Source organism: Halichoerus grypus, chromosome 9 (genome assembly GCF_964656455.1).
Source record: "Halichoerus grypus chromosome 9, mHalGry1.hap1.1, whole genome shotgun sequence".
Classification (NCBI taxonomy): domain Eukaryota; kingdom Metazoa; phylum Chordata; class Mammalia; order Carnivora; family Phocidae; genus Halichoerus; species Halichoerus grypus.
The window spans coordinates 25,714,872-26,003,229 of NC_135720.1; the positions used below are offsets into that span (position 1 = coordinate 25,714,872).

Sequence of the window (288,358 nt, forward strand, 5' to 3'; positions counted from 1 at the left end):
TTCTTTGATTTGCTGAACGCCTCCTGGCTGCAATGGTGAGTCCTGAACTCTGTGGTTGACTCCATCTCCAAAAATATCTCACCTTTATCGTGGGTTCTTGGCACTAATACTCTTTGCGTTTCTGCAGCCAGCTGTCAGCAAGATCCTTCTCTGCTGATTACAACATCTACAAACAATAAATATTGAATATATGTGTAAACTGCTTACTATTCTAATCAAATAGTACATTCCACAAAGTTAATTTGGCACCTATTTAATGAGACACATAATTGTTATTGAATTGTTTAATTAGGTAAAGTTGTTCCAATAAATTCTGTAATCCGTCCCTAAGTAATTATGTTATGTTTTCTACTCTCATTTTTTAATTTTGCAAGATCTCCCATTTCTTGATATGATGCGCTATTTCTACTCCTTTTCTTCTTATACTTCCTCTTCTTCTGTTTCTTCAGAACATACTCACATGAAATAAAATATGATAAGCCTAGATTGTACTCCCAGGGTCCTAAATCCCACATTTTTCAGGGAAGAGCTCTTTCTGGGCTTCTCCTGGTACCCCACACCTCCTTTCTTGATCATCTCTGCCTGGATGATCTGGAAGCTGAAGGATTCAGAAACAGTAAGAATCAGGCAAAGCTTACCTGGAGAAGGGTACAGATGAATTATATGCTGGAAAATTGGCATGACAGTGACCTCCAACACAGCTGATGACAAAGTAGAGCTAAAAATGAACTCCGGGTTTCCTACATCTTAGATCTGAGAGTCATAGAGCAAAAAAGATTAGAGAAAATAATTTAGGAATAAAAAAAATTGAAAGATTTTCCAGGTAAATATGGAAAATTGATCAGTTTTTAAATATTCTCTTACTCTTGAACCTGTTCTTAACTGCAACAAATAAGTGAAAAAAGCCTCAAATTCACAAGGACAAAGAGAATGTGAGAGGATACAATAGCTGATGAGCAACATTAATAATCTTTGGAGGTTGGAAAGCAGACAGAAGAATGATAATAGATTTGAGAAAGCTGCCACCTAAGCACCTATGGATTGGGATACTGGTAGGAATTGAGCCAAGCCACTTCCACAGAGCCCTGGAAAGGCTCTGAACATGGTTCTTCCTGGGAATCCTTAAGGCAGAAATGAAATATGTAACTGAAATTAGGGAGAGAAATTGATCATCTATACACTGAGCTGGTAGACCTTTTCCATGAACCCAGAAAACTATCCATCCTCCCCAATATATAGAGACCAAGGAAAATGGAGAGGAAGTATCTCTATACCAGAGAACCCCAGGTATGGCAGGAAGCAGAGTTGAAAACAGAAGAATAAATAAAGTTTGCTGATTGAAGAGTTGGACCCTCAGCCTATTCCCTTACTCTCTTTCCAGAATGCTGGTGCCTATGAGACACATCCAGGCAGAAAATAGCTGAATTCTTCTTGGGAGAAACCAAATGGCTTCAGGTGGGGGGAACCCTACAATGTTGATGTTTGGGATTTTTACAGTGAAAACTTGCCTACCATCTGATTACCATATAGCAAAGCTCACTAGTATAAGCTGGCAAAAACTGCCCATCATTCCAAAGACTCCTGTAATATTAATAGAGAGCCAAAGATCTAAGCTGTTTGAGGGAATACTCCAGCAAAAACACACAAAAATGGAGATACAAACAAATTGAAAAAGGACCTCAGTTGAAAGAGACAATACAGAAAGGAGAAGAAAACATCAGTGAAACCACAATTAATATCCTTAGGGAGATGAGACATGAAACAGGAACAGAATGCTATTCTTTAAAAAAAGAATTGGAGAGGTGCCTGGCTGGCTCAGTCTGTTGAGAATCTGACTTTTGATTTCTGCTCAGGTCATGATCTTAGGGTTGTGAGATCGAGCCCCCCCCAACCCTCTACTCCCGTGGGGCTCAGAGAGTCTGCTTGAGTTTCTCTCCCTCTGCCCCTCTCCCCATTCAAGTGTGCATGCCCATGGGCACGTGCTCTCTCTCTCTCTCTCTCTCAAATAAATAAATAGGGGTGCCTGGGTGGCATAGTCGGTTAAGCTTCTGACTCTTGGTTTCAGCTCAGGTTGTGATCTCAAGGACTGGGATCGAGCCCCATGTCCAGCTCCACGCTCAGCATGGAGTCCGCTTGGTACTCTCTCTCCTTCCCTCCCCCTGTCAAATAAATAAATAGATCTTTAAAAAAATAAAAAAAAAAGGAAGTTAAAATATAAAAAAAAGAATTTTAACTGTTAGTTTTAAATAATAAAGCAAAGTAAATCTAGAAAAGAGAATGAAAAGAGACAAAAGATAGGAAGAAATCATTAGAAAATCAGAGTACCAATTCAGAAGTGCCCAACATTCGGAGTACTTGGGTGGTTTAGTCAGTTAAGTGTCTGACTCTTGATTTTGGCTCAGGTCATTATCTCAGGGTCATGGGATCAAGCCCCACATCAGGCTCCATGCTCAGCGGGGAGTCTGCTTGAGATTCTCTCCTTCTGCCCCTCTCTCCCACTTGCTTGCTCCCACTCTCTCTCTAAAATAAATAAATCTTAAAAAAAAAAAGTGCCCAACATTCAACTAAAAAGAGTTCTAGAAAGAAACAAAACAGAAGAAATGAAGGGAAAGAAATTATCAAAAAAATAACACAAGAAAACTTCCTCAAACAAAAAAAACCTAAGTTTCCAGATTGAAAGTGTCAGTCCAATGCCCAAAGTAAAAGGTAAAAAAATTATCCATACCAAGGTACAACACAGCAAAACTTTAGCTAGAAGTAAAAAGATCATAAAAGTTTCCACAATAAGGAAAGTCAAATAAAAATGATGAGGAATTAGGATGTCACCTGACTTCACAAACAACACTGGAAGCTACAATCTACTGATGCTACTTTTCAACTTGGAGCTCCATTCTCTCTCTCTCTCTCTCGCTCTCCCCCCAGAGGGCCATGTCACCCTAGGAATTGTTGGCACTTATTGTTTGATGGGGAGGAAAGACTTAGAATGAAATCAATGAAACTGATATCACAGAAGTCAGAATGGAGAAAAAGAAAGAAACAAAACAAAACAGGATCTTGGGGACATCATTGATTTGCTTGATCAAGCCATCCCTAAAGCCCTGCCTCCCTCTAAGCATTGTGTTACATGTGCCAGGTAGTTGCTCTTTGGCCATCTATGACCTAACCCCAGAAATCACTAGCATTACTTCCACTGCATTCTACTTGTTGAAGTAGTCACAACCCTATCCAGGTTCAAGGGGAGGAAATGTAGAACCACCACTGACTCTGAGAAATGAAGATAATGAGGAGTAAACCCTGAGGCTCAAATGCAGGCTTTCCTGATATACGATATGTGCTTATTGTACTACAAAATCATCCCTAACCTGTGGGCAGAGTACCTATAAGAAGCCACAGAGCTAGCTCAAGGAGTCCAGGAGACCATAGAGCACCAAGCATTTTCTGTAAATAGATGATATGCCCTGTATACATAATAAATGTACTATTATCTTTAAAGTACAAGCACTACTCTTATGATTAATAATACACAAACTCTTAAAACTTTTGCTGAAGTCATAGTAGCTTTTCATATTTTGTATGTTTTGCATCATGTATTTTCTTTAAAAAAAAAGATTTTATTTATTTATTTGAGAGAAAGAGTGAAAGAGAATGCGCACACGCATGAGCTCCACTGAGCAGGGAACCTGATGTGGGGCTCGATCCCAGGACTCCGGGATCATAACCTGAGCCAAAGGCAGACGCTCAACCGATTGAGCCACCCAGGTGCCCCTGTATTATGTATTTTCTTAATCACGGACTCTAAAAGTACAACTAGTGTGTGAAGGAAATATTTTTATGCTTAAAAGTGGTGGCCATATCCTCCAAATTGGAAAGTACTGTCTTCACATTCTATCATAAATCACAGAGAATCTCTGAGGAAATTGTTAGAACGGGATCACATCCTTCCGAGATCCACAGGCACATCTCAGGAAGCTCAATGCCCAGACCTTGTTATAAGCAGTACCTCTGAACTACATGTCCGCCCACCCCTGCCCACCTATCGACCTAGTCATAACAGGACCAGGGAAGTGCAGCTGACCAAATCAATTTCTGAGCTGGCCAATGACCTATGGGGTAGACTGGCACAAGAGGTTCTGACAGCTAAGGGCAGACTGAGCTAGTCAGATTCATCCTATTAAGCACATTAATTTACACATGGAGACATACAGCACATGAGACAGCTAGCGGCAAGAACAGACACTAGTAAATCAAAGTAATGAGGGAGCAAAGTAAAAGTTAAGTAGAAGCTATGAATTAGAGAAAAGACAGAGGATGAGGAAGCTAATTGGAAGCAGGAGGAGAAGCCAATAGAAAGTGGCTCCATGAACACAGCTGAGTGGTATTAACAGGGGAGCTGGAAGGCAGCCCAGGAGGGATTCTTCCCGAGAGCTGCCCATTGGAATCAGTCTGGGAGATGCTTCCTCACGGAAATGCTTGCACCCATCTGGATCTACTGAATCAAAATCCCTGGAGCACTGAGATGTTGAAAAACTACAGAAGCTATTCTGTCTTAGGAGTCCCTGTCTCCAGAAACCCCCGCCTCGGCACATTTCACTGTCTTGGATTTCAGTGAGCAACTTTATCTTCCTAATTGCCGGGTGTAAATCCTGATAGTTAATCCCTGTTAACTAGCTAAGTTTGTCCCCATTCCTTCTAACCAAAAATGTCTCACTAAAACACTCACTAAATTCTCCCTAATGCTCACTAAAAGAAAAGGAGAACTATGGAAAACAAAAATTTTTTTTAAAGAAACCTTTTTTTGAGGCTGTAGAGATAAACAAAAACCACAAAAAAGGGGTTGTCATAAGGAATTGTCTTCAGGAAAAATATGGTCATTTTTGATATCAGAAAAGGCTTCTGAGGAGTGAGTTTTCTTTGAAGAGATATTTATATCTTTTGTTAAGAAAGAGGAAATTCTAAGACTATTTGATTATAAATAAATTAAAGATACATGTCTCTCTTGACTTTTTCTAGATATATGAGGCTATAAATTAATGAGTCCAATACCACATGCCACACAATAAAGTGGGCTTGTTCCTTTGCCATCACATATGTTTGTATTTTGTCTGTCAGTCCATAGGCTTTTCTCTTCTTATTGTCTGGAACCAGAGGAAGCAGCTCAGACGCCAGGGAAATCTGGGATGTTGGTGTTCAATTATGGCAAATTCCTCAAGTCAAGAGTTCTGTGACTTATTTCAAACCATGTCTCCAGGACACAAGGAGTGCTTGGATTTCTTATGATGAGAAATTAAGGAAATTTGCAAAAGTGGTCACTTTCATCAATTTTTTAAATTAATAGTCATTCTCTGTAAAGATGATCAGCTATAACTATAGATTGTTTTGTATAATCACAATATACAAAATAGCACTGTTAGGTAACTTACAAATTAAAGTCACTTCATAATTAGTGGTACTTATCACATTATTTTATATAAGTTTTTTTTTTACAGTTCTTTATAATTCACCATTTTTAAGACATGCACTTAGAATTGTTTCTTCTGTCTTAAGAGTTCAGAATAATGCCCCAATTTTTTCCAGTCTCATAATATTCCTTTCCTTCCTTACCTTAAACTACTTGCCTTTCTTTTCCTTCATAACCACTCCCCCAGGAAAGCCCTTCTCAAACATTCTGCTGCTTTAAGACAAACTTCACTTCATCCCAGTTTCCCCCTGGAACAATTCATCATGAGTATACCTGTCTCCTATAATCATCTACCCAAAGCTTCTCCTATATTTAATATATATTGTGTAAATCATTTCTTTCTCTTTGAAGACTGGAATCAGATTTTACTTATTCTTATTTTGCTTTGCTTTAATAATCCCTAATGCCTAGCACAGTGACTTGGAAAAAGTAGATGCTATGCATTTTTGTTGCATGAAGAAATGCTTATGTACAACTGTTCATAATTTCTAACTCCCACCCACCTATAACCAATGACACTCATTACTGAGACAATTAACTGGAATGTAGTTTATGGTCAAGAAATATTATTTTCACTGTGAAGCTGGCTTCAAAGAAATCGAATTTATGGTTTTGAATTTTTAAGGCCATGATCCAAATAAGAGAGAACTATCCAAATATGAAGTAATTACAAAGGAATTGACCATCTCAAATCTAAAGGAAAATATGTAAAACTGTATCATGGGGCGCCTGGGTGGCTCAGTCTTTGGACGTCTGCCTTCGGCTCAGGTCATGATCCCAGGGTCTTGGGATTGAGCCCCACATCGGGCTCCCTGCTCAGTGGGAGGCCTGATTCTCCCTCTCCCACTCCCCCTGCTTGTATTCCTGCTCTCACTATCTCTCTCTGCCAAATAAATAAATAAAATCTTTAAAAAAAAAAACAAACTATATCATGGATTTCAGTAGTAGATAAGAATGCGATGGTGTCAGTTTTCTCAAAATGACTAAACAATCACACAGATATATCTTTTCTGGAAAATTTATCAAATTTCCCAATCATTATGGTTTGCAACTTTTGTTTGCAACTTTGAAACTTCGTTTGATACTCACCAAGAAGACACTAAACAAAATGACAGATTGAGTGACTAGTTCAATTTACTTCTGCAGATTTTTTTAATGAAGTCTTTGATTATATGAGGTCAGCCTCCTCTCCAAAAAGCTCTGTCAGACAGGAGTTTCCCCAATTGCTTTCCTCTAAAGCTTGCTTCAATTTCTTAGCCCAGGCTCTTACAAATCCTGTAGATTATAGGTCTTTTGTGTTTTCCAAGTGCCTGCTAATAAAAATGTCAAGTTAATGATAATAATAAAGGAAGAATTATGGTTATCTGTACATACCAAAATTGAGATGAAATTAATCTTGAACCATAATTCTCAAGCCTGTTTATACTCCTGAACCTTCACCAAGTTCCAGAACCAAATCCTCACCTGCTTACTATACATTTCCACACTAACCACCTCAAGTTCACCATGCCCAAATGAAACTCTAAAACCAGGCCTCCTGCTCCATCCAATTTCTGTCTCTGTTAACAAATTATTCTCAGTCACTGATCCCATGTCTGGTGTGGCTTTTAACCAGACCTTCCCCTTTATCTTTTATTTTCTGCCATGCAGTTCAAGGATTCATCCTTCAAAAGGTCACTTGTATGTATAGTGACCTTATGTTGTTCCTATATACCCAGCAACTTTTTTTTTTAAAGGGAACTACCCCTTTCCTATTTGAGGTGAGGCTGTGAAGCACAGTACCTACCCCATCCTCACTTGAAAAGAAGCTTGTGACCGAGGCCTGTTAATTCACCATACCTTATTCCTACGGCAAATGTTATTGGTCAAAGAGGTAGGTTTATGCTGCAGGTGGGGCCAGAGCTCCTCTCCCAGAATTCACAAGTAGGTGTACAAATTCTCTTTCCATTAGGGTTGCTAATCTAGGAGTATGTGAATTTGCAACTACCAGCAGGCATCCTCCTGGCTATATGCAGGAAGCCTATTTAAAGTAGAAAGAGGGGACACCTGGGTGGCTCAGATGGTTAAGTGTCTGTCTTCAGCTCAGATCATGTTCCCAGGGTCCTGATTTCGAGCCCCACATTGGGCTCCCTGCTTAGCAAGGAGTCTGCTTCTCCCTCCCAGAGGAAGTGAAGTGCTCTCTTACTCTCTCTGTCAAATAAATAAATTAAATCCTTAAAAAGAAATAATAAAGTAGAAAGAGAATGAGATCAAACCACAGAAGGCATCAGTGCCTGTATGGAAAGCCAGAGAGTTTTGATATTGTTTGAATCCCTAGAGCCAGCCATGCCTGAAGTCCATCCCATCCTGGTACTTGCCAGTTAGATGATTCTGACCTGCCCATTTCTAGCTAGGTGAACTTGGACAAGCTATTTAACTTCTCTGTGCATCTCTTTCCTCATCTATAGAATGGGAGAAAATATTAATACCTACCTCACAAGGTTATATGAGGATCAGCATAGCAAATGCTCAATAAATGTTAGCAATGACTATGAAGTGCCAGTGAATACTATAGTTGTTTAATCTAGTTGGAATTGGGGTCTTGTCACAATTGAAAGGGCATTGATGAGAGTTTCAGCTTCTTTAAAAATGCACTTGGGGAGGAGCAAGATGGCAGAGGAGTAGGAGACCTAAATTTCGTCTGGTCCTAGGAATTCAGCTAGATAGGGATCAAACCATTCTGAACACCTACGAACTCAACAGGAGATCGAAGAAAAGAATAGCAGCAACTCTCTGAACAGAAAGGCGACCACTTTCTGGAAGGTAGGACATGCGGAGAAGTGAATGGAGGTGATATTCGGGAAGATAGATGGCAGGGGAGGGGGCCTCCATCAGCCGCTACCAGCAAGTGATAGAGCCCCGGAGCACAAAATCGGAACTTTTAGAAGTCGGCTCCACTGAGGGACGTTGCTCCAGTGGCTAAGCGGGGGGTGGAAGCCTCGCTGGGACAGTGTGGTCTCAGGACCAGCGGGGTCACAGAAAGACCAGGGGTGCCTGAGTGCGGCAGAGCTCCCAGGTATGGGAGTGGGGAAGCCGGCTGCAGAGACGGAGCCGAAGCGTGGGCTCTTAGCTCGGGGTTGCCATAAACCGTGATCCTCGGCACAGTCGGGCCACTGCTCCTCCAGCAGGGACCCAACAAGTGGCAGATCCGGGGAGACACCCCTTCCTCCCCCAGAGCAGCGGCGTGGGAGTGCACCGCAGGGATCTGCTGGGTTTGGAGACTCCACACGGGGTCGCGTGCCAGAGATAGAAACGCTCGGTCACAGGCCGGGTGAGCACGGAGTGGGGCCAGAGATGGGGAGACAGGAGTGACTGACTGCTCTTCTCTGGGGGCTCACTGAGGAGCAGGGCCCCGAGTTCTCGGCTCCTCCGGGCGGAGATCGGGAGGCCGCCATTTTCACTCTCGTCCTCCAAAGCTGTACCGAAAGCTTGCAGGGAACAAAAGCTCCCGAAGCAAACCCGAGCAGATTACTTAGCCTGGACTGGGCAAGGGCGGGGCAATTCCGCCTCCCGCAAAGACATTTGGGAACCATGGCAACTGGCCCCTCCCCCCGAAGATCAGCAAGAACAGCCAGCCAAGACCAAGTTTACCAATCAATGAGAATGGCAGAACACCAGCGCTAGGGGAATTATGCACATAGAATTCATGACTTTTTTCCCTCTGATTCTTTAGTCTTTCAAAGTTAATTTTTTTTAATTTTCTTTTTTTTCTTTTTCTTTTTCTTTTTTTTTTTTGAATTTTTCTTTTTCCCTTTTTCAACCAATGTGTCTTATCAATCCCTTTTTTAAAAATCTAATCTTTTTTATTTTTCATTTTTAGAGTCATGTTCTATCCCTTCATAGTAGTTGAACTTATTTTTGGTATATATATGTAAGTTGTCCTCTCTTTAAAATTTTGGGATACAGTTTCTTCTAGGAGACCAAAATATACCCTAAATCTCTAGTGTATGGCTTTGTTCTAGTCTCCTGCTTGATCACATTCTCTCCTTTTTTTTTTTAAATCCTCTTCTTTCTTTTTTTCAACCAACTTCCTGTCTTATCAATTCCTTTTTATAAAATCTTTTATAATTTTCATCTCTACAGTCATATTCCATCCCTTCATTGTATTTACCATTATTTTTGTACATATATAAGCTTTTCTTTCTTTAAAATTTTGGGAGGCACTTTCTTCTAACAGACCAAACTACACCCAAAATCTAGTGTGTGGCACTGATCTACACACCAGCCTGATCATATTTGATCATATTCTTTTTTTTTTATCTTTTTCTTTTTCTTTTTTTTTCTTTTTTCTTTCGTTCCCTTTCTTTTCGCCTGGTTTCAGGTCTCTTCTGATTTGTTTAGTGTATATTTTTCTGGGGTCGTTGTTACCCTGTTAGCATTTTGTTCTCTCATTCATCTATTGGCCTCTGGACAAAATGACAAGATGGAAAAAATCACCTCAAAAAAAAAGAACAAGAGGCAGTACCAATTGCCAGGGACCTAATCAATACAGACATTAGTAAGATGTCAGAACTAGAGTTCAGAATGACGATTTTAAGATAATAGCTGGGCTTGAAAAAGGCATGGAAGGTATTAGAGAAACCCTCTCTGGAGAAATAAAAGAACTAAAATCTAACCAAGTCAAAATCAAAAAGGCTATTAATGAGGTGCAATCAAAAATGGAGGCTCTAACTGCTAGGATAAATGAGGCAGAAAAGAGAATTAGTGATATGGAAGACCAAATGATGGAGAATAAAGAAGCTGAGAAAAAGAGAGAGAAACAACTACTGGATCACAAGGGCAGAATTCAAGAGATAAGTGATACCATAAGACGAAACATTAGAATAATTGGGATCCCAGAAGAAGAAGAAAGAGAGAGAGGGGCAGAAGGTATATTGGAGCAAATTATAGCAGAGAACTTCCCTAAACTGGGGAAGGAAACAGGCATCAAAATCAGGGAGGAACAGAGAAACCCCCTCAAAATCAATAAATATAGGTCAACACCCCAACATCTAATAGTAAAACTACCAAGTCTCAGAGACAAAGAGAAAATCCTAAAAGCAGCTCAGGACAAGAGGTCTGTAACCTACAATGGTAAAAACATTAGATTGGCAGCAGACCTATCCACAGAGACCTGGCAGGCCAGAAAGGACTGGCATGATATATTCAGAGCACTAAATGAGAAAAATATGCAGCCAAGAATACTATATCCAGCTAGGCTGTCATTGAAAATAGAAGGAGAGATTAAAAGATTCCAGGACAAACAAAAACTAAAAGAATTTGCAAACACAAAACCAGCCCTACAAGAAATATTGAAAGGGGTCCTCTAAGCAAAGAGAGAGCCTAAAAGTAACATAGACCATAAAGGAACACAGACAATATACAGTAACAGTCACCTTACAAGCAATACAATGGCACTAAATTCGTATATTTCAATAGTTATCTGAATGTAAATGGGCTAAATGCCCCAATCAAAAGACACAGGCTATCAGATTGGATAAAAAAAACAAGACCCATCGATATGCGGTCTGCAAGAGACTCATTTTAGACCCAAAGACACCTCCAGATTTAAAGTGAGGGGGTGGAAAACCATTTACCATGCTAATGGACACCAAAAGAAAGCTGGGGTGGCAATCCTTACATCAGACAAATTAGATTTTAAATGAAAGACTATAATAAGAGATGAGGAAGGACACTCTACCATACTTAAAGGGTCTATGCAACAAGAAGATCTAACAATTGTAAATATCTATGCCCCTAACATGGGAGCAGCCAATTATATAAGCCAATTAATAACAAAAGCAAAGAAACACATCGACAATACAATAATAGTAGGGGATTTTAACACCCCCCTCACTGAAATGGACAGATCATCTAAACAAAAGATCAACAAGGAAATAAAGACTTTAAATGCCACACTGGACCAAATGGACTTCACAGATATATTCAGAACATTCCATCCCAAAGCAACAGAATATACATTCTTCTCTAGTGCCCATGGAACGTTCTCCAGAATAGATCACATCCTAGGTCACAAATCAGGTCTCAGCCAGTACCAAAAGATTGGGATCATTCCCTGCATATTTTCAGACCACAATGCTTTGAAACTAGAACTCAATCACAAGAGGAAAGTAGGAAAGAACTCAAATACATGGAGGCTAAAGACCATCCTACTAAAGAATCAATGTTTCAAGCAGGAAATTAAAGAAGAATTTAAAAAATTCATGGAAACCAATGAAAATGAAAACACAACTGTTCAAAGTCTTTGGGAAGCAGCAAAGGCAGTCCTAAGAGGAAACTATACAGCAATACAAGCCTTTCTCATGAAACAAGAAAGGTCTCAAATACACAACCTAACCCTACACCTAAAGGAGCTGGAGAAAGAACAGCAAATAAAGCCTAAACCCAGCAGGGGAAGAGAAATAATAAAGATCAGAGCAGAAATCAATGAAATAGAAACCAAAAGAACAGTAGAACAGATCAACAAAACTAGGAGCTGGTTCTTTGAAAGAATTAAGATTGATAAACCCCTGGCCAGACTTATCAAAAAGAAAAGAGAAGTGACCCAAATAAATAAAATCATGAATGAAAGAGGAGAGATCACAACCAACACCAAAGAAATACAAACAGTTGTAAGAACATGTTAAGAGCAACTATATGCCAGTAAATTAGATAATCTGGAAGAAATGGACACATTCCTGGAGATGTATAAACTACCAAAACTGATTGAGGAAGAAATAGAAAACCTGAACAGACCTATAACCACTAAGGAAATTGAGGCAGTAGTCAAAAATCTCCCAACAAACAAAGCCTAGGGCCAGATGGCTTCCCAGGGGAATTCTACCAAACATTTAAAGAATTCATACCTATTCTTCTGAAACTGTTCCAAAAAATAGAAATGGAAGGAAAACTTCCAAACTCGTTTTATGAGGCCACCATTACCTTGATCCCCAAACCAGACAAAGACCCCATCAAAAAGAGAATTACAGACCAATATCCTTGATGAACATGGATGCAAAAATTCTCACCAAAATACTAGCCAATAGGATCCAACAGTACATTAAAAGGATTATTCACCACGACCAAGTGGGATTTATTCCTGGGCTGCAAGGTTGGTTCAACATCCGCGAATCAATCAATGTGATACAATACATTAATAAATGAAAGAACAAGAACCATATGATCCTCTCAATAGATGCAGAAAAAGCATTTGACAAAGTACAGCATCTTTTCTTAATCAAAACTCTTCAGAGTATAGGGATAGAGGGTACATACCTCAATATCATAAAAGCCATCTATGAAAAACCCACAGCGAATTTCATTCTCAATGGGGAAAAACTGAGAGCTTTCCCCCTAAGGTCAGGAACATGGCAGGGTTGTCCACTATCACCACTGCTATTCAACATATTATTAGAAGTCCTAGCCACAGCAATCAGACAACAAAAAGAAATCAAAGGCATCCAAATCGGCAAAGCAGAAGTCAAACTCTCACTCTTTGCTGATGATATGATACTTTATGTGGAAAACCCAAAAGACTCCACCCCAAAACTGCTAGAACTCATACAGGAATTCAGTAAAGTGGCAGGATATAAAATCAATGCACAGAAATCAGTTGCATTCCTATACACCAACAACAAGACAGAAGAAAGAGAAATTAAGGAGTCGATCCCATTTACAATTGCACCCAAAATCATAAGATACCTAGGAATAAATCTAACCAAAGAGGCAAAGGATCTGTACTCAGAAAACTATAAAATACTCATGAAAGAAATTGAGGAAGACACAAAGAAATGAAAAAACATTCCATGCTCATGGATTGGAAGAACAAATATTGTGAAGATGTCAATGCTACCTAGAGCAATTTACACATTTAATGCAATCAAATACCATCAACTTTTTTCAAAGAAATGGAACAAATAATTCTAAAATTTGTATAGAACCAGAAAAGACCCCGAATAGCCAGAGGAATGTTGAAAAGAAAAGCAAAGCTGGTGGCATCACAATTCCAGACTTCAAGCTCTGTTACAAAGCTGTCATCATCAAGACAGTATGGTACTGGCACAAAAACAGACACATAGATCAATGGAACAGAACAGAGAGCCCAGAAATGGACCCTCATCTCTATGGTCAACTCATCTTCGACAAAGCAGGAAAGAATGTCCAATGGAAAAAAGACAGTCTCTTCAACAAATGGTGTTGGGAAAATTGGACAGACACATGCAGAAGAATGAAACTGGACCATTTCCTTACACCACACACAAAAATTGATTCAAAATGGTTGAAAGACCTAAATGTGAGACAGGAGTCCATCAAAATCCTAAAGGAGAACACAGGCAGCAACCTCTTCGACCTCAGCCGCAGCACCTTCTTCCTAGAAACATCGCCAAAGGCAAGGGAAGCAAGGGCAAAAATGAACTATTGGGACTTCATCAAGATAAAATCTTTTGAACAGCAAAAGAAACAGTCAACAAAACCAAAAGACAACCGACAGAATGGGAGAAGATATTTGCAAATGACATATCAGATAAAGGGCTAGTATCCAAAATCTATAAAGAACTTATCAAACTCAACAGCCAAAGAACAAATGATCCAATCAAGAAATGGGCAAAAGACATGAACAGACATTTTTCCAGAGAAGACATCCAAATGACCAACAGACACATGAAAAAGTGCTCAACATTGCTCGGCATCAGGGAAATCCAAATCAAAACATCAATGAGATACCACCTCACACCCGTCAGAATGGCTAAAATTAACAAGTCAGGAAACGACAGATGTTGGCGGGGATGTGGAGAAAGGGGAACCCTCCTACACTGTTGGTGGGAATGCAAGCTGGTGCAGCCACTCTGGAAAACAGTCTGGAGGTTCCTCAAAAAGTTAAAAATAGAGCTGCCCTACGACCCAGCAATTGCACTACTGGGTATTTACCCCAAAGATACAAATGTAGTGATCCGAAAGCGTATGTGCACCCTGATGTTTACAGCAGCAATGTCCACAATAGCCAAACAATGGAAAGAGCTAAGATGTCCATTGACAGATGAATGGATAAAGATGTGGTATATATATACAATGGAATATTATGCAGCCATCAAAAGGAATGACATCTTGCCATTTGCAATGACATGGATGGAGCTGGAGGGTATTATGCTGAGCGAAATAAGTCAATCAGATAAAGACATGTATCATATGACCTCACTGATATGAGGAATTCTTAATCTCAGGAAACAAACAGGGTTGCTGGAGTGGTGGGGGGTGGGAGGGATTGAGTGGCTGGGTGATAGACATTGGGGAGGGTATGTGCTATGATGAGTGCTGTGAATTGTGTAAGACTGATGAATAACAGACCTGTACCTCTGAAACAAATAATACATTATATGTTAAAAACAACACGAAAAAGAATATAGTAGGAAGGGAAAAATGAAGGGGGGGGGAATCGGTGGGGGAGACGAACCATGAGAGACTATGGGCTCTGAGAAACAAACTGAGGGTTCTAGAGGGGAGGGGGGTGGGGGATGGATTAGCCTGGTGATGGCTATTAAAAAGGGCACATACTGAATGGAGCACTGGGTGTTATACACAAACAATCATGGAACACTACATCAAAAACTAATGATGTAATATATGGTGATTAACATAACATAATTAAAAAAAAATGCACTCGGAGTCCATCCTTCCTCTGCTTTTCCATTATCCCCACCCCCATGGATTCTTGAGCAACGTTTTAGCTGACTTTTCTGACTGTGTCTTTGCTCTCTAAAATCTTCCCTAGTCCCCAGTGCCAGAGCCACCTTCACGAAACATCACTTCATCATGCAACTTCCCTGCTCCAATTTCTGTTCAGACTCCTCTCTGTGGTTCCCCAGGGTCCACCTTATTTATCCAATCTGAATCACCTCTCTCCCTAACATTCCTGTCAATCTGAAATCCGACCTTTCACAAGAGTGAGCCTTGCTAATTCGTGTCCCCCTGTCTTAACCTTGCCTGAGTCATCACCCTGATCCATCCCATCTTTTTCCTTGATGAATAATCAGCTCCAATCACGCAAATTCTAACTCTTCTATGATACCTTTTCCAACTACCACAGTTTTCACAGATTTTACCCTCCTTGAGATTCTGTATCATTTTCGATTCTGTACCAGAGGCTGCAACTTGCATCTATAGACATTTCTGTATTGTTTCAGGTGGACCCAACTAATCCCATTAGATAGTGAAATTTTTAGGTCACATTTCTTTTGGCATGTCCCCTAACTCAGTGGTAAGCACATAACAGACACCAAATATTTTTTTATAGGGCCCAATCATAACACATCCCTACTTTTAAAATTCTGTAGTTTTAAGGAAATTTTTTCTTCAAATTATGATAACTTTTATTGCAGTTATCTAATCTTGATGCAAAAACTTCTAAGAGGCATATAAATCTTAAGTGACAAAGTAAGGCAATCAGACAATTTTAACATAGTTACATGTTTTTATTACGTAAACATTACAATATTCCTTGTGGGAGCTGGTCTTCAGTTTTGCCTCTTGCTTTTATGGAATGTCAAATATCTGTAGAAATTGTCTAAGAATGATTTATGAAACACCCTTGCACCCCTACCAAAAAAGCCTCAATGCCTACATTTTTCCAATCAGATTCTTGAGGAAAAAAAATAGGTTTTGTTTATTTGACAGTGTAATACATAAATTTTCTTTCAAGGTATTAAAAAAAAGACAGACTTTTAAAATAAGAGTCTCCTTTTGTTTACAAAGTTCTATAAAAATACATTAAGTATGCTTGTGTTTGTCCCTTGACTTAATATTCCAGTTGACCAGAAACAAAAAATAACAATAAACAAAGATATGCAAACCACATTAATCCTGCAGCAATATAATGTCCACATCATCGTGAACACCTTGCAAAAGTAGCTCTCCTGGGTACGTAACAATCTTTCTTCGTTTTGCAGCTTTGAGCGTTCCCACCAATGCTTCAAAGAGGTTGGCACATTTGTCGTCTCGGAAGAGGACCCCAAATTTTACGCTTAACTTCCCATCAGCATCTAATTTAAGAAAATATAATGTTACCCAATGCAAAGTCTTGCCCCCATATATGGTAGATTTATGTAATCTTTAAAAAGCATTCTAACTATAAGTTAACCAAGATTACAATTTAACAGTTCACACTCATAAATTCAATGTCATCTCTTGCCAGACCCAAAAGTGATGAAATAATACCATGTGCTGTACACCTCCTAGCCTTAGGATCATCTGGACAAAGACTAGGAGTGAACTAAAACCCACTTACAAAAAGTGAATGTGTTACAGTGTTATTACTGTGGACCAATTCCCCTCTGGCTACATTTTGATTTTTTTTTTAAAGATTTATTTATCAATTTGAGTGAGAGAGAGTGTGTGTGCATGCTGCGCCCACGCATGAGTGGGAGGAGAGGCAGAGGGAGAGAATCCTTCAGCAGACTACCTGCTGAATGCAGAGCCAAAGAAGTGGGGCTCCATCCCAGGACTCTGAGACCATGACCTGAGCTGAAACCAAGAAGCGGACACTTAACTGATTGAGCCACCCAGGTACCCCTACATTTTGATTTTTTATTTGTGGTGTTGTTGAATCAATAAAAAAATAACAAATATAAGAAAAAGTTTGGGTCGGGAGCAGTGTTTCTCTAAGTGTGTTCTAAACACACTCAGAGCCCCAGGGAGGGACTGGTGACCTTAAAAATGAAGTTATTTGTATTTACCAGATCCCTAGATTATACAGATTGGAGACCAGTTTTTAATATAGATGTTAAAAATTAAGGTAATCCCTAAAAAGAAATGAACCATCAAGCTACGAAAAGATATGGTGGAACCTTAAATATGTATTACTAAGAAAAATAAGGCAATCTGAAAAGGCTATGTGCTGTATGATTCCAACCATAGGACATTCTGGAAAAAGCAAAACTATGGAAAAAGATAAAACTAAATAAAAAGATCAGTGGGTTTCAGGGGTTGGGGTAGGGGAGAGATGAATAGGCAGAACATAGAGGATTTTTAGAGCAGTGAGTATACTCTGTATGATACTATAATGATTGATACATGTCATTAAATATTATCCAATCCCACAGAATGTACAACACTAAGCGTGAACTATAAACTATGAACTGTGGTTGATGATATGTCCATGTAGATGATTAATTGTAATAAAAGTGCAATTCCACTGGGGGATGTTGACAATGGGGGAGGCTATGCAGGTGTGGTGTGGGGATAGCAGGTATACAGGAAATCTCTGTACTTTCTCCTCAATTTTATTGTATTCTAAAACTGCTATAAAAAGTAAGTCTTTTTTAAAAAAATAAGATAAACAAAAGGTGGATCTTTGATTAAAAATCAATCAACTGGAAACTTGGAGATAAGAATAATATGAAACACCTCCCCATTGTTGGTTGACTGCTTTGACCTACCTGCTAAACTCCTGACTCCCTTCCTTCAGCACTGCTCCACATTCTCCCCTCCGATAGCTGCGCCTGCTCTCAAGGACATGGCCATCACAGTGAGGGAGACTATTCCTTGGCCAAGGGTTCTTGAGTTCCCATGAGAACTTCTAACCTGAGACTTAGTATATTCCTACTGTGAGTGCAGCTCTGTGCTGGGCAAGTAGAGGGAAGGATAGAATCACTTTCTAGTTTCAAAGAAATGGCTTCAGTTCCCACGAGGAAGTAAGAAATATACACATAATAAATAAAGCAATAGGACAAAGCAGTACGTGACTGGATGTCTAGTAAGTAGCCAAGACAGGACATCCTACAGTTTGGAGAAGGGTAAGATGACTCTGGGCTAGAATGGGAAGGGAAGACTTCCAGAAGGAGGCAGCACTGGTGCTGGCTTTTAAAAGGAGTGTAATATGGAGCTTTTCTTTTTTTTTTTTTTTTTAAGATTTTATTTATTTATTTGAGAGAGAGAGAGAGTGAGAAACAGCATGAGAGGGGAGAGTGTCAGAGGGAGAAGCAGGCTCCCTGCTGAGCCGGGAACCCAATGCGGGACTCGATCCCAGGACTCTGGGATCATGACCTGAGCCGAAGGCAGTCGCTTAACCAACTAAGCCACCCAGGCGCCCTAGAGCTTTTCATTTTTTTAAAAAGACTTATTTTAATTTGAGAGAGAGAGAGAGTGGGGGGAGGGGCAGAGGGAGAGAATCTTCACGCAGACTCCCTGCTGAGTGCAGAGCCAGAAATGGGGCTTGATCCCATGACCCATGAAATCATGATCTGAGCCAAAACCGAGAGTTGGATGCTCGACCAACTGAGCCACCCAGGTGCCCCCAGGTTACGTTTTTTAAAGGCACAAAAGGCAGAAACCTGGATATAATCTTGGAGTTCTGCCCACTCCTCCTCAATCTCATAAGTGATTCCATTTCCTTTGTATCTTCTGTTGCTCTAGCCTCTTCTCCATGGACAATTAATTTATTGGTTTAGGCTGGAACTGATTCTCATGCGGATAACTGCAAGACTCCTTGCCATCCTCCCTTTCTGCATTTTTGTCCCCCAATACATCCTCCATATTGGTGCGGAATAAAATATGTGAAAGAAACCTTTAAGATGCAAATCTGTCTGATACTCTTTTTTTTTTTTTTTAATAAACTCTACCCCCAAGTTGGGGCTTGAACTCACGACCCCGAGATCAAGAGTCACATGCTCCACAGACTAAGCCAGCAAGGCGCCCCTGATTGATACTCTTCTACTCCAATCTTTCAGTGGCTCCCTACCACCTTCAAATAGTGATGCCCTTGGCGTTCCAGATAAGACCCTTCATCCTCTGGCCCTTGCACTCCTCTCTTGCCTGGTCTCCTGCCATCGTTCTATGCACCTTTTGATCCAGTCAAAATCAAACGACTTGCTGTTACCCAAGGTGACATGAGAGATCCTGCCCTGGCAGTTTTGCCCACGTTGAGCCATCTGCCCAGCATCCCAGAGCCCTTTCTCTAGCTAATTCTTTTTCTTCAAGAATGGGCTCAAATGTCACCTTTTCTGAGAAGTGCTCTGTGATTCCCTCAGTCAAGTTAATAACTTCTTATAAAATTAAGTATATATCAAAGCACTCACCATCAATTACAGTAATAATAGTTAATATGTATTGAGTCCTCGCTATGCTCCTAGAACTGTTCAATGCATTTTATAGTAATTAAAACTCCCTTAATCCTTATTTCATGGAAGATAAGGCACAATTCATTTCAAGAAGCACCATTATTTTATGTTCCAATTAAACTGCCAATTTAATTATAGCACAACATGGGTTATAAAACGCATTCTTATTTTAGAGATGTTAAAGCTTGGGGAAAAAAGTGTCTTCGAATCATTGAAATAGAGTATTATTATCCAAATAAGGAAACCAAGGCATAAAAATGGTTAGTAATGTGCCCAAGGTCACACAGTAAGTGGCAGGGGAGCTGGGATTCATTCCTAGAGAGCCTGACTCCAGAGCCCATGCTCTTAACTACTTCCCCATACGTGCTTCTAGCTCATTTGTCTGTCTTCCTGCTACCTAAAGAGGCCCATAGGGGCTGAGATGGAATTTTGTTTATTTTCATATGTCCAGCACTTGAGCACAAAGACAGCACTCAAGAAATATTTGTTGAATGAAAGAATTTAAATCTCCAAATAATCTTTATCCACTTATTTTTTTTCCACTGGATGAAAAATAAAAGACTTTAAAGAATTTCATTTTAAAAGAAATAGTAAATAGGTTAACTAACTAGAATTAAGTAAAAATTCGGCGAAAAAATAAAAGAAGTAGATAAAATTAAATTTGTCAATTTCCAGCTTCACCTAATACATTATATTTAGATTAGTCTAAAAATGATTCACCTAAATCATAATTTACAAAATTATCCCAGATACAACTTACATAATTAAACATAATCTGTCCATAGATAACCTATCTCCATAGATGCTTTCCAGCTCAAGAAGTCATTTATTTCCACAAACAGGTAAATGACGGAGGCTTAGGGAAGCTGCAAAGTTCAAAACGTTTCATCCTTACAGAAATTATGGTAATTACTATGTAGTCTTCTAGTTTGTAAAGCTGCTAATTCTGAAGTGCAAGTAGAATAATAACTGTTCTAGGGTAAAGGTCAGAATTTTAAATGCAATTGAATCTGACCAATAAACACTAGGCTAACATGGAGACAGATCTAGGAGAGAGGAAAATCCTACAGATCATTTGAAATACATCCTTAATATCTTTAACAATCTAAACAATAGTACTACTCTCAAGAGCATGACCTCATGGAGCTCCAAAGAAATTGGAAAGGTAGAAATGAGGAACACGGCTTTCTTTCACTACTGAAAATAAGATTCACAGGGTGCCTGGATGGTTCAGTCAGTTCGACATCTGCCTCTCGCTCAGATCATGATCCCCCAGGGTCTTGGGATCGAGTCCCTGCATCGGGCTCTGCTCGGTGGGGAGTCTGCTTCTCCCTCTCCCTGCTTGTGCTCATGCGCTTTCTCTCTCTCTCTCTCAAATAAATAAAATCTTAAAAAAAAAAAAAAAAAAGAAAAGATTCACAACAACAATGGAGAACTAGTACAGGGGACATTTGATACTAATGGCTCAATGGAATTTTCCAAGTACGTCTTATTTCAAGTGATTTGTGATTCAAAAGCAGACTGAGCTGTAAGTAAGAAAATTCAAGCTATAATGACAAAACAACTCTTACGAGGTACTTTTTAAAGCTGTTTTTCACTTACAATGATGTAATTTTATTTAATTTTTTTATATGATGTAATTTTAAAACTTTGAGTTCCATTATCCTAGTTGTTGCTGAATATGTCTAGTGCTCTTACAATTTTCAGAATGTTCCTGAACTCCTGTATATCTTATCTGAGATGTACAAATACCTAAAGCTAAAACATAATAGTTACTTTCATTACAACTTGGAAAAGGACACTAATACTACCAATTTCACATGGCACTAATTTCACAGTAGCTGCTTATATGTTGCTGAAGAAAAAGCTGATTTAAAAAAAAAACACATAGGGGCGCCTATGTGGCTCAGTCAGTTAAGTGTCCGACTCTTGATTTCAGCTCAGATCATGATCTCAGGATCATGGGATCAAGTCCCGAGTTCAGCTCCGTGCACAGCGGGGAGTCTGCTTGAGATTCTCTCCCTCTGTCCCTTCCCCAGCTTGTGCACTCTCTCTCTCTCTCTCCCCTCTCTAAAATAAATCACGGGCACCTGGGTGGCCCAGTCGGTTAAGCATCTGCCTTCAGCTCAGGTCATGATCCTAGGGTCCTGGGATCGAGCCCCACATCGGGCTCCCTGCTCAGTGGGGAATCTGCTTCTCCCTCTCCCTCTGCCTGCCACTCTGCCTACTTGTGTTCTCTCTCTCTCTCTGTGTCAAATAAATAAATAAGGTCTTTAAAAAAATAAAATAAATCTTTAAAAAAACACTATGTATAGGATATGGTTTCTTTTAGTTACATGTACATAAATACCTGGTTATACAAAACTTAAGAATTTGGAGAAAATAAAGACAATTTGAGTCCCTAGTCATTTGGAAGTTTGTAAGATGGTGGCAAGATAAAGCAGAAGAAATGAATTTTAATACTGTGACAAATAAAAATTTGAACATGATTCAATCACCATTTAATGCAGCCAGATTAAAGAAGCACAGTAATTTTCTTTCTATTAAAGGGATGATGGAATATCTCAACCATTCCTTGCATCAGAATCACAATACCCCAAAGGCTTTGTCTCCAGAAATCACTCTATGGCTGAGGGCAGAGCTGCTATAACTATGTCCTGAAGTCCTGGGTGACCCCTTCCTAGGCTTCTACCAAAAAAGCTGGTCCAGGGCGCCTGGGTGGCTCAGTTGGTTAAGCGACTGCCTTCGGCTCAGGTCATGATCCTGGAGTCCCTGGATCGAGTCCCGCATCGGGCTCCCTGCTCGGCAGGGAGTCTGCTTCTCCCTCTGACCCTCCCCCCTCTCATGTGCTCTCTCTCATTCTCTCTCTCTCAAATAAATAAATAAAATCTTTAAAAAAAAAAAAAAAAAAAAAAAAAGCTGGTCCTACCTGCTCTGAGGTAAACTCAGAATACTGTGGCTGTGTTAGAATACTTACTTTTTGAACCCAGACGATGAATTTCCTCCACTAAGAGGTTAATTTCGTGATCCACGTTCATTGCTGCCTGAGGGAGAAAAAAAAATGCTATATTATTACCATTTCTATATCCCACTAAGCACATCTTGCCAAATCCAAGGGCCCTTTCTTTCTTTCTTTCTTTCTTTCTTCCTTTCTTTCTTTTTCTTTCTTTCTTTCCTTTTTTTTTTAAGATTTTATTTATTTATTTGACAGAGAAAGAGAGTGAGAGAGCACAAGCAGGGGGAGCGGCAGGCAGAGGGAGAGGGAGAATCAGGTTCTCCGCTGAGCAGCAAGCCCGATGTGGGGCTCGATCCCAGGACCCTGTGATCATGACCTGAGCCAAAGGCAGCCACTTAACCAACTGAGCCACCCAGGCACCCCTCTTTTTTCTCCCCATGTTGCATTTGTCATTGTTAATTTACCACATCCTTCTTCCTAAAAATACTTGTGTGATGTTCATGACACCGGAGTACCTCTACTTCCCCTCTGTCTTTATAATTGCCCCTTTGTGTTGACCCCACTCTTATACTACATAGGATAGTGGGGAGAATGCAGCACCCACTATTAAACTCTAAGCCCATCCTCATGATGCTCTGCTCTGCACCAAAAACACAAAGGTGAGTGACACAGGACCTGCCCTCAGGAAACTCACTGTCCAGAAGCAGAGAAAGACCTAGAATGAATAATGGCAATGTAACAGCATTCTTTGAGTAGTGGGTCCAAGGCATTATGGGACCTTAAAGGAGGAAGCCACCAAAGATTTTGTAGAGGTCACTGGAGAGATGTGGACCAGGGAGACAGTTGGCAAAGGGTGCTCTATGAGTGGGGAAGAGTGCGTGCAAAAGCACAGAAGCAAAGGAGAAAAAGCACGGGCACATTTGAGGCAGGCTCTAAGCTAGAAGCTGGAGTACCAAGATAAAGGAACACACTCCCAACCCTCCCAGAGCCTGCAGCCTAGTGGGGAAAGCAGATCAATACAGGGCAATTTTAATATTGTTAGGTGCGATGATGCCTGTGGGTCACACGCAGGGCATCGGGTCCTTCCCTGGGCAGTGTCCAGTGGAGAGCTGGTGGCAAGGACCATTCATCTCAGATAAGGAAGAGGCCAGGACTAACAGGAGCTGTGAGACCTACTTTGGTTCACTAGGTCTTCTCCAGCCTGGGTTCCGCACACCATCATAGCCTCCTCCACCCTACACCCTTGAACTCTGGGCTGCAGCTACATGGAGCTTCTTTCTATTCCTCAAACGCCCCTGGCTCTCCCATCTCCAACCTTCACACATACTGTGTCTTTGACCCAGACTATTGCTATTCCTCTTTCTCGCAGCTAACTCCCACACATCCAGTCCCGGCTTAGATATGACTACCTCCAGGAAGCCTTCCCTGAAACCCTGGTGGAGGAGCCCTCCCCCATAGCATTGTGCACCCTCTCCATTTCAGATGGCTGGAGTTACCAGTTTCTTGACTTTCACCACAAGATGGTAAAGACCCTCGATGCAGGAATCTGACTGTCATGTTCACTGCTGGGTGCCACCTGGCACCAAGAGTACCAGCTCAATAAATACTGGGTTCAAACTGAAAGGACAAGGGCATGAAGGGGAATGAAACACCGCCTGTGGAAACTCACCATGGAGTTGCTGATTTGGAGCAAGTGTTCAGAGACAGAAAAGGGAGGTAAAGGGACGTGGCAAACACCTACAGAAGGGGGGGGCAAGAAATAGGGAAAGAGCAGGTGGTTGTGGAGGAGAGAACTCCAACCATGCAGGGTCAAAGAAGTAAAGGCAGTAAAGAGAGTTTCTTTAAGAAGGCAGGAACTCAGGGAAAACAGAACATGAGAGAAAACAGGGGCCACTGGCAGATTATGCATCAATTCAGTCTGTTTTCCAAACAAAGAAGGGACTAAAAAAGTGGGGTTGTATGAATGGTTTACTTTGGAGTGACGATTTGGAAGAAACAATTGTATCCAGACAGATTGTAACTAATTCCTGGTAACTTTGAAAAACAAGAATGAAATCTATGTTTAAGTGATATTGATCGGTACCCCAGGTTTTCTATCAGCTCATAACTAAAAGCACCACTACTACCTGCTACATCATTTGTGTGAATATTATCATTTAAGAAGTGTCTATTGCGGGGCGCCTGGGTGGCTCAGTCGTTAAGCGTCTGCCTTCGGCTCAGGTCATGATTCCAGGATCCTGCGATCGAGCCCCACATCAGGCTCCCCGCTCCGCAGGAAGCCTGCTTCTCCCTCTCCCACTCCCCCTGCTTGTGTTCCCTCTCTCGCTGTGTCTCTCTCTGTCAAATAAATAAGTAAAATCTTAAAAAAAAAAAAAAAGTGTCTATTGCAGCAGTCGCTCTTTCTGCCCATGTGTCCCGTCCCCGTGCTTTAATAAAACCACCTTTTTGCACCAAAAAAAAAGTGTTTATTGCAATAAAATGCAACATCTTGGGTTAATGCATCTACATAAAATTCAGTATCAAAAATTATAGTTTCCAAATATTGAGAGCTTTGTGTTGGTGAAATTATATCTATAACATTATATTCAATTCGAGATAATTTGAGCGATGCTAAAAAGTTAATATATAATCAGAAGATACAACAGAAAGATAGGCCATGAAAATAATGGTAGAAAAAACCCTGGAGATGTTAGTGTGGTGGACAGCAGTCATTTTTACCTACCTAGCACCCATTCCCCATTCTAGCTAGAGCAGTCTAATTTTTGTTTGGGTCCCGTTTTTCCTTCCTTGTTCTAAACCAATGGAATTCGGTAGAGCCTCACCCTAAAGCCCAGGAGTGGGTCAGAGCCAGAATAATTGATCTGGGGCATAAGGTCAGTAATCCCATCCTAAACAATGAGATTCAGCCCAGGGATTTTGCCAGATCAGTAAAACAACACTCTCCCACTAGGTTCTAAGATGTAAGTTTAGAGCCCCTAATGTAAACTGTGACCATGTGAAAACAGCCTGTCAGGAATAATGTTGACATTAAGAAAAGCCCAGGCATGTTACGATCACTGAGCCTATATACGAACCTGGACTTTCCAGTTGCATGAACCAATCAATCTTTCCTGGTTTTGCTTGTGCTGGTTTGATTGAGTTTCTGTCACTTGTACTCTAACGAATCTTGATCCATAAGGTCAGCCTAGAGAAGACCTGCGACCATTTTTTAACATTAAAGTTTCTTTTATGTATTTATGTGATAGTGTTGTTTCATGCTGCTTTATTGGGTAGGATAGATAGATGTAATAGGCAGATTTGGGAGCCATGTAAGAAAAAAATTTCCTAACAGTCAAAACTCTCTAACAATGAATAAAGTTTGCACCTGTTACTGACAACACTGATGCAAGTAGTGTGGATCTGTGAGGGTTAGTGAGGAAATTAGCCTAAACGGAAGGGAGAATGAAATGTCCAAGGGGACTATGGTCCTCACCAATTCTCAGGTTTTCTGATTTCCTCCCACTCTGAACACTTATCTCTTCAACACTGCCCTCCCCACAATCAGCAGCACACTTCAGACCTAGCTCTTCTTTAATAATGAGACTCAAAGAGGAAATCCCACTATTAAGTAGTGTGAATACCTGCATCATATTAAGCAGATGTATGGAGAGCCAATTTAAAGAAAGGAAGGCAACCGGCATTTCTTTATAATTAATTACACACGAGACTCCTTATCTATGTCCTAAGAAACCTTGCAAAGTATGTATTATTTAAACCCATTTTATAGGGGCACCGGGTGGCTCAGTTGGTTAAGCATCTGCCTTCAGCTCAGGTCATGATCCCAGGGTCCTGGGATGGAGCCCCACATCGGGCTCCCTGCTCAGCGGGGAGTCTGCTTCTCCCTCAGCCCCTCTACCTCCACCCCCGCCCCCCACCTGTGCTCTCTCTCTCTCTCAAATGTATAAATAAAAATCTTTTAAAAAGGGGCGGGGCGCCTGGGTGGCTCAGTCAGTTAAGTGTCTGCCTTCAGCTCAGGTCATGATCTCAGGGTCCTGGGATCGAGCCCCACATAGGACTCCTTGCTCAGCCAGGAGCCTGCTGCTCCCCCGCTTGTGCTCTTGCTCTCTGTAAAATAAATAAATAAAATCTTTAAAATAAAATCTTTAAAAAAAAACCATTTTATGGATGATGAAACTGGCTCAGAGGGACTCCCCACAATTAAATGCTGTTTCTACAACATCATTCTATTTTTTTCTTTTCCTCTTCATCTTCTTCCCGGTCATTATGCAAATTGTGCTAAATATAATAGTGAGTTGTGTTTGTTTGGAATATTACATGCTGAGTACGTACTAAGGCAGAACACTTACAAAGCAAGAAAGGCTCCCTGCCCAGACCCCTACAAGTAGGAAAACAACAGCCTTAGGAACTATTGCTAGCACACAAAATTTGGCATGATTTATTTATTTATTTTATTATTTAGCGGGGACAAAGTGGGGGAATACTCGTTGTTACACAATCCTTGAGGCCCATGACATTCTATAAGGACAGAAGGCTGGGACCGGAGTAAGCAGCAAGATCAAGAACAATGAAGAGAGGCCATCAGCAGAGCAAGTGTGAAGGGGAAGAAAGAGATTTTCTGTGGGAGCTCAAGGCAAGGCGGTGGCAGATGCTAGTCGGGTCCTCTAACTGTGTCAGAATCTAATTAGGCATTGTGCGTGGGAATCACAAAGAAAGCGGAAAGTCGGACGATTGGGCCGTATGCCGAAATGCTCCACCACCAATATACACTTGAGAATATATTAAAGGACCTTTTTATAGTTTCTGTTTTGTTTTGTTTAAGTTTAGAGACAATACATGGAGATATCCTAATGTCCGAGGAATAAAGCCTGCTGGAGTGGGAACGCCTGGGAATCAGCAGCCAGCCCTACATCCACCCCCCGGGCTGGGCACGTTTTTCAGCGGTCCTTCGCAATCCCTGACTAGCAGCTGTGTGGGTCAAGGGATGACTTGGGTTCCTTCCTGCCTGCCCGCTCGCGCGCACACGCTCCATATTTGGTCATCCCTGCTCCAAGTTTGGGAGCTGGCCCGGAAGGGGTCCCAAGCTCCTGTCCCTTGCAGGCCATCACACGGTCACCACCCGCACCAGTGCAGGATTGGGGAGCGCGGGACTCGGGGGGGCCGGGGCCGCACGGCGGGCTCCAGGGTAGCCCCCGAGGGAAGGGCCGCGTCCCGGAAGCCTTTGTCTCTGCCAGTCCCGCGCCAGAGCCGCCCGCCCGCGCTCCCCGGTGGCCGGTGCGCCCCGGCGAGCCGCGAAAGCCAGCGCCCCAGCCGGGCGACGGAAACGGACCCCGCCCGGGGCTCCCCGAGCCCCTCGTGTCTCTCACCACCCCCACCCTCCACCCCCACGGCCTGGAGCGTAGGGAGCCGCACCCCACCGCCGGCGCCGCAGAGTCCCCGGCGCGGGGGCCACCGCAGTCCTCGGGGCAGCCTCTCCCCTCGTTCCCGGCCCTTCCCCGCCCGGCTCTGCAGAACGCGCCCCCGCGCCGCCTGCAAGTGCAAAGCCGACGAGCCGCACCGCGGAGGGAACCTTCGCGCCGCAGCCCGCTTCCCCGCCGCCCCGGGCCGGCACCGTGTCACGTGAGCCGATGCGGAAGTCGGCGGGGAAGCGGGGGCGTGGGGGCGCGCCCACCCGGTCCCCCGCGCCGGGTCTCAGCCCAGTTCCAAGCACAATCTCCACGCGCCTCGGCCCCTCCCGGCCCCATCTCCCCACCCGCAGCCCCTGGTCGCCCGTCCGCCTGGCCTCCACCGGACACCTCCGTCCATCCTTTATACCTGCCTGTCACCTTCCCGAGAGACCCACTCACCTATCCGCCTCTTTTTCTTTTCCAAGGAAAAGCTGGTGCAGCGTCGGGCCGGACCCGGTTATCTTCTTCAACACACCGAGGAGGAAGAGACTGAGGAAGGAAGTGACCGAGGCAGAAGAGAAAGGCTGGTGAGGAGGAGGGGGGTGGGAGGTAAGAGTTTAAGCGCTCGAGAAAGGGGCCGCCCACACTCCCAGGGACAAGCCTATGAGGAGGAAACTCCCCGGAGGAAATGCCCGGGAAGGGGGCAGACTCCAGACAGGTGGCCGGGCGCCCGAGGCTTCTAGGAATACGGACTCGAACTTCGATTGCTGCCACCTTTCCCCTACGCCACTCGGTGCCGATGATCCCCAACCCCCGCATCTGATCCTGGGCATAGATTTCCTGCCAGGATCTCTCTCCTAACGTAAGAAATAAAGCGCCCGCAATGTGATGACTGCTGGGATCTAGAAGGAACGTAACATTGGTTCTGTATGCCAGGAGCGGGGTCTCCAGAAAACTACGAACATGGCAGCAGCATAGTCAGATGGGCGGGGGTGGGGTGGGGGGGTGGGGAGCATTCTTAAAATCCAACTTGTTCTATTGCAAAGAAATTTTACTAGGACAGTGCTAGTACTTGATCCTGAGTGAATCTTTCTTCTTTTCTTCATTCATTATTTCCTACATTTAACTGCATAGTTCAATCGATGTATTTATATTCCCTTTATTTTAGTCACTGTTGTTTTACTCAGTGTGTGTTTTACTCGCGCGCCAAAGAGAAAAAGAGAGATGCTTGCTATACCCAGAATCCCTTATAAAAAGGAAACTGGGGCTCTGCTGAAATGACCCAAACTATTCCTAAGGCAAAGGTTGCACAAATAACCCAAAAAAGCACCCCCCACCGCCCCCCATGCCCCCCCAATGGCTGATTAGATCATGTGATCATGTGACCCAAGAGCACACAATCCATAAACTGGCCATCATCCTAGAAGGTGACCTGGAGCAAACAATCCTCACCAAATAGGGACTCTGATAATTAAGTAAGCCAATCAGATTCTCCCTTGGAAATTGAAAGGGGAGAGCAAAGAACGAGCTATTCCATAGAAAGGCTGAAGCTGAGAGAGGGCTTGAGGCTGGAGTAGAGAAAATGGGCCTCCCGAAAGCAAAACACTGGAGTAAGCAGAAAGCCCCTGGGATGAAGTAGAAGGTGGGTGGGGGCAGAAATGGTAGAAGCAAACTCTAAGAGAAGCTGAGACCCAGTGATGGAATAAGAGCAACAAACACCTGCTCTCCAGGGGGATATGAGTATCCAGGTCCCTAAGGCTGCACTGGATCCGTCCACTTTCCAAACTGTATTCTAGTTACCCTTTCATAGTAAACACCCACCACTCTGGGCATCACTTTGAATGAGTCTCTGTTCCCTACCACCAAAAGATTCTGATTCAGCCTAGGTTTCCCATGCCAGATGAAGTATAAAGTGACTCTGAGATCCTTTGGGGCCTATCTTTTTCTCACAAAGCTCAGAAGTTACACTTTAATATCTTTCAAAGTCTACATAATACAAAATTATAATTCAAGAAATTAACATGTTTAGCAATTCTCCAAGCAGAACCTGGCTGTTTGGCCTGTGGCAGTGATCACAGTTCTCCATTTGGATAATATCCAATGAAATGAATAATCAGTCCATAGTGTGCTACCCCTGTTATGACTAAGTAATTAGTGTTTCACAGTACTCGACCAATGGGCAAAAAAAGAAACATTTCACCTAAACAAGGAAAAGTCCCTATTCATATAAAAATGGATAGAGTCTTTGAAAATAATTTGTTTATACATTGCTGCTACACTAAGTATAACATAATTCATGTGAATCTATAAGGAATTACAATTCAAGAAAGTTGTTTTTGATGAAAAGTATTAAAATGTTTGTCAATTCATATTTTTCGTACCCAATTCCTATTCTTTCAGTTTCTTTTTTTTTTAAAGATTTATTTATTTATTTATTTGAAAGAGAGAGAATGAGAGAGAGAGAGCACGCACAAGAGGGGGGAGCGGGAGAGGGAGAAGCAGACTCCCTGCTGAGCAGGGAGCCTGATGCGGGACTCGATCCCGGGCCTCCAGGATCATGACCTGAGCCGAAGGCAGTCGCTTAACCAAGTGAGCCACCCAGGCGCCCCTCTTTCAGTTTCTATACAGACTTTTGCCATCTTTCCTTCTTCTCTTAGGAATGTTATCATCATGTAGCTAAACAGTGTGGAATTTTTAACTTAAAAAGCAAAAAAAAAAAATTTAACTTAAAAAGCAAAAAGTAAAGTTTATTAAATGGTTAAGAAGTATTTATTAAATATCAAGGATATGCCAACAACATTGTGTCAGTATTGGAGGGTACAAAGTAGCCTACGGCATGATCTTTGTCAAAAAGAACTTTCAGTAAGGTACATAGGAAGTATTAAGACAATCCTTATCCACTTATTTAATTGCAGAATATAGACCAACACTGCCCAATAGAAATACAGTCATGAGCCACATATGTAATTTAAAATTTTCTATTAGCCACATTAAAAAAAGTAAAATTAATTTTAATAATATGTTCTAACCCAGTATATCCAAAATACTGTCATTACCACCTGTAAAACTTATTAATGAGATATTATACATTCTTTGTTTTGTACTAAGCCTTTGGCGTTGTCTACAGTGTATTTTACAATTACAGCACATTTCAGGTGCTCAGTAGCCTTATATGGCTGGCGGCTACTGTATGAGTCAGTGCAGCTATAGACAATTCCAGAATAAAGCATGACATACATGCTAATAATTTTACTTACTAAATTACATGGTCCTGGAATAAGAAAAATTATAACATTATATTTAAAGGTTCATGACAAATTGAGGTATTCGTTTTAAAAACATAATTGTCTTCTTTGTAATGAATACAAAGCAATATTTGTAAGAATGGTGGGGGTGGTGATAATGTTCTGCTTCTTGATCTGTTCACTGGTTAAACAGATGTTTTGTTTTGAGAATTCACTGAGCTGGACACTTAATTTTTTTTCTTGTGACTATGTTCTTTCTTAAAAAAACATTAAAAAAATATATAAAGAATAGAGGATCTTGACCCAGCAAGACCTATTCCAGGAATGTAAGGATTATTCAACAACATTCAAAAATTTAGAAGTCCCCTAGGGCTAAGAGTCTTTAAGTTTTATCTTACTCTGTAAAGTGAGATTCCTCAGTTGGATCTGTCATTCTAGTTCAAATAGTCATCACCTTGTGCTCACGTTAGTGTTAAAGATGGCAGTACTATTAATGATGATTGCATGTCTTGGGCATTAATTCTGGATCCAGTTGTGGTACTGTTTGAGTACTTTGGGTGACACAAAGAAGTAAAAGTAAAACCTGTGCCCTCAAGAAATAATGAAAAAGGACTATATATCATAATCAAGTGAGATTTATTCCAGGAATGCGAAATTGGCTCAACAAATGGAAAATTATCAATGCAATACATTAATAGAATAAAGGGGAAAATCCACATAATCATCTCAGTAGATGAAAAAAAGCTTTTGATAAAACACAGTACTCTTCTGCAATAAAAACCTTCAACAAACTAGGAAAAGAAGGGAATTTCCTCAACCTAATAATAATAAGGGCAACTACAAAAACTCAAAGCTAGCATCATACTCAATTGTGAAAAACTGAAAGCATGTCCCCTAAGATCAGGAACAGGACAAGAACATCTGCTAAAGAATTCACAAATAAAGGGGCGCCTGGGTGGCTCAGTTGGTTAAGCGTCTGCCTTCCGCTCAGGTCATGATCCCAGGGTCCTGGGATCGAGCCCCACATGGGGCTCCCTGCTCAGCGGAGAGCCTGATTCTCCCTCTCCCTTTGCCCGCTGCTCTGCCTATTTGTGCTCTCTCTCTCTGTGTCAAATAAATAAATAAAATCTTTAAAAAAAAAAAAAAGAATTCACAAAAAAAGCTTTTAGAGACAGTAAGCCAGTTCAGCAAGGTTGCAGGATATATCAATATATAAAAATCAGTTGTATTTTTTTTAAGACATTTTTTCTTTTTTTTTTAAGATTTTATTTATTTATTTGAGATAGAGAGAGAGAGAGAGAGACTGAGAGCACGGGCAAGAGGGAGGGGAAGAGGGACAAGCAGACTCCCCACTGAGCAGGGAGCCCTAGGACGCAGGACTCAATCCCAGGACCCTGAGATCATGACCTGAGCCTAAGGCAGATGCTTAACCAACCGAGCCACCCAGGCACCCCATTCAGTTGTATTTCTATATACTAGCAATGAATAATCTGAAAATGAAACTAAGAAATAAATTCTGTTTATAACAACATGAAAAAAATAAAATTCTTAGGAATAAGTTTAAAGAAGTACAAGACTTGTACACTTGTAGAAAATATTGTTGAGAGAAAAAACTTTAAAAGTCTAAGTAAATGGAAAACCATCCTGTGTTCATAGGTTGGAAGGCTTAATATTGTCAAGATGGCAATATTTCCCCAAATGATCTACAGATTGAAGGCAATCCCTATCAAAATTCTAACTTTTTTTTGACAAGCCAATCCTAAAATTCATAGAAATGAAAGGGATCCAGAGAGCCAAAAGAATCTTGAAAAAGAAGATCAGAGTTGGAGGACTCACATACCCTGATTTGAAAGCTTGCTACAAACCGATGGTAAGTATTGTAAAACCTACTACAAAGGTACAGTGAGTGGTACTAAGATATATAGAAAATGGAATAGAATTTACAGTCCAGTAATAAACTCATCCTATGGTCAATTGATTCTTTTTATAAGGGTGCCAAGACCATTCAATGGGGGAAAGAATGGTATTTTCAACAAATGGTGCTGGAACACTGGATATGCATAAGGAAAATAATTAATTAGATCCCTATTTCATATAATATGCAAAAACTTAAAATGGATCAAAGACATAGATGTAGGAGAGGAAACTATAAATCTCTTAGAAGACATAGGTGTAAACTGTCATGACCTTGGATCAGGCAACATTTTCTTATATATGACACCAAAAGCACAAGCAACCAAAGGAAAAATAGATAACCTGAATTTCATAAAATTTAAAAATGTCCATGCATTGAAAGATAGCATCAAAAGTAAAATCTGGGACAGCCCTAGTCAATTTAGGACAACTGGTCACCCTATCCATAGTTCACCTTTCTCCTTTGTAGATTTGTTACATTTGGTTTTCAGTTCTTCCACTTTCTTTTTCCTGAGTCTTTGTTGCAGCTCCAGTAAGGGAGAGGCTACATTATCCTTTATTGAGCCTGGGCCAAATGGTCTGTGTTGCCAGCTGAGAGTTAAAATTTCAAGATCATTGAACTTAGTCACAAGAGGTTAAATGCTGATTGCAAAGAGCAGCCCGACAGGCAGCTGTGGTGATCACAGTGGTGTCAGGTGGCAAGGTGGGCACTGAGAAATATAATTTCTAGACCAAATGTCCAAGGTGTTGTCTGAGGGTTACAAAGGCCTGGAGTGGAAGAGGTTAATGCCACAAAGCATGACAGTGGTAGTTAATCTCGCTACATGTTAGAATCACTTGCCAACCTTTAAGAAGTAGTGCCCAGGACCTACTTAAACTAATTAAGTCATAATCTCTGAGACGTGTATGTTTCAAGGTCCTGAAGTAATTCTGATGTGCAGTCAAGGTTGAGAACCACTGGTCTAGTCAAGCCTGTGAAGCCATTAGCCAGAGAAATCTTGTGGCAGCATTGCTCTAAGGAATTCCAAGGGACTTCTGCTTTTCAGCTGCTGCAGCTACTAATGTCTTTTTAGTCGATCCCACAGAATGTTAAGGGTCTGTTCTAGTCTCTGCCCACAGTCTCCCTCATTCTTGTTGACTGTGGTAGGGGCACTTTCCTAGGATGAGCGGAGGAAAATCTGATAGTGAGGCAAGGTATCTGTTCTAGGCCTTCTACTTTTCTGACAAGAAACCCAAATTCTTACCCCAAAACGATTAATCCTCTAGTTTATTCACAATTCCTCCCCTCAATCCTCAATCCTGCTGCTTGCTTGAGTTTTGTTTTCATTTTTTCTCAATAAATTTCTTCAAGGACCACTTCAAACTTGCCCCTGCTATGCCTCACCATCCCCCATTTATTTTACTACTTGTAATCTGGCTTCTGCCTTCACTTTTTTACTAAAGCTACTCTCTCTAGTCTAAGTCACTAATGACTCCCAACTAGCAAACACAATGACCTGTTCCCAGCTCTCACTGTCATGTGGCTCTCTGTAGCACTTGGCATTGCCACCAATCCCTTTGGTCGTGATCATTACCCAATAAGGGAGAGTAAATGGCTCAGGTGCACCACCTGCTTGAAGTCTAGGCTGCTGGAAATCAGGAAGAAGTGGACCCCTCAGAGTGGATGCCAGGGAGCAAGCAGGAGGTGGGGGCATGAAGGAAACAGGGTCAACCGAGGTCTCCTGGGAAGGAAGTGATATTCTAATGAGTCCAAAAGAAGCACAACTAAAGTGGTTTGGAGTTAGAGTTCTGATCCAGAGGTTGCAACCAGGAGAGAAGATGATACCTGGTTGTGTACCAAGCACAGAGAACACTAAATGAACATTTACAGAGCAGAACTAGATCTCCACCCTATCCCCTCACTATACACTGAACCAGATGCAGGAACTGAAGCAGATCTTGCCACTGGGTCCAGGACTGGTGATTGAGGGGAGGAATCAGAGCAGGAAAGTCAGGGCCTGGGTGGGGGGAGGAAATCAGGGGTCAGACTCCCAATCTGCACATGCAAAAGCTCTCAGCGGGATGTCAGCAAATAGTGCCAAGCTGATGGGCACTCTCCCCTTCCGACGGGACTCTGGGAGAGGCTGGAGTAGACAGCCTCAACTTCCTCTAATCAGTGATGTGAGAGAAGCGGGACCACCGGCAAACGCTAGCATGCAGGGAAGCACAGAAAGGCTGGGGAAGGGAGAACAGCGCACCAGCTCAGACACTTGCCAGCATCACGGATGGTCAAAGAGCTACCTCAATGCTCCTCCTGTCGCCATTTCTTCCTTCTGTAACTCTTTCACCGGCCCCTTTTTACTGCCCTGGGCTCTACACTTGTCTTCTCATTCCCCTCCAACCCCAGCCTAGCCCACACCCCTCTGGTAGTTCTCTGTATGGAGGTCTCAGACCCCCCAGCCCAACCAGCCTCTCTGTGTCAGAATCTCTAGGGGAGAGAGCTTGTTGGACATACAGAATCTCAGACTTACTGAAACTACATTGGCATCACAGTCAAGTCTGGGATGCCCTGCTGTGGTCCATCCTTCACCTTCCTGCCAGATTAACTTTCTGCAAGTACAGCTTTAATCTGTTACTTAAACCTTTCAGAGTTTCCTGATGGTCTAGCATATTGAGTATACACTTTTCACCATGCCCTTTAAAACCTTCCACAACTTGGCCTCTATTACCCTCCAGATTCCTGACCACCCAAAACATCTGTGAAAACCATGAATCAGTCAAATTGAACTCCATCCTTTTCCTGCACCTGGTCCAGAGTATAGGGTGCGGATGAGATGCAGATTAGTTTTGTTCTGTAAATGTGCAGTTTGCACTTCCTGTGTGCTTTGGCATACAGCCTTGCACCTCTTCTCTCCCTGGCCTGAAACCACCAAATCCCCACTTTCTTGCCTTTGCTCAGATCGTTCCCTTTGCCTGATGAGTCTCCCCTCCTGGTCCCCCATGATATCTTTGTCTACTGAATTCCAAGACCTTGAATGCCTGCTCTTGAACAAAATTCCATGTGTGGCTTAAGGCAGAGGTGACCCAGTCACCAGTCTGGCTCCAGTCCTGACTGTGTGCATCCTTGGGAGTGGAACTATGTTCTAAGTGCCTGTTTCCTAATCCAAAAATTAGTGAGACTAAAACCAACTTGCTGGATTGTTGTAATGATTAAATAAAATTGTGTCTCTTTTAAGCATCCCTCTTCATCACAAAAGGATTTGACAGGAAATGAACTAATATAGGAAACATGCCCAGCCCTGTTGTCTTCCTTCATTCCAATCCCCTCTGCCCCAAATATGTCATATCCCCCTTTGAAAGTCCTCCAGCACTTTGCACATCTTTTAGGACCGTTATCTCATTCCACCTTATGAAATGCAAATATCACATCATCTTCGAAATTTAATAAAATCAATTCAGGTTCACTACTCCAATCCAGTGCTCTGCCTTATATTTTTGCAAATTCTCAGGATGTACGTTCTCCTGCTTTCTGCTGGTTCTGAGTTCTCTAACCCTAATTACATCTCACATTTCATGGATGTTCAAAAAAAAAGACATGGAAGAGCTCATTCCTTTAATTCACCACAAACACACCCAATTCCCTCCCACCTCCCCAACCAACATTTGGCATTAGGTGACGAATGTCAGGGCAGCTATAATTTACAACATGACGTGAAATTTTTTTAAAGATTTTATTTATTTAGTTGACAGAGAGAGAGCACAAGCAGGGGGAGTGGCAGGCAGAGGGAAAGGGAGAAGCAGGCTCCCCGCTGAGCAAGGAGCCAGATATGGGGCTTGATCCCAGGACCCTGGGATCATGCTCTGAGCCAAAGACAGACGCTTAACCGACTGAGCCACCCAGGCACCCCGATGTGAATTTTTTAAAAATACAAAGGTTATTAAAAATAGATTGCAAATGAAATACAGAAGGAATGGAGTTTTGATGTTTTTTCCATAGTAATACATAGTTGTGAATGCACTTTTGCCTGGTTGTCCAAGGATGGCCAAATCCACTTGTTTATGGGTTTTACAACCCCACATACAAATATCCCTGCATGTAGATATTTACATGTATTTGCATATGCTTATGTGTATTTGTTATTTTCTGTCTAGCAACAGAATAACAATTCATCTACATCTTTTTCTTTAAAGAAAGTATGGGTTGGGGTGCCTGGCTGGCTCAGTCGGGAGAGCATGAGACTCTTGACCTCAGGGTTATGAGTTCAAGCCCCACATTGGGCGTGGAGCCTACTTTAAAAAAAAAAAAAAAAAAGGAAGTGTAGGTTTAGGCCCCATAAAGCTGCCAGTATTCTCAAGATAAAGTTTAAGGATAGAAGCAATTTATATTAAAGTAAAGCAGGCTATTTATAATGGAATATGAGATATCGTGTTTAAAAGTCCCTTCAGTGCCCTGTCTCTGGAATTGCTCACTGGCCCCTCTCCCTGCAACTCCAGCCTCCTACCTCCTGCCAGGCACTGTCCTCACATCTCCCTGTCTGTGTGCCAAGGTCTCCCTTCTCAGGCTCCAGAACCTCCAGTTTCCTCCTTTATTATGCAGGGCAGGTTAGTTTCTAGTCCAAACTCCAAAGTCTTCTGAATGTGCTCTGCTGAAAAAAGCACCTTCTTCGACCCTTGAGCAGCTTGGAAGACCTGAAAGAGGCTTTAGAATTTGCCTCTGTTTGTCTTTCTTCTTTCTTTTTCTTCTTCTCTTTGTTTATCTCCTTCTTTCTTTCTTTCTTTCTTTCCTTTTCTTTCCTTTTCTTTTCTTTTCTTTCTTTCTTTCTTTCTTTCTTTCTTTCTTTCTTTTTCTTTCTTTCTTTCTTTCTTTCTTTCTTTCTTTCTTTCTTTCTTTCTTTCTCTTTCTTTCTTTCTTTCTTTCTTTCTTTCTTTCTTTCTTTCTTTCTTTTTCTTTCTTTCTTCCTTTTTTTTTTGTCTCTCTCCACCATGAATCTCTATCCATGAAACTAAGCTCACAGCAATTTCTTTTCTGTGATGTGAATTATGACAAAACCCTCTTAAGGAGACAAAAGATGCTACAGTCTATTGTTTTAAAAAGCACGTTTATTGAAATTTGTAGTGGAACTTGTACCATAGTCATTCCCCCTTGGTAGACTATAAAGTTCTTGAAGGTGGACAGTGTCTTATTCATCTTGTATCCTTTGCAATGCTTGGCACCACGCCTGGCAAGGAGTGGGCACTCCACAATTGCTTAGTTGAATGGACTGGAGAGTTGACTATCTAACTCCTCTCAGGGCTATTTAAAATGAAAGATTAGATGTATAAACCAGTCATCTTAGCTAGAGTCTAGATCTTTTTCCAATTTCACTAAAATTTAAATAAGCTTCTAGGGAAGAGGTAATAAAAAAAATTGAGTACATATAACTATATATGTATATATATCTTTTTTTTTTTTTTAAGTAGGCTCCACACCCAACATGGGGCTTGAACTCACAACCCTGAGATCAAGAGTCAGATGCTCTATTGACTGAATCAGTCAGGTACCCCTCAGCATTTATATTCTATTTCCACTGTCCTTTTATTGTGAAATTAATGTCTAGTCTCTACCTTCAGGATCAACACCTCTGGATCATGTTCAATTGAGATAAGCTACTAAAATGTAAAAATTGGTTGAATACATTTTTAATGGGTAAAGGGGAAGTTTCATTGATATAGTTTACAGCATCATGTGAATTTTAAATGTTATTAATTACATGGAAAAATTCTTCATAATATCTACCTTTTCGCTGTCAATTACTAGTATTTGTCATATACATTTATTAAATCTTCCTGAGAAAAATTTCAGAGAAATGTGATTTGATGTTTTGTCAATATAAATTTAAAAGATCTAGCTACGAGTAAATGTTAAGTCTTTTTGGCAGTTGTTTCATATATTTAGTTGAGGAATGAAACAACAAAAATGTGTGCAGAACGCACCTACACCACATTTGCTCCTTTCTTGTCTTAGCAGGTGTTGATGAAACTGTGATGCTCTAAATAAAAGAATTATCCGATAAATAAAGATACCTTTCTAGGACTAATCCCAATCTCTTCACTGACTTCTTAGGAACTCAGAATGTGGTTTTTATTGCCACAAATTTCCTTAAAGTAGCTAATTACTTCCTTGCACTTATAAAGTCTGATGGAGTTTGACAGGTTATGTCACTCAAGCATTTAGATTTTGATTTAAAAATCCAAACATCCAGATGTTTCTAGATAGGCTTCTCTTCTGAGTAGTTAAGTGGCTTTAGGGTGCTCCTCCAAGTTTGACACGTATCAGGAAGACTGGCTAATGTTAACCAAGTGCTGTGTATAGAAGACTGTCTTTGAAATATCAATATTATTATGTAGTAGGAACTGTAACTGTAAAAAAGTTAGATTAGTTACCCACCTAGAGGCATCTACAATTTGCAGACAGATAACCGTACTTGCAAAATCAGATTGGTTTTTACCAAGTGGCTTTTATAAGGACAGAAATAAAGGCAAAACAATATGGATTTTCCTAGAGGTTATCGAATTCCTGGAACCGCAATAGGAATTCAAAGCTTATGAGAGAAAAGAAAGCAAGGTATGTTACAGTAATGAAAGACTTTAATATTAATATTTTGTCACTTCAGTTATATTTGCCATTGGTAACTTTAACCATTAAACAAACATTTATTGAGTACCTACTATGAACTTGATTGGTCACTCTTACCTCTAACAGGAATTTTCAGTCTGCTATCTGGGACCATTCATTCTGTTGAAGAAATATCTACTAGATAATTTTTTTTTTAAAGATTTTATTTATTTATTTGACAGAGAGAGAGACAGCGAGAGAGGAAACACAAGCAGGGGGGAGTGGGAGAGGGAGAAGCAGGCTCTCCGCGGAGCCGGGAGCCCGAAGCGGGCCTCGATCCCAGGACCCTGGGATCATAACCTGAGCTGAAGGCAGACATTTAATGACTGAGCCACCCAGGCGCCCCTAGATAATGTTTGAGCTAAGATAATATAAGTCTCTTATGAAACTCTCCCTTTTCCGTATTCTACAATGGTCTTCAGGAGCTTCTGTTTGTAGTTGTTAAACTATTGTTCTGTTCCCCCTGAGTAGAGAGCCTCTGATAGTTAGCTAAATCCAGGCTTATTTTCAAACCAGTTCAGAGGAGAGAGGCCTTCCGTACACACAGGGTAGCAGCTATCAGTGTGTAAGATTTGAGATCAGATACTAAGAAGACTGGTTGCCAACCCTTGTCAAAGCACCTGTTTGCATTTCTACAGGCAAAGGGTTGGAACGTGGCCCTGTTAGGAAGGTCACTTTGTTATCAGTGAAACATTGGTAGTATTTTGTGATAATTCTTGTTTTCAGTTAATGTGATTCTGCTTTTTAATGATCATAACTGTTAAGTATGTGTATGATTAATTAGAAATGACTTTTAATTAAGTATATCATTATTAATTTAGTGTGTATCAGTATATATTTACACTGATTTAATTTCAGGCTCCATAATTTTCTACTAAGCCATTGCCGAATGACATATGATTTTGAAAATACCTGAAACTTGCTGTATAGTAACATTTACTTAATTATACGCTCCCATTGCAGCTCTCCTGTTTATGCTGGGTGGTATCAGGTGTGGACAGGGAGAATGGCTGTTTGGTCGCTGAGCCTAGGCAAGGGGCCTCTCCAGTGAAAATCAGGGGTCCTGAGACTCGTGACTATTGTGACCTTAAACACCGCCCCTCTTGGTAGTCCTTTCTGTTTGTTCACCCTGCTTTTCTGAGCAATGGCCCAAAGCCTTCTAGGCTGCTTCTCTAGGATCAACTCCCAAGCTCACAAGGAGCCCTCCAATAAGCTCCACTCATTGGAAAATCCCTCCTCCCCTACTCTCTGTTTCCCTCCAGAGCATTGTCTTCCTTCAAGACACTGTCTTCTCCTGTGGCATTTTCACAATAGACTTGATCATTTTTGAAATTAATATGTTAATTAAAAACTGAAAATTTAGCTCTCTTTGAGAGCAGGGAAACTTAACTTCAAATCTTCCATGGAGGTGAGGTGAAATATTTGCATTTCATCTTTCCAGGGCAGATAAGGAGGGGAAGACAAGGCTTTCATAGTAAGCAGCCTTAAAGTTCACAAACTACTGCAAAATGTTCACATAAAAGGGGATCAAAGGCCATTAGAGGAGAACCAGACATCCTCAAACTGGGAACACAGCCAACTTGAGACTGAGAGGTGGAGTGTGGGGGTGGGGAGGTGCACAGATAGAAAGTTCAACACAGGGAACAGGAAAATTTTAAGATGTGTATATTTGTCTCCTCCGCTAGACTATAAATTTCTCAATGGCAACATTCTGTTCTTAGTATCTAGTACAGTTATTAACAGATAGTAGATGCTCAATAAACGTTGGCTTGAAGTGAACTGAACTTACTAAACTGTTTTCATGACAGGAATTTATAGGTACTGTGCAAAGCCCCCAGATTGTCTTAAAAGCCCTACACATCCCAGACAACCCCTGAACCTTTAGAGGGTTAGAGACATATTGAAACCTTAAACAAATGCATGTCAGAAGAGAATAGAAAAGCATGAAAAGGCTGAGATAAAGGGGCTGGGTGAGATGCATAGGGAACTCAGTGCATAACAACTATAATTTGAAGAGTAACTACAAAAAGAAAAATTAGCAAACAGAGTCAGATTACAAATGTATGAGCATGGGACGAAGAGATATTTCAGGACTGCTGTTTTGTTAGTTAACATCATACAGTTGTAATAGTGAAACCTGTCCTCAAAACATAAGCAGCTTCGGGCGCCTGGGTGGCTCAGTTGGTTAAGCGACTGCCTTCGGCTCAGGTCATGATCCCGGAGTCCTGGGATCGAGCCCTGCATCGGGCTCCCCCTTCTCTGTGGGGAGCCTGCTTCTCTCTCTGTCTCTGCCTGCCACTCCCCCTGCTTGTGCTCATTCTCTCTCTCTCTGTCAAATAAATAAATAAAATCTTTAATAAAAAAAAAACATAAGCAGCTCCAAATTGACTTTACTAATCTTAAAATTTGACCACAAGTACAATCTATATGCAGATATGATACAGAACCAGAACTTGAACTGCATAGTTAAAATCACCTATGCATGACGTTGAAGTACGTGCATTAAATATGCTTCCACAGTAGAGTCTGAATGACTACCATCTAATCGATTTGTGAATGAAGGCTGCCTTTCTATTCACTTTGAGTCCTGTACATAGAAATTTTTTCTTATGAACTATGAAATAAAACATTTTATTTACTTATTTTTAAGTAATCTCTATACCCAATGTGGGGCTTAAATTCATGACCCTAACATCAAGAGTCACATGCTCTTCCAACAGAGCCAGCCAGGGGCCCCTTGAATTAAAACTGAGAAGAAAAAAAAAAAAAAGAATACATGTCAATGAAGGTCCTAGGAAAATGGAAAGAAAGACAAATATAAAGGAAACAGGCAGAAAATGCTTGGCTGTAAAAAATAAAGTAAGTGGCGACTCTCTTTTCCAAAGCTAGTCACAACAAACAATTCCTTTAATTTAACTCTAGTTGGTCTAATTGGAGCATCGTAGGAACATCAGGTACTAGTCTTATTTCCAAAAACCCCCAACTTTTTCTTAAAATGATGAAGGCAACGGAGCAGGAATTACAAAAAGGAAAACGTCAGGTAGATTCTGGAGTCTGGCTGGTATGAAGAATCAGATGCTGCTCTCAGCTAAGTTCAGTCTGGTCAACACAAGACTTTGTAGCAATTTTGTTGTTGTTTTAAAGTGATTGTGGTAAGGACACTTAACATGAGTTCCACCCGCTTCAACTTGCGAGTGCATAATGTAGTGTTGTTTGGTGCACACATGTGTTGTACTGCAGATCGCTAGAACGAATTCATCCTGTGCGACTCTCTTCCACCCTTCTCCTTTTTCTTACTTTCACTTACCTTGCCTTCAACATACCACCAGTTCCAGCCTCCATTGCCCCATCTCAGGTGACCTAATTTGAAATGTCATCACCTTTTTTTTTTTTAACGATTTATCCATTTATTATTCCAGAAAGAGAGAGAGAGCCTGGGGTGGAGGGGGGAGGCAGAGGGAGAGGGAGAGAGAGAGAATCTCAAGCAGACTTGAGACTGGAGCTCAACTCAGGGTTGATCTCACAACCCCAAGATCATGACTGGAGCTGAAACCAAGAGTCGGACGGTTGATCATGACTGGAGCTGAAACCAAGAGTCGGACGGTTAACTGAATGAGCCGCCCAGGCGCCCTGAAATGTCATCACTTTTATCTTAACTCTCACTTGTCCTCTTCTGTCACAGAATTCATAATCAGCCCAGAACTCCCCCTAAAGGAGAGGCCCACAGCACCTAGGACTAACTTGGCTTCACTTTTCATCACTCCAAATCTGTATAGGGCAGCTGTTACGTCTAGCCTGAGAGTGTTCTATTTCTGTCTCCTAGGCCATCCACTACATTGTATTATTACTATTTACTCCTAGTGAATGTCACTGTTACTAAGCTTTTTTTTTTTTTAAAGATTTTATTTATTTAGTTGAGAGAGAGAGCACAAGACGGGGGGAGGGTCAGAGAGAGAAGCAGACTCCCCGCTAAGCAGGGAGCCCAATGCGGGACTCGATCCTGGGACTCCGGGATCATGACCTGAGCCAAAGGCAGTTGCTTAACCCACTGAGCCACTCAGGCGCCCTAAGCTTCTTACCCCTTTAAAGGCAAGAGACGTTTTCTTCAAATCCTCAAACTTAGCATGCTTCTGACATAGAGTAAATATTTAATAATTGATGAATGACAGGGAGGGAGGAGGGAGAAAAAGAAAGCAAAGAGGAAAAGGAAGCAAGGAGGAAGAAAGAAGTTAGTTAATTGGTTGGGGAATTCTGTTCATAAAAAAGGAGACTGTGATACTGAATTTGTGGAAACCAATTATTTATAGACACGCTGACAACAAAATCGTTGTCACTGCTCCTCGGCCTGGTCCCTTGGAATGAGCTGGCTAGTTAGGGAACACCTCTTGAATGGGGTGGGAGGATCCAACTTTCACATAAGCCAAGTATGTTCTAGGCTTCAGAGTAAGGTAGAAAATTAAAGCAACTGTTTTTTTAAGCGTCCCAAATTTTACAAATACGATCATCAACAATAAACACTAAACCCAACCAAGCAAATAGACAAAAAACTTCATTTTGGTGATCAGGTAATTTCAGGGAAACATTTGGTTTTGACTCCTTAGCTGCATTTTTCTGTTTTGCTCCTCTTTGTACGTACAATGGTTATTTTAATGATTGCCTTCCTCATAAATAATCCTTTGAAAATTATTGTCTTTGAGTGAATGAACTGGTTTATTGACTTACTTTGGTAAAATAGCTTTCTGTCTTTAAATCAAAGTATTGTTCTAGAAAACATGGGTGTTGTGAATCTTGGAACCCCTGAGATTGAATTTTAGTGTGCTTATCAACTTCTTGTTGCATTGACCTTTGATGGGTTTCTTTATCATACACCACAGAAAGTAACATACAGTTAATTTATAGTTCTTAGCTGAAATAAACTTAACTTGGTAAAATCAGCTTTGCTACTGACCAAGTAGTACATTTCATGATAAAAACTTTTAAAGTTTTTTTTTAAAGACACTAAATCTATTTTTAAATTACCCAAGAAACGAGTTAAACTTACCTTTTATCCCAAAACTTAATTATGTTCTGCCTTTAAAATAGTCACAAAAGACACATTAAAAAGACTGATGTCAATTTTAAAATCTCAATGCAATGGACACATTTCTGAGAAAAAGAATTTACTTAATAAGAAAAAGAAGATCTCAATAGGCCAATAATCCAGGAAGAAACTGATAAATTGGCAAAGAAACACCACGCAAAAATGTCAAATGGTTTTATAGGTGATGATTCCTATGGTAAAGAGAAAGACTGTCCAGTTAATTTGGAGATAAATATAATCTTGACAGGGAAGTGACAATATAGTATAGTGCCAACAATAGAAAGATGAGAGATTGAGTGAATGAGAGAAATCCAATCTAAAGTAAATCCACTGATTTCCTCTCTTCAGAGGGGGAGACGAACCATAAGAGACTATGGACTCGGAGAAACAAACTGAGGGTTTTAGAGGGGAGGGGGGTGGGGGGATGGGTTAGCCCGGTGATGGGTATTAAGGAGGGCACGTATTGCAATGAGCACTGGGTATTATACTCAAGCAATGAATCATGGAACACTGTATCAAAAACTAATGAAGTACTGTATGGTGACTAACATAACAATAAAAAGAAATAAAATAAATTTAAAAAAGTATCACAATACAACAAAGGATTTCACACATCCAGATGTTAGTTCAGTAAGCTGTTTATGGCCTTACCATAGGAAGATTTTGCTTTCAATCCATTTGTGAAAGGTTGATTAAACAAGAAAAAATAGTGTAAAAATAAATAAATAAAGTAAATCCACTGGTTAGCTGTGTTCGTTTTTTGTCAGTTATAGTGTATATGGTTTTCAAAGACAAATCATTTTACCTGGCATATTCATTATAATGAAAAACATTGGGCCCTTCCATCAAAAGGTAGGATATAATTCTCTCATTAAATCAGGGCTGGCCTTCATGACTCACCTATGATCAATAGAATGTATTGAAATGATCCTGAAAGATTTCTGCCTTGATCTCTTGGGACACTTGCTCTTTAGATGCTCTCTTAAAACCCACCCATCATGCTGTAAGAAGCCAAGCAAATGGAGTAGCCCTCGATGGGCTCCCAGACAACAGGCAGCATTAACCACTACCCATATGAGTGAGTCATCTTGGACATTTAGCCCAGTCAAGCCTTCAGATGACTGCACATAGATCACAAAAGCTAACTGCCTAGTCAAGCCCTCCCCAAATCTCTGACAAAGTCATGTTTTGTGTCACTCAGTTTGGGGGTAATATGTTATACAACAACAGATAATCAAGCCATCTGCCTAAGACCAGAGTCTCAGTTCTAAGAAACAATCTATCCACCCCTACTCCCCCCGCCATCATGCCCCCACCAAGTTTCTGTATGGACAAGTGGAGCCAGTGGGAGGGCTGGTGAATGACAGAGGCCACCAATACAGAGACTTAATGATTAGAGTTAAAGGCTACAAGTGATTTTGTGATACTGGACTAATGCCCTAAAAGACCAGACTGGACCAGCTAACTCTGAGGATACCTCCACACAGACTTGGGGACCAGGCCACACCAGCCACCTTGCAGGGGAACCAGAGGATAGCAGAGACTCCAGCTTGCAGATTTAAGGCCCCTTCTCTCTCAGTTAAGAAATCAGGTGAGCTATCTCCATCCCCTACCCTCATATACCCCTCCCATGACATCTGGGAGAAGAGCAGGGAAAAGGGGAAGAAATGCAAAGGGCTGAGCATTTAAGTGAAATACTGAACCACTTAAATGATTACACTTTAACAGAGAGATCCTGAGATATGATAACTGGCAAAATTAAGTTAAACTCTATGCTGCTACTGAGGAAGATTATATTCATTAGAGGAAATTAAAAAGCCACTTGTGTTTAAAATGTCTGATCCCACTATACTTATGTACCTGTATAGAAATAATTATTTTTTTAAAAAAGATAAGTAGATTTGATGCACTAAATGCTTACTAGTTGTAACACTTGTTCAATGTACCCAAATCACTAGATACAGGTTGGGTTCTCTTTATCTAGAGGGTTTACAGGATAGTAACAACTTAAAGACTAGGAGAAAATGAATGATAATGATGTTTTAATTAATTATTTATATCTTAATAAAAGAGATGCCCTCTGGTTGTTTAAATTATTTAAACAACGAGCAAGAACAAAATTTAAAACAATCCAGATTTTATTTTTCAAAGATTTTATTCACTTGAGAGAAGGTGCGCGTGCACAAGCGCGCAAGATAGAGAGCGTGGGTGGGCATAAGTGGGTGGGAAGAGCAGATGGAGAGGGAGGAGCCTCCTGGCCGCTGAGCAGGGAGCCTGAGGCGGAGCTGGATCCCAGCACCCTGGGATCATGACCTGAGCCGAAGGCAGATGCTTAAGGTACTGAGCCACCCAGGTGCCCCCAAAAACAATCCAGATTTTAATTGATCATGTTTGCCATTGATAATAGCTGATAATAGTTGTTAAATACCAGTTGGATAACAACCTTTTATATTCATTCTTTCTTATTCTTACACTGGCCAACTAAATCATCCCATTTTACAGAAGAAGACTCTGAGGCTGAGAGAGATTAAACCTGCCCTAGATTACAAGGCTAATAATTGCCAGAATCAGGGCTCAAACCCAGGTGTATTTGACCTCAAACTAGGACCATGGTGTTTCTATCACAACTTGATACCTTCCTATTGCTACAGCCATTAAGATTTGTACTCATTTTACACATTTTTAGTTTTTAAGATTGCACAGAGATGACCTCTAAGCATCCTCAGAAAATGAAATATTGACAACAGTAAAGCATGACATAGGGTTTAAATGGAAAAAAATTTCACAAAGCAGAAACACTGTAGCTCTTAAGCACCATGAACAGTTATGGAATGCATGACACTGTAAAATATTTTCATGGTAGGGTGATGGAAGTTAACAGAAACTAAAAAAGGGTGTGGAAATAAAAGACGGATTATTTTGTTTTACTTTTGTTAAATTAATAGTTCAAAAAGTTGATGTGTTTGGAGACGACCCCACCCAAGTGCAGAGTTTTTACTTTAGAAAATGCTACTAATGGGGGTGCCTAGGTGGCTCAGTCAGTTAAGAGCCTGACTCTTAATTTCTGCTCTGGTCATAATATCAGGGTCCTTGGATCCAGCCCCGCTTCGGGCTCCAAGCTCAGCGCAGAGTCTGCTTAAGATTCTCTCTCTCCCTCTGCCTCTCCCTCTGCTCAGCTCTCTCTTTCTCTCTCTCTCAAATAAATAGGTAAGTAAATCTTAAAAAAAGAAAAAGAAAATGCTACTAGTGGCAAGCAACATGTGTTTGGTATGTTTCACGACTGCCTCTACCTGCTTTAGTATTACAAAGAATAGGGAAAACCATTTTGATCTTTTCTATGCTAAAAATTCATAATATTGAGAAAACACTAAACTGAGAATGTTTACAAAAGAAACTTAGAGGGGGAAAAGTGCCCTCCATAGAGTAAGTAATAAATATTTGTTGGGTTGATTTTTATTTAGAGAAAAGTGCTTTTTCATTTTTGGCTAATCTCTTCTGAGAATTCTATTTATATAAAGAATAGATTTATTTTTGCTGTGCCAACAATTTTGTATAAATTTCTATGCCTTTGCTTCTGATTAACCTCATGCTAATATGAAATCTTAAATTTATTTGATATTTTCTATCTCATTATGGAAACACTGATTTACAGCTGCAACATCCAAAAAAATAATCATTTTATGATTCCCTTCTAGTTAGGTAATGAAAATACATCCCACTGGTAATAAAGTACAAGATTGCCTTAAGTGGTTTCTGGAGGATACAGTTGTGTTTTTCCAATCTGTTAATCTGATTATATCATCTATATTGCTGGCTCCAAAAAAGGGAAAAGAAATAAGGTTCAAATTAAGTTAAGAGAAAAGGACAACTCTTTTTACAAATACAATCTTGAATGGAAAAGACTTGCTACAAAGGATTATAAAGAAATAGGCATACAATGGCAAATAAAGGGATGAATTATACATACACACACATATATAATATATATATATAATATGTGGTAATGTATAATGCATCCATTCAATTGATATACTTGAGTATATAAAAAGTATTAATGTGTACACATAATGTATGTCTATATATATATATACACACATAACCCATCCCTTTATTTGATGTTGTATGCTTGTATGCCTATCATTTTGTGTGTATTTTATTTTTAAAAAGATTTATTTATTTATTTTAGAGGGAGAGAGAGCATGAGCAGGAGGGGCAGAGGGAGAGGGAGAGAGAATCTCAAGCAGACTACATGCTGAGCTCAGAGCCCAATGCAGGGCTCAATCTCATGATCCTACAATCATGACCCTGCCAATCACCACCTGAGCCAAAACCTTGAGTCATCTTAACCCACTGTGCCACCCAGGCGCCCGCATTTTGTGTCTATTTTAAACAAATGGTGTCAGGAATATTCACCCAAATGTTAATAGAAGTTGCCTGCAGATGGCAGGATTCCAGGCAATTTTAATTTTTTTTTCTTCATTCTGTCCTGAGTTATTTTTTTTTCACAAGTGTGTATATTTTTACAAAAACAATAAGAGATTTTTCCAAAACAAAAACCCAGAAATTTTGATTACAGATAGTAAACTACTTTCCACTCCAGATTCTACATCAATCAAACAAGAAGCACACACTGAATCGGCTGTGTGCCCAGCGCAGAGATGCGGTACCATGTTTGCTTCCAACCCCTGGCCTTTCTTCATGAGCTCCACAGCCAATTCAGCAGCAACATTTCTTAGCAAGTTACTATCCTCACGTCTTCCCAAAACATCATTTTTAGTTTTTATAGAAACAAAAACCGGGGCATCTGGTTGGCTCAGGTGGTTAAGAGTCTGCCTTTGGCTCAGGTCATGATCCTGGAGTCCCAGGATCGAGCCCCACATCAGGCTCTGTGTCCAGCTGGTGGAGAGTCTGCTTCTCCTTCTCCCTCTGCCCCTCCCCCCCGCCACGCACACTAGCGCATGCGCACATGCGCTCTCTCTCTCTCTCTCTCTCTCTCAAATAAATAAAATCTTAAAAAAAAAGAAACACCATCTTCCTGTTTTCATAATTAATTTGCTTATGTAACATTTAATCCAATTATAACAATTACAATAATGAGTACAACAGGTTGGTAAGCACTAATTAAAACTCCACTTAATAGGAGCAGAAGTATGTGGGTGGCTTAAGCTAGTTTCCCCAGGAGACACACTGAAATGAGGATTTGGGTACAGGAAGTTCATTGATAATTGTTGTCAGGAACAGCACACATACAGAAGTGAAGTGGAAAAAGCCCATAATTGGACAGAGGGAGATCTGCAATGTGCTAACAGTACAGGGGCCAGCCAATTCCTGGAGGAGCTCTGGAGTTGAGATGGCTCTTCAAGTTGTCTCAAAACAATGCCAGGACTGGGGTGCCTGGCTGGCTCAGTCGTTAAGCATCTGCCTTCGGCTCAGGTCATGACCCCGGGGTCCTGGGACCGAGTTCTGCATCGGCTCCTTGCTCAGCGGGGAGCCTGCTTCTCCCTCTCCCTCTGCCTGTTTGTGCGTGCTCTCTCTCTCTCCCTCAAATAAATAAATAAAATCTTAAAAACAAAAAATAATGCAAGGACCTTTAGGCTCCTATATCCACTAACTAAAGTCCTGCCCCAGGACTTGGGGGTCACCTTAGGTGAGGAATCTTCCCTCTCCCAAGGGCCATTCCTGGCGAGGGATTCTGCTGTGAGCCCCTGACTCCCCAACATTCCTAACAGTTGAAAGAACAGTGTCTCAGTCCTGTGGGGTGGTAAATCTGGGGAGCATGCCCCAGCAACCACCACAGTCCATACTGACACCACTCATTACTTCATGTAACGTAATTCTCCATAGGGGAACAATTCTTATGGGTGTTGTTTCCTGTAAAGTTTTACAAGAGCAAAGTTAATGGAGCAAACTCTATCTGCCACCATTGCAGCTCATTCCAAGGCCACATCTGATATTCATTGTCTCCTCTCTACTTCTCATTCTAGATTCCTCTTGACCTCCACTAACACCTCTGCACCTCCAGGTGTCTTAACCTCATTAAGGTGACACAGACCTTCATCCCTAAGTGGTCTGAGTCCCTTGTCACCATACCCTTCTTGGACCATGGAAGTTACACTTGCCCATTTATCACTAAAACTGAACAGAAGAGTACCAGGAGACACCCCAGTGCTTCTGGGTGTGAAACATATTCTTTCCTACTTCAGTTGTGTAAAATACGCACTGTTTTCTTCTGATTAGTAGGTTCAATTAACCTCCTAGTATGTTGATTCTTTTCTTTTCTACTGATCTATTGGCAGGAGGTGCCCTAAGTGACCGGACAGCACTTATAGCTCCAAGTTTGGTGGGACTCATAATAAGCTTCCTCGTGGAGGCACTCCCCTTTGAGAACCAGGACCTCCAGATGCTCAAAACCTAGAATTGAGAGGATGAGAAGTGCAAACTCCCCCAAGTAGGTTGCTGAGGGCAAAGGCAAATGGGGGCCAGTTTGACTTCTACCCGTTGGTTTCATATCCCACGTAGTCAGGCTACCTTCTAGAGATGTGGTAGTCTAGCAGGCCGTTAATTTAGTGTGCATACTGCGTCCTGGAGTACAAGGTTCCATATTTACATAGTATCATCTCCAAGCTGACACATCAACTGCACTTCAAAAGGCCATTCTATACTCTCTGACATCAGCAGCTTCTGGATGATGTGGTGTGTGAGGAGTCCAGTGGATCCTATAGTAATGCACTTGTATTACTGGAAAGTGAGTATCTCAGTCTGAAGTGATGTTACATAGATTCTAGATTGGTGATAAAAATGCTTAGACTCTCAGATAGCATTGCCAGCTGAGGCTCTGTAGACAGAAAAGCAAATTTATGTCCAGAATATGTTTGATTCCAGTAAAGATCAATCAACTTGTCACCAAGTGTCTGATTGGTCTCCCCTGACGGATGATGCTGCATCAGAAGCGGAACTTGGTGCTGAGCTGACACCAAGCTGAGCTGAGCTGAACTCAACTCTTGCTGGCAGGTAGACATTTGACCTTGGTAAGTGGAAACCCATCACGTGGGGCCCATGCATGCCTTCCATTGCTGCCATAGTAGCCGTTCGGTTCCCGAGCCAGTGTGGCAACACCAGGGTGGCTGCTTGCCGAGGTCACCTGGCATCAACTAGCCAGGCCATTTTGTCCACTGGGGTGTCATGTGCCTTCTCCATAGTGGATGTTTTCTGGTGGGTGTCAGCACAAAATACAAAGATATTCACACTTCATGCCCCTTCCGTAGGTTCAACCACATGTTTTCCCTTAGACCGCCTCCTTCCTGATCTTCCAAACTGCTTTCTTCATGTCCCTGCCCTATCAGCTTAACCATTTGCCACTCTTCATGGGTTTAATGTATATTCTTATCTTGGGCAATCTCTCTTATACAAAGTTAATGACGAGGTGCACTAAATGAAACTCTCTCCAATGGATTTCCCCTCACTAACGTCTTTTACGATCACCTCTGAGTTGGACTGACAATCCTATTCTGTGAAAAATAAAAAGGCAAAGCAACAGGCTATAGAAAATACCAGCAAATAATGTATCTGACTAAGGCTTGTATCAAAAATGTACAAAGAATTTTCAAAACTCGACAATAAGAAAACAAACAACCCAATAAAAAACGGGAAAAGTCTTAAATAGACACTTCACCAGAGAAGATATTCAGATGGCAAATATACACATGAAAAATGCTCAATATCATTCGTCACTGGGGAAATGCAACTTAAAATCACAGTGAGGAACCACTACGCACTCATTAGAATGATGTTAGAATGGTTTGTGAGGATATAGAGAAACTAAAATCTGTACATTGTTCGTGGGAAGGCAAAGTAGCATAGCCATTTTGGAAAAGAGTTGGGCATCTTTTAAAGTTAAACATAGGGGCGCCTGGGTGGCTCAGTTGTTAAGCGTCTGCCTTCGGCTCGGGTCATGATCCCAGGGTCCTGGGATCGAGCCCCGCATCGGGCTCCCTGCTCGGGGGGAAGCCTGCTTCTCCCTCTCCCACTCCCCCTGCTTGTGTTCCCTCTCTCGCTGTGTCCCTCTCTGTCAAATAAATAAATAAAAATTAAAAAAAATAAAGTTAAACATATACTTACCATATGACCCAACAATTCCACTCCCAGATATTTACCCAAGAAGAAAATGAAGACTTAAGTTTGCACAAAAAATTTACATACATGTTTACAGCATCTTTATTAATAATCACCTAAAATTGGAAACACCCAAATGTCCTTCACTTGGTGAATAGATGAACAAACTATAATTATTCATACAACAGAATATTATTTAGCAATTTTTAAAAAATGAACCATTATAAAAGCAAGAACATGGAAGAATCTGAAATGCGTTATGTTATGTGAAAAAATCAGATTCAAAAGGCTACCCACCACATAATTCCATATAGGACATTCTGGAAGAGGCAAAAGTGTAGAAGTAGAAAACAAATCAGTGGTTGCCGGGGGCTGAGGGTGGAGGCAGAGGTGAGTAAAAAGGGGCAGCACAAAGGAATTTTGGGAGGAATCACAGAGTGGCCCTGCATCTTGATGTTGGTGGTGGGTCACGACTATATGCATTTGTCAAAACTCATAGAACTGTATACCAGAAACAATGGATTTTATTGTATACAGTTTATTTTAAAAGCCTAGAGATTTTGGGGTGCCTGGGTGGCTCAGTCGTTAAGCATCTGCCTTTGGCTCAGGTCATAATCCCAGGGTCCTGGGATCGAGCCCAGCATCAGGCGCCCTGCTCGGCGGAAAGCCTGCTTCTTCCTCTCCCACTCCCCCTGCCTGTGTTCCCTCTCTCGCTGTGTCTCTGTCAAATAAATAAATAAAATCTTTAAAAAAAATAAAAAATTAAAAGCCTAGAGATTTCCAGTTAAATATCAGTTGATGCATTTGCTGGCAATAATCAACTATTTGATCTTTCCCTGAAAACCAGCATCTTTAAATTTATAGCTATATAATATAGACCATCTGCTTTAAAATAGCTTTCTTATGATGTCACTTTTTAAAATTGGTATGTCTAGAAATGTATACTCGGAAAAAAATTAGACGACCTCAAAGAGCATGTGTTAAATTGTATTTTTTTTCCCCTTTCATACCTGGAAACACACATTTAAGGGACAGATATAGAGAAAAATCTCTTTAATTTGTGAAACTGTCAAACTCTCCAGCACCAAACCCACCCAGAATACAGCAGGAGGCTGAGAACACAGCCTCCCCCCGAGCAGGGCCCCCTGTGTTTATAAGCGCCTGACTCCGTGGGGAGTACGTGTTTGGAGGGACTCTCACACAACCACCGGGCTCCTCACAAGGTGAATGATGTTAGGACTCCTTCACGAGCCTGGGGAGTGGGTCTGGGGCTGAGACACTGGTTGCTGGCAATAGGGCCCATTTCGTTGCTTCTTAGTAAACCCTTATGGGTGGGGGCTTGACCTTGTTGTTCATGTGGTATGGGTGCCCTTTTGTCCTCTGCTTGTTCTTGCTCATCAACAGGAAAATTCCCACTCTGTATCCTATTACATTAGGAAGGCCTCACAGAGCAATGGGACCACAGAAAGAGTCCTCCTCAACATCCCATAACTCCCATGTTGTGGCCAATTCAAGGTTAGCATTTGGCAAGGGTAGGGGGGAAGGGCAATGCATGAGGGAATCCAGGGCGCTAGTTGGGTGTCCTTGACGTGACATGACTATGAGGTCCCTAGATGGATGATCTCAAGGACAAGATCATGCAGTTTGTTTTACACTGGTCCAAGATGCTCAAAGTACACCTTGAATGCATGAAATATGTGTTGGGATTGGGAGAGAAGAACCTGCAGGTGATAAGGACCAGGTTTATTCAAGGAACGGGAAGTGAGAGTAAAAGAAGAGCACCTTATGGACTGAGAAGGAAATCTTAGAATCCCAGAACTTGGAACAGAGACAATCCTGTAAGTACTTTAGGTTGCTAAAGAGGAGTAGGTTTGGAGGTTGCTGGAGTTAAGGGAGCCAAATCAGGAGATCAGGGTACTGATTGGCTCATCACATCATTAGTTCATTTGTTCATTCATTCATACAACAAATAGTTCTTGGTGAGCATTTGTGCCAGATATTAGGCGTTGGAGCCATGGCAATGAGCAAATATTTTCTGGTAAATACAGGGATGGTAGTTGCGGAGACTTAATAAGCAAGTAAGAAAAGCTCTGTAAGACAGCGATTTCAGAGTTGAGATTTCCTAGATTTTGAATCCCAGATTCAGGCACTTAATAACAATGTGACTTATAAGTTATTTAACTGATTTGTGCCTCAGTTTCCTCATTTGTCCAATAAAAATACTAAGTGCCTACTTCATAGGATTGTTGTGTAATTAGCGTAATTAGCGTAAAGTTTTAGAACAGTGCCTGAAACATAGTAAGCACTCAATAACTATTAGATATTAAAAATCTAAACAGATATACATCTGACTTTATGTCAGGTAGTGAAAAGGACTATAAAGAAAAATAATTCAGAGAGGGGGATAGAGCATGGTGGTAGGGCTGTTTTGGATCAGGTGTTGAGAGGAAGTTCTCTCTGGAGAAGAGACATATGAACAAGGACTTCAATGGTGTGAGAGAACAAGCCACACAAAGGTCTGTGGGAAGAGTATTTCAGGTAGCAGGAACAAAGGCCCTGGGGCAGGAAAGACCTTTAAGGCCTCGGAAAGGTGGTGGAGAAAAATATGCTGAAGACAATTTTTTTTTTTTAAGATTTTATTAATTTATTTGCGGGGGCAGAGGGAGAGGGAGAAGCAGACTCCCCGCTGAGCAGGTAGCCCAATGCCAGGCTCGATTCTGGGACTCCGAGATCATGACCTGAGCCAAAGGCAGCCGCTTAACTGATTGCACTACTCAGGCCCTCTGCTGAAGACAATTGTGATCCAATCCCTACCCCATTGTGCTCCTCTTATCTACACCTTTGGAAGACAAACCGTCTGTGAGGCTCTGGTCACCTACAGCAGATCCTCTGTACAGGTATGTGAGATGTCTATGTGACAATTGAAAGTTTTAGAGACAGAGCAACTTCAGCTTAATGGCATGTCGTGTATATATATATATCTACCATATCTATCTATCTATCTATCTATCTATCTATCTATCTATCTATCTGGCATGTCGTGTATATATATATATCTACCATATCTATCTATCTATCTATCTATCTATCTATCTATCTATCTATCTGGCATGTCGTGTATATATATATATCTACCATATCTATCTATCTATCTATCTATCTATCTATCTGGCATGTCATGTACATATATATATATCTACCTAAAATGCTACTGGTCAAGGTAGAAAGTATTTACAGCTCCATGGTCATATGTCTCTGTGTGTGTATCTATCTATCTATATTTTAAACAAAGGTAAAAAATTATTTAAAATAAAATATTTTAAAGAAAGGTAATAAAGGTAATAAATTCCTATAACTATGTATTAACATCCCATTAAGACCTGGAGTAAAGGAGTAAAATGAATAAAGATTGACACTAAGTGGCACAAATAAGACTATAAATAGCTTCATGTGAATTAAGATTTTTGTCTCCAAATGAGACAGGGCAGGTTTTGCTGCCAAAGTGCTGAAAAAAAAAAAAATTGGGGGGTTTTCAGTGCTTTTTGATTCTGGAATTACAAGTAAAGGATTGGGAACCTGTAATGATTTCCTCCCATGGGCCATTTATAGGATCAGAACTCTAGGGAGCAAAAGGCAGAAGACAAAATAAAAACCAAAATGGAAAAATCTGTGTCACAAACAACCTTAGCCACTGTTTTTGAAGTATTTCCTATTTGCTAAGTATAAACTCTTCAGATGTTCTACTTGAGCCATCTTACACCTCTCCTCTCTCAGGTAGGTGCCGATCAGAAGAGTGCATGATTTTTGTAAAGGAGGAAGTTTAGAGTGGCAAGGAGCCCCTGAGGTCAGCCCAGGGCCCACACGGGGTTACACAGTTGATAGTATATATTTATGGTGCTATGTTCCCGGTGACCAGGACGACCTTGTACATAGAAGAAAACTTTGCCAGTTTTTCCCTCTATTCAGCAAATTTTGTTTCCCAGGTAAACATGTTTTGGAACAAGAGTGGGAGTTAAGCCTCAATGTTAGTGTCAGTATGAGAGTTCCCAGGTAGACTGATTCTTCATAGCTCTTTGGAGCACGTAGAAATATTGCATTTATCCTCAGTAACATCTGACATCTAGAAGGTACAGATACAATAGTAATAACCTGAACAATGTTCCTCTTTCAGTGAATGTTTATTAAACCTTTAGTGTCAGAAGCTTTGAGACAATCTAAACACCAACGGTTGTGTTAAGTTGTCTTGGTGTTAAAATGAGCTGCTGCTGTGGACCCCTAGTTCTCACGTCCGCGGGGTCCCAGCTCCTCCTCCCGGGGCTGGGGGCCGCTCGGCCCTCCGCCGCGGGGCTCCGGCCACCAGGGGGCGCTGCGGCCCCCTCTCCCGGGAGCGGCCGAGCCAGCCCGGTGGGTGTTTCTCTCCCTCTCGCGCTCTCTCCTCCCGGCCTCACATCCGGGTCTGGAGCGCGGCCGCCGCTGTCAGTGTTGGTGCGGGCGCGTCGGGGGCCGGGCCGGGGCGCAGTAAATGGCGGCGGAGGGAGGCGGAGCGGCGGCCACGCTCAGCTCAGAGCCCCCGAAACTTTAGACGCGAAGCCCCACAACTTTCCGGGAAGTGCCGCCGCTCCGGGGGCGTGGACGGAAGGGGAAGCCGAGGCGGGAAGTCTGGGGGGAAGCGGCGGGGAGCCGGGGAGACTCGAACCCGCGGCGGGGGCGGTGGCGGAGTCCGCCCGTGCCTCGCGCCGCCGCGGCCCCCGCCTCCTTCCCCACGCCCTCCCTTCGGCCGCGGAGCCGGAGCCGGAGCCGCGCGCCGAGCCGAGCCCGGCACTGCGCGGGGCCTCGCAGGCGGCGGCGCGCCGAGCCCAGCCGGGCCCCCTCCTCGCGACCTCCGGGCCCTGTTGCTCGGGCGCGTGAGGCCGGGGTTGGGGCTCCCCGCGGCTTCGCGGGGCGAGGAGGAAGCCGGGTCGCGCGCAGCCCCCGCCGTCCCAGGGTCGTGGGGCCAGGTCCCGGGTCTTGCATGCGGGGCGGGGCGGCCGTGAGCCGGAGGCGAAGATGGAAGGCTTAACGCTGAGCGATGCGGAGCAGAAATACTACTCGGATCTCTTCTCCTACTGCGACATCGAGAGCACCAAGAAGGTGGCGGCCAACGGGCGGGTGCTGGAGCTATTCCGGGCCGCGCAGCTGCCCAACGACGTGGTCCTCCAGGTAACGCCGCCGCCCTCGCCTCTGGACGCGTCCCGGGCTCTACCGGACGCCGACCGGTCGCTTCCCGGCGGCTCCGGCCTCCAGCTGCCCGTCTCCGGGGGTGGGGGGTGGGGGTGGGCGCCGTTTTCAGCAGCGCCGGCGGTGGGCTTGTGCCCCCGGGCTGGGGCCGCAGGTGCCCGGGCGGCCCGGATTCGCGCCGCGGTCGAGGGGGAGGGGTCGTTGTTAGAGGACAAAAGTCATGCAGGGATACGGTGGGGGTTGGGGGGCGGAGGTCTGTGTATTAATCTCTGAAGAGCCTGAGTCCAGTATCTCTCGGCTGCGCCTCAGAATCTGTTTTTCAGTACTGGAAGAGCAACTTCAGATGAAGGATCTTGGATTGCGACCGTGTCTTTGAATCCTGGATCCTGCAGGATAGTAAAGTTATCGGTATAGGTAAAAAGACGCCACAAAGTGGGTTTTGTAGGAATCGAGGAAGCAGTTTTCTTAAGGAAGCTTGAATTCTTGGGGAGATCAAAAATTTGAATTTATAGCTAGTAGTTTGCAAGTAGATATGTATGGAAAGAACTTGTAATTAACTATAGAACCTGTGGCTCATGTAAACTGGACAGTTTTCGATTGCCATTCGGTAACATTTGGTGGAACTCGTGGGTTCGGGTTGGGAGGTAAGTACTGAGTAGCTGAAGTCAAACGTGCGTATTTGCCTCAGTCAGATCTGTAGCACTAGAGGAGCACGCCCAGTAAATTTTAAGCTTTCTCTATCACATGTTTTTAAAATAGGTTTCCTAGAAGTTCTTATCTAATGTATGTGGTGAACATTATTGGTACTCTGTTTAATGATTCATAGTTGCTAGTCTGTCTAAACAGCATATCAGGAGCAGGTTTTAAGCTTTCATCTTTATGATGATCCAAGCCACTTACCCACATCTCCAAAACTTAAAGCCATATGCGTGGGTATAATGTAGTATACTGCAGAGAGCACTGAATCAGGAGTTTTGAGGCCTGGGTCTTTAACCCCATTCTGTTGTTCACTAGCAGTGGGACTTTGGCCCAGGCACTTCCACTCTTCAAGTGTAAATGTGCTCATCTAAAGAATGAGAGTCAGGTTCCTTCTAACAAAAATTCTGGAAGTATAAAAATGTTCACAAAGGTCTCTGTTTTAGAAGTTGCCTGTGCAGTCGCTATGACTAAGTTGAACGAGTTCTGTCTTTTTGCATAATCTTGTGTGTTTTATATTGCTTTTTAAAAAATCTTGGGAGGAAAAGTTGGGTGTCTTAGATATGAAGAGCTAGGAGTCTCAAATTCGTGCTGTTGTAAAGGGACAAAAATTAAATATTTTAGGCTTTGCTGGCCACAAACTGTCTCTCCAGTATTCTTTGTTTTTGTTTTTTGCCACCGTTTAAAAATGTAAAAACCGTTCTTAACTCAGGGGATATGAAACAGGGCCTATAGTTTGCTGACCCTGGCCAAGGAATGGTGGTGGCAGCGTGAGGTCCCATGCTCACCTCATATGGCTTTGGAGTTAGACTTTTAGAGGTCTGGTCATAACATGCTCATTAATGCTATTGCCTTTTTTTGTAGCAATAGCAAAACATACTTTCAAGTCATTTAGGAACTACAATTAAGGCAGAACTTCCCAAGTTTTATTTCGGTTTATGTTTTTGGGGTGGGGGGAGATGAAATAAACTGACTTTCGTATTTTTTTTTTCTTTTGGTGCCGGAAGACTTTCGGACTTTTAGTGTATTTTTTAGGATAGACAAATGAGCATTAAGTAACCTTTGCTTGAAATATGTTTAATCAAGTTATTTTTACGTTTTGCTCAGTTTTATTAACATTCAAAAATAAATTTCGGTTGCCTTTCAGTATAAAGAAAGGGCTTAAATAGCAGAAATATTCAGGATTCGGTTACAAGTTAGAAGCTGTCGGAGCTTGCTGAAGCAGAACTCTTACAGTAATATGTACCAAATGGTATTTTGGGTATCTTGAAGGCAGTTTACTTAAAAATCGGTCTAAGACATAAAATGTGAGACAAAAAGGGACTATGGATTTAGTTCTCTTAAGAGAGTTTGGGATTGTCTGAAAACACAGCCACCTGTTGCTTTCTAAGTGGGAAACATTTGGGTCAACTCGAATATATTGAGTTAGCTACTTAACTGCCATAGGCATTTGCAGGGCATCGAAAGAGGAGTAAGAATCTCTCCAGGACTTTATAAACTACAGGGATACACATGTGTAACATAAAGCACCATGTGAATGTGTAGGAGAGGGTTAGGGTTGACTTAATTGAGATGGACTTTAAATTAGTTTGGAGGGAGGGCATTGGGATGGAGGACTTCCCGACAGAAAAAAAGACATGACAAAAGGTAGAAAGTGTAGGAGCCTTTTCAAGTAGTAGCAGATTGTTAGGTTTTGCTGAAGTTGGAGTATGTCTTGGGGACAATGGAACATAGAGTTAGAAAGAGACCACATTATATTAAGAAAGACCCTAAAGAAAACACAGAAGATTTCATATTTCAGTAGGCAATGGAGACTCATTGTTGGTTTTTGACCTAGAGTGAGGAAGAGGAGAGTTGGGGGAAACAGGCTAGTGCGGTGGTCTGGAACAGATGCTGGGTAATGGGCATCCAAACCCGGGTGACAGCTGTAGAATAGGAAACAGATCTGGATGAACAGGTCAGGTCTGAGTTACTGAAGGGCTGCTGGGTAGACACTATGTGAGGTGCTTCGTTGGATAATGTTTAATTGAGGCCAGATTATCAAGGCTGGGTGGAGAGCTTTGAACTAATTGTAAAGGTAACAGGGAGGTGTAGTTTAAGAGAAATGACTCATAAAAGCTGTGCTTTACAAGACCTTTAGGAGATCAGTGCAACAGGAGTTAGAGGGAAGAAGCTGGAGATGAATTTGGGGACCCATTCTCTGTTGCATGTATGAAGTGGTGAGGAACTGGGTCATGGTGCTCAGAGGCAGGAGTGGGGGGCATCGTGTGGGAAGGATGATTTTGCCTCCCCGGGGGCGTTTGGCACTGTCTGGAAACCTTTTTGGTTGTCATAACTTGCAGGGAAGGAGCAGTTCTACTGGCATCTAGGGGAGAGAGGCCAGCGATGCCGCTAAACATCCTGCAATGCACAGGACAGTCCCTACAACAAAGATTTATCTGGGCCCAAATGTCAGTCAGTGGTGCTGAGATTGAGAAATCCTCACCGGACTCTGGCGGTAACAGCGGGACCAAAAATGAGGCTAGAAATTATGAAGGTAGACTTGATGGGCCTGGGTTACCTGGTGATATTTACATGAGGGAAGAATAGAGCAAGGATTGGTCTCTGTTGGACACCACTCACCACTTAGAAAAGGGGCAGGAAGAGAGCCCAATTTTAAAAAAGATACTGGCGAGTTTGATTTCTGGCATTTTGAGATGGCAGTGGAAGTCTCTAGGAGATAGTTGGAAACTCATGGACATTTGTCCACACCGAGTACTTGTTACGACAGTGAAATTCAGTTATTTGGGTCTCTTCCTCTGCCTTTCTCACCTAAGTATCTCAGGGGTAGGGGAGACCAGCTTCTTACACTGGGAGCGTGCATGTACACATCAGGGCTTTGACTGATGTAGTAGGTTTCAGCATTTGTTAATGAAAGTCATGAGAAGGCTGAGTCATCTGGGGGAATGAGTAGAGAGAACAAAGAACAGAGGGCCCAGAACTGAAGGAGGAAGGAGCTGGTATATATTGAGTGCGTGTTATGTTCCTTTTACTGGGAAGTCATCTTCATGCAAGAACTCATTTGATCCTTACAAGAACCCGGTGAAGTGGGTGTTGTTTTTATTTATTAACTAGGAATGTGATAGGCAGAGAAGTTAAATAATTTGTTAGTGAATAAAGCATCTCTCCTTTACCATTATTCCTTGCTACCTTTCAGCTTTTTCCTACTTGCACTCTTCATGTGATTGGTTTGCCCATAGTTCTTCTGAAGAATAGAGATTTAAGATTGTTTGATTTTGAGTTATGTATGGATTTCCTTCATTGCATAGTGAATAGTTTTATATATGATGCTGCCTTGAGACACAGCCACTTCAGAGAAATAGGAAGATTCTTGTAGTTGATATCCTGTGCACACAGAGACACTTACATTACAACTGTCAGACAGACATCTTAAAGTATATTCATTACACTGGTTTTGGAATAGTAGAGTAAGACTTGTGCTGAGTTTAAGGGTTTGTTTTTGGAGACAGTGTGTCAGTAGACAAAGTGGATGAGGTAAAGCTTTATGGAATTATGCTCCACAACAGAGAGGAACAGGACTGGGTGGAGAAAAATTTGGTTCATAGGATTTAATCATGAGGAATTTTGCTCTTTGCTGAGCAAAAAATATTTATTGGCTTAAAAATCAGAAGTAATTTTTTTTTAAGATTACGGAAGGTATGCTACTGCACTAATGATTATGTTTTCTTAGCTTTTACTTAAAGCCTCTATTTTGGGAAATGTTTAAAACTTCATATAGACTTTGAGTGCATAATAGCTTGATAAAAGGTTCTAGTACTAACAGTTCTTTCATTGAAGGTTATAACCAATGTACCTCTGCTCACCCCTAAAAGTTTGAATCTGTTAGGTCATTGGTGTTGAACAACATCTCAGTAGAATATTTGAATAACAAGTTAATTTAATGGGTGAAAAATGACAACAATGAAATATAAACCATTTTGTCTTTCTCTTGAATTTGTTCAATTATAATCTACTCATTAGTGATAATATTAAAATAGGGAAGCAGAGCCTCATTTGTTCGTTGAAAGTTATAAATTTAATACAAGTAAATGTCAGGTTTGTTATTCTGGAGTAGTGATTTCTTTTTTGTCATTTCTGAATCACTAAAATAATTACAACAAACTACAAAACTAATCTTGCCTTAATCAAACATTTTCTATACACAATTGAAAAACATATCATACTGTTTGTGAGAGAAGTCATACTTAATGGCTTTCATATTTACTTTTTAAATTTCTTTTTCCTATATCATATCATACTGGTTTTAGTCTTTTGTTTTTCTTTTTAAATTAATGGCCCAGAGTTAGAGTCTTAGTATTTGGGGAACTCATGCTCAGCATTTTGATGGAGCTGTAAGAGAGAGACTGGTAATAAGGAGCACTAAACATGGGAGGCAAGTTTCAGTCCTGTCTTTAGCTAGCCTTGTGACCTTGAACAGATCACCTAATGTCTTGGATTTTCGTTCTCACAGCCTGAAGTGATTGGATTGGGTTTTTCAAATAAAGGTGTTAATAGTGTCGAAATGGCCCCTCTTGCCAGCCACACTTAAGAACATAGCACAGTCTTGAAATTAGTTGCTTCACAGTTTTAACACATTGATTTGTAACATTCTTTTGGAGATTTGAGGAGAATTTCAGCCTGGAATGCTGAAGTGACTCTCTCTCTATACACACACACACACACACACACACACACACACACACACACGCAGGAACTAATGAAAGGGCTGTAAGGTCCGTGGTTCCTAATTCTTCAGATATTTGGCAGTGAAAATTTGAAATGGGTGATAAGACTTGGCATTTCTCATCTTTTCCTTCATATATGTTTCATTTTCTGTAGCCTTTCCTGTGATAGATATATCTTTATTCATCTTTTCCCTCCTTTACTTCTATATAAAGAATCTATGTCTGACGGGTTTCATATATAGGCATGACATACAAGTCAGGATATAATAAGAACTTTGGCTCAGAAATCTTTTTTTAAGTTCATCCACTAAGTTTCATTGAGATTTAGTAAATTATAGGACTTAGGCCTTTAAAAAATACTATATAAAATAACTATATTTTAAGATTTTATTTATTTGAGAGAGCGAGAGAGAGAACGCGAGCAGTGGGGAAAGACAGAGGGAGAGGGAGAAGCACACTCCCCGCTGCGCAGGGAGCCCGATGCGGGGCTCGATCCTGGGAATCCAGGATCATGACCTGAGCTGAAGGCAGACACTTAACTGACTGAGCCATTCAGGCACCCCCCAAAATACTGTATCTTTTCTTCATTTTGTTTCAAGAACTAACTTTATGTTGAATTTGAGTCTACCTTGTTAAATGATGAAGCCAGAATTTATTAGATTATGTATCTTCTAACTCTTTTGGATTGCAGTTTCCTTTGAAATTCTGGTGCACATACTAGACATCTGCTTAGAAAACACAGTTCACAAAATTGTGCATATAGTTTGTTGCTAGCCTTCCTCCAATTTAGTCAGGCTCATCCCATGGACCTCTACATTAAGAAAGTTTTGAGGAAGAGCAGACCTGTGAGGTGCTAAACATAATGTCTTTCTTAAGTTAGTTTTGTATATTTTCATGAATACTTCTTGATGGCTACTATTTATATTCAGGCAAGTATGTGTATGTGTGTGTTTATGTGTATATATATATATGTGTGTGTGGTAAAAAATCAGAAATCTTTCCTGCCTTCATAGATTATGTTAATGTTAAGAAGGAAAAGAACTGTGTACCTAGAGAATCATTGCAGACTCCAAGGACCTACTTAGTTGTAAGGGAAGGTTCCTCTGAGGAGACATGGACAGAGATAAGGGAGCAAGAATGAGATGTTTCACAAAGAGGGAAAGCATGTGAAGGGCCTGAAGCTTGAAGAGCTTAATGTGTTTGAGGAAATGAAAAGCTGGAGCACCTTGTTGGGGGGGATGGACATGGTAGGGACCACATACTGCAGGACCTTGTACATAGCAATAAGGAGTTTGGATTTGAAAAAATGAACAGTTTTTAGTAAGGGAATAGCATCATCTGAATTACGTTTTTTAAAGATTACCCTGCCATGTAGAGAAGAGAATACCAGGGCAAACAGAAACAGATTGGCCAGTGGATATGCAGTAGCTCAGAGAGGAGATAATAATGGCTTAGATTAGTGAGGTGGCAGTGGGATTGAGAAGAGTGGACATATTTGAGATATTTTGAGGCAACAAAAATAGGAGGACATGATAATGGATTGGATACGGAACATAAGGGAGAAGGGAGAACTCAAAGATATTGCTGGAAGTCACCATTATTGGATGGCTGAAGAGGTTTTGTTTTGTTTTGTTTTGTTTTTGTTTTTGTCAGTCATAGGTTCTCAGAATCCTGTAAGATTGTCAGGTAAGCCTCTACCAGGGAGGATCAAAGATACTTGGCTTGGAGATGTCAGTTTCAAGATTATAAATGTATTATTAGTGATACTTAAAAGCCATGAAAACAGATGAAATTAGGGAGGAAGAGAAGGAAGAGACTATAGAGAGGAAAGAAGGATTGACTAGAAATAGAACCCTGAGGAGTGCAGCATATTTCTAAGTTGGGTAAACTGGAAGGCCTCTAGGAAGGAGGCTAAGAAGGACAGTCAGAGTGGTTATAGGGAAATTGGGAATGTATATTGGATTATGTCATGGATCCTAAGTAATGCAAGTATTTCAAGAAGAGAATAGTTAACTGTATTGAGTTTGGCTGAGAGGTTGAGAAGATGTGGGCAGAAATATGGCCATTGGTTTGGTAGTCTAAAGGTCATCAGTAACTTTGATGAGCCAGTTTCATGGATTGGCAGAGGTGGAAGCCAGATTTGAGTGACTTGAGGGATACCTGAAGGCCCAGGAATTAGAGATAGGGTGTATAGATAGCTTTTTAAAGAAGTTTGCAGATGAAAGGAAATAGACATGGGGTAGAAGCTAGAGGTATATGAGGATATAAAGGAAGCCTTTTTTTTTGTTTATTTTTTGAGTATAAAAATTACTGCAGCATGATTTTAGTTGTTAGGATTAACAAGGGAAGAAAGGAGGATGAGGAGAGAGGGTATTGAAAAAGCAAGATTGTTCAGAATCCTGACTGGACAAGATGGTCTTAACAGAAGAGGGATCCCTTCCTCAATTTTGAAAGGGGAGAAGAAGGAAGAACCTGGATATAGAACCAAGTAGGTACATAGATTCAGTGGAGGAAAGTTAGGATATCCTAGCCTAACAGTTTCTACTTTTTTTTTTTTTTACAAACTGAGGCAAGATGAACAGTTTAGTAGTGGGAACAATCTGAATATGGAAGTAACAAAAAATCTATTTACAGTAGCCTCAACAAGAATAAATATTTAGGAATAAATTTAACAAAAGATGAGGCACCTAGCTGGCTCAGTTGGTACAGCATGCAACTCTTGATCTTGGGGTTGTAAGTTCCCTAGAGTAGCCAAAACAATTTTGAAAACAAATAAAATAGAAGATTTGCCCTACCTAATTTTAAAATTTACTATAATCTACAGTAATCAAGACATTGTGATTGGTATAAGACTAATAAGCATGAGGGACGCCTGGGTGGCTCATTTGGTTAAGCGTCTGCCTTTGGCTTGGGTCATGATCCCAGGGTCCTGGGATCAAGTCCTGCGTCTGGCTCCTTGCTCAGTGGGGAGCCTGCTTCTCCCTCTGCCTGCCTCTCTCTCTCTCTCTCTCCCTCTCTCTGACAAATAAATAAAAATATTTTTAAAAAATGAAGTTGTTGCCCATCAGGAAAAAATTAAAAAAAAAAAGACTAAGCATGAAAATTAATAGAACAGAAATGAGAGTCTAGAAATGAACCCTTAACATTTTATGATCACCTGGTTATTGAAAAAGTGCCAGGACAGTTTAATGGGGGAAGGATAGTCTTCAACAAATGGTGCTGGGACAGTTAGATATCTGTATGTTTAAAAAAAATGAACTTGGACATATTATTGTATCTACTTCACACCATACACAAAAATTATCTCAAAATAGATCATAGACTTAATTATAAAATCTAAAAGTAAAAAAAAAATCTAAAACTAAGAATTCTAGGAGACATTAGAGAAAATCTTTATGACCTTGTGTTAGGCAAAGTTCTTAGATGACACCAAAAGCATGAATCATGAAAGAAAATACAAATTAGACTTCATTAAAATGCTTAAAAACTTTAGCACTTCAGAGGTTACTTAAGAAAGTAAAAAGACAAGCCACAGATTGGCAGAAAGTAGTTGCGTATTACAAACATGGTAAAGGTCTTTAATCTAGAATATATATAAAAAAATTTTACTACCCAGTTATAAAGAAAAAAGCCCAATAAAAAATGAGCAAAAGATTTTAATAGGTATTTCACCAAAGGAGATAGTATGAATGGCCAATAAGCATATGAAAAGGTGTTCAACATTATTAGTCATTAAGGAAATGCAGATTAAACCACAATGATGCTGTCACACACCCACTGGAATGAGTATAATTAAGAAGACTGACATTACATGGTATTGTGGAGAAACTGGAACCCTTATACACTGCTCTTGGAAATGTAAATGGTATAGCCATTTTGGAAAACAGTTTGGCTGTTTCTTAAAAAGTTACACATAAGCTTATCATATGAATTAGCAATTCCACTCCTAGGGATCTACCCAAAAGAAATGAAAATGTGTACACATGAAGAATTGTAAATGTCTGTTAGTAGCATTATTCACAGCAGTCAAAAATTGGAAAACAATCCAGCTGTCCATCAAATGATTAATGGATAAACAAAATATGGTATATCCATACAGTGAAATACAATTCTGTAACAAAAAGGAACAAATTACAAAATACTACAACAAAGATGAATGTCAAAAACATGATAAGTGATAGAAGCCAGATATAAAAGAGTACATATTGTGTGGTTGCATTTATATGAAATGTCTAGAAAAGGCTTATCTATACAGAATAGTGGTTACCTGAGGCCAGGGTAGGAGTGGAAACACTGGAGGAAAACATTTGGGGTGACGGTAAAGTTCTAACATTGGATTGTGGTGATGATGCACGACTCTATGAATTTTCTTAAAATTCGGTGAATCATACACTTAACCATGGTTAGATTTTATAGTATATAAATTATACCTCAAAACTATAAATGTTTTTGAAAACAGTTTTGCAGGGTGAGGGGAATGTATGAAATAGTCATCTTGGAGGATGTGAAGGTGAGTGTGGTAGAGAATAAAGGACCCTCTACTGTCTGTATAATATAGTTCTAATTAGAAAACCTCAATATCAATATCACTTATATAATCTGACATTTGTCAAGGGCCTTATGTTCTGGATATCATATGAAAGGTGATATATTGATAATTATGTGTAGAAGAGACTGCTATATGAAGATCATTACAACCAAGTATATTTACATGAAGCACCAGTACTGGAATAATAATTCTGTCTTACATTTATTCACTGCTTTCTGTGTGCTGTCTCTGCCTGCCTTATATGTACTAGATTTTTTAATGTGTACATTATTTAATTGGTTTAGAAGGGGCTGAAAAAATTGTGATTTAGAATGAATTAAGACCAGTTTCACATGATATGATGAGCACTGGGTGTTATACACAGCTGATGAATTATTGAACACTACCTCTGAAACTAATGATGTACTATATGTTGGCTAATTGAATTTAAATTAAAAAAAAACGGTTTCTGTTGACTTTAGGTGGTATGGTGAACTTATATACACTTAGTTCAGGTATCTTAATTAATTTTTTGGAAAAATCACAGAAATGTAATGCCTCAAAAATAATCTGAGTTTGAAATAATCATGCCTGATAAGTAGTAATTTAATCAAGTAGTAGTTTTAGTCTACAGGAAGGACTACTTCTGGTTGTCCTCTATTAAAATAATCACTGTCGGGACTCTTGGTTTCCACTCAGGTCATGATATCAGGGTCCTGGATGGAGTCCTGCCTCTGGCTGGTGCTCAGTACAGAGTCTGCTTAAGATTCTCTCTTCCTCTCCCACTGCCCCTCACGGCCCTCTCCCAGCACGGGCGCACATGCGCGTTCTCTCCCTCTCTCTCTCTCTCTCTCAAATAAGTAAATCTTAAAAAAAATTAAGAAATAATCACTGTCACCATCATGAATCTTTGTAAGCGAAAAGCTTTTTTAAGATTTTATTTATTTATTTATTTATTTATTTATTTATTTATCCGAGAGAGAGAGAGATAGAGAGCGCACATGCAGGGGGAACTGCAGGCTGAGGGAGAAGCAGACTCCTGGCTGAGCAGGGAGCCCGATGTGGAACTCAGCCCCAGCACCCTGGGATCATGACCTGAGCCGAAAGCAAATGCTTAACCATGAGCCACCCAGGTGTTCCAGGCTAAAAAGCTTCTAATGTTACTTTGAAGCACTGATTTGGTGTCTTTGTGTTTCTGAATTGTTGTATCCAGTCTGAGTTTGCATAAGTAGATCTGGGACTCAATCCTCACGATTATATGCATATACTGCTTTGGATAAAAAGCTAACAGCACTGATCTAAGAGTGATTACTGCTAAGAGTAATTATTGCTTCTTGTCCATGGATTATGTCAAATGTTGTATGTGGAAATAGAAATCTCTGTATCCTTAAAAAAAGAAATCATTGTCTAGAAACTAAGTATAATTGATTTTTCTTCGTGTCTCATTTATGACTAGAAGGATCAGAGGTTTGCTTAAACTCACGTGTTTATTGATATTGTATTTTTTAATAGTTGATTTATAAGAATTCATATTTGGAGCACGTGGGTGGCTCAGTGGTTAAGCGTCCAGCTCTTGATTTCGGCTCAGGTCATGATCTAAGGGTTGTAGAATGGAGCCCCCCTTTGGGCTCTGTGCTGGGCGTGGAGCCTGCTTAAGATTCTTTCTTACTCTCCTGTCTGCCCCCCTCCTTCTCTCTCTCCCTCTCTTAAAAAAAAAAAGAAAAAGAAGAATTTGGTTTTTTTAGAGCACTTAATTATATTCCATAGAAAAATATTTTATTATAACACCCTTATAATATTCTATGTTAACAGGTATTGAGTACAGTATAGTCAAAATAGGAATGTGACAGTTCTAGATCTCTACTTGGTACTTATTAACTCTCTTGCCCTGAACAGGTAACTTAACCTCTCTTGAAGACTCCCATTTCCTCGTTTGTAGATTGAGGATAATACCAGATAACACCAGAAGTTTATAATACCAAAGTGAAGTGTAAACATCTAGCAAAGTGCCTGGTTCTAAGAGGGTGATCAAATAAGTTTCATTCAGTCAAGCTCTGCTTATATAAGAAAACTTATAATTTATAGGATCTTGGCTTTAATAGTGAAAATCTTTCCGTATTCTAAGCCTAGATTTATATCTTTTATTATTTTTGTTGTGTGAAATTAATAATAACTGCCCCCAATCCTTTGATCCTATCAGTAATGCCATTGGTTTCACCCTTTTACTATGGAATTAGAGGATTTGTCCTCCTGAAATGTATACCACCAAAAGGCTATAATAAAGGATGATTTTAAGGTTTTGAACTTATGTAGCTTGCAGAATGGCGATAACCATTAATAGAAATAAAGAAGTGTGAGGAAGATTCTGTAGTTTTGTGGGGAGACATTGTGCTGAATTTTGGATGTGCTCAGTGAGATGCCATGTTCCATCCATCTCTGTTAGCAAGATTCAGTGGGCATTTCAGAGCTTGAGAGTAGCAGCGGGGTGGCCTTAAAGCTTGTGCAGACTTGATGGTGGTTTCTAAATGAGCCATTCACTAAAAATGAAGATTGCAAACTTCATTGTATTTGAAATGTTCTTTCACGGTAAATGGTAAATTGCACTTTTGCCGTAGAGGTTTAGGTATTTTCACTTAAGACCTCAGAGTTTTTCTGAAATATTCTAGAGACCATTAACAAGGCAAGGTGGATGTGGAAGTATAATTTTTGCCTGAAATTAGTGTAGCCTCCAAAAAGTTGAGCCTTGGATGTTGAACCCAAAAGCATTTGCACATTTAATGTAAGGGGTTTGCTAGCTATTTGCAGGCAATCCCCAAAGTCATCCACACATGGTGTGATTGCATTTTGGCTGAGGAATGAGTCTTGGAGCTAGAATAGTCTAGCCTACCTACCAGTTGCCATCAGCATCTCTTTGCAGCTTTGTGGTTCTTATTTAACACAAGATCTCATTTAATCCTTATAATAAGCCTGCCAGGTATTGTTATTCCCATTTCATTAATAAGAAAATATATGTTTTTATGATACTCTAGAATTAGTGAATTCTTGAAGATTTGTGAACAGATTCCTTGAAGGTCAGTAACCCTGTAGCTGTAGCATCGCTATACCATTTTACTTAGGGGATGGTTCTATTGAATCCTGTTCTCCGTGTATTCAAAACATTTTTTTTCCTATTTAATATTCCATAATAACATATTCATTAATTCAGCAGTCACTATTAAACACATGCACCAATGTATGCAGCCAGGGCACTGAATATATAGGGATGAGTGAAGGAGACTTGGTTCCCACCCTTCTGGTAAACTTAAATCTTTTCTCCTAAGCTCCGGCAATCCAGCAGGGTAACTGTTCCTACCAGGTTCATGACCATATCCCAGACACATTTTGGGGTAAATATTTGTTGAGTGAATATTTGATGAATGAGTGAGGATAAATTTATCTTTTTTCTTCAGAAGTATGTTTGCTTATCACTAACTTTAATACTGTAATGATAATAAAACAGTAACAGTGTAACAAAGACCGTTGTGTAGTGCCTACTATGTGCCCGCTCCTGTTTTGCCCCTTTACTAGTATTCATTCAGTCCGTTCTCAGTGTGGGTACAGTGTATTATCTCTGTTTTTAAAATGAAGACACGGAGAGGGTAGGTAACTTCTCCAAGATCACACAGCTAGTAAATGGTAGAGTTGGGATTTAAGTAGTCCTGTTTTTAACCACTGTGTTTTACTTCCTAGGTATTGCTTAGTTTGCTAAGTATATTAATTTTATTAAAATAAAGGGATCGAATTCAAAAGTATTTTTATGTAAAACTTTTATATAAAGACAAAGAACATTCTAATAGATTGTTAAACCGAACTGTTTTATTTGCTAAAGCAAAGTTAGTCAAGATCTCCCCTAGGAAATCTGGGTAACATTCATTCATCTGACTTTTTTGAGGTCCTGCTTATTAGCACCAGAGGACTGAAACTTGGGAGAAAGTTCATGGAAACGTGGTTTGGATCTCCTTAACGTAGAGGCTGCAGCTTATGCCATAGATAGAGATCAGCCAGGATGACTTTGTTGAGTAAAAGAAGGGTAACAAGAGGAAGCCTGAGGTAGCTGCTTGGAGTTTTGGAGGGAAATGAGCAGAGAAGCAAGGAAAGAAAGAGTGTGTCATGGAAAAGAGTAGTCTGTCACATGCTACAAGACTCAGTATTGGGTTTCACGGAGCTGTAAGAGTGGAAGTCAGATTACTTGCTGACAAGTTTGTATATTACTTTCAAAAATATTTTTTAATTTAGACTTTTGGTTAACTCTGACCAGATTTTTCTTACACATTCTCCACATTGTTACTGAGATTTTATTTATTCTTCCTTTGTATCCAGAACAAATCCCTCTCATGATGAGTTCATTTCTATATTGAGATATATGCAAACTAACTCATTTTTTAAAGTCCTTTGGTTTTGGGCACCTGGGTGGCTCAGTCGGTTAAGCGTCTGCCTTCAGCTCGGGTCATGATCCCAGGGTCCTGTTTCTCCCTCTGCCCTCCCCCCTGCTTGTGCTCTCTCTTTCTCTCTCACTGATTCTCTCGCTTGCTCTCCAATAAATAAAATAATAATAATAATAAAGTCATTTGGTTTCCTTTATAATCTTTATCCCGGACATAACATTTATCTAAATAATCTGAGTCATCAAGAACATCTCTGTAATGTTATATTGTCTTTCATGGAATTAGAGATTATTTGAAATAATAATTCAAAAACTTTATAATATACCACTCGTGCTTTGTTTTGTTTTATTTTGACATCTTCTTACTTTTCCCTAATTATCCCGAGATAACCCTCCTCCTATAATTTTTCCCACACTGTTCTGTGTGTTAGCGCTTGTATACAACTTGTATACGGCCTTCTGTTCATGTGTATGTTTTCCTTGTTAGGTGGCAAGCAACTTGAAGGCAAATATTAACTTATCCTTGTTTGTTTCCTTCATATCTCTGTTCATGATAGGCACCCAAAACCTATTGGACTGGTTAATTGGCACTTCAGGCCTTCATTCCTCATCAGTACATTGATGGGTCTTTAGCCTAACGTCATCATTTTATCATACTACTTTAAAAATTCCGAACAAGGACGCCTGGGTGGCTCAGTTGCTTAAGTGTCTGCCTTCAGCTCAGGTCATGATCCCGGGGTCCTGTGATCGAGCCCCGCATCGGGCTCCCTGCTCAGCAGGGAATCTGCTTCTCCCTCTGCCTGCAGCTCCCCCTGCTTATGCTCTCTTGCTCTCTGACAAATAAATAAATAAAATCTTTAAAAAAAAATTCCGAACGACAGTGTATGAGCCTCTTTGAACATATGAAAACTCTGAGACAAGATTGTATAGATCTTTCAATTAGACTGAGTGTGCTAGTTAATACTTTTGAAGTTGTTCAGGTGACTCTAATCAGATATAGTGAGCATGCATACTGATAACTTTTCTTTAAGGCACTGTACCTCAAGGCTGTTCTCTTAATTCTTAAGATTAATCATGGTTCACTTTAGTACTAAAGTCACGAGTTTCTCTGCCCTTCAGAGGCATAATTTCTAATTTTTGAATTTGACAATAAGCAGGAAGTGGTAGACAATCTAAATAAGGAAATAGGTCAGTAGTTTCTAATTTAATTTAGTTGACACTTTGGGAGGGAAAGCATAGCATTCTCATAAAATGCTTGGCCTGGCAACAGAGCTATCAAATCTGAGTAGTCCTGTCTACCAGCCTTAAAGTTACCTACCAACTCACCCCCACGTCTCACAATCTTGTTTCTGATTATTCTCTTAACATAGACTGTGTGTTCCCACCCAACAAATCTGTTTCCTGTTTCTCACAGTTACTTGTTCTTCATCGGCTTCTCATCGTGCTACTTTATCTGCAGTACCCTCCCCCAACTTCCATCCTCCCCCTTTTTCAGAACATGAGTTAGCTTTTGTAGACTTTGGAAATCTAATTTGAACAACCTCACCCTCACTCTGAGACTTTAATTTGTCTCCTACCCATACTTTTGTACGTGTTTCACACTAGGTTGCTTTTTGTTCATTTATGTCATTGTATAGCTGCTTTTCCAGGAGATTTACATCTTGACGATATTGTAAGCAAACTGAATAAAATTCAGGTTTCTTTTCTTTCGTGACCTCATGATGTCTAGAGCAGCAAAAGCACATAGTAGATGTTTAGAAAACATAGCCAGCTTTTTTGGGTAAGCCAGTTGCTTAGCCCTGCTTATTGCTGTGCATTCATATACGTGATTGGGATGATGAATTAAGGCAAGTCTGGACTCCTCACTGAGGGAAGTGAAAAGTGGGGGTGGTGAAGCTTGCAGCCTTGGATGTTCCTCTGCCAGCACTATGGGTACTCTCTCTGCCCGCCCCAGTCAACATTCTGGGCATGAGAAGAGAAGAGGGGAGGTGGCAAGAACAGGAACAAATAGCACAGAATTCTCTGAGGTCTGACTTTGGTGCTTTGCTGACCGACATTGCCAGTTTCCCCCTTCATCCCTTTCATAACCTCCCCCTCCCCCAATTTCTTTTTTTATAGCAGTGACTATAAGTAGTTTAACGAGAAACAAAACTAGGAATTGGTGGGCAGTTAAAGAAAGAAATTATGGTAGAATCTGGATATCTTGGCACTACAGCATATACTTTCTTTTATAAAATAGAATGAAGCACAACTTCTGTCGAGTTCCAGTGTACCTGGCTGAAAGTGGAAGACCACAGACCCACTTAAAGATGAGGGTGCGAGGCACACTGACACGGTATCACACACGGATAGCACATTCCGTAGCACAGGCCACTGAGACTTGTGCCACGTCAAAATGACAGGTTATACCATCTGTCATGGTCTGTATAAATCTCACAGGAATAATGGAAATTGCTGATGTGAAACCTTTGAAACATAAGGGCTTACTGTTTTCTCTGCTTCCCTGCAAAAATCTAAGGATTTAATAGCCAGAGGAAGGGAGTTTGTGATTGGCTTTTCTGTTACTACCCACAGTTTTGAACCCCTGGAGTTAGAAATCTTTTACTTTCCTCATCACATTTCTGCAGATTCCCCCTAAGACTTGATTCTAGAGTGAATTCAAACATCCTGTTTCTCATTTGCATGTAACAAATGGCCAAAGTAGCATTGTCATAGTTACTAATTGTATTGTATCATGGCTATTTTCTACATAGTGCTCTTTTTTTGCTTCCTGTATTCATTTGACCCTGCACACCCATGGAGCTGCCTTCCCTATTTTTCTTCTTCCTTTTACTGCCAAATAACAGATGACCCAGATTTCTTCTCTACTGCCTGTATACTCTCCTTAACCACTAGTAGTCTAACTTTTGTATTACCCCCATTCTCCCTTCTTTTAAAAAAGGATATTCTTTTTTTTTTTTTTTAAGAGGTGGGGAAGGGCTGAAGGAGAAGAATCTTAAGCAGGCTCCACGCCCCACACACTTGGAACCGACCTGGGGCTTGACTCACGGGGCTCGATCTCATGACCCTGAAATCATGACCTGAGCAGAAATCAAGAGTCAGATGCCTGACTGAGCCACCCAGGTACCCCTAAAAAAGGATATTCTTGAAGTTCACTTTTATCCTAGTCACCAAATTCTTAAGTCTTACTCTATTTTACCATTTCCTTGCAGTTGACACTGAATTACTTCTTGGTGGATATTCTCTCTTTTTTTTTGCTCCCCCTGATCCTGAATTATTCTGTTATTATGTCTTTAGCATCCTGACTGTCTTCCTACCGTGTCTCTTTCTCTTGTTCAGAATTAGCTTTGACTCCTCCTTTCCTTATGTTCAACATGTGAGATCCTTCAGATTTTCTCTTTGAAAGGTGTCAGCTAATCATTCTTTTCTGTCTTTCGCATTACCCACCTGAGCTCTTACCAGCTTATTGCTCAACTACTGCAGTAGCCTCCTAAATCTTAACTAGCTTTTCTGTAATTGTTAAAGAATAGATAAGTGAGTTGCTAAAAAATTATATGACACTCTTCAAAAATGCTCAGTAAAAATTAGTCACATTCAGAGCCCTCACCCTTGAGTTCTGTCCAGTTTGCTACCTCGCCACCATTGCAGTCTCTGCTTTGACCCATTGGTGGCACTGCCCCTCCCCCAGGCCCTGAAATGAGAATGCCCATCTTGTTTAGACTTAGCAAAAACGTGTCCGTTCTTTAAGGTCCAGATCCGGCTTCCTTCCCCCACCCCCCATAATAATATTTTCAACCCGTAGTAGTCCCTCTGTAATTCTTACAGTATCAAGTCCTAATTATGTAGCATCTGTTATGAGCCAGATGTTGAGCTTTTTGGCATATGATTAATTTTAACTTAGAGGACAGGCGTTATTTCTGTTTTATAGCTGAGGAACCTGGGGCTTCAGAGGTTATATGCTCAACAGGAACTGGGATTCAAATCCAGCTCCATTTGATGACAAAACTTTGTATTTAAGACGCCAGCCATTTTGATGTGTAAAATTACAGCCTTATATCATGGCTTATATTTTTCAATCGTGTGTGTGTTTACAACTAGGTCAGAAGTTCCTTGAGAGTGGGGGATGTGTGTTAGAACTTTGTGTGCTTCCCAGGGCCCACTGTGTACTTTAGAGAACATTTTGATGAGGTGTTCCTATAGTGCTACTAATTATAATAACCAGTCTGCCTTCTTTTTGTGTTAGAGCATTCTCTAAAATGTGAGTATAAGAAAGACTGCAAGCATGGCTGCATACTTGGTTTAAGGGAGGCAGTAGAAAACCTTTGTTCTTCCTAAAGTGTGGGATATGCACCCAACAAGATGTGAAAGCACACAGTAAGAAAGCTGTTCGTTTTTCAGTTGTTTTCCAGGTCTGATGAAGCAGAAATTTCAGTTTGGTACTCGTAAGTCTTTAACACCTTTTTAACACCTTCCTAACACGTTACTCTCTTACAGGCAGACCTTGATGGAGCCCCAAGCGTATTTTGCAGACAGTGTTATTTAGCTGAAATTAAATAGCAGTTTTGTTTTCCTTGAACTTGTTACTGTTTCTGTTATCTTCTGTTTATTTCAAGTGATACTTATTTTTTATTTATATTGTGATACAAGTTCCTTTTAAATTAGTGTATTAAGGGGTGCCTGTGGCTCAATTGGTTAAGTGTCTGACTCTTGGTTTGGGCTCAGGTCATGATCTCAGGGTTTTGGGATCGAGCCCTGAGTTGGGCTCCATGTTCAGCATGGAGTCTGCTTAAGGATTCTGTCCTTCTCCCTCTGCCCTTCTCCCCACTAGGACTCTCTTTAAAATAAATCAATCTTAAAAAAAAAAAAAGTATTAACTTTTCTTAAGTCCCAATATAATGAAGAAATATTAAGAACTTAACACAAATAGCCCATGGATGGTGGAGTCTGTGAAGGTGGTGTGCGGATGCCTCAAGTTTGGGAAATAGTGGCTTAATGGAAGAAGCCATAATTCAGAGTTTCTCAAAGCTAGATTTATATTTTGGCCCTGCTGATTTTTAGTCTGTGATCTTGGGCAAGAACTTTATCTTTGTCCATTTTGATTTGTAAAATGAATATAACAATACCCACTTTTTAGGGTTGTTTGAGGTGGTTTGATATATTATCAATTTTGTTATTTTGTTTAGTAGTTATTTCCTCATTTAGTCAACTAAAAATCTTTGATAGAATTTTAAAGACGTAGTTTAATTCTTAGGATTTCTTACTCTCAAGCAATTACTTAACTACTGTGGGCTTAGTTTCCCTGGGCAATAGTATTAATAATAAAGCACTTGCCTCATAGGATTGTTTTGAGGACTAAATTAATTCATAAAATACTCAGAGTAGTGCTTGGTATACTTAGAGTAGTGCTAGATAGCTGTTAGTTACTGTTGTTTTTATTTCCTTTGAAAGGATGTAGCATCTTGGAAGATCCTGAGAACTTTTTTCTTTGTTCTTATCATTCTGACTGGGGGATGGAAGGTGTTTTGTGAGGTTTGTATATGTTTATTAAAGATCTGTTGAGTATAAAGCATTGTTGCACTGGGACGGTGGTACACTGGCAAGGAAGAATAAGGAGGTCTTTAGCAAAACTACTCTGAGCTACCTATACCCTAAAATGATTGCAGCATGCAGTTAAACTCCAACAGAAGACTTAATACCCCAAAGAACTGAAGAGATGAATGTTCAGTCATTGTGAATTTCTGTATGTTACAGCATTTTCTAATTAAGTAAAATGCCACAGAACATTTGAGATATATATATATAATTTATCACTATTTCTTTAAGGTAGTGTCATGGGTTCATATTAGTTTCATGGTTATATTTGCTACCATTCTTGTTTTGCATTTTTTATCTGTTTTATAAAATACACCTGGTTTTAGGACAAGTAGTGTTTTTAAATTCTGTGGGTTAGTTATGTTCTTAAGATGTTGGTTGTAAAACAGATGTGGTAAGCCAAATCATTTCCCTATTTTTTTTTCTTTTTATCCCCCCTTATTTTTCTTGAGTAATTCGATTGGTACTCTTCTGAGAGAGGGGAAAATTGACCCTAAGACATAATACAAAACTAGAGTACAGAAAGTTTTCATTATCAAATATTTAATCCAAAAATATGATAAAACTCTCATTTACAAAATAAAAATACTGATGCTTGATTTTACACCAGATGTTGTTCCTTTGGAGCTAGATTTACAGGGCAGGTTTTAGCAAGTCACTTAATTATTTCCACTTAAATCCCCCGTTCAAGCAGTGAATTTAACTCTTTGTATTTTTGCTCATCATAACAACTCATATTTAAATATACATCTGTGTCATTTTTTAAAGGTGGCACATAGCTAGAAATCTTTGGTACTTTAGCAGAAATAGATTTTTAAAAATTAGATGTTTTCAGAGAGTAGTTTATGTTGTAATTATAGACCTGATATGAAATTTGTATTCAGAGAAATAATATTTGTAGTAGAAGGGATCTTAGAGCTAGAATCCAAACCATTCTTTTGTTTTGGAGGAAGGTTGCGATATATTATGTAACTTACCTATATTCACCTAACAAGCAGTTATTAACACTTGATTCTGTGGCCTACCCACCAAAAAACCAGAAACTCTTGTTTTATGATGTAATATAGTAAAGCTCTGGTATAATTCACTTTATTATGTGAATTTACCACTGGGCAAACGTTATCCTTTATAAAATAATGTAGTGGTTAAGAGCATGGGTTTCCATCCATGTTCTGTCAGCTTGCTGTGTGTCCTTTAGCAAGCTTCCCCGGGTGTCAGTTTTCTCATCTGTAAAACTACCTACCTCATGGAGTTGTGAGGATGATTATATTGGTTAATGTGTTACTGAGCGTGGATGGGTACCTGACATATATGTATATACGCTATTAGTGTTAGCTTATTATAATCATCATCATTTTTGTTATCATCCTTATCCTGTAACAACCTGCAATAGCCCGTGGCACAGGGTAGAGCATTATCGTGAGTGGAATAAATGGTTTCTGTTTATCACAAGTAACAGCAAGTTCCCAGGCCCGTGTTTGCTGACGCCTGACCGGTGGTGAAGAAGAATTACATCACAGATGCTTAATCCTGTTCGCTCAGACTCTGCTCACAGACTGCAGACACTTCTGAGCTCTACTCTGTTCTGTGTGTTTATGAACAATAATGGGCCCCCATAATGGGCCCCCAGTCCTCCCAGTAAAAGAGCAGTAGTAGTAACAGAGTGCTATAGGTAAGAATGCATTGTGGAATCTTCAGCTTCCCCACTTAATTTAACTTCTCTGTGCTTTAGTTTTCTCATGTAAAATAGGGATAAAAGGCCCTGTCTTTCAGGAATAAAAGTTCCCTTTATGGAGACTGAATGAGCTAATTTGTAAAGTTCTTAGAATGACACCTGCCCACACTGTTTAAATGTTTAACTTTTATTATTTTTTTTAGATTTGGTAAGTCAGGAGTTGCTGTGGCTCTAGAATAGTCCACTAGACCTCCTTGTAAGAAAACGGGTTCGATGACTAGTAACAATTCCTGAAAAATATTACTCCTTAATCAAAAATTAGTATTTAATACAGCATATCATTAGGAAGTGTTGGCTTTTCCTATCACCTTATGCATCTTACTGGTTAAACGGGATCATTTATCTTTAAAGATGTTTTAGAAGGGCAGTTATAAGTCTGGGTTTGCTTGAGACAATCTGGCTCATGCCTCTTGTCCAAGTATAAATAGTACCCCCTTTCACTCTTGCAGATGGCCCAGGTTGGATGTACATTTTATAGTTACTCTGAGTATAGTTTACTGGCTGGATTTATTTTGCTAGACTATTCCCATGCCCCAGTAATATGTTCTAAAGGCGTGCACTATTTTAAGCTTAAGTTTTAGATGTTTTATGGTATTTTTCAAAACCACTTTTGCATTTTTGTTGTTTTTCTCCTTACCTTTAGTCTGTGTTTTAGTTTCTTTTATTCTTTTAAGTTTTTTTGTTGTTGATGTAGAAAATACAAAAAAATATTTTAATTGGGAATTTGGGACTTGAACTACCAATGAACTTTATAGGCAGTCATACTATTTTTCATATCAGACTCCTTATGTTTAAAGGCTATCAGAAGTGTTTTATTTGTTTAGATAACTCATGACTGTGATACTGATTATAAGCTGTAAAATATTTATTGGTCTGTATGTACTGCTCTTATCATAGTAGAACTGTTAATGGGAGTGTATGTGGCCCAAAGCAAGTAAAATTTATAGTTAAGGAATTAGGAGTCAGACATTGCTAAAAGGAATCTCTTTAATTGTCTGTATTATTCAGAAGTTCAAATTAAGAACTTCATAAAATTTAAGAAATCTGGGGTGCCTGGGTGGCTTAATCAGTTAAGTGTCTGATGATTTCAGCTCAAGTTGTGATCTCCGGGTTGTGAGATGGAGCCTGGTGCCTGGAGCCTGCTTGAGATTCTCTCCCTGTTCCTCTGCCCCTCCACCCCGTCTCCCTCTTTAAAAAAAATTTTTTTTTAATCTAAGTCCTCTTTTCTTTTCTTTTTAAAAAGATTTTATTTGGGCGCCTGGGTGGCTCAGTCGTTAAGCGTCTGCCTTCGGCTCAGGTCATGATCCCAGGATCCTGGGATCGAGCCCCGCATCGGGCTCCCTGCTCTGCAGGAAGCCTGCTTCTCCCTCTCCCACTCCCCCTGCTTGTGTTCTTGCTCTCGCTATGTCTCTCTCTGTCAAAAAAATAAATAAAATCTTTAAAAAAAAAAAAAAGATTTTATTTATTTGAGACAGAGGGAGTATGAGCTGGGGAGGGGCAGAGGGAGAAACAGACTCCCCGCCAAGTAGGGAGCCCGATGTGGGGCTCGATCCTGGGACTCTGGGATCATGACCTGAGCCAAAGGCAGATGCTTAACCAACTGAGCCACCCACGCGCCCCTCAGTCCTCTTTTCTGTTGACTGTTTAACTCAACACATTCTTTATGGTTCCTTGCTTTAGCAAGTAGGATAAAATCTGCCTTCCAAATATTAATAAGCTTCTAGGTCCTATAGCAGTAATCTGTTATAGTGTGTTCTTTTGATAAATTTCTATGATAATATTAGTAGGTGAAAAAGCATATATATTTAAACTTTTTCTATTGAAAAGTTACAGGAGACATTTATAGTTCTTCTTTGTATTGAAAAGTATACCTTTTGCAAATGTAGAAAGGGAATTAATATTTATCCAGTACTTATCTGATATTTCAGTGCCTGATATATAATAAGGGCTCAAGAAAAGACTGATATACTTCTTATTTTTGAGGTGGTCTGTAAAGTATTGTGTAGACAGTTTTTTTATTTTACCTAAGGGCATACTATTGGGGAAAGACTCAGAGAACTCATACTTAAGATGATAGAAAAGTGGTTGAAATACGAAATGGAAGTTATGCAGGAAAGTACAAGTGACAGAAAAGAATCAAGAGAATGTGTATTTATTTACAGAATAAGGTAAAATCATAGCAGGAGAAAGCAAAGAAGCAATGTGGTCTTGAAGCTTAAGTTTGAAATCAAAGAACATTTGAGTTGTGTAAGCAGAGCAATAAGCCTAACGGTTTTGGATAAGAAAGCAATGTAGCGAAAGTGAGATGAGGTATTTGCTCTAATACAACTGCTAAGTATCTCAGAAAGGTTGGTAAGATTGCATTTCACTTTAGACCTGAGTTTACTAGGGAATTGGCAGTGGAGTTGGTCACAAAGTGTTAGCTAAAGTCTTTTAGGAATGCAAACATGCTTCATGAGTTTAGTAATGGATATGAGTTACTTGTTAGTTGGACTGGCTGTGTATTTAAATTGCTTTTATAACAAAGGAAAATACTAGGTATTAGTGTGTCCACATAGTTTGTAAACAAACTAAACATACTCTGTGTGGACAGCAGTGTTTGAAAGGAAGTTAAGTCATAATGGAATGACTGGGCTTTGATGTATGCCCCTATCTTCTTTGCCATTGACTTTTTTACCTTTTCTGCTAGCCACAATGTACTATAGTGGTGAAGGGGATGTGCAAATGTGATGGATCATGTGTAATGCAGAAAGCAAACAGTGTTTACTATTAGAAAATATTTAACTTTTAAAGAAATGATAAAAATGATCTTTCCACACATACACACACACACAAAAGATTTAATACAAATGAAGACTAACAGAATGAATTTGGTAAATCAGGAGGGTGTGGACACCATGAGGGAGAAGTTCCCTTCAGCCTTAAGTGCATGGTATAATGCTGGATCTTGCCTTGGTTCCAGTATGACTAAGTCATACTCTCTGCCCCCAAGGAGCTTAGTAGAGGGAGGAGATATCAGAAGTGTTTGGTGGTTAACATAATTACACAGATAACTCAAGTAATTCAGATGGTAGAAGCTGGAGTACGAGTACAAAGAAAAAGGCATTCGCTTATGGAGTAGTAGGAAAGATGGGAAATGTTACAGGAAGGAGGAGGCTCTTACAGTGTTTGTGAGGGAAGGGGTATAATTTTAATAGGCAGACATGGGTGATCTGGTGAAGGAAAAGCAAAAGCATGAAGATAGGGTAGTCCAGTCTAGATTGGCTAAAGTAAGACTGGGAAAGAATTTTGGGGCTATGTTATGTGGAGAGTCTTGAAAACTGGACTTAGAAGTTTGTTCTTTTAAATATAATAAACATTATTTGGAGCTATATTTTAGGATTGTTAATCTGGTAGCCTTGTGCGTGGGAGTGGACAGAGATTGCAGCAAAGTTGAGTAAAAAAAAAAAATTCTTTCATTTATTCTCCCAGCCAACAAACATATTGATACTTGTACATCAGGAGTTGTTCTAGGTGCTGGGAATGTAAGAGGTCTTCCTTATTCTCTGGAGTCTAATTCTTCTGGGAGATGTTGACAATAAATAAGTAAACAGTAGGGTGCTCTAGAAAGGTCTCTAAGATTAAGACACTTGAGCTGAGACCTGACTGGCAGAAGCCAGCCAAGCAAAAATCTGAGGGCTAAACATACAGAGGGTATAGCAAGTGCAAAGTCCCTGAAGCAGGAACAAGCAGTCTTGATTTACTGAAAGAAAAGAGGAAGAGGTGTTTCAGAATTCTTGTATTATTTATACTGTGGGAATGAGTGTGTAAGAACTGTACCTGACAGACCGGTGAAGGATGAGATAACACATTTTCTTAGAATTAATTTCCCTTGGTTACTCTTCAGTTGTCTCAGTACCTTGAGTCACTTTGCTAGATAACAAGATCTTATATAAAACCATTACATAATGATTCATTAATGGCCTGAGAATATTTTTCTCTGCATTCAGAATCTTAGGTAGCTTGAAGCACTCCAGGACCATTATATAAGCAGGACAGGTTAATATATAATAATGCCTGTGTGTATGGTTATCGTTCATGAAATTTGGTCTCACTTTTTTTCTACTCTGCTTGCTGGGGACCTGAAGGGACATTATTGCAGGTTTGCTTTTTATTTTATGCCATTTTTCTAGTGTTAACTGTAGAGCACCCTTTGGGACAGAACATGTAAATAGGTGGTCCACATATTTTAGTCAGTCAGCATATGTTTAAAAAATTAAGGGGATTCTACGTTAGCATCTAAAAATGAGAACGTATTATAGAAAATTCCAGATTTCCGGCTTCAGAAAAATCTGAAGATGGAATCATTTGGCAGATATTCTTCTATAATAGCAGTTAGCTAGAGCTTAATAGCAGTTTCCTTCACACCTGCTCTCCTTAGTTCACTACGTCCCCCCACCTGGCCAGTGTCACTAATTGATGCTGCTTGCTTGCACCTGTAGACATTGTGTTTTCAGTGGCTATTCTAGGGCAAGGGGGTAGATAGCATTGCCAGCAAAGCAAGAGGTCCTCCTATCACTGTTCTCTGTTTTTACTCTCTAGAAGAAGAGGGTGTGCTCTGTAATAGCATTTCTCAAAGTTTGGTCTGCAGACCCCTGGTGTGTGAGGTAAAAATTATTTTCATACTAATAGTAAGCTGTTTTTTGCCTTTTTTTTCCCCTTGTGTTGACATTGGCATTGATAGTGCAAAGTAGTGGCAGGTAAAACTGTTGGTTCTTTAGCACAGATCAGTGCATTTATCAAATTTACTAGTATTGTGTTCTTTACTGCTGTGCAGTAAAGAAGCCAGTTTCACTTAAGAATGTTTCTTGTATAGAAAAAAATTAATTTTATTAAGTCTTAACCCTTGAGCATATGTCTTTTAATATTTTGTGTGAGGAAATGGTAAGTGTGCATAAAGCACTTCTCCTGAATACTAAAGTATGATGATTGTCTTGAGGGAAAGTACTTCTTTTGAGTTGTGAGCTGTACTGTTTTTTTCATGAAACACCATTTTTCTTGAAGGAACATCTAGCTTGGATAATGGGCATATATTTTCTAGCAAATGAAGAAAGTGTGCCTGTCACTTAAAACAACTGATGCTTTTTATTACTAATGGTGAAATTTAAGCTTTCTGACAAAAATTAGGATTTTGAAAAGCTTTAGTCTACAACTGTGTGCTTGAGTGCTTCCCAGTATTTAATGACTTTTCTGATGAAATTAATGGTGATACATTAATAATGTGATTTTTAAAATATTTCATAAATGTGTCAACATTTGGAAAGTCTCCATAACTCAATGAACTAATAGTTTACTAATGACCAATGCAGGATGCAGTGCACCTGGTACACCAATGCATTTTAATGTAGGGTATGCAAAAAGGTTTATTGAATTGGCTTTGGATTCCATATTGCAACTAAACTTTAAGCAATTTACCATTTGTTGAGTTTTGGTGTAGTATCAAAACATAAAATCAGAATTATCTGACAAGACTATATAAATCTATGTCTTCTAAGGTTTTCCAATACATATCCCTTTGAAGTGAGAGTGTTCTCTTATATTTAAAACAAAGCAGAAGAGGAGCAAGATGGAGGAGGAGTAGGAGACCTAATTTTGTTTGGTCCCAGGAATTCAGCTAGATAGGGATCAAACCATTCTGAACACCTATGAACTCAACAGGGGATCGAAGAAAAGAATAGCAGCAACTCTCTGAACAGAAAAGCGACCACTTTCTGGAAGGTAGGACGTGCAGAGAAGTGAATCGAGGCGATATTCGGGAAGATAGATGGCGGGGGAAGGGGCCTCCATCAGCCGCTACCAGCAAGTGATAGAGCCCCGGAGCACAAAATCGGAACTTTTAGAAGTCGGCTCCACTGAGGGACGTCGCTCCAGTGGCTAAGCAGGGGGTGGAACCCTCGCTGGGACAGTGTGGTCTCAGGACCCTCGGGGTCACAGAAAGACCGGGGGTGCCTGAGTGCGGCAGAGCTCCCAGGTATGGGAGTGGGGAAGCCGGCTGCAGAGATGGAGCCGAGGAGTGGGCTCTCAGCTCAGGGTTGCCATAAACAGTGATCCACGGCACAGTTGGGCCACTACTCTTCCAGCAGGGACCCAACAAGCAGCACATCCAGGGAGACTCCCCTTCCTCCGCGGGAGGAGCAGCACGGGAGCGCACCGCCAGGATCTGCTGGGTTTGGAGACTGCACACGGGGTTGGGTGCCAGAGATAGAAACGCTCGGTCACAGGCTGGGTGAGCACAGAGAGCGGCCGGAGACAGGGGAGACGGGAGTGACTGACTGCTTCTCTCTGGGGAGTGGGGCCGCGAGTTCTCAGCTACTCCAGGGTGGAGATTGGGAGGCCGCCATTTTCACTCTCCTCCTCCAAAGCTGTACGGAAAGCTTGCAGGGAACAAAAGCTCCCGAGAGCAAACCCGAGCAGATTACTTAGCCTGGCCCCTGGCAAGGGCGGGGCAGTTCTGCCTCCAGCAAAGACATTTGGGAACCACGGCAACAGGACCCTCCCCCAGAAGATCAGCAAGAACAGCCCGCCAAGACCAAGTTTACTGATCAATGAGAACTGCAGAACGCCAGCACTAGGGGAATACACCACATACAATTCATGGTTTTTTCCCCATGATTCTTTAATCTTTCAAAGTTAATTTTTAAAATTTTTTTCTTTTTGAATTTTTCTTTTTCCCTTTTTCAACCAACATCTTATCAATCCCTTTTTTAAAAATCTTTTTTATTTTTCATTTTTAGAGTCATATTCTATCCCTTCATTGTAGTTAACCTTATTTTTGGTATATATATAAGTTGTTCTCTCTTTAAAATTTTGGGATACACTTTTTTCTAACAGACCAAAATATACCCTAAATCTCTAGTGTATGGCTTAGTTCTAGTCTCCTGCCTGATCACATTCTCTCTCTTTTTTTTTTTTTAATTTCTCTACTTTCTTTTTTCAACCAACTTCTTATCAATTCCTTTTATAAAATCTTTTCTAATTTTCATCTTTACAGTCATATTCCATCCCTTCATCGTATTTACCCTTATTTTTGTACATGTATAAGTTTTTATTTCTTTAAAATTTTGGGAGGCACTTTCTTCTAACAGACCAAACTATGCCCAAAATCTAGTGTGTGGCACTGATCTATGTACCAGCCTGATCATATTTGATCATGTCCTTTTTTTTTTCTTTCTTTCCCTTTCTTTTCCCCTGGTTTCAGGTCTCTTCTGATTTGTTTAGTGTATATTTTTCTGGGATCGTTGTTACCCTGTTAGCATTTTGTTCTCTCATTCATCTGTTCCCCTCTGGACAAAATGACAAGATGGTAAAACTCACCTCAAAAAAAAGAACAAGAGGCAGTACCAACTGCCAGGGACCTAATCAATACAGACATTAGTAAGATGTTGGAACTAGAGTTCAGAATGACGATTATGAAGGATACTAGCTGGGCTTGAAAAAAGCATGGAAGATACTAGAGAAACCCTTTCCAGAGAAATCAAAGAATTGAAATCTAACCAAGTCAAAATCAAAAAGGCTATTAATGAGGTGCAATAAAAAATGGAGGCTCTAACTGCTAGGATAAGTGAGGCAGAAGAGAGAATTAGTGATATAGAAGACCAAATGATGGAGAATAAAGAAGCTGAGAAAAAGAGAGAGAAACAACTACTGAATCACGAGGGCAGAATTCGAGAGATAAGTGATACCAAAGGACGAAATAAAATTAGAATAATTGGGATCCCAGAAGAAGAAAAATGAGAGAGAGGGGCAGAAGGTATATTGGAGCAAATTATAGCAGAGAACTTCCCTAATTTGGGGGAGGAAGCAAGCATAAAAATCCAGGAGGTACAGAGAACCCCCCCCCTCAAAATCAATAAAAATAGGTCAACACCCCAACATCTAATAGTAAAACTTACAAGTCTCAGAGACAAAGAGAAAATCCTGAAAGCAGCTCGGAGCAAGAGGTCTGTAACCTACAATGGTAGAAACATTAGATTGGCAACAGACCTATCCACAGAGACCTGGCAGGCCAGAAAGGACTGGCATGATATATTTAGAGCACTAAACGAGAAAAATATGCAGCCAAGAATGCTATATCCAGCTAGGCTGTCATTGAAAATAGAAGGAGAGATAAAAAGCTTCCAGGACAAACAAAAACTAAAAGAATTTGCAAACACAAAACCAGCCCTACAAGAAATATTGAAAGGGGACCTCTAAGCAAAGAGAGAGCTTAAAAGTAACATAGACCAGAAAGGAACAGAGACAATATACAGTAACAGTCACCTTACAGGCAATACAATGGCACTAAATTCATATCTTTCAATAGTTACCCTGAATGTAAATGGGCTAAATGCCCCAAGCAAAAGGCACAGGCTATCAGATTGGATAAAAAAAACAAGACCCATCGATACGCTGTCTGCAAGAGACTCATTTTAGATCCAAAGACACCTCCAGATTTAAAGTGAGGGGGTGGAAAACCATTTACCATGCTAATGGACACCAAAAGAAAGCTGGGGTGGCAATCCTTATATCAGACAAATTAGATTTTAAACCAAAGACTATAATAAGAGATGAGGAAGGACACTACATCATACTTAAAGGGTCTATCCAACAAGAAGATTTAACAATTGTAAATATCTATGCCCCTAACATGGGAGCAGCCAATTATATAAGCCAGTTAATAACAAAAACAAAGAAACACATTGACAACAATACAATAATAGTAGGGGATTTTAACACCCCCCTCACTGAAATGGACAGATCATCTAAGCAAAAGATCAACAAGGAAATAAAGACTTTAAATGCCACGCTGGACCAAATGGACTTCACAGATATATTCAGAACATTCCATCCCAAAGCAACAGAATACATTGTTCTCTAGTGCCTATGGAACATCCTCCAGAATAGATCACGTCCTAGGTCACAAATCAGGTCTCAACCAGTACCAAAAGATTGGGATCATTCCCTCCATATTTTCGGACCACAGTGCTTTGAAACTAGAACTCAATCACAAGGGGAAAGTAGGAAAGAACTCAAATACATGGAGGCTAAAGAGCATCCTACTGAAGAATCAATGGGTCAAGCAGGAAATTAAAGAAGAATTAAAAAAATTCATGGAAACCAGTGAAAATGAAAACGCAACTGTTCAAAATCTTTGGTGCAGCAAAGGTGGTCCTAAGAGGAAAGTATATAGCAATACAAGCCTTTCTCAAGAAACAAGAAAGGTCTCAAATACACAACCTAACCCTATACCTGAAGGAGCTGGAGAAAGAACAGCAAATAAAGCCTAAACCCAGCAGGAGAAGAGAAATAATAAAGATCAGAGCAGAAATCAATGAAATAGAAACCAAAAGAACAGTAGAACAGATCAACAAAACTAGGAGCTGGTTCTTTGAAAGAATTAATAAGATTGATAAGCCCCTGGCCAGACTTATCAAAAAGAAAAATGACGCAAATAAATAAAATCATGAATGAAAGAGGAGAGATCACAACCAACACCAAAGAAATACAAACAATTATAAGAACATATTCTGAGCAACGATATGCCAGCAAATTAGATAATCTGGAAGAAATGGATACATTCCTGGAGATGTATAAACTACCAAAACTGAACGAGGAAGAAATAGAAAACCTGAACAGACCCATAACCACTAAGGAAATTGAAGCAGTAATCAAAAATCTCCCAACAAACAAGAGCCCAGTGCCAGATGGCTTCCCAGGGGAATTCTACCAAACATTTAAAGAAGAATTAATACCTATTCTTCTGAAACTGTTCCAGAAAATAGAAATGGAAGGAAAACTTCGAAATCATTTTATGAGGCCAGCATTATCTTCATCCCAAAATCAGACAAAGACCCCATCAAAAAGGAGAAGTACAGACCAATATCTCTGATGAACATGGATGCAAAAATTCTCACCAAAATACTAGTGATAGGATCCAACAGTACATTAAAAGTATTATTAACCACGACCAAGTGGGATTTATTCCTGGGCTGCAAGGTTGGTTCAACATCCGCAAATCAATCAATGTGATACAATACATTAATAAAAGAAAGAACAAGAACCATATGATCCTCTTAATAGCTGCAGAAAAAGCATTTGACAAAGTACAGCATCCTTTCTTGATCAAAACTCTTCAGAGTGTAAGGACAGAGGGTACATACTTCAATATGATAAAAGCCATGTATGAGGGGCGCCTGGGTGGCTCAGTCCTTAAGCGTCTGCCTTCAGCTCAGGTCATGATCCCAGGGTCCTGGGATCGAGCCCTGCATTGGGCTCCCCACTCGGCGGGGAGCCTGCTTCTCCCTCTCCCTCTCCCTCTGCCTACCATTCCCCCTACTTGTGCTCTCTCTCTCTCTCTGTGTCAAATAAATAAATCTTTAAAAAAAAAAAAAGCCATCTATGAAAAACGCACAGCGAATATCATTCTCAATGGGGAAAAACTGAAAGCTTTCCCCCTAAGGTCAGGAACATGGCCGGGATGTCCACTATCACCACTGCTATTCAACATAGTGCTAGAAGTCCTAGCCACAGGAATCAGACAACAAAAAGAAATAAAAGGCATCCGAATTGGCAAAGAAGAAGTCAAACTCTCACTCTTTGCAGATGATATGATACTTTATGTGGAAAACCCAAGACACCACCCCAAAACTGCTAGAACTCATACAGGAATTCAGTAAAGTGGCAGGATATAAAATCAATGCACAGAAATTAGTTACATTCCTGTACACCAACAACAAGACAGAAGAAAGAGAAATTAAGGAGTCGATCCCATTTACAATTGCACCCAAAACCATAAGATACCTAGGAATAAATCTAACCAAAGAGGCAAAGGATCTGTACTCAGAAAACTATAAAATACTCATGAAAGAAATTGAGGAAGACACAAAGAAATGGAAAAACGTTCCATGCTCATGGATTGGAAGAACAAATATTGTGAAGATGTCAATGCTACCTAGAGCAATCTACACATTCAATGCAATCCCTATCAAAATACCATCCACTTTTTTCAAAGAAATGGAAAAAATAATCCTAAAATTTGTATGGAACCAGAAAAGACCCCGAATAGCCAGAGGAATGTTGAAAAAGAAAAGCAAAGCTGGTGGCATCACAATTCCAGACTTGAAGCTCTATTACAAAGCTGTCATCATCAAGACAGTATGGTACTGGCACAAAAACAGACACATAGATCAGTGGAACAGAATAGAGAGCCCAGAAATGGACCCTCAACTCTATGGTCAACTCATCTTCGACAAAGCAGGAGAGAATGTCCAGTGGAAAAAAGACAGTCTCTTCAACAAATGGTGTTGTGAAAATTGGACAGCCACATGCAGAAGAATGAAAGTGGACCGTTTGCTTACACCACACACAAAAATAAACTCAAAATGGTTGAAAGACCTACATGTGTGAGACAGGAGTCCATCAAAATCCTAGAGGAGAGCACAGGGAGCAACCTCTTCGACCTCAGCCGCAGCAACTTCTTCCTAGAAACATCACCAAAGGCAAGGGAAACGGGCAAAATGAACTATTGGGACTTCATCGAGATAAAATCTTTTGCACAGCAAAGGAAACAGTCAACAAAACCGAAAGACAACCAACAGAATGGGAGAAGATATTTGCAAATGACATATCAGATAAAGGGCTAGTATCCAAAATCTATAAAGAACTTATCAAACTCAACACCCAAAGAACAACTAGTCCAATCAAGAAATGGGCAGAAGACATGAACAGACATTTTTCCAAAGAAGACATCCAAATGGCCAACAGACACATGAAAAAGTGCTCAACATTGCTTGGCATCAGGGAAATCCAAATCAAAACCTCAATGACATACCACCTCACACTGGTCAGAATGGCTAAAATTAATAAGTCAGGAAACGACAGATGTTGGCGGGGATGTGGAGAAAGGGGAACCCTCCTACACTGTTGGTGGGAATGCAAGCTGGTGCAGCCACTCTGGAAAACAGTCTGGAGGTTCCTCAAAAAGTTGAAAATAGAGCTGCCCTACGACCCAGCAATTGCACTACTGGGTATATATCCCAGAGATACATATGTAGTGATCTGAAGGGGTACATGCACCCCAGTGTTTATAGCAGCAATATCCACAATAGCCAAACTATGGAAAGAGCCAAGATATCCATCAACAGATGAATGGATAAAGAGGATATGGTATATATATATACAGTGGAATATTATGCAGCCATCAAAAAACCTGAAATCTTGCCATTTGCAACGATGTGGATGGAACTAGAGGGTATTATGCTAAGCAAAATAAGTCTATCAGAGAAAGACATGTATCATGTGATCTCACTGATATGAGGAATTCTTAATCTCAGGAAACAAACTGAGGGTTCCTGTAGTGGTGGGGGGTGGGAGGGTTGGAGTGGCTGGGTGATAGACATTGGGGAGGGTATGTGCTATGGTGAGCGCTGTGAATTATGTAAGACTGATGAATCACAGACCTGTACCTCTGAAACAAATAATACATTACATGTTAAAAAAAAAAAAAGAAGAGAGTAGGAAGGGAAAAATGAAGGGGGGAAATCGGTGGGGGAGACGAACCATGAGAGACTGTGGACTCTGAGAAACAAACTGAGGGTTCTAGAGGGGAGGGGGTGGGGGGATGGGTTAGCCTGGTGATGGGTATTAAAGAGGGCACGTATTGAATGGAGCACTGGGTGTTACACGCAAACAATGAATCATGGAACACTACATCAAAAACTAATGGTGTAATGTATGGTGATTAACATAACATAATAAAATTAAAAAATAAAACAAAGCAACATAATGGAATGAATCAAATGTGAGGCAGGTATGAGAATCTTCACCTAAACTGGACATTATACATATATATGAAACAATTAACTCTTTTCACTCAGTTTTTGTTTTTTTGTTTTTTAAAGATTTATTTTTGAGAGAGAGCGAGCTCCGGAGTGGTGGGAGGGGCAGAGGGAGAAGCAGACTCCCAGCTGAGCAGGTAGCCAGACGACACGGGACTCGATCCCAGGACACCGGGATCATGACCGAAGCTGAAGGCAGACGCTTAACCAACTGAGCCACCCAGGTGCCCTTTGTTTTTGTTTTTAAATGTAAGCTCTATGCCCATTGTGGGGCTTGAACTCATGACCCCAGGATCATGAGTCATATGCTCTACCTACTGAGCCAGCCAGGCACCGCTTCACTCAGTTTTCTTCAATTTTGGAAAATAGTTATTTTCATAAAATTTTATGTTACATGTAATGGGATTGATTTTTATTTTTAAATGAATTTATAGATACATATTCTTAAATTTCCCAGTTTAAATTCTAATATGGTAAATATCAATAAATAGAACCTACAGAAACAAAAGCATTGGGGGAGTCCTCAGTACTTCTTATTTATTTAAAGTATTTTTTTCTCAATAACTTTTTAAAGCATTTATAAGTGATCCTGAGACCAAAAAAATGTGAAAATCACTGCTCTAGGGTCTACAACATTGATTCCCAAAGTGTTTTATACCAACCATCTGATCTGTGAACCAGTAGTTCTGAAACATTTTAAGAGAATCTAAACCAAAACGGGGTTTATTTCTAGGCTATAGGATTTTTTTTTTTTAGTGCCTCTTATGGTCAAAAACTGCATTGTGTAGTCTCTGCAGGGGCTGTAATAGCTCTCAACTTACTCAGCTGCAGAGTCTTTAGCTTGACTGGTGTTCTTTGGAATACATTTTTGCGATCTGAAGGAACTACTGGTCCATAAGCATGCCAGTGTTAAGAGTTCTGTTTAGCTATGCCTTGGAGACAGCTGGGAACAGAGAGCTTTGGGCCTAGACTAATAAGGCTTTGAATCCTGGCTCTGCCACTTATTAGCCTCAGTTTCCTTTCCTATTAACTGGGGATAATGGTAGCCAACATTAGAGGATTGTTCTGATCATTAAGTATGATAACAAGTAAACAGCCTTCCTAATCATAGGTTCTGAGTATAATTGTTCCCTACTTTCTTTTAATTTCTCTAGTAAATGTGAATCTTCATTACAGATATTCCCATGTTAGTAAAGCTAATGAGTCAGAGAGGTGTAGGAACTAGTCTAACAAGTTAGTGGAACAAGAAGAATGACACTGATTGGTAGCCAGTGTAATGCATACGTGTAGACCAAGCTGCCTGGGCTTCTAAGCGAGCAAAAAGAGTCAGCTTTGCCACTGATTCAGTCCCATTTAACTTTTCATTTTAAAACCGAAAGCAGTGGAGTCACCTCATTTTTAACCTGATAGTGACTATAAAGGGAGGATCTTTTTTTTTTCCCTTAAAGATTGTATTTATGTATTTGAGAGAGCGTGAAAGAGAGAGCATGAGCAGGGGTGAGGGGTAGAAGGAGAAGCAGGCTCCCACTGAACGCGGGGCTCCATCCCAGGACCCCAGGATCATGACCTGAGCCAACTGAACTACCCAGGTGCGCTAAAGGGAGGCTCTTATTTTCTATTATATTTTATTGTACAGTTGACCCTTGGACAATATGGGATTGAATTGAGTGGGCTCACTTGCAGATTTTTTTCGATAGACACACACACAGTACTGTAAATGTATTTTCTCTCTTCCTTATGATTTTCTTAGTAACATTTTCCTTTCTCTAGCTTACTTTATTGTAAAAATGCAGAGTATAATACATTTAACATACAAAATATGTGTTAATCGACTTTATGTTATTGATAAGGCTTCTGGTCAACAGTAGATTTTAAGTTTTTGGGAAGTAGAAGTTTAAGTGTATTTTTTACTGCACGGGGGTTTGGCTCCCCTAATTCCTGTGTTGTTCAAGAGTTAACTGTATTAAACATGCATAAAATTTCATCTTGGAGAGAATTATAGACAGCTTGCTAGGATGCTTCTCCATATTACGTAGTTTCAATATAGTCTCATTCTGTTTTTTTGAGTTCTTATATTTTGTTATTCAGCTCATGGATTCAAGCTCAAATATGTAATTTGGCATCTACTTTGATCTTTTTTCATTTCAAATAAGAAATAACTTTTATACACATTCATTGTTGTTAGCATTCCTGTACTTCATGTTCTGAGCCTAGGATTAAAGAGCCTCTCTTACACATTTAAACTACTCTTTTGTCACTGTATTCTAGGCACTCTGGGCTATAAGGCATGCTTTAGAAGCTAGTGAGGGCACTTGCCCTGAGGAAGCCAACATTATCCTGGGAAAAGGACAGTGTACACCATGTCTTGGTGAAAGATTAAAGGCATAACTTTGAATTATAGCTCTGCCCTTTTGGGCCCTCTGGCCTTAGTTACTTGGCCAGTCTGATTCTTTCTTTCTCTGTAAAATGATAATACCAATTCTCCACATTATTTTTAGGATTAGATGGGAACACTTTGAGTAATTAGGATTGTGGTTAGCATTATGTGTTCTCAATAAATGTTAACGCCCCTCCCCTACCAACTAATGTACCATCACCACCATAGTTATATATCTGGAAGTAAAAAAATAATACTTGTGTACTTCGTTCTTTGGTGAGCTCTTTGAGTTACTATTAAAGAACTATTCATTCTTGTTTTTATACAGTTTTAAAAGGTTCTGTTTCTAAGCCATGGCGTGCAAGGCAGAAAGCCAACAACTAGAAAGGCTGCTGATAGAGTAAATGAAAGAGCTTGGCAACAAGGAAAAAGTCACAAATCATTAAAAAGAACAGAATAAAGCAAAAACTCTGAATAGCGTTAGTCCATTAGGTGAAGAAAAACATTCCACTTTTTCTTAGGGGCTTTGAATATATAACTGCAATATAGTACAGTATACTAATTTGTTTATAAAATTTATGTTGTTGAAAATATGAGTCTGCTTATTATGTCTTTCAAAAATACATTCTTTTGGTTTTCATCAAAATAATATCTGCATAGGATTAAAAAGAAATCAGGGATTGTAAGGGCTTTATGAAAAGAGCAACAACTTCTCTCCTTCCCCTTTCCTATACTTCATCTTGGTTTCAAGGAGGTTGATGCTGATGGGTTTCGCCTCCAGTAAATTGTGATTTTTCTGTATTTGCCTTCTGTTGGTCTCCAGTTTCGGGCTCAGCAGTTTGCTCTGTGACCTGACTTTTCTTACAGATCTAAGAAGAGTTCTTGGTTTTTCAGTTTGTTCAGCTTTTTGCTTGTTAGGACAGAGTGTTGACTTCTAAGCTTCTTATGTACTAGACCAGAAACCAGAACATGCCTTTTTCCCTTCAGCTTTCTTATCCTTCTCTCTTTGAACTTGTTAGCTATACTTTTACATATTTAGTATGTTCTAAAACTATAATTCTTAATTGTTTAATATGTTCTGACTTATTGAATCTAAAAGTTGAAAACCGAAGTGTGTTTACATTATGAAGATATAAATATTTATACTGCAGATACAGTACTATGATATAGTAATATGATTTTTTTTTTAAGATTTTATTTATTAATTTGACAGAGGGAGAGAGAGAGTGAGCACACAAGCAAGGGGAAGGGCAGGCAGAGGGAGAGCAAGAAGGAGGCTCCCTGCTGAGCAGGGAGCCTGGCAGGGGACTCCATCCCAGGACCCTGGGATCATGACCTGAGCCAAAGGTAGACACTTAAACGGACTAAGCCACCCAGGCGCCCCAGTACTATGATTATTCTTATACAGCTTTCCCTTACCAAATTTTCTCAGTTGTCTTCCCCCCCCGCCCCCAAGCACTGTTTGCCTTTGTATCCATTCCTTCCCCTTTATTTTTTTCTGAAATCTTCCTGGAGCTTTCTGTCATTTTGCTCTAATCTGAACTGCTTGCTCTCCAGGTCATTTGCATAGCTGTCATCCTGCAGCCTTATTTCCCTGCTTTCTTGGTGCGTATCTGCTTTTTCCTGGATACTCTGTCTCTAAATTTTGCTGAATAACATCCTCAAATATTTTCTCAAGAAAGAGTTCATAGCAGATAAATTTTATTTAGATCTGCATCTACGAAAGTGTCTGTTCTTTCCATCATCTTCATGCTAGATTGGATACAGAATTCTAGGTTGAAAATAATTTTTCCTTAGAACCTTGAGGGTGTTGCTTTATTGTTTTCTGATTTGGTGTTACTGATGAGAAGTCTGATTCTAGTCCATTTAGTAAAATTTCTTCTTAGTGATCAGTACCTCTCCCCCTTCTCCACTTCCCTTACACATATTCTGGATGCTCTTAGGATCTTTGTTTTATCCTTGCTGTTCTGAAGTTCCACAGTAATGTGTTTAGGAATTCTTTAACCCATTGTGTTGAGCCCTCAGTAGACTCTCTCAACCTGAAAGCTTGTGTCTTTAGATTTGGGGAAAATCTTTTGTTCTATAATTATTACTCTTCTATTCTCTCTGCATTTTTTGTAGACCTCATTTTAATAAAAATTTTGGCTTTCCAAATTAATTCTGTTTTTCTCTCATATTTTCTAATTCGCCTTGCCCCTTCCTACTTCTGGAGAAATTTTTCTCTACTAGTATTTCCATTGAACTTCGTGTATTTGCAGACACTTGTTCTTTGGTTGTTCCTTTTTCATAATATCCTGTTCTTTTTATGGATGCATTACTATGTTAAATCTGTCAGAGGATACTCACTAGAGTATTTTTAAGTGCTCTTTCTTTCCTGAATTATATCTTTCCCTCAGAATTTTTTCCTCTTTTTAAATTTGACAGTTTTCTTCCATTATGTAGGTTTTCCTCAGCTGCTTATTGATCTTTGGTAACCTGTTTACATTTAATGCATCAATAGAATAACTGAGCTCTGTGTTCTTGCATTTAGCTCCTTGAAAGGCTGCCTTCCTTTGGGAGGAGTGGACCAGATGCTGACTCTTACTGGATTGCTAAATGCTAGAAACAGGAGCTTTTCTCTGCGGCAACAACCCCTGTCCTTATCAGATAGCTGACTAGTACTTCCCTACATTTCTTTCTTCAGAGAAATAACTTCCGGTGTTTTGTTTGTTTATATTCGGAGGGTAAAGTCTGGTTGCTAATATTCTGTGAGCAGCTGTAGAGATAGGGATCTTCATCTCTGTCCCAATCTCACCCTTAGTCATACCTGGCATTTCTAGGTGAGTCCCTGATTTTGCGGGACAAATTGATTCTTCTCCGTAGGTATTCTTGGCACTAATTTCTTCCACCTACTTTATTAGGCATGACTCCATCTGCTTTCTGATTGCTAACATTTGTTGAGATTTCCTGCCTGCTCATTGTTTCCCCTTCTATTTATTTTTGTGGCTTTCTTCCCTTACTGTCATTTTAATAAGATTCCTGAAGGGAGAGGAGGTAATTTCCTGTGCTCAGTGTATTGTCTTAAACAAGAACTTCAAAATACTTATGAAGGCTTGAAAGCATCCTATATTTTAGAAGACTTTTCATCAAAAATTATAATAAAACCCACTTTGGGGCTTAAAGGCATTCACTCTTGGCTCTCAGGAAAATGCGGTTTTCAAGAATGACTTAGTCTCTGAAGTCTCTGAATAAAGTACATTATGATCAGGGTGGTAAATAAAAAGTAATAATTATATCGTGGACCAGACACTTTTGTGTTTTATTAAATACAGCCTCATTGAATGCTCACAGCAATCATAAGAGGTAGTATATTATTTTCCCCAGTTTACATAGGAGGAAACTCAGACACAGTAAAGTAATATAACTTGCTCAAGTACTATATAAATGATACAGAATGATTCCCTAACCACGTTGATCTCTGTAGGTATTAAAATGAACTATAATCTAGTTTATCTTTTCTTCTGGAAGTTAGTGGCTTTTTGATAAGTATTATGGAACAGAGTATTCAGGAAAAAAGTCAATACTGACTTATGTAGGATTGATATCCTTGTGAAGCCAATATAATGAAAACTTCGCCTCTCTCTGTTTAGTCTTAGACCACATAGCCACAATTCTTGGCTGGCCAGTAAGATGATACAGTTTTTTTGGAGTACTTGACTATTACATTTTAAAGTATATTCCATTTCTAGAAATTTGTCCTACAGTTCTACAAGTGCACAAAGATAGATGCTTGGGAATGTTTATGGTATTACTTGTAATAGAAAGCTAGAAAAACCTAAGTCTCCATCAGTAGGGGATTGGTTAATTTGTAATAGGTATGTCCATGCATGGAATGCTATGTAAAAAAAATGAAAGAGACCTATGCTGATATAAAAAGATCTTCAAGTAATATTGTGTGAAAAAGTCATATACAGCATGACCCTATATGTGTAAAAAGTATATGTTAGGTATGTGTGCTTATATGTTTGAATACATGTGGAAAAGATGGGAAGAACATATGAAAAGAATTGTTATTCTGATGGGGATTGTAGGAACTTTTAACTCCATATCCTTAAGTACCATTTTACTTATTTTACCATAAACATGTACATTTTATAATGTTATGAAAATAAAGCTTAATGGTTTTCGGTAGCTGTTGGTAGTATACCAGCAACACTAGCTGACCCTGGGTTTCCTAGGCAAGTTACAGTCTAATGGAAGAGATCTGGGAATCCATATCCTAACAAGGGCTTTCAGCAATTTTCAACATTAGGCAGCTGTGCAAGAGTGCTCAAAGATATGCATGATTTAGACTAAGAGCAAGTTACCATAGAGAGGCAATTAAAAGAGTGAGACTGCTTTGGATAATGCTGAACTAATAATAAATTTCAAAATTTGGAAGTGATAAATGATTTTCTAGGAAATGATCAAACATTTTAGAGATAGACAACCTAGTTTATCCCACCTGACCCGGAAGAAACTGAGACACACATCAGAGATATTGCTCAGCCCATGTCTTCCAAATCTTGATGGAACATATAGTTCCAAATCTAAAGTATTTCGGAGCAGAGAGAAAAAAAGTAAAACTTGTTAGTTGTGTTCACAAAGCCAACATAGCATCATTTCCAAACCTTTCAGATATAGGGGTTTTGGGGTTTTTGTTTTTTTTGTGTTTTTTTGGGCCAATCATTTTAAGATTGTGGTTAAAATTTTATAAATATTATTTGAAATAGTGATATACACTATGACTAAATGGAATTCATTTTAGGGATCAAAGGATGGTTTGATGTTAGGAATTCTATTAATAGAATTATGAATAATAATAGACTAAGGAGAAAAATTACGATCTTTTAGTTTTCTGCCCAAGAGTGCACACAATAAAATTAACGTCTATTTGTGGTTTTTGAAAACACAAAACCCCAAACAAAACTCTTAGACCAGTGGAACTAGCTGAATAGTTTTCTTTTCTTCCTTTTTAAAAATATTTCGTTCATTCATTTATTGAGAGAGAGGGCTTGCAGGAGTGGGGATAGGGGCAGAGGGAGAGGGAGAGAGAATCTTAAGTAGGCGCCACACCCAGCGCAAAGCCCCACCCACCTGAGGCTCCATCTCATGACCTGAGATCATGACCTGAGCGGAAATGACCAGAGCAGAAATCAAGAGTTGGATGCTTAACTGACTGAGCCACCCAGACTCCCCATAACTGAATAGTTTCTTAACAAGGGTGTTGCAGAGTGTTAGCCCGTATCAAGCTTAATGGTAAAACACTAGAAGTGATCTTTTTTTTTTTTAAAGATTTTATTTATTTATTTGACAGAGACACAGTGAGAGAGGGAACACAAGCAGGGGGAGTGGGAGAGGGAGAAGCAGGCTTCCCGCCGAGCAGGGAGCTTGATGTGGAGCTCGATCCCAGGACCCTGGGACCATGACCTGAGCCGAAGGCAGACACTTAACGACTGAGCCACCCAGGCGCCCCTAGAAATGATCTTGTTAAAGTTAGGAAAAAGATGAAAAATAAATTGCCATTCCAATTAAAATCTCAATTTATTTTGATAAATGATTCTAAAGATTATTTGGAGGAATAAGTACTATGATTAATAGTCCAGAAAATTCTAAACAAGAAAAAAAACATTGAGGGCTGGGCTAATAACTCTATCAGATATTTATTTATTTTATTATTTATTTTTAAAAGATTTTATTTATTTGAGAGAGAGAATGAGAGCACAGGGGTGGGAGGGGCAGAGGGAGATGGAGAAGCAGGCTCCTCACCTGGCAGGGAGCCTGAGGCAGGTGGATCCCAGGACCCTGAGATCATGACCTGAGCCGAAGGCAGACACTTAACCAGCTGAGCCACCCGGGTGCCCCTGTGTCACATATTTGAATAGTATAAAAGCTAAAGTAAGAAATAGCTATATGAAACTGTGTAACACAGGCAGTCAAAAAACTACATGTCAGTGTGTGAGTAGCCTTTTCAGGTTACTGGAGAAAAGATGAAAAAAAAAACACTCATTGATAGTGGGAGAATAAATTTTAATAATCTTTTTGAAAGGCATTTGGCAAATCACACCTCCTGATACTGTTTTATCAGGGATCATTTTTATAAGTGTGTATGTTCTAGCTCCTTTCCTCCTCTGCTGCTTTCAAGGGCTTGTGGCCTCTCTAATTGGGGTAGCTTGGAAAGATAGTCATCAATGACACATATGCCTGACTTGGGCCACAAAGTGAGTTTTGTAGGTGATGTAGCCAGGATTAGTTATAGAGAAATAACTGCAAATATTTTGCCTTTGAGCCCTTTTATCTCCCTTTTCAAAATCTCATTTCCCTTTCCCGACAGGGCAGCTTAAAATTTTATGTCTGAAACAGTAGAAAGATAGTATCCCTCCTTGCTTTTCTACCCTCCACTTCCCCCCTCCCTCCCCCCCCCACGAACCCCCCCCCCCCCAGCCCCTTGGAAAGAGCTTTGGGTTTAGAATCAAACAGCCCCTTGGAAAGAGCTTTGGGTTTAGAATCAAAGGACCTGGCTTCTTGAGCCAGTTCTTCCACTGACTGGCTCTGAGACAGGAGAAACAAGATTACCCTTCTAAACTTAACTTTCTTTGAGAGCCAAGCATTCTAACCTCTCTTTCCACTTATATTCCTCATGTTTCTTCCTTAATCCATTGCAAATGAGATTTTACCCTGCTGCATCTCTACCAGTGCTCAAGCAGCAAAAACCTCCTACTTGCAAAATACAGAGTGTGTTTTCTTTCCTTTTTGATTTGGCCCCACTAATTCTTTTGTTTGGAAATTACTTATCAGTTTTCTGACTAAATAATATAAAATATTTTTGGTAGTAAATATAGACTCACGTAAAGAAAACCTAGAAACGTCCCTTAATCTTAGTACCCAGAAATAATCACTGGCATATTCATTACCATTTATATGTACATATCTTAATAAAATTGGGATTATACTGCTTTGTATCTTGCTTTTTATTTTCATAACATTAATACTGTAAGCAGTGAGTTTTAAATGTACAGTTTTCTCATTATATAGTTATTTCATAATCAACTCTGTTTTGTTCTTGTGTTAACTTTAGGTTGCTTCTTACTGTGAACACCTTTGTACATGAATTTGTATGTGCAATAATGATTTTCTTTAAGGCTTGCTCCCCCACCTTCCAGAACCTCTTTCCTCTTTCCACCCTTGATTTCCTCCTCCTGCTGGTACTTTTTCCCACTGCTTCTTTCATAGGCTCCTTTTTACACCTGCCCTTAGGTTTTGGTGTTTTCCACAGTTCCCTTTCCCTGCTCTGGGCTTGTAGGCATCTCATTTACTCCCTCAGCTTTAGTTATCACCTATTGTCTGGTTCCCCAGCATGCCCCCTTCTTCTGAACACCCCCCTGCATTTTTTCCTGGTCCCTGGGCATCTCCTCCTGACTGATACCTGGACATATAACAAGGATAAACCAACTACCTGTGATTTCTTTTGAGGTCTTCCCTTTATCAAACATAGATACAGGGCATATAGGTTTGTTTTATAAGCAAAAGTGTCTAAGATGTGTAATGATCCTTTACAGGGTGCCAAGTGGGCAGAAAAGAATCCTGGAAAGGGGCAGTAATCATAACAAAATGCCTGCGTATCTTTCAAGGCTATATGGCCTTAACTCTTGCCCTCATTTTCCTCCTAGTTCCCTAATGTGAATCTGGCCTCTTTATCCTCCTTGCCCTTTTAAATTTACACTGAAGTGGTGCCCCTTAGTGGCAGAATCAGGAACTTCCTCCATTGCTGATCAATCACAGAAAAAATGACTGTCGTCTTGTGCGAGTAAACGAATGGTTACTGTGACTGTGATACATTGCTTAACTGGTGGTGGGTGCTTTTTTGCAATTCTAGTAAATACTTGTGAATTATTACCGTAACATCTAGGCATACCCTAATCTTTGAGTGTTTCAGGAAAAAGAAAATAGACAAATATGCTCCCTTTTCACAGGAATTTGTATCTTTTGAGAATGTGAGACAAGGATACTTGGTGTTTATTTTATTTTAAGATTTTAATGTCTGTACAGTAGACATTACTCCAGCTTTTGGAGTTGTAATTTAATCTCATAACCAAAAATGCTCTTTTCTAGTCTGATACGTACTTGTCAAATGACTGGAATGATCAATGCAGCTCCTTGAAGACCTTCATGCTTTAAAAACACAAAGCAAACAAAAATTGTTTTAAGGAAAAGTAGTATAGCCACATTAATTACAATCTGGGAAATAAGAGGAAAAGCCCTATTTTTTTTTTAATTTTTCTATTGTTATGTTAATCCCCATACATTACATCATTAGTTTTAGATATAGTGTTCCATGATTCATTGTTTGTGCATAACACCCAGTGCTCCATGCAGAACGTGCCCTCCTCAATACCCATCACCAGGCTAACCCATCCTCCCACTCCCCTCCCCTCTAGAACCCTCAGTTTGTTTTTCAGAGTCCATCGTCTCTCATGGTTCTTCTCCCCCTCCGATTCCCCCCCTTCGTTCTTCCCCTCCTGCTACATTCTTCTTCTTCTTTTTTTCTTTCTTAACATATATTGCATTATTTGTTTCAGAGGTACAGATCTGAGATTCAACAGTCTTGCACAATTCACAGAGCTTACCAGAGCACATACCCTCCCCAGTGTCCATCACCCAGTCACCCCATCCCTCCCACCCCACCCCCCACTCCAGCAACCCTCAGTTTGTTTCCTGAGATTAAGAATTCCTCATATCAGTGAGGTCATATGATACATGTCTTTCTCTGTTTGACTTATTTCGCTCAGCATAATACCCTCCAGTTCCATCCACATCGTTGCAAATGGCAAGAACTTATTCCTTTTGATGGAAAAGCCCTATTCTTAATCTCCCCTAACAAAATTACTGATAGATTTGTATATATCTGATTTTTTTCAAATTTGTGTTTATGTGGTTAAAATTATGTATCCTGCTTTTTTCCACGTAATATGTCATTTTATGACTAGTACTTTAAATGGCTGCATAATAATCTATTAGTTGCAGGAACTTTTGGCCCTGTTGTATGCACAGTGTTGTGAAAAGTGGATGGTACCTTGTTTCTGAAAAATAGGACTCAAGAAAAAATAGTTATTCTAATAAAATAAAATTGCTTTATCACATGGATTTTACTAAGTAGGAGAACCATAACCTTCTTAATTTAAGGTCAGTGCCTTTTTATTTTCACTTACAAACCTGAAACCTGAGGAAGTTGGTCGTCAGTTGAGAGTAATACACCATGTGTCAGCTATGTATTTTGGAGGTTAGAAACAGAAGTTAAATACCTGCTTATTTGGAGAATTATTGTCATGAAACTTTTCTTTCTTTTATAGATTATGGAGCTTTGTGGTGCAACGAGGCTTGGTTATTTTGGAAGAAGTCAGTTCTATATCGCTTTGAAACTTGTAGCTGTTGCCCAGTCTGGTTTCCCTTTAAGAGTGGAAAGTATAAACACAGGTAAATATGGAATATATTAGTAGCTGAAATGAAAATAGACTTCTGATCACAAATGAAATAAAGTTAGTAGAATTGTTGAGTCTTCTGATATTTTAGTGGCATTTGTGACCGTAAGTGTCATGGCTTTATTCTTACTACTGTGCTTTTTTCATTCGTGAATATTAGAAAAATCTCTTTCTTAAACCTGTTCTGGTATGTATGTACTTAATACGTATTTGATGATAATATAAAAATTGTTAAAAGTGGTGATTTTTCAGAATTAATTCACTAATAGTTGCTTAGAAAGAGTTTAGGGGCATAATTTTATCAAAATAAATGTTGAATTATAGTGACTGACCACCTTCTTATATGCCTTCCTTATATTCTTCTTTTCTAATAAGTATAAAACTACATAATACTTAGTGGTTTTTTTTGTTTGGGAAGGCTGTGCATTTGAAATTAGACAATGTTAAAATATTGGCAGACTAAAACCTACGTACAGACATCTGACTACCTTATAAGTGTCACCTAGGATAATTAGTTTTTCTGTGATTGGGAAGCTTATTGATGCTGAAGTCAGTGGAAATTCTATAAAGGTAGGCACTTAAATGCAGAGAGTTCTGTGGTTGTCATAGGGAAAAGAGGAAAGAGAAAACTTGAGGTTTTCTGTAATGTTAGAATTTTTATAGTTTTAAGTACCAAGTTCAGTTTATTAGTCAGTGTGAGGTTTTCATTGTGGACCTCTGTTTTGCCACACATCATTCTTCTAGAATTGAGAGTTTACATTCTTTTCAGGTAATTTTGAATTCTTTTATATAAATACTGAATAAGCTTAGTAGTTCCCCTCCTTAGTATGGAGATTCAAGAGAGATGCAGATAGTCATAGTGGAGGGAAGTGTACTTTCTATTAAAAATTCTGCTCCTGTGTGTGTTGCCTAGTCTAAAAGTATGAGCTATGACTGACCTGCAAAGAAGTTCTCGGTCTTCTTTCTTCTCTGTTTATTTGAATGTAGGATATCTGCCTGTAGAAATGTCACAAGCCAGACTAAAGTGGATAGCTATCATGCCTTGTACTGTGATGTTGGTAGGGGGACAGTAAAATATTTTCAGGACTTTGTGCCATGAAATGTCTAGATTAATCTAGTCTCAATCTAGTGACATATTCTCTGCTTTACTTACAGTTCTAACATCTTAAGAGAATCAGTATGAGTAGAAAAGAAATAGCCTAGGCTTTCAGGTCAGACTGCCCTGAGTTCAGACTGTCAGTTACTGTCAGTGACCTTGGCATCTTGTTGCCTCAGTTGCAAGCATAGAGTCAGGACATTTATTATAGCTATTGTTAGTGCCTTTAGAAGGACAGTTTAGTGTTACTGCTACTTTCTAGGTTAGAGTCTCCCTAAACAGTCTAAGGGAGGTGGTCTAAATATAGTGATAAACATAGGTGTCTGCTGTGTCTGTATTCATTTTTGTAAAAATTCCTTCTGATATCTAATCCATATTGCAGTTTTAATGAGTGCTCTTTTTCATTTTAAAGTAATAATTATTTCTGTGGTTAACAGTAAAGGACCTTCCTCTGCCAAGATTTGTTGCTTCAAAGAATGAACAGGAATCTCGCCATGCAGCCTCATATTCTTCAGATTCTGAAAATCAAGGGCCTTATTCTGGTGTAATTCCTCCACCACCTGGCAGGGGACAAGTGAAAAAAGGATCTGTAAGCCATGATACTGTCCAGCCTCGTACATCTGCAGATCAGCAGGTAATCATGTGCCTGAACTTGTTATCAGTTGATGGCCCGTGTAGATGTTTACACTAAAGCATTTATTGAGTGCTTTATTAATGCACATGTTACCTTAAAAAAACTTAAGTCTTAATAATATTCTTTCTAGGAACCTGCATCCCCCGTAGTTTCACCCCAGCAGTCCCCACCAACTTCTCCACACACATGGAGGAAGCACAGCCGTCACCCCAGTGGGGGAAATAGCGAGAGGCCTCTTACAGGACCTGGGCCATTTTGGTCTCCCTTTGGTGAAGCACAATCAGGTATTTGGAAATTCTTTAGAAGTGATGGTTATATATTAAGGGTGGTAAATTGAAGGAAACTTGGTAATATTCCTTTAAGAGTTGCCTCCAAGGCAATTTTTAATTATAAATTAAGTACCTTAATTAGAAGTAAAAGCCAACTATGAACGTTTGTAAGCAGATACATCACTTTGAACAATGGTAATTGCATTTACGTATACATATGAGGCTTAGACAAAAGTTTATAGATACCAGATTCTCTGAAGGGGAAACAAATAAATGATGATTTCCCAGAATATAAGGTATATATTCTGTTAGTTCCAGTATTGACAAGGAAAGCACAATAACAATTTAAAAGATTTAAATGAGGTATAATTTTAAGCTGACCGAAGAGATTCACCTGGGAAATCGTTAACATTTCTTCGAAGTCGAAGTTAGAGTTCAAAGAAAACATTTATAATATGTGTATGGAGAGTTACAGTAAAAACCTGGTAACTGTTTTTTCTCCGGAAGTGAGCCAACACGTGTACCCATTCTCCTTTTAGGTTCTTCTGCTGGCGACGCCGTGTGGTCAGGGCATTCTCCACCTCCACCGCAAGAAACCTGGGTCAGTTTTGCAGATACTCCACCAACCAGTACTCTTTTAACCATGCATCCTGCTTCTGTCCAGGTGTGACATTTTATTGGTATTGCATTTTTATTTGCTTCATTCAGAGTATTGCTGCAGTCACTTTTTTTTTTTTTTTTTTTGCTATTGTGAATTTTGTAAATGCAAGTTCACTCTTTATAGAACACGGAATTCTGCTCGGTGTCTTAAAGTCTGTTATCATTGGAATGTTTCACTAAAAGTTTTGGCTGATTTTCTTTCTAATTGTTCAACGAAGTTTTGAAAGTTTTCTGCCCCTAGGAATATATTTGCCTGGCTTTCTTAGCACATTTTTCGTAACTTTCTGTTGCTTACATATTGCTATCATTCTACGCACTTATATAACCATTGTGCAGAAACATTCAGTAATCTGATTATAACAAATATGTGGTTTGCTGATGACTTTGTGAAGACTTCTTATATTTTAAACATCCACAAAAAGTAAGTTTTAATTTCAAAGATAAATAACCTAGCAATCTTTGTCCATATAATCGTATAGATAGATACGGTACTGAGGAAAAAAATGTTTCATTACAGGACCAGACAACAGTACGAACCGTAGCATCAGCTACAACTGCCAATGAAATCCGTAGGCAATCCAGTAGTTATGATGATCCCTGGAAAATAACAGATGAACAGAGACAGTATTATGTAAATCAGTTTAAAACCATTCAGCCTGATCTAAACGGATTTATTCCAGGTGAGTTGTTAAAAACAGAAATTCTTCTGGATGGGACAGGACAAAGTCTCAGTTTCATAATTTCAAAGACATGGTTTTATTGGTCAGAGATTATAAAAGATAATTCTCAAATTGTTTGTCTAAAAAGAGTTTATAATCACTGGAGAAAAAAACATGACATACACATATTAAGGTTACCTTGTTCCCAATGAAAAAAGCCTTAAGACTCTTAACGTCACATTTTATTCTTGGGTCTGTAAGTTCAGAATAACATTAAACAACACTGTTTTAATATTTCAGGATCTGCAGCTAAAGAGTTTTTTACAAAATCAAAACTTCCTATTCTTGAACTTTCTCACATTTGGTAAGTGTGGTATATCACTTCAGTTGGGTAATATGGGTTGTTTCAAAGGAGTTTCCAGCAGGTAGATTTTTGAACCTTAAAAAATAAACTATTAGAGTAACCTTTTCAAGAATGTTCTCAAAGAACTCAGTATTGCCTTAAAATGGTCAGCTTCTGTCTCACTCTCTGGAAAAGAAGTAAGTGATGCCAGTACAGTAGTTCTTGAAAAAGTGCTAAAATTCTTCAAGCTGTAGCCGCTATTTCTCGTTAGTGGCATAATGCATGGAGTAAAAGCTAGTTGGTTCATCCATGGTTATATGTAACCCATTTGGTTTTTAACACGCTTATATCTATTACATATTACCTACACCATTTGCTCTACCTATACCTGTACTAAGCCATGAGCTTAAGAACAGTGCTTATCTCCCACTTAAATCCAAACTAAGACTTGGGATAGCTGCTACGTAGTTGGAATTAGTCAGTCAAAACAAATTACAATCACAAATTACTTTTTAAAAACAATTATCAGATAAACATAGATGTTATTTCTACTTTAAATTATTTCATTAGTAGGATTTTTAGTAGCATAGAGTGCTATGGTAGAAGGAAGATAGATAATGCCTAAACTGAAAAATGAAGAACTAGCAATATATACATGCTATTTATAGTGGAAGGCGTTAAATACAAAAGTGGTTGCTTCTGCATCTAGAAAGTGCAGGAATGGGGGGCTGTTTTGTTTTGTTTTGTTTTTTTAATATCAAGCCTTGTAATTAATTCTATTGGGTGCTTTAAAGTGGATACATGTAGACCTTTGATAACAACAAAAACAAAGGTTTTTAGAATTTCAGTGACTTATTAAATAAGCCTGCCTTTAAACTAAATCCTGTTACTTAAAAATGCATATGGATTAAAGGTCATTTTTTGGTGATCTTATTTATTTAGGCTGTTTTTAGCATTTTATTATAAGAATTTCAAGCATTCAGAAAAGTTTAGGGAATTGTGCCTTGAACACCCATATGATCACTGCCTAGATTCTGCAGCCGAACAGTTTGCTGTATTTGCTTTATTACACTTGTTCCTGTCTGTGGGATTTTTTAAAATTAATGATTGCACTTTTTCTGGAAGAGGGTTTCTTTTGCTTCTTTTTTGAGACATAAAGGGATCCAAAGCAGGTGATTATATTTATAGTAAGTTTGTCTTCTAGGGAACTTTCAGACTTTGATAAAGATGGAGCATTGACACTGGATGAGTTTTGTGCTGCTTTTCATCTGGTAGTTGCTAGGAAGAATGGCTATGACTTACCAGAAAAACTCCCTGAAAGCCTAATGCCCAAACTGATTGATTTGGAGGACTCAGCAGGTAAGATCGGGAGCTGAAGGGACCTGGTTGCAGGCCTTGATAAACATACCACTTGATTCTTTTTTTTTTTTTTTTTTTAAGATTTTATTTATTTGAGAGAGAGAGAGAGAGTGCAAGTAGGGGTTGAGGGAGATAATCTCAAGCAGATTCTGTGCTGACTGCAAAGCCCATTGCAGGGCCAGTCCCACGACCCCAAGATGATGACCTGAACCAAAACCAGGAGTCGGATGCTCAACCGACTGAGCCATCCAGGCGCCTCAACACGATTCTTAAAGCAAAATCAAGATAGTTGTTAAAACTTAAGAACATAGACATTTCAGCAAGAGCAAGTAGATTTGCCATCAGAATATGCTGTAGAGGCTCACCTTGGATTAATGGTTTGTTTTATTTAGTCAATTTTAGTAGGTTTTATTTTCATTTTTTTAAAGATTTTATTTGTAAGAGAGACAGAGCACAAGAAGGGGGAGCAGGAGGCAGAGGGAGAAACAGGCTCCCAATGCGGTACTCGATCCTGGAACCTGGGATCATGACCTGAGTGGAAGGCAGATGCTTAACTGACTGAGCCACCCAGACATCCCTATTTTTAAAGAGATAAATAATATATGCCACTATTTCACTTTAACTTTTGACCGGCATTTCAGTATCTGGTTATTTGCCACCCCTTAAGTTGCATTATATATTGTCTGGGGTAGGCAAGGTAGCCTGTCTGCATTATCAACATTTTTCCATTGAATACATCTTAATTCGTTGAAGGACGATGCCCAGTTTATCATAAGACCAATGCAATCTGCAGGCATTTTCCTTTCAAAAGCCCAACTTTTTTCTTCTGACTGTAAAGAAATCTGGAAATTTTATGTTTGATTATAGGTAGTGCTATTTTTGTTACCATGTTTACAAGAATGCTTTTGTAATGCCCATATTTCTGGTAGCTTTCTTTAAAAGGAAATAAGAATATAAGGGGTAAAGAAATGAGTAAAATTCAGAATGAATAAAAGGAAATCTTAACATTAAATTCTTAATGAGCATAATTAAAAATTATTGTTTTCAGTTTTCTTATCTCAATTTTCTTTTGGATGTTATGATGGAAGGAATTTTATACTTTTAAAAGAAAAGTTAAAACAGAATTTGGCTCTCAAAAGGGCATTTATCTATTAGGCAGTGTCTGTTTAACCCAGAAAGGCACATGATCTGACCTTATTGCCTAAATTATACAGAAGAAATCACATGCATGTTATTAATGTCATGAAAAGAACAGTATCCTTGGTGTTAGGAGTCTGAGTCGGCTTCTAGTTTTGCTCATTATTCCTGTGACCTTGGGCAAGTTCTGACCATTCTATTTTTTTCCTTCTGTTTCTCCACCTGAAATGTGGATTTGATGCCATTTAGGACCTGAATTGTACACTGACTTTTTATCAACGAATAAGTTGATTAAAAACTTTAGCATTGATTTAATGTTTTTTAGAACATTATCCTGTGTGAATCCTAGGATTTTCCTGATCATTTCAGGTAGTTATTAGGTAACCTCTAACTTGAGCTGAAAGCTAAGTATTTTTGTTGGTAATTTTGCTTCACAGTACTTTAATTTACCTAATTAAGAAATAAATGAAAAGAATTTTGTCTAGCTTATTTGGTAGTAGCCAAAGCAGAAGAAATTTAGTAGCTACATATTTGGTATTTCGTTTTAAAAATTGGGCCTTGTATCTGGAATTTTTATGTGACTTTAATACTTTGAAAACTGATAGCATACTAATACAAGAAAATAAGTCAAGTTTTCTGTTATGTTATTCTCTAGAGACTTGTCTGAACCTGTTATCTGTTGCATTCAGATTGGTAAATCTGGCTATTGCATGTAGTCAGTGGAATTTCTTTTTTGTTTTTTTGTTTTGTTTTGTTTTTAAAGATTTTATTTATTTGAGAGAGAGAGAGAGAGAGAGAGCTCATGAGTGGGGGGAGAGGGGCAAAGGGAGAGGGAGAAGCAGACTCCCGGCTGAACAGGGAGCCAGCTGCCTGGGCTCCTGGTTTCTATCCCAGGACCCTAAGATCATGACCTGAGCCAAAGGCAGACACTTTAACTGGCTGAACCACCTAGGCACCCCATTGTTTTTTGTTTTTAATTTAAATAAATTCTGGTTCTTCCTAAACTTGATCTACTGCCTGAATTTTAAGGCTCATGACTGAAGAATTTCTTTTTTGGGCATTTGTTTTTTTATACCTGTTAAATCTGTTTAGCAAAGAGACACTGGTTTTTTGCCTGCATTTATCTGTACACTATTGCTCTAATTATAGGTTTCAAAGAATCAAATAGTTTTTTCCCATTCCAACATAATATTATATGGTTTTCTGATCAAATTTATTATAAACGTTTGGCTACACAATATTAAATTCAGATCTGCTTTGCCTACTTATAAATGATAAATTTGGAATTCTGTTAATTTTAGGGTGGGAAAAACTGATTAATCTTTTTTCACCTACATCTAATAAGCCTGAGATTCATAGTACACAACATCCTTTGAATATAGAAATTGTTTTGTGACACTGTGGATCCATCAGTATCCACAAAAATAATTTAAAATAGGTATGTTTTTAGAAGTTCACTTTAGAAGTTTTAGACATTAAAAGGGAAATACCCAAACAGTTTCTTTTGGCTGATCTGAGAATATATCATATTCTCAAAGCCTCTCTTTGGAGGCTTTCGGACTGACAGGCAAAGGTTAGTTTCTGTTTTCTCTGATCTCTCGTAACATCTCCTACAGGCTGCTTATTATGGCGCACACATCATACTGAATCCTGTTCTTCTTTTTCCTCTTTCTACTGCCTCACTGAGCTCTTTAAAAAAAAAAGGAAATGCATCATACTCGTTGTAGTATCCTAAGGACATAGCACTTTGCCAGGCATGTACTGAGTTGGTCAGGAAATAACTACGGAGTGAATTAATGCTGAGTGTGTGCCACTTTTAAAGTACAATATTTTTTAACACTTTTCTGTCTTTGAAATATAGCTGTTACTGTAAGTTTGTGATGTTGGGACGTACTACAATATTAGCTCTACAGGTATTCTGTATTGGCAATTTAAATAACTTATCAAAAAATAAATAATGAATAGTGGTGACTTGAGTTCCAGCCACTTGGAGCAACCAAGCTAGGCTTTCTGTAGGCATGCAAACATGGCTTTGGGGAGATACGGTAATTTTTCCAAAATTATTTGACCAGGTTTACGGGATTAAATAGCAGATAAAACAGAATAACTAGTGATCATAGGTAGAGTGCTTATTTGGGCCTGAATTAAAATACTTATTATTTAACATCAGCACTGAATTTGGCAGCTAGAGTAAATACAGAGGGAAACTTTGTTTTTATTGTCTTACCAAAAAAGCATCCAAAAATTCATCTATGGAAACACCTTTCTGAAGCTGTTATTCAGGGAAGAATGTTCATCTTCTAAGAATGGTTATCTACTTAAAAAAAAAAAGATTAAAGTGACCTGCTAACCTTCCACAACACTATATCTTAAAAGGACAAAACCAAACATACCGCAATGCTGTATACCTTCAACTCAATCCACAGAGATTCTTCTTTGGAGCACAGTTGCTATTTGACATATAGCTTTTGTGATTATTTGGTAAATCTCTCTTAAACTAGCCTGGAGGATCCAAGGCGAGTAGTAACGAAATCAGTCTTGTTTATTATATCTCAGCACCTAGCAGGGTGCAAGCTGAGTACATAAGTAGGCGTTCGCATTTTTGAAATGACTAAATGGCTGAGCCACTTGTTTTTAAAACTGTTTCCTGTCTTCATAACACACTACTCATGAGCAGTTCAGTAATATCTGCTTGAGATGCTCAGAGCCAGAGAGGAATTGTTCCCTAGTCCTCCGTCATCAGTTCTTCACATAGTAAATTTGAGCATGTGTCATTGTTGCTGATATGGTACATAGCATGGATCCCCAAACTCCTAGCAGTACTTCTAATAGGAATTTTTTTTTTTTTTTTAAAGATTTTATTTATTTGAGAGAGAGAGTGAGAGAAAGAGCACAAGAGGGGGGAGCAGGAGAGGGAGAAGCAGACTCCCTGCTGAGCAGGTAGCCCGATGCGGGACTCGATCCCGGGACTCCAGGATCATGACCTGAGCCGAAGGCAGTCGCTTAACCAACTGAGCCACCCAGGCGCCCTCTAATAGGAATATTTTTAAAAGCCATAGACTTTTTATGAATAGTTTACCAAAAATCCATATTTGAGACTAGCTTGATGCTAAATCACTGTTGAGTTTTCTGTTCATCCAGAAACTTTTAACATAAAAAAGCCAACACAAATAATACATTGCAGATAACTGTTTTCACTAAGTACAATCACACTATATAGCCCTAATTTTTTTATAGTGTTGAACATCTTTATACTTTGTCACATATAGGACTGTCACGTTCTTTATCATACAGTGTATTCCATAATATAGATGCGCCTTAATATAAGCAGTGTCTTGATGGATTTTTGGGTAGTTTCTTAACTTTAACTTTAAAACAGCACTGTAAGAAAAAAAAATACATATATCTTTATTTTATATAAAGAATTCTAAGTCTTTATTTTTGAAAATTCACTCTTCCAAGTGCCTTTAGTTGAGAGGAAAAATAATGAAAATATGCACTACTAATATTCATCATCAACTTTACACTTAAGGAACCACACACACACACATAAACATTCTTAACACTGGTTTCATTTCTTTCCAGATAGTTGGGTGTTGTAGCTGAAAAATCAGGACAATTATAAATATTGGGAAAAATGCACCATTTAATGAAATTGGTCAAAATAATTAGAACTCCTCAAATTCCTGGCAAAGATATTAACAAGACTAGGTAGTATTTGAAGGAGAAAATTTCTACAAGGATGACCCAATAGGGGCTTTAAAAGACTATGGTTTACATATCAGGGGATTCATAATAGTCCTTGGGAATAACTACTGATGCTTTTAATTATTTTTTGTAAAAAGGACAAATTTTGTATTTTTTCTTTAAAATTGTGCTGCAAAACTCAAAAGTGAAGTGAAGGGCATCTGTCTTCCTCTGTTAGGAAGAGAACTCCATGGAAATAAATGGGAGCTTTGTCATCTTTCTCAATATTGTATCTTTATTTACTATGTTTATGTACAGGCCCTCTGTTAAATGCTCGCTGATTGAATTCTTATTTTTATTAATTTTGCCACTAAATTATACCCCAAAATTGTAACATCTTTTATTCTTTGGTCTTTATACTCAGTTTTACAATTTTCTGTGTAAAGTTTTAAAAACAAAGCCTTAATTAAGTTATTTTTCATTATGCAATTCTAATTATCTTAAGTGGATTAACGTTAAGTGGGCTTTTTCCATTTTAAGCTGTACTTGGATAATGAGACTCTCCTATCTGTAGAATAATCTTTAGTATAGTAGCTGAGTCAAATAATAGTTCCCATAAAATGCTGACCAATACTGCAAAAAAAAAAAAAAAAAAAGTTAACAGGCTACAATTTAATTAGGATCTTGGGTGAATGTTTTGTTTCTTTCAAACCTTGTTACATATATTTACCTTCACTTTTTAAAAAAAAATCCTTGAAATAAAACTGAGAAACTTCTGCGTAGACTGTATAAAGTTCTGCTTACTCAATAAGTTTCCGTTTTGTGGAGTGTTGAAAATTAGAATTAATTTTGCATATAGAATGTAGTTTTTTGATGGATGTGATACCATTCAAACAAAGCATATCTTAAATTCTTTAATTTCTTTTTGGATTTTCATTGCTTATCCCAATCTTTTTTTTTTTTTTTTTTTAAGATTTATTTATTTGAGAGAGAGACACAGAACGAGTGCGTGAGAGAGAGCAAGCATGAGGGTGGGGAAAGGGAGAGGGAGAGGTAGTGCTTGATTCCCCACTGAGCAGGGAGCCTGACCCAGGGCTCGATCTCAGGACCCCGAGATCATGACCTGAGCCCCTGAAATGAAGGCAGATGCTTAACTGACTGAGCCACCCAGGCACCCCTGCTTATCCCTATCTTTTAAGCATAAATGAAAAAGGTACCATTAGTAGTTTTCCTTGAAGCCTTAAAATTTATCCACATCTGTTTATTTTTTATTTTAAGAACTTTTTGGGTAAGCATAGTATTCACATTTCAAATAAAACATGTAGTTGCTTTTGCTTTTTATAAAGCTATTAAATGAGTTAGCAACTTTGATTGAGGCTTCATGATTGAAGAATTCTTCCTAGATGTATTTTGCTACTTGAAAGCAAAATAAGTTTTAAACCATAAGACTTTAGGGAGTGTATATATTTCTGTAAGATTAGTAATAGCTGGCAGTCATTTTTGAAACAATGCTAGCATGTTGAGTATAATACTGAGAAAATAAACCTAGAATAAAACTGATGCTCTTTAAGAAAGAGGTTGTTCAGCAGGTACACTATATTAAACTGAATCTGGCAACTTTTCAGAATCTTTGGAGGCTAGAAGGATGAAAACTACTAACAGTGTTTTTATTTTATAGTGTGATCCTGAAAATGCATTGTGCACTCCTTTAATATTACCATTTCTAACTTTAAATGTAGATTGATAGTATGTCAGTGTGATCACACTGGGTTGTGTCTTCCAGACACACTTTTATACATGGAAATACTTTTTGCATAAAAGCCCTTTCAGGGTTTACATTAACAAATAATTTAGGCTCATGCTCTTCTTTTTCAGCCCTGATGCTCTGATGATGTCAGGGGCAGAGCAGAACCGTCAGGAGGGAGGCAGGGTTGACACAGTGTTCCAGCAGGAGGCTAGGTTGGAACACTGAATCAGGTAAGAGTAAAACTACACCCCTGCCTCCATAAGGATACAGTCTCAAAGACTAACTGCTGTGGGTGGGCATGAAGCTCGTTGTTGGAGTTTATAGGGAGCCAGGTTGAAGGAGGTGCAGTTTATTTACACACCTGATTCTTCTCCTCGGACTCATGACTATTAGGACATTACCTTTCTAGAACATAGGCTCTTTTTCTACTACCATTTGTTGTTCTGTATGTGAAGCAGGAAAGAAGCAATGTGTAATTTTGTGAATTTATTCCAGAAATAATTTTTGGATCTCCTAGGACAGTTATTTTTCAAACTTTTAGTCTTAGGACCCCTTTACAGTCTTAAAAATTATTGTGGACCACAAAGAGCCTCTGTTTACGTGGATTAGATCTATCAATAGTTACCCTATTTAAAAAAATAGTTACCCTATTAGAAATTAAAACTGATAAATTTTATGCTTTATTTTAAAATAATAATAGTAAACTTTTTACATATTAACAGATAATTTTAAGAAAATAACTGTATTCTCCAAAATTAAAAAATAATCATTATAAAAAGGGTGACATTGTTTTACATCTTTGCAAATCTTTTAGTATCTCGGTTAATAGAAGACAGCTAGATTCTCATGTTTAGTCCTGCATTCAGTCTGTTAGATCAGTTATTTTGTTTGAAGTGTATCAGGATTTGGCAAACTAAGTGCTGAGGACCAAATCCAGTCCCCTTTGTACAGCCCACAGACGGAGTGGTGGTAGTTGTGTTGTTTTTAATCACTGAGGGGAAAAAACAGTATTTCATGACACATGAAAATTCTATGAAATGCAAATTTAATTTCCATAAATGAAATTGTGTTCCCTAAATGGAACACAAACCAAGCTCATTCCTTCCCGAATTATTGATGGCTGCTTTTGCACTGCGACAGTTGAACAGTCGCAGCAGAGACCGTATAGGCAGCCTGCAAAGCCTCAAACATGCACTATCTGGCCCTTTGTAGAAAAAGGTTGCCAGTCTCTAGTACATGAAGGAAATGCCTCAATGGTAAAAGGGAGGACTCTTTTCAGATAATTACAGATATTCTTTGGTATTACCCCCAAACTCAACAGATGGTAATTTCTTAAAGGTTGATTGCATTGTGAAAGCTGAAACCATATTAATGAATTGTTTGTACTGTTACATTAAAATCCATAGGTCTGTCTTGCACTTTGAATATACTTTGAATGAATCTTTTACCCCATGCATGATTTTGTAACATAGTGCATTGATTGCTTGTAAAATATCAGTTCATTGAATTATACAAATCTTTGAAACATTGGGACATTTTATTATAAAATATCAAAAAAGCATATTTGTTGATATAACCTATCTTCTCAAAGAAGTATTGGGAAGTTCTTGAGAGTATGGACATGCCTACACATTTTCCAAAATTCCTCTTTTTGCTGAAAGCTCAAACTTTGTCATTTATAACAAGTACTGAAGACATTTGGTTTCCTTGAAATAACAGGCTCACTAAATTCATTTTTGAGAAAATGCCTGCCTAATACCCAAGTCTGAATAATTATAGTTTATCAGCTGTTCTTTCAAGAAAAATGGTGTTCCATGAAAAAAGTGGCCTGTTCAGCTGACAGCTGAATCACACAAGTATCTTTCCTTGAGACAACCATGATCCTTGCTGTGAAGCAGTGCTTTATATATATTTCCCCTTTTTGCCATACAGAGTATTAAGAGGATGTGTTTTCAGAGTTGAGGTTTAATAAAAATAATTTTTACTGTGATAATTGTGAGCATTCTTCAGTGAAGTTGCCATGCATGTTTTTTATTTTAACTGGAATGTGTGGGGGTGAAGAACATAACAACTAATATATTTTGGTGCCACTGTCTTGATTCTTGCTGATAAGCCAGAAGTTTTACCCACCGTTGCTTTTGCATCATTGTAGGTGCCAACACAGAAAAAAAGCATTATTATCATTACAAAAGCCACTTTGACTTTTCAGACCCCCCTAAAAGAGTCTTAGGGATCCCCAGGAGTCCATGGACCACAGTTTGAGAACTGCTACTCTAGGAAAATAACTCTTAGCTAATGATGAAGTGTAATTATTTGGGTGAATCATGGTTTACTTCTCAGCCTCAAGAAGCTGGACCAGTCACTGCAACTTTGTACCAGTGAATTAGAGGTTCCCACAATCTACCCCAAATTGTAACTGCCCTGAGGTGGGGTGGGATACTATCTGATCCTAGATTTAAAAGTGGAAGACTGACAGGAGAAAGGTCTGGAAAGCCAAACCAGGGCCCCAGTTTGCCCTAAGGTGACATTTGAATTTTAATCAATACAGTCTGACTTTAATTAGGTTCTTTTGAAAATTAATTTTTTTTATGTAGTTAATACTATTTTAATTCAATTTTTTTCATATGAATACCTGCTTTGGGTAATCTCTTACAGACATTTCTTCATTCACCACCTTCATTTCACTTTCAGTAAACATTGTCAAATTTATAGCCATTATCTTCCTTTTCTTAACTTCCTTTCCCTTAGTTATCATAGAAAAAAATCCATAATTTTCATTCACAGCGAAAACCACAAGCTACCCCCATGAGGGATTTACTGCTGCTATTTATCGTAAATAATTTTTTTATTAGTCTTTCTCTAAGAGTCTTCATTGACTATTATCGGAAGCATCGGTTCTGTACCACTCTGATGCATTTATTGAGAAAGAGATTGGATTAAGAAAAAAAGAGCAACTGTTCTTGATCTTAGAAAACAAAAATTTATCAAGATACTATGCTGGACTGTAAATTAGAACTCACAGTGTGATAGGACTATGAAGAAGTTATGTCAGGATAAGTAGATGGGGGAAGTATTTTGAGATAGACATGTAACACAAATAGGGCAAAGAGAAATTTTGAGAACTTTTTCAAAATACCAATAGGTAATTTTTGTTTTAGGAAAGTAGCAGTAAAGGAGAATGAATTTAAAATGAAGGAGAACCTGAAAGGAACTCAGATAAATACTTGAGTGCACAGTATGTATTAGGTCCTAGTATGTGTTAAGCACTAAAATGTAAAGAATTTACTTATGAATGGCTTATGAATGAAATGTAAAAACGTCTACAGTGCTAAATATGGCTATCTATTTAGGAATTTTAAGTACAGTGCTAACATTTAATGGCAAATGTCTTTCTTTCTGATGGAGAAACTTAGGTGCTATTTTATTCAACTTGCCCATGGTCAAACAGTGGGATAGTGACAGATTTTAGAATCATATTTTTGATATAGGTTTTCAATAGATTAGGTATTCCCCATTAGTTTGGCACTTTATGTGATTTCCAGACTGGGGTTGTATTCCAGGCCATGTAAAATTTGGGAAGAGTGGATTGAGAATTTACTTACCATTAAAATTCCTTCTGTTTTTACATTGTAATGATAAAAGTTGGCTCATTCACTTTGCTCTTTGTCCATGCCTGGGACTCTTCCTTTCCTTTTGCTGTCTGCCTTGCCAATAGTCTGCTGCTTTTTGGTAACGGGAGATTTGTAGAGAAAATGTGAGTGAATTAGTTATAAATCAGCTGTTCTCAAATTATATTCCAAGGGAATATGGAGGGATTTTGATTGATAAAAAAGGTTTGTGTTTGGGGAAAAACTGATTTAAATAAAGTTTATTTGCTCTAGGACATCACAAGTCTTCGATACAGATATGCGGGTCCAGCAGGGAATTGGAGTATCCCCACATTTATTTGAACAGAAAGCCTAATTTTTTAAAGCACCTAATGATTAATTCCATGAAATACACTTTGGGAACTGGTATAAGATTATTAGAAAATGATTCAAAGCATGTGCTGTATTGCATTATTGTTACGTGTAACACTCTTTTTTCTATTTATACCTAATTGGATTTTATTTTCATGGAAAGCTATGGTTTCAAGTAGACAGTAAGTAACAGGAATAAGTATTGCGTGATTGTTTGATTGTTAAAATGTTTATTTGGGGAACATAAGGAAAGGAAAGTCAGACTATAAATTACTACTTGTGAAAATCTTCTGTTAGCTTTTTTTTTATAAGTAAATATTTTGAACTAAAATATATTGTTTATAGAGAATTTCTCTATTTTTAAATTGCAGACGTTGGGGATCAGCCAGGTGAGGTAGGTTACTCAGGCTCTCCCGCAGAAGCACCTCCAAGCAAGTCTCCATCAATGCCGTCACTAAACCAGACTTGGCCTGAGTTGAATCAGAGCAGTGAGGTTAGCAGAGCTTCCCTTTTCTTTACTAACTTAAATTGTTTTAAGGTAAGAAGTTCTAGACAGAGTAATTTCAGCATATAACTTTTGGTATGCATGCATATTTGAGAGAACATAGCCAATATGACTGTGATAAATGTTTATAATTATGTGACTGAGGTTTTCAAAGTACTTTTTCATCATAAATACTGTCGTTTGGTTTCCAGCACTCATTGCTGCTAAAATCTTGTGAGTTAGATGGGGCAGACACACGAAGTCAATAAAAAGGGGTGGATATCTTGGCCACAATATCTCATAGCCAGTGAGGGACTAGAGCTAAGCTTTAAACACAGATCCTTTGACATTCAGCCAACTACGGTCCCACTATATCGCACTGCCTGCTCATTCCTGTAAGCAAGGTATGTGGTAGTACATTTGGAATCTTAGCATTGGAAGTGGTGTGTGAGAAGTCACTAACCCAGCTTTCCCCGTGAAAAATGCATTTCATACAACCCAGGCTATTTATAATAATTTAGTTCTTTTTTTTTTTTGGCAATACAAAATGGAATGATTTCACTGTCAAATGAGTGGTTAAAGAAAAGTTGTGTAAGACCAAGCACAGCATGCAAAATGGAATTTGAGATGAATACACCGCTCCCCTATCACTTTGGAACTCCATTATAGAAATCAATAGAAGTAGGGCCGCTCTGATTAGAAAGAGATTGCCTGAGGCCCCCAGGCTGTTAAACCTTAGTGCTCTGTAGAACTCCTATTGAAAACCCCTGTTCAGGCCGTTAGAGCAGTTTTGTGAACAAGTTACTTCTTTCCTTATAGTTTTTAATATCACCTTTATAGTGCTACAAATCTAAAAGTTTGTTGACTTCCAGGAAAAAATTCTAAGCTTGCTATACTTTCCATGTATTTTAAAGGCTGAAAAGCACTGGAGGAAGGCGACACTAGTTAATTTTGGACAGTTGAGAAGCAGAGAAGTAACTGGCCAGTTTAAAGTACTTGCTGTTGCTTTAGGACATGATCACAGATACTGGTGTCTGAGACATTATGACATATTTATCATAAAACAACCGTTTAAGTGTTTTCTTAGAGGGAAGAGTTAAGCTTTAAAAGAATATACTAGTAGAGAGGCTTTATAGAGAGTAGGATCAGTTTTCTTGAAATCACTAATTTTTGCTGCATTTATTCATTTGTCATTTTTTAAAAGCACTATCAGATTAAGAATATTTATATTCCCTTGATATCAGTTCATAAATAAAAGCAACTCTAAGAAGCAGCTCAATTCCAAAGCCCATCTTCATTCTAAGTAAAATTGCGATGTGATCATTCAAGCCTAGGAATGGCTTCCCTTCCAAATTCTGATTCCAGTAGTTGCATTTTCCCTTAAATATTCCTAGAAAGTTTCATTTTGTAGTATTTGCTAAAAAGGTCATGAATGTCATAATACTTCTTTTACTATATGTGGAAAACCAGAATGTTAATAAAACTAACATTGATTTTGAGACCTTTCAACAATAATATTTATAAAAAATACCTACTTAGGATATGGCATTTACATTATATTTTAACTTTCTACCACGAAGCACTAACACTCTTTCAGCAAATACTTACTCAGCGCCTGTGAACATGGAGCCAGCACTGGATAACCCCAATAATAGTCCCTAACCTCTGTTGAGCACTTCTAATGCGCCAGGGCTGCTCAGAAAGCTCCTTACACGTATTAACCCCTTACATCTTCGCCACAATCCCATGATCTCAGCATTATTAGTCTCGTGTTACAGATGGTGAAACTGACACACAGACAGGTCAGATGACTTGCCTAAGGCTGTACAGCATAACTAGGGTTCCAGCAGTCCGGTTGCAGAGCCTGTGCTCTTAGCCATTACACTGAAGTTACAAAGATCAGGGTGTCTCCGCTCTCCAGGTAACTTACGCACAGTCTAAGAAAACCACGTAGAGCTTCATGCCACCAAATAGGAGAGGTAATACCTTCTTTTTGGCAAAAATCTTCTACATCTAAACTTTTCTCCACAATTAAATAATTAGGATTTTAAAAATTCCTTCTGTACCCCTGCAACAATAATTATTGAGGAAACTAATTGTACTAACATCAAGATAAAAGTGAATTATTGTGGGTTTTCTTTAAGAATCACTTTGAATGCATCAGTGTTAGGTTGTTGAAAGATTGTATTATTTATTTTTGTAAATAATTTTCATCACGTTTGCTAATACTTAATTTCTACATGTCTTCTCAAATTGAGTATCACTATTTTAAATAGTAAGTCGAACTTTGAAGCATAAAAATGTATATTTTTCCACACTGAATTATAGAAAGGATTTTGGTTAATAGAGTAGGTGTGTCTGTGTGTAAACATTTGTATGTATATATTGTATATGTGTAGATGTTTTTCCTTCTTCAGAGGATAACTGATAATTCTTAAGCAAATTTTAATGATAATTTTAATGCAATTTTAATATAAAATCTTATGCTATTTTATTACTAAGATTTTCAAAACAAACGGAATTTACTAAAATTAATATTGACTTATCACTCCACCTGTTTTAAGAGGTGTGCTATTTGTGTACCTCTTGTAGAGGAGTAGTATTTCATATCAAAATCAGTCTTCTCTATGTAACACATACTCAGATGCTTGATTTGCTCTCATCGTGGCCGCATTCTGATTTTTCTGGCATGGGGTGGGGCTGGTGCCTGACGGGCAGCTCTGTCTTGTGGTCCGGCATGGCCCTGTGCGCAGTGCTCGTGGCAGGGGCTGACTTGCTACAGATTGACATAAGCTCAAACATAGATTAATTCCAAAAATCTTTTCATTTTATCTAAATTATATTTTATTAAGTATCTAGACACATGTATGAAATATGTGCACGTCCATAATAGAATCATCTTTCAGGGGTCGCACTGGCAAGTCGCACTGACTTGCTTTGTTTTGACCAAAACTTTGGTATGCAGGATTCATTAGCATCGCCAAATCAGTACATTAACGTTAGAATTTTGAAAGAAGGATTTGAAGTAATTCTTTCTCTAGTCAAGACAAACCCCTTTACATTTTTACTTTGTTGCCATTTATACCACTTAGGCTCTGTTCCTATATTATGTTTTAAGTTTTAATTCTGTGAGACTTGGAATCTCTTCCATTGAGATTGTGATAAATTGTTATTATACGTTTGAATGTGAAGCTGCTCACCTTACATTATAAGATGACCCAGCATAGATAAGTATAACATGTTTATGGAAAAATAGAAATTATGGAATTTTGTCAGGCCTTTGAAACACAACTTGCAGTGCAACCTCTGAATTACTTTGCTAAATCTTCTCCAATGATCTTTTACTCCATCTTTCTCATCATGCTGACTTGTCTCTCCTCTGTCTGTTCAGCAGTGGGAGACATTTAGTGAACGCTCTTCAAGCTCACAAACTCTGACCCAATTTGATTCTAACATTGCACCAGCTGATCCTGTAAGTCAATCACTTAGCTTGCTTGTTTGAAATTAATTTTATTAACCCAAATTTCCATTCATTATGGTTTTTAGCTGATATGCATGATTGAGTGGAGTGCTTAGAGGGAAATGGTGGCAGGCTTTTCAATTTTTGTGTGCTTAATGGTGGAAAGAACATTTTTTTTTATCATTTTTTGTATTTTCTAGTTATTTTGATGAGAGAAAACTGTATGTTTTTAAAATCTAGTATATGTATCTAAGGAAGCATTTTGTGAAAAGTGATTTAGCTGACCTTGTTTTCATTTGCTAATTATGTGTATGTGCTGGTAAACATATACTGTGTATCTCAGTGCGGTGACACTTAGTAAATACTATTTTATTTGTATGCTTACACATCATGTAATATGTACTTTGTATGTAAATATGCAATGTCATCTTTCATTTTAACAGTCCAGATGGAATGGCTTTGACTTAATTAGTGTGTTGAGTTCTGTTAAAGAGAATCAAGTTCAGCAAAAAAATAGTTGTTGGTCACAGATTCCCATTGTGCAAGAGAGCCTCTGTCTTGTCTTCCTGTGGCTCACTGTGTTGCTTTGAAAATGCTACAAAGTTCACATCCTGATTTAAAAAATAAATTCTGTCCCCACAGAATTAATTTCATATAGGCCCTACCCATCCCTCAAATTATTTGAAAACTTTAAAACCTTAGCTATTAATCATCCTTCTCACTCTTCACTCCTGCTTTTCCTTTTATTTTTTTTTTCTCTTAAAGAGGAGGACATGCTAATAGGCACCTTTCAAAAGAAAAGAGGAAGTAAGTAGGAAGGGAAGAAGAGAGTAAGGGTAGGATTTTTTTAAAAAATGAGTTGAGTGAAAAGATATGGAGAAAGTGACACAAGGCATTCTTTTTAGATGTTTCTGATCAAAGAGCCATTAATTTTGAATCAGATACAGTAATGGCCTTATTTGATTGTGGATTTGGGAGAATGGCATGTAAAGATAGTAGTTCATCTTCAGCAGTTTAAATTAATGGATCTTATCTGTGCTTTATAGTTTTAAAGAGTTATCTGTGAAATAGGATGCTGTTACGTTGAATTCACCAGATAAAGTATGGAACTGTTTTAAGTGTCTATTTCATAGTTTGTTAATTATTTATGGGCCAATTAATATGTAGATTATCTGTGCCCTTTGCTTTTCTTATTGCTACTTTGAGGGCAATCTTAATTGCTTTAATCTTTGGTTTCAACCTGAAAATTAAGGAGGAATGAAAAAGCAAAACGTGATTTCTGCTTCTTATTAGTAGTTTTAATTAAGGTCTCTTGGGAAGTGACAGGTGCTATAAGCTAAAAGAAAGTTTACCTTTGCTCTAAGGTTTATTTCTCCATATTTTTATTATCTCCTACTTACATAGTCACGTTAATTTTATTTAAAATACTTAATAAAAGCGCTTTATTGGAAAGGCAAGTTTGATGTAGGAATACAGAATTGCTCTGTTCTATTCTCCGACCCTTAAGAGATGGTGAAAATAATCATTCATAGTATTATGATTTTTTTGTCAGGCCAGGAAAGAACATTATATATAAAAATATAAAACTCAGAGGCAAAATAAATTGACTCGTGACTGGCAGGAAATGCCAGGAAATATTTGACTTCATCATAGTGATGTTCTTCCAACGTCTTAGAAAAAATATCCAAATTTGTGAATTCTAACTCTAGTGTTTAAAATGATATGGCTCAGTACTTTCTTTTGTTATTTCTAGTGTGGCAGGAGGCTATAGGAAATTAAAAATGGTTAATTGCTGTTTTAAACCTGAATTTAGATCTCTAAACTTGATAAAGTTGGCAGTCTTAAATATTTGTAATCTGGTGCTTAGAAATATCTTTTTTCTTTTATAGTGATAAACTTAAATCTTAACTTTGTTCCCCAACTAGTGATGTCACTTTAAACTTGCCATTAGGAGAATGCCTGCTACCATTGAGGATCTAAGTTCTTATCCTTCATTTAATACTTACCTGGCAAACTACCTTCTACAGAACACAGCCTATACCCATAATCCCAAATGATCTTTTGCAAGTCTTCTATAAATAATTATAAGTGTGTAAATAAGGTCCATACAGATTAGAAGGGAACCACCTAAAGAAAAATGCCACTGCAGTTCTGATACAAATTTACATACCCTACAGTGTTGAAAATATTTAATGGAATATTTTTAAAAAGCTAAAATTTGATAATTAGGCATTTGCTCAGTAAAGTGAAAGTCTATGAAAAGCCCCATACTTTTCTGTAGCACTTAAGAGACATCTGTATCACACAGTGCAGTGACCTCACATACAAACTGAGATGGGTAGTTACTAGGCTCCCAGAATTGTAATGAAATTGAGTTTCTGATATCTCATTTCTAGAAACTTGATTGCTTTTGTCTGCTTATCGTTAATAGCCTCTGGTAGAATCTGCTTCTACTACTAAATTCTAGACTGATGAGAAGTGTAATGCACTAGTCTTTGCCATGATTTATGCCTGATCTTGAGTGCTATAGAACTTCTGAGTAATTCAGGGTATAAAAAGGAAGTTAGTTTGATTACTGATTATAGCCAGCCAACTCATCTGGTTTGGTGGAGCCCCCTTTCTAGGTGCCTGTGATACTCTCTAGGAGTATAAAAATGTCAAAAAATTCTACTCTTAAGTAGACCACAGCTTAATCATGATAAGTTGATGGTTGTAATATAGCTGATTGTGATAATTATATATAGCTGTGAACAAAATTGTGGGCAGAGAACTGTGGGCTAGCTCAGCCCAGTGTATTTGGGAAAGTTCTCACAAAAGAGGTTATGTTTGTATGCTGAGTTTTGAAAGAAACTATGAATTGGCAGAAATGTACAAGGGCATTCCAAGCAGAGAGAATATCACAGGCAGGATCTTTTAATGTGCTGGGAGTATAGAGTAAACATGTGGATGGGGGGATGATGGGGCTAAGGAGTGTGGTTGAAACCAGACTGGGAAGATCTTTGTGTGCTAAACCAAGGATCTGAACTTCATCTCATAGCCAGCCAGGAGTGCCATGACAAGATGGGGGTGAGAAAGAGGCACTTGGGAAAGATCACTCAGGCAACAGACAATGTGAAGGATCGATGGGATCAAGAGAGAGCAAGATGATGAGTGACACAGAAATGAGAAGTAGAGAGGCTGGACTCAGGCAGGATAATGGGATTTAAGGCAAGTAGAAAATACAATAGATGAGCATAATACAGTCAATAAAGTATACATAAATCAGATGCCCAAATATATGACCTAAATGTGCCATGAGTGATTAGGAATGGGTTTCCTAAAGGTGATGAGGTGATTTGAATAGGTAGAAGAAACTGGGCAGAGCCTGCTAGTCAGTCTTTATACTTTTTTCTCTATTTTTAAATTAGAGGATGCTAGTTTGGAGCATCTGATGTCTCAGGACTCAGAAGCATGTTGGCATTCATGGTTCTTCATTCGGATGTCAAATGCTTAGAGTCAAAGCTCTCTATCCTACTGCAGTTCACAATCACAAATGGAGCTTCGTAAATGTATACTAGTTGGAGGGTAGGCCTGTCATCTGTGTAATGCTCTGCAAGGAATTGCCTTGTCCTGCTAGCAGCTGGATCTGCTGGACTAAAACTGTTGCAGGCTCACAGCAACCAGTGGTTGTGTGTCTGAAGTATGTGATACAAAATTGATTTGCTGGCACAGAAACTTAGGCAAATTATTTGGAGAATGAATAGAAAGAACATTCATGATTTTCTTTTCTTGGAGTCATTATCATGCGTTCCATGTATTGTACTGGAAATATATGAAAAGGTTACTTCATAGTTCCAACTGTTAAAAGTTTTATATACCTGATCTTATATACACAGAAAATATATGTTAGATGAATATTATGAGTTAAAACATCTAATAAATTTTTTTTGCATGTTTTTTCCTAGCTTGTTTTGGGTTTGGAATAAGAATTTATTGTCTCATGAGTTATCATTTTTTTCTCCTTTGATCTTGCCTTATAAGGTTAAATTTTGATTCTTACGGCATTTATTTCTGCCACTAAAATTGTGAGTTAAGAAAGTAGTAGTTATTCCTAAAGCCGTGGTTTTTATAACCATAAATACAACAAAGAACCTCTTAAGTATATTGTTAAAAATATTTTCCTGAGAGTAACTCATTATTTTGTGAGAAATCTAAACTTTTATCCAGTTATAATATTCATCTTTATAACTAATTTTAGAGTTATAGGGGAAATGTTAGAGCTCTTTCCACAATCTCGCTGGCGTGGGGCAGAAAATTACTGTGAATGGATCTATCAGTATAATTGCAACAAAGAATTCATTTGTTATAAATTGGTTGAATGTGGAGATGATGAGAGTAAGCCAGGGAGACCTGTCAAACAAGAGACAGTATGTTGGAACGGAACTTCCTCGAGCAGAGATTTGGTGTTACCTGCTACTCTCAACCAAAAATGGTGTCTGACTTAAACTGAAAAGTCATTATCCTTCACACTGAGTTATAAGCATAACTCATAACTAGATATTCGAAATTGAAGGATCTCAAGTTCAGTGTTTGGCAGCAGCATATACAAAACATGAACTGACACCTCGTAGAAGGAGCGGAGCCCCCTTGGCAGTACTGGTCTGTTGCTGCTAAGCCAAATGCCCGATCCTATTCTGGTTCCTCCCCTGTGGGTCTCAGCTCCCAGGGCCAGGCCTGCCCGTGGCCCTAGGGGCACCTTTCTCATTTTGTTCTCTTTTGGAGAGGCTTGGCGTTTGTCCTCTCTTCTTACTTTGCTGTTTGCATTCTTTTCAAAAAGTCTGTACTACCAATTTCCTTACTCCTCTTACTGGACTTGCCACTCATGAAGTTTAGGAATATCAGATGTATTCCAGTCGTGAAAAGGTTTAAGAAAAATACTGGAATGTTAATTAAGAGTAGGAGTCTTAACTTATGCCTCTTTAAAAATGCATGCCTTTGTGGAAGTTTTAAACAGCTCTGTAGAACTAATCTGTAGACACTATGTATCGTGCCGGCTGTTACAATATAGCAAAGCACTGTTACCTTTGTTTTATATAGGAAAAAGTAAATGTCAGATTTTTTTCAGCAGTTTAGGGAAGAAGAGTTCAGTCTGTTAGTCTTTGGGTTCTCATGAAATAGTTCGCTTTAACCTCAAAGGTTCAGATTTGTATAATTTGATGAGATCATCTCACACTTTGCCTTTGAATATTGTCTTCACCTGTAGGTAGTTTTATAGATCTTTTTTCACTCAAAGCTTTAACCACTCAGAAGTTAAAATGTACTTTTTATAAAAGAAATCAGATTATTAGGCACACATGGTGAACTTGATTTTTTACATGTGATTCTAAAACTTGTAATTAAGAAATTTATTTTCATGCTTGCCTTAGCATAAATAAGAAAGTCTATTTAAAGTGTTGTTAGTTTTTATTATTTCATGGTATCAGCTTGGCATTTTTAATGCAAAGTCTGTATTTCCTCCCATTTGTCTCTAGGATACCGCTATTGTTCATCCAGTTCCCATTCGTATGACTCCAAGCAAAATCCACATGCAGGAAATGGAACTGAAAAGAACTGGCAGTGGTAAGGAAGCTGTTGCTGGGTTGTATTTTAGATTAGTGTCAAACTGAAATACACAATTATTCTTTGAGGGCTCAGATTTCTTTTATAATTGTTTATTTTTTAACGGTACTTTCTACTAGTTTACATATATATGTTTGGCTGTATGTATTGTTCAATTTATATTACAGTTTCAAAAAGGAAACTGTTGAGGGGTGCCTGAATGGTTCAGTCGGTTGGGCACCCAACTCTTGATTTTGGCTCAGGTCATAATCTCAGGGTCCTGGGAGCCAGCCCTGTGTTGGCTTCCGAGCTCAGTGGGGAGTCTGCTTGAGGATTCTCTCTCTCTCTCTCCCCCTCCCCCTGCATGTGCTCTCTCTCTCCTTCTCTCAAATAAATCTTTTAAAATTTTTTAAGAAAAGGGAAACTGTTGAATTTATGTTATAAAGTTTAAAAATAAGGACACTTGGAAATGCGACTTTTCTAATACTCTGTAGGTTGTAGTTTTTTTAAGATTTTATTTATTTATTTTAGAGTGCCTGTAAGCAGAGGGTGAGGAGGAGCAGAAGGAAAGGGAGAGAAGATCTTAAGCAGGCTCCACGGCCCATGCAGGGCTTCATCTCAAGACCTTGAGATCATGACCTGAGCCAAAATCAAGAGTCAGTCGCTTAACTGACTAAGTCACCCACATGCCTCTACCCTGTGGGTTTTTATGATAACTGCTGTGAACTTACATTAAAGTATGTTCAGATTTTAACTGAAGAGGTATATGTTAAAATAAAATTTTGGCTTTGAAATTGTTTTGCTTAAATTCTCGAAGTTTCTCATTTTAGATTAAATGTTTTAGTTACAGGTATATTTTCTCAGAAGTATATTTATTTTCTGTATAAGTCAACATTATAAATTACTTATTTTACAACCATTTGTGTGGTATTTTAAGCAATTACTCTGAAGGGATAAAATTAATAAAGTATGAACATGCAAGTTGACTTTTTTGTCATAACCTATTTTCTGTTATGGCAGAAAACAAAATTCTATATGAACAAGCTTATATTTTTATTAAAAATGCTATTTTGTGTTACATCTCATGAGGTTTACCTGCTACTTCTTTGGAATATATAAATGAAGTCTTATACTCTGAAGTTTATGAATTTATTAATTCAGTTCTTGTATTTTTAACTATTAATTCTCTACTAGATCATACTAATCCCACTAGCCCATTACTTGTGAAACCATCTGACCTGTCAGAGGAAAGTAAGATAAATTCATCGGTGAAATTTGCTTCTGGAAATACTGTAGGTAAGTGAAAAATAGCATTACAGTTTCCATTTGAAGTTGATTAAGTCTGGATTTAGAATCTGAATAATTCAAATGTATAGCTATTTCATATTACCTTTACTGAATAAAGTAGAGATTAGTCAACCCTTTTAAATACCCTACCCTCTGTATGAGTAAATGGTTGCTTATTGCCACCTGGACCTGCTTCTGTTTGCCATCCCTCTCAGTTAACCACATTTAGTCCATGGACTTCCCACTTGCTCCTTTGTCTCACAAGAAATTGTGTGTACATTCATTTATTCAGCCTATGTTAAAGGAATAGTATGTGGCAGGCTCTGTTCTAGACACTGGGGATTCATTCAGCAGTTAAAACAGAAAAAAATCTTTGCCCTTATGGAGCTTACATTCAGTAGGGGATGTAAGAGGGGGAAAAAATCTTAACTCCTGTCTTAGGAGATAATTAACACCCTGGATAAGAATAAAGCTGGGAGGGGCCCCTGGGTGGCTCAGTCATTAAGCATCTGCCTTCGGTTCAGGTCATGATCCCAGGGTCCTGGGATCGAGCCCCGCATCGGGCTCCCTGCTCTGCGGGGAGCCTGCTTCTCCCTCTGCACTCCGCCTGCTTGTGTTCCCTCTCTCTCTGTCAAATAAATAAATAAAATCTTAAAAAAAAAAAAATCTGGGAAAGAGAAGAGGGAGTGACATTTTAAATAAGGTGGTCAAAGAAGACCTTACCAAAAGATGACATTTGGGTTAAAACTTGAAGGAGATGAGGGATTCAACTATGAATATCTGAAGGAAGGACGTTTAAGGCACAGGAAACAGCATATGTGAAGCTCTGATTTAGATAACTGCCTTCTGCTGGAAACAGCAGGCGAACACCTGGAATAGAATCAGTTAGCATATTTGGCAGGCAGAAGTAGCAAGTGGTAGAGGAGTAATTAGGGAGCAGTGTAAGAGTAACTTTTACTGAATGAGGTAAAAAGCCATTAGGAGGTTTTGAATGGAGAAGTGATGTGGTCTGACCTTCCTTTTTTTTTTTTTTTTTTTTTTTTTTTTTTATGAGGATCACTCTGCTGTATTGGTAATAGGCCTGAAGAAAGCAAGAGTCAAAACAGGAAAGACCGTTTAAAAAACAATTAGAATAACACAGGCAAGAGAAGAGGACGGGTGGCCAAGGGTGAGAGCAGGAGAAGTGCACTGCTCAGCACTCCTGAGATTCTGGCCATATTTTTTCAGAAAAGAGCACAGGACTTGTTTGCCTGTGTGATACAGGATGGGAGTGGGAGGTCATGGGCGATTCAGGGAATTTTAGTCTGAGCCACTGGGAATTGAGGAAGGCTGTGGTAACAGTAGTTTTGTTGGGGGAAAAACAGAAGTTGAGTTTTGGACACCTCAGGTTTGAGATGCCTGTTGGTACATCCAAATGGAAATACATTAGTTTTAGCATCCTTCCTGTACCAATTAAACAATTCAGTTATTTGCTATGAAAAAGGAAAGGGATACATTTTGAAATGAAGCCAAACCAAATAACCAGTCCCTCCAATTTATAATCCTTGAAAGTAAGTAGCAGTGTTCCTTCACACTGTCCCTCAGTTTCTGTTTTAAAATTTGTCATTGCGTCACAACCATTAGTTTGCCTCTGGGACTCTGCTCCTTTATAAGATTTTGAGGATTTGGAAATGATAATTTTCTCAGGTGAAAAATGGGGAACATCTGGCTAATCTCGTAAGTTTTATTATTGTCTAAGCATATTTTTATTCCTGTGTTTACTTCTCTAGATTATAACTTGTTTTGTGTGTAGTATTTCATTGTGTAAGTATGCCATGATTTATATGTAATTTTTTACATTTAATAACACTAGGGTGAACTGTTAATCTATTAGCCAGTCTTTAAATATCTCTGATTTGAAATAAGAGTTACTATATTTGTTTAGAGTATATAGGGTAAAAAGTGAATAAAAGATTATTATTAAATAGGATATATTCCATTTATCAGCAGATGGGTACAGTAGTTCAGACTCTTTTACTTCAGACCCAGAACAGATTGGAAACAATGTAACTCATCAAAGGTCAGTATTTCTGTCAATAAAAAGTATATTAAAATATCTTGTTACATTTTAATATTAAGAATTATTTTAGAACCAAGTATGAATTATTTTCCTCTATTCTTCAGTTCTCTGAAGGCTGTTAGGTTACCTATTGATTTACGTAGAAGGGGAATAATTTTGATTCTTTTCCAACTTTAATAGGAAAGCAAGAGGAGCCCTTATTGTTCCGATGGTATTCTGTGGAAGGCCTAAAAAGAGCTATAGTAGCATTAGCAGTTTAATACAGTCCTGTTTGTAGGTAAACAGTTGAGAGTCTGTCTAAGTAATAAATGTACAGATTTCCTTGTATAGCCTTATGGCAAGTGCCCACAGCATTCTGTGTTTTAAAATGCCATCTGGAAGCACACACCCTAGTGTTGGGCTACCTACCTACCCTAAAGATCTGCATTGCATATAACTTCTCAGGCACAAATAAAAAAGGTATGGGATAGGGTGAAGGTGGCAAGGGATTTGTCTGCAAGGGCTTAACCATCCACTGAAAATTGTGTGCAGGACAGAGCATCTTTTTCCCCTCATCTTTATACGTGCTAAGTATCCTTTTGCCATGGGCTTGGAGAATATAGAAAGAGACTAGTAATATAGAATCTCAGAAGAACTTCCAGAGCCAAAGACTGCTTCTTTGTATAATTATTTCTCTTCGGTCATCTTGGATTTTATTTTCCTTTTTATCCCTATAAGTGAGGATCAGATTCCCAGAGTCCATGAGACTCTTTTCAGATTACAGAAGACTTTAGTGGCAAAAAAGTGAATCTTAGGGGTGCCTGGGTGGCGCAGTCGTTAAGCGTCTCCCAGGGTCCTGGGATCAAGCCCCGCATCGGGCTCCCTGCTCCGCGGGAAGCCTGCTTCTCCCTCTCCCACTCCCCCTGCTTGTGTTCCCTCTCTCTCTGTCAAATAAATAAATAAAATCTTAAAAAAAAAAAAAAATGAATCTCTAGGGCGGGTCCAGAATGAGCATAGCCAGCACTATAATGAAATTGCCTGTGGGGATGCAGGAATGGGCACCTCAAGTAGCTGAGCCAGATTCTATTTCAGCTTACCAAACTTCAAACTTTAAATAAGGTGAAAGCTAACCATGTCTGAAAGTAAAGTTTCCCTTTTTTGAAACTGGTTTTTCAAACTAATATTATCTTTAATTGAACAGGAAAATGTTACTAGGTTTCTGTCTACCTTGAATTCATGTTAATAAACTTTTTTTCAAATTTTTTGAAATTTTAAAAAATGTATAATTATGCTTCATAAAAAGATTATTTGCCATATTACATAATTACTTGTTTAATGCATATCATAAACAGTCCTGTCCTTATTCATTGTAATACTTACATACCTACTTGAGAAAATATCACACCTATAAGATCCTTTGCTGCTTAGCCAAGTTTGAACGCTTTAAAAAGAAAAAAGCTCCAATACCGGTAGCATGACCAGTTGTAACGGGGTGAATTTTACAGGTCTCATTCAGGAACGTCGCCTGATAACACTGCACCACCACCTCCCCCTCCAAGGCCGCAGCCTTCTCATTCCAGATCATCCTCTTTAGATATGAATCGGACCTTTGCAGTCACCACAGGTAGGGGTTAAAGAACCATAATATCTATTATCGTTTGATTTTAAAGTTCATTAAAGAGCATAACATTTTATTTCATTTTCTCTCACTGTGTCTTATTTTTTAGTTAACTGAAGAAAAATTTTGAGTTTAAAAGGTGTCAGATGAGAGGAATTTTTTTTTTTCTTAATGTGTTTGAGTGAAAATGATAAAGATGGGAACCTGAGAGATGCCACAAGAGATTTTAAAACAACCATGTGGAGAGTTCAAGGAGGAAAAGGTGATAGGTCTTCAGTTAGCTGACAGAAGACTCATAACTTCAAGGTTTTAATTTTTATATAACTGGTTTTATTGTTATTAATAAATGATGATCAAAATAGAAAAGTTAGGAGCAGAGGGTGATGATGTTCTGTTTTTGGACATTAAAGGTTTGGAATGATGAGGAAAAGGGGCTGTAGTAGTAGGCCACCGGACGTGTGGGCTAAGAAAGATTGTATTATTTGAGAATCATTTATATAGAAATGATTGAGTAAAGTATTAAATGCAAAGAGAAAATTTGGAAGTCTGCATATTTTATAGCTGAAGAACATTCAGAAATAGAAGAAAGCTAAGAATGTTTAGTGTTACGGAAACAAGCATGTCAAGAGTGCCTTGTGCAATAGAACAAGAGAAATGAGGTCTGAGATAGAGTGCCTGCATGGCTCAGTCGGTTCAGTGTCCAGCTCTTGATCTCAGCTCAGGTCTGGATATCAGGGTCATGAGTTCAAGCCCCACATTGGGCTCCACGCTGGGTGTGGAGCCTACAAAATAAAATAACTCCCTAAAAAAAAAAAAAGGAAAGATACGAGGTCTGAGAAAAGGCCATGAGGCTTGGTCATTAGGTCATATCTAGATAGTTTTACAAGATAATAAATGCCTTCCAATACTTATCAAGCATTCTTAGAAGTCTTTATCATTTGATCACATTCACTCAGCCAGTTTGTTCTACTAGAGAAGTATGTATTTACTAAGAAGACGACTTGTGTATTTACTTAGGACAACAACAGGCTGGAGTTGTTGCCCATCCTCCTGCAGTGCCTCCAAGACCACAGCCCTCACAGGTAATTCTCCAACGTATTCATTACTGAACAATTGTATTTGTCTGTTAAGGTTTGCTTCTGTTCTAGAATTATTTTGAAGATCAGGAATTACCTAATTGTCATTCTTAATGAGCATTTTATTCAGGGAAGCTAAGTTTTATTTTGAAAGTCAAGAATAATGATTATTTTTTGAAAGAAACTTAAAAGTGGACCAAATGATAATGTCTTGATAACGGAAGGTTTAGTGGAGAGAACAGTGGGTTGGGAGATAGGAGATGTCCCTGTGTGTCCTGGGTCTCGCAGAGGCTCCATGCCTTTGCTGCATCTCCCTGGAGATGTTAGTCCGTCAGTAAAGGAAATGTAAGATGACCTCTTCATCCCTGCCAGGTTGAAATTGTTTCCATCTGGTATGTTCTAAGACAGATTCTGGATTATAGCTGATAGTTTTATGTAACTGGCTGACTACCTTTTACATGAATGAATTTGGTTGATTTTTCTGAGTTAGATTCTTACAATGAAGTTGGTTATTTGAAGTTAAAAAGATGGTTTCTTAATCATAAAAGATACTGAAATTTGAATATTTCGTTTATCTAAAGTACCAACGAAAATACTTATATTGGGTTGAACTGTGAAACCCAGTGAGTTGGTCACTTGACTCAAGAACCAGTCCAGTGGGGAAGATAGACCTATAAACAACAATTATAATAGGAGGGCTGTGCTAGATATATTTATGAAGTGCTTCAGCACAGCTTGACTAACTAGTAAAGTCAAGAATCACATTGGAAAGGTGTAAGTAAAATGAAGGAAGTGAGACTTTAAGCAGAGACTTGAGAGATCGGAGAGAGGGCACTCCAGTCAGAAGGAATGACATGGTCTGGCATGTTCCAGGGAACAGGAGTTGGTTCAGTACCACTGGAGTGATGAGGAATGAGACTGAAGAGGTGGGAAAGGGGCAAAGTATCTCTGTATTGTACTAAGAAGGACAGAATTCTTACAGGAGAGAGAATGTTTAAAGGGTGTAAGCAGGGAAGAGACTGCAGATTTATTCCTATAGCATCCTGTACTTGCATTGTCATCAAACTCCTCACACTGTGTCTCAAGTCCTTGTGTACTTGTCTCTTACCCTGCACTGCATGGTCTGCTTCATTAGGGCATCAGCCTTATTTGTTCGTTCGCTGTTATTCCCATAGTGCTTGGCCAAAAGTTAAATACTCATCTGTGTTTTTGGATTGAAGATTTTAGAAGGATCGCTCTGGCAAGGGAGTGGAGGACGAACTGAAGGGAAGTACACTGAAGTGTTGGGAGGATAGTTAGAGCAGTGGTTTTCACACTTTAAATTAACCTTTTTAGAAACATAAACATGTTTTAAAAAAATAACTTGTTAAAAGCACAAACTATTGTGCAGTAGCCTAATTCAGAAAAATGTGGATGAAGTGGAGAGTTAGAGAGTAGGGCCAGACCCTCCCTGTCCTTTGATGTACTTTCTTTGCAATATGAATTTTGTAAAAGTATCTTTCTTATTGAAGGTTTGTCATCTTAATTTTTTGAGTGTCTCAGCATTCCACTTAACGATTTTTAGAGCTAGATGCTACCGTCGCTCATCTCCCTGAATTTACAGATAACAAAGCATCTCTACAGTATATTTTCAAAGAAGAAGGTCGCTGACAGTGATAAACTAACAAAATGTGTGTTCCTCCATCCTAATCCATCATGTAGGCTCCTGGTCCCGTAGTGCATCGCCCAGTGGATGCCGATGGCCTAATCACTCACACTAGTACCTCACCTCAGCAGATACCAGAGCAACCAAATTTTGCAGATTTCAGCCAATTCGAAGTATTTGCTGCATCAAACGTCAATGAAGAACAAGATGATGAAGCCGAGAAACATCCAGAGGTCTTGCCGGTCAGTTTTCAAGGGCTTATCTAATTTTCTGCTGGGAAACTCTTCCCACATTATATTCATAAGCAGTTCTATCAACAGAGGAAGCTCTAAAAGAGCAGATGTTAGAGTGGACATCAGTGAGTAATAGAGAATTCATATCCCCCAGGTTAGGTCTGTGCTTCTTAAGTACTTAATTGGCCTTAGATACCTGCTGGTTACAATATAATGCCTAATAAGAATCTGGGTGGGAGTTAGCTGTCTCGGGAAAAGACACAAACAACCATCCGGGCATGGCTAACACACTGCTCGGGGGCTTGCATCTGATGTGTGATTTGGTGAAGATTTCCTAGCTACGCTCCATGCATATGATAGTAAGTCACTTGAGTTAGACCTGCAGACTACAGCTGCCAGATTCCATCTTTGCAGACAGTGTTCTGGAAGACGCTGTTCAGTTCTTGTGGCAAGAACTTCTACTAGCTACTTCTTCCAACCTGAAACTTTCTGCCTAGCCCTGGGGCCACTTGGGGTATGGCCTGAGCCGCCAGGAAGGCAGGGGAGGACCTGAGGGGAAGTACAGGTGTGCATAGGGTACTGGTACTCATGCCCCTGTGGGGGAGGTATCCCCTCCCCAACCCACAAGAACTTTCCAAACAGTGCTGGGCTGTATCCTCAGCCCTCCCCTGCTCTCTGTCCTTCTACAGTAGAGAATGGTCATTTTATGGGGTTTTTTTCACATTCCTTATTATCAGAATGAATATTTTCTTAACATTTTACTCTCTGATGTGTTAACATATGTATTTATGCATAATTATATACTGCTTATGTATAATTAGGAGCGATAATATATTCATCTCTAGGTTGAAAAAGCTTCTGATCCTGCAAGTTCTCTTCGAGTTGCCAAAACAGATAGTAAAATTGAAGAAAAGACAGCTGCTAGTGTTCCCGCCAATGTGGTACGTGAAGTCTTCTATAATATTGATTATTTTGTACATATAAAAAGTTATATGATATTATTTTTAGTTTGTAAGATTTTAAAGATGACGAAAATCTTAGAAATGAAGTTAACTGCAGAGCATCTAAGCCTCTAACTGTAATATATTTGGTCTGTCTCAGAACAGGGTCTGCCTATTTAAAAACTCTAGGAGATGCTAGTCTGTCATCTAGTATATGCCATAGGTTCTCAGAATTTATCTGCTGATGACATTCTTCCACATATAGAAAATACACTTTCCTTATTGGTCAAATTCCATTTGTTTTATTGCAATCTTCAGTGTCGTAGAGAAAAATTGCCAACCCTCTAAGGGTGTTATACTCTGTGTTCTTTTTTTTTTACTGTCTTGGGGATAATTTTCCCCCAACATTTTATTGTGAAAATGTTTAAACATACAGTCAAGTTGAGAGAATTTTACGTTGTATACATCAATAAACCCACACCTTGACTGTACCATTAATATTTTACTATACTTGCATTATCACATACCTGTCCATCCATCTGTCTACATCAATCCTTCTTACCTATTTTTGCATTTTAAAGTAAATTATAGATATTTGCATGTTTTTCCATTGAAAGAAAAGTTTTGGTAGTTTTTTTTTCCTGTTATCACCCAGACACTTCCAATAGTTACTACAGCATGTGTTTCTGAGAGTGCTTAAATTCTACTTTCTGGACACTTTATTTTTTACTATATTTCTGTGATATTTTTTAATAGTGAATTTTATTTTTGTCAGCTCACAGCAACAAATTAAAAATAGCACTTAACCAAAGATATGGCAGTTGTCATTTTTATTTATTAACAGATCAAATGAAGTTATGGTAAATACCAAAATACCGTATTTGAATCTGTTGAGGGAAGATTCACAGTTTCCAACAAAATGTCCACTCATATTCAAGAGTTACAATTATTGTGCATCTTAGTTGTGAGTTTTTAAAGCATTGCCTAGCTTTCTACTTCTTTATTAATTGTTTTATTAAGATGACATATTTTAGTATTTTTGAATAGGAAATCCTATGATGATAATGGATGCATATTTCTGGAGACTCCTCTCCCCCCTCTTTTTTTTAAGATTATTTGAGAGAGAGAAGAACACGAGTTGGGGAGGGTCAAAGGGACAGGGAGAAGCAGGTTCCCCACTGAGTGGGGAACGCAATGCAGAGCCCAGTTCCAGGACCTCCTGAGATCATGACCTGAGCCAAAGTCAGATGCTTAACCTACTGAGCCACCCAGGCACCCCTGGAGACACCCTTTTATATTTATTAAACAGTATATATATTGAACATCTTTCTTGTTAATACTTAAATCGTGAATATTACAGTTCTGAGTCAGATTGAGGCCTCAAGGAGCGTATGTTAGTGTCTGGTTAGGTACGTTCCACAGTTGTGATGTCAGCCAGGAGCACCCTGTTGCATTGAAATTTTAACTTCGCTGTGTTACAAATACGTAAATTGTTTTAAAGTGGGACAGGTGACTTTTAAATTTTGGAGAATAAGCAGTTTAAAGAAAGCAAATGATGTTGGTAAAGTGCTACAACCGTGACTGTCTTGAAGACATGCTCATTGTTAACGGACCTCTTCTCTTGTAGAGCAAGGGCACCACACCTCTTGCTCCACCACCTAAACCTGTTCGAAGAAGATTGAAATCAGAAGATGAATTAAGGCCAGAAGTTGATGAACACACACAAAAGACAGGTGTCTTAGCTGCTGTGCTTGCATCACAGCCTTCTATTCCTAGGTAATCAGAGCTGTTCCTAAACAAACGTAATGACTAGGAGCAAAAAGTACAGCACTTAACGTATCAAAATGAAAGAAATTATGGTCAGACTAGCTCTCTAGTTGAGCAGAGGTTCTTAGCTGCTCCTCTTTGAGAGTTTTCTCTTTTATGAATAGGTGTAATATTCTCCCCACTTTCCCCCTTTCCATTATCAGGTTCAATTGCAATTTCATTTTAACAACCTAACGCAAACCCTAGAGCAGATTTTTTTTATTATGTTCAGTTAGCCACCATGTAGTACATCATTAGTTTTTGATGTAGTGTTCAATGATTCAGTAGTCTAGAGCAGATTTCTAAAATAATTAATAGTGTAGAGTAACACTAAGATTTTAACTATGGTTGTCCTAGACCAAGAATTGGCCAACTAGGGCTCCTGGACCAAATTCATCCCATGGCCTGTTTTTGTAAGGCCGAGAGCTAAAAATGACTTTTACATTTGTGTAAAAAAGAGAAGGGAGAGAGAAAGAGAAAAAGACACCAAAAGCAAGAATATGCTGCAGAAATCATATGGCCCACAAATTAAAATATTTACTATGTGGTTGTTGATAGAAAATGGTTGCTGATGCCTGCTCTGGACTAACTAAAACTCAGGTGATTCTACAGAAGAAGAATGGAAACAATAACAATACTACTTAAGCTTCTGAAGCTTAGATACTTTTGGTTGACCGTTGAAACTGAGCAAGTGAGGTTGAGCTATGCTATTAAGGCAAAAGATGCTCCCTCTACTTTCTGGATTTAGAGGGCAGGGAAGAATGGAGAGAATTTAAAGATAAGAAATGACAGTCATGTTTTCTTGCCCTCTTTATCTTCTCAGGTCTGTTGGGAAAGATAAGAAAGCAATTCAGGCATCAATTAGACGCAATAAGGAAACCAACACAGTTTTGGCCAGATTGAATAGTGAATTGCAGCAACAATTAAAGGTATTCTGAATCTTTACTTGGGAAGTTCCATGGACTCAGAACATCTCAGTTAACTGGAACTTAGAAATGATCCAGCAACTGTTAGCTAGTATGAAACTTCCTGGGTAGCAAGAGAAATGTGTATCTAAAATGTTCTTTACGCCTTTGAATCTTTGTATATTAAAAGGAATTCTGTATACTCAATTCTGATCTGTCTTGCCATATATATATATGTATATATATATATATGGCATCACTGTTCCTATAATGTTCCTGAACTTTCATAATGAAACCCAAGAGAGGAAATGTTGTGACCTCGGGTACCTCCAAGGTCATATACGTGGTTCTCTACACTCTTATTTAATTCTAAGATGATTTGACTATTGTTAGTTTATCCTTTTATCAAAGACTACTCAGATTCTATTAAAGGGAGTTGAACAGGTCTAAAGAAGATGGGGACAATTGAGATTTTGCATGTGAAAAAGGAAAAACAAGCCTTAAGTAGAAATGGTGCTTATGGCCAATGTGTACTCCCATCATTTATACGTGAGAAGAATAGGTTTGTTTTTCTTTCTTACTACTATGATTTCTTTGAATCTCTACAAATAAAAATTAGCCAGAATCATTTATGGTTTACCAACATTATTAAGCATTCAATTGTTGTAAACCAGTGGCCCTCACATCTTCATGTGTATATAGTTAATCAGGGGTTGCCTTAAAACGCAAATTCTGATTCATACTAGGTATGGAGCGGGACCTGAGAATTCTGCGTTTCTCGTAAGCTTCCAGGTGATGGAATGCTGCTGAACTTTTGGTCCAACTTTGAGTAGCAAGGGTGTAAACGACAAAAATGAGGAGAAAAGAGTCTGTGAAGTGTAAAATGAATGCAGAGTTAGTTTGTTCCCATAACATTCTGTTTGTATCCCTCATCTAGCTTTTATCACACTATCTGGAATTATTATCTGTCTCTGTCACATTTGGTTCTCTCTCCTAATAAAATGAACTCACTGAGAGCAAATCATCATTTTTTCTATTCAGGGTGACCATATATATGTTGTCCAAACCAAAATACTTTTGAGAGAAAAGAGAGAGGGATGTGTTACGTTCAGGCAGGACATCAGAAGTCAGCTGGGGCTTCCTAGATAAATTCATAACCATCTTGTTTCTATCCCCAAAACCTAGCACATGTTAGGATTTGATAAATATATGTGAATGAATGATATTTTTGTATAGCACTTTGATCAAAGATATTTGTAGTCATTCTATGATCATGAATATGGTCTGTTGTAAAGAAAGAATGTAAAACTAAGGAAAGCTTGCTAGAACCATACCTTGACAATGAAAATTTTGTTGGCACATGTTTTTTTGAAGAACTAAAGCCACCTATAGAAACATGTATGTAGGAGCTATTTTAAAAATCACCTTTCTCATTATCTTGAACGAACAGAAAATAGGAAGTATGATATGAAATAGCAAGAGGTAGTTCTGGTTAAAACACAATACTATCAGCATGTCCGAGAAAAAAAAGAAAGTAGATGAGTTAGGATTCACTGGCTATGTGAAAAGACTGCTCAAAATCAACAGTGATTAAAAATTCTGATTGCAAAATAAATTTATTCTTTGTGAAACCAAAACTCAAATGAGATTTAGGAGTTGTCATGACCAGATATAATCACCGGGAAAAAGAATCTGTGTTAATTGATTCATCTATTACTGCAGGAGGTAGGCTTTATGCAAAATGCATGCATTAATAGCATCATTTGCAAATATTGGCTTTTCTAATAATTAAACAAGAAACATTTTATTACCCTGATTTATTTAATAAGAAAAAGATTTTAATTAAGATCATATTTTAATACTACCTATACATAAACTGCTTTGCTAAGTGAAGTATCCTTTTAAAATATGACTCTCCCTTCGTTGTCTTAACAAATTTAAATTGTGTTCTTGATGCTGAGTTGTTGTTAGATGTGCCTTCATTTTTATACACTTTGAAACATAATTTAACTTTGCATCTTTTTCAGGATGTTCTTGAAGAGAGAATTTCTCTGGAAGTTCAACTGGAACAGCTTCGACCATTCTCTCACCTATAAGCCAATTGCCGTTAACTGTGAACATACCCATTTTTAAGCAGTTTTGGGTTCAAGCCAATTTGGAGACCCAAACGTTCAGCTCACTGCTTAATTCAACATTAAATTTTATGATTCTGTTTTGCCCTATATGTTCACCTGTATTTAAGTATCTTTTATTTTTTAATTTCAACAATAAAAGGGTCAGGATGACTTTTCCTGGAGGATATATTGTGTTTGTTGGCACAGCCCACCCTTCTTATGCCATAGCATCAGGAATACCTGACAGTGTCCAGTATACTTATGTGGCCAGAACCTCACCCTGATTTGATTTACAGAATGGCCTTCCTATTTATATCTCAAGCACAGACTGAAATATTTGCAAAAGGAGACAAAATTAAATTGTCAATTTGTCTTTTAGGTTTAGTATTTTACATTAAAAAATCTATATTTTGTAGAAATCTTTAAAATGAGCTTCCTAGTTAATTTTTGATTTGAAGGGACTATATTGGATGAGGCATTCTTTAACCATAATCTGCATTGCTCAGGAGTCACGTGGTACTTTCAGGCTCTTCCATGTCAACTTGGGTGTCAGATTTTATAATTTTCCCAGTGAAAATTGAGCAATTTCACCGGTAACCTAAAAATTTTGTGTGTGAAATTTTAACTCAGCAGTCATGTAAACTTAGGAAATGGCTATGAAGTCAGGTGTTAATTGTCCCCTAGAAGCAAAGGGAAGGTGTTGAAACCACAAACAACATAAGTACTGTCCACATTCAAACACCATTTTTTGCATGATTTATGCACTTAATTCTCAGTTAGAGATTTATGCTTATCAGTCGCTACAGAGATTATTTTCAAGTAATAATGTTTTAAAACTTCTGAGGGCATTAATTATTCACGGAATAAATGGAAATTCCTTGATATTTCTAGTTTACCTTCAGCTATCTTGTCATTCAATCTTTGGCCATAGAGACTGGTTTTTCCTATTAACAGAGCTTCTGAAGTGCGCCCTATTCAGGATGATAAAATGTCTTAGGATTTGTTTCATATTATATGATATATACATTTTGATAACATATGTAAATTTGCATTCACTGCTAATAGCAGATATTCCCTTTAATGGTTTAGTGTGTCTGTGGATCATAGATGTTAAGCTGCATGGATAATACCGTAACGGAATCACAGTGATTTTACACTAATAAAACAGCACAATATTTTAATTTCTCTACATTTTTTAACAAGAATTTAAATTTTTAAGAATTAGAAGAAATTTATGTTTGTTATTGAAAAAAGAAAATGTTTAAAATAGCCCAGTTCACAATCCTAGACTCTACTAGATTTTTACTATCTTAAAGGAGAATATGAAACAAAAAGGAAACTGACAACTGAAAGCTTCCAAGATCAATATCTACTTCAAGTAAAAAATATTACTACTACTGCATACATCAGCAGAAATTTCCAAGTGCCTAACAGATTATGGCTTCAGCTTGTTAAATAATTAAATGAAGGTTTTAAAGGTACAGAAAACTACTGAACACGTGTTTTGCTGTTTCTCTTCAAACAGAATTGTCTTAATTTCTTTATTTTTGTTTTTTTTTTTTAAAGATCTTTATTTATTTGAGAGAGAGAGAGATCATGAGCAGCAGGGAGGGGTAGAGGGAGAAGCGGGCTCCCTGCTCAAAGGAGAAACTGCTTCTCCCTCTCCCCCTGCCTGCCACTCTGCCTACTTGTGCTCTCTCTCTATCAAATAAATAAATAAAATCTTTAAAAAAAAAAAAAGGTGTTTTGTTTGTTTTTTCCCAACAGCCTTCTAATTTAACAATGTCTAATTTAACTTTTTAAAACTTCTTACTTGGAAGGTCTAAAAATTCTAATTTTGCAACCAAGAAACACTTAAAAATCACAGAAAACTTTTTAGTAACCTTTGTAGTGGTTTATTTTTAATGCTCTCTGGAGAGTACATTCATATTAAGGGCATATGTGACAGGTTTTTGAATAAATTGCCATTTATATTTCTTATACAATTTTAAAATCAGTGATTATATCATGAAAATTTATAAAGATACAATAGGTAAGTCAACAAAATATTTCTCTAGACCGATCATTTAAGAAACATTTTTTTATTCTGACGTTTTCATTAGATCATAAAACAAAACTTTAAATACACAATTATCCTTGTTCTGTCAAATTAATCTAAACAATAGTGTCTGTGAAAAATAACTACCAAAAGAAGTGCTTCAAAATTTTGGACTCAACTTGTTCTTACTTTACATTTCTTCATGTAGTTGAACACAGATGATAAAGCTTAAAAGTTAGGAGGGACTTTATGGGTCATCCTAGTTCATTCTCCCATCATCCATGACAAATCATCATTCTGCTTCCTACGGATCTTCTGGAACAGAAAATACATTGTCTTTGCCAGGGAGAATAAGCGCCCATAATGTTTTCTCACTTCTCCATACTACTTTTGATTGCACTTTGGAGGACTGACAACCATAGGAATTTATCATCCTCAACCTCTGTAGCACAAATCCATTCACGTTTTGGACCATGAAGAATAAATGCATTCTTGATATCTGTAAAAATATTTGAGGTCTACTAATTAATCTTGGCAGGTCACAATCAAAAGAAAAAAATATTTTAAAATTCAAGAATTGACCAAGTCATCTTTAGGAACTTCATGAAAACTAAAAAGGGATTCCAATATGAGTCCAGTTTAGAATATAACTTCCTAAAAATACTGAATAATTCAAATATAATCTAAAAAATCTTATCTTTGTGATTGTTTAACTAGCAGGGTTTTTAAAATTTTTTTATTTATTTTAGAGAGAGAGAGAGTACAAGCAAGGAGAGGGGCAGGCAGAGGGAGAGGGACTGCTCAGCAGGGAGCCTGATGTGGGGCTCGGTCCCAGGACCCTGGGATCGTGACCCGAGCTGAAGGCAGACACTTAACCACCTGAGCCACCCAGGCACCCAAATTAGTTATTTTTAAAGACTGGTAGATGGTAGATGGTGTCATGTTCTTTAACTCCTTGTCTCGGCCACTCCTGAAGGACTGGAACCAGTAAAGGTCTGCACTAAGAGTTGGTGCAGGTAGAGATGCTGAGAGCTAGGCCTGGACCACCTTGTCGGAATTAAGCCAACTATGTAGCTGAGTGCCAGCTGTCTAGCAGGTTACATAACGATGTTTTGAGACAGCACAGCTGACTAAGGGGAGACTGAAAGCAGATGTCCTACCCTCTTTAACCATTCCCGGTGATTATAGATTACTAACCCATGTCACCGGAGTTTGTTTTCTAGGTGGAAATACTTATTTTCACCTTTGGTGTTCATTTTTTTCTCAGGCTCAGATTTAAAATGAGGCTAAAGCTAAAGGGAAGCAGCCCTTTTTTAAGGGTGAGTTCTTTATCTAAGTCCTTCGTTCCAGCTTTAACCGTAAGTCCTGCCTTGACGTGCGATGAAGAGTATTGGAACGAGAGGTATTCCATTCAGATTGTCTGGCCTAACAGAAACTGAGAAAAGAGAAGGATCCTTTTAAGCTTGGGAAGTAGCGTGTAGGATAATAACTAAAAATAGGCATGGTAGTTTTAAGTAGGATTTCTTTTTGTAACAGACGAGAGTTCTATTGAGGTTATTAATGAGTGAAATGTCTGTTACTAAACATCCTTTGCAAATCTGTCAATTACAGAAGTGTCAACTTGAATATGAATTTAAGGAAGAAAAGGTACATAGATTTGTAATAATCACTTAATCCTAGTGGAATGGAAACAGCATATAAAAATCTAAGATATAGTAACATCTATAGACAGTGTAGCCCTAGTAAAATGGAAAAGTGATAGGTAAAAGTATAGAATTGTAACATTTACAAGCAGTAGTGAGTAGTGGCTCTCCTGTCAGATTGCTTCAAAGAACTCAGGATGATGTGGGTTCATGCCTCCCTTTATGATTTTTCAAAGTTGTTTTCCTGATATGTAGGGTGCATGTCTGACAACGCCAGCGTTCCTTTCCTTTGCTATTTCCGATAGGTGCAAAGTTTACATTAATGAAATCCTAAAATACTTGAACTATTTGCAAACCTGCAAATGAAAATTCTAGTCCTTTTCCTACTTTATATTCTAATAGTTAATGAGCATTATATAATATAGCTTTCTAAAGGTCTTTAAGTCTTGGAAGAAAAAGAATACATACATTTGGAATCTGGAATATCCTCTACAAGTAACCTATGAAGGGCCACTGATGCAATGAACTGGTAGGTTGATTTTGAAGTCCTCTCAAATGGAGTATGAGATGTGCCCCGACTAGAAACAAGCAGTGCATCGTTGAAGAGGAAAAGACTGAGGTCACGGGTGTGTTCATAGAGCCTGTGTTAAAGTGGAGAAAGGTTACATGGACATACTTTGTTACACAATTCACCATCTTTGCGTTGATAAGCCAATAGTTGAGGCCTTTGCCCACTACAGACAGGTTGGAATGGCTCATTGGAGTTCTCAGTAGTTTTTCTCCTGGTGTGAATACTCCCTTCTGTCTCTCAGACCACTGCTGTGGGTGGGCCTCAAGGTTCCTGGTGGAATGGTTTGAACTTACCCACTGGACAAGCATTCAACGTGGGGATGTGGGGGAAAGAGACATTGAACTTTTCCTCCTTTACAACATGAATTATGCTAGAGCTGTGTTAAACCAAGTGTGGTATTTTGTATCTGATGTATTTGGGCAATCTGGGGAAAGTAAGTTTGGTTTGGTTTCATCTTCAGTGTAACAGGTTGGGGTAGAGAAAAGCACAAGAACCAATATGGCCCAAGGTATCTTAAGTACAAAGCAGGGAAAAGAAAAGCATTTAACTGAAGGTTAAAGGAACTAGGTAGGAAATTAGAATTTTTCTAATTTTGGTTGGAGGGAAATCAATAGATAATACACTTCATCAGTATGAAAGGTGAGAAGTAGCTCTTCATTTTCACTGAGATTGCTATGATGGTCAACTGAGGCATGTTTATCAGCAGGCAAAATGTCGTGCCCTCAACCTCCATCTATTACCCTCTAGACTGCTGTGTTGCTGGAGCCGGGTCTCCTGCTTGGTAGGCGCCAATGTACTCTAGTATGGGTTTGCTTGTGTGAGTACTCACCAGGGAGTCAAGCAACATGTTGGGGAGGAGCTAGGGGAGCCCTCCCCGCCCCCCCCCCCCCCGCAGTGTCCTCAACCCCCCTCCCCCCACACCAGGAGTGGCTAAGTGAAGCTAGCTCAGTGTTTTATTGTAGGGTAACCAAACATTTTTTCTCTAGAAGCATCAAGCAACCCTCAGTTACTCTAAGGAAGGGAGTCCATTTACTAGCTTGATGAACAGAGGAAGTCTCATTTTTTATCTTCACTATCTCTGTTTATTTTTTAAATTGTCAATTTAAATCTACATAAACTTTTACATAAATGCTAAAGTGGCATCAATCCATACCACTGGCTTTATTAAGTGTCCTTTTTTGTTTCACTTTTTCTTTTTGCTTGGCTCCCTCCTCCCTGCACTCAGGCCACCCAAGTTACCAAACTAGTACCTGTCTGTCCTTGTTTTCTTACTTGCTCAGGTAATCACACACATATGTACATGTATACACATCTATTTACAGGTAGGTTGCCATTATTTTACAAAAATCGTAACATCCACACTTTTTTTCTGCTTTTCTCGCTTAGCAATGGAAATCACTTCAAGTTAACTGGTATGGCTTTATTTATTTTTTAAGATTCTTTTATTTGAAAGAGAGAACGTGATGGGAGGGGCAGAGAGAGAGAGAATCTCCAGCAGACCCTACACTGAGCGTGGAGTTTGATGCAGGGCTTGATCCCAGGACCCTGAGATCATGACCTGAGCTGAAATCAAGAGTCAGATGCTTAACCGACTGAGCCACCCAGGTGCTGCTTTAATTTATTCTTTTTCAGTGGCCAAATAATACTTTATGGTGTGTGTAGATCATCATTTATTCAACTCTTCCCATTTTGATGCCCATTGGTTTTGTTTACAGGCTTGGGTCTCTTTCCTCCCTTCTCCCTTTCTCTCTCCTTCCTTTAATTAGTTCTTTATGGCCACTATGGGCAATGTTCGAATAAACTGATCTTTATTTATAATCAAATCCCTTACACGTGTTGTTATTTCTATCAGATAGGCTTCTGGGGGGTAGGATTGATTGGTCAAATGTTTTATGTATTTTTATCAAAAACCTCCAGATGACTGTCCATAAAACCTGCTATAATTACCATTTAGAGCCCACTTTATGTAGGATAATGGCTCTGACTTGTACATAGTACAAACTCTAATGTCCCTCTAAATTACCTGGAAATTTTTGTTAAAATGCAACTTTTGATGCCGTAGAACTAGAGTAGCCTGAGGTTTTCTGCATCTCTAATAGCTCCCTGACAGTGCTGATGTGCAGACCACATTTTGAGGAGTGAGGCATTTAAATCATCTGTTACAACCATGTCATGCTAGGCAAAGGACTGGATCCAGGACTTAAACGTTTTTGAGGAGTACTATATTTCAGGTTCAGCTATTCGGGGCGTGTTAGGCAGGTACCAGCTGTGTTAGGTGTGTGGATAATTAGAAAGGCAGTGGTCACCCAGCCCCTACAGCCACCTTTTCCTTTTTCGTGCATTTCCTTCCCATCTCTATGTGGTTATGATTTAGGCTGGAAGGAGTGGGATGCTTCACATATAATGACATCTTGCAAGAAACAATATTCTAGATCAAGTTGATAGGGTATTCTGACAATAATGGTGCATACAGAACTAGGGATGAGAGAGAGAGGAAGCAAGAAAGGAGATATTTCAATCTGTGTGTAATGGTCTATATGTGGTAAATGGCCACTCCCGTCCATATTCTTGCCCTTTTTTGGCAATTTTACCACATTACTTATGAGAACAATTATTTCTCCTATCATACCAGTTTAGAAAAATGTTCAAAGCTATAATAAAATATTGCTGTTTTATCTGAATTATCAGAGAATGTGCATACAGGTTTGCTTTAAAGAAGTGGCTTTGAAAGGTAAATAATCATTTTTTTTTTTCTTTTGGAAGGTGTAACACAGAGTAGAGGTAAATCAAAGAATCCCAGTTTTGTGACCCACGCAGAGTGAGTGGGTGGTTGGCCCAGGGAAGGCAGATTAACTTGAAGTTGAGGCCACTTGTAATCAGAGGACATGAGCAGGGGAAGAGGCTTGAAAACACACAGAGGTTTTCATTATTTCGATCTGATTATGAGAATGCTATCTAAAATAAATCTAAGTTCTATCTAGAAAAATGGTTTTCAAAAGCCATTTACTAAGTTAAGCCCCTCCAGGGGCTCCTGGGTGATTCAGTCAATTAAACGTCCCACTCTTGATTTTAGCTCAGGTCATGATCTCAGGGTTGTGGTATCCAGCCCTGCGTCAGGCTCAGCGTGGAGTTCGCTTGTCCCCCTCCCTCTGTTCCTCCCACTGCTCACTCTCTCTCTCTCTCTCTCTCTCTCTCCCCCTCCCTAAAATGAGTGGATAAAAATCTTTTAAATAAATAAATCCCCTCGAGATCTCCAACAATTTTCATCCAAAGACAAGAAACACCAGAACCTTTTTTAAAAAATTAATAATTCCTCTACATATGTAAAAGTAAGTAATTTCACCTCTCATATTGACATAATAGAGCAACTGAAGTGGAAACTATGGATCCTAATAGGGTTTCAGAAAGCTACTTCTGCTCATTCAAAAGAACCAACTCCAAGGGTAGAGTTTTTTTCCCTGAACTTGGTTGGATAGGATTTCTTTTCTTGTTCAGAAATAGGTCAAATGACTCAACAAAATGTAATAGGTCTATTATAGTTTAAATTCCTAACATCATTCTAGAAGTGTTTTATTGTTGTTTATTGTATCAGACTGCCAAAACGATGAAGTACCCAACTTCTATAAATACATAAAACCTTGAAAGGAATTTTACAACGTTAGGCATGAGCAGACAACAGCAAGCCATAGGTCCTCTGAGCTGTCCTGAGCCAAAACTGTAGCTCCTAAACATCCACACTCCGACCTAAGGAGTACAGTGGCTTTCTGAGTTGCCAGGCTAAGAGTCAATTCAGAGCCAGAGTCCAGTATCCCTGGGAGGCTGCCCCGGTAACCAACTGTAGGTCCCTTTGGGTAAGGCAAAAAGAAAGTTTACAGTATGCATTTTTGGCAGGGTAATAGGGTTTTTCCTCAAGAGGACTTGGTCTGAGAAGTGGATGTCTCCCTGTGGTGATTCAAGGCCATGCCACTGTTCACCAGTCCTAGAGGGCTCCACCTTTTGTTGCCTCTGCATTGAGTGAGGAAAGGAGGAACAACAACAAAAGCCTATTTAAAAACCAGCAGGCTGAAAGTCACATCAGTGAGAACTGGTGTTTCTGGAAGAACGATATTATAAAAGTTCCAAATTATGTAATATATTATCAAAGCTTAACATATCCCCAAATTCTGTGGGCTATATTAACAGAGGGACAAACACGTTCAAATTTCCCAGCTCTAAATGACCCTATGACTTCATCTCTACCCCAGAGGAAATTTTTTCATTTACAGTGCAAATATTGACTTGTTTTTTTCTGTGTCACAGCTCTTCTTTATTAGTAATGTGTTTAGTACTTGCTGCTCGGTTGGTAAGTTTATTATGAGGAAGGCTCAGTTCATCTTTCCACCTGCTGGTCTAATCAGTAGATAGAGCACTGAGACTTGGTTTTGAATTTCAGACCAGAACTTATTCTGTGGCCTCAGACAACTTACTTAAATCCAGATTCCCACCCATAACATGGTTCCAGACCTACTTGCCTCAGCAAGTGATTGTAATGAGTGTATCAAATGAGAGAATGTAAAGAATATGGTAGGGGCCCCTGGCTGGCTCAGTTGGAAGAGCATGTAACTCTTGACCTGGGGGTTGTGAGTTTGAGCCCCACGGTGGGTGTAGAAATTATTACAATAAATAAATAAGTAAAAAGCATTAATAAAAAATATGGTAAATTATAAAGCCTTATACTCATGTAAGTCAGCATTTTATGTATAAATATAAGCAGAGTTTTCTCTGAGTAGAAATCCCTAATGGAAGTCATGGGAGTGGGATTTCTTGAGTTTTATCTGATTTTCCAAAATGATAGAAAACAAAGTTGCAGACTAAAAATTCTATAATATCTTTTCGAATATGAACCTATCTTGCATTTACTTAATTTTAAATGTTAATGTAAAGTTACATTTACATTTATTGCTTGACAAATCACTGAGATTTTAACATAAATGTACCTCATAATTAGAGGGTAAAATAATTTAGTATTCTCCCATGATCCTCAAATTGTTAAGTGTATTCTCTGTTGTCCAAATACTGAAGTCAAGCCTAAATTCTAATAACTGAGCCATCTGGCTTCTGGTTGGACATGTAAAGAGCTTGCAAGTCCTAACTTCCATCCTCACAACAAAAAAGAAGCTGAAAAACTTCAACAGCTCTTCTTTGATCCATCAGAGAATTACGGTCACAAGGTAAACCAGAACCCCAAAAGCTGGAGAGACACACTGAACAGAGAAACACAGCTTATTGGAGGCAGAAACTCCCTGCTGGAGCAGTGAACTAGTTTTAAGATATTAAGAACCCCCGGAAGCCTAGCCTTAGGGGAACATTCTCTCCCCACTTGCATGAATTTAAAACTTGCATGTGTTTTACTTCCAGGAGCCCCACCAGGTTCTCACTGTGAAGATCAAAGAAAAATGTCTTCATTCTTCCTGATTTCAGACCAGAAAGGGGGAGGAGGTAACTTTTTTTGAAATGTGCCTGAAGAGTTCTCTTCTCCTTACCAAAGGACTTCCCTCAAGAGAAACTATTTTACCAGAATCTAACCAATCTGGGGGAGGGGAAACACCTACCTCCACTCCCTTCCAGGCTTCCTGCCTCTTAGAGGTACAAAAATGAAAGGAAACAAAACAACAAACAAAAATGACTGAAAAAACACTGTGAAAGTCCTAGCTCAGGGCACAGCGCACTAAAAAACTAAGACCCAACCATGAAACTATAGAACTCTTCCCTTCTCCTTCCTTCCCGTTTGATATCACATCAATAAGAATTCCTTATAATGACCAGTGATCACAGCTAAAAAGAACTAGAAGGCTCAAACCCTATTTAAGGGATCTCTAGGGAAACTCAATGACAACAGGGGGGACAAAAAAGAACACCAAAATAAATTGTAGCCTCTGACACCACAGATACAACAAACAGTAAACACAGGCTAACATCTAGCCATATAAACATAAAACCGCACACTGAAGACCTATTTACCTCAGTTCCTTTTACCTAATACATTATGTCTAGCTTTCAACAAAAAATTACAAGTCATGCTAAGAGGAAAGAGAACAGTTTGATAAAGCAAACATCAGAACCAGACTTATATGGCAGGGATGTTGTTGGAATTATTAGACAAGGAATTTAAAATATTTATAATAAATAAGTCAAGGACTCTAATGAAAAAAGTAAACATGCAACCAAAGAACAGATTAGTAATAAAAACAAAGAAATGAAAACTCTAAGAAAGAATGAAAAAGAAACTAGAAATTAAAAACACTGAAATGGAAATGAATAATGCTTTTGATGTGCTCAATAGCAGACTGGACATAGCCGAGGGAAGAATCAATGAGCCTGGAGATACATCAATAGAAGCTTACCAAATTGAAAAGCAAAGAGAAAAAAATGACTGAAAAAGAAAGGAACAGGTTATCCAAGAAATGTGGGACAATTATAAAATGTGTACATATGTCTAATGGGAGTATCACATGGAGAACAAAGAGAAAGAAACAAAAAAAATACTTGAAGTGATAATGGCTGAGAATTTTCTAAAATTATTGACAGATTCCAAACCACAGATCCAGGAAGCTTAGAGAATACCAAGCATAGTGAATACCAAAAAATCTACACCTAGGCGTATTACATTCAAACTCCAGAAAATCAAAGATAAAATCTTAAAGAACCCAAAGAACAAAAACAAAACAAAACCCTACCAAAGAAGAACAAGAATAAGAATTACATTGGATGTCTCCTCAGAAACCAGGCAAGCAAGAAGAGAGTAGAGTAGAATAAGTGTTGAAAGAAAAGAACCCAGCAACCCAGAATTCTGTAGCCAACAAAATTATCCTTCAAGTGAAAGAGAAATAAAGACTCTCAGACAAACAAAAATCAAGGAAATTCATTGCCAGTAAACCTGCTTAGCAAGAAATGTTAAAAGAAATTCTTTAGAGAAAAGGCAAATTATGTAGGTCAGAAACTCAGACTTACATAAAAGGAGAGTGTTACCTTTATGAATACCTGAAGGTAAAATAAATTCTAATAATAAAAAACTGGAATAATCCCTAGCATGTCTCCTACTACACCAGCGTGTTTAGAATTGCTGGTTTGATAAGTAGTTTCCTTCCATCACTGCAGTTCATTTCTGTTGCTATTGAACAAAAACAACAAAACAAAGAAAACAAAAAACACTGTGATCGTGAGAAAAGTAAGACAATTACATGATTTGATTTTCATCTAGAACCACTCTAGGCAAGAATAGAGGTGAAAGCTTTGGATTTCTTCCAATCACGCCCCTGACCTACACCTTTGGGAAACATTCATTGAAATATTCACTGAAATAAGAGGCAAATCAATTTTTATTTCTTTTATTGGAGTTGGAAGAATTAAAGGAGTTTATTTCTCTCCATTTGGTTACTATTTGTTGAGTTGTCATCTTTGCCATTAATACTGAGAACACAGTTCTGCAAATAATTTTCCAACATAGGTATCAGCAAATTATGGCCCCACCACTTGTTTTGTAAATAAAGTTTTACTGTAACTCAGCCATGCTCCCTCATTTATGCACTGTATTGTTTATGCAGATTGTATTATTCATGTGTTGTATCATTATGTTGCTGTTTTTATGCTATAATGATGAATTTAGTAGTTGCCACAAAAATCATCTGGCCAACAAGACCTAGGATATTTACGATCTGACCCTTTCCAGAAAAAAGTTTGCCCATCCTTGTTCTAAAAGAGGAAAGGGGATGCTAGCTTATGGAAATTGGCACCCTCCCATCTTTTGGTCTTAACACTACTGTGAGCACTGTGCAAAACAGATATGGTAAGACCTCAATATAATGATGGTCTCTTGGTGAAACCTTTTTAATACTAACCTCAATAACTATCAGGATAATTAACTGGTCTTCTCTTTTGTTATAGGTGAGCAAATCACTAACGTGATACCCACAACACTTGGATTTCCTTTCAGTAGGAAAGTGACCAACCTCAGAATTCCTGCTACTCTGCAGTTTGCGGTTCTGGCAGAGATAATGTATTTTCTCCCATTCTATCTAGTAGCTGCCTGGAATGTGAGTATGGTAATAAAGCACCTTATAGTACTGCAGGGGAATGTATGTTTAAGTTTTCGGTCCAATACAAAGATTTGTTGCAGACTTGTGTCAGACACTGTACCGGATCCCAGGTACAAGATGAGCAAGACATAGTCACAGCCATAGGATAGTTAAGTGTTTACCTTAAAGAGAAACTTACTGCCTCATCACAGCAGTGAAGTTGGGCTACATCTTGGACCCTAATCAGATATCTGTTTTCTTCTGATAGAGTCTATGAAACCAAAAACAAAATTAGAAACATTCATAAATTTGTAGAAAATAAAAAGTCCACTACTGCAGAACTGTTTTATACCCCAGAAGCTGTGTTGAGTAGAACTCAGTTTAATTATGAAAAAATGAATGTTTTTATTATTGACAAAAGAGGTTTTCTTTAGAAAGACCACAGAATTCACATGAAAACTATATTTGAAGGTGTTGTATAATTTTTAAAACTACTGAAATTACTGTTTTATTTATAAATGCTTTAAAAGCTTTCCTAGTATTTAAAAAAAAAAAAAAAGAGGGGATGGGAGCAGGTAAGAAGGGATTTATGAAGAAAAGGAAGTGAATGGATTGTTAAAAATTCAGAAGTTAGACACTTGTACCGATCTAGCCATGAGATGATCACTTAGTGTGAACAGTGATCCAGAGATAAGTTCAGACTCTGTGAGTTGCAAGATTTTGGACTTTTGGTAATCCAATCAACTCCACTCTCCCTACCAAAATGTGCAGATCTAAATTCTAACAAAACAGCTCCATCTTGTTTCCCCAATTTGACCAAATAAAAATGTTTCCAATCAATTGGCACTTTAATTCAACATAATTCATATATCGAGCTCCTACTATATGCTAAACATCAGAGGACAAGTAAGTCGTAGCTCATGCCTGATGGAGTTCTCAGTCTTAGGAACTAAGGGTCATAAAAAAGTGTGACAGAGATGTTCAGGGTGCTGCAGGATACCCAAGACGGGGGTGGGGGGACTCACAGCTGGAGATGTTGGGGAAACTTCACAAGGAAGATGATGATTGAACTGGATTTTTAAAGGATGAATAGTTTATCCAGTGGAGTGGGAAAGGAAGGCAATTTCAGAGAAGGAAAGCGTGGGCAAAGGTCAAATGTGTAGAGAAAGGCTAACATTATTGGAGCACTATGAGTAGATTTGTGTGATTTGATCATGAAGTGGTAGGCAAGGCAGTAAGAAAGAAGGTAGACTGGGACCAGATGATATTGTATAGGTAACAACAAACAGAGGACTCCTAAGATTTTTTTCAGATATCCTCAGGGCGCAGAATCCTACACCAGGCATTATGTACAGGAAGATATAAAACAATAGAAGACATGGCCCCTTTCCCCAAAGGAGGTCATGTTCACAGAAGCACCAGTCAAGGAGCTAAGACTGCAGAAAAGTTATGGGATGGGGTCAAGTCCACTTGTGCCTCTTCTCATTATGCACCCTTACAACTAGCCAGGATGTGAAATGTGGAAGCTTGCCAGCACATGGCACGTGGCGGGCATTCAACAGACGTCAGCGGAATCGAAATCTGCATGTCTCCTTTTGCCAGTAACTTGAGGTTATATTCATGAGCATGAGACGTAGTGAGCACGTCAGAATACGTACCGGGCATCCCCAGACTATTCTCTGTATTTCTGACAGCTGATCTTTCATACTGATGCTTTGCTTCATCTAGTAAACAAAGGGATTTTAGGCAAACAAAAATTGTGAAGTTTTTATACATAAAAATAGATTAAAATATTTTATGGCACTTGATACAGGGCTCAGTATTTTGATAAACTTTAGTAAAAATCTCAATTTCGTGTCCCCAGTGTTTTAAAAACAAAGAGGCAAGTGACAAGACTGTATTCACAAAGTATCTTCAGGGCAAAATAAGTTTTCAGTTCACATTCAGCCTGGATGCCCATGTAATATGCACATCACAACAATATTTTCAGAACAATAGTACTGTCTTCCAAGATGCTGAATTCTTTCAGAGAATAATTATGATTGCTATACTTACTGAGGCAGAAAAGGTAATTAATAAGAAGTACCTTCCAAAACAAACGATTTTACTTTTTTTCTTTTAGTTATCTAGAAAAATCAATCCAAATATTCAATTCTTCAAACTTTCATATTAATAAAAGTTTTATGGCACTTATCCAGATCTCTGAAAACATTCTGTCTCATGTTGTTTGGCTTAGAATAGATCCTCTTAGTGCTCAAAATCACTGAGCCCAATGATTTCACATTAAAAGGAGGAAAGACTTTGAAGAACACCACGAAAGGATAAGGTATTTCAGGATCTTTGAGTCAGTACCACAAAGCATTGTAACATTTGTAAAAGACACAAACTCTTATCAGCAACCAACCTGATCTATATAACTTTTATATTTTTTGAGTCGGTCAATTGCAGTGGTCACGTCCCCACGGTCAGCGTGTTCTGCGGGAGTGTGAAGCCTCAGTGCGTAGAGAAGATTAACATATTCTTCAAATCTTCGTGATGGGTACAAAAGCAGCTCCGGGAGGCTGTATGAGGCAGGGAAAAGGGAACCCTGGTTGCTCTCTGAAGGTCAAAGTGTGCCCTGTCCTTGGGGCGCCCCGCTGTGCACTCCCTCAGAACTTACCTTAGCATTTTGGTCACAATGGTCTTATCATGTCTCTTCAGGAAAGCTCGGAATGCTGGTATCATTTCTCTGCACTAAAGGTGAGCATTATGTCAAAATTTTGCTGTATAATACAGCTGAAGAGACTTCTGTTCCACCAGACAAGCATGGTCTATGATGCACTCAAAGCAGAAGGGGCAACAACTACATCTAACCAAAGCATGACTAGTACTTTCGGTGCTTACCAGTCTACTAAGTACAGTGTATTAATTATATCATAAAGTAACCCTATTCCGTGAACTTAATCAGTATAGACAAAATAGACTTTGCAACCAGGTAGGCCTGGATTAACGTTAAAATTCTAATTTAATTCTATCTAATTCTATGTGACCCTGTCAAGTTATTTAACTTCTCTGAGCCTCAGCTCTTGCATGGATTACCTTACCTAACTCTTGTGGTGATGAGGGGAAAAATCCTATCCATAAAGTGCTTGTCAGGCAGTAAATGCTATCTCCACAGTAATAAGCTATTAATAGTATCCACTGTAATACTGTTAACTATGTTTTCCATAGTAACATCATAAAGGGGCTCCACTGTGCTAAATATCTGTTTTAAAATGTGTTCATTCATCACCATTAGAGCACTCAGGAAGTGACCTCATTTTTCTCAGTACATACGTGCCTCAAAGATGCCAGAAATGCATCAAATATTCACTGGGTGTACTTATTAACAGCTAATGTTTACTGACTATTTATCTGCACACCCCATGCCAGTGAAATAGATATCATTATTATCCCTAACTATAACAATTTTGGTATCAATTTATGATATCACGTGACACGTTGGTCCCATTCTTGTCCTAAAGGTTGGTTCTCTGAAACTGCCTTATTCATGCAACTTTCACATAATTCAGCTGTCCGGCAGTATTTAAGCTCCCTACGTGAGGCAAGAATGATGCTACAAAGGGAGAGGTCTGAGGTCAGGACGTGTCCAGAGGCCTCCCAGCCCCCAGGCCTTGCCCTCAGGGCCTCAGTACGGACAGGTGGACGCAGCCAAAGTGAATATAGTAGACACTAGCAGAAGTGCAAGGGACCGTCTTCTGCTGCCCTTTTGATGTAAATTGAAGAGGAAAGAAAGAGAGAGCTCACTGCCATCAGAAGACACCCGGCAAGAGCAGCGAGTGACGCAGAAGGGAGCTGAATATTCCAGCCCACACTACATACGGCTTAGGTCACGAAGGGAAAAATTGTTTATCATGAACTCTCAAAGGAATTCAAGACAAAGAAATCCTTAGTTCATGGTGAGATTTCACAAATGAGTGTCCTTATTCCAAGAAACATATGGATTATTAATTCCTTTTCTCCGGAAGAGAGTCAAACTTGTCAAGGCCACAGAGCAGTGAGTTGGCAGAGCAGAATCAGGGTTCTCAGTCTTGTTTCTCCCTCACTGTGAAACATTTTTCTGTAACTGAACCACAGAGTATCTGGGGCAGCTAGATGAAAACCCGGCCATTTGCATGATTAGTTCAGCCCAACAACCGGTCCCTGGGTCCTGCCATATCAAGCACTGTGTTAACCCTCAGTGATACAAAATTAAGTCAGTCAGGGGCCCCGTCCTCAAAGAGCTCACAGTCAGCTGGAAGCTAAGAGTAGGGAAGAAGTCTTTCCTGTTAATCCTAGTCCTTTGGATTGCACACAAAACTTCCTTTCAAGCTCAGAAAGTCTCATTCACGCCTGGATGGTAACTCAATCATTACCTTCTCCATAGTTCTCAGAACAACCGGGTAATTGTTGAAGAAATTGGTGTATGTGTTCAACTGGCTTCCAAACTTGAGGAATATTTCTCCCACGCAGTGGGCTGGGCCCCATTCCTGCAGTCTGTCTCTCAGGTTGTCTAGAAACTGCCTGCCATATGAGAAAAGCATGCCCGTGAAATACTGGCCGGGGATAACCTAGAAACTTAAAAAATAAAAATAAATTAGTTGTCATTAGTGCAGCCTGGCAGGGCTTTTGTCACATCTGTTTGCCTTGACACAGAGCAGGGCAGATTTGCCCAGAAAGGAGGAGGGGCGGGGGTGTGAGGAAGTAGGTTGACTCTGGTGGAATCTCGCCTCTTCCTCTTAATCCCCTGAGTGGGAGCCCTCGACTGGCCTCCACAGTGCTGTCCCCTGACTGTCCCACTCCCATGTGGCCAGCCAGGCAGGCGGGGAAGGTTTCTTAGGGTCCTCAGAAGAGAGTGCTCCACTCGCTTCGAATGCCTACCTCCTGATTGGCCCTCTGCTGTGGACCTAGCGTTGTTCATCGTTCAGCCCTCACAGGCCTCAAAACTGGGAAAAGGCCTAGTTTAATCTCCTCCTTTTGTAGCAGCTGGGGCCCAGTGGGGGCGAGGAGCTTCCGAGTTACCCGGAGAGTTCCTGGCGGAGCGGCTCAGTCTGTGTCGTCCGCACACATGATCACTTTCCTGTGTCGACGGGCATACTTGAAACTGTACTGTCATTCAGCTGGCCCCCAGCCTTGGTTCCCTAAGCCCAGTATCCTAGTGACCCGATCCCATGAAACCCTTTGTTCTTTCCCTTCGCTCAGCCAGACACTGCTGATTAAGAACGGTGCCCGACAGCTCTCCTTCCTCTTGCCTTTGCGTGAACAGTACATGGAACACAGGACCCCCAGGCCCCGAGCTCCACTCCTGGAACCGGGGCGTGGAAATGAGGCAGGGGTAAGCCCTCGGGCATGGTGGTGGCAAGAGCCCTCTCCTGTGAGACGATCAGGGCCTCCAAGAAGGGGCTCCTCGGTACAACTTTTGAAACAGTTAAGTGTGGGTTCTTCCGACGGCATAATGAATATTTGAAAAAATACCTCTTCAGAGTTTACCTGTTGAGACTTAAAATCTGCAAAATATCAGAGAAAATGATGTGGATGTTTGCAGCACTGAGAATCGCTCTGTTTGATGACAACGCTGCTTTTAGGGGCGTTACGTAGACATCTCTCACAATTTCCAGCATCTGCACGTATTTTCTCTCGCTCTCTAAGAGTTCCCCAACAACTCTCGATCGCTTTTCAGCTGAGTCCATCTGGAGCTTTCTCTCCTGTAGAAAGGCATTAAGAACTCATAGGGAAAGCAGAATGACCCCCGGTTTACAGCCTCAAAGAGCCTGAAAGTCAAAGAAGGTAGAGAAATGACGGGCTGAACAGTCAGGCAGTGACTCTGTGAGAGTCCCTCTTTGGGATTTGCGCTAAACACGGTTGAAGGGGACCTTGACAGGGGACTGTGGTGGACCCTGCTGGCCACTGCTTGACACGCTAGAACCAATGAGGCCCTCACATCAGGCCAGCCTCATGCCCTAGCAGAGATGGGGCTTTTAGTCTTGGATCCTGAGGAGGGCAGATTGAGGCCCGATGTTTATCCATCTATCCACCCCAATACGTATTCAGTGACATGGGCTCGGTGCTGACTACACAATGGTAGGAGGACAGTCTTGCCTTCATGGGAATGACGGTCCACTGTGGAAGCCTTTGGGTTGCCCACTCTTGATTGCTTTCCTATTTCTTCTTCCTCAGTGTTTTACAGATTGATTTATAGTGTTTTATTGATTATCCTGCAGACAGAAGAACTGAAATGAGCTAGCCCTCTCCTTATCAACTAATCTGCTTCTCACAGGCATTTATGAAACCCTAAACTCAAGCTCTTCTTTCCATATTTAGGAAAAAGGACCCTAACATGGAACTGTGAATGCATTTGGCTAGGTGGCTAAATGTCCTGTTTTCTATATTTCAAAGTCCTGTTTTATCCTTTAATGCAGAGGGAAAAATCATACACTGGTGTAAAGAAGCTCCCCACCCTATTATTATGTATGCTATGGAGACACATGGAGAAATGAATTTTCAGTACTGGGACTAGGTAATTCTTTTTCTTTATCTGTATTTTTCAAAGGTTGAAAAACGAGTGTCTAGAATGAATATCTAGAACACAATTATAATATTTAAATTTAAAAATTTTAATGGCCTTGTATTTGAGCCTAGAACTATTAATACTCTTAGAACAAAATTTCTTCTTTTCCCTTCAGCCCTAAATATGCCCCATAGTGCCCCAAATAAAATATGACAATACTAAGTGTAATGCCATGTGACCTTCACCCAAAACAAATCAACCATGACTTCATGAACTAAAATTAAAATGTAAAAGTAATTTAAGAGAAAAAACAGAAAACTCACTCTATGAAATACTATAAACACACTGTTCTTGGTTAAGTTTTACCTAATGTGTTAAAAAAAAAAATACATTTGTATCCCACCTGGCTGCTGGCTTGGAGCCCATATTACATTTTTATGCATAAATTTTTTTTTTTAAATATTGGAGTTTTCCAATGTTTATAATCATTTTGAGTTAAGGTTTCAGTTGTCAAACCTTTCGTTGTTATCTTCAAACCAATGTCAGGTGTTATGACCGCCAGTGAGACGAGACATTATCCTATTCACGGCCCGACGTAAACCCCCTCATCCTTGGTGATTCCTGGGGGGTGGATCTGAGGGTGTGCGAGCGCCCAGGCCGCGAGGCCCACACCTGCACTGCACACAGCAGGTGGATTTGCCCGGCGTGTGGAGGGGCTGGGAAGGAGCCCCAGGACTGAGCTTCAGACCTGGGGCTTCAGGTATCTTTCTCCCCTGGCTGTCTGACCTTAGGGAAGTCATTTAAAGTGTTCTAACTTGAGTTCCTCATCTACAAAATGTGGTTGCTAACGTCTACCTGAAAGGATTCTGAAAACGAAAATACGATGATGAATTCACGAACGTGTTAGGGCCAGACAGGACCACGCCTCTGCTAGTCTGCACTACCCTTTGCAAACAGAAAGTTATATTGATCATACTCAGCCTTTGAAATCAGACCACCAGTTGGTGGGTCAGACCCTTTATGTGCATGGGCCATTTCTTTAAAATTCTGTCCTCATGTCATATTAAAAAATCAGAGTAGCGCCAAGATGGCTCTTGTTCCCAAGATGTTACATTTCCATCCTCTTGGTTTGACTTCTTTTCAGACCAGGGCTTACTCAAAAAAGAAAAATCTACCCGTTGGATTCCCCCCCAATTATATTTAGAGGTTTTTTTTTTTTTTATTCCCCTTAAGGGAAACTTTCAAGAAAAAAAGGACTAACCAGAATAAAGACTGAAGCCTTTTTTTTTTTTTTTTTGGTCAAGAGCAAAACAAATGGAAAATTCTTACTGTGTAGTGATTGGCTTACCAGCTTAACCAGCATCTCCAAATTTGGATCGTTTTTGCTGAGACTTGATTTTGTGTCCTGAGGGTTGTCTTCTAGAACATTTCTTTCCTGAGGATTCAAGGCAGGCTTGATTATCTGGGGGCAGGCCTTGGGCTGTCTGAATGCCCAGTGGGTGCTGTGCCCACAGGAGGTCTCCAGGAGCTGTCTGCCCTCAGCCTCAAGCACACTGTACCCCACACACAATGAACGAAGCACTTGACCCATGTGATGCCTCTCTTAAATTTTATGTTAAAAAATAATAATAACCTTTAGCTTCCTAAGAACTGCATTATACTTGAGAAATGAAATTCAGGGCAGCCCCCTTTTCCCCCTGGGAGGCAGGGGACTGACACTCAAGGAATCCCACACATTCCAGGCTTCTGCCTCATTCTGCTCTGTCCTTTGTCAGCTGAGGGCAAATGGCTCATCTTACTTTTGAAACTGCCAGAAGAAAAAGCTCACAGCACTTTGTAAAATCCACCCCTTTTTTTATCTAATGAAAATGGGTCAGAAACAGTTCACATGCTCTCTCTAGACCTATTTCCACATTTAAATATAGCTTATTCTTTCTTCACATTCCTTGTTAGTTGTTCTTGTGGCTTCCATATAAATTAGCACATTAGAAAAAAATAGTCCTGGGGCGCCTGGGTGGCTCAGTCGGTTAAGCCACTGACTCTTGGTTTCCGCTCAGGTCATGATCTCAGGGTCGTGAGATGGAGCCCCATGTCAGGCTCCGTGCTGGGCATGGAGCCTGCTTAAGATTTTCTTTCTCCTCTCTCTCTCTTTCCCCCCACTCCTCAGCTCTATCTCTCAAAAAAATAGTCCCACCTGCTGCTTGCTTACAAGGTCCATTCTAACAATGGAACAATGGCCCCGCGTTTGTGGTGAGAGCTAATGGATGATTGCTGGTCATCACGGCTGCCTTTTCCAGTCAAAGATAAAACTACTCATGGTAACCCCTTGAGAGCTAAGGGTGAGACTGGAAGAAAAACATCAATTTATAACCAAGACGTTTTTGTTTTGCCTTACTCTCCTCAGGCAGAATGGGATTTTTATTTGGTATGTGCAGCCGTTCTTTATGGCTGCCCGAAGCCTTTGTCTGGGAGGCGCGGTCCCCAGCGCGGCCGGCCGGCTTCTCCCGGGTTTGCAGGAGGCCCCTCCTGAGCCGCAGCACTTGGCCGCGGCCCCGGTCCCGCACCGTTTCTTCTCCTTTCCCCCTTTGTGGCCGTCCCGGATCAGCCTGGCATGCGCTGAGGCTTGTGCTGGGGGGAGGGGGCGGCGGGGATCTCCTGTGAATTTTGACAAAATCGTTCCGAGTTTCTAAGAAGGGAGCACACTCTCTTCTCTCCGAATCAGTACTAGTGCTGGTCATTTGTGGTAAGCGGTGGCAACACTGGTGGCTCTACAACTAGGAAGAACTTCTACTACAGGTAGAAGAGGCTGCAGACATAAAATGAAAATTAAATTCAAACTGGCCCAAGATGGAGAGAACGCAAACCGCACAGGATTACATTACGATTCAGGGGCTGGCGCGCCCCCTGGGCCACCCCGGTTACGGGGAGCCTGCTCACTCACCCCGGGGCTTCCGCTCACCTCTGGCTCAGCAACAGCCATTTTTATTAGATATAAATTTTTCTTTGTGGATAGGAAATGGATTTGGCATGGTAATTTTGTTTGAATCTAAAAATATCAAGTTTTCTCATTGCATACTATCCATCTAGTTTTTTAAAATTGTACAGACTTTTTTTTTTTTTTCCCCAAGGGAGGGCGGGGAGGGGCGCAGGGAGCCAGAGAGGGAGAATCTCAAGCAGGCTCCAGCCCAGCGCGGAGCTCGATCTCACCACCCTGAGATCACGACCTGAGCCGAAATCGAGTCAGACGCCTCACCCACTGAGCCCCCCAGGAGCCCCTAGACTATTTTCAGGTTAAGATGCCATCCCTTATTTTGTTTTCAGGTATGAATTCAGAGGAAGTAACAGGAGCAACCGACTTGGCACATTTGTAAGGGAACTCTTATTGTGGGTTGGTGGGCTTTGCCTTTGTCTCTCTCCGTGACATACGAAGGAGCCCTCTGATTACATGGTAGGAATTTTCCTACCTTGTCTGCCTTTTCCAGATACATCCTAGTTATAGCTGATGCTTCTCCCAGAAGACAGCTCCTGAATTAGGGGCCAGAAATAGTTGTGCAAATGACAGGTAGAGCTCGGGGACAACTCTGATTCTGGCTGTGGCCTGTCACCGTGTTGTACAGTGTCAGTGTTAACACTCCAGCTACACCAAGCCAGGAGTGAGTACTGATAGGGCCGTAGTGGGTGGGTAGGATCTGACTGGACAGGTGGTAGGTAGGTAGACAGACAGACACACACACAGCTATCTGTATGTGCATATATGGGCAGAGCCTGGGCCTTCTGGAGGGAGGGCGAGCCCTGTCTGGTCATGCCTTCAGACACAGCTCCGTGTATGTCTCTGGTCCCAGATTTGGCAGGCAAGCCCTCTGACTGGATCCCCCTATGGAAGGGTCTTTAAAACAATTCTCCCAGCAGAAGCCATTACTTTCCATTCCTAGGGCTGTGAGTTTGTGTGCCCTTCAGGACAAATATCTAGCGTTTATTTATTTATTTATTTTTTTAAAGATTTTATTTATTTGACAGAGAGATAGAGTGAGAGAGGGAACACAAGCAGGGGAGTGGGAGAGGGAGAAGCAGGCTTCCTGCCAAGCAGGGAGCCCGATGTGGGGCTCCATCCCAGGACCCTGGGATCATGACCTGAGCCGAAGGCAGACGCTTAATGACTGAGCCACCCAGGCGCCCCGATACCTACCGTTTAAAAAATAAACTCCAATGTGTGGAGAAACTCAGTTTCTCTATTCTATCCTAATTCGGCACCTATGTTTAAGCTATAGTTTTTCTTCCTGAAAGTCCCTGATTTTGTTTCATGGGCTTTGTGCACAAGCTCGTAAGTGTTAAATGATAGTAAACCAAGTAAGAATCTAATACATATTTTTTTCTAATTTGATTTTTTTTTTTAAAGAAATTCCTAGGCATTAAGGGGCCTTTCACTTCTGTGGATTTATTACAGGTGGGTGATGTCACACTAGCAGGCCTGCTTTCCAGCAGTGAGGCAACTTAAAGCCCAAACATTCTATATTATTTTATTCAAGTGATTAGATGTTTAGGTCAATAGCCGGTTGGAAAGACTTGATTCAATGTGGATCTTATTTGCCAGAAGAAAGAACCCAAGTGTCTTTGAGAGGAAATGCTCCCAGTGACCATTCTTTTAGGTGTCAGAGTTTCCAGAAGTGGTTCTCGCCAATTGTCAGGTTTTCAAATGGAAAAGAAACACTTCAGAGGAGGAATTGCTGATCATTTTTGTCCCCCTTTGCTTCCTTCAGGTTTCCTTGCTTCAAAGAGGAACATTTCTGGGGTCTGTGTGTCTGGGGGTGGAAGAACTCCAATAAGGTTTCCAGGAAGTCGGTAATGATGTAGACGTTGTGGGGGCTTCAGAAGAATTTGGATCCCGTGTGATGCGGTTGCATGCTGGGCATCCCCTTTAGGGAAGCAAGGGGAAACCGGTGGTTCTAGAGCCCCGAGAGCTGTTTTTCAAAGGCTTTCACAGACTGAAGGATGGATGGAGATAACATCCACCTTTTGGGGAGACTAATCCCCACGAATCTCAAAAGATAACAGCTGCCATAATAAGGCAAAAAGCCTCTGAGAAGCAGAAAGGGACTCTCCATTAAATACCCACTTTGGCGTTCCCATTCCCTCCTACGCATCCTGCTAAGAGGCACCAATCATGCCGTGTCCTCTGTTTCTGTGCAGGCTTATCTACCTCAGGGCAGTGACTGCGTCTTATTTTGTTGTCTATTTCCAGGGTACAACACAGTGCCTTGCACGTGCTTCATTCCTGTAAATATTTAGGAAACTGAACTGAGAAGATGGGAGGGCGTAGCTAACCTCTAACTGAGAAATTGTCTGTGATGATTAATTTTGTGTCAATTTGACTGGGCCATGGGGTGCCCAGACATTTGGTCAAATTACTCTGGGTGTGTCTGTGAGGGTGTTTTTTGATGAGATTAACACTGAAATAGGTAGACTGAGTAATGCAGCTTGCACTCCCTAATGTGGGTGGGCTTCACCCAATTAGTTGAAGGTCTGTAGAACGAAAAGCCTGGACCTCCCTCAAGTAACAGAGAGTTCGTCCTGCCTGATAGCCTTCAAACTGGGACATTGGCTTTTTCCTGCCTTTGGACTTGAACTGAAACATCAGCTCTTCCTGGGTCTTGAGCTTGCCAGATTTTGGACTAGAATGTACCATTGGCTCTCCTGGGTATCTCCAGCTTGTAGACTCACCCTGCAGATCTTACGACTTCTCAGCCTCCATAATTATGTGAGCCAATTCCTTATAACAAATCTCTTTGTGTGTATATATCTGTATTACACATGTATATATGGATCCTAGTAATGTGTATATATATATACACATATAAGTAGTATACTATACGATGTATAGAGTATACTCTATACTATATAATATTATATAACATAGTATAATTAATATAATATAGTATATGGTATGTATATAGTATACTATACATAGTATACCAGAATGAATAGGATACATATATATATATAGAAATGATCCTATTCGTTCGGGTTCTCTGGAGAACCCTGACTGGTGCATGGTCCGCGAGAGTTTCCTGAACTGAGGCATGAGGCAAGGGGCACGAGGCAAGCAGGGCTCTGTCTTAAAAAGGGCTTAGAAGTCCCTGGAAATGTGTTAGGACTCTTCTTGGAAAGGAAGCCTGTGCTTGGAAAAAATAAGTCACTTTGGCGGGGAGGACGGTTAAAGCAGGGGTCCTTCTCTGGTAACGTCCGAGGGGTGGCCCCGCATACCTGCAGGCCTGTCATGCTGCTGAGCAAGTCTGCACCTGTGGCAGAGGGGACCCTGCCACCAGCAGCCCTCCTTGTTCGCCCTCCCCTGCGCTGTGCTATCTTCTAAAGAAGTGTGATCAGAGGCTTCCAGAATATCAGGTTAATAGGGCAACAAATTATTTGTCTGCTTAATAGAACTCACAGGTCTCCTCCTACTAATAGTTTCCATGGGGGTGGGGGTGGCATCCCCAAGCCTTTGATCATCCAAGAGGTGATTTTTCTATGAGCGTCCCGTGATTCGGAAATGACATTTGCATAGAAACCAGCTCTCTGAATGACAAGGCAATTTTCAGTGTTTCCCGAATCCCGATTATTTCACGGAACCAAGGATGGCTGGATTCTGAACATACTACTGGCACAATTATTCTTGTTTGCTTGGAGGACTGGTTTAAAACCCACTTTTTTTTTTTCCTTTTATGAACTGGAATCTCAACTAAGAAAAGAAGAACACAGCCGTGTTTCCCCCAAAAAGTGTCGTGGGCTGCAAATGAAAACACTGTCTCTCTCGAGTGAGCCGGGGCTCCACCGAGTGAGCGGCACAGGGCGAGTGGCCGACTACCCCCCCACCGCCCCACCCCGAGTGGCACTACCCCAGTCGGCGAGGCGGCTTCCGCCCTCAGGTGGCTTGAAGGCCACTCTTGCTAGGAATCTACAAAGCACCCTTTTTTATCATAGCCCATGGAAGGGAAGTTCTTAGGAGAAATGACAAGGTGAAGGCTTTCCAGGTAGGATGATCCTTATTGTTTATGGATTTCTTAACCACAGGTGTCTAAGCACACAGTGAATTAATGGCATAAAACTGCCCCTATCACTTTACCTGCGGAGGTAAACTGAATGCGGCCTTTGGATCACGTTTTGTCGGAATAACGTTTTCTTCAAAATCCTTGCTCCCTTTACCACATTTCTTCAGCAGAAAATCTGACAAAAACTCCAGAGGTTTGTCCTAAAAAAAAACCGCCCCCCCAAACCAAAAGAAAAAAGAATTTCCAGTTAAAACATTCACCTGGAAAACAGGTCAATACAGGTGCAGCAGAAAAGAGAGTATATTTTTAGTAGCGTTTTCTTCTTTCTACCTAATTAAAAGTCTAGAAAACAAAGTAAGTGTCATTCAATTAAAGTCTGTAAACGGGACTTTGTAGTTAATCCCTGTTCTCTTATTGTCACAATCCAATTAGGATGCTAAGGTCTTGTGGGGAAGGTCTCAAGATCTTCAGAACCAAAGTGGCCCAAAGTGGCCCACGTCAGTCTCGAGGCCAGATGAGGAACGGGGACACGAGGGAGCCTGCTTTCTCTGGGGGGACAGAAGCATGGGAGAGGCCCTGCAGCAGGATGACTGGGCAGAACAGCCTAGGACACCCCCACATTTGGTTCCCTCTCAGGCTAGAGGTTTGAGCACCAGCGAAATTACATCATACAAGATCATTTTAAAATAATTCGGTTGGGAGTAAGTACACTGAACCTACACCAAACACGTTTAGTAATTCTTTGGTCTTTCAGGAGACAGTGCAGGATCTTTCAAGACCTCGGGTCATCCCTGTGAACATCCCTGTTCATTTTACTCCCTGGGCTGACGATGGGTAGCTAGAACAGTGAGGAGCTGGGTCTTCAGAGAAGACAACTCATGGCCAACTGCAGCTTCTCAGACTCCGCCCTGTGCTCAGCTAACTCTGGAGATGCCTGCTGTTCACCCAGGCAGCCAACTTGAAACCAGAGCAGACCCCTGGTAGATAAAGGTCATGTACAAAGATGATGTTAAATTCATCCACAAAGTAGAATCACTACAGTGGAAGAGAAGGATTGAGAATCTTTCCGTGGAGAACTAAAGACCTTATGTAGCATCAGGTATGTTACTCTCATCCCTATTCCCATCCTGTTCTCCACTTCCCTGGAACAGAGCTGCATAGTTCATGGTCCTAGAGCCTTGCCATACGGGGTCCCGTATACTGTCTCTCCTCACTATTTCCTCATGCGTCGACTGACTTTTCTGGGAGAGTAGCCAAGATTGGTTTCCGAAAAAAATGCTTCTACATGCTTCCCCCATGCGTGTCCCCAACTAACTTATTGATTTGCTTATTTGTGTTTTTTTGTGTTCTCTTTCCCTTCCCCTCTCAACTAGCCTTTTTTGCCCTTCATCATTTTCTATCTGGTTTCATGCTTTCTTGGTTTTCCTATCATACTATTAATTGTTTAAACTGTTGAGTAATGTTTATGTGAAACATAAAGCCACTAACACGTTGTTTAAGGAAGTCACTTCTGACTGAAATTAATCACAAGACGGAAAACAGCGCACAATGTAAATACGTTTTAAATAACCTAGAAAATTTTCCCATTTGTCTATTTTTTTAAAAAGATTTTATTTATTTATTTATTTATTTATTTATTTATTTATTTATTTGAGAGAGAGAGGGAGAAGCAGGCTCCCGGCTGCCCATGCGGGGCTCCATCCCAGGACCCTGGGATCATGACCTGAGCTGAAGGCAGATACTTAAGCAACTGAGCCACCCAGGTGCCCTTATATTTGTCTATTTTGTGTACCTAATACATCTTGGGCCCAGAATCTCTCAGTGGCTGTTTTTACAACCTGATGTAATTCTCAGAGGAATTGTGTCTCCCAAGGGATAAACTGGTTAAAAAAAAAAAAAATCAGTGCAAACTAAAAACGTATAGTGTTAGGTTTTTAAAGTTTGCTTTCTTCGAAGAAACACTCACAGAATTATCTTTTGTAAGTTCCATCAATCCATCTGCCAGAGCTTGTGCAATTTCTTGGTTATTCAGAATGCTAGCCATACTCATGTGGTCAAAAGTAAGCTGCCCTGTAAGTACATAAGGCCATATGCCTTGTAATTAATTGATGTAAGAGATGTGAGCAAGAAGAAAACAACTCATTCCTCACAGTTGCTTTTTAGTGGATTAAAAAATGTGAAGCATAAAAATTAAAATTCTATTATGCCATGGGGATTATCCACCATGATAAAATATAAATTGAGCAAGCGTAACTAAATGTAAAGCATATTAAAAAGTACCCGCCCTGGTGAAGCTGATATTAAATAGAATCTATAAATTGGACAATAAGGAGAAAACAGGTGAAAATAAACCTTATAAGTTTAAATTTTAGATTCTCATTCCCACCAAAACTTCCTCCTCACACCCCTGTGTTTTTGAGTTCAAGACTTAAATAGTTTAAGTCTACAGCAAATAACATACAACCATAATTACACAGACATCTTTTTATATTTTTAATATTTTGAACAATGTGCATTTATATGCAAATAATTTTATTCCATCTAACTTCTCATTTCTTACAAATATCATCAAAAATACTTCTATCTTGAAAAAGCTAATTTTTCTGTTTTTCTCTTTGGTCCTTAATATCTATGAAAAAAAACAGGAGAAATAATTTCTCCCTGTTTATAGCCTTATAACCTTTTTTAAATATTGGTTGAACATCTACTAAATGTGGTCAAGCAGATAGTACATAAAACCAAGAAGACAGCTCCCTGTTTTGGAGACATTTATGTAAAGTGATGTAGGACATACATTGACATAAAATATCTACATGCATACTTGTGTGCTATTGCTCTTGTGTAGACAGTAATTGTCTGGGACCTTAATAAGAAGCAGGGTAGGGAGGGAAGAAGGAAGTAAGACATAACTAAATAATGACTTGATTTGGAGGGTATTTTAGTCAGATGGGAAGCGTTAGGGATAAATTGAATCGGTAGTTAAAGATGGGGGTGGTGGTCATTTACCCAGATGATAAATAAACAAAACAAACAAACAATTTCATTTTAAAGAATGGACTGATTTAGGGGAAGATCTGGTTGCCACAGAAAATGGCTTCCAAGACTCTATTGTGATAGATTAGTCATGAGTAGGGAGTGCAAATGGGATGATAAATTCAGTGATGTCCAAGAGGCTCAGCAGAGGTCTGTGGAGCCCACCACCAAATTGAATATTTTATCTAGAAAATACATAGAACACAATTGTAGAACAACTTAAGTAATGGGTGTTGTGTCTAAGAGGAGCTTAACTTTTAGACCAAATTGTGGTGGGAAGAAGGGCAGAGCTCTCTGGCTTAGCAAACACTCAGTGAATTTTGTCTAGGTAAACCACTGACGGGCATAGGATTAGTAAGACACTACTATTTAAAAGGAATAGCTTCAGCATTTTGAAGATGAATATATTTTTTGTCAGTGGATAGTCCTTACATTTGAAAGGAGATATGGAAAACAAAGGAAAGTTTTACGGAACAGGTATAGAAGGCTGCTTTTGCTTGAGCCGTTCCTGACCTTGTATTCACTCTAGACAGGGAAGGCCCTTCATAATGAACCTGCAACAGAAGCAGCAAGAGTTCTTACCTATTATCCTGGCACTGATGTTCTTTTGCAACTCCTTGAAGAGAGGACTTAACTGTTTCCTTACTGATTTCAAGGTGTCTTCCAGACAATCCGTGAAACTGGACCACATCTGCAGCTTTGATTCACTGAAGTAGATGGAACAGGGAGCCCTTTCCCACGGTCTTCCCAGCCAATCACTAAGAACTGACATGATTTTCTCCTTTTATTATTGTGGGCTGGAGCTCAGATGAAAGAATTCTTCTTATTTATGGTACAACAAAAACTTAGCTGTATTTACAGCAGACTTATTCTCCTTTCTCATTAGAAGACTAAGAGAAACACCCATTAGCTGCTTTCAAAGGTAAAATTAGAAGCTCAAGAAGGACACAGTGAATAATTTCAAATGCCTATCTCTTCTTTGACAGATAAGGTTGACATGTTACATTTGAAATCAAAATTAAATAGCTGCTGGATTTGTATATCAGGAAGCAGAGTAGGCAAGAATGTGCTGCTTTTTCTTTACATCCTAAAATGAACATACAAGAAAACCCCACTCTGCCTGGTCTCCCCACCATGTCATCCAAAGTCATCTTGGGCTAGCCAACCCTGTGGCTTCCTTACATCACGTCAAGCTGCTCTCTCTCTCTAAATATCTCTACATGACTGTAGTGGGTGCTTAAGGATGTTCTCTCCTTGAAAGTCAATTACTGAATGATGCTGGGGCATGTTAAATCTGATTTTCTGTCCTCAATGGATAGATAGCCTTATTTGATTCCCCTCCCCTCATTTTTATTGATAAACATGTGCAACTCTTTATAACATGCTTTTCTAGAAGAAAACTAAGAAGAAGAGAGGGAAAAGGAAAATGAACAGAGGGAAGAGGAGACAGAGGAGGAGAAAAGGAACAAGAGTCGCCCCATAAAGAACAGTGTTTGCACCCTGCTCCCCGCTGCAGGGCTGCCATTCTCTCTGCGCGAGGCCCAGTGTGCTATCTATCACTTGGTAATGTAGCTATAGAACTAAAATTAACAAGTGACTTCTGCTACAAAAATCTAGCAGGTCAATGTGCTTTTTTGTAGATACATGGAGTCTTTTCCCTTACAGGTTTCCAATCATGCCAATTCTCCCCAGGCTTGAAAGTCCCTTGGCATTTGGGATTAGAGACGTCATGTTTTATATGGTTTCTACATGGCCCCAAACCCCGTGTAATAGGAGGCCAGGGAGTTTTAAAGGGGAAAATGGTTCTTGTTACTTTAGCAGAGCAGTGTGGTACTCTTGTTGGTCAGCCAATGCTACATTTGCATTTAATATCTGCAGCTTCAGTATCTAAATGAAACTTTCCTTTCAGGTGTATATTTTATCTTTGTTTTTCCTCTCAGATAATGCAATTGAATTGGAACCTGAGCAATCCCCTTCACCATCTCTTTATAGCTGCAATTCTTATTTCCAAAGGAAACCATATTGATTCTGTCTCACTAAGAAGAATTATTCTTGGTACTTGTTATTTCTCTAGATCAGCAACTATACATCTCTAACTGTTAAAAATGATGTTTTCAACAGAGTTTGTGTACATGATGGTTTGAAGCAAATATTTGTAATAAATAATCCCTTTCTAAGCACTTGAAAGGACACTGGACCATGGGAAATGACATAGTTTGGGTAGTGACAGCATTCCTTACGAGAGGGAATGGAAGACAGTCATCGACATGGGCCAGAACCAGTATTATTAGCTGTGCTTTGTCTTTTGGTGACCCCGGAGTTGAGGATGTTCCTGGGCACTGTGGTCAGCCCCCGCATACACTTACTGTGTTGGTAAGAGCCAGTTGCAATTCCAGTGGGGGCAGTAAAGAACGTGCCAGTTAGTTGAGACAGCTGGGAAAGAACTTCCATTCCTGCCTCTGCAGAGTCAAAAATACTTTCATTAGTTTACTCACAGGTTTTGCCTTGGAACAGTTAAGTACTGCTTAGGAGCGCTAAGCTGGCCAAGAAAGGTCCCTAGCATTTCTCATCTTCGATTCAAATCCCTCATGGAACAGTCCATAAGCACTTTCTAGCTCACCTCTAAGTGCTGAAGTCCAAACACTTAGTTAATGAGGACTAAACAACAGGGTGGAGAGACAGGGCAGGAAGGTTGACCTGGTGTTTATTTTCAAAGTTGGAATACTCAGGCCAAAGACAGAGAAAAATCTAATATATTTTCTAAACTAGTCTGACTCAAAGGAGAAGTCTCATTGTAAAAGGACAGATGTAGAACTGTTGAAACTGTTAAATATGATGGTCAAAATTTAGTGCGGTATTAATTTCACCCCTTCTTCAGTGACACAGCATAAAGATTGGATTCAGCATATAGAAGGAATTACTATGAATGAAACTAATATATTGGATTATGTATTTTAATTCTTTGTGGTCTAAGATTAAACAATTACTCCAAATTGGTTGGAACAAGATGGCGGTGGCTGAAAGGTTGGGATGTCTCTCATTTACTGGGGGTCTAATCTTTTAATTGGAATGGATCAATGAAATCAAATAGAGTCCACAGATATACCTACATATATGTAGTCAATTGATTTCAACAAAAGATGCAAATGGAACACACTGTGAAAAGATAATCTTTACAAGGAATGGTGCTGGAAAAATTAGATATCCATACGTTAAAAAAACATGAAACTTCAACCCATACTTTTAAAACTATATAAAACAAACAAATAAATCAATGGATCAGAAATCTAAAAGTCAAAACTATAAATAATTTAGAAGAAATTCTTTATTTCTAAAATAAAGAAAATCTTGTGAACTTTAGTCAGATAGTGTTCAGATATGACATTGAAGGTATAACCTATAAAAGAAAAAAAATAGATAAATTTGACTTCACAAAAATTAAGAACTTCATCTCCTCAAAAGGGACTGTTCAGAGAAGGAAAAGATAAGTCACAGACTGGGAGAAAATATTTGTAAATCACTTTTCTAGAATACATAAAGAGTTCTCAATAAGAAAAGAAACAACCTAATTTTAAACATGAGCAAAAGATTCGAACAGACACTGCACCAAGGAAGACCAATGAATGGCAAGTAAGTGCATGAAAAGATGTTCAGCATCATCAGTCATGAGGAAAATGCAAATTAAAACCACAATGAGATACTACTGCACACCCACTCGCACGGCTCACATTAAGAAGACCACGTACCCAATATGGGGGTATTACGCAACTAGAGTTCTCATACATTGCTAGTGGAAATGTAAAATTGTACAACCACTCCGGAAAACAGTTTCGCCAGTGTTTAAAAAGTTAACACCTATCATATGACCCAGGCATTCCACTCCTAGGTATTTATCCAAGAGAAATAAAAGCATATGTTCACACATAGGTTCATAGCAGCTTTCTAGGTTAAGACCCGGGAACTGGAAAGAACTCCAATATCTATCAACAAGTGACTGAATAAACAAATTGTGGTATATACATACAATGCAATAATTCCCAGCAATAAAAAAACAATGAGCCATTGATACAAGCATCAAACGGGTGGATCTAAAGTAATTCTTCTGAGTGAAAGAAGCCAGACAAAAAAGAATGCACCGTGTATGAATCCATTTATAGAAAATTCTATAAAATACTAACTAATGCATTGTGAAAGAAAGGAGATCAGCAGTTGATTCAGGATGGGGATGGGGAGAAGCAGGAGGAAAAAATTGCAGAGTGGCATGAGGAACATTTTGGGGGTGGTGAATATGTTCATTATCTTGATTATCTTATGGTTTCACAAGGTATGTATACCTATGTCAAAATTTATCCAGGTGCACGCTTTAAATATGTACAGTTTATTTTACGTCATTTACACCTTGATAAAGCTGCTTGAGAAATTTATTTTATTTATTTTATTATTTAGAAAGAGAATGTGAGTGAGCAGGGGGAGGGGCAGAGGCGGAGAGAGCGAGAGAATCTGGAGCAGACCCCTGCTGAGCAGCAGCAGTAACACCTGGGATCTTGTTAGAAATGAAAATTCTCAGCCCCCATGCCAGACCTAGTGAGTAAGAAATGCCAGGACGAGACCCCGCAGTGAGTGCTTTAATATGCCTTCTAGGTGACTCAGATACATACTAACATTTGAGAACCACGGCTATAGTCAGTACATAGGTGTATCTAGGTTGAGTGTCGACAGGGGAGGGCAACTTACGGTCTCTTCTTTAGCACAGGAGCTGGTACTACATGTGTTCCTGATTTGATAGGAATGACCCAATAAAGAGGGAGGGGTGAGGCTGTCGGAGAGAACTGAGCGTGCGAATGTGGTCGTGAGGAGGTGAAAGGCGGTGGGATGCTTGATCTCTGATTTGAGCAGAGCTGCTTCTTCCATCGTGACAGAAGGGAAGACAGAGAATAAAGGTAAGAGGTGGGGTAGGTGGTGGATTTGGTGGCGGGAGGGAAGTTCGGGGAGTAAAAGGTGAGGTCAACAGCTGAGAGAGAGGTTCTTGAAAGATCAAGGAAGGGGGCGCCTGGGTGGCTCAGTCGTTAAGCGTCTGCCTTCAGCTCGGGTCATGATCCCAGGGTCCTGGGATCAAGCCCCGCATCGGGCTCCCTGCTCAGCGGGAAGCCTGCTTCTCCCTTTCCCACTCCCCCTGCTTGTGTTCCCTCTCTCGCTGTCTCTCTCTGTCTGTTAAATAAATAAATAAAATCTAAAAAAAAAAAAAAAAAAAAAAAAAAAGAAAGATCAAGGAAGGAAGAGAAGGGATGATATAGTCATCTCAGGGAGTGGGAAAGGAATTTTCCAAGGGAAGGTGGTAGGATTGCTTGTTAGTGCCACAGTCCCGTTTGATACTTAGGGCAGCAAAGTCAGGTTAGATGAATAAGAAAAGCCATAGTACTGTTTTCAACACAGCTGCTTCAGTGCAGACAGGCATAGAGAATGCAGGTGATGGTGTTTACGGAGTGCTGACATTTAGCCCGAGAATTCAGATTCTTTGCAAGAGAGTAATGATAATAACGAACCATTAAATCCAAGTTTAACAAAGAAGGAACCGAGGATGAAAGCAGGGTGACAAGAGAGTGGAAAAGTGGGAGTGTCTTGAGGCAAAGAGCTGATAGAATAGGAATATTTGGAGCACGGTGTTTGGAATGTTAGGTGCATGTTTGGAAGTGGTACTCAGAAAAATGCTGGAGATCAAGCTCAGAGACCATATAGCTACTGGGGATGACAAGCTCCTGAGTGAGGCCTGAGGTGGCAGAAAAGAGATTTTTGGACTGAGAAGCTGGCGCCTTTCGTCTGAATCAGGGTCTTGACGGCTTGTCCAAGTGGAAATTGCATTTGATGAGGAGTTTGGGGATGAGCTGGGGGCCAAAATGGTGGTGAGAAACCTACTGTTGAGTGCCATCAAGTTTCACTTGAGACAGTTTTTATGTCACCAAATCTATTGTTTTCACCTTATTCTAGATCCCTTTCAATGCCTTACTTTCCCAAATCCTTTCTTTTTTTTCTACTCCAGTTAAAAAATTTGCTTTATGGGGTGCCTGGCTGGCTCAGTTGGTGGAGCATTTGACTCTTGATCTCAGGGTTGTAAGTTTGAGCCCCTCGTTGGGTGTAGAGATCACTTAAAAAAATGAAATCTTAAAAAAAAAGTTGCCTTGCTCTCATTATAAAAGTAATACTAGTTCATTACAGAAAATAGGGACATATAAGAGATAAAAGGAAAAAAGATAAAAGGAAAGAAGAGTCACTTATCCAACTGTTGTTTACACCTTGGTATACATCCTTCCAAACTCTTTTCTATACACTGCCAACCTCCCCCATACACACACAGGATTTAAACAAAGGAATCACACCATCCATATTCTAATTTCAAAAGTAGGAAATCTGAAAAACACATCTGGAGATAGATGCTGTTAATAATTGTGTTATATTTCTTCTTAGATGTTTCTATGCATATTTTCTATAGTTAAGATTACATAATTGTCATAACTGTGTAAAAAAAATTTTTTTTATGATATTCTGTAATTTGTTTTCTTTTAAACCACTTCCCATACTTCTGTTTTTCCCTTTCCCCTGGTTGAAGCCTGCCAGAGGCATACTTGGCCTGTGTGCATAGCTCAGTGAAATCCGAGGATTAGAACGAACTTTAAAACTCACAGTTCCCTAAGGGATGGGAAAAAGAAACTGAGAAAATTTAATTTTATACTCCCTCTGCCTTCCTCTGCTTGGCATTAAAAAAAAAAAAAAAGCCCATGAATGCAGAGCTTTTATTTAACAGATGTCTAAAAAGTGAATTTGTCTTAATGTTTCTAGAGTTTCTCTTCAAGTACTGAAATCAACTTTGAATTATAGTGACTGATACTAGACAGATGGGCACTTAAAATTGTATCAGTAACCTCCGGGATTAGCAACCAGTCTCCTCTTTACCAAGCACTTTGTCTGTTTTTAATATTCAAATATTATTTAAGTATTTATATCATTTATTTTTATCATGAGTATTTTTATAAGTGTATTTATTATAAGTATTTACATTACTTTGATACAAGTCCTGTAAGGTAAGGTACTATCATCCTAACTTCCATATGCGGAAACAGAGGTCCACAAACTTGCCTAAAGCCACACAGCTCAAGTGGCATGAGTGGGATTCAAGCCCAAGGTCCCTAGTCACCAAGTTCATGCTCATTCCTTCCAGGTTCAGAACACAGCAGGGAGGCTTTTCTCAGACCAACTGATGATGGTTTCAGGCATTTTCCCCTGTATAGCGGTGGCTGGTTTTACTGTGTTTTCCAGAAGAGCTACAAATAATATCCGTGGCTGGCTCGTGTCACTAGTGACCTTATTCTGCAGGGACAGGTTACACGGACCACTAATGCCAGCTCTTTTCCCCCTAAATACCTGGGTACGTGAGGTGTGAGGGAAAAGGGAGAAAGAGTAAAATGTGACTGAATCATTTCAAATATTCACAAAATATCACTGAGGTAGGCATGACCACTGCCTTTCCAAACTGACCTGATGCTCCAAGTGGTACAAAGAGGTCCACGTGACCCCCTTCTTCTTCAGGGGCCACATAGCTTCCTAGTTTCTCCCAGAAGTCTCTCACTTCAGGCCTCAATAAATTTTTAGTACCAATTTTATAACCTGAGGAAGAACTCAAAATGTCATATTAGCTTGTGACATTATAATGAACAGAAACTCGAAGCACTCTGTGAAAATGTAACCATATTTCAAAAAGCCAGTGTCTGCTCGTAAGACTCCCGATCTGGAGGACGCCCCTGCTCCAGCGCTGGGCCATATCAAGGCCACAAAAGGACGCCAACATGGCCACACTCTCCTTCACGTTCTGGATTTATTGGACACTGCGCACCTAGATTTAGGACCTTGTCTCTTTGCCTCCACGGTGCAGCCGTGTGCATTACCAGGCTCACAGCAGGGCTCGGGGTAGATGGCTGGTCAAGTCCTGGGATTTTTGCCACCAAGTTGCACAGTAATAATTCAGTCTTCTGTTCTGAATGACTCCAGAAGATGGTAACCATCACTGAAACTCTCACTTCCTGGGAATTCTGTATGATGGACACATGAATCTGGCATGTGTCCAGACCCATTTCTAAAGGAGTCCCGGAGACTCTGAATTCTTAACTCCCAGTAAGGAAGTGAAAACAAAGTCAGGCAAGCATCCCAACATTTCACTTCTTTCCATCGAGAAGTCTAGATTCAGAATGGAAGGACCTCTTCAGATGACTGGAGGAAGAGATTTCATTTTGTTGTTGGTTTTAAGGCAAAAGCTCTTGGTGAAACACCAAAATTACATAGAGGGAAAATTTAGTTGTCAGGTATTTTGTTATGTTACTACTGATTTTAAAAAGAATATGATGTGGGGCGCCTGGGTGGCTCAGTCAGTTAAGCATTCAACTCTTGATTTCCGTTCAGGTCTTGATCTCAGGGTCATGAGATCCAGCTCTGCATCCAGCTCTGTGATGGGCATGAGCCTGCTTAAGATTCTCTCTCTCTCTCTCCTCCTCTTAAATAAATAAATAAATAAGAAAACAAGGAAAAGGCAGAGTTTGGAAATCTTTCTCATCTGCAGAACAAAAAGTCTGAGATGTTAGAAAACCCTAACAGGTACTTCTACTCTATAAGGGGTAAACCTACTACACTACAGTATAAATTTGTAATCGATACCTCTCCATCATTTAGAGAAAAGCTACCATGTAATTAATCATAAATGTAAAAATGTAAACCCCAATGAGTAGCTATGCTTTACTTTTGGGGGATATATAAAATTAGATGTGGAACACAACTTGTTCCAGGCATAGGCAAACTCAATAAGAAAAGACAAAAAAAAAAAAAAAAAAAAAAAAGGCAAAGATAAATCAAAAGTAGTTTATTTTAGTTGATAAAATTTACCAAAACTATTCCAAGCATGCTGAGTTCTAGCTGTTAACAAGCCTTCTTGCTCAACTATAGACCCCAACAGTTAAAACCAGAAATAGACAAGACTGCTTAACTCATGCTTCAACTAAAACCCATTATGTGTATTTCTTATTGCACTTTCTTGAGACATTGATGAGATGTTTTGCAATGACTGGAACATTCCAATCAGGCCAGAAAAGCCCTGATAATAATGGAATGCCTAGAAGACCACACCCCACACCCACATGTCCCCTTCCCTGTCTGTGATCCTGGGCTGAACACATACTGACCCCCCACTCATGATCACGTGCTCCCTGCCTGCTCCCTGGCATATTCCCCCCTGAACTTGTCTCTATAAAACCCCAGTGTCCATCTTGCAGGTGGAGAGGTCAGTTGTGAAGGCTTGAGCCTTCTAGCTCCCCTGGCTACTGTCACCCAAAATACATTTTTTCCTTTCTTTTTTCCAAACCCTTGTCTCATGAGTGATTGGCTTCTCTTGCCATGAGTTTATCTGAGTTTGTTGGGCAATAGTGTTGACAAACCCAGCCAGGAGCTAAGCTTTCCATTTGTACAGCCCTTTTGGGATTCCCCTAGATGGAGCAGTTGGCCCCGGCAGAGCATCAGGCTCCCTGCTCATTTCCTGAGTTAGCAGCTGGGACAGGTCCCCGGGTAACATAGCCACAGAGGTAGTAGTTTGATGGGAGATTCATGTACCCACTGTGCCATTTAAGGGTTCCCTGCCAGATGGATCCTTGACCATCTTATTCCCTTTCTTCCCTCATCTCACAGAGATGGAAGATTTCATGCTAGTAAATCTTAAAACCATTCTATTTTAGGTATAACAAGGAAAGATGTAAGTTATAGTATAAAGAAGAATAGAAACTGAAACTTTAATTCTAAAACGTTCATCATCTCCTTCCCTCTGAGAAGGATAACCATTGACATTTTTAAAAGATGACCCATCAGCCCATCCTTTTCTTTGCGGTATAAGCCATTTGGAAGTATGAAAAATGCTGTTTGTGCACACCAATTTATAGATCTTGGGTTTTGCTGCTATTACAATTGCTACACTTTCATCAAACTTAAAAACTTTTGTGCATGAAAGAACATAATAAACAGAGTAAAAGGCAGCATACAGAATGGGAGAAAATATTTGCAAATCATATCTGATAAGATTAATATCTAGACTATATAAAGAATGCCTACAACTCAATAAAGAATAGCAAATAAACCCATCAGAAAATGGGCAAAGGACTTCAATAGATATATATAAAGAAGATATACCAATAGCCAATAAGCATATGAAAAAATGCTCAACATCACTAATCAGTAGACAAACGCAAATCAGAGCCATAATGAATGTCATCTTAAACCCATTAAGATAGTTACTATCAACTAAGAACAAACAAAAACACAGAATATAACAAATGTTGGTGAGGATGTGAAGAAATTGGAGCCCTTGTGCACTGTTGGTGGGAGTGTAAAATGGTGCAGCCACATGGAAAATAGTATAGAGGTTCCTCAAAAAATTAAAAATAAAATTACCATGTAATTCTGCAATCCCACGTATGGCTATATATCCAAAGGAATTTAAAGTAGAATCTCAAAGAGATATCTGCACACTCATGTTCGTAACAGTGCTATTCACAATAGCCAAGAGGTGGAAGCAACCTAAATGGCCATCAGCAAATGAAAGGATAAACAAAATGTGGTCTATACATACAAGGAATATTATTCAGCCTTAAAAAGTGAAGGAAAGCCTGTCATAAGCTACAACGTGGATGAAACTTGATGACATTATGTTAAGTAAATAACCACAAAGTTAAATACTGTATGATTTCACTTATATAAGATATGTAAAGTAGTCAAATTGATAGAAACAGAAAGTAGAAGGGGCTGGAATAAGAGGGAAAACGGAAATTCTTGTTTAATGGTGTGCTGGTTAATTTTACATGTCAACTTGACTGGGCCACGGGTGCTCAGATATTTGGACAAACATCATTTTGGGTGTGTCTGTGAGAGTGGAAATAAGATTAATGTTTGAACAGGCAGACTGAGTAAAGCAGATTACTCTTCCCAGTGTGGGTGGGCCTCACCCAATCAGTTGAAGGCCTGAATAGAACAAAAAGGCTGACCCTCCCTTGAATAAGAGGGAACTCCTCCTGTATGACTGCTTTGAGCTGGGATATCAACTCTGTTAGCAAATTGAAACTTAAATAGTGCTCTGAAAGTCATACACGTGGACAAACACCACATTGGTGCAAAGTTGGTTGTTGTTTCCAATCTCCAGGCTTACCTTGGAGTAAATTGATTTCTCTGCTGTCTCCATCACTAAATATCCCCATACTCTGTACCTTCCGTCCATCCAGAGCTTTTTCTATGAGATAAAGCAGGCTCTCCAAGGTTAAGCCGCTATGTTCGTACACCACAGAAATGATACCTGCCTTAATGCTGTCCACCACCATCTAGAAAATGAAACCAAAGCCCATTATTTTAGAATATTTATTAATAAAATAAATACAGTGGGTATGTAATCTGCTGTGATTTTTAAACACTTTTTTCCAGAAATTATAGAAAGAGGAAGATAAGCTTTATCATTCGTTGGCTTCTTTTTCAATGATTTTCTTTTCTAATTATAAGAGGAGAAAATTAAGTACACTTCTAACTCCAGCACTCAGAGATAAATACTATTAACAAGTTAAATTATTTTCTTCCAGCCTTTTTATCTTTGTACATACCCATGAAGAGACATATATGCAACTCAAAAAATAATCAAATTGAGATCATATGATTTTGCAATGGCCTTTTAAAATAGATTTAAAGTTTTCCTCTTAATCATGAATTTCTGAATTATCAATATTGATTGATTAAATATTTGCCATTTAAATAAATATGAAAACCACTGTGCTTTGAACTCAGCAACCAAATGGACTTTTCATTGTGATAAAGTTAATTCATGAGCAGCAGACAAGTTGGAAAGTCATTAAAGTCGATGATTTTTTTTTTTCCTCCCAAACCTCATGCCACTTTCTGAAGGTCACAGTTCAAACTGAGCAGAGGACTACCACATGGTTATGTCCTACTTTTTGCTTAAACACCCATCACATTCATAATAAAATAAGTAATCATGGCATAGACTTATGTAAAGAAGACAAATAGGAGAATAGACTTACTTTGAACTAGATTTTTCACCCATACTCAGTCACTGGTTATCCTTTGTGCCCAGCCTGATGCCCATTATTAGACATTAGGGACTCTATTTGGGGCCCACATGGAGATCAAAACTCTGATCTTGCTTTCATGTGGATCCACGAAGCTGGCTGGTTGTAAATGATCAGAGTCAATTTCTAGGTGCCCAGAAAGAATACCGAATTCATATCTTGAAAGCAACCATTTTGTTACAAATAGGAATTTTTTAAAAAAACTTTCTAAGTAGGCCAATGAATGTAACCTACGGAATGTCATCCTTTACGTATGTCCCTCTTTGTGTGTCATATATACATATATACACACATATCTAGAAAAATAGAGGCTTCCTATGTCTTCTTTGTGCTTCCTTTATTTTTCTTATTATATTAAAATTAAAATATATAACTTCATTATAGAAAGAACATAATTTAATGACACCCTCCTTTAATAGCCCACAAAATAGGATTTCTGACATTTTTCTTTTGAGAAATGATGGTTATATGATAGTATTTAATTCCTTGGGCAAAGAGGTTTTAAAATAATCCTAATCACCTTGCTCCTTTTGGGGATAAGTGCAACAAGTTCAGTTCAATAAGGATTCACTGGAGTTTTGGCCTTTAATGCTTTTTTTAAAAGTAATTTTGATTTATGGTTATCTTTATTGCTTCTGATTTTTAAAAGTGCTCTGGGTATGTAAATTTCCACTTAGACCATTTTCCTTTTAGAAAAGAAATCATTTTCATACACATGGTGGTCAAAAGATTGCTATACATCTTCTCATGTAGATGGAAAAAAAAAAAAAAAACCCGATTCAGAAAAGGGCAGGCCTCCTAACATACTCCGTACCTCGCATGCAGGAATCCGAGATGATATTAATAAGAAGTGGGGCTGGGAAGCATATGAAGAACTGTTATCATTTTTATGAACTCCATGCCAAGTTTTCTTCAATAAGAAAGGGTAGGAATGGCTTCCAGAAACATTGCTTCTATAGGGAAAAGAAGGAAATAAGTGAAATTTAAATTTCCTATTAGTTGGATTTTGATAACTGAGCACCAACCTGTTGTCTGGGCATCAGCTATACTGAACAAGGCACGTGGCCTTCGGACCTCAGTCTCTCCCTGCAGTTTTTGGGGACAGCGGCAAATGGGGCTCCTGGGTGGGGTGGGGCCGGGGCTGGCCTCTGGGTCTCTCCTCCTCTGTCCATGGGGTACTAGAAAGGTCTCCTGGAACTTATTTAGCTTTTGTTGGGTACTTAAAATGAATGTAGTGACATACTTAGGGGTTCAAAATGACATTTTAAAAAGGAACAGCTGAGAGATTTAAAATTTCCTAGATCATCTGGTCCTCAGAGCTTTCTAAATAATATCTCCATTCTCTTACCCTTACCCCCATATTCCCATTTGGATATGCTTACTCCATGAAAAACATTTCTGAAAAAAAATGTTACTTTTGCTCAATAACTTTGCATAGAAAATGTACTACATCCCAGCCTCTTTGCAGGACCGAGAATATTTGAAATGTAAAATTTGAATGTTACAGATTTCCCTCTTCAGAAAACATGTCAAAGACCACTGCTCTGGAAGATTAAAGAGTTATTTCTATTGCTATCTCGTAGGATATGAGTCAGATAATTATACAAGCTCCCTGCGTGTTAGCTAAATTATTCTAGAATGAATTTTTGGTATCATGGGATGGTCTTGAGCCTTCAGGAGATGGAGGTTTGCTTACCGCTTGGGCAAAGCTTCTAAGGATGCCAAAACAAGCTGTTTCTCCAAAGCTTCATGTAATCCCACTCGATCCCTCAGAGCCTGGGAGAGACGTGGCTGGCGTTTGGATTTTAACAATCTAGAGCAGCATGTTCCGCTCACCCAAGGGGGTCGAACTTTGAATAACTCCTCTGAAAAACAAACAGCAGCAGGCTACATTGTTTACTTCATGCTTCTCTCCGCCAAGTCTACGTAGATAAAGGCATCAAAAATAAAGCTGTACCAGGGCACTATTCCAAATGGCAATAATTATAGCCCTTTTTACAGACTCTGTTTGGATTTCTTATCCTCTCAGCACTGGGGCTCCAAGTTACCAGTCATGTCAGGTCAGGAAACAAAGCTGAGAACAAGCACCTCTTTTCTTGTGGAAACCAGTTAATCGATTTATAGGCTTCACATCCATTTCTGCCCTTCTTCTTGGCTTCAAGTAATCTCCCATTTGTTATGATCTCACAGAGGGTGAGTCAGTGAAAAAAAGATGGCAGGACTCAAATCACTTGTTGTTCTGTTGTGCACTGTGCAAATCAGAAGGCTTCGCTGAGAGAGGCTCTTATCCCTCTTCCCTTCCCACTTTTCTTCTTTTAATGCCATTCTTCCTGCTTCCAATCCCAGTTGCACTTCTCCCCTCTGTTGCTAATCCCAGTTCTTCTGTCCTGAACCTATTTATTTGCTTTTGCCTGTGTTCCTAGTTACCTCTCTTTGTTTGTTTTTCATCTCATAAACCTGAGATTTACCAGAGCAATAAGGGAGGCACTGATACTTGACTTTCTGTATTTCATCTGAAATCTTTTTTTCTTATTCATTAATTTGAAACATAGTGGGGGGTAGGGGAAGAGCTTGTCTGGAGTATCCTTTAGAGCATGCCACCCACACACTTCCAGAAAGACCTAGCTATCCTCCTCTGTGGGAATCTGTATGTAAATCCATTTGTTTCTACAATAGTTGGGTAAGATATCGTTTTAAAATGATACTCACTCTTACGTAGTGCAATTTTCTCCCAAAGTATTTTTCTTAAGCACTTTTCTCTTTGTCTCTCCTGCAGCTCCTCATCTTCTGTTTTGGGTTCGTTCAGGGTCCCATAGATAGCAGTGGCTTCCCTAGGTATTAGCCAATCTAAGCTGGACACACAAGCAATGTAATGATGCTTCCAAGCACCATACTCATTATCTGTTGGCGTATAGGGCAGAAACCACCCAAACCTAATGCATTTAGGCATCCATAAGCAGTCCTACAGAAAAAGAAATGAGAAATATAAACTGCAAGAAATTTTTAAGGACCATTTCCTAGTAATAATGTTTCCAGGTACGCAGATAATTTTTCTTTACATTGGGATTTCTGGTGCAGCTGACTTGTTATCTAAATTTGACACTAACAAATAAGAAGCATACCTCACTCCATACAAAAATAGTCTTTGATGACAATATATGTTATATATGAATATATGTATTAGCCATCTTTGTACACGTGCTCCCATAGCATTTGGTTAACCCGAGATTCTGAGAATTCTGCTACTAGCAACAGTGTATCAGTTTGTTTCACACCAAACCTCCCACTGGGAACACCTTTGGTTGAACCATATGATATTGCCAATATGCAAATAGCTTTGATATATGGAAACAGCAAATTTCATGTGGTTTAGTTGAATTAAGCCTCTAGACAAAATACCATAAAACCATTATTTGAAGGCAGATAGAGCTACCAGTGCACTGAGGGCTCATGCGCTCACGACCCCAGAGAGAAGGGACACCCAAGAGGGAAGGCCAGTATCTGGCATGACTTTTCACTTCAAGGCATTTGACAGTTCCAAAGTCAAGGAACTGTCTTTCCTTGTGTGTGTGTGTGTTACAGCTGAAAGTTACAGCTGAATGACATGGAAGCTAAAAAGAATTTTATGCATTCTCACAAGGAAGAGAGGAAACAAATTTAAATTCAGCGCCCACTAAGGGGAAAAGCCCTAGTAATCACACCAGGCCATCCGCTGAGATCACTATCAGTGAGGGTCAGGAATTAGACAAACTCTCACAAAGACCGAAACTAGTTTTAAAATTTCTCCTTCTCTGATTGGATTTAAGTGATCTATTCCTAGCTTAACCAAATGCCAGAAGCAAAAGCAAATTCTCTCGGGAGGAAGGAAACATCATCCAGAGGCTCAAATTATTGCATCAAAATTTTGTATCCAATATCTGGTACTCAATCAAAAATACCAGGCACATAAAAGGATAACAATTGTTTCTCTTTTTGTCTTTTATTATTAAGTAGAGAGAGACCCTCAGGAGAGCCATACGTTGTAATTGTTAGGCATGAAACTAAAAAATAAACAACCCTATAATTAATGTCTAAGAAGTTAATTATCTAGGTGAGAAATCTTGGCAAAATAATCAAATCAACATTCTAGAACTGAAAAATATAATAACTGACATTTAAAACTCAATGGACCAGTTTAAAAGCAAATTAGAACCCAGCTAAAGAGATAATTAGTAAACAAAAAGCTAGAAGCAAAATCCAGGCAGAAACACTGAAGGCCAAAATGATGGAAAAGACACATAAGAGAACATGAAACTTGTGGGAGATGGTGAATCAGTCTAACATGTAAGTATTGGAATCCCACAAGAAAAAGAGTGAAAATGGGGCAGAAGCAATATATAAGGAGATAGCCTGTGAGAACTTTTCAAAACTGATAGGCATTAAATCTCAGATTCAAAAATCACCAAAAAACTCAAAACAGGAGAAACACACACACACACACACACACACACACACACACACACACAACTTCTGGGTATATCATAATAAAATTGTGGAAAACAGAAAACAAGACAGAAAAAAAAGAATCCTAAAAGCAGCTAGAGAAAATAAAAATATTACCATTAAAGGAACAACAATAAAACTTCCTACTTCTCAAAAAAAAAAAAAAAAAAAGGTTATGGAAGCCAGAGAACAATAGAAAAATTTCAATGTTCTATAAAATTAATTGCCAACCTAGCGTTCAAATTCCCTGTGAAAATATCCTTCAAGTATAAAGGTAAAATCAAGATATTTTCAGACAAAAATAAGAGAATTTGTCAGCAGCAAGTTGCACTAGAAGAAAAATTCAAGAGAATTCAAAAGGAAAATGAGCCCAAATGGAAACTCAGATATACAGGAAGATATGAAGAGCAACAGAAAAAGTAAATATGTGGTTACTTGTAAGTAAATATTAACTATATCAAATAATAGTCTTGTGAGGTGTATATATATATACACATATAAATTTAAATGTGTATTTTGTTTGTGTGTATGAAATTAAAATATTTAATAGCATTGAAACTGGGTGGGGAGGGGATTGAGGGGAGTAGATAGAGTTAAAGGGTCCTAAGCTCCTTCCATTATCTCAGAAGTGGTTAAAAAAAAAAAAAAGCCCTGGATAAGTGCTGTAATCTCTAATATAGCCATGAGAGAACTGCTAAATAATTTATAATTAACAATCTAAAAAACACTTAAGTACTCCAAAAGACAAAGAGAAACAAAACAAAACACCTGGAACAGACAAAAAATACATAGTAAAATGGTGGACTTAAGCTTAAATATATCCATATGTACACAAATGTAAATAGAAAAATTACCCCAGCTAAAAGCGAAAGATTGGGAAGGAAGCTACCCTGATTGCCACATGACAGAATACAGTGGTATCTGGGCCCTATTACTGAGAAGTGACAAGTAGTAAACCTGTTCAGTTAGAAACTTCCAGGGCCAGCTGACTTGTGCAGATGCACACAAATCTTTTGGATTCAGAAAGGAAAAGATATAGAGAGAAATGAAGCGTGGTAACACTGTAGAGAAATCCACTTTGGCCACTTGCGTCCTTTCTGAAAACCAGTCTTGGACAAACCTAAAAAGAAAGACACAGAAATGTAGTTCAGAACACTAGTGTCTAAAACCGACAAAAAATCCAGTATAAATATTGGTCCTTGTTCTTTCTAGAATCTTCTAACTATATTAAAAAAATGAAATCCTAAATAACATAGGGCTAGATTTTTTAAAATACTGTATCTACTTTCACTGATCCATTCTAAAGAGGAAATGAATAATAAAAATATCTAAAATCCACAGGAAAAAAATCTGAAATAAACAGTTATTTAAGCTGTAAGTGTGGGTTTTCTTTTTTAACCCCAAATTCAATAAATCAGCAAGTCCTGTCAGCTCTACAAATACGTATCCCCAAATCCAACCACCTCTCCACGTCCACTGCTGTCACTCTGGGCAAAGCATGTCCACCTCGTCCCTGCACAACTGCAACAGCTCCTCCCGATGGTCTCCCTGCTTCTGCTCCTCTTCCCAGAGCCCATTCTCTACACAGCAGACCAAGTGGTTTTTTAAAAAAATGTAGATTAGATAACGTCACTTACACAAGTAAAACCCTATGACTTCCCGGTGCAATTAGAATAAAAACCTATAGTAGCCACATCACACTTAGTGGCGAAATATTAATTCCTTCCCCTTAACATCAGGATCAAAGCAAGAATGTTCACTCTCACCACTTCAATTTAACAGATACTGGAGGTCTTAGCCATTTCAACAAAGCAGGAAAAAAGTAAAAAATATACATATTGGAATGGAAGCAGTGAAACTGTCTCAATTCATGTATGCGGAATTTACAAAACAATGATTAAGAACAACTCAGAAATCTACAAAGCAACCATTTAAATTGTTGAACTTATTAGTATAAAATTGTGATGATTTTCTTTTATCTTTTTCATGTTTATGGGATCGACAGCAATATTCCCTTTTTCATTCCTGATATTGGCAATTTGTGTTTTCTCTTTTTTGCTTGGTCTCTATTCATTTTCTAGTTTATTAATTTCCACTCTTCATCATTTCTTTCCTTCTACTTAGTTTGGAAGTGATTTGCTATTTTTTTCTAGTTATTTAAGGTGGAAATTTAGATAATTACTTTTAAACCCTTTTTCCCTTTTCTAATATAAGAAATTAAATGATATATTTTCCTCTAAGCTGTGCTTTAGCTGCATCCCACCCATTTAGATGTGTTGTATTTTCATTGTCATTCAATTTGAAATATTCGAATTTCCCTTGTGATTTCTTCTTTGGCCACAGGTTATTTATAAGTGAGTTAATTTCCAAATATCTGGGGATTTTCTAGATATTTTATATTTTTTAACCTCAAATTTTATCGCATTGTTGTTAAAAACTATTCTTAATTAAATTTTAACAGTTTTGAAATGTACTGAGTCTTATTTTTTGGACTAGGATATTATGTATCTTGGTAAAAATTATTTTGCTCATAAAAAAACATATATTTGGAAGTTGTTGGGTTTAGTTTTCTGTAAATATTAAGTCAAGGTGGTTGAAAAGATTGCTCAGCTCTATATTCTTACTGATTTTTTGTTTAATTGTTCTATTATAATTCAGTAAGTTTTGTTTCATGTAATTTGAAACTCTATTATTTGGTACATACATATGTATAATTGTTATGACTTCTTGATGAATTGATCCTTTTCTCTTTAGAAAATGTCCCTCTCTATCTTTCTGGTAATGTTCCTTGTCTTGAAGTCCATTTTGTCTGGTATTAATATTGCCATCCTACTTTTATATGCTTAGTATTTGTATGGTATATTTTCTCCTATTTTTATACTTTTAACCAATCGATGTCTTTATATTTACAATGTATCCTTTGTGGTCAGTATACAGTTAGATCTTGTTTTTTGTTTTTGTTTTAAAGCTCATTTGACCATCACTGCCTTTTATTTGAGGGTTTAGTCCACTTATATTTAATATAATTATTGATAATGGTTGAATCTAGGTCTTGATTTTGTTACCAGTTTTTTGTTTTTCACATTTGTTTTATGAAAATTTATTCTTCCTCTCCCACTTGGTTTAAGATAATGAATTTTTTGTATTCCATTTCAATTCCTTTATTGGCTTTTAAGCATACCTCTTGCATTATGCAATTAAGTTGTTGCTAGGAAGTGCAATATGCACCCTTAGCATTTCATAGTCTATTTAGAGTGAATATTCATATAAAATTAAAGAACAGTGCAATGGTATAGTTCTTGCCATCCTTTATGCTTTTGTCACAATACTGCACCTACTTATAAGCCCCATAATACAATGGTTTTGCTTTAAACAGTCATATATCTTTAAAATAACTTTAAAATTTTATGTTTTTCCACACATTACCATTTCCTTGTAAATCCAAGTTTCCATCTGGTAACAATTTCCTTAGCCTGAAGAATTTCTTTTAGCATTTCTTTACTGCACATCTTCTGACAACAAATTTTATCAGTTTCCTTTTATCTGAAAATATCTTTATTTCACCTTAATATCTGTAGTACTATTATGACATGCATTAATCAATTTTAATAATTATCATCTTGTAGCCAGTCTGGTTTTTGCTATATCATCTTCTCCTCCTTCTCTTCCTCCTCTCCCTCCTCCTCCTTTTTCTTCCTCCTTCATTCCCATTTTATTTTAAAGCAAATCTAAGACATCATATCACTGCATTCATCCCACCCACTTAGATGTGTTGTATTTTCATTATTATTCAGTTTGAAATATTCTAATTTCCCTTGTGATTTCTTCTTTGATAATTCAGTGTGCCTCAATAAACAATAAGAACATTTTTAAAAAACATATACTATAACCATCATCATGCCTAAACAAATTCAACAATAATTTCTTAATGTGATATCTATTTTAAAATTTTTTAAAGATTTATTTATTTATTTTGAAAGAGAGGGAGAGAGAGAGCATGTGCACATAGGGGGAGGAGCAGAGAGAGAGGGGAAGCCTACTCCCCGCTGAGCATGGAGCCTGACTTGTGGCACCATTTCACCAATCAGAGACCACGACCTGAGCCAAAACCAAGATTCAGTTGCTCAGCTGCTCAACTGACTGAGCCACTGAGGACCCGCTGTGATATCTATTTTAAAAACTTTTTAAAAATATGGCATCCATTAAGAAAACCTTTTTTTAAAGATTTTATTTATTTGAGAGAGAGAGAGTATGAGCAGGGAGGAGGGGTAGAGGGAGAAGCAGGTTCCCCACTGAGCAAGGAGCCCGATGAGGGACTTGATCCCAGGACCCTGGGATCATGACCTGAGCCGAAGGCAGATGCTTAACCTACTGAGCCACCCAGGTGTCCCCATTAAGAAAACTTCTTACATTACTCTGCATATGCCACCTAAGCACAAATGGATCTTGAATGAATAGAAAATCCAAGCCTCCACCAAAATGATCATCTTGGGGGTCATATAGGTCTTAGAGCAAAGAGACATTTTATGGCCCATGAAAGATGCACTGCTGGCCCTGTAGCCACCAACTACAAAAAAAGAGATACTTAATACCTGATTGCCCTCTTTAGATATTGACAATAAACATCTGTTATACTCCCAATATAGTCCCAAACCACCAAATAAGTCATCATATTTGAATAAGAATCACTAAAACAAAAAAGTTTGGAAGTAATCCATGTGTTGGTAAGTCAAACTCTTCCCTGGAACCGCTACTCTCCTCCAAACTCGGTAAAATTACAGAGGTTTGTGGCCAGTCTCACAGCTGGTTGGAAACTTTGGCAATAAGTATTTACCAAAACTCCTTTATCTCAAGCCATTGGGACTACAGAGCTATTTGTCACTGCTAAGTGATTACTGTTGTCCTATTACTAGGTCCTGATGGACGCTGATAAACTCACTGAAAGAAAAGCCATGTCTCTGAATAGCTCTCATTCTGCAATGTGTCTTCTCTGACTTTCTCTGACCTCTAAATGCATAACCTAAATTCCCACAGGTGGGTCAATCCCCAGAAAGTTCCAATGTGAAATGAAAATGACACCTCCAATTAGGGACAAAAAAGAGCTTAGTTACCTTCATAAACAAGTTGCTGAACACCCATGAGACCCAGAGACAGTCTTCACCACTAATTTACCCAAACTGCTGGCCTAACTGGGGCCTCATCTATAAATCTTGGGAGAAGGAAAAATTCTATCTTGCAACAGAACACCAATTAATAATACATGTAGCAGCAATTAAGAAGTTAGAAAATGAGCACTTGGCAGCTATCACAGTAATAATTACGTCAGAAGAGTCATCAATGGAGACTAAAACTAGTGGGTGAAAATATGATGAGGAACAGGGTATTTGCATAGATTCCAGTACTTTTAAATTAATTTAAAATTAATCACTCAAAGTCTTTTTAGTTACTTATTAATTATTAACAAAATAATAATGAATCATCTTAACCAAATGATAAGTCAACATCATGAGCCATGGGACTAATCGACATAGTATGCCCTCCATGTGATCTGCTGAGAACACAGTGTCCCTTCTGTGTTATTCCTGACAAGAATGCATAACCTGAACGCAATCTTAAGGACGTATCAGCCAACCACAAACTGAAGGTCATTCAACAAAGTAGGTCTGTACTCTTCAAAAGTGTTAAGTAACAAAAGACAAGGAAAAACTTAGGAACATCAAGGTGGATATAGAGACATGAAACTAAATACAATAGGTGACCCCGGATTGGATTCTGGACTGGGAAAGAAAGGATGATTATAAAGGATGTTGTTGGAATAATCAGGAATACTCAAATGGAGTCTGTGGATTAGATCATAGTACTGTATCAATGCTGATTTATTGATATTGGAGGATGTACTTTGATTTTTCAGCAGAATGTCCTTGTTTTTTTCGGAAACACATACTGAGATGCTTAGAGTTAATGGGGCATCATGTTTGCAACATATTCTCCTATGATTCAGAATAACAAGGCAAAAATGGTAAAGTGTGAACAGTTGAGGAATCCAAGTGAAAAGTATAAAGGAATTATTTGCACTATTTTTGGAATTTTTATACAAGTTAAAATTTATTGCAAAATAAAGTTTTTTTTTGTTTTGTTTTTTGTTTTTAAAGAAAAGGCTACCTGCTTCGTTTGCAAGGTTCAATGATTGCCTATTATTTTGTTTGTTTCTACTCCCCTGACTTTACTTTAGGTCACTGCTCTTTCTTGATCCCTGTCCATGCAGCTTTATCACAACCTGAGATAAAACAGAGTGGTTTAAAATGAACCTATTGGATCTCACTCATATGTGGAATTTAAGAAAGAAAACAGGGGCACGTGGGTGGCTCAGTCAGTTAAGTGTCTGACTCTTGGTTTCTGCCTGGGTCGAGGTCTCAGGGTTGTGGGATCGAGCCCTACATTGGGCTTCACACTCAGCACAGTCTGCTTGGGTCTCTCCCTTTTCCTCTCCCTCTGCCCCTCCCCCCACTTTCTCTCTCTAAAATAAAAAAAAGAAAGAAAACAGATGAACATATGGGAAGGGGGAGAAGAAAAAAAGGAGAGAGGGAGTGACTCTTAAGGATAGAGAACAAACCAAGGGTTGATGGAAGGAGGCGTGAGGGATGGGTTCGATGGGGGATGGGTATTAAAGAGGGCACTTGTCATGAGCACTGGGTGTTGTACGTAAGAGACGAATCACTGAATTCTACTCCAGAAACCAATATTGGGCTGTATGTTAACAAAATTTAAATAAAAATAAATAAAATGAACCTGTGGGCGTGCAGTCGGTGGAAACTGTGTGTGTGTGTGTGTGTGTGTGTGTGTGTGTGTGTGTAAGCAGAGGGCAAAGAATGGAGCTGTGTATGTCCTGACAGCATATAGTAGCCACAGACAGAAGTATCACAAGGGGATCCTCTCACTGTTAACAGATTAACATTCAAACTGAATGAGGCTGTGACACCAAGAACAGTTAACCCCGGGGGGTCCCTGACCTAACTCCCCAGGGTCCCAGGCAGGCTTCTCAATCCTTTCACTGGCGCTTGGGGGACAATATGCTCCCATTTAGAATTATAAAACAGATCCATAAAATAAGATGCAAAACAAAAATGTTTTCTGCCTCCTTTTCAAAGATGGGTCTCAGTATCTTGGGTTTTCATTCCCATCCCACAGCATCTACTGTTCCATCCCAGCCAAGCAAAGGAGAAGAACTAAATCTGAGTTACTTTTTATTTATTTCATTTTTAAAGGATTTTATTTTTAAGCAATGTGTACACCCAGCATGGGGCCCGAACTCAACAACCCCGAGATCAGCAGTCGTAGACTCTACCACCTGAGCCAGCCAGCCACTCCAAGAACACTGTTTAAAGTGGACCTCAGTTATACATGTTTTATATTTGTTCCTCGTCTGCACTGCTACAGGGACACATTCAAATGTAATGAATCTTAAGCAAGAAAGAAGGACAATGCTTCAGTCACATAAAAAAAAAAATCCGTACCCAAGCGACAGAACTAGGGTAGTTTGCCGTAATGACATTGTGGCTCATTGCATTTTAGTTAATGTTACAAAGTAAGAAATCCGAGAAGAGAAATAAAAACATGTAAGGAGACAATGAACAAAATGTGCTTTGCTCCTTTATTGTGACAAGGATAGCTTCATTTAAATAATGCACGGCACTACTCCGCAGTGTTCTACTGAATGTACAACGTGTACTTTGCAAAAATAACAAGGCTTAGCAATACGGAACTTGAATCTAATTCTCGGCTCTTAAATTCCTGATAAAAACTAGAAAGAAGCTCCCCAAATTGTGATGAAAATGACCAGGAGGAGAGCTTGCAGAGGTGGCCTGGAGAGGGGCCAGTCGAGTCGGCAGAGGTCCCTGCTTTCTTGTCACCTGGGCAGCCCCCGTGGTCTTGTCTGGTGGCTTTACACACACTGTCTGGCGTGGCCGGGGCCTGAAGTGGGTGGGTTTCCACACAGATGCTAGTATCGCACAGAATAATGACTAGGTTTGGGGTATAAAGCGAGTGGAGAACCATGTGCTGATGTCTTCAGTGAAGGAGAGAGCAAGGCTGGGTGGGGGGAAAGCAACAAGGAAGGGTGATTGAAGGGTGTCTTTAAAAAGATTTTAAAATAATTTGTGTGTTCTGACTCATAGTTACACGGCTGCACATAAGCATAAAAAAGAAGGTTCTATCTGGGTGGTGTGATTATGGGTGATTGGTATTTTCCTCTTTTTGCCTATTCACATTTTCCAGTGCTTCCACAAAAGCCTGGTATTATTACTGAATAGATAGAGAAGGTCCTAGGCTTCCACATGTGTCATCCCGGCCAGGTGGCTCACTCATTCTCCAAGTCTCTGCTTGTCTGACCTCCTAGGCATCCTTCAGACTCCAGCCTAAATGTCAGATCCTCAGGGAAGGCGGTGGCCCTGATCCCCTGGACTGGGTGAGGTCGCCTTACTTTTACTTTGTCACTTAGCACAATCGTAGCTATTTATTTGATATCTATTGGGCTGGCCAGGACTGCTTGGATTGTGGGAAATAAAGGATAATACATGTACACAGACTTGTCATTGTTATAAAAGTGCTGTATGACTTCCCTTGTATGATCCATATGGTAAAACTTATGGCCAGTGAAGCAATATGGTGCCGGGGAAGGAGCAAGAAATTGTATCTGGAACCAGCGTGGTAGATCAGTTATGTGGCTAGTGGAAAGCTATTTTTGCGACAATATAGGTGACCATATAAGGTAATGATAGTGGAATTTTAGGGGTACTGACCGAATCCCTCCACCTTCCCACCAGGCTGTTCCTGTTGCCCAAATACCTGCCTGTAGGAGGGGGCTACCACGACCCCCCCCCCCCCCAGCTCTGCCTCCTTGTTGTCTTCTCCTGTCCTTTGCTGAAACCTGTATCCTTCACACTCCATGTGCACTATAATGTAATCTAAGCATGAGTTTTGTGTTTCCCTTCTTGCTGACCCTCAAGCTCAATCCGTTTTGGGGCTCACTCACTATTTAGTCTTTCTCATCCACTGGGCTACAATCTGTGTGAAAGAAGGCATGGTGGCTGGCTTGTTTGCTGCCCTGCCCCCAGCACCTGGTATGGTGCTTCTAACTCGGCGGGGGCGAAATAAATATGTGTAAGTTAGAATGAAGAATGAAAAAAAATAATAAAAATAAAATTTCACTGTTTATATTAAATTTCTGTTCATTCTAACAATTACCACCACTGTAGTGGCCCAAAGCAGTACACATTTATTTTCCCAGAGTTCTGGAGGTCAGAAGTCTGAAGCCAGTTACACTGGGCTAGGCGTGGGCAGGGCTGGCTCCCTCTGGAGGCTTGGAGGGCAGAATCTGCCTCCTTGTCCCCTTCAGGTTCTAGAAGCTGCCTGCCCTCCTCAGCTCATGGCCCCTTCTTCCATCTTCAAAGCCAGTTGCACAGCATCTTCACGTGGCCCCATCTCTCCCACTGCTCCCGACATCACATTGTCTTCTGACTGTCGTGCCTCTTGCATCCCTTTTAAGGACCGTTGTGATTGTGCTGAGCCCCAGTGACGCAGGATAATGTCCCCGTCTCAAAATCCTTAATCACATCTGCAAAGTGCCTTTGCCCTGTAAGGTAGCATCTGCAGTTTGCAGGGATGAGGGCATGGGCATGCCTGGGGGCTACTATTGAGTCTACCGCACTGCTCTAACTCCCGAGACATGGAAACACTCCCAAATATTTACAGTGGTGCTACGTTGTGCTCTCAAATAGCCAGGGAGAGGCACCGACATTCCCTTGTCCTATTTTAGGACAAGGGTGGTTCCACTAAAGTATGAACTTCAGAGGGCAGGAACCTTTTACACTCTGTTTAGTGTTGAATCCCAGGCACCCCGAATTGTGCTTGGCACATGGCAGACACTCAGGAAACATTTGTTGAATGCTGGGTGAACAGACAGCACTCTTATGACACCCATTATTTACTTCCCCTTCTTTAGGTAAAATAACCTCACTTTCTACATGGTGGTCCATGTGGTTCTATAGAAGATGACTCTATCCCTGGCTCCAAAAAAGCATATGATCAAGGCTAATTCAATTCATCTGGGTCAATCTCCTGGCCACAGCAATTGGCAGAAGTGGGCATGGACCGAGACTAGTCCAACCAGAGTGAAGCTCAAAGAAATTATTTTTATTTCTGTACACAACTGAGGAAACATAATTATGAAGCCATGACTGCCAAAGGCAGTCAGAGCAGAAGAACAGAAAGAATCAAGCCATGGGCTTTATTACTGAACCTCGGAATTGAGCTTCAACTGCTGCCAAACCTACCCTGGATTTTTCAATTATATAAGAGGGAAACATTTCCTTTATTATGTGTGTTAAGCTTAGCGTTACTTACAATGATACATTTGAAAACCACTACACATCAGTGCCAGGGGAAGATGAAAAAGGCATCTACAGAAACTGAGCAGGTAATTCTGTTTAATTGAGAATAGAAGGATCAGGGCACATGCAGTCTGTGCTCCTGCCTCCGAGGAAGAGTAGAATCGAGAGATGGAAGAAGCCTTGGGACCTTCAGGTCACCCAGGCCTTGTGTCTTACCCTTAGCCGTGTTCCACATCACTCTGGGAACGGAGGAAAAAACCACTTTTCCAGCCCCATCCTGATGAGTGGAGCCAAAATCTCTATGGGTGGGGCTCAGAGTCTGTGTTTTTACGAATTCCAAGTGATTCTAATGGGCCCAGCCCTTCTCAGCGTCGGTGAATTTGACTTCACAAGGCAGATCTTGATGCTCGGGCCAAGTCAAGTACAAAGCACTGAATGTATGTATGGTGGTCTTAGGAGTAGGTAGAGCTCCTTTTTGAGGCCCTGAGCTAACTAAATAACTGAGACCGCTGCATGAGAGTCTAATAGGCTCTCTCCTGTGTGTAAAGAACATCAGTTGACTGCTAAATGCATTTTGTTTTTCTAAATGCAGCTGATTCGCAGCTAAATTCTGGAGAGTTGATATGATCAGAGAAGGTACGACTAGATAAATAGACCATTTTAAACCCATTTATCTTCCTTTCACTTAAGCAATGAGGAAAATCAGGGCAGCTCCAGGGTTAGTGAATTCAAGGACTCATGATGTCATCAAGGGCCGAGGATCTTGCGTACTTTCACTTTGCCTCCTCGGTAGTTTGCTCTGGTCCGTAGGCTTGTCCCCTGAGGTGATTTCCAAATGACTCCTGTGAGGATTGATCTTCATAGAACAGAAATCCCAGGATGAAAAAGGGCACGTCCCTTCCTCGAGCCCCTATTTAAGTCCCTTTGAGAGTGAAGAAAACTCTCCCAGAAGCTCTCTAGTGGCCACTATGTCGCCTTGGGCAGAATTAGTATCTACATGCCCTTTCGTCATCCAGACACCACCAAGGGGGTGGAATCATGATGATTCTGTCCAAGCCTGACTCACCCTTGGTAGGCCAGTGACAAGCCCTCTCTGAGACACATTCTGCCTGGGGGAAAAGGGCTTCTGTCAGGAACATGAAGAGACAGGGAATGGTGTGGGCAGGTGGGTAATCAACAGTGTGCCCGCTAAACAGGCACTGAAGAAAGAAAAAGAAAGATCTGTCTAGCTGCCTAAGCGTCCGACCTACCCAACCTTTACAGACTCCTGCCCCCTTTACTTCAGAGCTCTTATTGGTCTCTGTCCTTGCTCCGCTTTACCCTTGAGATACGACTTGCAGGTATTTCTTAAATGGGTAAATGTGGTTTTACTATCTGGTAGTGTAACTCTTACTCTTTTTTTCTTTATATGTATACTTTTCTTAGGGGTTGCTCTCCATTTTCTTTCCTGGATTAGCTTTAGAATCCGTTTCCCAAGGTCCATAAAAATATCCTATTTGGGAATTTATACTAGGAGGTTAATTTAGAGAGAATTGGCATCTTTAAACATGGCACATCTACCTATTCAGGGTTGTTGTTGTTTTTAACTATCCTTTAACCCAAACTTATAATTTCCTTCGTAAAGGTCTTGCACTTCTCTTTTTAGTTTTATGCAACAGACATAGGGAAGCAGAGCTGAGAGAAGGCGGGGTTGGGCAGAGGGGCGCAGGCAGGCCCGCCAGCCCGGGGAACGTTGTTTGAATCCAAAGATCTAGCCTGGCCTGAAGCTAGACAAATCTTAAGTCAATACATTCCCATTTCTTCTTAAGCTGGTTTGAATTCCACTCCTGTTATTTGCTCTTGAAAGCATTCTGACCATGACATCAAAAGTAATACATGGAGGGAACAGGAGGAAAGATGACCAACACCCACTGAATGTTTACTGTGCATTCTACTTCTGCTTCTGCCCGTCACCCTCTGGACATTTATTTCCTAAAGAGATTCTTAAATACAGAACAGAGGCAAATGTTCTCTTAAAACCTTTCTCCATTTTCCAATGATGTACCTGTGAATTTGACTCCTCCTATGCAGAGAAGTCGTAGTAGCTAAAGGATTCTTGGTCGCTGAGGAAGCTAATATCATGTACTTTATCAATGGCTGGTGGTATTAATTAGCAGGGCCGCTGCATGTGGGAAGTTGTGCAATGAACAACTTCAAGAGGGGCCATTGACACAGATGAGAGTGTGACTCGCCACCCTTGGGTATTGTTACTGTGCATAATTCCTTTTGGAATTGTTTTATAGAAGTCTCGAGTCAATTAATTAACATAACGTCTTGAATGAAGCAAAATATCAGTAATCTCCCATATTTGGGAACTTGTAATATCTTGAAAAGTTTCTTCCTCCCAGAGAGCTACACATGAAAATTTTTTTTTCCGATTTTGTTGTTGTTGTTGTTATTCTTGTCATTAGGAGTATTTTAGACATCATCCATCCAGCGAGCATTTACTGAGTGGCTTTATGTCCCTGCTATGGCTCTAAGAGGGACACAAGGAAGCACCAGAAAAAAGTTCTTGCCCTCACAGAGCCGGAGTATAGTGGAACAGGCAGACAGAAAATCAACAAGTGCTGTACAGAACAGAATGTGGGGTGGCGTGAAGTGCTGGAAAGACAAGTTAAACATTATAAAGTGTGGCACCATCCCTGTAGAGAACGGTATCCCTTTCAAAATGGGAAGTGAGACTCTCAAGTGCACAGGCTTTGCCTAGCATAAGCCAGTGACCTTCCCACCGTCCACCCTCCCTCTGTCCCCACCCCACCCAATAAAACAGCTCTGGCCTTTGGGTTCCTCCTTTTCTTTTAAACTCAAGGATTTTCCTTCTTCGCTTCATCCATCTCTAAATAAACTGCCCCAATGACAAATTATGGTTGTCCGTGACCATCTGATCTGTGTGAAAGGACAGAAGCATGTCCAAAATACGGGGCTGAGGAGAGCGAAGCGTCAGGATGACCCAGATTTCCAGACTCGTCTTGAATATTTAGGAACCCAGGGTGCGTTCGAATACGGCCCTCTGTGGTCCACTGCCTCCACACGGAAATATTCCCCTTTGCTCTGTATTCAAAATTAGCCCAGAGGCATATGGTCTCTGAAAAATGTGTACACCAGATTTCCTCAGCATTCACAACTGAGATGGACATCCTCCCCTGAGCTCTCCCCTGGGCTGCTTGGAAAGAGTGGCTGGGGATTCTCTCTTAAGTGTACATCGATCGGTAGATTTTCCTGCCCCCCCCCCCCCCCCGCCATTTCTAGTTGGCTCTGATGGAGACAGATGACAAGAGCTAATCCTTCACGGTTCCATGATCTCCCTCTCCCCCGACACACACACACACACACACACACACACACACACACACACACACGAGCAGACAGTCCATCTGTGTCTTGGGCTTACAGTTGCATGAGTGTTGCCCCAGGGACCTACCAGGGAAAGCTACAGGTTTGAACAGCTCCAGCCCTGGAATCAAAGGCCTTCGTGGGGGGCGTTGCCTGTTGCTGGGCCTGGGCAGTTGGAAACCGGTCCCACCAGTGTGGCTAGGAGACCGACGCAAACTCCTCATGGGTTTCTCGGAGTGACACACAAACAGCCAGTTTCCTTTAGGGAGTCAGGAAAGTCAGCCGGGTCAAGGGGCAGGGGGCTGACACTAGTGGAGTCATTTAGACATGTGGCCATAGAAGCATAATGTGCTGGGGGAAATGTCACCTTAGACGTTTGTAAAAATTGCCAGGAGTGAAAGACGCACAGAGAAGCCCTTCCCAGGAGAGGGCTTGTCAAAGTCAAGGTGAGGAAGAGCTTGCCAGAGCTATGGTTTAAGAAGCTGAACCCTTGAAAAATGTCTTAAATATCATAAAACCCCATTTAAGAAATCTTAAAGCTTTGTACTCTATCATTCAATAAACTTTACTAGTGCTCAATAAACCTTGCTTTGCTCCCCACCAAAATAATAATAATAATAAATTTAAAAAAATAAATCTTAACAATATGGAATATAGGACAGAAAAGAAAAATCTTCGGTATTGGAATATATCTCATGGAGATTAAGAAGAAACCTTCAAAGAAAACTGACAACAGAGTCCCAACCGAACCACAATATCTTAGTTAAGCTTTGTGACTATAACTGCCTGAATTAAAATGAAATTATTCAGAAATTATAAGACAAAACATCTAAACAATGACTTCTCTGCCTTGAAAACACAGATTGCACAAATACAGTCTAGCTTAGATAGAAAGATTTCAGACATTCAAGTAATGCTGAATTCTCTCATGTATTCACCTGCTTATTCAGGGATGGAGGAACAGGGACTATAGGAATAAATAGGTTTCAAAAGAAATGTTTAATAATTAAAAGTTGATTGCACTGTCACTATTTGACCCAGCAATTCCATTCCTGGGTACAGACCTAAAAGAAATAAAGACATCCATATAGCAAAACCTATACACACAGATGTTCGTAGCAGCATTATTCACAGTAGCCAAAATGTGGTAACAACCCAAATGCCCATCAACTTAGGAATGGATAAATAAAATATGGTATATCCATACCATGGACTATTACTTAACAATAAAGAAGAAAGAAGTACTAATACATGTTACAAAATGGATGAACCTTGAGAACATTGTTTTAAAAAAAAGGAAAGCACAGGCCCCAAATGGTGTCACTTAGACCGAGGTGCCAAACCGGGCTTAATACCCAATCTAATTGCAGTTTCAACCTCCCCCACAAATGGGGCCTTAACCGGTCATTCAGGAACATTTTTCTTTCCATCTCACCCAGGTCCTCTCCATCCCCCAAAGAAAGATGAGGTAATCTGCATGATAAGACACGTTGCTTTTCCCCCTAGCAAACAGCCTTGTTTGGAACAATCCTTTTCTTTTGCTAACTTTCTTGCTCCCACCCTCCATCCATAAAAACTTTCCTTCCATTCTGTTTTGTGTAACTTCTCAGAGTGCAGCTCTACTTGCTAGATGGGGTGTTTCCCGATTCATGAATGATTTATTTATTTATTTAATAATGATGTTTATTGCATATTTTTTATGAAGGCTTTAGATACTTGAGAACATTTTTTTAAAGATTTTATTTATTTATTTTTGAAAGCGAGAGAAGAGAGCATGAGCAGGGGGGAGGAGCAGAGGGAGAGAGAGAAGCAGATTCCCTGCGGAGCAGGGAGCCTGATTTGGGGCTTGATCCCAGGACCCTGAGAGCATGACCTGAGCCAAAGGCAGACACTTCACTGACTGAGTCACCCAGGTGCCCTCATGAACCATTTAATAAAGCCAATTCGATCTTTACATGTACTTGGTTGCCTTTTGTTATTTAACGAAATTATAATACATGAGACAAGCCAGTCACAAAAGACCACATACTGTAAGACTGCATTTATTTGAAAAGTCCAGAAAAGGCAAATTTATAGAAACAGAAAGTAGATTAGAGGTTACCCAGTGCTGGGGATGGAGATGCGGAGTTACATCTAATGGGTAGCAGGTTTCTTTTTGGGGTGATGAAAATGTTCTAAACTTAGATTGTGGTAATAGTTGCACAGTTCTGTAAATACCACGAACTTTGTACCTTTTAAATGATGAATTTTATTGTATGTGAATTATATCTCAATAAAGGTGTTTAAAAGAAATTTGATTGCACTAACTTTAAAAAATAAAATGAGTTGGGCTTTTAGATTTAATAAAAATCAAGCACAACTCAAATTGGATTAGACTATCGGTAAATGGTTTCTGTAGATGTTGGCAGGAGAGAAGACATGGCTGACCCAAAGAGATGGAGAGGAAGTAGTAGAAGAAAGACTTAATCCAGACTTGGCAGAATGAACTAATTGATGTTCAACAACAAACCACCACTACAAATTAGAGCTGGGTTCAGGATGTCAGCTCTAGAGACCAGAAATTGACATACAACTTCTAAAAGCATCAGTCCAGACTATGAAATAATAGCTTCATGCAACTACGGTGTATAGCTCTCTGCAGACTTACAGCTGCTACAGAACAAAGCGAAGTAATTCCACCGAACGGATTAGTTCCATATCCTTGTGCCACAGTAAGAATTCAGGTACCAGACAAAGGATACAATTTCCAGTGACAAAAATGTCAGGCCTAATGTTAATGAGCCTCAAAATATACCACAAGATCTCTAATGACCTCCAGTGGTTACAGCTAAAATTGCGTGGTTTATGATACATGAGACTAGAACATGATGTACCACAAGCAATTATGGATGTCGGTTTTGGTCTGTTATTTTATCTTGAAAACTGTAAAGTTGGAGTAAAAGGAAACCTAGCCAATGACTACTATAAAAAGTTCCCTTCCCTGATTTTTAAACATTGACGAAAGAGCCTATTTTTCGGTGGCCTGTCTTTGCAGCCTCTTTCAACACAGCCAGGAAGGTGTGTCTCCCTCCAGTGACTTGGTGACTCCATCAGGGGCAGTCTCTTAACAACCCACCATGCACCCCCGGATGCAGGAGAAAGCAGACAAGGGAGAAGGTGAGCAAGCAGGTAGGAGAGATGTAATGGCTGACTGAAAGAGACGGGCGAGAGGAAGTGTGAAAAAGAGTGGAAGGCAGGTATTGCCAACTAAAATAAGCCAATTTGGTTTTGCATAACTCCTGATACTTTCTGAAAGCTACCTAAGAAGTTCAATGGTTAGCCTCTCCCAACAACCTCACTGCCAGGTTGCAGTGAAAACAACTAACCCCAAATGATGCCATACCTAGAGTTTCCCTAAACAAACCTAGCCAACAAGCCCCAACCACTTCATACAGTCTCCTCCGCGGGCTTGATGAAGTCCCAGCTCTCTGTCCTTTGGGCGAAAGGTTTACTCAATTGAGAAAGTACGGTGTTCCAGAAACAGGATTCTACTGTTACCTTCCTTGAGAGCCTCAGGCTACCCAAAATCCCCAGAGTGACAACACCATTTGCTTGGGGATAAAGCCTTACAAGCACCTGCTACAGGGCTGGCTGGATTCTTCAACCAGGTCCAGGCATGTTGGAGGGCTCTCTGGAACATTTTCCGTCCCACATCTGAAGACCTTTAATTTCACCAAAGAGAGTGCATTTCTAACATTCATCTGACACATGAACGAGTTACTGGCTGTTCTGATAATAACTAATGTCTGATATTTGCTATGCTCATTAGCAAAGTATCTTGTAATAACTGAGACGTTGTGACCTTTCCAACACAATGCTAGCTAACCACCCTTGGAGTATTAATTCATGATCAAAACACTAGCTGTTCTTGCATGCAATTTCAACTAACACTTTCAAATAGCACACCATTTCTGCTAGAGTATTTGAAAGCAAATGACAGACACTCTAGGAGGCCACGGTAAGAATAAGAACAGCACCCATTGGCAATCATGGCCACCATCAAACAAGTCTTGTGCATATTCCTAAATGTTGCAACCATGGTCACTCCTTGGGTACTTTTCAGATCCATCCATTTGTGTAACAATTATTTATGGACTGCCTATGCGCCAGATATCTACTTGAAATATATTGTCCATCTGTCTGATAGTTCTGAGGAGAATCCAATATACTAAGGGAATGTTAAAAATTCACTGGCTGAAGCTTCTGAGTTTTGCGAAAACCAAACATCCCACTGTGGTAGGAAGGCGTTAAAGCCCCCAAGGTTCCATTTCATCCTCAAGGAGGAAGCAGCACTAGAAGATTCTGTTTATAAACCTTAAAATACCAATTGTTTTATTTGTTCCTTTTGGGGGGGGAAAGAAACCCTAGAATGTTATATAAACATTTTACTATATTTTATTTCCTTTAAGAACCAATGATAATTGCATCCTTAGGCTACATTTACCTTAACTGTGATTTGGTGCATCGTAAAAAAATCGTGAATAAGAATTCTTGACGTTGCTTGCTGGTCCAGAGGTCAAACCAATGACTTATAAGAGCAACTCTTTCCTGAAAGAGCTGTAAGGGGGAGAAAATATCATTTTCCTGTAGAGTTCAGTCTATTCTTAGTTGCTAACCAATCCTTCAGCAATCTCGCAACCTCACAGCTAATATTTGCACAGCACGTTACAGTTCACAAAGCACTTTTCACTACGTAGTAGGGGTCTCTTCCCTCAGCTTAAGCTGCTTTTATCTGGGGATAGAGACAAGCCCAGGCTTGTTGGGTGGGCTGGTGGGAAAGGCTGGCCAGGGGATATGATTACAGTGGGGCCTTAGGAGGGCCCCTTTGGAAAACAAAGAGGTAATGAATCCTGGCTCTTATTTCTACCTAAACGAATGTGGCCTGGGGAAACAGATTCCAAACATTTCATCTTGAAAACACATACAGGCTACACTTGAATTGTGAAAACAGGACCATTTGAAGTAGGTATGATTTTACTAACCCATGGTCCTACATCTTCATAGTTCCCACCAAAACCAAAGTCAATAAATATTGCTAAGTAGCCATTGTTAGACGTGTCTCTAAGGAAGAGATACACCAAGGACCAGGGTGCCCCCAAACCTGGGTTTCAGTCCAGCTTTGCTCAGATGACATATACAAACCCACTGTCTTTCTTACTGGGTCAGGCTTGGGCCCCAGCCCAGCTAGTCTCCTTCCCTTGGGAACAGGCCTGAACCGCACAAGCGCTGTGGGCCTTCTCCATTAAGGGCTGGCAGAGCTGCCGAAGCTTAAGCCATTCAGTGACTACCTACTGACTACATTTCAAAAGAGTGGGCATCCCCAGGCCATCAAACTGAACTGTTGGCATGGGAAGGAAGAGAGAATTAAAGAAATATGCAGAGAATTAATTACACATTAATACTCTCCACACCAAGCACCACCAAGAGCACCTCCCCTTGTCTCCTCCCCCAGCATACTCTGTATTCTGGAGGTTTCTATTTTGTCCCTGGAGGTACAGAGGAAAAGGGAGGCAGACCTTGAGTCTCCCCATAAAGTAGGAGTTGGAGACTGGGGTGAGAAGAGACTGTTTGGGGGGCAGACAAATGCTGGTTTATTTTTGTTTGAAGTGACTCCAAAACTAAATTCTTTAGAGGTTTCATTGTTGTTGTGTTATATGGCAACACGAGACCCACCCAATATATCACAGTAAAATTGACCTTACAAATTAAACTTGTTTTGTTCTAGAGCATGTAATTTACCTGTCTATTTAATGATTTGTTGCTGAAAGGTGTCCAGGCACTGAATCTTGTGTGGAAGCACTCCATTTCCAAGGTTTTTCTAGAAGAATCCCCAGCTGACATCTCAGCAAATTATTTTCTTCCAGCCCTAAGAAATATAGGTTCATTTCAATAGATGCTTAATGAAGATCACCTAGAAACATCCAGTATATTAATGTTGTCCTTATAGGAATTATATAATTGCAGCCATTCATTTACATCTCTATATTTATAGAGATAAAATTACAGCAAATCATATATATACATCTCCATGGAGGATAATCCATACAAATATGCACAGGGAGTTCATGAACTCCAAGTCATTGCAATTTACTCTGTCCTCATCTGTTTGCACCCAAATATGAATCTAAACCAGAGTTATTTTTCACTTTGCTGGGAAAATGACTCAGAAATTGGAACGATTCTTTACCAGCCAGGAATACTGACTTTTTCTTCCCTGGAAAGCAATAATCTGAAGGGCTTAAAAAGGGCACTCCACCTGCCTATCTTTTTAGGACACAAAGAGGACATAGAGAACAGACCTAGGCTGATGTATTAGTCATCCATTGCTGTGTAACAAATGACCCCAAAATTTAATAGCACAAAACAAAAAAAAACCTTATTATCTCGGAGTTCCCGTGGGTCAGGAATCTATGCACAGCATAGTGGAGTACCTAATCAGTCCGCTAGGGCTGCCATAACTAAATATCACAAACTGAGTGCCTTGAACCACAAAAATTTATTTTCTCACAATTCTGGAAGCGAAAAGTCTGAGATCAAGGTGCTGTCAGGGCTGGTGTCTGGTGGGACCTCTCTGCCTGGCTTGTCCACAACCACCTTCTCTCTGTGTTCTTACAAGGCCTTTCTTCTGTGCACAAACCAGGTGGGTTGGGTGGGGGGTAGAGAGAGAGATCTTTGGTGTCTCTTCCTCTCCTTATAAAAATATCAGTCCTATTGGATTGAGGTCCCACCCTTATAACCTCACTTAACTTTCATTACCTCTTTATAGACTCTGTCTCCAAATATAGTTACATTGGAGGTTAGGGCTTCAACATGAAATTTGGGGGGGGAAACCCAATTAAGGCCATAACAGGTACTTCTGCTTCAGAGTTTCTCATAAGGCTGCAGTCAAGACGTTGGCTAGGACTCCAAGCTCATTTGAAGGATTTGAAGCTCTTTCATGTGGTTATTAGCAGGATTCAGTTGCTCATGGTTTTAACCAAAGGATGTTGATAAAGTGAAGATGTGTGACTTCTGGGCCTAGGCCTTAAGAAGATTTGCAGTTTGTCTTTTTGTACTCTTAGGATGTAGCAGCCATGTAAATAAGCATGGGCTAGATTATAGCATAATGAGAGACCATATGGAGAAACAGAGGTTGAGCCAGCCCAAAGCTGTTTCAGCCAACCCAGTCAAAGCACCAGATGTGTGAATGATGCCATCTTGGGTATTCTGTTCCAACTGAGCTCCCAAGTGACTACAACCATATAAATGACCCCAGACTATAACAGGCAGCAGAAGAAATGTCCAGGTGAGGCCAGAAAACCCACAGAATCATGAAAAATAATGACTTCTGTTTCAAGCTACCGAGAATTTGTTATCCACAGACCGACAGAGCCATGCGCTGGTGAGCATCCAGAATAGTCACATACAGCTGGTGAATATGCAAATTGGTATAAGTACTTTGAAAAATGGTTTGGCATTATTTGCTAAAGTTGAACATGTGCATACAATTGATTCAACAGAAAAACATGAACATGTGGACAAAATATATCCACAAGCACATTCACAGTTACATTGGATAGCTCTAAACTGGAAACAGTGCAATCATTCACCAGCAGCCGAATGGATAAATATATTGTCATATATCCATGTGCTAGAATGCTGGATATCAATGAACAATTGTGTGCCACTACACACAACAATATGTGTGAATCACACACATAAGACATTAAACAAAGAAGCTGGAAATAATGGACTACATTTTATATGGTTTAATTTATACAAAGTCCTACATGACAGCGTTAGAAGTCAAGATAGTGTTACCCTTGGGGAGGAAAGAGAGGGTATGACTGGGAGGGACATGAGATGTGACTCTGGGATACAGGTCCTGATTTGGCAGTAGGAACCCAGAAGAGTTCACTTTACGATTCATTGAGTTCTACACTTATGATTTGCATATTTTTCTACATCTTCTATTTTGATCAAGAAGCTTTAAAAAAGGATATCATTTATTGGGGCACCTGGGTAGCTCAATCAATTGAGCATCCAACTCTTGATTTTGGCTCAGGTCATGATCTCAGTGTTGTGAGATCGAGCCCTGCCTTGGCTCTGTGCTGGGCATGGAGCTTGCTTAAGATTCTCTCTCTCTCTCTCTCTCTCTCTCTCTCTGCCGCTCCCCCCAAACTCGCTCTTGCTCTCTCTCTCAAAAGAAAAAAAGATATCACTTATAAAACACCAAACGCTATTAAGTATCTAGAAAAAAATAAAAGTACAAACTTTATGAGTAAAATTATAAAATTTGGGGGGCCTGGGTGGCTCAGCTGGCTAAGCACAACACTTGATTTCAGCTCAGCCAAATATATTAGTCATCTCAGGGTCGTGAGTTCAAGAACCAATCTCTACTAAAAAAAAAAAAAAAAAAAGTTAAAATTATAAAATTTTCTTGAACGTTTCTAAAGAACCTAAATAAATGGAGAGATATGTTTTATTCATGAATTAGAGAATTCAGAAGAATGAAGAGATTAATTTCCTCAAACAGATCCACTAATTCAATGCAATTTCAATAAAAAAAAATCCTAAGAGATATTGTGGTACATGTGTGTAACTTGAAAAGCTGATTCTAAGATATTTATGGAAGTTTTAAAGGGCCAAAAATAGTCAGGTCAGTCTGGAAGAACCAGGGAGGGAGATGTGTTTCTAGATATAAAAACTCACTATAAAGCTGGAGCAACAACATGACGTGGCATTATTATGGAGACAAATATCTAATCCAGGGGAACGGAAGAAAGTCCAAAATAGACTCTTGTATACATGGGTACTTGTTAGAGCATAAGTCAAAGAAGAGATGGATTTTTCCATTTATAGAAAACAGAGCATCTGTTTAAAAAAAGAAGAAATTGGACCTCTTTCCCACACTGTACACACACACATCAACTATCTGAAGGCTTTTTATGTATAAAATCAATTACACATGGTTTGTGAATCCCCAGAAGACAAAATTAACAACAATGTATGATGTCAGAGAGACAAGATTTTGGATCATCCTAAGTGGGAAAATAATCACTTCAGCGGCATTAGCTATCTCAGGAGGCTATGTCCATTACCAGTGATATTAAAACACAAATTGGATGACCACTTGTCGGTGAAATTCTAGCTGGGATTCCAGCATCAGAAATGTCTCAGTTTCCAAGCAATCCTCTGTTGCTATAAATTCCAAGAAGAGAGAACAATGTGGCCCAGAGTAGCTGAAGAAATTTTATGGTGGAGCCAGAAGATTTTGAGAATAAGACAAACATTTGCAGGTCCTCTATTCTTACCACACTCGAGAGAGATGAAAGCGTGTTTTAAAAATGAGTATGTTGGAAAGGCATGTACCAGATTAGGAACTATTTTATTTTATTTTATTTTTAAGATTTTATTTATTTATTTTAGAGAGAGAGAGAGAGAGAGCAGGAGGAGGGGCAGATGGAGAGGGAGAGAGAGAATCTCAAGCAGACTCTTCACTGAGGTGGGACCCTGACCCGGGGCTCGATCCCACAACCCTGAGATCATGAGCCGAAATCAAGAGTTGGATGCTTAACCAACTGAGGCACCCAGGCACCCCGGAATAATTTTGGAAATACTACAGAGAGTAGCATGACAACACTGAATTTGGATCCCTGCTCTGGCTCTCCTTTCCCCCAAGTGAAGCTTTACAAATAATTTAGCCTCTGAGCCTCAGTTTCCTCATGTGTAAAGCAAAGCAATGAAATGCTGTGCCTTGGCAAACTACAGTATAATAATGTGTTGTTCAGATAAAAACCTCATGGCAATGTGGGAAATTAAATACCTCCTTCTGAATCAACATTAAATCAAAACAAATCCTTACTTTCCTAAGATGCCCAGCTGTTGTTATGTGAAATCCCTCCAAGAGCCAACATAAGGAGTTTTGATTTAGCAAGTTCTTAAAAGTGTTATTATCCTCTGTGTTAAAGGATTACTGAGTTACATAATGAGCAGAACATTACAGAAAGAATAGTCACTATCTCTGCTGGTGGGCTTAAATATCGGAATACAGTACATCATATATACATAGAGATATAAATATAGAGATAGAGATACAAATACAGAGATAGATAGGGATATAAATTTCCATGAGATTATTTGCATTCTTCTAAGATGTCAATTTTGCTGATTAGTTATTCAACCCAGGGAGAAATGGCATGTTGGCAAGCACTACTTCTTTAAATTGAATGATTTTTTTTCATATTCCAGCATTTTGTATTTCTCTAAATAGTAGCTCCATAAAATATTAATAGGCACTTCCCAGAAAAACAGGATCCATGGTTAAATATGCTTAGGAAATGATTGATTGAACAAAATTAAACAAGTTTCTTTTTTATAAGATGTTTTGGAAACCTTAATATGTTGATACTCATTGTGAATCTCTAAGAGGAGGAAATAATAAGCAGCATTCCGCTTGTTCATTCTTACAGGAGCCTATCATAATGTGTATTGGCTATGTGATATGGTTATCATGGTGGTTATCTAATGCTGTGTAACAAAGAGTCCCAAAACTTAGTGGCTTAAAATAACAAACATTTATTATTTCACAGTTTCTGTGTCAGGAGTCAAGGCATGGCTTGACTGGGTCCTTTGGCTCACAGTCTCACAACCAAGTTTCAGTTGGGGTTATGGTCATCCAAAAGTTGGACTGGGGAAGGATTCACTTCAAGACTCATGTAAGTGGTTGTTGGCAAGATTCAGTTCCCACAGACTACTGGAACAGGATCTCAGTTCCTTGCAGGCTGTTGGCTGTGGCTGGAGGATTCCCTCCCATGTGAGCTTCATAACTTATTAGCTTATAAAATGGCAGCTGGTTTCCACCCAGGTGAACAAGTGAAATGGCAAGACAGGGCAGGCAAGATGGAAGTTGGACTCTTTGTGTAACATAATCTCAGAAGCATTACACCATCACTTTTTGATTAGTCAGAACATAGGTCAGCACATGTGGTTGGCAGCCCATATTCAGCCTGCCAACCACTTTTGTAAATAATTGGAATACAGCTAATCACATTTATTTACATACTGTCTATGGTTACTTTTATACTGTAACAGGAAGAATTGAGTAATTAGGGAGAGACCATATAGCCCACAAAGCCAAAAATATTTACTACCTGACCCTTTACAGAAAAAGTTTGGCAACCCCTGCATTAGAAACAAGTCTAGCCCACACTCAAGGGGAGGGGATTCACAAGGGCATGGATATCAGGAAGCTGGAGTCATTGGGAGCCATTTTAGAACCTGCCTACCACATAATGCCTGCATTGATTTGGCACTTGGCAAGTATTTGTTGAATGAGTAGATGAGTAATTGTTCACATCCCCTAATTTTCCAAATTCAAGGGCTGAAAAGCGAGTTACAAGCTAAGAAAAAGCCAGATTCCTTCACTGATTATTAGGATTTGACACCTATGTCAAAACTGTGACAATTATCAACTTGTGTAGATCTTATTAGTAATTTCCATCATGATGTTAAATGAGGTGGATGATAAAATAACCTTAGAACTGAATTAATATGTATATCTGACAGATTATTCTTTCACAACATCAGCAAATCGGGGGAAAGGGAAGTATTTTAGGGTGCTCATTTGGGATGTGAATTCTGGGGCAAGAATACTTCTTGTGAATTATGTTTACAATATGGTGGTCCCCAATATCTTCTATTACCAAGAGCAATTCAAAACCTAAGTGTACAAAACCAAATTCTCATCCATTCTTCTTTTCCCTGTGCCCTTTCTCCAAGAGCCAAAATACTATACCATGAAGTTCTTCCTTGATCATTCAGGATTTCTCTTGTTCTTACACAAAGCAGCGAGTCACACCTAGATAAGTAAAGGTCCAGCCGCTGCCTTGCTTATGGCCCAGGTGTCCACTGAATTGAGGCCCCAGTGTGGGTGACACCAACTAGATAGATACCTCTTTCTTACATGACCCTGGAAAACAAGGGCTCTAAATGTTTCTGAAGTGTGTTGCAAGAAGGGAATGAAATAGGAGACCCCAATCTGTGGTTCTTCTCATTTAGAACTAGATCTATTGCTAACAGAACTAGATCTAACATACATACTGTTACAAAATCAAAGTGGGGAGGGAGCCACGTAATAAATGCTGTACTTCTCTTAATTTGTGTTTGAGTGGTTACTCTGACCTGCACTGTGCTAGTAAATCACTTCCCCACACACTAGCTCCTTCACTCCTCACCTTCACCCTGGGAGTTAGATTACAGAGGAGAAAAGCAGGCTAAAGAAAATGATCCGAGGTCAGACAGGGAATAATTAGTTACCAAGTTTAAAAATTATACTGGATCTTCCCTAAAGAGTGAGTGTAACTTAAATTGGATGTATGACTGGTATGGGTTAATTTGGAAATACAATTTCTTTTGCATGGCTGACCATACAACTGGCTATTGATGAGGAAATCAGCAACTGACACTAGCTCTTCTTTGCTTAGCAAAAAAAAAGGGGGGGGGGCGGGGCGGTGGGCGAGGTGGGGAGGAGCCTGTTGTGCGACAACCAAAACCAGATTAAGGTTGAGATGGCTGGGCAATTGCCAGTCCATAGAGAGAGCTAAATTGTCACTGGGATAAAGCAGAATCCTACTGCCATTAACTGTTTCCTCAGGTGATTTCTTACACAGGTGGAGACACGTAAATTAGGCTAGTCCTGCTCCACTGTAGGAGACAAAACGACTTGAAGGGAAATTAGAAACAAAACATTGTTCCCTGCCACAGAGGTACCTACATTTGTGTTCTCTTATGATCCACACATGCAAGGTGTACCATGATTCATTTATTCTCTACAGTTTAATCCCTTAAGCATGTTCTGTATTTTCAACATTTCAGAGGCTATGCAAAGTCACTTAAACTTTTAAAATATGTACCTGACAATTACTTCCCTGAGAAACTTTTAGATTCTGTGCACTGAAAAAAAATTCTATAGAAAGTCTTCCTCTTGCAGCATGAAGAAGGAATAAACTACTAGGAGTGAAGGAAGAAACCCCAGTTTAACCCCTTAAATATGCCTCTCAAGAGTTATCTGGGGGGTTCCTGGGTGGCCTGGGACTAGCTTGGGTCTGCTTGAGATTCTCTCTTTTTCAAATAAATAAATCAGTAAAATCTTTATAAAAAAGTTATCTGGTTCTAAAGATTGCAAAAAAGAACCAGAGTACAAGACAAATTTGTGTGATTAGTGAAAAACAGAAATAAAAGACTATTTCCGATAAGTTAAATGTCTGTATTCAGGACATGTAGAAACATGACTTATTTTAAACATGAACTGGCCTATAATTTTTTTTTAATGCACAAATAAGTAATGGATAGTGGAAGTGATGGCATGTTTTGGGGAAATCTGCACTATTGATAGTACAGGAGGTGTTAAGAAATGCCATGTTTGTGAGCCCAAACTGGACATGATCAAATGCTGGATTGGCTGACTGATAAGTAAAACTATAAAATTAGAGCTGCAACAAGAAGCAGCTATTTAAACTCGTTCAGGAAAAATAAACAGGGCTGTTCTAAAACTTTCAAGTCCCTAATCCCTGCTTTCTCCTTCTGAAATAAGTTTTAGAGCATGAATTTTGAGGTTCCCCAGGTGCACAAATGTCAAGATGGGCCTGAAAACAGTGGCCTGGGTTGTGCTGAACTTTGATACGGATGATGTCAGGATATTCTGTTCTGATATTTATGGCAAGAATTATTAATAAGCGCAGCATGAGTACTTTTAAAAAGAAAAAATATATCATGTCTTTAATTATTTGTTCTGTTCATCAAATCTTAGCATAGTAATAACTCCTAGAGCGACACAATCCTAACCAGGGCCCGTATTCACCGCAGGTCTGTAGTTCCCCTTCACGCCCCGCGCCCCCCCTCCCCACTCCCCGCTCCCCACACCGCCGGGACTCCATGGTAAGAAAGAGGGTGAGAACTGGCAGAAAGAGGGAAGGAGTTGGTGTGAGCCAGTCTGGGGTCGAATGAAAATCCGTGTTTTCCAAAGTGCTCAATAACTTGACTTCCTTTCTATCCCTAATGAATGCTCTGGAGGAGGTTCAGTTGCCTTCCCACCGCCCAACTCAAACCTACGCAGATTGATTTTGTTTCTCCGCAGAGCCACTGCAGGGTTTTTTGGATAATTGTGGGGCTGCGGAGGTTCTCAAGGTCATGTGGGGGGGGGGATGGCGGTGCCCTCCTCAGCGCGGCTTAGGGTCTTCCGGGGTTGCGTGGGGAAGCTAAGCCGGCCCGGGCGCTGTGCCCACGGGGTCCCAAGCAAAAGATGCGCGACCCAGAAGCAAGGGCTTTACCTCCCGGAGGTGGCCGAGGGACCGGGCCTGGAGCGGCTGCCTCCTCTTTGGACCGCCGAGGGAAAAGCAGGGGTTTGAGCACGCGGCCGCAGCGGGGCGCGGTCTCCATGGGGACGGACAACACCCCCCCCCTCCCCCCCGCAGACCCGTGCGTCAGCGCCTGCGGGGTCGGGACTGCTGGACCCGCGTGCGCCTCCCCCGCCTTCCCCGCCGCAGGGCCCAGCAGCCGGGCTCCCGCCAGGCTGGGGTCCCGGCTCCTTCGCCGTCCCCCAGGGAGCCTAGGGTGGGACCCCTGAGGGCTTCGAGCAGAGGGGCCGACGCCAGGCAGCGGGACCCCAACCAAGAGGAGATGGGACACTGAAGCCAGCAATATTGAAGCCCTGTGATGGGAAAGGTGGGGTTTACCTTCAGCAAATCCTCAGACTATTTTGATACTTATTAACAATTTTAGCGTTCTACAGGAGGAACCAAAATCAAAGTAAACAAGTTTAAGGGATCTGGAAGTAACACAAAAAAGGATAAATGGTTTGCTCTGGTAGTATTTTTTTTTTTAATCATCCGTAATTAAAATTTGTCTACAAGGAATATACAACATCTACATAATAAATTTTATTCTAAAAGTTTTTTTTTTTTTAAGATTTTATTTATTTATTTGAGAGAGAGAGAGAGAGTGCAGGAGCAGAGGGAGAGGGAGAAGCGGACTGCCCCCTGACCGACTGAGCCACCAAGGTGCCCCTCTTCTAAAAGTTTTATTTTAATCCAGGCACCTTTTTTTTTCTGTTGCCTTTAATATGTTTAAGTTGTGTGAAAGGGTACAAATGAGATAAACTAAAGTTTTATTACCTGAGGCCCACATGGGGCCCCTTGACACAAAGGACAAATGAACCAAATGAATAAACAGGGTCAATCTGATGCTCTGTCACTAATCCACAGGAAACAGCTTTTGCTTTACTCTGTCTCAGGACCCATCCAAGAAAAACATGTCACATGGCAAAATTTCCTTTTGCTCTGTCGGGTCCTAGAATGCTGTTTCCCCACCCTGGAATCCCTGTCCTCTCAACCCAAGTGAAAAGTTTGGAAGATTGTATTTAATGTTCTGCTAATTTTCTCATTTTTAAAAGGCGTATCAAAAAGACCCATTAGATAAGTTGGTCAAAATTCTTTGAACTCAGAATGCCAAAAATTACTAAAATCGAGATTTATATCTTTCAATGGGTTTCACCCTCCCACCAAATTAGATGCTTGTTTCTCTATCCTGGAAACAAGGAAGAAGCATGGGCCTCTTCTAAAATGTGAAGGCAACTGAGGTATGATTGAATAAACAAAATGTGGCATATCCACACAATGGTGTATGATCTGGTCATGAAAATGAATGAAGTACTGAGCCATGCTACAACACGGATAAACCCTGAAACCTTGAAAATATTAAGTAAAAGAAGCCAATCATAAAAAATCATGTGTGATTCCATTTATACAAAATGTCCAGAATGGGCAAACCCATAGACAGCAAGTAGATTACTGGTTGCCAATGGCTGGGGGGTTTGAGAAATGGGGAGTGACTGCCAATGGGTTTCTTTTTGGAAAGATGGAAGTGATGAAAATGTTCTACAATTAGATTATGGTGACAGGTGCACAACTGTGAGTCCAGTAAAAACCACTGAGCTGTACACTTTAAAATGTGTATTTTATGGGGTATGAGTTAATTATTTCAAAAAAGCTGTGTAAAATGGGAAATTAAACTAATGTTTGCTGTACATTGTTGGTGTTAGATGCTGTGATAAGCAACTTATACACACTTTTCTCCTTTCTCCTCATAATCACTACTACTACGAGCTGGTTATTAATTTCATTTTCTGGATGAAAAACAAAAGTTAAAACCAAAGAAGTAAATGTGCATGAATAGAAAGCTAAGGGGCAGGATGGGGATTCAAATCAAGGTCTGACTTTAAAGCCCATGCTCTTTTCATGACTGACACCAACACTGAAATGTGCACAAGGTGAAAACCTGGGAGAAAATTACAGAACCCCAAATTTTATAAACACAGTGTACTTTTGAGGATTGAATTCTTGTATTCCCAGATTGAAGACTACAGGTTTCTTCAAAATAAAACAATAAAGACTAATTTAAAACAATCACTTTATTAAAAATAGCAAATTTCACAAATACTCATTTACCAGTTTGTTGGCACTGGCCACTGGAAAACACACCAGTGTGTGTACTGATTGTCTAACGTAAACTGAAGCGGGGCTGCCCCAAGAAGCCTGTGCATCATCAACTTATAATCAACATGGGAATAAGTTTGGTGAGCTCAGGAAGGATAAACCTTCAGCCCTATTAATAACATTTTGCTCAATGCATTTCAAGTATAACCCCCGTAAGGCAACAATAGAAAGCACAGCAGCACAACCTCTGCATCACATTTCCTGATTAAGCCTTCAACAAGGCCTAGGCTCCAGTTATGGCAAATAACAGCAAGGCAAATTCACTAAAAGCAGCAGTGAAATCAATCATTGCACTGGCACTTTAATTACGTCATTCCTTATTGTGGAAGATGATTCTGCTATTGGATTCAGCTGGAAAAGTAAAGAATGCTGCTCATCTTCAAGCCACGAGAAAGCGACCACATGTCATTTTAGCTGGTAGAAGTATTTGGAACATCTTGGGCATCTGCCAAATGTAGTTTTTGTCTGAGTTCATCAGTTAAGAAGATTTTCATTCTGTAATGAGTACTTCTTTTAAATCATGGGAAATTACACTCAGGAGGAGCTAAGAGAGAGAGGTATTAAAATAAAGGAAATATGTTTAAAGGGAAAGTGCCTATGTCGCTGAGAAACCTGGATGTGATAAGACAATTTTTAAATATAGTGAAGCAATTATATTATATCCAGAATTTGAAGACTTAAAAACAGTCACTAAATCAAGATTATGTTTCAGGTTCTAATACAGCACAGAATTATTTTAATGTGGCAAGAATGATTTTCATGGTAAGGAACTGGTGAGAGGCAAATATGAAAACTGACCAGATTAAAAAACAATCATTTGAGAGGACACCACTTTATCATCCTTGGGAAAACAGTTTCTTTGTAAAAGTCAAAAATAGAATCATCATAGGTCTAAAACTTTTCCTATAATCCTCTGAATTATTTTTTTAAACAAGATTTTATTCATTTATTTGTCAGAGAGAGAGTGAGCAAAAGCAGGGGGAGTGGCAGGCAGAGGGAGAAGCAGGCTCCCCACTGAGTAAGGAGCCTGATGCAGGACTCGACCCCAGGACCCCGGGATCATGACCTGAACCAAAGGCAGATGCTCAACCGACTGAGCCACCCAGGAGTCCCCCTCTAAATGATTCTTTAAGAAGATTGGAAACAGGATGGAATTCCTGTTTAAGTTGTGTGAAAGGGTACAAATGAGATAAACTAAAGTTTTATTAACTGAGGCCCACATGGGGCCCCTTGACACAAAGGACAAATGAACCAAATGAATAAACATGGTAAATCTTATTGGTCAATAAGGTCAATATTATTCCCTTTCCTTCTTATCATCATTACCTTTCATTTTCCTTTTTCATCTCTCTGTATGATCCACCTGCTATCCATTTTTTCAAGACCCAATTCAAACAATGCTATGGATACACTGAGAACAACTAAATGCTAGCAATACACATACAGCAGAGGTTGCTAAATTATACAGACATGAGTATTGCCATCAAAGACATTGTCCAATTGGAAAGCTGAGATTTAACGTATACAAAAATCAACAGATAATGAAGTAGAATGCTAGCTCAAGGTACAAATAAAATGCTTTATGGAAGTGGTCAGCTTTGGCGTTATTTGATAAGGGAAAGGGGGAGGCCAGAGCAACTCTAGGTAGGAAGTACAACCTGAACAAAGGCATTAAGATGAGCATGAACATGATGTGTTCTTAGACACCCAGAGAACCAGCCTAGTGACAATGAAAAATAATGAAAAATACAAGAGGATATGTAGGTTGAGATCATACTACTGAGAGCCTTTAGAAAGTCTGAAATGGGGGTGCCTGGGTGGCTCAGTCGTTAAGCGTCTGCCTTCGGCTCAGGTCATGATACCAGAGTCCTGGGATCGAGCCCCGCATCGGGCTCCCTGCTCAGAGGGGAGCCTGCTTCTCCCTCTCCTACTCCCCCTGCTTGTGTTCCCTCTCTTGCTGTGTCTCTGTCAAATAAATAAATAAAATGTTTAAAAAAAAAAAGTCTGACATGGTAAAAAACTTGGTCTGAAATAGGCATGGCAAGATGAGAGTGATATTTTTAGGAAGAATAATTTAGTGGTATTGTCTAAAGTCTACAGCAGCACTGTCCAAAAGAAATTTAATGCACATCACAGATACAATTTTTAAAATATATTTAATTTACACTAATATATCAGAAAACTATCATTTCAGCATATAATCATTATAAAAATATTGAGATATTTTACATTCTTTTTTCCATATTAAATCTTTGAGGTCAGGTATACAAATTATAGTTCTAGCACATTCCAGCCCATATTAGCTGCATTTCACGTGCTCAGGAGCTATATGGCTCGTGGCTGCCATATTAGTGCAGCTCTGGAGCTGGAACAGAAGAAATTTGAAAGGTTCTGGGATAAAGTTATGAGGGTAAGGAATGAAGGAAGAATAAAAGACAGAGCTGATGGTGCCTGACAACTAACTGTGATTAAGAAGTGGCAAATAATTTCCTGCCCACGTCCAGGCTCAATGGCAGATAGTGCCATGACTGAGTAGCAATGTCTGCCATAGTCACAGAAGGAATTTAAATAATCTTGGAGACTGAAATAACAGAGGCAACTGATGACAGAGAGGGAAGGTAGGAGGGAAATTCTGAAGACAGAGAGAACAATTATTACAAATGAGGAAACTAGAGTTGCCAAACTTTGCTCAAGGTTACACACATGCTTACCAAGATTTGAAAACAAGCAATTCAAAGCCCATGCTCTTGTATTCTATCATGTAATCTTGTTCAACCGTGGTGATTGAATCAGGCAAAGTGGTAAATCAACCTAAATGTTTAACAAAAACTCAGAGGATAGGAGATACTGATGTGTCATACACATAGAAAGAATATAAAGCATAGAATACAAAGCTCAGAATGGATATAAGGAAAAGAAAAAAGAACTAGGAACTACTACTAAGAGAAGCCTCGTAATTAACTCATATCTAATCCTCAAATTTAAGTCCTTCTTGGCAATGATATTTTACGTTAATGTCTCTCACAGTTTATGTCGCTTCTCAAAACTTTATTTTCTTCATCTGTAAAATGGTAAGTATAATACCACCTACTTACAAGGGTAGGACCAAAGAAGAAAATGCATGTAAAGCCCTTCATAAAATACTTGGCAAGTAGTAAGGACTCAAATAAGATTAATGATTGTTATTACTAAATTTGTATATACCTCTCTATTTCTTCATTGTTGCTACTGCATAATTTAGCAATTAATAACAGTATATGTTATTAACAATAATAGCAATTTATATATATATATTCTACAGTTTGGAAAATTTCATATACACATCATTACATGTAGCAATTACCCCATATTACAGAGGACACTCTGAGATACTAAACAATTTACCCAAAGTTAATTATCAAAACCAAATTTCAAAAATCAAATCTCTTGACTCTACAACCAGTATCTTTTTAAGTATCTCATTATTTAGTCCAAAGGGACTAAACTCTCAAATTAAATTATTTTATAGGCAGGATCATTTCTTATTGTTCTTATAATCTCACACTGTACCTAGGACTATGTCCAAAAATACATTTTGAAAAGTTCCTGAAATAATTGCTCCAAACTGAAATGTCAAAGCCTGAATATTTTACATGTGCCTTGGTGATTTCCTTTAAGCTAATCCTATACTACACTTCATATGCATCTAAAGTGTTCTATGTAATGATAGTAAATTTTTTTTTAAAGATTTTATTTATTTGACAGAGAGAGACACAGTGAGAGAGGGAACACAAGCAGGGGGAGTGGGAGAGGGAGAAGCAGGTTTCCCGCAGAGCAGGGAGCCCAATGCGGGGCTCGATCCCAGGACCCTGGGATCATGACCTGAGCTGAAGGCAGATGCTTAACGACTGAGCCACCCAGGTGCCCCTGTAATGACAGTAAATTAAGTATGGCGTTTTATAGACATATCCAACTGCTATTTAACTTAAGAATCCAAGGTTCAAAATAATTTCTATGGCAATAGCCTAATCCTCAATTCTCCTGATTAATTTTTTTTTAATTTGTTTTTAAAAATCCAAAAACAATACAAAGCAAAGCAGAACAAACCAGAAACACAAAATGGCAGCATACAAAAACAACTAAAAGTTCCATTTGCAAACCAAAGGGGAAGAGAAATGGCCCCAGTAAATAACAGTAGGTGTCTTTGTTCACTTGATTGAGCTATTCACCAGAAGTTACAATTTGTAAACTTTTCACTGTTGATATTAGGCAAAAGGATACATGGAAGAATTCAGTTCTTCTAACTGTAACACAAAGAAACAAATTTAATTTGAATTTTTATAAGAAAAATATCTTAAGTAGATGATTGTTTACACATTTTAAAATAACCTATTTTTCATTTAAGCTTTCTTTAAATGAAAAAGTAAAATATTGAAAAAACTTTCCAAAAATTTCCAGGCTGGGAAATTCACTTATACAAAATAATTATAAAGTACCTTTAGCATTTATTAAACACAAATATGAGAAGAGACTGAAACCAGATAATAAAAACCGGAGTTTTATAAGGATTCTTAAAACCATGAATAATTGTAATCATCTTTATTAATAGTTTAAAAAAAGTTGCCATTTTAATGATTAAAATCTTTAAAACCTTTGTGGACTACAAAAAGATTTCACATTTCATTCAGTTTTCAGGATGAGGCAGAATTAATCACACCTATTTTACAGAGGAAAAAATCAAAGTTACAGAAATATTAACTAAATTTACAAAGTTTTACAGATATAACCAGAATGCAAACCCCAGACTAAACAAAGGCTTTCTGGTTTCAAATTCAGTGTTCTCACCATACCACAGTCATTTTCCTAAATGTACTGCAAAACAAACTTGCATTTATTTATTAAGAGGGACTAGTAAAAGGAAATACTGGTAAGACTGAACACAGTAGATGTGAAATAAAATACACAGGCTTGAAACTTTAAAAGTCTGGGCATATCATTCCCACACATTTACTTATTCAAAGGATAAAGAGAAGCAACAGAAATGAAACCTTTTTGTCATTAGTGAATACGGAAACTATTCTGAAACTAAAGTATCAATTTTTCTTCATGTTTAAAGAGGTAAATTTCATTAACACCTTTCAGTTTAAGAATCAGACGTAGTGGTATAGATGGGATTATGTCCTCCCAAAACTCATACATTTTAGTCCTAATCCTCAATACCTCAGAATGTGAGTGTATTTGGAGATTGGGTCTTACAAAGATGCAGTAAGTTAAAATGAGGTCATTAGGGTGGGCCCTAATCCTGTATGATTGCTGTCTTTACAAGAAGAGGAAATTTGGACATGGGCACCCACTTATAAAAGGAATACCATGTAAAGATGAAGATGGCCATCTACAAGCCTAGGAGAGAGGCCTCAGAAGAAACCAACCCTGATGACATCTTTTATCTCCATCTTTGGGCCTCCAGAACTGTGAATAAACTTCAGGTGTAGCCAGTCTATAGCACGTTGTTATGGCAGCTTTAGCAAGCTAATACACATAGCAATGTACTAAATTACCTTAACACCAAATACAGTTCTGTATTTAGAAATAAGTAACCACCTGAGTGAATAACACAAAATGTATTAATCATGTCATGATCTTCTATATATTAAGATCTTATCATATATGTACAGAAGTGAATCTTTCACTTTTAGATTTGCCAGCATTCTCAGAATATATGCTCAGATGTAAATATGGCAATTTCTTTGAAATACATTTCTTTTAAAAAAAATAGTAGAATACAACATGTGTGAAACTTGAAAATACTACACTAAGTGAAAGAACCCAGTCATAAGAAGCCACATATTGTGTGATTCTCTTTATATGAAATATCCAGAATAGGCAAATCCATACAGTTAGAGAGTAGATTAGTGGCTGCTAAGGGATGAAGAGAAGGGAGAATTGAGAGGTAAAGGGTTTCTTTTGTGGGTGATGAACATGTTCTGGAATTAGACAGTGGTGATATCTGCAAAACACTGTGAATGTACCAAAAACCACTAAACGGTATACTTTAAAATGATTAAAACGATGAACTTTATTTCAATAAAAAATTTTTATGAAAGGAATAAAGAAAAAGAATTACACTCACGTCAGACAGAAGCCTGTCCAGATTGGAGTCACTGGCTGTTTTTCTCTTATCCTCAGGAAGTTCCTCTAACTCCCCATAGAGCTCCAAATTCAAGCGAGCTAATTTCTCCTGCATTCCCCGAACATGTTCCATCTGTTCAATGGAACATTCATTTCCTGAGGGAACATCCCAGAACGTTAATAAAGATTAGGACAGTTCAAACTAACTGCCTTGAGGAAAAACTTTTAAATTCAAGGTGCTCACAAGAAATTAGCTTTCTTTCTGTTGTAAATTGCACTGTTAATGACTGAATATTTTCTGTGTGTAATCATAAATCAAATCCTGTTTTCACAGGAAAACAATGATAATCTAAGAAATGACTGTGGGCACTAAGAAAATCAGATAGGAAAGATTTTGTGTAAAAAACAAAATCATCGGGGCACCTGGCTGGCTCAGTCAGTGCAGCCTGTGACTCTTGGTCTCAGGGTTACGAGTACAAGCCCCATGGTGGGGGTGGACATTGCTTGAAAGTAAAATCTTTTAAAAATTAAAAACAAAACAAAACCCCCCAAACCAAAAATCATCCCTTAGGAAAAGAAAATTCTTTTTTTCAATAGTAGTATCATTTCTAGAAGCAACAGCATCATCTAATCATGTTCAATTTGACAACTGCCATTTGAACTGAGTGACCTAACATTTTATAATAATAAGTGAACTTGGGGCGCCTGGGTGGCTCAGTCGTTAAGCGTCTGCCTTCGGCTCAGGTCAGGATCCCAGGGTCCTGGGATCGAGCCCCACATCGGGCTCCCTGCTCAGCGGGAAGCCTGCTTCTCCCTCTCCCACTCCCCCTTCTTGTGTTCCCTCTCTCACTGTCAAATAAATAAAATCTTTAAAAAAAAAAAAATAATAAGTGAACTTGAGAGTCTTATAAGAACGTCAACCATGAATCATTTTTGCCACCAATTATATATGCCTCCTTTAAGAAATATAAATGAAAATATTTATGAAGAATGTTATGATGCATGAGAAACAGTGTAATATTTTCAGTTGTATACTTATTAGTGCAAGACAGCTTAATTGCTAAAGGACAGGTCTTACATTATTTATTGACCAGAGTTCTCTGAGGTGGCATTATCTGCTCAGGGCAGCTAATATATACACAGTACATGATAAATTACATATTTTCATACAGTTAAGTATAGCCTCTACAACCTCTTTTTTTTTTTAAGATTTATTTTTTTAAGTAATTTCTATACCCAACGTGGAGCTTGAACCCACAACCCTGAGACCGACAGCCGCACGCTCCACTGACTGAGCCAGCCAGGTGCCCCTTGTCTCTACAACCTCCTGATACTAAAATATTTTTCTAAAACACCTTGGTTTTCTCAAAGGTATACTACAGCTCAGCTAAAGTTGAAGTATCTTGACTCAATTAGGATTTATGTAAATTACACTATAATTTCCTCCAGCTAGCTCTGTATCTTCATAAATCGACAATATTAAATTACGTTGACTACTGATAATTTTGAAGCTAGTTACAGCTTTTTAAAAGTCATCCTTTCCTCACAGAAAATATCTCGTATTTCCTTTGTTTTTCAACAATTAGTAATCTGGAAGGTCAAGTGGAAGAAATACCCCAAGAGAGGGGTGTGTGTATGTATGTGTGTGTGTGTGTACATATGTATATACTGGCAGAAATATAAATGTATCAATACACAACATATATAGATAGAGAAAAGGTGGGGGACAATATAGAGTAAAAATATAAAGAAGCAGAAATCATAAGGGGTGATCTAACATGAGAACAACAGAAGCTCCAAAAGGATAAAAAGGAACAGATGAAGGAGAAATCAATTAACAATAGAAAAAAATGTTCCTTCAGATGAAAATGAGTCGGTAGATATGAAGGACTCACTGATTCCCAGGCAGGATTAATGAGAAGAGTTAAAGAACAAAACTTTCAAACATGGACCCTTCTAGTTTCATCAGCAATTTATGAAAGAACTCTTCTCTGAATTCCACCAGTAATAGGTATTACCAGTCTTTTAATTTTGCCAGTCTGTTCGTATGAGGTGATATTTCTTTTATTACTATTGCATGTGTGTTGTTAAGCAAGTGAATTGCTCTCTTCAGGACCTTTACCCAGTTTTATATGTGGTTATTTACCCTTGTGCTGGTGGTAGTGGCTTCAAAAAACCAGCATGTATGTTGATGACATTTATGCATATGTATGAGATTCTGTATGTATGCATTCGATAATTTTCAAATTGCTTTATAAAAAATGCAGGACATAATTTTATCAGATAAGACTTATAAAGTAAGTTGCAAGCTGAATACAAAAACTCTGACTATATACTTTGTGAACTCATATCCAAAAATATCTACTTGTTTTAATGGAACAATCAGTTAACTGTTCTCTATCTTCATGGAAGAACAAGAAAATTGGATTCTTTTAAATTCAAAACTGAGGAATGGTGGGCAAGAATTAAGTTTAGGCTTAAAAGGGTAAAGAAAAATGATCTTGAGACTTTCCCAAACTAAAACATTAAGTCTAAAATATTTAACTGATGAAGAATATTCCTTTTATTTGTTACTCTCAGGATAGTTATTCCGTAATAGTAATCCTACTTTAACATTTCAACCAACCTTCCCTTCTTAAAAAAACTTTTTCCTGGAGCCTGAGTGGCTCAGTTGGTTAAACGTCTGACTCTTGATTTTGGCTCAGGTCCTCATCTCAGGGTTGTGAGATGGAGCCTGCTTAAGATTCTCTCTCTCCCTCTCCCTCTGCCCTTCCCAACTCTCTCTCAAAAATAAATAAATAAATAAATAAATAAATAACCCTTTTTCCTGAAATTTTAGAAAACAAATTATAATCCATGACAAATGAAATCTAGGATGATTGCATTTTATGCCTCTGGACTCTTTTTTTTTTTAATAAAAGAAAATGATACTTTTAAAATGAATGGCAAAACAAATTCAGAAAACAGGATGCAAACATCTTGAAGAGAAAAACAAAGGGGAAATATCTATGGCTTGCCGAACGCTTGAAGTTTTCCAGAGTGGAAATCATTCAAAAGGCTGAGAAGCCCTCTCTCCATCTCCTGAACGTCTGAGACATCGGTGAGGAAAGAGTGCTGAATGGGAGCTGGCTGTGCACCTTTTCCTTCTCCACCCTGAGGTCTGGTCTTTTCTTTCATCACTCTGCAAAGACGATGCAATAAAAACATTAATTGCATACGATTATCTTTTAAAAAGAGAGAATTATACATATATATTATATATTATCTTGCTTTCCAAATATCTAATACTACAGAATACTCACATACATGCAGCAGTATTATATATCACATTTAAATTTGTTGCGCCTGTTTCCTTTAGAGCCTCAAGACAAATGATGTTCACCAAATATTAATAACGTGTAGTTCTAGGTGGTAGAATTTTAGTGTTTTAAATTTCTTCTTTGAACTTTTCCTGTGTTTGAATTTTTACAATAAATACAAATCATTTCTATGACAACAATGAAGCCACCCTTTTTTAAAAAGTAAAATTACCAAAGCACTCTCAGCTTAGTTAAAAAAAAAAACAAAACCTGTATATTTTGTTCCCTTTTCCGGCTAATGCATCAACTGTGTCCATAAGTTTTCTCATTCTATTTTAGTAGGAGACAAAGTAAGGGCCTTCAAACCAATCATTCATTCTGCATGTTCTAATCCCTACACACTGCGACCGTCATAACGTTTTTTCTAAATTACATATAATATGTGCCTCAACTGTTTTAAAAGTTAAGCCAAGAGAAAAAAAGTGTTATAAGAATTACTGGATTTAGTATTTACTTTGATAGCATGTTGCTGTGATAATATGAAAGAAAAAAAATTTACCTTTTTAACTTTGGTCGCTGTGACGTTGACTGTGATGCAGGATTTGAAAACCCTGTGCTTTTACTAACTGGAATAGAATTTTTTTTGGCATTAACAACCTGAGTAGAGTGGGCACTGAAAGACTTAGGACTCCTCCTCTTCACTTTCCGCTCCTCCATTGTTCTAAGTTCCTTATTGCACCAAGGCCAGCGTCTTATGACCTAAGGAAATACAGCAAAATTATACATACATGCTAGAATATACAAAAATGAAAGGGGTTTAAAGAGCCATTTCATAGGCTGATAGCAATATATCAAGAATTTATTCACTCGGGCGCCTGGGTGGCTCAGTTGGTTAAGCGACTGCCTTCGGCTCAGGTCATGATCCTGGAGTCCCTGGATCGAGTCCCGCATCGGGCTCCCTGCTCGGCAGGGAGTCTGCTTCTCCCTCTGACCCTCCCCCGTCTCATGTGCTCTCTCTCATTCTCTCTCAAATAAATAAATAAAATCTTAAAAAAAAAAAAAAAAAAAAAAAAAGAATTTATTCACTCATCCCACAAATATTTACTCTATTCCACCTGCCAGGCACTATTCTGGATATTGGGAAGAAGGTAGTGAACATGACAAAGTTCCTGTCCTCAAAAAGCCTACATTATAGAAGGGGAACAATACATGAAAAATGAACAAAATAGCCATGTGATATTCTCAGCCTGACTCAAGCTCTAGGTGGTCTTTAGATCTCCCTGCTTAAATTTATTCTTAGAAGAACCAACCAGATTCAAACAGATGTATAACTGAAAGGGGTATCTGCATTTTAACTAATAACTAGAAATCTTATTTCAACCACCAAGCAGAAACTCAGTCTCTGCCTAAGGATAAAACCGATCCTAGTTCCTTGATCAACTTAAGTTCTATAAAATTAAATTTGTTTCATGACTATTTTGAATATACTTTCTCTACCTATTTCCAAGGATACATGAAAGTGTATTATATATGTTTACGTTTGCTAGTATCAAAAAAGTTACACTATGATGCTGGCCCTTCCATAGAGAACACAAGTCCAATATTCCCCCCTTACTTCATGTATTAATCAGCTCTATTTTCCTAGCAGCCATCTATCAAAAAATACCCTTCTACATTTTCTTTTTACTTATGCATACTATTAAATTCTTAATTATATTGTTTCCCGTATCATGAGATGAGAAATTTACATGGCTATTTACCTCATCAGACTGTAAAGTGCCTTAGCAGTATTAGCCCTTTCTGTGTACACTGTGTTGAATCTAACCATGCTATGACCATTCCAAAAGATTCAAATCCACTGATTACACTCCTAACATAATTGAGAATTTTAATGAAAACAGATTTTTTGCCCTTGTCTAAACTTGGTGCCACTAGCACTGGAATTTAAACCATTTCAGCTCGGTTGGCTCAGGCTGACTCTAGACAATCACAACTGGAACTATGATACTTCCAGAGAAGAAAAGGTTTTAAAAGAAAGGCTCTAATGACCAGTCTTTAATCCTAGATACGAAATATAAATTCATTCAAATCCTGGCTAACAATTTTTCCTTTAGTAATAGAACAGACATTTTGGCGTTGTTTCAGCATGCAACACAAATTAAATGGAATTTTAATAAGCAACTGAATAGAGACAATGGGATATCAGTTCTCCAAAGAGATAAGGATCTGTATAAACTTGTGTTACACATAAACACATTAACCTTCGAATTTAATGATGCTAATGCACATTTGGTGATATAAGAACAAGAAAAAAAAAAACAACTAGGAAGTAAAGTAATGCAAATAAACCAATAGTGGCTTAAACTATGATGTACTGAAGGGCCAGGGCCCGAAATTTATCCGTTTTTGGAAGGCAAATCTCTGCCACAAGAGAACCGAAATCTTTCCTGTACACCACGTAGCAAGGAAGCTTTTAAAGAAGGCCTTCGCAGACTGCTCACAGTTACTCACACACTGGTTTTGATTGCCAGGAACCCACAGCTTCCAAACAGGACCACCAGGAGTCCCTCTTGACTTCACCTCATTCCCTTTCCCCTATCAGCCGACACGGTGACCCTTCAGCTCTCCGAATTGAGCAGTGGCCAGAGTGGGTGGTGGAAGGGGCCTAACAGGGACACTGCGGGAGCGCTTTTCCTTCCACTTCCTACCTGAGGAAGGAGAGGATCGGGGTCCTCTTCCTCAACCTGCAAAGACCCCGGAGGCTCCGAAGCCACCGCCGCAGCTGCAGCCGCCGACAATACTACTGCAGCTTAAGCCGGGATCACATCCCGGACCCAGCTCCTCCACAGCAACTTTTGTTTACGGAAGTGATGTAAGGAGGCGGAGCCTCCGTGCCCCTGGCGGGAGCCTCGCCTCTTCCTGCCCCACCAGTGCGGCTCCCGTCTCCGCCCTTTGTACCTCATTGCTTCCACTCTCCTGCCCTCAACTGTACTTTAGGCGGACGTGGAAAGGGAGACTCATAGTTCGGCTTTTATTTTGGGTTCTGTGGCCCAGACGCACAAAGGGCTAAGGGATGGCGGTAGAGGCAGGAACGGGAAACTCAGTGCCCTTTCCGGAAGCTGCCCCGCCCCCTCGGTGAGTGTCAGTTCCCACGCACTACAATTCCCAGCATGCTATTCGAGCAAGCCCGGAGGCGGAACCGGAGTGTCGCCATAGCAACTGAATCAACTACCTCGCCGGGACGTCTCAAGGTAAACCAACTTTAGCTTGGAAGGCAGCGTGAAAAACCGTGATTCTGTCTAGGGACCCGGGCCAAGCCCCTAAATGAGATTTTATTACTATTAAAAGCTACTCTGTTCAGGCTCTAGACATACTACACTCACCACAGTGTTCGAGGTAGGTGTTAATATTCCCCGTTTTAGAGATGAGGACTCTGACACTCGGAAAGGCTTAATAAATCCACGTCTCTCTGTCACCAAGACAGTTCTTCCATTATACATATTTCTTCTGGAGAAGGAATTGTGGATTGTGAGAGATGGACTATCCTAAATGAGGGGAGAAATCCATGTTTCATTCCCTAGTCTGGATATTATTTACCGTGTGATGTTAGAGTTGGGGAGGTTTTAGGTTTGTAGATCTTTAGAGACTCTGGATAGTTTTAGGTTTATAGATCTTGTAGATAGTACCACATATTTTTCCTGAATTTGCTACTGAGGAAACTCTATCTAGAGATTGATATCAATATATCAGTGCTAGAGAGGCAGAGTAAAGGAGAAGCCAAGTATTCTAGTTTGGGATGTTTTGCCACCACCACTCCCTCCATTTTTAAAAATTTGGAAATGTTTTAAAAAGAAAAACAGAATGAACATTCATGTATACCATCAGAATGGTAGGATGTTGCATTTTGTCATTTTATATTTTTAAATGAAAGAAATAGAACATTACAGATTAAGTGGGTGCCCCTATTCCCTGTACCACTCTACTTCCCTTCTGAGAGGCAACTATAATCTTAAATTTGATAAGCAGCTTGTTAATCTAGGTTTGCTTTCACTATTACTATGTGTTTATAAGCAATATACAGAATGGCTGGGCTTTTGAAGTTTTACACGAATATTTTGTGTATTGATCTACAACTTGGCTTTTTCATTCAACTCTGTTTTTGAGATCTATCCACATCGATACATATGGCTAGACTTCATTTGTTTTGGCTATAGAGTATTCTTTCAAATAAGTTTCCCACACATTATTTGGGAATTCCTCTAGTGATGGATAAATTTAGGTTGTTTCCCATTTCTCACCATTACAAACAATGTTGTAGGGTACAATCTTCTCGGTATCTTTTCTCAATGTCTCTTAACTAATCTCTGAATTATTTTATCTGTATGAGCAGAGCTTGCAAACTGGTGATTCACATGCTATTCTAATTTTTTCAAATTGGTTGCTAACAGTTAAAGTGGAAGGAATACAATAAATGGATGTCATCTCATTCATTTGGCATTCTAATCATAATGGGAAGATCTGAGCACACTAGATCTGCACTGTAACCTGGCATCAATAGGTCAAGCTGCCAAGTGACTCTTTCCTTTGGATCATTTCAATTGCTTTCTAGTTTTTCTCTAAGTCCTTCTGCCTTTAGTACTCATCTGAGGCCGGTGGTATTTACATTTGCAACCCCTAATATAATGTAGGGACACAAGAAGGTATCCTTACAAATGTACATATTTCAGGTCTTCAGAGTTCTGTATTGAGTCCCTTTTTTGGCGAGAGACTGTTGTAGGAGGTCAGAGGGCATCTATGAACCAGATGGATAAGAGTCCTATAGTGAGAGATCTTATAGTCTTGATAAAGGAGATGAACAGCAAATTAGTAAACAAACAAGAGAGTTTCAGTTAGTGAAAAGTGCTCTGAAATAACAGCTTAAGATCATAGGGTGTTACTGTAAGGTGTGGGGTACTGAAGAGGGAGTGTCAGGGAAGGCCCTTCTGAAAAATCAACTTTAAGGGTTGAGATATGAATGAAGATATGAATGTATTTTACTGCTAGCTGCTTTGGAAAAACAAACAAGGAGCCAGCCATGGAATGATCTGGAGGAAGAACATCCTTGGGCAAAATATATGGTTAAACCACAGGTCTTTAGGCACAAATGAGCTTGGCATGTTTGAGGAAGCAAGAGGTCTGTGTGGCAGATTGTACTGATTAAGAGATAGAGTGCATGAGATAGAGCCACAGAGGTACAATTTGGAGTGTGATATCTTTTAATTTTTATTTTTTAAAAATTAGTTTTATTTGATTTAAATTCAATTAACTAACATATAGTGTATTATTAGTTTCAGAGGTAGAGTTCAGTAATTCATCAGTTATATATAACACCCAGTGCTCATTACATCAGGTCCTTCCTTAATGTCCATCACCCAGTTACCCCATCCCCCCACCCCTCCCCTCCAGCAACCCTCAGTTTGTTTCCTGAGATTAAGAGTCTCTTATGGTTTGTCTCCCTCTCTGATTTCATCTTGTTTTATTTTTCCCTCCCTTCCCCTATGCTCCTGTTTTGTTTCTTAAATTCCACATAGGAGTGAAATCATGTGATAAATGGCTTTCTCTGGTTGACTGATTTCATTTAGCATAATACCCTCTGTTCCATTCATGTTGTTGCAGATGGTAAAATTTCATTTTTTTTTTTTTTTGATGGCTGAGTTGTATTCCATTGTATATATATATACACATCACATCTTCTTTATCCATTCATCTGTCGATGGACATCTGGGCTCTTTCCATAGTTTGGCTATTGTGAGCATTGCTGCTATAAACATTGGGGTTCAGGTGCCCCTTCAGATCACTATGCTTGCATCTTTTGGGTAAATAGTAGTACAATTGCTGGGTCATAGGGTAGCTCTATTTTTAACTTTTTGAGGAACTGCCATACTCTTTTCCAGAGTGGCTGTACCAGCTTGGAGTGTGATTTCTTTTACCTGAAATCTAGAGTTCTTCCCTAAGAGAAATTTTGTTCTTTGAGATTTACTAGAATTTCCTTTAAGCTGCAAAAATCCCTCCTTTGGAATTATTGTTAAATGGACATCTTGTATAAATTATGCTAATAAGATGCCTTCTTCCTAAGGACAATATTTAAAGGATAAGAGCTTTGATCAACAACACTCTCTAGCCCCACCTCTAATATACTCTGTAGCATAGGTAGGCAAGGAGGAGTGCTATTGGTGAATCTCCTGATAGTGACGGTGATGCCAACATACCGGTTCACAGGCTCTGGACATAATAAGCCAGAATCTCTTGGGAACTCAGGAATCTCTCATTTTTAAAAAATTATTTTTCTTATGGAAAATTTCAAACATATATCAAAGAAGACAGAATAGTACAATGAACCCATTGTACCCATTATCCACCTATTGACTCATGACCAATCTTGTTTCACTTAAACCAGCCCCCCAGATTTTCTCCTCTTCTCTATTATATTGAAGCAAATCCCAGACATCATTTAATCCATAATATTTCAGTATAGATCCCTAAAAGATAGAAAAAAACATAACCATAATATCACTATTATTCCAACAGTAATAATTGCTTAATATTATTAAACATCCAGTCAGTGTTCAAATTTGCAATAGCATCGTAAATGTCATCAGTTTTTTTTCACATTTCATTTGAATCAGGAATATTTTCTTGTAAGTCCTCAGGTGATGAATGGGTTTGGAAGCCAATGTTTTACATCCTCATTTCCTAATTTCTTTACATACAAACATGCATTGTCCTTCCCCTTGAGAAGGTCACATTCTAAAGGAAAAGGCAGGTATCTCAACCCAAAGCAAATGGCTTTTCTACCTCAGTGCCTGGAAAAGAGTCATCCCCTTGTTGTTCCTATGGTTCTTATAGGGAAGAGGTTTTGTTTTGTTTTCATTTGGAAGCCTATTCATCATTTGCTAAGTGTTCCTTCCCCTACTTTTCCTGCCATACCAGAATGCATAGGCCAGGATAGGTCAGGCTCAATGCTTCTTTGCATGCTTGGCTCTGGAAACAGCTAAGCCCTAAAACAAATGAGCTCGCCATATTCACAAAACTGAAAGAATGCCAGGGTATACTGGTCTACTCTAAGATGTACATGTTAGGCATTAGTGAAGGGCTCAAGAATAAACACAGAGATGCTTATAATTGTATTTTACTGCTAGCTGCTTTGGAAAAAAAAAAAAAAAAAGAAGGAGTAAATAGCAGACCTGAAAAATTACAAAGACTTAGACATTTACAGAATTCTCACATATATGGTCTTTGATTTATTTGTCTTCTTCATTAGACCATAAGTTCCTTGAGGGCAGATATCATGTTTTTATTTTGTATCTTAAGCACATTGCATAGAATGTGACATAAAGTAGATACTCGGTAAATGTGTGTGTTGTGAATTGATGAAGTTCTCTAATTTTATTTCTGAAAGGAAAGTGATTTCCACAATTCCTCTTTAAACTCCAGAGTCCAAAGATCTAGGCCCAGTCTCAGTGCCAATCAGATAACATCACTAATGCCCAGGAAAATGCTCTTTTTTAGGTGGGCAATTTGTGTTTTGGTATACCAGCCTTCATGCCAAGGAGATCTGATGAAGAAACTAATCCAAAAGTTTTGGGAAATTGTTAATTGAGTAATTATTTTTCAACTTAATATTTGGGATAGTTTTAGTTTATGATTTTCCAAAATTAAGGTTTTAATGCAATTTCACATTCACACTTCCTTTTTATGGTCAAGAGTAGTTAATGGGATTAGGGAATGGTTATCAGCAAGATACCAGCAAGAGGACAATTCATCTTTCCAATATCTTTTCTCCAAGTTCTTGTCCTAGGAACACTCCAACTTTAGAAGAAGGCTTGTGTTATAGGCTGAACCAGAAAACAAAGTATACCATGGACCAGCAAATTAGCTGTACTGCATGACAACCCTTCCATCCAGTTTTCTCTCTTTTGTTGCATTTTAATTTAAGTGTAGCAGTATTACCAAAGAGTACCACAAGACTGGTAAGAAATGCTTGTAGGGATAGCTTACAGTACAGAAAAGAAAGTAGAAGATGGGGATAGAGGTAAGGAGGCAAGGAGGAAGGGAAGAGTAGAAGGGACCCTCATAGCACTTTGTTTATATCTCTAACAAGGAAATTTTAAAATGTTATTTAAAACCTAAATTGCTACCACTTTGTCTTTTAAGAGTTGTCATAATTCTTGTCAAGGAGAAATAAATTTTATATAAGGCGAAAGGCGGGATGAAGCTCTAGGCAGATGGCCATTGTGTGTCATAATATAGCAATGAGAGTTGGATATGCACAGGAGGGCAAGAGTCTGAGTTTCGGGATATGAAACTGAGAAAGTTGAATTGTTCTATATAGTAAAGTGGGAAGAATTGTTCACTGTGGTAGGGGGTAGGGGTTGGAAAATGTTGAGAAAAAGGACAGCAAAGAAGGGAGCAGAGTGAGAAAGGAGAGTCAAAGTGGTGGGAAGGAGAGGACTTTAAAAAGATCAATGAAGTCTGTTGTCCAATTTGTAATTGTTAGTGTTGCTGTAGTTACACACACACACACACACACACACACACACACACCCCTTCCATGCTTCCAAACTTCAGGATAAATCCCCTTCAAGCTCAAGCTTGAATGAATTAATCATTATGAAAATCAAGGAAAAAGCATTGTATTCTCCGTCTTTGGGAAGTTTACAGACAACAAGAGCAATATGTGTGTAACAATAAAGTGATCTATAAACGGCACCATGTCAGGTGAAGCAGGAGCTTAGAGTCCAAGGTGATGGGGAAATTACAAACCATAGTCTATGTTATAATCTTACAAAGAATGAGAGAGATGAGTTTTCCACTACATAAAGACAAGTATTCAATTTCGCTTCACTCTTTTTTTTAAAGATTTTATTTATTTATTTATTTTAGAGAGAGAGAGAGAGCATGAGTGGGGGAAGGGGCAAAGGGAGAAGGAGAGAATCTGAAACAGACTCCATGCTGGCCCCAAACCTGTCACGGGGCTGGATATCACGACCCTGAGATCATGACCTGAGCCAAAACCAGGAGTCGGTTGCCCGACTGACCGAGCCACCAGGCACCCCTCAATTTTGCTTCACTCTTAAAGGGTAAGGGGTACATGGAATGACACCTGATAATATGCTGGTGTCTTCTACTAGTCTTAGCTACTCAAGGAATGAACTAGGTTTTATACATTTTTATATTACCAAAGCCTAGCATAGTGTCTGGCATACAATAGAAGATTAGAAAATATTCATTAAATTAATAAATGAGGAAAAATTAGACCCATATGATGGCAAGTGGCAGAATGGCATTATTATTAAATCAAGTGTCACCATTAACTCATTACTTTCAAGAATTAGAATTTAGATTGAGTCTTTGTCATACCTGCCTCTGATCTCCAGGTGGCAGTATTATCTCATATTAAATTGTTTTGAGACCAGATTCCATTTAACTTTTGAGACCATAAATTAATTAAAATAAAAACCCAATTCTTAGTTTATTTCTGTAATTGTACAGAGCCAAAGAAGAAATAAAATATAACTACATGAGATTATGGCCTTTTCTTCCAGTTGCAACACATGAGAATTACTGGTAGTTCCCTAATTCAAGCAGTTTCCAAAACATTGATGGTAAATACAAATTTGGGTACTTTGTTTACAAAACACATGTATTCCTTCAAAGTATGAAAATGTGTGTGTGAGGGGGGGATAAAGTGAGTGAGCAATAATATGTCTAGAAATAAATCATCTCCCAACAAATAGGGTGATGAGATTAAATGCAAGATGGTCAGTTAAATGTGAATTTCAAATACACAAAGAATACTTTATTTGTATAAGTCCCGTGCAGTATTTGGGACATCCTGATACTAAATATTCCTTGTCTATCTGAAAATCACCTTCAACTGGTCATCCTGCATTTTTCTTTGCTAAATCTGGCAATTGTACTAACAAATATTCTGTTGTTTTTAATTCCAAAATAAGCAGAACTTCACCAGGTCTGCAGGACACAGTGGTGTTTCCTTATTTGGAGAGATGGAAAGGAAGTAGCTGGTAGGATCGGCTTCCTTGTCCAACCTTCTGCTCGTGTGCAGATCAGAGTTCTTTAGCTGAGTAGCTTATTTTCAGGAAACTGACCCTTCAGGCAAGTGCAGACGGTATAGTCTAAAGAGGTTATTTTATACAAACACGGTGTTTTTTAGCATTTGTGAGTCTGGTTGTAAAAGCCAAGCTCTGTGAATAAGCAAGGAGATCCTTGGATCCCTTCATCTCTGATTTGTACTTTTCGGAGGTACCTGATGCATACCTAATGCATACCAGTTATATCAATAGAAATAGATGAATTATTTATGGAATAAACCCTATTTCAAAAAAGTAAAGAATTTTATGGTAAATTAAATCATATGTCATAGTTTTATGCACATTTGCATTTTTAAAAAGTATTTATTTGAGAGAGAAAGCTCTAAAATACGCATGTGTGCACATGAGCCAGGGAAGGGACAGAGGGAGAAAGAGAGAATCTCCAGCAGATCCCCACTGAGTGTGGAGCCCAACATGGGGCTCGATCTCAGGACTCTGAGGTCATGACCTGAGCCAAAATTGAGTGGACTGCTTAACTGACTGAGCCACCCAGGTGCCCCACACATTTGCATTTTTAATGTAAGCATTCCCTATCTTCCAGATAAAATGTGCTTCAAAATTTCATTTGCAAATATTTCTGAATTCAAAATAAGCTTTCCATAGAAACATTATTGTATTAATCAGATCTTCAGGTTACCTAGTAAAAGTTTATTTAATTGGTTATATGACTGAAACACTATTTGTAGTTAAATTCTCTCTAAAGCTTAAAGTAATAAAAGTATTTTACTTTATTTTAAGATTTTATTCATCCATTTTTTTAAAAGATTTTATTTATTTGACAGAGAGAGACACAGCGAGAGAGGGAACACAAGCAGGGGGAGTGGGAGAGGGAGAAGCAGGCTTCCCGCTGGGCAGGAAGCCCGATGCGGGGCTCGATCCCAGGACTCTGGGATCATGACCTGAGCTGAAGGCAGACGCTTAACCGACTGAGCCACCCAGGCATCCCAAAAAAGTATTTTAAAGAGCAAGAAATTGAAAATGTTTTTAAAATATTGAATATTCATATTTGAGGAAATACCAATGACCCATGTTTATCTTACTCTTGCTCTGTGCCAGAAGCCATTCTAAAGACTTTAAATGGATTAACTCATTTAACCCTCATAATAACCCTAGGAGGTAGATTCCATTATGATCCCACTTCACAGATGAGGAAACTGGGACAAAGGATAAATAGTTGCCCGAAGTCACACAGCTACTGAATAGAACTGGGATTTGAGGCCACCTTAACCACTGTCCACCACAGCTACATTAACTTCGAATAAAGAGTTAAGGGAATTGTCTGAGAAGATTTTGAAGGCGACACCTATCTGATCGCTGTCTAGGATAGTACACAGTATCGTTTACTGAGCCTGGAACAGTTCAAAGTGAATGGTAGGTCTTTTCTTAATTTCGATGCAGTATGAATACTACTTTGGTGCTCACCAACCATAATGGAGTTATTTGGGAATTTATAAATGGAATGAAGGATGTCAGAAAGAGGAAGAAAGGTTTACCTGAGGTAACTGGATGAGAGTTAATGAGAAGTGGAAGTGGATTGAAGGGTACATCTATGTGGGGTATGAGAAAGAGATTTCTGGGGTGGAAATCAGTTATCGAGCCGAGACCTGACTGGAAAAATAAGGAGGAGGAGAATCTGACTTTGCATGAATCGGGAAGGAGAGGTGGGAGGGATATTGCCCTGTATTATTGTTAATTCTCTCTAACTCGCTTAGATTTGTGATTACCTGGGTGGTTCTTGTGCCCCCCATTTGTGGCAGTAGTGGACTTGCCAAAGGCCCCCGCTCTAGGTGGTGGTCTTCCACGTGCTGAAGGCAGACTCAAACTTCCCTTCCCAGTTGGTTGCCTTTAGACACTCTGTCTACCCCTTACCCTTCCCAAAGAGATAAGAGATAGTGAGAGTGGAGGGGAAGAGCCCTGAACTTACAATTTAGGGAGCAGGGTTCTGACCCTCCTACCTAACTAGTTCTCTAACCTTTGGCCTCTGTTTCCTAAGCTGTGAAAATGGTGATGATTTTACCCACTTCGTGATGTAAGCACCTGGCAAATATTAGCTCTGGTCCCATTTAACCTTCACGACCGTATGAGGGTTCATTCCCATTTTCCAGATGTGGAAAAGGAGGCTCAGAGAGGTGAAAGCCCTTGTCTGAGAGCACACAAGGGCTGACAGTGGAGTAGGCAGCCCTGTTGTTCAGCGCTGATGCTGCTGATCTTGCCTTTGCTGTGCAGCCTGCAGCAGAAGAGGAAATCAGTGGACTGAAATGGTTTACAGTGTTTTTCCGGAGCGAAAGTTTTAAAAGCCTTTTACTACTGCAGTCCTGATAAATAGGAAAAAAATAAGTAAAACCTAGAAATGTATTTCCCTAGGATAACAAAAATGGAAAGGTTTTTTTAACAGAAGATATGTTTATGCACATTCAAGAAAGCTTTCAAATTATGATTAAGTATACACTTGCAGCATTCATTCATTATAATGATTTTTATTTGAAAAATTATTCTCTACTGCATGGGTAATGCAAACTTATTCAGCATGTATTTATTGAGCGTCCACTCTATGCCATGTATTTTCTAGGCTAAGTGAACAATACAGACAAAAATCCCCGTTTTCATGGAGCTTGTATTCAAATGTGAGCATGGCCAATTATGTATGAATTAACCAAATCATCGTTATAGAATAGAAAGGGATGAGTGTTAGGGGAAAAGATTGAGCTGGGAAAGGGAGTAGTGTTGTGGGTGGGTGGTTGCAGTTTTGGATGGGGCATTCCAGGAAGGCCCTAATTGCGCAGGTGAGTTTTGAGCAAAGACTTGAAGGAAGGGAGGAAATGGATCTTGAGAATACCTGGGGTCAGAGCAGAGGAGGGACCAGCACCATGGTGTAAGACGGGAGTATGCCCTGTGTGTGAAAACCAGTAGAGGCCAGGCTGGCTGGAGGGGGATGAGCGAGAGAAAGGGCAAGAAGTGGTGGGGGTGAAGAGACAAGGCTATATGGGTGCAGGGTGGGGAAGGCTATGTGGATTACATGGGGCCTTGCAGGCTATTTTAAGGCTTTTTCTCTTTGAGAAGTGGAAGCACCTGGAGAGTTTTGAGCGGAAGAGTGACATGATCAGGTCCATATTTTGATAGATCACTACATCATGTTGCTGTTGGGGATAGACTGTAGAAGGTAAAGGGGAGAAGCAGGGAAGCCAATTTGGAGAGCATTGAGGTGATCCACGGGAGAGATGATGGTGCCTGGACCAGGGAGGCAGCTGCTACGGAGGTGAGAAGTGGTCAAAACCCAGATGAGTTTTGAAGGTAAAACTAACAAGGTTTACTGAGAGATTGGGTGGGGCTGTGAGAAATAGTCAGGAATGACCCCCAAGTTTTTAGCCTGAGCAACTGCAAGAAGGATTTTCCATAGACTAAGATGGGAAGACTTGTGTGTTAGAAGTGTATGGGAGGGAGCAGGAAGTTCACTTATAGTTGTGTTATGTTTGAAATGATGTTTAGACATCCAAGTGGAGATGTTGAATAAACATTGTATATTTGTCTGGAGCCCAGATCTTGCCTGCAAATATAAATTTGTCAAGCATATTATTGGTATTTAAAACTATGAAGTTCTATGAGATCACCAAAAAAATGCAGGCAGAGAAAACTACTAAGGACTGAGCTCTGGGAAAAAGGAGGAACAGCAAAATTAGAAAATGGAAACAGAAAAGACTAGAAAAGGAGAAAATGAAAAATATCCACAGAATGTGTATCATTCCCATTTTGGCACATATCATTCCAGATCTTTTTTCCTTGTATGTATATGGCTACCTTTTCTAAAAGTTAGTCTTAGAAATGTATTCTAAAATATCACTTTATAGATCTCTTTAAAAATAAATTTTGAGTAGATTAATGTATATATGTGGTATTCAAGTAGTGAACATTTTATAATGAAAAGGAACTCTCCTTTCCAGAGACAACCTGTGTTACTGGTTCCATGTCATTCATGTATAAGTATGTGAATATATGTGTGTGTCTGTATACAGATGTGTTTCCCACCCCTCACAGGTAGGCTACGCACATTGTTTGCAACTTCCTTTTTTCACCTAACAGTGTATCTTAAGATTTTGTTCCATATTGACCATACAGAGCTGCCACTTTCTAAATATTGTCGTATATTAAGAGTTGATTAATATGATAGCTACCCAGATCTTTCTAGTCAAACCCGTCAAGTGAACATGCCCTGAGGGGCCCCGCACACACACTCGAGGGTCAGGCTGAGCTTTCGGTCTGTCTGTCCTTTTATCCTGTTTTTCCTTCTGACCATTCAGTTCTTGGTTTCTTCTTTTTCTCCTTATGGAAACATATCTACCAGGAATTGCATCCTCCCACAGTTTTTCTTGTTTTCTTTTTTGTCCTGAGAAAACATAGCTGTTCATTCACTAAATCTGTAAGCATTTCCTACCTCTGTGGGATATAATGTGAGTTAGGGGACGGAGTCTACAGGAGCGCATGCCTAATGGGAAATGCAGGCTTGTGAACAATGCCACGTGATGCGTGTGGTGGCATAGATACGAATGGAATGCTTTGGAAGCATGGGGAGTAGAAGGGGGAAAGGGGAGACTAACCTGGCATAAAAGGTGTAAGACAGATAAGCAGAAGTACAATATATATGGCCAGACAAAATGGTTTCTGTCCTCGGGCCTAAGATAAGCAACAAATTCCCTGGCCTGGGTGAGCAGGTCCTTTATGACCTGGCTCTAAGGTGTTTGCCTTCTTTCCTTCAGACCCTGCTTGCTGTTCTCTGTCCTTCGAGGCACTTCCGTAACTCTGCTCTCACACATTCTGTTTCCTTAGCCTAGAATGGCCTTCCATATCTTCCACCCCTCCAGAGTTCAGTATTCTTAGTGGTAGCATCATCATGAGAATGAGAATAGCCAAATAAGCAGTACAAATCATTTTAGTAGCTAAAACCTGTTATGCACAAATTTACAGTCTCATCTAATCCTTTTGACAACTGTGAGACAGGTACTGTGCTAGCTCTATTTTAAAATGAGGATATTAAGGGTAAAAGATATTAAGTAGACTACCGAAGTCACACAACTAGTCAGTAGTGCAGCTAGGATTCATACCTAGCTCTAGCTAATCCTAGAGCCCACCTCTTAACTTCTGTTGCTGCTCAGAATTAACTCTTTAGTAAAATAATTCGGCAACTTAAATATCTTAAACAAAAATTTCTTCGTCAGTACGCCAGTAGCATTATCTCCTCACTTACTATACAATTACTTTTTACTTTTATTTTTCTAAATAGCAAAAGTTATGTCTATCATAGAGAATTTAAAAATGCAAATAAGGAAGGTTAGAAGAATAAGGAAATTATTACCCATAGTCCCACATTCTGGGGGAAAAAACAATTTTAATCAACAGAGTTCATCCTGTATGATTCCATTTATATGGATTCTGGAAGAGGCAAAGGGAAAAACAATGGTTGCCAGAGGTTGGGCTACAAAGGGCATTAGGGCTGATAGAAATGTCCTGTATCTTGATTATGGTGGTTGTTACATGACTATGTATATTAAGATTAACAGAACTATACACTAAAAAAAGTACATTTTACTGTATGTAAATTATACCTCAATAAATCTGACTGAAAAAAAGTAGCACCTTGAGGTATAGCTTTCCTCACTTTTTCCTATGCATATATAATAAATATATATCTTGAAAACTGATTTATTTTTTATTAATATGTTTTTGAGAACATTTTAGATTTACCGAAAAATTGCAAAGTTCTCCAATCACCCCTCACGTTATTAACATGTTCCATTAATTGATATATTTGTTGTAATTAATGAGCCAGCATTGATACACTTATTTTAACTAAAGTTCACAGATTATTCAGATAACCTTAGTTTTTACCTAGTGTTCTCCTTCTGTTGCAGGATCCCATCCAGGGTATTATATTTATTTGTCATGTCGCCTGACACTCCTCTTGGTTCTGACAGTTTCTCAGACTTCCTTGCTTTGATGACCTTGACAGATTTAAAGTACTGGTCAGAGATACTGTAAGATGTCTCACTGTTGGAATTTGTCTGATTTTTTTCTCATGATTAGATTGGAGTTACGGGTTTTGCAGAGTAAGACCACGGGGACTAAATGCCATTTTTATCATATTGGTGTGATACTTTATCACCTACTTTTCACTCAAAAATATATCAAAAACATATTTTTATTCACTTCATAAATCTGTAGCTGTCTTAATGGTGATAGCAATATTCTGTTGTATGGATGTGGCAAAATTCATTTAACCAATCACCTATTGTTGGCCACTACAGTATTTTACCATTACAACAAGTGCTTCACTATGTATATTTGCGCAAACATCTTTGCAAACTTGTCTGGTGATTTCCTTAGGGTGAATCTTGAGCCCTGAGGCTCTGCTGAGGTGAACTGTGTTCACTTGCTGTTGTTGTTGTTATTGTTGTTGTTTAAGGTTTTTGGCCCATAGTACCACATGTCCTCCAGAAAACTTGTTACGAATTCCAGCTTCTAGCAATGGTGTTTCAGTGCTCTGTGTCCTTACCTTCTAGGTAATGCTGGGTATTATTCTTTTCAACCTTTGTCAGTTGTAGTCGAAAATGTATCATGTTGCATTGTATTTGTTTTCCTGTTGGTGTCTTCTGCCAGACAAGGAGCTCCTAAAGGAAAAAGACTGTATCCTATTCATTTTCCGATACCCACAGTCTAAGTTACAGCCTGAAAGAAACAGGAACGCCGCAGAGGGGAGGGCGGAGGGCGGGCTGGAATCCATCCGCGACTGTGTGATCTGACGAGAGAATCCATGCTAAGGAGAGTGTTTTCACCATCACTGGGTGCAATTGTATACTCTGGGCCAATGCCCTGTATACATTATGTAACCTAAAGGCGTGGCTCTACTAGTGTGAGCTCAGACCAAGTAGGAGAGAAATCAACACTAGACCGAAAGAGGGTAAACAAGATCTTGCTGTTTTCCTCAAATAACAAGTGTGATGGCTGGGTATTTATTTTACCAACTCTGAAAAGGAGGATCACCTGATAGTTCCTTTAAGCTGTAATGCCATTAATATATTCCCATATCACAGCTTTTTGAAAAAAAAATATATTTGTGAGTTCCAGATCTTTTTCTTTTAGTCGGTACCTTATGTATCAGTCATAACTGCCAAAAATTTTATTATTCTTTTCTTCTATACACTTCTCTAATATTTTATTTACATTCTTTCTTGTAAAACGTTGAATTTCTCCCCCTTTTCATACTCTGCTCTTCCCAAATCTCGGGGTCACTTATAAATGTATTATATAACCATACTGATAAATGCTATTATTTCAATTTGTCACTGGAAGAGGACACTATAGAAAAAGAAAAGGGAACATTTTTTTCATATTAAATATTTTTAGTTTTGTTTTCTAATTTTGTAAGGTTGACTCACTACTTATTAGCATCTGAAAAAAGAAAAATGTTTTCAAGCTCTGTTTGTAACTCAGCAGACTTTTATGATTAAATTTTTCAATTTTAGTGGGAGGTTTTCTCAAGGTGATGCTATTTGGAGTATACCTTACATCTAAGAATTTCCATATGTTGTTTGCAGAGACTTCCCCACCCTTTCCAGTTATCACTTAAACTCTCCCAGGATGTAGGAGTGCCCCTCCAATCTATGCTACAAACTGTGGGGCCAAATTGTAAGATGGGATGAGAGAGAGAGAGAGATCATAACATATATTAGGACACAATGAAGGGAAATTCAAAGATCCAGACAAGTTCCTGGAATAAGAAATGCTACAGTATTAAAATTAACTTTACACTTTGGATCTTTTTGTGAACTATAATCTCTTAGTAGCTAAATCTATCAGCAGAGAAAAATAATTGATGCTATTTTTTCTAAGTAATCTCTACGTCCAATGTGGGGCTTGAACTCAGGACCCCAGATCAAGAGTCACATGCTCTACCAACCGAATCAGCCAGGTGCCCCTAGTTGATGCTATTTTATTACATAAAAGAGAGAGGTTTACAAGATGGTGACAAAATATCTAAAACAAGTACTCTATAGTGAAACAAACCTAAGCATTGCTCCTTTCTGTTTATTAGTTTATCATAAAATTATTTTTCCTTTATATACACGTGGAAGTATAGGCATTTAAGTTGAATGCTTTAAAAATATGCCTTTAGTTTTATCTCGTGTCCTTAGTTATTGTCACATTAATTGTCTTGGTTGGATGACATAGAAATTATATTCAATAATTCCTTTCATGAAAACATTATCAATAATTATGGTATTTGAAAAGGTAATAGTCTTTAAGTTAAATTAGTTGATATTTTAATAGCATATTTTTGTTGCTATGAATAAATTATATTTATTATTCAACTAACAGTGCTTAAACAACTTTACTCTTAACTCCTGTAATCTAGAATTTAGAATTAAGAATTGAGTTAAGATAAATAGAAGCCAGAAGAATAGAAGGTGGGAAACATTGAGGAAATTAAACGTCATTTAAATTATCAACATTTGTTTACCTGAGACTGTAACTGAGGGAGAAGGAAGAGGATCAGAATTGAGTTACAAGAAGTAGCTTCATACCGTTTCTATCTTTAAAGGATCAAACTTGATAAGGATTCTAGAATGTTTCCTTGACAATATGAAGAAAGGAAATGTGGGCTCTAGGTCTCCTCTGTCACACTAGAGTTTAGGCATTTGGCTGGTAATCATCAGACATTTAGGGAAACTAAAATGAACATATCGGACTGAATCCCATGACTTTAATTCCAGCATGTTAAATCTTTTAGAATAAACAGAATAGACAGAATAATCTATTCTGCATTAAACCTTTCATATATGAAGTTAGACATAGAGATTTTCCAATAAAGTATTTTAGAAGTTTCCTAGACCCTATTAAGGTCTTTGGTAGAGAAGCCTGCAGAATGATGTCAGCCTAGTCAAATGTTTTGATAAAACAAGACCTTTGGATGGAGTGATAAATTTAGCCATATAAATCAGTCAAGATTTTTTGAACAACTGTCCAAACTAAATATGGCAGAGGCAGCCTTGCCCACATTAACAATAAGAAAACAGTATTAGTGTTCTCTGTTCCCATCAGGTTTCTGCCCTGCTCAGAAGCCGTCTGTCTGTCCCTACTTCTTAGAGAAGCAGCTCTCCAAATCTGTGCCATGGAACACTGGCGTTCTGTAAGACAGTAATAGATCTTACTGAAAAAGAGATGCCTGCTGAAAAACTTTTTTCTAAAATGTATTTTAAATTCTGTATATGTAAGAAAACTTCTGAACACCTCTAAGAAATTATTAGCATGGGATAATCTTTGTTTAAGAATTGGAGTGCCAACTTCTGTGCAACCAAAGTCACTTTTAAAAAATTAAAAAACCATAGAGACTGAAGTTACATGCCACACGTGTAACAGACAAAAGATCGGATCCAGAATATATAAAACATGTGGACAAAAGATACGAACAGGTAATTCACAAAGGAGAAAATCAAAATGATCAACAAATACGTGATGTTCAAATTACCAGTAATCGAGTGAATGAAAACTAAAATTAAAATAAATACCATTGAATACTGAGATTCACAAAAACTGAAAAGTCTGACAATGTTGGGTGTTGCCAAGAATGTGAAACAGGAGTCTCACACTGCACACGGGAATATAGTAAATACCACTTTGGAGAGTTGATTGGCAATATATCTGGCAAATTAACGATGTGCTTAACACATGGTCCAGTAGTTCTACTTCTTTTTTTTTTTTTTTTTTTCCAGTAGTTCTACTTCTAGGTACACTCACAGACGTGTTACTTCTAGGTACAGTGACAGTGTTCATTGCAACAACAAGAATTAGAAGCAATATACATGTATAAATATGCCTAAATTGGAGAATGGATATACTGGGAAATATTCATTCATTGATGCAAGGAGTATTTATTGAGCACCTATGGTATGCCAGTGCTGTTCTGGGTATCAAGGATGCATCACTAAACAAACCAAAAATATCTGCTCTCACAGAACTTACAATTCATTGAGGGGGAGAAAAATAAAGCAGAGAAGGGAAGTGGGGGGAGTTCTTGGGTCTTCAGGAGAATCCTACAGTGCAGGTGCCATCTGAGTAAGCCCTGGACAGTTGAGGGAGTGAGCCATGGGAGGCACGTCAGAGGCACAGGAGGCTACAAATGTGAACACCTCGATGCAGGTGGGTTCCTGGCGAGTTTGAGAGACAGCATTGGTGGGGACGGGGGTGGGTGAGGAGGTGGCCAGTGCCTAGAGCCAGGTAGGCCTGAGATCACTTTGAAGATTTTATTTATTTATTTGAGAGAGAGAGTGCGTACGAGCGCAAGCGGGGGAGGGGGAGAGGGAGAGGGACAAGCAGACTCCCCGCTGAGCGCGGAGCCCGATGCAGGGCTTGATCTCATGACCCTGAGATCACGACCTGAGCTGAAATCAAGAGTCAGAGGCTTAACTGCCTCAGCCACCCAGGCGCCCCAGGCCTGAGATCACTTTGAAAACCACCGCTGTCATCACTGGGGCACAGGTTTGGAGCACTCACAATACGCCCAGCACCACTCCAAGCTTTTTAACACATATTTTGTTACTTAACACTCATACTCGTCTAAAGTCTGCTTTAGATATCCAGTCCCATTTCATAGATGAGGAAACTGAGTCATGAAGAGGATAACTTGATTTGGATCAGTAGATTATAGTGTGCTGACTCAAACCCAAGCCGATTAGCAGACTCTCTCAGCTGCCAGGCGGGCTGCCTCTTGCCTTTGTTCTGTCTGGTGCTGTGTGTCTTTCCCACCATCCTCAGCGATGCTTCAGGTCACCCACTGGCCTTGTTCACTGTCACTACCCTGAATTTTAGTCTCCTGTCTTCCGGAATCTGGGAAGAAATGGGGTAGGACAGTGAACTTTTCCCTGGCCTTTCCATCCTTTCCATCTCCCCAGGACCAGCACAGCAGGCTGTACCGGTCTGCGAGAACTTCCTGAGGAAGGGCTGGGGCAATTTCACAAGAGAGTTGCACAAGTTGGGCTTTTCAATTGATTCTCAAAAGGGAGGGCAAATTAGGACGTAGACCCTTACAAGAACGTACCCCTTACCACTTATCCCTGTTCTAACCTGGTTCCTCTCTATTCCTTTTAGGCACCTCCTTCTATGTGGAATCTTGGATATTCTCTTTATTATCTGGGCAAGAGCTTCAAACCTCATTACCTCCTAATCACTAGTTTTTTCTGATTTGTTAGTGGTAGTGGTGGTTTCACCTTCCATCTGCCACACGTATTTATGATGTTATTCTATTTCCACTATAAATTAAACTTTTCTAACTACACTCATTTTCCACAAATCTGAGGCTGAAAGAGGCCAATTAAAAAAAAAAAAACATCTTGGGTGTCTCACACTTTCTGAATCCAAAAGCAAATCTCTAAATACTTTAAAGTGAAGCTGAACAAATGGCACCAGCAGTTTTTTAAAAAACTGGGAGGTGAGGGGCACCTGGGTGGCCCAGTCGGTTCGACGTCTGCCTTCCACTCAGGTCATGATCCCAGGGTCCTGGGATCGAGTCCCACATCGGGCTCCCTGCTCGGCGGGGAGTCTTCTTCTCCCTCTGCCACTCCCCTCTTTCTCTCTCTGTCAAATAAATAAAAAAAAAAATCTTAAAAAATTTTTTAAAAAAGCTGGGAAGTGAATGGCAAAAGCAAGTTCGGGGAATGTTTTTGGAATATGCTACCATTTGGGGTATAAAGATACTGTCTGTAAGGACACTTGAGACACTGACAGAAACAGTGGTCTCTGGGGGAGGTGCACTAGGGCATCGTGGCTCAAGGGCAGCAGGTGGAGAAACTGGCTTTTCACTCTTGACCTTTTTGTACAGTTAGAAATCTGTTTGTTTTTTTTTTAACCAATATACATAATACATTTTTAAAGAAAGTAATAAAAAACTAAAATTACCAGTCTGGAAGTGAACTATTGAAAATATGCAGTGATTTTTGTAACAGCCTCTTTCAAAAGTACTTGGATATCGCAATCCATGCAATATTTGTTTTGCTCCGATGGACCTTGTGAAATGCAGCTCTGTTTTGTGAGGACAAAATGCAGGAGTAGACTTGATGCAGCACCTGATGTGAGGACCTGACTTGCGGTGTGACTCTCAACATCAGTGGCCACATTATGGGGAAGAAGAACGCTTCCTCATTTAAAATTTATGCATATTACTCTGTATATTAAAAATATGAGACATATTTAATAGTAGATATCATTTGTTCTTAAGAAACAGTTTTGATTTTTCTATGGATGAGTCAAAAATGGGGGAATAGCCAAATTTGATCATTTCTTGCAGTTCATCTGGGGGACAGTTTTGGCTGCCTACTTTAATTCAGACAGGCACTGTATCTACTGATTTTCTGATGGTGTTTCATCAAGATGTTATTACGGCAAAAAGCATTTAACTTTTGATGGTCATCCATGAATACATCATAATTATAACAAGTACCCTGGGGTCAATTAGCTTTGGGAAAGAATGAGTATGAAAGTCCTCAGCCCTCTCTCTTACTGGTTCCCATTCACTCTCCCCATATGTGAACCTTTGCTGTAGCCAGAATATTCTACTCCTTGTCTCCTGATTCCACTTCATTTCTTTTTTTTTTTTTTTAAGATTTTATTTATTTATTTGACAGAGAGATAGAGAGAGAGCACAAGTAGGCAGAGCAGCAGGAAGAGGGAGAGGGAGAAGCAGGCTCTCCGGTGAGCAGGGAACCCGATGTGGGGCTCGATCCCAGGACCCTGAGATCATGACCTGAGCCGAAGGCAGACGCTTAACTGACTGAGCCACCCAGGCGTCCCTCCACTTCATTTCTTATGTTTTCCAGACCTTGTTCTTATTCTTGCTCTCATCTGGAACCCTTCCCCTCCACCTTTATTAATTATTATTATTATTAAGATTTTATTTATTTATGTGTGTGAGAGAGAGACAGTGCAAGCAGGGGGAGGGGGAGGGACAAGCAGACTCTGCGAAGAGCCCTATGGGGGCTCAGCGCAGGGCTCAGTCTTGACCCTGAGGTCATGACCTGAGCCGAAATCAAGAGTAGGACACTTAACCGACTGAGCCACTCAGGCAGCACCCCCTCCCTTCCACTTTTAAACCTATGCTTTTAGGACCAGAAGAAATCTACCTTTTCCTTTAAGATTTCCCTGACCATCCCCAGCTGCAGTGACATTAGACTCCACCAAACTCCTATCAAGTACCATTTCTTTACTTCACTTGATCATTATCATTTACTAGGAGCATTATAGAGAGGATACTCCCCCACCCCCAAGATGTCCATGTCCTAATCCTTGAAACCTATGAATATGTTAGGTTCCTCATGGTAAAGAGGAATTAAGATTACAGGTGGAATTAAACTTGCTAATCAGTTGATTTTAAGGTAGGGAGATTATCCTGGATTATCCAGGTATGCCCAATGGGATTTTAAGAGTCCTTAAAAGGGGAAGAGGGAGGCAGTAGAGATAACCAGAAAGATGCAGCTTGGGAAGGACTCAGCCTAGACATTGCTGGCTTTGAAGGGTGCCATGAGCAAGGAATGTGGGTGGTCTTAGAAGCTGGAAAAGGCAAGGATACAGATATTCCGATGAGAGCCTCCAGGAAGAATGAAGCCCTGCTGAGACCTTGATTTTAGCCCAGTGAGATTCATTTCAGATTTCTGATCTCCCAAGCTGTAAGTTAATACATTTGTATTGTTTAAGCCCTAAATTTATGGTAATTTGTTACAGCAACAATAGAAAATTGGGGCACCTGTGTGGCTCAGTTGGTTGAGTGTCTGACTCTTGGTTTCAGCTCAAGTCTTCATCCCAGGGTCGTGAGTTCAGGCCCTGCGTGGAGCCAACTTTAAAAAAAAGAAAACTAATATACTAGGATTGCTTAGTTATTTTTTAGGTATTTTGACATCATCCTTTTAAGTGATTTTTAAGTTCTGAGAAGATGGCTATCAAGCCTTAAATATGTTGATAGGTCAACATCAAAACGTATATTGAGCATAGTAAGTATCATTATCCCAATTCTAAGAATCCAGGAAGGAGAGGGGAGAATTAATCCACTGAGACACTGTATATTGACTTTGAGATGTCATATACACACACACAGCCTCTAACCAGTTGGGCAGTCATTCTCTGCTTTAATAAAGTTCTGATAGTGGCCATGAGTATTTATACTGGTATTAAAAAGCTCTCCCGAGCAAACTTGAAAGACAAGAATGTAATGTGTGCAGCTTCATACTGAGTCATTTATTCAATACACATGATGTGAAGGCTTTCAGATAGTTATTTTATTTTTATTTATTTTTTGAGAAAGAGAACAGAGCAGGTGCACAGTGGGGCGGGGGTGGGGAGGAGGGGGCAGAAGGAGAGGGAGAGAGAAAATCTTAAGCAGGTTCCATGCCCAGCACAAAGCCCAACCCGGGGCTTAGTCTCATGACCCTGAGATCATGATCTGAGCTGAAATCAAGAGTCTGAGGCTCAACGACTGAGCCACCCAGGTGCCCCTCAGATAGCTCTTTCAGAAGGTGGTCCCATTGCTTGACTGATGTTTGTAAAGCCCGTAGTTAACATTTACAGGGTGCTCATTAAGAACCAGCAACTGTTCTAAATGCTTTACATATATTATCTCATTTCACCTTACAATCCCCAAAGTAGGGTCTGTTATCATCCCTATTCTGAGGAAACCAAAGGACAGAGACATTGTGTTGCCTGGTGACCTAGCGCTTGTAAGTAGTGGAATGGTGATTCAACCCTAGGCAGTGAGTCTCCAGAGCCCAAGCTTTGAATTTTAACTTGTGCCCTCTTACTGGTTTATCATCCATTTCTTCCCACTTGAGGGCCTGTGGTGGTTAGGTAAAAGTTTAAAAATCAATGTTAACTAAAGGTGGCTCTTACTCCATTCATTTTCCTATGTCTTTTCAATCAGATTTGTTTTCTAATCCGTATTTGGAAATTTTTACCTTATTTGCATCTCAGTTTTTCTGCATTATTAGCTTTGTCAAAGTTCAGATGGGTGCAGGAAGTAATCCATCATAAAAGGTAAATAGTACATACTGGGTTTACTCATTTATGAACATTCGGACTAGAAATTAAATTTGACATTTGCGTTCCCAAAGACCATGTTTTTGCTCTATTTGTTTATGTTAGATTCTCCTCCATATAACCAACATTAAACTATAAACAGTGAATATATCTGTTTGGTGAAATTTTGGGTGATTTCTATGTTCTTTGATCTTTGTTTTCCAAATCCTTTTAATGAATGTGAAACTCTTATGATCCAAAATACTATATGTAAATGTTAAATCACAAAATTACTCCTACTACACGAATTTTATGTTTTTCCACTTTACTGTGTTTAAACACATTCCCATCTTATTGGTACTACTTCAGTGACATCATCTTATTCTATAATATGAATGTATTACAGTTCACTTTGCTAAGATCTAATCACCTTTTCTCATTTCAGTTGTGAGAAACAATGCTACAGTAAACACTTTGTAACTAAATTTTGTAGACTTTGATTATTTCCTTAAGATATATTTCTAAATGTGAAAGTGCTGTGCCAAGGATTTATAGGCTTTTAGAGCAGATTTTCATGGCATTTTAAATATAGGCCAAATTTCCCTCCAGAACATTCGTACCACTTTTCCCTCCCCCTCTAGCAGTGATTGAGAGGTTAGATTTTCCCCTTCCTTGACAAGGAGATTTTACCTTGTATTATTTGTGAGCTTAAACATTTCCTTGTTTTGTATGTGTGTCTTCTTTTATTAATTGCCTGCTTTAATTTTTTGCCTACTAAAAAATCTGTTTATTTTCCTTATTGATGGATAAAAGCTTCTTCTGTATCAAAGAAATTAACTCTTTGCCAATTTTTTACATATTTTCCCTAGCTTTTCATTTGCCTTTGCATTTTGTTCATGGTGGGGTCTTTTGGTTTATTTGAACTTGAATCAGCAGGATGAACTATGCATAATTCTCAGTTCATGGCCCACCTTCCTTACTGCTTCATTTAAAGCCCCTCTCATGTGGTAGCTAATTTTTTCTGTTTTCCATCCTCCTTCCCCAACCCTGTTGTCCTACACCTACCCCTGGCCCTGGGCTCCTACTCTAGAGGATGACTCTAATACTGAGACCTGTAATACAGGTTCTTGAATGCAGATGTGTTCTTTCAATATATAGATATAGAAATGCATATAGTGTTTTATGTGTGCAACTATTTTAAATTTTTCTGAATTACATGGTGCTGTGTAGACCACATAGATTTTGCTGTGTCCCTTTTCTTTTTCACTCGATGCTATGATTTGAGGATGAATTCATGTTTTAGTATGTTTATCTATAGTAGTCCATAGTATAAAACTACAGCATTTAACTTATCCATTCTAACAATGGATACATAGCTCCCCTGTGTAATAGACAATTTTGGCATGACTATCCCTACATATGCCCGTAGACACTGATGGGTGAGATTTTTTCTGGACCTGATTCTCAGTTACTTTTGTGCTATAACCTCGGTAGCAATGTGGTGAAGCCAGTGGACTCCTCAAAATAGTGCCTTTAAATGCATAAGATAAAATACATGGGATTATAAAAGAAATTACTTATATTAATATACAGTAAACGTGTGCTTCTTTATTGATGAATTAAATATGTAGTAACAAATAACTGACAGTTTCAAAGTAGTGATAGCCATAAATAACATGAAAATATTTATTATTTTTATTTACCCCAATGTCACAGATATTGTCAGTCTTAGCGTGGTTTGTTGTCTATATACATAGTCAAAGAAAATGCTAGATCTCATTGGCACAGAGAGCTCTGTCTCTGGGAGGACTTACCCCATCTGTGTGTGCGCAGCTGTGTGTAGCAGCAGTGCATTTTGGGCTCTCACTCCACATAGTGAGGGAACCTGTCTGACAGCCAAGCCTGAGTTTTATCTTCCCCCATCAGTTGGCCAGAGGCATGAAGTGAGGCATTAGTGTACTAGGAGTAGGAGATAGGGGCGCTTGGGCCACCTGTTTCTGTCACTTACCTGAACCCTGGGGCCATGCTAGACATTATCCTGTGCGTATCATTTACCTTTTATGACAGATGACTGCTACACCTATCTGAACTTACTGTTTGGTCTACGGCCATACCACCCTGAACGCGCCCGATCTCGTCTGAACTTACTGTTTGATGGGTCTTATCATCTCGAATTCATGATGGCTTGCCTTGGTTGCACAGTTGCTTGATGCCCCATGTTAGGAGCTCAGTCTATACTGAGACCTCCTAGCACACCAGGAGCCACTTTTCTTTCCTTTTTTAAGATTTTATTTACAGGAGCCTCTTTTCAAATGACAACTAGCTCTCTGCCACCAAAGCACCACTTTGCACCATAATCCTAGGGTCTGAGTTGCAACTCTTCTATTAAGGTTTGCCAGTGATTCTTAATATCTTTAAATCCTTACATATCAATGATACTTCTAATACCATTGCTTCTTCGTTAGCATATGGCTTGAGTACCTAAAATTGCTAATACACTTTCTCTTTTTCTAGGCCCCACTTGAAGCTAGCAGCCCTCTGAATTGCTTAATAAATAGGTTGGAGCAGTATTCCTAAATTCAATAAATGCTGCCTCTAAAATCTAAAGAGGCCCACCAAGCCCTGTGCCTCCTAGCACTCGTGGTGCAAGGTACAATGATTTGTCCTATTCCTTAGGTGGCCTGTCTGTGACATCTTGGACTACTGGACCTCTAAAAGTCTCACACAAGTAGCAGGCCTGTGAATCTTTGTAATAGTTATCTCCCACCCTCTGGCATGCAGGGGTCTTACTAGAGCATCCAGAGTACTTGTCACTTTCTATTTACCAAGTCTCCTTATGATGTCATACCAGCTTGATTTTCTGGAGAATGTCACGATGATCAGGAATTTTGCAGACAATCTTATTACAAAAGCAGAAGACTTTATATGGCCCTGAGTGAAGAGAGTAAAATGTACTACCATCCTTCTCATGTAAAGGTAAACTTTTTTGACCCTCTTTACTCTTGGATATTGAAAAAGACATGTTTGTAAGATCAAGAGCTGTATGTATACCATATACCAGAGCTTATATTGATCTTCTATTTTAAAGATATTATGTCCAGCCCATCAGCTGAAGTTGGAGCTACTGAGTGGTTAAGTTTAATATATCACCATTAACCATCATAATCTGTCTGGTTTTTGCAAAGGTCATACAGGTAAATTAAACAGGGATGTGATGGAAACCAACATTTCAGCATCCTTTAAATATTTGCAAGTTGTGTGAATTCCTGAAATTCTTCTTGGGACATGTTTGATTTACTGTCTTGGCAGTTTGACTCTAGTGGGGATGGGAGGGGTCATTTTCAAGGATTTCTTCATAGCCCTTCTTATCATGATGACTTTCACACAGTTGGTCAGGGAGTGTGAAAATTCTCCCAAATGATAAATACATCCATTCAAATTTCACACTGGGGAACTGGGAAGATAACCACAAAATAAGTTATTTTGTGTCTTCAAGATTCAATTCGGCAGCATTTTGGGGCTCACAGTAACATGGACTTCTGCCATTTATCACTTGACATCCATAAGTCCTTTCTCTACCCAGTGGTCTATGATGGCATTTTGGGTTTGATTGTTTCAGTGGCAGTTCAGACCCTATTATGTGACAGTCCTCAAGAAGTCTGGGAAGACTCCTTTCTCCAGTGTTCAGTTTCTATAGGAAATGGCTGCAAGATTGGAAGAATATTTATTGTGCAAACTTGAGGAGGTATTCTAAAGTCCTTCCTCAAAGAGATGCATAATCCGCTTTTATCCTAGGCTCTGGTCTATGAGCTAGTTTAAAAATGGATGAGAGACCACAGCATTTTTCCATTTTGTAGCTGTTGTCAATCTTCTCAGCAGTTGTTTGTTGTTGTTGTTGTGTTTGTTGTTGCTGTCTTACAAGGTAAGTCAAGTAACACCTTGATTGGATATCTGTCTTGCTCCTAGGAATATCATAATCTATTAACCATCAGCACAATTTCTGTAGGCAAATATACTTCGATTGCCCTTCGAGCCTTGCTGTCTATTATAGTAGTTATGTCCATATTGACTCTGCTGGTAGGTGCCATTCCCTGGCCTCTGCCATTCTAGAATTCTGCCATCTCTTTTGAAGGCTCATTTCAAGGCTGCATTTCTTCAACATATAGAGGAAGTGTGTCATTGAGTTTCTCAAATGACCCAGTGCAAACTTCTTGGTGCATTTCTCATTCCCCTAGTTCAGTCAGTGCTCTCTAGGGCTGTCTGGGGAATATAGTCAGATCGTGGGTTCTCTGATCATATGTAATAAGTGTAACAAATCTGTTTTAACATTTTTATCTCCCTGAGCCTTAAGACCCCTTCCTCACTATTCTGCCAAAGTAGTTCTGGCCTCTCAACCTCATTTACAGTGAGAAATCTGTCTGGTCAACCTTCAGGAGCCTATCTCAGCAGCAAAAAGATGACTGGAGATTTCCTTTCCAGGAGGCATAACCCCAAGTCACAGGAGAATGCTTCAATGTCAACAAGTTCCCCACTATGCAGATTTATTTTCTTTCCCCTTACCACCACCCTGATTGAACATTCTCGAAATACACTCCCACACATGTTCTTCCAGTTCTTGCCAGTACTTATTATTCTGGTCCTGTAATTGTTTTGATTGTATAAGCTATTTCCTCCCAGAGTAGGAAATGTATTTTCCCAGTAGACACTTGTTATTCCTGAGGCAATGGAGGATGTGGTGGCAGATCTTAGAAAAAAAAGCATTGTCTTGCAAGACGCCTGACTCAGGTGAGGTTTTTGCAAAGCTTCCAGCCATTGTGAAATTTTTCTCTCTAGCAAGGGGGAAAGGACTGCTTCTCCTGACGAAAGATTGATGGGAATCTGGGGATTCAAATATTTTCATTTGTCCACCCAAATGTTACCATCCTAGATGTCAGGATACCACGGCTCCTACCAGGGCCTTGACATAGGCACAGAAGACCGAGGCCATGCATTCACTCTCCTTTGCAGTTTTGCCGCCCTTACAATTAAATCTTGGGTCTGATTTTTTCAGCATGTATTTCCCTATAGCCACAGGAAATGAAGGACATTTTGTTTATTTTTCATTTTTACCCCCTTTTTAAAATTTTTTATCAAGGTGTAATTGACATGGAGCAAAGTATATACATACCAAGCACAGTGCTTAATATATATTGACCTTTGTGTACACCCTTATAACTGTTACCCAATCAAGACACAGACCATTTCCAGCACTCCAGAAGGCTTGCTTCTTCATGACCCCCTCCCAGTCAACATTTTCCCCTCAAGGATATCACTATTTGGACTCATTCATCATAAGTGCATTTTTCCTGTTCTTTCACTTCACATAAAATAATTTGTGGTTTGTACTCTCGTTCACCATTGTATCTGTGAGATGCATTCATGTGTTGTGTGAAGCAGTAGTTCGTGTTCACTGCTGTTCAGCATTCCGCAGCATACCACAATTCATTTATCCACTCTCCTGTTGATGGACATTTGGGTGATTTCCAGTTTGTGCTATTATGATACAACTGCAATGCACATTCTTACATATGACTTTTGGTGGACATAAAACTCATTTCTTTTGGGATTAGAATTTTCCAGGAGTAGTAGTGTTGCTTCGTTATTGGCCATAGGTACATAAAACTTTAATACTATCAATCAGTTTTCCAAAGTGGTTGGACTGATTTAAATGCCCCCACAAGCAACAAATAAGATTCCAGTTGCTCCATATCCTCACCAGTTAATTACTTCTCATTGACAGCCCTTTTCATTTAAGTCATTCTTGTGGGACTGTGGCAGTATCAAATTGTAGTTTTAATGTGTATTTCCTTGATGAATAATGACGCTAATCATCTTTTCATATGCATTTTTGCCATTTGTTTATCCTCTGTGTGAAAGAGTTTTGAAGGCAGTTTTTAAAAATCCAACCATGTAGGTTTCCTTTTCTCTTATTGATATGTAAGAATTCTTCATATATTCTGGATCAAAGTGCTTTGTTGAATAGATGCTCCAAGTCTTGGCTTCAAGCCTTTTAACTCTTTTTTTTTTTTTTTTAAGTGATCTCCACACCCAACGTGGGGCTCGAACTCATGACCCTGAGATCAAGATTTGCATGCTTTACTGGCTGAGCCAGCCAGGCTCCTTGCCTTTTAACTCTCTTAATGGTGTCTTTTGGTGACCAGAAGTTAATTTTAATGAAGTCCATTTACCAATCTTTTCTTACAGTTAGTGCTCTTTATGTCTCTTTAGCCCCAAGGTCATGAATATGTTCTCCTGTGTTTTTTCCCAGAAGCTTTATTGTTTTATTATTTACATTTAAGTCCATGATCCATCTAGAATTAATTTTAGGGTATGGTATGAACTAAAGATCAAAATTCATTTTTTCCATATGGATATCCAGTGGATCCAGCACCAATTATCAAAAAGATGCTGCCATGGAGGACTTTTTATTTTTACAGTGGGCTTTGAGTTGGTAGTTGGATGACATGAGTATGTTGTTTTCTTTTATCAAGACTTGAAAAACAGCTAACAAATGCCAAACCATTCTATAATTCTTAAAATTACTATTGCCATCGGTACTACTGCCAAATTACCACATAACCCATGCTTTGCCTTCTACTTTCATCATCTTCCAATCCAACATAGATGATTGCAATTCATGAAACCATTGTTATCAGAGATTATAACTGTCTTACATACTACCAACAATGGGGTTCTTTTTGCTGCATGACCAGTGGGCTATCCAGGTTTAGAATCCTGTCTTGAGGGTTTTCTTTCCATGGCCACTTCTGATATCAACTTGCTTATTCTGGGTTTCCCCAAAAGCACAACCTGGTCTAGGGTTGCATGGTGGTGGTTAATTTGGGATGTGATTCCAGGAAGTAGAAATAAGAAACCAAGGAAAGTGAACTAGGGAAGGAGGGAAATGTAACACGAGACTGCATTACTAAGAGATTAGTGCTTATTCCTACTGAGAACTTCTGCAGAGCTCTGTGGAAGGGACAGAATGAGAAGCATTTCCCCCCACTGCTGGTGTGCACTTCTGCGTGCATTGTGTCGGTACCCGTGGGCTCCCATGTTGTCCTACACACGATGCCCGAGAGGCCCTGGGTGGGAAACAAGAATGTGAGACCCATCCTTGGGGTGAGATGCTGAGAGAGAAAATGAGTCAAAGCTTGTGTGGAATCATTTGTAACACAATCAGGTGTAAGAAAGGGAGATGTACACAAAAAGTTTCTTATAGGTATTTTTTTTTTATTGAAGTAGAGTTGACACACAATGTAACATTAGTTTCAGGTGTACAACATAGTGATTCAACAAGTGTATACATTGTGTTGTGCTCATCACAAGTGTAGCTACCATCCGTCACCATACAACACAATTATAATACCATTGACTATATTCCCTATGCTGTACCTTTAAATTTTTTTTTTTCATTTTTAAAGTAATCTCTACACCCAGTGTGGGGCTCCAACTCACAACCCGGAGATCAAGAGTCACTTGCTGTACCGACTGAGTGAGCCAGGTGCCCCCCATGCTGTACCCTTCATCCCCATGACTTATTCATTCCACAGGTGGAAGCCTGTACCTCCCACCCAATGCGTATGTTGATATAGCTCATGAGACCCAAGGGAAGCAATGCAGCCAGGTATCAAAAAGTGTCTGAAGCCCAGTATTTGAAATCCCCTCTTCATATCTGCTTTTTTCTGTACATCTGCTTCATTGACAATCATGTTTTGAATAATTATCAGCCGAGCAGATCTGGTTCAGATAGATATCTTCTATAATAACTTGAAGAAGTTGTCAAGCTTCTTCTCTATCTGTAATTTCTGATTTTTAATGCCTTCAGCTTGCTCCTAAGTTTAGTTTGCTCCTAGGTCCTTCTAGGACGTCTTTGAAGTATCAGCTCCCAATGTTAGTTTCCTCATCTGTACTCTCCCATTTCAAATTCTTGAGAGGATGGTTTTGTTTGTCCCAGCTCTAGTGGTTAAATAGTATCCACCACCACCCCCCCACCAAAAAAAATCATGTCCACCCAGAATCTCAGAATGTGACTTTATTTGGAATAAGGGTTTTTTCAGATATGGTTAAATTATAGCTAATGAGATGAGATCATCCTAGAGTTTGATGACCCCTAAGTCCAATGATGAGTGTTATTATAAAAGACAAAAAAGGAGAAGACATAAAGACGCAGAGGGGAAAAGGCCCTGGGAAGATGGAGGCAGAGATTAAAGGGCGGCCACAAGCCAAGAATGCTAAGGATTGTCAGCCCCCAGAAGCTGGGAGAGAGGCATGGAATAGATTTTCCCTCAGGGCCTCGAGAGGGAAGCAACCCTATCAACACCTTGATTTCAGACTCTTGGGCCCCAGAACACAGAGTACATTTCTGTTGTTTTAAATCATCCAGTTGGTAGCAATTTGTTATGGCAACTTTTGGAAAGTAATACTTCTCCTCATCTCTGAGGGCCTTTAATGTTTATAGGCCATTGGTTGGGCTATGGATTGGGCACCCCTGGGTGAAGTGCTTGGAGCCAGATCATCGGCAGGGTTGTGGACAAGGTGGTTTGCTTTGAAGATACTGCACATGGGAGACGTGTAGCTGACGTATCTAAAATAATTTAATGCTTGGCAGCCAGGCATCCGTACTCTCTTCCCTTATGGACAGAATTGTCTCACCTGAGGTCCTCCGACTCTCCCACATGGAGACACTGCCTGTGTCTGATGGGTTGAATATCTGGGGATGATGTCATAGGGGCATTTCAAAATTTACTTGCCATTATTGGAATTCTTATTTTCTAGGCAATGTCCATTTCTCTTTTATTTAATTGAACTCCCCCTTAGTGTTACATCTTTGATATTTAGTATCCAAAGCTGAAACTGAAGTTCTCAAATCTGAGTGTGATCTACTTTAAAAGGACATAGATGGCTGTAGACCCCTGAGTCTTGACTTAAGTCATTTTAACAATAATGCTCCCGTACAATGTGTGTGGGTTTTTTTAAAGATTTTATTTATTTACTTGACAGAGAGAGAGAGAGAGCAGAAGCAGGGGGGAGCAGCAGAGAGAGAGGGAGAAGCAGGCTCCCCGCTGAGCGGGGAGCCTGATGTGGGACTCGATCCCAGGACCCCAGGATCATGACCTGAGCCGAAGACAGTCGCTTAACTGACTGAGCCACTCAGGCGCCCCTTCCCTTGTGATGTATTAAAAAAAATGTGTTAAAAGATACAAACCTATAGAGCAAGGGTTAGCAAAGTGTTTCTTAAAGGGTCAAATAGTGAATTTTTTAGGCTTTGTGGGCCATGTCATCTCTGTTGTGACTATTGGAGCATGAAAGCAGCCATAGACAGTACATAAATGAATGAGTATGGCTGTGTTCCAATAAGGTTTTATTTGGGGAACACTGAAATTTGAATTTCATATAATTTTCACATGTCATTAACTATTATTCTTTTTAAAATCTCCCCCCCCCACACACTATTTAAAAATGGAAAAACCATGGGGTGCCTGGGTGGCTCAGTAGGTTAAGCATCTGTCTTCGGCTCAGGTCATGATCTCAGGGTCCTGGGATCGAGTCCCCCATCAGGCTCCCTGCTCAGCAGGAGCCTGCTTCTCTCCCTCTGCCAATTAGCTGCTGTCCCTCTGCTTGTGCTCTCTCTGTCTGTCAGACAAATAAATAAAACCTTTAAAAAGAATGGAAAAACCATTCTTTGCTAGTGGCTGCATAAACACAGGCTGTAGGACATATGTGGCCCAGGGACTGAGGTTTGCTGACTTCTGTTATAGAAGATGCTTGATCTTCCTTATCCACCCAAAGTCACCCCTTATTTTATTAGTAGGACTTTCATTTCCTTTTGGGAAACTTCCCCCACCCTCACCGCTCATTGAAAATCGTCTGTACGCCTCAGATTGCGCTAGAGGACCTCGCGGCCTTGGCTACAGTGATTGCTTCCATCGGTGTGAATACTGCAGTTGTATGGGGTCTCCTTTCTCTCTATCCACAGGAACTTGTAGCAATAAGGAAGATGTGAGCCTGGAGATGCCAGAGGCTGCCACATGAATCTTAAGAATGAAGCTTACACAGCAGAAGGCTGAGCCAAGAAACTAAGAGAAATTGAATTTTTATTACATTTTTGGAGCTCCTGGATCAAGCCACTCATGACACTAAACAACTCCAAGGCTTTTCCACTACAAGAATAAATACATTTTCTTTTCTACTGAAGTGAGTTGGGGTTTGGATTCTGTCACAATAACAAGATACAAACTGTGGCAAACCTCTTACCTCTAACGCTTATTATAACTATAAAACAAAAACAAAAATTAAGTGCCAACATAACTACCAAACCAGAAGAGCTCAGATCAACAATGTTATTTTTTCTTTTCTGAAACTCAGTTTCTCCTCCCCAAATGCCAAAGAACATGGCATTGATGAGTATGTTGTGGGTTGTTTGGAGTTCTGCATACCTTTGTGTCCTGCACATAAGGTGTGTGCTATGTCATGAGTCATTTCTTCACTGCTTTTCTCTTTTTGAGCTATTGCAAAACCTTCGTTCACAGAGTTTGTTATGACAACATTCAGCCTTCTCTTGGTACAAATGTGTAATTTACATAATAAGTCTGTTTCTGTACTTTGCTTAGTTGCTAAAACAAAGAAGAATATCATTGTGCTTGCCTTTCAAATTATATTGATATCAAATTAAAGTCTCATTTTATTAAATTACTGAAGGCAAAGTCTTTGATCTATGAAAGTGTGTTTCAACTATGAATTGAAAAGAGAAGCTTTGTGTTTTCAACAGGTGTTGAATTCAATTCAACTGTGGTGATTGTGTTAGTTTGCCATTGGGACATACCGACTCTCAGGGACTAAACAAGCCTGTGATGTCTACACCTGCTTCATTCATTTTGGGCCCAGTTTCTGCACCTTCCTCTGACTCCTACCTATGTCCCATAATTCTCGCTAGTGTGGTCTGTTACTTCCATTGGGGATTTTAAACTAATTGCACAATTTGTCTGAGTCTCTTTATCTCCAATTGCATATAAAGTCCTCATACTAGTTTTTAGTTGGATTACTAGAATCTGTACACGTACTGCCTATCTTAACTAGGACTGGTGAATTAGCACTTACTGCTCCAGGAATCCAGCAAAGATCTCACAACCACTCTGGCTTATAACAGGAAGCCTATATATAGGCTGCAAGATGCTGGCTCTTGGCTTTAGGTGAAGTGTAGGACTGCCTGTGTATCTCACTTTGGGGCTCAGGCTGAAGGGACAGCAGCTAATTGGCATAGTCAGTTTTCATGGCAATCACGGGAATACGAGACATTGAGCCAAAGGACACAAGGACATTTAAGGTTTTGTGTGTGTCATGTTTACTGACATTCTGTTGACTAGAACAAGTTATATGGCACAATATCAATAAAGTGGGGGAACACCCATCCACTCTGGTGTGCTGTAGGTTTCCATGGCTGAGGGATTGAGGGGAGAATTGTGAACAACAATCCAGTCTGGTACATATGGCTTCACTTTGTATGAACTTTGTCTCTGTTCCTCCAACCCTCTGATCCCAATTTCTATTACTAATATGCCCTGTGGGAGTGAAAGGGCTTTCTATAGCTAGTTTGAATTTTAAAGGAAGAGAATAGTTTCCAGATAGCTTAATGGCCATAAATTCAGTAGCTGTTATAGCTGAGTTTTCATTTTGGCTCAACCTTGTGGCTTTGTTGATTTTTTTTTTAAAGATTTTATTTATTTATTAGAGAGAGAGAAAGCATGAATGAGAGCGAGAGAGCACAACCCTGGGGGCTGGAGAGGGGCAGAGGCAGAGGGAGGAGCAGGCTTCCCGCTGAGCAGGGAGCCCTATGCAGGGCTGGATCCTAGGACCCTGGGATCATGACCTGAGCCAAAGGCAGACGCTTAACCGATTGAGCCACCCAGGCTCCCCTTTGTTGATTTATTTAATGATAAAATATTTTAAAATCTATTAAGCTTCAATTTTTGTGTTTTCATGAAGTAAAAAATAAAAACCTACATGATTCTATCATTTGATGTATCCTTAAAAGTACCATGTAACTAGTAAGAGATAAGGGGTTTCTTCACAGCGAGATTTGTAGGACCTAGCATAGTGCTGGGCATATAAGATACACTTAGTAAATATTTGTTGATCGAAGTGCATTGTTTTCTTATTTACTAATGATTAGTAAATTGTACCTGAATAGACATTTTCTTTTTTAATGCAGTGACGTATATATAATCAATATCCCCCAACCTCATTGGTGCCTGTGAACCACACCAAAAAGGTGTTTGTAATGTGATGCATTGAAAAATGCTAAGTTTGTGTTTGCTCTTTTCAGGACCAATACAAATTATTGGTTCCTGTTTTTCTCAGGTTTGTTTTTTTTATTTTTTATTTTTTATTTTTTTAAGATTTTATTTATTTATTTGAGAGAGAGAGAAACCATGAGAGAGGGGAGGGCCAGAGGGAGAAGCAGACTCCCCGCTAAGCAGGGAGTCTGATGTGGGACTCGATCCCAGGACTCCAGGACCATGACCTGAGCCGAAGGCAGACGCTTAACCAACTGACACACACATGCCCTCTCAAGTTTGTTTTAAAAAGTATCTATTTACATAACCTTTTGATGTGCTAAGAGCTCTTAGAAGAATAACTACATGGATAGTTAGAAATATGTACAAACATAGACAAAAATCTAATTTTCAAGTTTATCAATTTCAAACAGTGAAAATGCCATTTAAAATTACCTTTAAAAAACATTTAAAATTAAAATGATGTGTAATGTAGATACAAAAAGATCATGAATGAGAAAGGTAGTAAAGAATACATGCTCTTGGGGCGCCTGGGTGGCTCAGTCGTTAAGCGTCTGCCTTTGGCTCAGGTCATGATTCCAGGGTCCTGGGATCAAGCCCTGCATCGGGCTCCCTGCTAGGCGGGAAGCCTGCTTCTCCCTCTTGCACCCCCCCTGCTTGTGTTCCCTCTCTCACTGTGTCTCTCTCTGTTAAAAAAAAAAAAAAAAAAAAGAATACATGCTCTTAAAGGGTTATTTCCTTCTTAGAAGGAAATAAATTAATTCCTATAGTTGATTTTATGAAAAATACTTCATAAAACAAAAAGAAGTTAATTGAAAGATAGTTTACTTTTCATAATAGGTCATCTACTTTGAGTAAGAGCAAGACCAAAGTAACAAAATGCTTTCTTGGGCTTTCTTCAATGATTCTGAAAGTTGAAGCTATTTCCTTTGCTTTCTTACAGGAAACATTTATTAGAGCTTAAACATGCATTAATGTCTCAAGTTATAATCATCCTGCCAGATATACTTATGGCATAAAGAGAGGAAGGAAACTAATATTCATGAAGTGTCTACTATATGCCTGATAAGGTGCTAGAAGCAAAGACTTGTTAAGATGAGAAATATTGTCATTTCAGAAAAGAGGAAACTGGTCTCTGAAAGTTTAAGTGACAGAATTTTTTGACTCCAAAATCATGTTCTTTGGAATGAACCAAAACCCAAGAAAATGGTCTATTTGATAGTGTGGTAAACTGGCATGAACTCCACTTGCAAGTTCAATAATTACAGTGTAGTAAAACCAAGTTTTATTTAAAGATAAACAAGTGACAACTATGTACATATGTTTTGCAATAGACAAATCACAGTGGTCCAAAGTCCTACAGTGGGTATTCCCCAATGCCACATAAGAGGCCCCGAGGAATTGTTCAAATGTGGATGTACCCAATAGACATTCCCCAGTCCTGGGCTTAAGTTGACACGTTGACTCCTCCTGGCTGGAATTTCTCCTTGTGGTTGTCCCTGCAGCGCTGACCTTCCCCCAGCCTCGAAATCCACTTCCTCTTCTGGTGGTGTCTTGTTCTTCTCATGCTTCTAGACCCATTTTCAGGTCTGGTGGAGCCTCTAGACATCATTCTTTGACACTTCTTGATTTATAAGACTTCCAAATTCCTTCTAATGCAGGCAGGAGTTCTCTTTCATCAAATATTTTTACTAAATAAGGGGGTCCTCCTCTTGATTATCAATTATAATCATTTAGCAAGTGCTTATTGTCTTTACAGTCTGTTTCTAATGTGTCTGTCCTGTTTTCAAAGAATTTATCATCTACCTAAAAGCTATCACATAAAAATAGAAGCTGCCAAGTGAGAGCTACAGACAAGAATAGTAAGCACGACTTTATAGGAGGGAAGAATGAACATGGACTAATGTTCTGAGGGAGTTGAGACTAGAGCAGGCCTTGAAAGCATGAGGTGACCACAGGTCCTCCACCCCTAAGTCTATCATGCTCTGGCTAGCATGAAAGGACACATCAAAGGCGTGAGGAACACAATGGGGCTCCCATTCTGGAGGAACAAAGGCATCAACGTGCTCTTTCTCCTATGCTGAGTCATCTCCTCTCTCCCCTTGAGAACTTGAAGAGGGTTTTCTTTCTTCCTGGTCCATGACTTCACTCTCAGAGCCTGGACTTATGAGAAAACATGAGCTGGCTCTGTGCGGGGACCAAGGGGGATACATACTTGTGGCTTCTACGTTGTCTAGCCCAACTCACAGAGTAGGAGATAAATATCAGGCAGATACTCTGGTCATAGGAATAACAAAGGTGCATCTCCCTCAAAAGAGCTCACATCGTATCTCTCTAGAGATCCTTATGGTAGGATGAGGCGGTATAGCAATAAAAAATGGCTAATGGCGCCTGGGTAGCTCAATCGGTTAAGCGTCGGACTCTTGGTTTCTGCTTAGGTCATGATCTCAGCATTGGGATATTGAGCCACTCCCTGGGCTCTGTGCTTAGTGGGGAGTCCGCTTGAAGTTTCTCTCCCTCTGCCCCTCACCCACGTGTGCGTGTGCACATGCTCTCTCTCTCTCTCTAAAATAAATAAATCTTTTTTAAAAAAATGGCTAATGGCTCAGATTTGGGGATAAAAAATATTGTCCCTAAAATAGTTGTTCTAAGTATAACAATACGAATTTAGATAGGTCCAGAAGGCTTCAACTGAACTAAATGCAGAATTTGGAAAAGTATCAGATTATTATTCCATTGCTCCAGGTAAGTTGATAGTACTCAGTCCTCAGGATAGTTGATCAGCAGTCTTCTGTGCTTCTAGGTGCTTCATACATGTTCATGGCAACACCTACTTGGTGAGGTGGTAGCTCTATTACAACGGCCTAGAGAAGTTATCTTGCCCACATTTATGAAACTATTAAGTGACTGATTAGACATTTGTTGGGATATGAATGTCAGTTCATGGATTAAACTAATTTTTATTTAATGCAATTGAAGAATTAACCACCTGAGAGTCAAATGAATAGTTCCAGAGTTCTCCACTACTCTAATTCACTAATTTGCTAACTTAGCTAATTTTTAATGTTTCTGAGAATGGTGATGACTTAATGTTACCTCTCCCAAGTAATGTATTTTCATTTAAAACTGGCACTAGGATGGGGTGCCTGCCTGGCTCAGTCAGTGGAGCATGCAACTCTTGATCTGGGGTTTGTAAGTTTGAGCCCCACATTGGGTGTAAAGATTACTTAAAAATAAAATCTTTTTAAAAAATTTAAACAGGGACCCCTGGGTGGCTCAGTTGTTAAGCGGCTGCCTTCAGCTCAGGTCATGATCTCAGGGTCCTGGGATCGAACCCCGCATGGGGCTCCCTGCTAATCGGGAAGCCTGCCTCTCCCTCTCCCAACTCCACCTGCTTGTGTTCCCTCTCTTGCTGTCTCTCTCTCTTTCTCAAATAAATAAATAAAATCTTTAAAAAAATTTAAACAAAACTGGCACTAGCATATATCTTAATGCAGTAATAATTTTTTTTTTCTTTTAATGCAATATAAACTTGCCACAAATGAAAACTTACTGCAAAACCCCTTGAGTAGATGTGTGTACAGCACAGCAGCTTAGGCTCAGATGTGATGGTGTGGGGAGAAGTGGTAGACTTATAGGATCTTTTCTTCCTTCCATTTCTTTTTTCCCCAAGGTTGTCCCTGAGTGACCCCAGTGGAACTCCAAGCCTAAATTATACCTGTGATGACCAACCCCTAATTTAATCATAGGGGGTTGAGAACTCTGATCTGGTAGATCTACAGAGGTCTTCGAGTGTACACCCCACGGGTGGACACAGAGACCTTTTGTGGCAGCTAAAACCTTGCTTATAGTTCAAAAGTCTCTTTCTTTTAGAGGAGAGTGACCTAATTTAGATAGGAGAAATTTCTTCCAGCTCAAGGTTCAATTGTGTCATTTTGATTATAACAATTAGAAATAGCCAAGAGCTGTCTCCAAAATTCACATCATCTCATGGGTAGGGGGTTAGGGAAGGGAGTGGTTGAGCCTACTTATCTATGTTTGGTTCTGAGAGTTGCCATATTGATTTACTTCCTCTACCCCTCCCCAGCCCCAGAATGAAAAACATGTAATTGTTATGTTGCGATAGTTCATCTTAGTAGGGAGGAATGTTTTTAACATCTTTGGGAAAAAAAACTGGAAGGACTGAGTCTATAATATATCCACATATCAGAATTCCATTGATATTGTCTTTTTTTAAAGAAAGATTTTATTTCTTTGAAAGAGAGAGAGAGCATGAGCAGGGGGGAGGGGCAGTGGGAGAGGGAGAAGCAGACTCCCCACTGAGCAGGGAGCCTGACGTGGGGCTTGATCCCAGGACCCTGAGATCACGACCTGAGTTGAAGGCAGACACTCAACTGACTGAGCCACCTGGGTGCCCCCATATTGTCTTTAAATTATATATTCATTCTCCATGATAGTGAAAAATTTTTAAATGTTAGCTTTACTTAAATGTTTCTGTCATTAAGTTGATTTTGGTAATAAGCTCAGGGAAGCAAAATTCACATTGCCCATTACATAAAGTTTCTCGGGCTTTCCTAGTACAATTTGATAAAACATTTTTTTCTTACGTCCTTTACAGTCTCTGGAAAAAGAAATTACTAATGTCAGAGAACAATCTATTTTCCCTGATGTGTTACTTTTATCAGTTATAAATGTGTTGCCTGCAAGCAACTGAAAACCCAAGTAAGAGAGGCTTAAACAGGGGAAAGATATGTTTGCTTCAAGCAACAAGATATCTGGGGGTAAGCTTCCAGAGCTGGGATGATAGCTTAGCAAGGTCTTCATGTGGCTGTCATTTTCAACATTGAAAGATACCTTCATTTCAGGCATCATGTTAGTTACAAGTGGGAGAAGGAGGAAGAAGGAAGGGCAAAGTGCAAAGCAAACTGTCAGCCCAGTCTTTAAAAAAGCTTTTCTAGAAGCCATAAGTAGAGACTTCTGTTTATACTGTATTGGCTGGAATTGAATCACATGGCCACCCTACTTATATTCGGCCAATCTAGGAAAGCAAGTATCTCTGTTTTCAACCAGCATACTAGTAGAAGAGGCTGGTTTGGAAAGGCGGTGAACCAGGAGATAAGGGAGCCAGCTTACACGATCTGCCACCACTGATTGGGGATTCTTCTCTTAACCGATACCTTGTCATGTGGAATTATTTTAAACAAAAAGTTTTCAGTTCAGAAGTTCCAGTTGAAGAATGCAATGTCCTTACCACTTATTTCCTCTTTTAAATGATAGATTTGGTCTGTCTTGTCTCGAAATAGCTACTTACTGTAGCTTGTGTTTTGAAAGCAGCATATCTAAGATCAAATGACAAAATGAAGGGAAACATCTTGTGACCTTTTTGGTTTTAGTCATTTGGGATGTATTTCTTCCCAGGACAGACAGTTCGGTATTTTTAAATATTCTGGTGTTTATTTGTTCAAGACCAAGACAGAACTATCATGAATAATGAATATATGAAAAAAGAGCCAAACAATGCGATACACACTTTTGAAATTCACTTGAGTCTATTGAGCTAAAACAGTTCCCATTAAGGAACTGTATTATGTTTGTCTAGGAGGCAAAAAGTTTGCTAATATCGATGGGTAAGATTTCACATTGTAGCCCTTAAACTCTAAACATTGTTGATTGATCATAAAAGTACTAATTTTGAGTTCCAGATCCTATATAATTCTAGTCATCAGATTATTGCAACTCAGAGCTTAAAAAATATTTCTTTTTACAATTAGGAGAAAACACTCTCATTAGAGTAACTCTGTAAGAGAAGAGAAGATTTTTTTCATACATCCACTATTATGACTACTTAACATTTTGGTATATTTCTGTTCACGAAGAGGAAATAATAATAGCCAGTGTCCATTGAATACAAACTCTATGCTGGTAATTTTATATGTATTATATAACTTAATCCTCTCAAAAACTCTAGTAGCCAGGTATAGTTTTATCCCATGTTTATAGATGAAGGTAGTTATGGTTAAATAACTTGCTCAAAGTCACATGGTTAGTAAGTAACATAGCTGGAATGTGAGCTCAGAAAGTCTTCAAAAACCTCAAAATTCTCAGGATGTGAATAGGCAGTGTCAGATAGCCAGGAGGCTGAAACACACTCCAGGGCTTGCCAATGCTTTTCTGTCCTTGTATCACAAGATTCAGGACTCCAGTTTCCAAGACTGGTGGCTCAGCTGTCCATCAGCAGCTTAGATCTGAGAACCACTTGGTTTTTGTTCTTCCTGAGTGCTGAAGTTGCATGTCTCCTTAGATTCCGTGAGCTCCTCTGTAGTGTTCAATAAATTTTTGTCTTAATTTCCAGAGTATCTCTGATGCTTCCTATCAAGGAACACGGATACAACAGGTTTTGTGAAAACCTAAACATTTGTCCCATTGGAGAATGCACAGTTTCCAACAAGAAATCTATAGATGAGCTTAAAAACAATTCATTAGAAAATCTGATGTTCTATTTATAAATATGACATGTTATTATGTTCCTTATAGCCTATCCTAATGAATCCTTAAAACAGTTCTCTTTCTTAGTGCTATTTGGTCATTTTATTGCTGGAAGTTAAGTGCACTGGCCCCTAATACATTGACCCTAAAATTGTGTACATTTAGCCATTTCCATTTGGCAGGGACCTTACCTCTTTTACATAGCTAGTACACTGTTTATGCTTAGTAAAAATTCTTCCTACTCTTCCACTTGTTTTAGTTAAACAACTTCTGTTGGGTTTATTCATGGGTAAAAACTTTAGGCAAAACAGGCCAACCGAAAATCTCCTTTTAACTCCTCCCAATCCTCATCCCCTCCCTGGATGTGAACTCAATTATCCATTGAAGGCAGAACCTTCTTGTTGTCCTCTATACATTTACCTACATGCATGTCCACATACAGAACTAGAGAGGTTTGTTTCGTATGTTTTATTTTTTAAAAAAACTTAAATATACTAAAGAATGCAGTTTTCTCCTTTCATAACAACATGTCCTGGAGCTCTTTCGCATGTCAGTGCCGATGGCTCCGTCTTATGCTTTGAAACTCCTGCCAGGTGTTCCATGATGTGGGTCTACAATGGATTATTTAACTACTCCTCTTCTGATGGACAAGTCAGTTGTTTGCGATTATCATTACATGAAACTGTGGCGAATATCTTTTCTACGCTTCTCCTTGTGAACACGTGCCAGTAGTTCTCTAGGAGGAACATCTAGCAGTTGAGTTCTTGAGTTGAAATATGTGTGCTTTAAAATCTTTAACCGATGGTAAAAAATGAACTCCTAGCCAACTACCACAATCATGACCATATACCACTAGTTCCTTGTGATCACACCAAATTTTTTATTTCTCAACAGTTACCCTTTTTAAAAAAAGTTTTATTTGTTTATTTGAGAGTGAGGGAGAGAGAGCGCGCACACGAGCAGGGGGGAGGGGCAGAGGAAGAGGGAGAAGCAGGCTTTCCGCAGAGCAGGGAGCCCGATGCGGGGCTTGATCCCAGGACCCTGGGATCATGACCTGAGCTGAAGGCAGATGCTTAACCGACTGAGCCACCCAGGTGCCCCTCTCAACAGTTACTCTTACAGTCATTCTTACATTCCTTCTTTTGACTCCTCTCTCTTATACTTCAATTCCTCTAAATGACTCATACTGAAGACACATATTTGGTTGCAAGGAATAGACAACTGACTCACACCAACTCAGACAGGAAGGGTAACTTATTAGCTCATGTAACCAGAGTGTGGGGAAGGCCCCAGTCTAACTGTCTCTCAGGGCCAACAGCACTTGAGGCCAGGACTCATGCTTCTCAGTTTCACTTTTTTTACTGCAGAGCTATAAAAGGAATAAAATAAGGATTTCTTTATATTCTGATACAAGTCCTTTATCAGATAGATATCCATGGCTTGTCTTCTAATTCTCTATCTTTTTTTTTTTTTTTTTGGTGGGCAGCAAAGCAAAGTTAAAGCTCCCGAAGAGGGAAGGGACCCGAGAGGGTTGCCCTTGTCTTGTAATTCTCTTAACAATATCTTTCAAAGGCATAACTTTCCAATTTTTACCAAGTCCAGTTTATTAATATTTTTTTATGAATTGTGATTTTGGTGTTGTGAGAAATCTCTGCCTAACCCAAGGTCACAAAGATTGTGTCCTATGTTATCTTCTAGTAGGTTTGTAGTTTTAGATTTTATATTTGGGTCAATGATCAATTTTGAGTTAATTTTTGTATATAGTGCAAGGTATGGGTGGAAGCTTATTTTATTTTTTTGTAATGGATATTTGATTATTATAGCACTGTTTGTTGAAAAGATGATCCTTTCTCCACTGAATTGCCTTTGCATCTTTGCTAAAAATCAGTTGTCCATGTATGTGTGGGTCTGTCTCTGATTCTCTATTCTGTTCTGTTATTTGTCTATCTTTGCTTCAATGCCATACTGTCTTCAATATTGTGACTTTATAGTAAGCTTTGAAGTTGGGTAGAGTTAGCCCTACCTTTGTTCTGCTTTTTCAAAGTTGTTTTGACTTTGTCAGGTCCTTTGCATTTCCATATGAATTTTAGGATCAACTTGTGAATTACTTCAAAAATGCCTCCTAGGATTTTTTTTAGGTAGATTATTTTTTTAATTGAGACAAAATTCGTATCACATAAAATTCACCATTTTTGCTTTGAAGTGCATAATTTAGTGATTTTTGGTGTATTCACAAGTTTGGGCAACCATCACCACTATTTAATTCTAGAACATTTCCATCACCTCCAAAAGAAACCTTGTATCCATTAGCAGTCACTCCCCATTACCTTCCCACAAGCTCTTAGTAACCAATAATCTATTTTCTGTTCTTTGTGATTTGCCTTTTGTGAACATTTCATATAAATGAAAGTATACAATATTTGCCCTTTTATGTCTATCTTCTTTCACTTAGTATAATGTGTTCACGGTTCATGTCATAGCATGGATCACCTTCTGGGGTTTTGATTGGAATTGCGTTGGATTCATAGATCAATTTGGGGAGAACTGGCTTCTTAACAGTATTAAGTGTTCTGACCATGACAAGATAACTCTCCATTTATTTAAGTCTTTAATTTCTCTCAGCAGTGTTTTGTAGTTTTTAGTTTGGAGGTCTTGCACAGATTTTGTCAAATTTGTCCCAAAGTATTTTATGTTTCTGATACTATTGTAAATCATTTCTTTTTCAAATTTGAATGTCCAATTGCTCATTGCCACTATATAGAAATACAATTGATTTTTGTATACTAATTTCACTGATTTTCTCTATAGTTTTTATGTTTTCTATTTCTTTTATTTCCTCACTAATCTGAACTATTTCCTTTCTTCTGCTTACTCTGGCTTTGATTTGCTTTGTTTTTCTAATTCCTTAAGGTGGAAGCTGGATTGTGATCTGACACCTTTTCTTTTTTCTAATATAGATAATTAGTGCTATAAATTTTCCCACTGAATTGTTTTAATTTTCATTCAGTTAAAAAAAAACATTTCCAATTTCCCTTTTGATTTTTTTCTTTGGCCCATGGATTATTTAGAAGTGTGTTATTTTGTTTCTAAATATTTGAGGATTTGCCAGAGATCTTTCTGTTATTGATTTCTGATTTAATTTTATTGTGGTCAGAGAACATATTTTGTGTGACTTGAATCCTTTTAAATTAATTGACCCTTGTTTTGTGGCCAAAAATATGGTCTGTTTTAGTAAATATTCCATGTGCAATTGAAAAAATTATGTTTTCTGTTGCTCTTGAGTGAAGTATTCTATAAGTGTCAAAGCAAACTGATAGGGCCATTCAATTATTTTTTTTCTTGATTTTCTGTCTACTTGTATTGTCAATTTTTGAGAAAGAGATATGGATATCTCTAATTGTGGATTTCTCTATTTGTCCATGCAGTTCTGTCAGTTTTTGCTTCATGTATTTTGAAACTCTGTTATTAAGAACATAAACACTTATGATAACATGGGGTACCTGACTGGCTCAGTTGGTAAAGAATGTGACTCTTGATCTCAGGGTTGTGAGTTCAAGCTCTATGTTGGGTGTAGAGACTACTTAAAAATAAAATCTTAAAAAAACCCACTTATGATGGCATGTCCTCTAGATGAGTTGATTCCTTTATTATTATAAAATGATCTTCTTTTATCCTAGTAATATTTAAAGTATTTTCTTGGGCAGCATAGAGTTTGTTTTTGTTTTATTTTCTTAAAATAGGAGAAGGAAGGGAAAAATGAAGAGCGGGGAATCGGAGGGAGAGATGAACCATGAGAGACTATGGACTCTGAGAAACAAACAGGGTTTTAGAGGGGAGGGGGGAGGGGGGATTGGTTAGCCCGGTGATGGGTATTAAGGAGGGCACGTACTGCATGGAGCACTGGGTGTTATACGAAAACAATGGATTGTGGATCACCACATCAAAAACTAATGATGTATTGTATGGTGACTAACATAACATAATAAAATTAATAAAATAAAATAAAATAAAATAAAAGTAAAAAAAAAATCCAAATGGACAATTTGGGGACATTTGGATTATTTACATTTAATGTGATTATTGACATGCTTGGTTTAAGTCTATCATTTTGCAATTTATTTTCCATTTGTTTCATCCATTCTTTGTTTTCTTCTCTTTCTCTCTCTCCATTTTAAAGTTTAATTGAGCATTACTTCTGTGGTTCTACTTTATCCCCTCTATTGGCTTATTAGCTATAATTCTTTGCTTTGTTATTTTTGTGGTTGCTTTGGGGTTTATAGTATACATTTTTAACTTATTGCTGTCTACCTTCATTCTTCATCTCAAATGATGTTTTTTTTTAACTGAATGAAAATTAAAACAATTCAGTGGGAAGGTAGACAGCAATAAGTTAAAAATGTATACTATAAACCCCAAAGCAACCACAAAAATTTTTTAAGTTACTTATAACAGTATACTTCCATTTCTTTCCTCCCAGCCTTTATGCTATTGGTATAATACATTTTATTTTATTTTATTTTTAAAGATTTTATTTATTCATTTGAAACACAGAGATACAGAGAGAGAGAGAGAGAGCATGAGCAGGGAGAGAGGCAGAGGGAGAGGGAGAAGCAGGCTCCCTGCTGAGCCAGGAGCCTGATGTGGGGCTCGATCCCAGGACCCTGGGATCATGACCTGAGCCAAAGGCAGACGCTTAACCATCTGAGCCACCCAGGCACCTCGGTATAATACATTTTAATTATACATGATATTAACTCTATAATGCATTGTCATCATATTTGTTTAAACATTCAAATATCATTCAAAGAGATTTAAATAATGAGTGAAAAAAATCATATAATTTACCAGTGTAGTTACAATTTCCAATGTTCCTTATTCCTTTGTTTAGATTCATATTTCCATCTGGTATCATTTTTCTTCTGCCTACAGGACTTTCTTTAGTATTTCTTAAAGTGTGGGTCTGCTGGTGATGAATTCTTTCAGCATTTGTATGTCTCAATAAAATATGAAGTTTGTGGTTAAGATGATTTAGTCTTTGTCCTTAGGATTAGTCAACAATTTATTATAGATTTGAATGTGGAATATTTATCCATGTTTATATTTGTATTTTTTAGCATAACAATGTCTTTTTTTTTCATTGGAATTTTGTTAGTTTTAGTGCCTACAGTGGGCCAGGCTTTGTTCCTGGGTGAAAGGGCTGTCCTAGAGAACAGGGAACAGCAGTTTTTGGCCCTCATGGAATCTGTAATTCAGCCATGGGATCTCACAATCAATACATCTAGTTCCCATTTACCATTTTATTATAATGGTGCCTAGATTGCCCCAAAACACCATTTTCCTTTTAAATCCTGGGAACCTTTATGGGAAACCTTTATAAAATTATTTTCAACTTTTCTCCATTCCCTTCTTCAAATTTGGAATTATTCAATTGCTATTTTAGTATTCATTTAAACTTTTTTGGAATTCCTAAGATTAGAAGTTCTTGTAGAAAGAACATCAGAAAACCAGAGAAACGTATAGTTTTTGCAACTGGTATGTTGTAGTGACCGTGTAACCCAGTTTTTTCTCATCTGAGCCATCAGCTGACAACTGCTAATTCTCCAAGGAACTTTGTTTAGCAGAGCAGCTCTTGGTTTGTTAATCCGACTTTGTGTCAGAAATTCAGTCGAAAGACTTGATGTAGCTCACTTAGTGGCAATGATTATTTATCAACGCCAATTACCCAGGACTAATTTCATAAGTGAAAGTGATTTGAAAACATATCCTGAGCAACATTTTTGTCTGGTTTGCCTATGGTATCAGAAGTAAATATATAGCTTTGTTTTACATTTGCTCAGCTAACGAATGTAATTGTTAAATATTCTATGAAAATACAAAAGCATCAAGACTAAACATATAAACCTTTTTAAAAAATGTTCCATTAAAAATTGATATATTTTTTAAAAGTTCATGTTGTTGATGGATAATGGGTGCCTGTGGGTTAGGGCACAGGGTGAGAGCCTTGACCACAGGCCTGAAGTCCAGACTGCAAATACAGGATGGGATAGAATGAGGCCTGGACAAGAGCAAATAGAGTTAAAGATACAGAACTTTGTATTAGAACAGTTCAAAATGGAAAAATGGAATGGAAATGGTGAGTTTCACTAGATGTGTTTAGTGGAACCTGGGCAATATGCAATGTCGTAGAATATACCTGTATTAAGGAAATGTGATTTCTAAAATCCCTCCCCATTTTAAGATTTTTAGAATTTTACTAGTGCTATATATTACAGCAAATGGTTAGAAATAATACAATGTTCAACAGCAAGGAAAAGATGACACAAACTATGACTTACATGCCTTTTAGAATATATAAAGTTACAAGTTTACAGGTTCAGTCATTAGTGACAAGTTCTACATAAGTATTTTTAAAGTATTTTTTTAAAAAACAGCCAAAATTACAAGTTTATATTGATTATAGGAGTATAAAATATGCTTTTTAACTATTATTTAAATACTTAAATACTTTAAAGAGATAAATAATACTTAAAAATAATAAAAGTACTTGAAATAATAAAGATTAATGACTGGGGGGATTCTTTAATTTTAAATAACATCTTTTAGAACCTTAGACATTTTGTTTTAAAAGAGAATCTATGTATTTTATTTAACAAAATTAGTGCTCAGGGATGATCTAATGATTAATTGATTAATACAACAACCCTCAGAGATATTATTATATGTTTTTAAGTAAAAAAAAAAAATCAAGGTTCAAAGCAGTGTACAGAATGCTACTACTATTAAAGTGTACAGATATAGACCTAACTTTGCATATGCATCTGGAAGAATAATTAATTCTGTCTGTCTGTCTGTCTCTCTTTCACACACACACACACACACACACACACACACACACACACACACACCTGCCTCTGGAGAAAGGAACTGGTATTCAAAATAAGTTCAATACCTTTTTATACTATGCAATTAAAAAAATTTACATGTATTATTTAAGAATACTATTTAAAAATAATTGGGGCGCCTGGGTGGCTCAGTCGGTTAAGTGTCTGGCTTCAGTTCAGGTCATGATCTCAGGGTCCTGGGATCGAGCCCCACATTGGGGCCCCTCCTCAGCGGGGAGCCTGCTTCTCCCTCTCCCTCTGCTCCTCCCTCCACTCATTCTCTCTCTCTCTTTTTCTCAAATAAATAACTAAAACCTTAAAAAAATAATCTATGAGTCTATATTATAGAAAAAAAGTCTTTTTTTTTCTGAATTTGAAGTCCATAAAAAAGGTCCAGTTGCATGACCAGAAGTCAACGCTTGAGATGGGTTGAACAAGGCCATAAGGATCATATGAGCAATGCCATAAGGATCCTATGCCCAGTGAAGATCCAGATGAGAATGAAACCAGCCACCAGATCATGAAACAGAGAGTAGGACAAAATAAGAAGTTTAAGTTAAATGAGAAATCATAAATCAGGAAGGAGAACAATTTCTAGGCCAATGCCATATCAAAAGGTTCTAGCCACTGGGTGGTCAGACCTAAAGATGGTTAAAAAATTCACAACCACCAAAGGAGCAGAGGGTCCAAAGGCCTGGGAGTCTGTCTGTGCAATGGTTCAGTTAGAAGCAGCAAACCTTCAGTCCTAAGATGGCATCCTAATGGTGACCCAGGCACCTCCCATGCGCCAATAACATGTCAGCAGGCATAAACTAACGTACTTGAAAATTTGGGGAGAAGAGTGCTATTCTTTCTTAATCTTTTCTTTTAAGATTTTATTTTATTTTTTAAAAAAGATTTTATTTATTTGAGATAGAGAGAGAGGGCATGAGCAGGGAGTGGAGAGGCAGAGGGAGAGGGAGAAGAGGCTCCCCACTGAGCAGGGAGCCTGATGATGCAGGGCTCCATCCCAGGACTCTGGGATCATGACCTGAGCTGAAGGCAGATGCTTAACCACCTGAGCCACCCAGGCGCCCCTCTCTAAGTCATTTAATAAGCAGACTGACCCTAGGGTTTTTACATGGGTGTTGTAATTTAGTCCCATCTGGTTTATTCTGTCATTGGAGGCCTAGCAAACATTGTAGCCTAACTAGTGTATTCGTTTTCTGTTACTGCTGAAATGAAGTACCACAAACTAAATGGCTCAAAACAACACAAATTTACTCTCTTTCAGTTCTGGAGGTCCAAAGTCCAAAATCCGTCTCACTGGGCTAAAGTCAAGGTATCCAGAGGGCTGCGTCCCTTCCAGGGGCTTTAAGGGAATATCCGTTCTCTGCCTTTTTCTACCTGTGTTCCTTGGCTTTTGACTGTTACCTCTTCTGTCCTCACATCTCTGACTCTCTTGCCTCCCTCTTTTCCCTTACAAGGATCCTGGTGATTACATTGGGCCCAGCCAGATAATTGAGAATAATCTCCCTTACATAAATCTAGTGATTATGGACTTTAGTCACATCTATAAAATACCTTCATAGTGACACCTAGATTAGTGTTTGATGGGATAACTAGGGATTATAGCCTTGCCATAAAGCGATCATTATATTTACCTATTATTTTTCTTTAATATGACCAGTATTTAAATATGTTTACTGATAAAGAAAAATGATTTCTGTTACATGATGAGAAACCCATATCACACTCCAAAAACATAAAATATATGAAAATACTTGTTCAATTCCAGCTAGATACCACTGCCAGCCGAAGGCTAATCCTGTGGCTTGGTCTCGTTGTTTACAAAAGGAGAGCACCAAGGGTTAGAGAGTTGTTGAGAGTTTAGCACCAAACTGAACCTTTCTCCTTGATAGGAAAAGAAGGATCGAAAGACTTTCAAAAGAACATTACTTTCTCAATATTTAAGGAAGCATCTGTGTCCCAAATAAAATCCTATCACAGACTGCCAGAGATTTTGTTTCAAACTTTGGGACACATTGGCCTAAGGTTTCAAATCCAAGCTCTTGAGTGAGACAGGCTGAATTTAAATCCAGAATTTTGGGGGTGCCTGGCTGACTCAGTTGGAAGAGCATGCAACTCTTGATCTCGGGGTCATGAGTTCAAGCCCCACACTGGGTGTAGAGATTACCTAAAATAAATTAATTAAATTAAAAAAAATAAATCCAGAATTTCTCCTTCCCCTACTAGCTATTCACTGTTACACCACCCCTATGAATTCATTTTTTTACCTGTAAAGTGATAATAAAACCTCCTTCACAGACCTGGTAGTTATTTAAATGACATAGTGCACGTAGAACCCATGCACGTAGAGATAAAGGCCTAACGCCCAGCACATGGTATGTGCCTCAAACTGTCAGCCACTTTTAAAGCAGAAAGGCACTGTTGTAACTCTGATATCAGGACACTCTGTGGAATTGTTAACTTTATCCTCCCTACCTCGAAGTTGAGACACTTGGCCTTGACCCAACCTCGTCACTCTTGAGGTGCAGAAACATATCACTGCATCTTTTATTTTGACTATGGACTCAGTACCACAATTCATATCTAAGTGACTTTGTGGAAGGGGCACAGAAGGAGATCCAGGTGGGAATTGTGGGCAAGGTAACTTGAGCAATAGATACTCAGTCCTGGCTTGCCATAATCGTCATGGTGTATCACCAACAGGTATTGAGGGGTGAGCCCCTACTGTGGGTGACAGCCTTGAGAGTACTGTGTGAGGTGGCCTTTGTGAGTGTTAGACTGGATGTCTGCAACTCACTCTGGGAGGCCATCTGGAAGCTGCAGATCATGTGAAACTGAGCTACTTTATGGCTGAGAGGCACAAGCTACAAGGAATAAAATTATAACTTGTTCAGAATTGTACTCCACATTTCCCCTTGGCTGCCTGTTTGTTTCTCAGGATAATTGAGGTGTTGACTATGACCCACAAAAATCTAGGTGGTTTTGGGTACAGAGCTGTCTTATAAACTACCTTTTTCTTTAACTTCCTTGTGGCCAAGATCAGCAAGCATAGGTTAGGATTTAAACTACATAAAGAGTGGGGGCGCCTGGGTGGCTCAGTTGGTTAAACATCTAGTTCTTGATCTCAGCTCAGGTTTTGATCTCAGGGTCTTGAGTTCAAGCCTCACACTGGGCTCCATGCTGGGCGTGGAGCCTACTTAAAAAACAAAAACCTGCAGAAAGAGTGCTCTTTAACGAAAAGTGCTCATATGTTTAAATGTTCTGATTTGAGAAAACTTTAGTCTCCTTACATGTAATTTTTAATGGTTGATTTTTTTTTCTTAATACTTTGTTTAGATGGGGAGATCTAGGGGAGACATTATTTCAACTCTTTATAGACACACATTATTTTAAAAAAATTGTTCATCTCTATAAAATCTTAATTGTATATTGAATTATTGCCAAGTTCTCCTAGTTTATTGGGAAACATGAATAATGGATAAATTATTAATAGAAGTTAAAATTTAATTCTTGAAATTACAGTTGGACATATTTGAATAGAAAGAAGGACCTGTTTTCCAAATTGCATTTCCATATTACTTTTATTTATTTTATTTTATTTTTTAAGATTTTATTTATTTGAGAGAGAGAGTGAGCGACAGAGAGAGAGGGAGAAGGAGCGGGGGAGGTGCAGTGGGCAGAGGGAGAAACACTCCCCACTGAGCAGGGAGCCAGACTCTGGGCTTGATCCCAGGACTCCAGGATCATGACTTGAGCCAAAGGTAGATGCTTAACTGACTGAGCCACCCAGGTGCCCCTTATGTATTTTATTCTTATTTTTTTTGTAAAGATTTATTTATTTGTTTTAGAGAGAGAGAGAGCACAAGCCTGAGGAGCAGAGGGAGAAAGAGAGAGAATCTCAAGCAGACTCTGCACTGAGGGCAGAGCCTAAAGCGGGACTTGATCTCAGGACCCTGAGATCAGGACCTAAGCTGAAAGCAAGAATCAGAGACTTAACTGACTGCACCACCCAGGCGCCCCCATATTACTTTAAAAATAGCCTAATATAAATGACCCAAATAGACACACATTCTTTCTCAGTCTTATGCAATTAAAACAGTATTTTACAGACGAGAGCTGGCTTGCTGTAGTTACAGTCTTACTTTGGAGAAAAAATAAACTGCTAAATTGCTTTTCATTGAGATGAGGCATAGATCCAGATTTTATGTAGCCCAAAGCTTATGCAATTTTGGAGTCCTTCTTAGAGGGGAAAAAAAAATACCAAACAATTGACTTTGTCAACTTTACAAAATTATGTGACTCTGTGGACACATCGATCAGGTTCCCTTACAGGGCTTAGGAAACATCATGTGAAGTGTCCCTGAGGCTTCAGCTTCATTATCTCTGTAGTAAAGTCACCTATGACTAAGATATATTATTGTGGACATTTCTGAGAATGTTCCAGTTTCCCAAATTAATTAAAAACCTCTTTGGGTTGGCAATAACATAAATAATCAGTTAGCTGCACAAGGTGATGAACTGTTCTGTTATTGACAGTGTTCCCTTATCATGGTTATTTATTGAAGCATGATAAAACAATGAAAAAATCTAACATTTTGCATTTTTCAATGGAAATAGCCAAGATTACAAGTAGCCCTTTCACAAGACGTGAGAAAAATATGAGGGCAAAGGATTATACATATCTGAAAGCATTTTTTCCCTCGGTGTAGATTTTTCTCCTGGAGACTTACTAAGTAAGAGAATTATATATTACTTGTATTTACATAATTACTTTCTCAAAGAATGTTACATGCATATATTCAGTTTCACTAGTGGTTGAAAATAAAAAGAAAAAAAGAAAAGAGTAAATCAGGGACTAAACTTAAAGTTACTTCTCCGTAATTGGGAAAGATCAATTTTCCTGACAATGCCTTGCTTAGATCTCCATGATCAAGAAGTAGACAATTTAGATATTTACTGCATGTGGGAAATGCAAACAATCTCTATAGATGATTCTAGAAGAAACTTTGTTTCTTCCTGAAGAAGAGCTTTCTGAAATAAGAAAAAAAAGTCCTTAATTTTCCACTGTGACCAGAGGGACTTGGTCTCTGACTTCTTTCTTGTCTGAGGTACACAATTTTAACAGCCTAATGTTTGCTCATGTTTTATCCATTTCTTTCTTTCTTCCTTTTTTTTTTTTTTTTTTGGAAGATGAAGAATGAAATCATGAAATGTCCAGAAGAGGGAGGAAGGAGAGGAAAGAGGCCAAGAATTAGGATCCTCAGTTAGAAACTGGAGAAGGAAAATAATGAGTTTATTGAATAATAAATTCATGTGAGTCCCCTCATCATCTCTCAAAACCATATTTGGAGCATGGGCACTGGATAAAGGAGAGGTCTATTGTTTGGGATAAGAGGATTTGGCACACCCAGATGGGGGGCAGGACGCGCTCAGTCTGGTCAGTCTGGGCGGGGGGAGGGGGGTTACTGCAGTTGCCAGGGGGGCTCATTTGGTTCAGGTGCCTCCCCTCGATAATGCACAAACAGTATTTGTGGCCTTAGAACATTAAAAATAATAAGGGGTGTTAACTGGGAATGGTGGCACCCATGTTAAAGAATTAATTTATAATTAATTTAAATTTAATGCACACCTCGCCTTTTCAACCAAGGATTAGAGGCAGCTCACTAGATACACATGTAAGAAAGTAAATAAATACCATGTTTTCAAAACTATGGCCATGAAAAATAGAGTAGGAGGTTAATAATTGTGGTGATATTGGGTGCCAATAGAGACATATCCTGGCTAGGAGGGCACGGACACTGCAATAGAACAATAAATTTGTCTTGAAGTTTCACAGAGACCAAAGTGAAAAGGGAACTATGGCCAGTTAAAAATTTCTAATTAACCATAAGAGAAAAAACATTTCTTCTGTGAAGCAAAACCTTCATAACATAAGTTTAGAAAAGAATTTCTCAAGTGAAGCTGTTGTAAACAATATTCATAGCAAACAAAATAATCAGTTTATAAGCTGTTTTTTATATTGCCTGTTGACGAAGGCCAGCTGAGTTTTCAAAAAGCTGCTGAGTAAAAACAGCTCCGGGAGTAATCCATACTATGGAAAGTACCCAATATGGATTACTAAGCAGTTAAGCAACACACTAAATACACAAATATGAAAGCAACATGCTAAAAATAATATGTATTAGTATAATACCGGTACTTCCAATTCCTTCTCAATAAGGTGTTGGAGAAATTGGCTAAGAATGGTTCTGATTTAGGTTTTCTTTTTATCTTTGCCCTTGTTCTTTGTAAATGTCATGTATTGAGTAACTGTAAAGGATTTGTGTCTAAATTCTCTGATTGAGATTAAGGGTTATTTATTAGCTGTATTTAATTTTCTACCACTATTTTCTCTCTCTGAAACACAGGTCCTTCATTAGTTCTTGTGGTAGTTGCTTATAGAACAAAAGAATGGCAACATGATTTCAGTAAGGCATTTGATAGACTTCCAAGATATCCTCATAGACAAGATGGAGGAATATAATTGGGGAGGCAGATTTGTAGCAATTAACCAACTCTACCTCAGAAATGTTGAAAGATAAATGGCTGCCATTCTGGAGTGAGGACGTAGGCATGCTGTAAAGATTAGTCCAGGTATTAGAAATGCTGAAGGAAGAGCACATTTGGGTGGTGGAGGAGATGGCCTTAGTTTTGGATGTTTATGTGGGACTTTCAGGTTGAAATATTTTTTTATCAGTTGAGTAAACTGACTTAAAGGAGGAAAGGAAGAAGGGAGGTAGAGAGATCTAGTTATATAACAAGCATTTATTAATTACTAATTATGTTCTAAACAATGTCTAAAGAATTTTACATGTTGTATCTTATGTGGGTCTCCCAACAACCATATTGGGATTATTCTACTATGATCTCTGTTTTTCAGATGAGGAACTGAGATATGACAGGTGAACTACACGGCTGGCAAGTGGTAAGAGCTGAGATGTAAACCCTGGTTGAAGATATATAGAGTTGGGCATTAAGCAATAGCTGAAGTCATAGGCATGGTTGAGTTGCTCAGGGAGCCTGTATGAATTGAGATACATCCACTCCTTGAGGATCTGTTTGTTGGCTTTAGTGGCTGAGGAAAATAAAAGTTGCCTTTTTTGTGTATGCTGCCTTTTCTGAAGAGTACGGTCATAGCTTTTTGCCCCCCAGATTGGGAAAAGATGATATAGAATAAGTAAGGAAGAGCATGACAGAAACCTAGGAACCATTTCAGGAAAGTGGGAATGGTCAATTATGTGAGAGGCGGCATAGGGCCAAAGGGCAAAGCGAGCAGGAAGCGACCTCAGCAGAGCCATTTTCAAAGAAAGGAGAGGTGAGAAAGCAGATTGTAGTGGCTTGGTTTGTGGACCTGGGGACTATGAATGCAGACTATTGTAGAAGCTTGACCATGAAGGGAAAGAGAATAGGGGGTTAGTTAATCATATAGGGAATCAGGATGAAGGGAAGGGGTTTAATCTTTTGCTGAGAGAGACTTGAGTGTGTTTTAAGGGCTGAAGTGGCAAATGGAGAGAGAGAGATCAAAGATACAAAAAGGGGGTAATTGTAGGAGCAAGGTGTTGGAGGATGTAGGAAGGGATGAAATCCTAAGCACAGGCAGGTAGAACATCTGCCTGGACATAAGGTAATGATGAGTATAAATACAAGTAAATTTGAAGGTAAAGGAGAAGCCTCTATACTCTTTGTCATGAGGAAATAAGGCCTTGATAAGCTAAGTGTTTGGCATAGAGTCTCACAGCCAATTTGGAGCACTTCTGGATCTAGAATTCACTGTGCTTTCCATGACATCATCGGCTCTTCCAGTGAAAAACTCTCCCCTTCCTTGACTTCCAAGACACTAGGTTCTTTAGGGATTATCTCAGGCTTATTTGAGGAACTCTTTTCTCTTTCTTTTTCTGGATCTTTTCTCTTCTCTCATCATTTCAGTGTGTTCTTTGCCCCCTGGTAGTGTGATATAGTTGAACAGTTATGGATCTTGGTGCCTTACCTAGTTTCAGACTCTGACTCTATTCTTCCTAGCTTTGTGATCTTGGGCAAGGTATTTAACTCTACCGAGCCTCTCGATTTCCTCATGTATAAAGTGGGGATGATAAAACTGAACTTCAGGGGCGCCTGGGTGGCTCAGTTGGTTAAGCGACTGCCTTCGGCTCAGGTCATGATCCTGGAGTCCTGGGATCGAGTCCCGCATCGGACTCCCTGCTCAGCGGGGAGTCTGCTCCTCCCTCTGATCCTCCCCCCTCTCATGCTCTCTCTCTCTGTCTCATTCTCTCTCTCAAATAAATAAATAAAATCTTTAAAAAAAAAAAACTGAACTTCAGATTGCATGAAGATTAAGTGAGATAATATGAACAAAATGCCTAGCACAATCCCTCATACATAAGAGGTGCTCAGAAATACAACTCCCTGTCTATTCTATCTTCCTTAGTGAGCTCCCTAGAGACCCAGGCTCCTTGCCGTATGCAAGTTTGAGAAAGTCACTTAATCTTGTTGATTCTGTTTTCTCATGTCAAAAATGGAGAAAGTTCTCCTTACTATACAACATTGTTGTGAATATGAAGATGACTGGAAATCTCCAGGAGGATGGTCAATAAATCCTCATTGAATCTAAATCTCTTCTCCTTCCTGAGTTTCACTTAACTACTCCTATGACCACCTCTCCCAAGCGTATTTTCCAGCCTGTTCTTCTCACTTGAGCATTCGGCTCTATTTCTAACTACTTGTTGGATATTGCCTGGATCATGTACCAAGGGGTATAGTTATTTTTATTTTTAACTTGTTATATTCAGAACTTATCTTCAATCTCTTCCTCATCTTAGATAGTTGGTAAGCCCCTTCTCCTGACT

At 39.2% G+C, this 288,358-nt stretch overlaps 4 protein-coding genes and 1 long non-coding RNA gene across 16 annotated transcripts; 2 read left to right on the plus strand and 3 right to left on the minus strand.

Annotated features, from left to right (window-relative positions):
• Window positions 1–15,924: 15,924 nt before the first annotated feature.
• ABRACL (ABRA C-terminal like) lies at window positions 15,925–28,888 on the minus strand. Its single transcript, XM_036097894.2, has 3 exons — window positions 28,387–28,888; window positions 22,565–22,631; window positions 15,925–16,512 (listed from the first exon to the last, which is right to left on the minus strand). Exons 2-3 carry the CDS (start codon window positions 22,623–22,625, stop codon window positions 16,328–16,330), a joined length of 246 nt encoding a protein of 81 aa, XP_035953787.1. The 5' UTR covers window positions 22,626–22,631; window positions 28,387–28,888; the 3' UTR covers window positions 15,925–16,327.
• LOC144379041 (uncharacterized) lies at window positions 28,441–38,927 on the plus strand. Its single transcript, XR_013441081.1, has 3 exons — window positions 28,441–28,514; window positions 32,926–33,042; window positions 38,526–38,927. It is a non-coding gene; the product is annotated as an uncharacterized LOC144379041 (long non-coding RNA).
• Window positions 38,928–57,311: 18,384 nt separating this feature from the next.
• REPS1 (RALBP1 associated Eps domain containing 1) lies at window positions 57,312–143,471 on the plus strand. Of its 7 annotated transcripts, none has more exons than XM_036097889.2 (20): window positions 57,318–58,111; window positions 104,427–104,550; window positions 106,089–106,285; window positions 106,416–106,569; window positions 107,094–107,218; window positions 107,732–107,894; window positions 108,174–108,237; window positions 109,421–109,575; window positions 120,477–120,598; window positions 123,981–124,061; window positions 129,560–129,647; window positions 130,821–130,922; window positions 132,903–132,972; window positions 134,457–134,575; window positions 135,587–135,651; window positions 137,347–137,532; window positions 138,369–138,464; window positions 140,092–140,240; window positions 141,094–141,199; window positions 143,203–143,471. In XM_036097889.2, exons 1-20 carry the CDS (start codon window positions 57,959–57,961, stop codon window positions 143,269–143,271), a joined length of 2,388 nt encoding a protein of 795 aa, XP_035953782.1. In that variant the 5' UTR covers window positions 57,318–57,958; the 3' UTR covers window positions 143,272–143,471. The 7 variants fall into 7 exon arrangements, with proteins under 7 accessions (XP_077910791.1, XP_035953782.1, XP_035953783.1 ...); XM_036097890.2 differs by having other exon boundaries at window positions 57,319–58,111; window positions 107,094–107,155; window positions 132,900–132,972; XM_078054664.1 differs by having other exon boundaries at window positions 57,320–58,111; window positions 123,984–124,061; window positions 132,900–132,972.
• Window positions 143,472–145,151: 1,680 nt separating this feature from the next.
• Window positions 145,152–217,058, minus strand: ECT2L (epithelial cell transforming 2 like). Of its 4 annotated transcripts, XM_036097881.2 has the most exons (22): window positions 216,940–217,058; window positions 208,370–208,496; window positions 207,075–207,187; window positions 189,789–189,951; window positions 187,059–187,311; window positions 186,046–186,214; window positions 185,164–185,302; window positions 183,425–183,593; window positions 179,728–179,856; window positions 174,564–174,656; window positions 172,780–172,962; window positions 171,131–171,234; window positions 169,239–169,364; window positions 163,470–163,556; window positions 161,104–161,318; window positions 159,990–160,137; window positions 158,255–158,328; window positions 158,000–158,156; window positions 157,254–157,319; window positions 155,778–155,866; window positions 147,439–147,611; window positions 145,152–145,826 (listed from the first exon to the last, which is right to left on the minus strand). In XM_036097881.2, exons 2-22 carry the CDS (start codon window positions 208,469–208,471, stop codon window positions 145,699–145,701), a joined length of 2,880 nt encoding a protein of 959 aa, XP_035953774.1. In that variant the 5' UTR covers window positions 208,472–208,496; window positions 216,940–217,058; the 3' UTR covers window positions 145,152–145,698. The 4 variants fall into 4 exon arrangements, with proteins under 4 accessions (XP_035953774.1, XP_035953779.1, XP_035953775.1 ...); XM_036097886.2 differs by lacking the exon at window positions 179,728–179,856; XM_036097882.2 differs by lacking the exon at window positions 163,470–163,556.
• A 2,001-nt stretch (window positions 217,059–219,059) lies between these two features.
• Window positions 219,060–231,447, minus strand: CCDC28A (coiled-coil domain containing 28A). 3 transcript variants are annotated; one of them, XM_078054667.1, is made up of 6 exons: window positions 231,278–231,447; window positions 229,129–229,328; window positions 228,288–228,451; window positions 225,272–225,426; window positions 223,423–223,445; window positions 219,060–219,627 (listed from the first exon to the last, which is right to left on the minus strand). In XM_078054667.1, exons 2-6 carry the CDS (start codon window positions 229,284–229,286, stop codon window positions 219,573–219,575), a joined length of 555 nt encoding a protein of 184 aa, XP_077910793.1. In that variant the 5' UTR covers window positions 229,287–229,328; window positions 231,278–231,447; the 3' UTR covers window positions 219,060–219,572. The 3 variants fall into 3 exon arrangements, with proteins under 3 accessions (XP_077910793.1, XP_077910795.1, XP_077910794.1); XM_078054669.1 differs by lacking the exon at window positions 219,060–219,627 and adding an exon at window positions 221,302–221,527; XM_078054668.1 differs by lacking the exon at window positions 219,060–219,627 and adding an exon at window positions 221,302–221,553.
• Window positions 231,448–288,358: the final 56,911 nt, after the last annotated feature.

Bases quoted from the DNA above. Each gene is read 5' to 3' on its own strand.
- REPS1 (XM_036097888.2), top strand. From the start codon at position 57,959: ATGGAAGGCTTAACGCTGAGCGATGCGGAGCAGAAATACTACTCGGAT. The intron at 107,895-108,173 runs GTGAGTTGTTAA...TTAATATTTCAG, and splicing joins TCTAAACGGATTTATTCCAG to GATCTGCAGCTAAAGAGTTT. The intron at 108,238-109,420 runs GTAAGTGTGGTA...TTTGTCTTCTAG, and splicing joins CTTGAACTTTCTCACATTTG to GGAACTTTCAGACTTTGATA.
- ECT2L (XM_036097881.2), bottom strand. From the start codon at position 208,471: ATGTCAGCTGGGGATTCTTCTAGAAAAACCTTGGAAATGGAGTGCTTC. The intron at 179,857-183,424 runs GTAAGCCTGGAG...GTTCTTCCTCAG, and splicing joins AGAAATCAATTTACTCCAAG to GTTATAAAATTGGTACTAAA. The intron at 155,867-157,253 runs GTACGTATTCTG...TTGGTTTCATAG, and splicing joins GAATAGTCTGGGGATGCCCG to ACTCTATCAGAAGAAAACAG.
- CCDC28A (XM_078054667.1), bottom strand. From the start codon at position 229,286: ATGGAGGAGCGGAAAGTGAAGAGGAGGAGTCCTAAGTCTTTCAGTGCC. The intron at 228,452-229,128 runs GTAAATTTTTTT...TCGTCTTTGCAG, and splicing joins CAGCGACCAAAGTTAAAAAG to AGTGATGAAAGAAAAGACCA. The intron at 219,628-223,422 runs GTATCCTTTTGC...TGATGAACTCAG, and splicing joins GAAGAACTGAATTCTTCCAT to ACAAAAACTACATTTGGCAG.
- ABRACL (XM_036097894.2), bottom strand. From the start codon at position 22,625: ATGAACGTGGATCACGAAATTAACCTCTTAGTGGAGGAAATTCATCGT. The intron at 16,513-22,564 runs GTAAGTATTCTA...TTCTTAAATTAG, and splicing joins TCATCGTCTGGGTTCAAAAA to ATGCTGATGGGAAGTTAAGC.